Below are 216,273 nucleotides of genomic sequence, written 5' to 3' on the forward strand. Positions count from 1 at the left end.
CCCCTCTGCTCCTGCTCAGAGCCAGACCTTGTTGGAGAGGACTCAGCTGGGTCTCACTGGAGGGGAAAGAAGTTTCTATGGCGCCATGCCCATGGAACCTACTGGTAATCTGACCTCTGGGGTTCTGGGGAAAGCTGTTTATGAGGAAGCAGTGTTTTGGTGGAGTTGCTCCACCACGCAACAGCTTGGAGTAGAGAGATAGTGCCAGGAGAGGCTGCTGGGTGTGGAATGATGTAGGCACCAGGTCCTGAGGGAGTCCTGGCACAGCAGGGGCGGAGCTTGAAGCCATGTGCCCTGCAGCAGCCGGGAGGTGCAGAAGCTATAGGTGCTGGGACACCTCCCTGGAAGCTCAGATCAATTTTGTGCTGACAGCTTTCCATCACAAGTGAGCACTTTTGTTCCAAGGAGCCCTCTCAGCATGGGAGGTGGGTAGCCTGGAAGTAGGGGTAAGGCACGTAGGAGCGGTCTTTGCTGGAGACTTGGAAAAATACTCCAGCTACCTGAGCTACAGGTTGTCAATTCTGGGGGGCATTCAGCATCTTCCCAGGAGGTCCCAGGGGAATCAGGCCCCCTGCATATAGCACCCCTCTCATTAACATACCCTAATACTGGCCTTTCCTCCTTCTTTGTCGCACTCTTCCTGCTTCCTCTCTCCTGCTTCTAGGGATCACCCTAAATACACCACTGGCAGGCAAGTCTTGTCACAGGCTCCCCCTTCAGGGCAACCCATATTAAGGCAGCCTGTTTCCCAGTGACTCTAAGCAAAAGCCCTCTTCCCAGGTGCCCTTCCCAATCCCATCTTGCTTCACAAGCAGAATAGCTTTTCCACTTCAATCAAATAAACCATGTACTATTTTTTGCTTTGTTCACTTCCTCCTGTTTCCCTGTCTTGGGTGTATGATCACACCTTCCAGAAATGCGCTCCGCACTCTTTCTGTTATCCATGTGCATTACATCTTCTTCTTTTTTTTCTTTTTTTTTTTTTTGAGATGAAGTCTCACTCTGTCACTCAGGCTGGAGTGCAATCACGTGATCTTGGCTCACTGCAACCTCCGCCTCCTGGGTTCAAGTGATTCTCCTGTCTGCCTCCTGAGTAGCTGGGATTACAGGCGTGCACCACCACGCCCGGCTAATTTTTTTTGTATTTTTAATACAGATAGGGTTTCACCGTGTTGGCCAGGCTGATCTCAAACTCCTGACCTCAAGTGATCCACCCATCTTGGCCTTCCAAAGTGCTGGGATTACAGGTGTGATCCACTACGCCTGGCCTTGCATTACATCTTCCAAGAGCACACCATAAGACCTACTCCATGCTGCAGCCTCCCTTCTGTCACCCTTCCTATATTCTGTGTCACTACTCAAAAGTCATTTATACTGTAGCACTTATGTGAATATTTTTGTATCATGTATTTCATGTACAGAAAATTTGGAGGAGAAAACAGGTGATTTTTCTCTACTCATCCTCCTGGAAACTTCTCTTTGGCAAGTTGCTGCCACTGACCCTCCTCTTCCCCCCCTAATCTTTCTACTGGCTCAAAAACCATAATTAAGGGAGCCACACTTACATTAAATAAAAATAAAGACAAAGATGTTTTTCAGAAGCATTCCCTGGAAATGTTTGCTTTAAGTTGAGGTTGGTGGGGCTTGAGCATTCATCCTGACAATAAGAGCAACGAATGCAGTATCTCTGGTAGCTAATCTCTTTCACCTCTGTCTTTGCCTCCAATGACTTCCCTTATTTTTGTCATCAGCAAAATATCTGTATGGGAGGGGAAATTGCTGATGAAATGCTTTTTTGACAGTTAACAAATATTTCCTGAGTGCACACTCTCTACAGATCCTTGGAAGGGCTCATGTGAGAAGTGGATTCGTGACATTCGGCACTGCCCTCTTCTTCAGGAGTCCCTCACCCTTGGGCTTCTGTCAAAGACTCCTGGGTTCTTCCTGACAACTCTCAGTTACCCTCCTCTTTCTCCCTTGGGTGATGCCCTCTGCTTCCTCCACCCTCAGTGAAGGCACTGCACTCTCCTTTCCTGGCTCCTGGTCCTCACTCTCCCCTCACCCTCCACATGGATGCTGCCCAGAGACACTCCTCCACTTCCCAGCTGCCTGCTGGGGCATTTCCACCGAAAAGTTCCACCATTACTTCATGCTCCATAGAACCTTCGGCAGCTCTCCTGAAAAGCAGCCTCTTTCTGTATTGTTCCTATTTCTGATGCTCCAAGGCACCCAGCCTGGGAACCTCAGCTTTGCCTTTGCCAGTTCCACTCCCTCATTGCACACATCTGGTCACCAAGACATCTGGTCTTCCAAACAAGAGCCCTTCCCTTCCCTTTTCCCTTCCCTTCCCTTTTTCCTTCCCTTCCCCTTTTCCTTCCCTGTGCTTCCCTTCCCCTTCTCCTTCCCTTCCCCTTCTCCTTCCTTCCCTCCCTCCTTTCTCTCTCTTTCTTCTCTTCCTTTTTTCCCTCCCTTCCCCCTTTCCTTCCCCTTTTCCTTCCCTTCCCCTTCTCTCTCTTCTCCCTTCCTTCCTTTCTTCCTTCCTCCCTTCCTTCCCTCCCTCCCTCCCTGTCTCCTTTCTCTCTCTCTTTTCTTTCTTTTTTTGAGATAGTCTCATTCTGTTGCCCAGGCTGGAGTCCACTGGGGCAGTCATGGCTCACTGCAGCCTCAACCTCCCAGGATCAATTGATCCTCCCACCTCAGCCTCCTGAGTAGCTGGAACTACAGGCACATGCTACCATGCCTAGCTAATTTTTGGGTGGGTGTGTGTATATATATATATGTATGTGCTTTTTTTTTTTTTGTAGAGACAGGGTTTCGCCATATTGCCCAGGCTGGTCTTGAATTCCTGTGCTCAGGTGATCCACTGCCTTGGCCTCCCAAAGTGTTGGGATTACAGGCATAAGCCACTGCACCCAGTTGGAAAATTCTTTCTTTCCTGTCTCTCCTTGCTGCAACTCCCCCTCTACCCCATGACTCTGCTGGTTCCTAGGCCATGGGTTTTCCCCGTCTGGTTCCCAGGGCCATTTAGGTGTCGTCTATTGCATGCAGGTTCCATTCCAGTCATTTTGAGGTGTCCGAGTACTGTTTGGTTGCCTTGAGCCCCCTCACTTTGGCATTTGATGCCTTTTCCACCCTCTGACCCCATCCACCTTTCTAGTATGCCTCATCCCATTTTCTAGCATGTGTGTCCTGCCCCACGCAGCCTCTGCTCAGGAAAGCTGGTCCACCCTCTGGGCACTGTTCACAACCCCATCAACTTGGCTGTCTTCCCCAACCTAGACCTGCTAGCTCTAGAATAGTGCAATACCGCTTCCTCCAAAAAGACTCCCTTGACCATGCTGCCCGCTTGGGATAAGTAACATTTTTTTTTTTTCTTTCCTGGCAATGAATCACTATTATTAGGTCGGAGCAAAAGTAACTGCAGCTTTTCCCATTGAAAGTAATAGCAAAACTGCAATTACTTTTGCACCAACCTATTACTTTTTCAAGTCCTTTTATATTGTTTTGAATTGTTAAGTTTTCAAGGGTCTGTTTCATTCAATATGTCAGCAAACACGTATTAAGTACAGGTTGGGCAGGGCGCAGTGGCTCACATCTGTAATCCCAGCACTTTGGGAGGCCGAGGCAGGTAGATCACTTGAGGTCAGGAGTTCGAGACCAGCCTGACCAATGTGGTGAAACCCCGCCTCTACTAAAAACACAAAAATTAGCCGGGCGTAGTGGTGGGCACCTGTAGTCCCAGCTACTCGGGAGGCTGAGGCACGACAATCGCTTGAACCCGGGAGGCGGAGGCAGTGAGCCGAGATCGCGCTACTGGCACTCCAGCCTGGGCAAAACAGCAAGACTCCGTCTCCAAAAAAAAAAAAAAAAAAAAAATTACAGTTATTGTTTTCTCAGGGAATCCTTATAGCTGGTGAAGTATCCAGCTTTTCATTTTACGGATGGGTAAACTGGGGTTTAGAACTGATAACATTTTGCCCAAGTTCTCACAGCTAGCGGGAGGCATGCCGCAGTTTATCGTGGGGTGGGTCTAAACAAGGACCTAAAAACTGTATTCGAATCCCAGCCCTACTACCGCCAGCTGTGTGACTTTACGAGGCGCCTCACTTTCCTGTTTCTCCAACAGGGACAGACATTTCTTGTTACCGCGCAAGTGGGATTACTTCCCCACCAGTGTCTAGACATAGTAGGTGCTCAATAAATAGGTGTGGGTTTGCGGTAGCAGAAGAGCGCTATCCCTTAAGTTTCTGACAGTGAGGGGGAAAAAGGCTAAGCAGGGAAAGGAAGGGAAAGGGGTAAACTGACCTCGGCGCAATCGGGAGCGCGAAATAGGGAGGGCTTCCTGGAGGCCAGGAATTTGGAGAGGCCTAGGCTGGGAGAAGAAAAATACCCGGTGATGGCGGAGGGGAGGTGGAAGGACGAGCGGCTGCGGGGAAGGGTGAGGTCTAAGCGCAGCCCGGGGCCGAGCGGAGCCGAGGGCGGGTGGTGCGGGGATGCCTGGGTAGGTTCGTCCCGACGGGCCGCGGGCGGATTGAAGGGAGGGTTGGGCCCGCCGGCAGGCCCGGCGGGTCCAGGCCCCCAGCCAGCCCCTGCCCCTCCTCCCGGGAGGGCGGGCGGTGGCTGCGGGGCGGGGCGCGGGCTCGCTCGGCCTCCTGGCGGCGCCGCGGCCCCTGCACTCCGGCCGGGCTCTGCTGGCTGCGGCGGGAGCTGGACGTGGGAGGAGGCGGCGGCGGTGAGTGAGCTCCGGGCGGGAGCGGGGCGGGTGTGCGCCGGGAGCCGGGCTCCGGGGTGCTAGGGGCCGCCCAGGGCGGCGGGACCCCGAGGGGTTTGGGCTCAGCCAGGTGCGCCGTGCTCAGCCCGCGCATCCATTCTCGGTGCCCCGCGCCGCGCGTGTCCTGGGGCTCGAAGGCGCGACCCGGACTCCCGCGCCGCGTCCCGGACTCCCGCGCCGCGTCCCGCCGAGGGCAGGCGCAGAACAGATGCGGGCGATCCCTGGGGAACCCGCCTCGGGGCGGGGTGGGAGGCAGGAGGCCCTGCAGGACCTCCCTTTAGTGAAGAGGGACTCTCTGCCTTCGCACCCCTGCCTGGACCCTCCGGCTCTAGTGACAGCTGGGAGAGACCCACGCGAAGTAGTTCCTGACCTGTCGTACCTAAGTCCTCGGCGTGCTCGGCCGGACCATCCCCTGGAAAGAAAGGGGCGTGAGGCCTCTCTCTCCCCGATCCTCCCGACCACTGCGCCCGCCAGGCAGGTCATCCCCGAGAGCCCCCGCCTCACTTGGAGCACACATTCTAGCTCTCCCCGGGACTTTTCCAAGTTGCATCACTGTTTGGCCTCTAGACAGGTACTTGGCTGTCATGTTGGAGTTAGTTACACATAATTTTTGAAACTTTGTATATTTGCTTTGTGTGTTCTCCTTCACTCTAAGGCCGCTGCCCTCCCAACTCTGCTTATGCCGCTCAAAACGTTGCTCAAAGCTCGCTGGGAATGCTTTTGCGGGCATTGGTTCTCAAACTTGGCCGCACATCTGGAGAGTTTTAAAAAACACTGGTGCCTGTGTCCCACTCCCAGAGATCTGGATTCGGCTTGCCTGGGTTGCAGCCTGGACAATGGAATTTTTAAGACGCCGCAGGTGACTCTAATGTGCAGGCAAGTTTGAAAACCTCTGCTTTGAGGGTTGCTCCCACCAGCCACTCTTCGGACGGCTAAAGATCAGTCCTGATCTAGAACTCATCTCAGGTCCTCATAACTCTTCCCTAATCCACCTCTCCACCTGAAGAACCTGTTGATTGGTGGTTTCCAACTTTAGACAGTAGATGGTGCCTTTATTGAAGTTCCCTTTGTTTCTACCTCTCTGTTTACAGTCAATACTTCCAGGGCACTTGCTGCCAAGGACGTGGGAGTGTAGGCATTAGAACCAAGGAGTCCTTGTCAGGGTCAAGGTTATAATACAGGGTTGTCCTATTCAGGGAAAACCAAGTGATAACTTGACTTGTCATATTCGGGAATAATTTCAGATCAAAAGGAGAAAAAATACTTTAGGGTTTGGTCAGCTTTTGGAGACCTTCCCGAGACTCCCCCACATAGATAATGGAGTTGCATAAATGTGGAGAATTTTCCTTCAAGAAGCCAAAGCTAACAACATCCTTAAGCTTTTGTGGTTGATATTTGTGTTAACATATGTCCATTTTTGTAGATTAAACTTATTCTAGCAGTATGATGAAGCCCTGCAGACAGAACACAGTGTATAACATGGCACATCTGAGATGACACCTGAGACACCTGTCACATGATCTTAAAAATGATAGAGAAGTAGGACTAAGGAAAATGTAACCATGCTTATATTGGCTGAATTAGGTCATATATTTTATCAAGAAAAAATGTGTTTTCACTGCCCTTGTTAGTAACGTGATAGTCTCTGGGGATCTTGGTTAATTTACTTTTGTACCCCAAGTATGATGTTTGCATTAAAATTTCCACCCTGATGTTGCTACCTGACCACAAATCAGTGGTTTTAAGTTTTTCTTAGGGGGTGTCCCTCTATGTGTGTGGTTTTTGTTTTTTTTTTTGAGACAAGAGTTTTGCTCTTGTCGCCCAGGCTGGAGTGCAATGGTGCAATCTCAGCTTACAGCAACCTCCGCCTCCCTGGTTCAAGTGATTCTCCTGCCTCAGCCTCCCAAGTAGCTGGGATTACAGGTACCCGCTACCACGCCCGGCTACTTTTTTGTATTTTTAGTAGAGACAGGGTTTCGCCATGTTGGCCAGGCTGTTCTCAAACTCCTGACCTCAGGTAATCTGCCCATCTCGGCCTCTTAAACTGCTGGGATTACAGGCATGAGCCACCATGCCCGGCCTATGTTATATTTTTATTAACAGTGGGATGAAATCCTTTCAAGAATGCCTTGCTGAAGTGAGAGAACATTTACGTTCATTTCTAGTTGCTAATGTAAGTCCAAAGAACATTCATTTTGAAAAAGACAAAAATGACATAATTTTGCCCACTTGGTTTTCTTGCTTTTCCCCAACTTCCACGACCATGCTCTCTGCTACTACTGTATTCACTTGCTGGAGGTGTGCACCCTGTGGGAGCCGTCTTCATTGTCTTGGCTCTGGCTTGAAATGGAGGTTACATGCAGCGCATTGTCTTACAGGGTGTCCCTGACCCGAATCGTCACCCTTTGGGGAGCAAGACCATATGGAAAGTGTTTTCCTACTGTTGTGTGTGTATATGTGTGTGTGTGAGTGAGTGAGACCATGCCAACAAAATGAAGCCATATTATTAAATGGTTTGTTAACTTCCAAATCTTGTCTCAACTGGGAAAAGAAAAATGCTTATTTGAGGATGCTGTTGAACTCATGGTGTCTGAAAAGTCACACCTGAACAGCAATAGTTACACTGTGAATATAATAATAAACTCTACCCCCCCACCAAAGGAAAAGTTTATGTAAATGTGGGCCTAAGCACATTTATTGCAATTTCTCACTTTGGAGTAGCAGCTCTAACATCCTAAAGTGATTAGAAGAAAGTAAGTGAAGAAAAATGTGAAGAAAGGGTTAGTGAGAGACTTTTTCATTTAGGGAAAGGGGATACAGCAGCTAGAAAAGGCCTTTGGTTTGTGTTAAGAATTTACTGCCCTGGTGGCTTCCTTTTTTTCCTTGTTTAATTTGCTTGTGCTGTTGGGTGAGGGAGAGTTAAAGAAATTTAATGGCCTCCTAACTCTCTTTCCCCGTGAAACCCATTTATCTAAGAGATGCCATTGACCTTTTAAAAATACCCAGCTGATTTTATGCTTTTCCTTTCTTTTCGTCTTCTGATCTCGGCACTAAAGGGCGGTGGCATGGCTGAGAGGCATCAGAGCAGGAAAACAAAGTTCAAGGGAAACTGAAAATTGGGTAATTTTCTCTGAATGACCAAGTGCTTACTTTTTTCACGCATGTGACATTGCTGTTATCAAGAAACCAGTTATGACATGAAAATCCTGAAAATGGAACAGGAGGAAAAAAAAAGGTGGGGGGAATGGGATGGGGGATGGAAATAGCACCAGGGTTGAGTGACCTTTACCGAGGAGGGAAGGCTTACTGTTTTCAGCCTGGTGTCCTCCGTGTCCCCGTTGCAACCCCCTTTACTTCTCTCTTCATGCACCCTCCTGCATCCCTCAAACCAATATCCTTGGAGGAGATAGTGCTTCATCTTAAATTCACACTAAGGTGTCTTTGTTTTTGTTTTTGTTTTTTGAGACTCCACTCTGTCACCCAGGCCGGAGTGCAGTGATGTGATCTCAGCTCACTGCAACCTCCGCCTCCCGGGTTAAAGCAATCCTCCCTGCCTCAGCCTCCTGAGTAGCTGGGATTATAGGCATGCACCACCACACCCCGCTTATTTTTGTATTTTTAGTAGAGATGGGGTTTCACCATGTTGGCCAAGGTGGTCTTGAACTCCTGACCTCAGGTAATCCGCCTGCCTTGGCCTCCCAAAGTGCTCCGATTACAGGCATGAGCCACTGCGCCCAGCCGTTACTAGCCCCTGTTACTAGCAAAAGCTATGTATTACCCAGAGTTGTTGGTAAACAGGATAAGGTTCCTGCCTTAAGGAGCCTGAGTCAGGTGGGGATGTAAACCGTGCGTTGCAATAAGTTAGGAACTTTTCTAATCAAGAGGAACACAGTGGCCTGTGGGGGTACTGTGGGGCACCTGGCTAGCCTCGCCTGGGTAGATGCCTCCTCAATTCATTGGCACAGGAGGCATAAGACATGCTTTACTTGGGTTTACATTAAAGCTTATTTTATTAGGCCTGTACACCAAATGACTGATTTTGGATATGTCCGACTCCAGGAGCGGGAAGGGTGCAGGTATCCATCATGCAAAGGGGAGGTGGGAGGTGGAGGAAGAGACCAGATTCTGGCAGGTGTCTTTTGCTTCTGGAGTCTGCTGAACAGGGGTACTTCCTGGGGGTGGGAAGCTCATGGAGAATGTGGCTGGATCCATTTTTGGCACATTAGTAACTGGTAAAGTAAGCTTTTGGTGGCTACCTCCGCAACAGAGCTGAAAGGAGAATGCAAAGTGCAGTGTGAAAGCCGCAGCTGCAGCACTTTTTGGAGCAAGTGGTTGGGTTTGTGTCTATGGCTCCTGCCAATGGGCAGACATTGGTTCCTCATCATACCATGGTCGCTTTAGCTCAGGCTTCCTTGGGCAGGCTGAAAACTGGACTTCACACTGTTTTTCCCTTGGGTGGGTGGTTTCCAAATAGCTGACCCATAAGGGCTAATAACCTCATGGTTATAATAGTTACTATTTGTTTATTGACTGCCTTTCAAGTGCCAGGTAGCAAGCTCAGCAGTTTTCTTTCATTTCTGTAAACCCTTTACATTCCTGAGAGGCAGGTGGCAGTGGCCTCATTTTACAGCTGAGGAAACTGAGGCCCAGGGAGGTGCTGAATCCTGCAAAGGTGCATAGTACTTGACAGTGGCAAAGTTCTCGTGCCTGTAATCCCAGCACTTTGGGAGGCCGAGGCAGGTGGATCCCTTGAGCCCAGGAGGTCAATACCAGCCTGGACAACATGCTGAAATGCCGCCTCTACAAAAAATACAGAAATCAGCCTGGTGTGGTGGCACGTGCCTGTGGTCCCAGCTACTTTGGAGGTCGAGATGGGAGGATGGCTTGAGCCTAGGAGGTTGAGGCTGCGGTGAACCATGATCATGCCACTGCACTCCAGCCTGGGTCACAGAGTGAGACTCTGTCTTAAAAACAAACAACAAAAAGAAAATGGCAGAGTTGAAGTTCGAGAGTACTCTGTCTGTCTGAATACAAAGCTAAGTTCTCTCTACTGTTTCTCGCTCCTCTTAAGCCGAGCTGATTAAGAAATTGTGTTCTCAGTGCCTTGTTTATTTTTTAACATCACAGTCTCCTTAGGTCTGAACTGATTTACTGTTTTCCTCTACCTCGTGTAGATAGGAAATTTACTATTTTACTACTAATTTACTACTACACGACGTAGAGGAAGATGGTAAATCAGTTCAGACCTAAAGAGAAGGTATTCCACTAAAGGCCACTGCAACCTTGTGATCCCAAGGGAAATTTTATGGACTGCTGCTTTTCTAAGTGTCTTAAAGAAGAGGGTAGATTAGGCTGTCCAGAAAGGCTCTGGACGGGTCCCACATCCTAGGTTAGAGAGATGTGATTTCCACCCTTCTTCAAGTTCTGCAAACCTCTGAGTTTCTGTAGATAATTGGTTGTTGGGTAAGAGATTAAAAACAAAATTCAGCGTTGGGCATTCTAGAATGAAACGAAGCTGTGCACATCCAATTCCTGTTTATGTGGTACTTGCGACAAAAACAAAACTTTGCTGCATAGTAATTACCTCAAGCTCTTAAAATTACAGGTAGTAAGGGCTTAGAGGCCATATGGAGTTATAATTAGAGATGAGTTTAAAACAGGGCTAGTGAATGAATGTTCATTACTACAATGAGCACTAGCTGAATATTTCAACCCGAGAAGGATCAGCTCCAGGGAACATTTCAGGGAGTTAGTGGAGGGTCGTCATGGAGTAAGAGTGTTTGGGATTAGTGCACAGAGCATTTGTTATGAACATGCAATATTTCTGCCAGCCTGGCCAGAAGCCTCTCTGTTTACAGGGCAGGGTTTCTTCCCTGCTGCCCAATCACAGGGATTTCTGCTTTGCTTTGGTAGAGTACGCAATCGTTCAGGTGATTGCTTTGTAGTGTGTTAGGTCTGTAAAGCTCCTCGATTGTTAATAATCTTTTCCTGTTACTTATCTCTTTGCTGGAAGATTGAGGTAAGATGACCTCTAGTTTTGGCCTCAAGAATTCTCTTGTTTTTGACCTTTTCCCTTAGTTTTCTATCTTTGTGTTTCATTGCATTCAAAACAGGCCGTCTGTTTTCCCTTGCAAATTTATAGACCACATAGGGAAGAGGAACGACTGTGACCAGGACTATCCAGGAATCCTGTGATGGGAGTGTTGTTAGTCCCATTTTCCAAGTGAGGACTTCTTCCTCTCTAAGGCTGGGAGTTTGGGTATTCCAACTAGGACTGTTAAACTCTCAACAATGGGACTCTTTTGACTTGATTACAAAAGAAAAAGAAATGGCCCAGTTTTCAAAGTCATGAAGAGGTTCTAGTATATCCTATGAACTAATATATATCCTTGAACTTTTTTGTAGCTGATAGTATTAAAAAAGGTTTGATTCCCCACCTTTTTTGCCTGTGTGGTTTTTATCTTCCTTTCTATAAACAGTGACTTACTCAGAATTATACAGCAGCAGCTGAAAAGTTGATTAGCCCTCTCCTTGCCCTAATCAAGTATCAAAAACCTGGAACATTCACTTAGAGTGGTGATTACTGTGAAAGCTTTAAGTGCTGGAGAGGACCTGATAAAGAATGGAGTGAGATAAGAGAAAGAGAGAAAATAGCTTGTAAAGGGATTGCAGGGTGGAGTTTAACAAACTTAAGATTTCTTTCTTCCTTTTTGTTTTGTTTTGTTTTGTTCTGTTTTTTTGAGACAGAGTTGCCCAGCCTTGTTGCCCAGGCTGGAGTGCAATGGCACAATCTCAACTCACCACAACCTCCGCCTCCTGGATTCAAGCTATTATCCTGCCTCAGCCTATCGAGTAGCTGGGACTACAGGCACGTGCCACCATGCCCGGCTAATTTTTTGTATTTTTAGTAGAGATGGGGTTTCACCATGTTAGCCAGGATGGTCTCGATTTCCTGACCTCGTGATCCGCCTGCCTCAGCCTCCCAAAGTGCTGGGATTACAGGCGTGAGCCACCACACCTGCCTTTTTTTTTTTTTTTTTTTTTTTTTTTGAGATAGTCTCACTCTGTTGGCCAGGCTGGACTGCAGTGGTGTGATCACAGCTCACTGCAGCCTCAACCTCCCAGACTCAGGCTCAAGTGATTCTCCCACCTCAGCCTCCTGAGGAGCTGGGACCACAGATGCAGGCTACTATGCTTGGTTAATTTTTATGTGTGTGTGTGTGTGTGTGTGTTTTGTAGAAATGGGGTTTTGCCATGTTGCCCAGGCAGGTCTCTAATTCCTGAGCTCAAGCCATTCCATCCACCTAGGCCTCCCGAAGTGCTGAGATTACAGGCGTGAGCCACTGTGCCCAGCCCAAACTTAAGATTCCTTTTATTTGTGAGTTTCAGGTTTGGGGCTTAAATGCCTTTGCTCTGGTTGTGGCCAGACTAGCTCAGTCCTAACAGTCTCTGCTGCCTTGGGCCACCCATAAGCTTTGGGGAGTGGGGTGTGGTGGGTGGGAGGAGAAGGTAGGGTGAAGGGAGAGGGGAAATAGGGGGTGGGAGATAAGACCCACCAGTTAGCTGATTCTCCAGGCCTGGCTTGCTCACGGCATGACTGCTTCTCCCTGCAGGCCTGAGTCCAACTTTCTGGGTGTGAGGCAGCTGGATGGGGTACAAAAGAGGGAGAGAGTTGCCAGACACTTTCCAGGAGACCTGCCCAAGATCAGTAATTCTCATAATAGCAAATGCTCCCATAGCATTTCCCTCCAGCCCCATCCTAGAGCTTTTACTATAGCAATTCTATGGGATAGGTGCTATCATAAACCCATTTTACAGGTGATAGAAACAAGGCCACGGGAAATTGGATAACTTGTTAAAGTGCTGAAATCCAGGGTTGAAACCCTTGCTGTCCGGCTCTGAGCTATGCTAACAACTACCACCTCTTTAAGCATAGAGGCCTGGATGCTGCACCTGCTCTTCATTCATTCCTTGAACTCACCCACTTATTCATTTCTTCAACAAATTGTTGATAGCCTGTATATGCCTTTATCTTGGCAATGAGAACAACATAAGTGCTCTTTGTTTATGTGTCTGAATTCCCATAAACTTTCTTCTCTTTCTTTTTTAAAAAAATTCCCATAAACTTTCAAACAAACCTTTAAAGAGACGAGACCTCTTTACTGACCTTGTATACCTGGTGTCTGGTAGAAAATAGGTGCTCAATAAAGCTTTGTGGAAGAAGGAAGAAAGACAGTGTTTTGAAACTTGACATCCTTGTATTTCCTCTGTCTCTAGCAGCCACAGTGATATCTAAACAGAAAAACAGACAAGCCTTAAGAAGAGTGAGAGTGTATGGGGAGTGTTTTGCAAAAATAACAGGAGAGAATTTTTGATAAAAGCATGCTGTCTTGTATGCATTTCAAGTTCTCATGGTGAATCATTTTTTGCTTGTTTGCTTAAAGCATTTCTTATTTGAAGGGCATCCCTACACCCAGCTTGCAGACTATTGGGTGAGTCAAGGAGGCCCTTCAGACTTCCATGCATTGTTTGGGGCTTCTCTTGTCATCAGGGTCTGCAGAATATATTTTCTTTGCAGTTGAGGACCAAATACCTGGTAAGGTTCAAGTCCACCATCCATTTTCCTGTTAAACATTTAAATACATGAGCCAGTAGAAAGTAGTTTCACCTTGGGCTGAGTGAAGTGGCTCACGCCTATAATCCTAGCAGTTTGGGAGTCCGAGGCAGGCCGATCAGTTGGGATCAGGAGTTCGAGACCAGCCTAACCAACATGGTGAAACCCTGTCCCTGCTAAAAATACAAAAAATTAGCTGGGCATGGGGGCGCATGCCTGTAGTCCCAGCTTTGCTTGAACCCAGGAGGCCAAGATTGCAGTGAGCTGAGATTGTGCCACTGCACTCCAGCCTGGGGGACAGAGAAAAAGTAGTTTCATCTCCTGTATTTTCATTCCTTCTTCACACTGTGGGGCAAAGAAAGGTCTCACTTACTTGGATTGGAAGCTCTATTTGACGATCACTAGGAGTGATGCTCTTTGGTTCCTCTTCCATTTCAGGTTTGTTTCCTCGTCTGTAAAATAGATGTAATGCCTACCACATACAGTCAAGCCACATCTCTTTGACATAGTACAGTGGTTGTCAAACAGGGTCCCCCCAACCTCCCCACCCGGGCGTACATTTGACAATATCTGGAGACATTCTTTGTAGTTATGACTGGGGTGGTGATGGCTCCTGGCATCTAATGGGCCAAGGCCAGGGATGCTGCTAAATATCCTTCGATTCAAAGGACAGTCCCCCACAGGAATTATCTGGCTTAAAATGTCAGTAGAGCCAAGGCTAAGAAACCCTGACAAAGTGGAACCTCAAACAACGGTAGCTCTTTTTAACATCTCTGATCCAAGGGAGCTACTGGCCAGGGAAAAAGATCCCTCCTTTCTTAAGTAGAATGGAAAGAATGGAATTTAACGTTTTATTGATGCCTCTGGGTTACCCCACAGGTGCCCCTGAGGTGGGAACACCTCCTTTTCTCTCCATTAAACATGACTTAACTTCATTTGAAACTTGCTTGCATCGTTTACATATAAATAGCCATGCTAAAACCAGTGAAACCGCTTAGCCTCTGGGGTGGTTAAACCCATTCCCTGCAGAGGACATTGGTGGAGTGGGGCCTGCGCTGCTACAGACTTGTGAGCCTCGCTTTTCTCCCCTGTTAAAGGACAGGTAGGTAATTGTGTCACCCTCCCATCTGGTCATGTTGCTCTGACTCTGCATGTGTGAAACTAGCTCTACGCATGTGAGTGTGCTGTGTGATTCCTAAGGTATGCCTTTTGAAGGCGTTTTTCAGGGGATCCATTTCAGTCAAGGACGCTAAAATGGTTGGGGCTCAACAAAGAATATCTGTGTTACAGGCATAGTACGAGGCCCCCTAAACAGTTCCTGCAGCAGGGTGTGTGATTCGGTAAGCAGTGTGGCCCAGTGGTTGACAGCATGAGGTCAGCCACTCACAGGCTGCTCTGTGTACAACCTTTGGCTTTTCCCATGCTTGTTGTGTGACCCTGGGTTAGCTACTTCACCTCGTTCCACCTCAGTTTCCTCACGTGTAAAATGAAGATAATGACAGTGACGAGAATAACACCCAGCTGAAGATGGGTGTGAGGCTTCAGCGACTGGTCCTTGTGAGGTGTGCGGTGAAGATGGGAGTTTAGCTCAATAAATGAGTTGCTGTTAGTAAAATAATATTTGATGTTGGCTTGTAGCTTGTGTATTTTTACTCAGATGAAGAGATTGCTCCTGATTTAGGAGGTGAAAAAGGATCTTTCTGGTTCTTGGTATTTTTTTTGGTGGTAAAATACAGCATAAAATCTCCATTTTAACCAATTTAAAGTGTACAGTGCAGTGGCATTAAGTACATTCACAATGTTGTGCAACCATCACCACTATCTAATTCCAAAACTTTTTCATCCCCCTAAATGGAAACCCTGGACCCGTAGAGCAGTCACTCCACGTTCCTCCCTTCCCCCAGCCACTCCCTCCCTGCGAGCCCACTCATCTCTTTTCTGTTTCTGTGGAACTGCCTTGTCTGGATATTTCATATAAATGTATTTCATGCAATAGATGGCCTTTTGCATCTGGCTTCTTTCACTTAGCATAATGTTTTCAAGGTGTCATCTGTGTATTGTAACATGCACCAGCACTTCAACACTTTTTACCTGGTGTCTTTTTTTGCAGAGTACCCCAAGCCTCAGTTTCATCAGCCCTGTGGTTCTCTTAAGTCATGCTCTGTTTTCAAGTTTTAGAGTGTCTTTCTTCATTGATTTTGATCCTTCTTGGCCAGCCTTATTTTTTCCACTTTTCCCATCCAGTACTTCTAATGACCCTTGAAAGGAATATGGAATGAAGCCCTCATGCCAGGTTCTTGGTGCTGGGGAATAGGTCTTATTAGGTATCTTACTTCTGTGGAAGAATTAGCAGCAGGAGCACACATGGGGGCCCTGAGTGGTGCTTCATCTCCCCATGACTCTGTGTGACAGGTTTTAAAAACAAGTGTCTGGAAAACACCACCAGGCCCCTTTTATTCATCGGTTTAAAAGCTTCCCACAATGAGAAGTGGCCCTCAATTAAGTCGTTTAATAAAAACCTCCCCCTGTTTTAAAGCATTCTTGGGAAGTGTTTACATTTGACGCCACTGCAGGCTTCTAAATGAGGAGCTGTGGAGTGAGTGATCCTTAACCTGTGACTTTAATAATATCCTTTGCTTTAGATTTCCAGGTGGAGGCCTGGGCCAGATTTGTAGCTTGTCATTGACCCAGACTGGGTTAAGAGATGGGGGCTGGGCAGGGGGTGGAGGACATTCTTGGCTATCCTGTCCCCCTCAGCTGCCACTAGTAGAAGATTCAGAAAGGCTGAAAGCCACATAGATATGTAAAACCAGCTCCGTGGAGAGAGAGTGGACTGGAAGGAGGTGAAGCATTTCCCTACTTGGGAAGGGCAGTTACCCTGCCTCACTTCTGACCTTATCTGCAGTGTTAGGGGGCTTCAGTGGGCAGAGATTAAAGCATTTAGGAGAGCAGCACCAGGCTCCTGAGATTCTGGGGCCTGAGAGCTGGAGGAGGCTCTACTTTTTTCTCTGATTCTGGAGAGGTGAGTAGGCCCCGAGAAGAGGAAGCAGGCTGCTTTAGCTTCAGGGAAAACTCTGGAGCTGTCGTTAGAGGAGTCCTGGGAAAAGCTAAAATAAAGAAAATTCTAGGGTGGTCTTTCCTTTGTGCTGCTTTTCTGAGGACCTTCGTTGTGCTGGACGAGGACAGGAGGGTGAGGGGAGCCCCGAGCTGCTGACACGCGCTGGTGATTTGTAGAGGCTGCCGAGGTGGGCAGTTAGCAGTCTGGATTCTGGGCCTGGACTGCCCGAATCTGAATCCTGGCTCCGGGGTTCTGTTCTATGAATTCTTGTGTGTCCAGTGCTCAGAGCAGTGTCTGCAGAGAGAGCTGTAGATGTGTGTGCTCGCACGACTGTACTGACACTTCGCTTTGGTGAGTTTCTGGTTAGAATCACAGAAATGCTTCTTGTTATCAGAGCTAATTTGCCTGCATACCTGGCAGCCTTGTGCAGTCCATGGGACAGGGTGACGTCACTGGACTCTGAAGAAAACATGACTCGCAGATGGAGAAATTATGCTTGGCAAATCTATTAAAGTTCTCCGAGGGAGAGAATAAATGTGGGAAGAAGGACAAACCAGTGGATCTAGATTTTATTTAGACTTCCAAAAGATTGTTGGAAAGACTTCATGGCAAAGGCTATTAGATGTGGGAATCTCCCATGACTTTCTGAGTGGAGGTGAATGGAAGGAGTCTGGCTGAAACTTGTCTTTACCATTGTCCTTTAGAGGAGGAGTCTTCACATTTGCAGATGAAATAAAATTCTAAAGGTAAAAATGAAGACTTCGGAGTCAAACTATAGAGAGGTGTTTTTTTTTTCTTTTTAAATTTAAATTTTGGGCACGAGGGGATGTCAACTATCCTTTAAAATAATTCGTGATCAGTGGCTGCACCTGGGCAGCTGGGCTTTGGAACTAAGAATGATGTGTGTGCTGCTTTCTAGCAAAGTTAAAAATCATGTACCTGGGGCATCAGAGTGCTCAGGAAATAAATGAAGATTAGTGGAACCAAGGAGTTCATTGAAAATGATTCAAGTTCCACTCCAGCCTGGGCAAAAAGAACAAAACTCTGTCTCAAAAAACAAAAAACAAACCAAAAAAACTTGTAGTTTCCAACTGTCTTTTAAGTGAATAGTACATGTGTAGAAAAAGTAGATTCTGCTATCAACAAATGTAAGAGTTCACTAAAATGCACAGATACTGAATTTCATGCCTTTTGTGTTTTAACCCAGGATAGTAAATGAATGAATGAAATGAGCAGACACTTTTTCAACACAGACCCTTCCCTCTCCCCCAGTAGGATTTAGGAAGCTTGGAGTTACGCTTGACCAAAAAGACACCTGCAAGAGTTAGTTACCTTTGTGTTTTTCTTTTTACTCAGTGCCCTGTGGGCTTTGCCTGGTGCCTTATGTATATGAGTGCTCTGTATGTATTTGAATGATAAATGGACTCAGATTTCCTTAACATAAGCGTAAATATTTTATCATCTTGTGTCATTATGTGCCAGGCAAACTTAGTTATATTTGCTCTTACAGTGGTTGTATTGGATATTGCTGCTTAATATTGCCGTGTAACAAGCAATCCCAGATCTGTTTTTTGTTTTTGTTTTCTGAGATGGAGTCTCACTCTGTTGTCCAGGCTGGAGTGCAGTGGTGCCACCTCGGCTCACTGCAACCTCCACCTCCTGGGTCCAAGCGATTCTCCTATCTCAGCCTCCCAAGGAGTTGGGATTACAGGCACGCACCACCATACCCAGCTAATTGTTATATTTTTAGTAGAGACAGGGTTTTGCCATGTTGCTCAGGCTGGTCTCGAACTCCTGACCTTAGGTGATGCACCTGCCTTGGCCTTCCAAAGTGCTGGGATTACAGGTGTGAGCCACCGCACCCAGCCCCAGATCTCAGTTCTTTACAACCACAAAGGTTCATTTTCCCCTCACTCAGCTGTTGGTTGGGTGTGGTTTGGTTGAGCCAGACTTTGCTTCACTTGGCCAAGCCAGACTCCAGGCTTCCATCTGGGTTGAGGTCTATTCCACATGTGTTTTATTCAGCAGCCCAGGCTGCAGGGGCAACAAATATGCAGGGCCAGCTCGCCTTGGGCAGATTACAGAGGCATAAGAAGGCAAGCAGAAATGCTGGAAGCCTCTTAAAGCTTTGGTCTATAACCAGCCCACTGTCAGTTCTGCCAAGATTCCCTCAGCCAACACAAATTGCATTGTCAAGCCCCACATCAGCAGGATGAGGAAGTATACCTGGCCCGTTCTAGTAGGAGGTAACTCAAAGTCATATGGCAAAGCAGGTAGATGTATATGGAGGAGCAAGGCACTGAGAACAATAATTCCGTTCACAATGGTAGAGAATGAATAAGACAGAAGAGAGCAGCTTGGGCCAAACTAGCCTTTTGGGAGCTTGCGAGACCTAGGCCGACTGGGTGAAAAATCGTGCATTTGGTGCAGGTACCAGCCCAGGCCTTGGCATTTCCTATACTTTAGCTGGCATGCCCTGCCTCTCAGCTGGCTGGACATTGATCATATCCTTTCACTGCGATGGGGCTCGTGGGAGTGCTGCCTATCTGTGGGAGGAGCAGAAGGATGGGCCTGATTTTCTTCAGGTCAGCCATCATGACCTGATAGGCTGCCAACTGTGGTGGCAGCAGTGTGACAAGCTGAGAGGGCAAAGAGGACAAAGAAGGACCACAGTGTTGAAGGAGGCCAGGGGCTTGCCTCAGCCTAAGTCCCACCGTAATAGTCACTGACAGGTTAGCATCAGTGCCTGTGTGCACCATGTCCCAGTCTTCATAAGGACCCTGGCTGTAGCTTCCAGACCCTGCCTTTTACATCCAAAGAAACAGGCTTCAGGAGGTGAGGTGACTTGTTTTCAGCCAACCAGCTCAAAAATGGCAGATGGGAGCCAGGCCACCCTGTTCCCAGTCTAGGGCCTGTCTTTCCACACCCCATGGTTGTCATAGTCTAGCAGAGTCTGGACTGGTGTTGTGTGTTATAGTGTATTCTGTCCTTGTGATGACAGAGTCTGCTTTGGAAGAAGCCATGTGAGCCTCGTGCCCATATGGGATGACACAGGCAAAACAGAATGAGTGCAATACTGGCCAATGATAAGCAGCCTTGCTGTTACTGCTTTGCAATGGGCCATTTCTTTAGTGAAGAGCTGCTAGACTTTGAGGAAGAAAAGGCTCTAGCCACTAGTGAAAATGAACCAGGAATAGATGGGGACCAAAACCTTATAAAGCCAAGGGTGTGAGGAGACAGACACTCTCAAACGTGCTGAGCGTGGGATTATAAATTCACTGGGCTTCTATCTAGAGATCAGTTTGGCAATGGGGCTGCTTTTACTTGCAAGTAAACAAAACTCAATTGAAGGTGGTTTACATAGGAATAAAAACAGCAAAAAGTGGTTAAAAAGTGGTTTAAATAAGACATTTCAAAATGACATTTGTTACCTCATGTAAACAAGAAGTCCAAAGTCTGGGCTGTTGGGGGAGTTAGTTTGAAGACCCAGGCTTATTTCCTCTTTCCTCACCTCAGTGTTTGATGTTTGCCTTCAAGCTTGTTTCCTCATGATCTCAGTGTGGCTGTTGCTGCTCCACCCATCATATCCTTATTCAGCGTGATGTCCAGAGGCAGGAAAAGAGGAAAGCACAGAGATGCAAATCAGCCTGTGTTCTGAGATCCCATTTTTTTGTTTGCAAAAATAAACACCTTCAAATTTTTCTTATTTCCCCCCGCACCTGATACCATCACAATAAAAGTCTTAATTTTTTCAGCACCATAAGATGGTGAAAAAAAAGTCTTAATTTTTGATTGTGAATATGAATTTCTGGAACCAAGAATTTTGGCTATTTCTGGGCCGTGGGATGGTGGCGTGGTTTTGTTTTTCATTTCATGCCCTTCTTGGCTGTTTGAATTTTATAACTATCACTGCATGTATTACCTTTACAATACAAAAGAAAGTGATAGGTGTTTTCTTAGTAGGGGTGGGAGAAATTAAAGGGAGGAAACCAAAGCCCTAACAGGGGCATTATCTGAGACATGGTATGATAGGATAGGAGTGCATTTAGCTGTGTGTGATCGGCCTAGAGGGAGGTTGGGGAAGGGGAAAAGTCCAGGAGTGAAATGAGGTCATTTTAAATCTCTTTTGGTACCTGGCACAGTGTCTTCTACCTAGTAGAGACAAAAACACATTTGAAGAATGAATGAATGTTTAGGTGAAGACCTAACACACCTTTATGAGGTGCTGAAACTCAACCAAGCAGCTCAAGTCAGCAAGAAAGTACATTCTGCTGGAAATTTATCTTGCAAAGAAATATGACTATCATTTCCTACCTTTTCCTTGAGCTCCCAGAATCTAATTCATTGCTAAGGAAACAGTGTAAGTATGAGACTTTCTATTCATCATCTGTCTCCTACTGAAGCCTATTGTCCCAGGATCTGGATAATAAAGCTGTATAAGGTTTTTACAACTGAGGGTAGAGCAAAAGCAAGAAACCACCATCTCATGTTAACTGTGTTAATAGTGTGCGGCTTCAATGGAGTCTAGATGTTTAAAGTCTACTAAGTATAGAATGAACAGTCATTTTTTTTTTAAAAGGAAAAATAAAGTTCTTTGATACCCTGGACTAATACATAAAAAATTGTTATCTTAATGATGTGACACAGATAACAGTTGTGAGATAGGGATTTTCAACCTGGTCGGCCAGTATTAGTAGAAGAGTGTGAATATGCCTGTTGGTGAGATGAAAGAATTATATGTAGTGGTATTTTCAAGTCTAATTCTCTTCCATATAGAAAAATAAAATGAGTATTGAAGGCCTTTTTAATGGCAAGGGTGGAAGGAGGGGAGGTAGAGTACTACCCTTACATTGTGCCATGGTCTTAATTCCCTTGCTCCGGAGTTCTAAGTTTGATGGTCATAAATCAAAAGAAAGAATGTTGTAACTGACATTTCTATTGAGTTACTTTTAACTTTTGTACCCTTGGGTTTTAGCATTTAGGCCTTCTGCAATGGCACCGGATACCCACTTTATTCAGACAATGATAATATCGTTGAGCTATGGTAAGATCATTTCCTTTGGAACAAAATGAAAAGCTTTCAGTGTTCACAATTGGAGGAAAGTGTAAAAGCTTAGTAGGCCTCCTCTGCTACAGGGTGAAGAGTTTGTGTTTGAACACCATCCACTTTGCCCCTCAAATGTGCAGTGGAATGATTCCAGTGTGCTTTTGAAATACAGAAAACAAGTGTACCTTTTCAGTGTGTGTGTGTGTATTTATGCATGTGTGTGTTTAATGGGTTCTTGGAAATACTTGGAAGAAAAGTAATATTTAACATCTTTTTTGGGGATCATTTTGGGATCCAAAGAACCTGAGATCATTGGTACGTTATGTTCCAGAGTAGCCCCGAGTTAAATTTCTTGAGAGAGAGAGAGAGAGAAAGTGCATGTGTTTGTGTGTGTGCATAAGTATTACTATAAAGACCAAATGTCATTCTTACTTGACATGATCTTAATATATATCCTTCTCTGGTTCTCAGATAGTCTATATTATATCTGCAGATTTTGTGACTAAGTTGTGTAATTTTACATGAATTCTGCATCTACATCAGAAAGTATAATAAAAATTAATGATACTAACACTTGTATGTCACTAAACAGTGCTTGATACTGTTCTAAGTACTTAACATGTATTAACTTTTTTTTTTTTTTTTAAAGTCAAAGCCTTGTGTCACCCAGGCTGGAGTGCCGTGGCACGATCATGGTTCACTGCAGCCTCAACCTCCTAGGCTCAAGCCATCCTCCCATCTCAACCTCCCGAGTAGCTAGGACCACAGGCACGTGCCACCAAACCAGGGTAATTTCTGTTTTTTGTTTTTTTTTTGTTTTTTTTTTTTGAGATGGAGTTTCGCTCTTGTTGCCCAGGCTGGAGTACAAGCTCTTGTTTCCCAGGCTGGAGTACAATGGCGTGATCTTGGCTCACGGCAACCTCTGCCTCCCGGGTTCAAGCGATTCTCCTGCCTGAGTAGCTGGGATTATGGGCATGTGCCATCAAGCCCGGCTAATTTTTTGTATTTTTAGTAGAGATGGGGTTTCTCCATGTTGGTCAGGCTGGTCTCGAACTCCCGACCTCAGGTGATCCACCTGCCTCAGCCTCCCAAAGTGGTGGGATTACAGGCGTGAGCCACCACGCACGGCTTATTTGGTTCTTATAGTAACGCATTGATTCTATTTTTACCAAGGAACTGAGATACAGAGAGATTTAGTAACTTGCCCAAGGTGACATAACTAGTAAATGGTGGGGGTAGGTTCAAAATCAGGCAGTTTGCTATTTCTTATTTGAAGCCACAATTCATGAGAATTGAGCCATTCTCAAATGTACAGGTTATTCTTGTGAATTGGAGACTATTGTATCAGTGTTACAAATGACCTATTGTAATCTCCCACCCAAGAACTAACCAGTTCTGACCCTGCTTAGTGTCAATAGTCAGGTGCATTCAGGGTGGTTTGGCTGGAGATGATCTTATATGATCTGAGCCCTTTGCTTCATGACCAGTATTTTCAGTTACTTTACACAGTAAGCATGTACTTAAACAATTATTTGGCTGGGCGCAGTGGGTCACGCCTGTAATCCCAGTACTTTGGGAGGCTGAGGCAGGCAGCTCACTTGAGGTTAGGAGTTCGAGACCAGCCTGGCCAACATGGTGAAACTTGTCTCTACTAAAAATACAAAAATTAGCTGGGTGTGGTGGCGTACACCTGTAGTCCCAGCTACTTGGGGGTTGAAGCAGGAAAATTGCTTGAACCTGGGAGGCGGAGGTTGTGGTGAGCTGAGATCATGCCACTGCACTCCAGCCTGGATGACAGAGTGAGACTCCGTCTCAAATAAACAAACAAAAAACCCACCAAACCAAAAAACCCAATTATTTTAATTATAAATCTGAACTGCATTAAAAGATAGTAAATTTAGCTAGTCAACATGAATAACTTTTAACAGAGAGTTAGTTGTCTCTTCTGTTTCCTTAGGGAAGAAAGATGAGTTCCTTCAGTTCCCAAATGAGTCCTCAATTCAACATGAGTGATTTCACCAGAATAAAATCTTCCTACTTCTGCAAAAGCAGCTAATGCTTTCGGAAGCTAAATAATCCCAATGTGTGACTCCTGTCAGTTTCTTTTCTTTGAAACCTCAGCAGCAGCATAACTAGTGATTCACCCTTCTTGAAATGAATGCTGTGATTCGTGTTATGCACAGACGGCTACTGAATGCCCAGGTCACAGCCTTTGCGTCTGACCTTGACTCGTTAATAAGAACAGGAACTGGGCGAGGTATATTGCACAGTGATTAAGGGCTTAAAGCTAAGAGCAGTGCCTGGCACCAAGTAAGACATCAGTAGAACTTTGCTGCTGCTATTTTTGCTGTTGTATATTGGGCTCTACCATGTGCTGGGCACTATGTCAAGCACTCTATGTGCATTGCCTAATTTAATTCTCATCACATTCCCGTGAAGTAGTTGATGGTTTTGTTTTTATCTTCATTTTCAAATGTAGAAACTGAAGCTTAAGGTTAAGACATTTGCCCAAGACCATGCAGCTGGTAAGTGGTTAGCGCTATGGTACAAACCAAGTTAAAAAACATTTTTTTTTAAGTTCATAAATTATAAAGTACAGAATCTTCTAGAATTTTTCTTGTGCCTCCTCCTAGTTGTTATTTTTCGACAAAGTTGCCTACTATTCTCTCACCACAGATAAGCTTTGACTGTTCTTGAACTTCATAAAAACAGAATCATATTCATACAGTATGTACTCTTTGTATTTGGCTTTTTTTACTTAGTATTATGTTTGTGAAATTCATCCATTGATGTGAAATACGTGGATTTGCATGTAGCAATAATTTGTTTTTCCTCATTGCTAAATATATTGCTACATTTCTTATTGTATAGTTTAATGTACAAATATGCCTCAGTATTGATCTCTCTGTTCTACTGTTGATGGACTTTGGTTGTTTTTAGTTCTTGGCTGTTATTAATTGTGCTACTTACTTACTTTCTTTCTTTCTTTTTTTTTTTTTTGAAACAAAGTCTCCTCTGTTGCCCAGGCTGGAGTACAGTGGTGTGATCTCAGCTCACTGCAACCTCCACCTCTGGGTTCAGGCGATTCTTCTGCCTCAGCCTCCCAAGTAGCTGGGGCTACAGACTCATGCCACCATGCCTGGCTAATTTTTAATTTTTAATAGAGACGGGGTTTTGCCATGTTGGCCAGGCTGGTCTTGAACTCCTAACCTCAAGTGATCTGCCTGCCTTGGCCTCCCAAAGTGCTGGGATTATAGGTGTGAGCCGCCATGCCTGGCCTAATTGTGTTCATTCTTGTACATGCTTTGTATTACAGCTCTTTGAGTATATTTCTAGGTCAGCACTCCTGGGTCTTAATAGGTGTGGAGCTGTGTTCTATACTGTGAAACCATTTTTTACACTTCCACCTAGCAGAGGGTTCAGTGGTTCTGTCGTAACACTGTATTGACTATCATCTTCATTTCCATCATTCTGGTGGGTGTGTAGTAGAATCCATATCAAACTTGATATGGATTCTGACTCCATAGCCTATGGACTTACCCTGGTAATAACAATTTTAACAATTATAGTGCTCTTGCTATATGGAGGGTGTTGTGCTGATATGTAATAATGAATATAACTTGATTTCTGCCCTCTAGGAGTTTATAGTCCAGTGGAAGAGAAAGACTCAGAAATCACATAGTCATAGTCCAACACAGAATCCATGCATACGGCACTGTTGGAGCACTGGGAGAGTCTACTTCAATCTGTGGGTTCAGGACAGGGTTCGCTAAAGTCTTGCAGAAAGAAGTCAGTCTTCTGGGACGTGGCTTCTTTGGGAAGGTGACATTTAACCTGAGGCTGGGGGGATGAAAATATAGGCATGTGAAGAGGAATGGATCCGAAGCCCGTGTAGCCACAGGGAGGAAGTGAACAGGTGATGGTAGGCTGAGGTCAAAGAGCCCTGGAGTCCATGGCATTTGTAAACCATTGCTGGCCTTGAAGTAGAGAGCCAATGTTGCTATGAAGCAGTCAAAACGGTTCTCCTTCAGCCTGTGACCACAGGGGACCCGCAGGCCTTTGTGGAGGCTGCTTCCATTTGGCGGAGTGGTGGTGTTGGAGAAAACGATCTTACTGACTCCTGAATTAGGAAGCTCCCGATCCTAACTCTCTCAGTATCTCATCTTGCAAATTACTAAGACAGGGTCCTTAAGATGTCTTATTTATTTTTTGATGTACATTTTATAAATTAATTTTTATAATGCTTCATAAGCTAATTTTTAAATTATAAAAGAATCACATTACAGAACCAGAAAATGGAGGAAAGAACCCCATGATCATTTTATTATTTAATTTTTTCCCATAGTTTTAATTGTGGGGTATAGATTATTTTGTTATCCCCATGTCCTTTGACATGTCACGAGCCTTTTTTCTTGATTATGTAGTCTTCATTACTGTTTTATTATTGTAGAATATGAAGTGGAACACCTTGTACCACTTAAATTTCCTTTTTTTTTTGGGAGATGGAGTCTCGCTCTGTCGCCCAGGCTGGAGCGCAATGGTGTGATCTCGGCTCACTGCAGTCTCCGCCTCCCGGGTTCAAGCCATTCTCCTGTCTCAGCCTCCCTAGTAGCTGGGATTACAGGTGCATGCCACCACACCCTGCTAATTTTTGTCTTTTTAGTAGAGACGGGATTTCTCCATGTTGGTCAGGCTGGTCTTGAACTCCTGACCTCAAGATGCACCTGCCTCAGCATCCCAAAGTGCTGGGATTACAGGCGTGAGCCACCGCACCCAGCACCATTTAAATTTCAATCTTTTTTCACTTTTAATTGTAATGATAAAAAACAAATAGGTGCTTATTGTAAAGCATTTGGAAAATACAGAAAAATATAAGATGAAAATTAAAAAATTTTCAGTTCTACCATGAAGATAAACACATGTTAATATTTGGGTATATTTCCTCTTTCCCGTCTGCTTTTATTTACATATATGTATGCTTTTCTTTCCTTTTTTGTTTTTTGAATACAAATTGGGGTTGTTTCCTGCAAGCAAGGTACTGTTAATGGGGATTTTGGATGGCTGTATAATGAAATAGGAAAATGATGAATGGAAGCCCAGGAAGAAAGATTTGGTGGTATTATAGGTTTGTATCATATCGCCATTTTCCTGTTCTATTTGGAGGAAGAGGGAAAGGGGAAAGGAAGCCAGCCCTTATTGTGTGCCTGCCACGCACCTGGTCCTGCAGTGCTGGGAAGTGCTGTGTGCTCTGACTCCCAGAAAAGTAGACGCTGGCACCGTGGGAAAGTGGGACCCTCGTGGCAGCGTGTTGTTTGAAAAACCAGTCTTTCAAACGTAATAACTGAGCATGTTGGAAAACCAGGCTGGCGTCATGGTATAAATTGAGTTTACTCAAACGGGCAGGTTGTTGGGAAGGTACACATACCTCTATTGTTTTAACCCACTTGAAGATTAAAATGTGGGAACAGCATTTTGAATAGAGAACACAGTACTTTATCATTTGGTGCAGAGGCCTCGTATTTTTAACAAATATTGCCCCAAAGTTTCCTCCAAATGCATTAAATCCATGTTTTTGTTGTTTAACCATGAATATTTTTTAAAAATTTATTATTTTGAAAATCCAGGCCCTTTAAATATTATTTTTGCTCTCACAAATTCTTCTTTCCTTTTATTTTGAGTTGGCACATAATTGTACATACTTATGGGAAAACAAAGTGATATTTTGATACATGTATACAACATGTGTTGAACATTAATAGAGGATTGGCTAAATTATGATATATGTAAAGTGCTCAGAGAGGTGGAGGAGGTAATAAGATAGAAGGTGGACTTTTTAGGGAAGTCCTTTAGAGTAATTAGTATATTCATCACCTCAAACATTTGTCAGTCCTTTGCATTGTGAACATTTGAAATCCTATCTTCTAGCTATTTGAAAATGTACAATAAATTAACTTATTTCTCCTATCTAGCTGTAACTTTGACCTGTTCACCAACTTCTTTCTATCCTACCCTCTTCTCTACCTTTCCTAGCCTCTAATAACCATGATTCCACTCTCTACTTCTTCAATATTTAATTTAATCCCCAAATTCTAATTGTAGTCCATATTTGAATACTTTGTATTATTGGTCACAATTTTGGTTGATTATTTTTTGAAAAGTAGAATCTTGTTTTTTGAAGCCATGCTTAATCACCTGAAGACCCAGGACATCTGTAGTTTTTTTTTTTTTTTTTTTCCTAACAAAATTCTGTATGGGGAAAATAGGAAAAAAAAAATTACAAGAAAGACACAAGAAATGGATAGTGCTATATTTCTGATTTTACATCTTCATGACAATGAATAAAGATCTCTGAGTTTTGTCTTCGGAGCGGAGTATGGAATCTGTCCGTTGAGGATTACAGGCCCAGCAGGGGCTCATGCTTGTAATCCTAGCACTCTGGGAGGGGAGCCTCCAGCACTGAGGCTGGAGGATTGCTTGAACCCAGGAGTTTGAGACCAGCCTGGGCAACATGGTGAGACCCCATCTCTATGAAAACTTAGACACTAAATAAAACTCACTATTTTCATTCTTATTAATCTTATTTATTACTTGGAGATATCCTTAGAGGCTGTAGGTGTGTAAGTCTCCTTGTTCCTACACTAAATACCTATAGAAATTGCTGTATTTCTAATACCTTTTTTTTTAATTTTAATGGGGTCTCGTCACCAAAGCGGCAGTGCAGTGGCATAATGAAAGCTCACTGCAGCTTCAAACTCCTGGGCTCAAGTGATCTTCGTACCTAAGCCTCTCGAGTAGTTGGGAGTACAGGTGTGCACCATCATGCCTAGCCAAGTTTTAAATTTTTTTGTTTGTAGAGATGGTGGTCTTGCTATGTTGGCCAGGCTGGTCTTGAACTCCTGACCTCAGGCCTGCCTCGGCCTCCCAAAGTGCTGGGATTATAGGCATGAGCCATTGCACCTAGCCTCTTCTCATTCTTGTGTCTGCCTTTTGTGGTTCTGTCACTTTCTGTAACTGATAATGTTAGGAGTTCATGCTTTTGTTGCTTCTATCTGGCTTTGGGCTAAGGATTGTAACTTCCATCTGTGTCAAGTTGTGTGTGAAGGAGGCTGAGTTTGAATTGTGTTTTATGCTGGGTGCTGTGCTTGAGACAGCTTGTTGCCTAAAAAGAAAATGGTGGGCTTCACAGCACACACAGTTTTGGATGCTCAAAGCCCATTTGAGCTTCCATTCACTTCTTTTCTTTTTTTTTTTTTTTTCTGTTTCTAGTATTTTATTTAGCTTTTTTTTGTTGTTACATATTTTTTAGAGATATTGGCCTATTGTTATTTTTTGGGGGTAGGATGGTCTAATCTTTGATAGGTTTTGGTATCACTGTTATCCTGGCTGCATAAAAAAGAGGCTGGAAGCTTTTAGTCAATAAAAATCCAATATGAACAAGTAAACGCAGTTATTATTACAGTTTAGTTTATGAATTAAACAGGATTTTGTGTGCTGATGTAGTAAGCACCACTTAGACTTAGTTTCTAAGAGAAAAATAAATCCCAAGTTTCAAACAACTGACTTACATGAAAATTTCTGGATGAATATTGTTGGGAGTCTGTCTTTATCCTGAGATTCTATAGCAAGGGTTTTGAATACACCCATTTCCAGCCTTCATTTTTTTTATTTAAAAGGGTCTTAATTTTCATAGAGAATCTACACAATGCATGTATAATAAAAACATATATCACTGTCAAATATAGATGTAAAAAGCTTATGTTCTTCTATGTTTTAACTCTTCTCTCTAGCTAATTTGAAATATCTCTAAATTCATGTCCAAACTGAGATAAGATGTTGGTACACTTCAATAAAAATGTATAAACATTACAAGATGTTAAAACTGATGCCACAGTCTGAGCCCAGCCTTGTTTTAAAAGAGGAGACAAGGATTTCCTTAGATGAAAATTGTGGAGAGAACATACCTGATCATGATCAACCTCTACTGGCTGCTTCTTAATGATAAAGGTGATGGACTCAAGACAGGGCTGGACCAGGGAGATACTGGACTTACTTGGGTCCAGTAATCTAGACAGGTGGGCACCAGGCAGGAAGTGCCAAACGACCCAAATTCCATAAGAGCGTCCTGGCCAAGAGACTGGGTCACTGAGTCATTATTTAGTAGTGAAAACCACTCAGGAATCGGACGCCGAGGTGATGGTTCTCAGGGAGTATCTGGAGATCAGTGGTCCAGAGGAGCTCCAGGCCCTTCTGGGCAGCTACCTGAAGAATCGCTGCTTAGGATGGAATCATGCCCAGCCTTTGTCTCTAAAATTAACTGTGTATTTTTTATATTCCCCAGTGGGAAAACAGCCAAAACCATTTGATCTCTCAATTCTAGTGAGGTTCCAGTAGGTAGTCTCCTTTGAGTATTGTTGGGAGGTATTAGACAGTGGCCAGTGCATAAAGAAGGAGGCTTCACTTCTTCAAGGGAGACTGAGAATTTTCCTTTAAAAATACTCCTATCACAGCCAAACCATTTTCTTCCAGTGCTGCATCCTCAAAGTTTTCAAATTTGACTGCGTTCCAATGCACTAAGTGCAGCTGATTTAGCTGTAGAATCTTCAAATTCCATGGGGAAAGAGTACCCATTATTCCAGAGGTGGAGGCAGGTGGCTGGGTCATAAGAGATGGTGAGTGGTTTTAAGCCGGGATCATAAACACTGTCCCTCCACCGAATGTTGATGGGTGACTGTCGATCGCCCTCAGAAAACAGGTCCACGCTCTCCCAGAGTGGATGCAAGGCTTATTTCTGGATTTTGTAAGTACAAGTACAGAGGCTGCAGAATGGCCTGGGCCTTGGAATCTGGAAGCTTCTCCACAGCAATTTGCATGGGGACACAGGACGAGTGACCCTCAGGGTGTTCATCACCACCATCTTTACCCTGAAACCTTGATCAGTTCCCAGATAACTTGCAGGAAACCAATAACCTGAGCCAGAACCTCCTCGTTCGCTCCCGGGACCCGAGGATCCCGCACGAGGCCATCTTGGCCACGCCCCCTCACGTTTAGCCTATTTTCTTTCTTATTATAAAAATAATACATGTTTGTGCAGGCATGGTGGCTCATGCCTGTAATCTCAGCATTTTGGGAGGCCAAGGCGGGCAGATCATCTGAGGTCGGGAGTTGGAGACCAGCCTGGCTAACCTGGTGAAACCCTGTCTCTACTAAAAATAAAAAACTTAGCTGGGCGTGGTGGCACCCGCCTGTAATCCCAGCTACTTGGGAGGCTGAGGCAGGAGAACTGCTTGAACCTAGGAGGTAGAGTTTGCAGTGAGCCAGGATTGCACCATTGCACTCCAGCCTAGGGGACAGAGTGAGACCCTATCTCAAATTAAAAAAAAAAAAAAAAAAAAATGTTTGCAATGGAAATTGAAGCATTACAAAAATGTGTTGTTTAAATGAAAGGTACCCTGTTTTATCATCTCTAGTCATAACTACTCTTTAAGGATTTGATAATTATTTTTTAGATTTTTCTGTAACTTTATATTTTTTACAGAGATGGGGTTACTCTATGCTATTTTGGTACTGATTTTTGTATTTTTAACAATGTTTGTATACTTTCTATGGCTGTGTATATAAATTTTTGTTGGTTGTTTTTAATAGCTTCCTGGTGTTCCTTGGTATAGATATATCATAATTTAGCCAATCTTCTATTAATGGATATTTGGACTATTATAAATACCTCATATCTAAGTATTTGTACTCTCTGAAGTGTTTGTATAATTCTTCTGTTCAGAGTTAATTACTGGAAATAGGATTGGACGGTGTATACATTGAGCCACTGCGCCCAGCTGCTTTTTTCTTTTTTAAATGCAGAATTTTAAGCCTCAACTCCAAAACATCCATCAGCATTTCCAAGAATGGGTCTCAGGGATTTGAATTCTTAAAAAGTTCCCAAGTGATTCTGCTGGTGCCCGAGTTCTAGCGTGCCTAAGACATTTCCTTACCAGCTCGAGTGTTTCATAAAATATGTTCAATTCAAAGGTGGATGGTTGTGGGAAATTATTCAAAACAGCTTCAACCTGATGAAGTGTTTAGTTGTCCTTGAAGAATAATTTCATTTGAGCCTTCATCCTTTAATACCTTTCCTTTTTTCTACTACCAATTCTTCTGAACTTAGTAGCACTCCAAATTGGCTCATTCTCAAATTTCCTTATTACGCATTCTGTGGTAAAGACTGCTAATTTTATATCCAGTGCCTGTTTCTCCTCTTCTTCTTCAGTAACCAAAAACTTGATTTTTTTGGAGGGTGTACAATGTGCCATGCCAAAAGACAGTATTTCCCAGCCTCCTCTTCTCCTGTTCATGGGCTAGTGAGTTAAGCTCTGGTAAGTGAAATATGAAGGCTTGTGGAAAGGTTCTAGGGACTGACTTCTATGGGCAATGTACCCTTTTTCTTTTTCTCTGTCCTTCTACATACTGCTTGGAACATGGACACAATGGCTGATGTCCAGCAGCCATCTTGGATTGCGAGGTAACAATGAAGATGGAAGCCATGTGATATGGCTTGGATGTTCTGTCCCCTGTAAATCTCATGTTGAATTGTAATCCCCCATGTTGGAGGTGGGGCCTGGTGGGAGGTGTTTGGGTCATGGGAGTAGATCCCTCATGAATGGCTTTGTGCTCTCCCCATGGTGAGTGAGTGAGTTCTTGTTCTATTTCATGTGAGAGCTGGTTGCTTAAAAGGGTCTGGCACCTCTGTTGCTCCTGCTCTTGCCATGTGGCATGCCTGCTCCATCTTTACCTTCTGCCATGAGTAAAAGCTTCCTGAGGCCTCAATAGAAGCTGAGCAGATGCTGGTGCCATGCTTGCACAGGCTGCAGAACCGTGAGCCAAGTAAACCTCTTTTCTTTGTAAATTACACAGCCTCAGGTATTCCTTTACAGCAATGCCAAATGGACTAGCACACCACGCTCTAAGTAAGTAGGGTGTAAAGAAAGGAGCCTGGATCCCTAATGACTGCAGAGCCATGATCCCAGCCCTGGACTGCTTGCCTCCACACTTCTGTCTTACTGGTTAAGCCAAAATTATTTTGGGTTTTCCATTACATGCTGCAGAACCTAACCTAACGAATACCCCTGCTCTCTGTTGGTTTCACAGTGTGTCTCCAACACCATCTTGAAGGTGCAGTGACTTGCATATAGTAGGTGCTTGGTGTGTGTTTGACAAGTTAAGTACCCAATGGCATTGAGGTAAAGAGTTCAAAGGCTTCAGCTGCTCTGACCTCTCCCCTTTTCTGCTTTAGATTAAGTTATTCATGGGGACCTTTTGTTTTTTGCCATCTCACCCCCCAGGAAGGTATTTCCCAGCCCTCAGTGCAGGGCTTTAGGGCTACAGGCTCGAATCATTTTGACAAGACAGCAGGCAGAAGACATTGGAGATTCTAACTGCACATATGCGTAATTCCAAACGAAAATATAAGGGGTGGGCACTTTTCTGAATCTCCTAGAGAAATTGGAGGTGGTGGTTCAAATCATGTCAGAAAAGGCCACCATCGAATCCTTTGCTATCGTTTGGAGGCTGTACTTTCCACAGTGCTTGCCAGGACTTGATGTCAGGGAAGTCTTTCAAGGAGGCTTGATTGCCAGCTATTGACGAAGGGGTCTGTCTGCTCAGTGGCAACCTCCATGGTGGTCTTGGCCAGACCAGCCTGCCCCTGACTCATGCTGAGCTTTGTCAGCCAGGTTGAAACGCCCCTCTTTGGGTCCCAGGACAACATGCTGGTTTCCTGGAAGCATTTGGGCCAAGACTCTGCCGCTAAGAAAATGATATTGTTTTTGCAAGCATGGGAGTGTGTTTAAAATGCTTCCCCCCTCCCCGCAACAACAGTAAATCTCCATGCAAAGAAATACGAGGTTAAAAACCACCTCCCAAACCCAGAAAACAGAATGCAAAACCTGGGAGGTGAATTAACTCTTTACTGATGCCAAGGAGTTTATTTCAAAACAGGATTCATCTACTGCAGGGATTTGCAGTCTGCCCTCCTGTGTGCCCACTGAGAGCAATGGGCAGAGGCTGACCCACAGCCCTTTGTGGGGAAAAGTAAATTCCATGGCAGACCTCAGTGGCTGAAGACTATTTGCTTCTCCTGGAAATAATTAGAAAAATACTTACTCTTTGAAAGTCAACATCTGGCTGGCTAGAGGCAGGCTGGAAAATACTCAATCTAAATAGATGGAGGTGACGTTGTGCAGAAGGAAAGAAACATCCCGAGGGAGTGTCCAGTGGGTTTTAATGGCTGTGTCTAGAGAGGCACTCCTGCTCTGTCCCAGGGCTGGCTTCTTCCCTGGATCTGGGGGTTGCCCCTGCCTTTTAGAAGACAGATGTACAGCCCCAGAGCCCAGTTACCGCCCCTGACCCCCTCCAAGCCTTCCACAGAGGAAGGGGGCCTCCCATAGCACTGGCTGATGCCCAGAGCCAAGGGTTTGCTGCCCAGGGAGTACCCTGAGGTAGTGCTGGGTGTCAGACTTGACTTTCCATCTACTTCCAGTGCAATTCAAGGTGTTGATTTTGACTGCTGGAACTGTCTCTTCCTTCTCAGCCCTTTCTCAAGGCTGCCTGTGTGCTTGTTCTTATTAACCAAGCCCAGAAGCCAGGGACCTGGAGGCCTGGCAGTATTTCCAGGAAAGTAGCTTATTTCTCTCACTTGCTTCTCCCTGCTGAGCTTAGAAGGGCCCAGCTTTGGACCTCTTGAAACATCAGGGCAAATTTTTCCCCCTCTTTCAATTTGCATCTACCTGCTGGTGAAAAAAGCAGAAGAGCATCTTCATGGATTTATGAATGTTCAGAGTTTTAAAAATGTTTTATAGCATGTAAGATATTTTCAAGTGAAGAGTGCAGTTCTAATAAATCCAATGAACCTGTCACAGATTTTCTGAAACCAAGTGTCTATGAAAAATATGGTGATGACATGTTGAAAGTGCTTATTGAAAAATATGGACCCTTGTAGCGAACATTTTTGCAAAGGGTGCATTTTCACATAAAAATGCTTTCAGTAGCAGCTTTGTTTAGTTATTCTGCAGCTACTTGGCTGTGGGTTCCCAGAGAGCCCTGAGGCAACCTTTATAAAAGGCCTAGGTTCGACTTCTCTTTGGTCATTTCAGCTTTTGAGCACCCTAAGAAGGCTCAGAGAACACCAAATTTCTTCCTAGTGAAGAGGTCATGGAATAAATCTTTGGAGGAACTCAAGAGGGGTGCCTGCTTTTGAACAGTCATTAGTCAAACATGGGTAGATTCCTATTAATCATGTCAAGAGGGTACTTGGGAATCAAGTTCATGTGGAATTAGGAGATTAAAAGGGTTAGGAGTCCTTGGAGCCGTAAGACCCCGGAAGTTCCAACTATGCTACTTGCTTTCTGTAATCTTGGGTAAGAAATCACTTGACCTTTCTGAGCCTTGATTTCCTTACCCGTAAAATGGGAATGCTAATCATTGTACTGTCCACCATACTGTCTTTTTATGTGAATCAACAAAGCCACATTTGTATTGGTGCTTTCTTTCCTTTCCTTTTTTTGAAATATGAGATGCTTCATGAATTTGCATATCATCTTTGTGCAAGGGACATGCTAATCTCTATTGTTTTAATTTTAGTATATGTGCTGCTGAAGTGAGCCCGTATGGCACTTTCTAAACTGTAAGGTGCTGTGTCCACATTAGGCATTAAGATGATGGCTGCCTTTTTCACTTCACCCACCCCATTGCCTCCATTGTCAATGATGACGTTAACATCATTGTTTCTCTACTCTGGAGGGGAGCTGCTTTCTGTCTCACACTCTGACTCGGGTGTCTGATTTCTCCCATCACTCTGGCATTGACTCTGGGCTACCCTTAGGTGCTCCTCCCGATTTGGGAGCTGTGTGTGACCTTTGCTTTTCCTGCCTTCAGGTAAGATTTTCTCTTTCCAAATCTTTCTGCTGTGATACTTGTCTAGGTTCCTGAATTTCTGTGACATTCTTTGATCTGTCATTTGCAATCTCCAGCTCTTTCCTACCTTTTAAGGGTGTGTGGTAAGCTTGGTGAGTGGGGAGCAGAGCGGAGCTGGGGATCCTGAGAAGGCAGTTCATTCATAGGGCTCTTTCTGTGCCTTCTTATGTCCTCCTCCCTCAGCCCAGACTCTGAGCCTTTCCCCAGGGCTCTAAGAAGACAGGAAAACTCGCAGAAGATGTGGACCTTTTCTCTTTCTTTCTTTCTTTCTTTCTTTCTTTCTTTCTTTCTTTCTTTCTTTCTTTCTTTCTTTCTTTCTTTCTGTCTCTGTCTCTCTCATTCTCTCTCTCTCTCTTTCTTTTTTTCCTAGTGGGGCTACAACTTATGCTTAATACAAATAAATGCTTTTTATTCATTTAATACAGATATTTACCAAGTAGCCCCTATGGGTCAGGCCCTACTCTAACCCTAAGGATACAGCAGGAAGTAAAGCAGTGGTGGTGAAGATCCCACTAAACACACAGGCGAGGCGTATTAGTGGGTAATGAGCACTAAGAGGAAGTGTGGCCAGATGAGGTAGAAGGTGAGGATGGAGTGGAGAGAATCCTACCTGTTGGCAAAGGCTATTCTACGAGATGGTCCAGGAAGATTTATCTGATAAGCAACAGGAGGGTGAGACCTGAAGGAGCCTCCAGGTCACGGCTGCCTGGGGGAAGGGCAGTGTGAAGAGGGGACAGGGACGCTGAAGGCCCTAAGGCATGAGGCGTAAGAGCAGGAGGCTGCTGGGTGTGTTCTGGGAACAGCAAGGAGGCCAGAGTAGCTAGAGGGAGGAGGGAGTGAGGGCGGGGGATCTAAGAGAAGGAGGGCAGAGCATGCTGAACTTTGCAGGCTGGCGTAAGGGTTTTCTTCTGATGGGAGTTAGAAGCCAGTTAAGGGTTCTGAGAAGGGTGGAGGCGAGTGGCTCAGCTAGGAGCCTAGTGAAGTAGCCTAGAACTTTCTGTGGAATTTGTTCTGCAATCATGCGAAGTGGCAGTGGCATGGTAACATGGGTAAGTGGTAGTGACTGGATCCTGAGATGGGAACTGAAAGCCTGGAGTGAATGTCTCAGGAAACCAGACGCCCGCCTGGCCCAGAGGGTCCTCATTTCAAAACTATGTTTAAAAATGGCAAACATGTGAGATCATGGTAATCAAACTTACATAAGTACTGTGCAAATCCAGAAAATTTTTAGTGAGTGTACTGAATTATTTGCCAGTGATCAATAGTGCTGGGCTCTGAATGCAGTCTGAAATAAAAATTTTTTTCTGGAATGTATTTATCAAAATACTGAGTGCTTACCAAATAATAGTGCTTACTGTACTAGTTGACCTGTACAATCAGTTTAAGTAAGCGAACTTAAATTTATGACTTTTGACTTATTCCTGATCTATTCAGAGGCCACTTGGAAGGTTGGGCCATCTGTCCTTTTGACATGAATTTTCCCTCTGATGGGGGTAGAACTGGTAACTGTTGGATCATCTGATTATTGCAGACAGAAGTCCTGTCACTCGCCCCTGCTGTTAGGAGGTGGGCTTCCCGAATGGCTTTCTGTATACATGAAGAATTTCAAGACCTTCCGTTAATGCGGTCAGAGCTAAGTTTTAGCGTTTACAAGAGGTCTTGGCTGACTTGCTATAACTTACAGCAACTTGATGTTTGGACACCTTTTCCTTTCTTTGTTTTTAGTAAATATGATGAGAAAAAAGACTCCTCATATGTTTTGTTTTGTTTTGTGAATTACTTCTATTCTTACCACTCAAAAAAATGTTTAAAGAAGTAATTGTGAAAAAATAGGGAGTTTTGCCAGGCACAGTGGCTCATGCCTGTAATTCCAGCACTTTGGTACGATGAGAGGGAAGGACTGCTTGAGACCAGGAGTTTGAGACTAGCCTCGGCAACATAGTAACACCCTGTCTCAACAAAAAAAATTTAAAAATAACCAGGCGTGGTGTGCATGCTTGTGGTCCCAGCTACTTGAGAGGCTGAGGCAGGAGGGTCAATTGACCTTGGGAAATTGAGGCTACAGTGAACTGTGATTGTGCCACCACACTACTTTGGCCTGGGTGACAGAGTGAGACCTTGTCTCAGAAAAAAGGCAGGGTGGTGAGGCTTGACAATTTGTTCAATATCTGAAACTATTAGAAAAAATTATTCTCAAAAATAATTTTGAGGATATTATTTCACTCTTGTTTCACTCTTGTTGCCTAGGCTGGAGTGCAATGGCATGATCTCGGCTCACTGCAACCTCCACCTCCTGGGTTCAAGCGATTCTCCTGCCCTGGCCTCCTGAATAGCTGGATCACAGGTGCCCACCACCACGCCTGGCTAATTTTTGTATTTTTATTAGAGATGGGGTTTCACCATGTTGGCCAGGTTGGACTCGAACTCCTGACCTCAGGTGATCTACCTGCCTCAGCCTCCCAAAGTGCTGGCATTACAGGTGTGAGCCACCGCTCCTGGCAGAAAAAAATTATTCTCTTTGGTATCTTCAAAATATGTGGAGGTGAGAGGGTGCAGTGGAAGTTAGGAGTTAAGTGACCTGACTAAATATCTGTGTTCTGCTGAAATCTTGCAGAAAGTGGGATGCTCAGGAAGAAAATAGTCTATCCCACGAAGCCATTTCCCACAAGCAGCCGAAGGCAGGGCACACCGTTATGTTTATTTTGGTAAAGGGAAAACAGAGTTAAGTTTCTCAGGGGCACCAAACCTCAAGGATGATGAACACACACATTCATACACAGAAGTCACCTCCTTTGATAGACATCCTTATCTTGAACGCCTCACTCAGAGACGAATCTTTCCACAAACGTGCGCTGCCCAGGTGAGCCTTTTGGAATCGGAGAATCAATTATTCAAGAATGTGACTTTTAAGCCCCAAAGCAAAGTTTGGACAGTTTTCCCAGAGCCAAACCTCTGGATATTAGTGCACTTTTCTGGGATAACATAATTTAATTTAATTTTAGTTTAGCTTTTTTTTTTTTTTTTTCTTGAGATGGAGTCTCCCTCTTTCACCCAGGCCAGAGTGCAGTGGCACGATCTCGGCTCACCACAAGCTCCACCTCCCGGGTTCACACCATTCTCCTGCCTCAGCCTCCCAAGTAGCTGGGACTACAGGCGCCCGCCACCACGCCCGGCTAATTTTTTGTATTTTTAGTAGAGACGGGGTTTCACCATATTAGCCAGGATGGTCTCGATCTCCTGACCTAGTGATCTGCCCGCCTTGGCCTCCCAATAGTTTAGTTTTTTAGAGATGAGGTCTCCCTTTGTGCCCAGGCTGGTCTTAATCTCCTGGCCTCAAGCAGGCCTCCCACCTTGGCCTCCCGAGTAGCTGGGACTACAGGCACACATACCACACCCAGCTCATTAGTGTGCTTTTCTATCAATCAGCATAGGGGTTTGTGGACGCCCTCTTTATAAAGAGGTATGCTCTTGAAATTGCCTTTAGGCCAGACACAGTGGCTCGTGCCTGTAATCCCAGCACTTTGGGAGGCTGAGGCAGGAGGATGGATGACTTGAGGTCAGGAGTTTGAGACCAGCCTGGCCAACATGGCGAAATCTCGTCTGTACTAAAAATACAAAAAAATTAGCTGGGTATGGTGGTAGGGGCCTGTAATCCCAGCTACTCAGAAGGCTGAGGCAGGAGAATCGCTTGAATTCGGGAGGTGGAGGTTGCAGTGAACTGAGATGGCACCACTGCACTCCAGCCTGGGTGACACAGTGAGACCCTGTCACACACACACACACACACACACACACACACACACACACACACACACTGTCTTTTGACTTCCTACCCTCAGGCATGTGTGCATTCATTGAGGACATTAGGAACTAACCACCTCGGAGATTAAGGCTGCTGCTCAGCTTTCCAGGAGCTTCCCATCTGCAATGGGCAGGTTGATAAGAGACAATCTTGGTGTGTGGTTCGGCTGAGGCTAGCACTAGGTGTGGGTGTGTGTGTGTGCACGCACGTGTGCGCTGAGGGAACAAAAGGTCTGAAATGTGGTCCAGGGGAGAGTTGGCAAGGTAAGGCCTGAGGAAAGCGGGCTGACAAGCTCAGGAAGCAGAGGAGCTCCATGCATTTGGAGACGTGTGAGTAGGTGCACATCCTGCGCAGGGGAGGCACGTGGGCTGGAGACGTCCGGGGCCTGGTCTTGAACTCCATGCTGAGAAGCTTGTGTTTTTATGCTGAAAGCAAAAGAAGAAAGAAACCACTGAGTAATTTTTAGGCTGAAGTACACATTTGAAAATATCACGATGGCCATGGGGAGGATGGGTTGGAGGAAAACAAGCCTTAAGGCTGAGGATCAACTTAGAAGGCCACAGCTGTAATCCAATCGAGATATGCATATAGCTCTAATTAGGGCCATGGTGTGGGGATGGAGAAGTGTGGCTGAGAGGTTTCAGGAGGCAGGGTCAACAGGAAGAAATCACTAACTGATGTTGTGTGAAAGGCAGAGGGAGAAGGTAGGATGCTTGCAGGTCCTGAGAGGGCGTGGAGTTGACTCTGATGCCACGTTCCATGTAAGTCAGGAGCTCTTAGGAAGAGTCAAGTTGGGCTGGTACTGTTAGGACTTTTAGACATTTAGAAGCTGCTAAAACAAGAGTAGGAGAAGTTCTAAGTTGAGTCCAAGCAGGGAGTTGTTCTTACAAGAAAAAAATAGAGAAATAAGTCCAATAAAACTGCTGCTTGGTTTGAAAAATCAAGCAGGAAGGGAAAGATGAACAGGAATTTCTCTGCAGAGCATCTTCATCTGATGCCTCGTGTGAGGATCTCGCCCTTTCCGAGCCTGACAGATGGCAATGATCCTTCTGTTCTGGAAGATTAAAGGCACAAGCCGTTAGACCAGAAGGTGCTTCAGCCGAGATGGTTTGGGGTCCTGACCAGTGAGAACTCACCACTTCAAGGAAGTGGAATCCTGTCTTAGTTGGGGGGATCATTTGCAGCGTGAGGACCAGGCTTGAGGTAGCCTGGCCTAGGAAAGGAGGCAAGAGAGGACTGTGGAGTGAGATAGACTCCATCAGGATCTCAGATCTGTCAGCTGTCAGCTTCACAATCAAATTACTTAAAGTCCTTGTCCTTCAGTTTTCTCATTTTACGTGTCGTTAAGTAGATTAAGTGTGAACCTAGGCAAAGTGCACAAAACAGTACCTGACTCATGATAGTTCCTCAGTAAACCCTAGTTCCTTAGTTGATGTGGAGGATGGTTTATACCACCATTGGGCTGCATTTCCTACCCTTGGCCTTCTGACCTAAATGAGGCTTGATCCCTGGGGCTGACTGCCATCATCTCTCCCCTCTTCTATCCATGTTGCTGGCCATGTCAGCAGATGGGAGAGTGTTCTGGAAGCTTTCCCATCACCACCTGTCTCTTTCTAGGCAGGCATTTTGGCTGTGTCTGTGTGGTCCCAACATGTGTACGTGTGTGTAGCAGGGAGGGAGGAGTGAGTATGAAGAGGTCCAATAACAACAATTGAGAGAGAGAAAAAATAAATTCAGTCCACAATATCTGAGGCTATATTATCTGCTAAACTAGTTTTTCAAAATGCTAAACTTCTGCCTCTTAATTTTGTCATGGCTTATAGGGAGTGCCCTTCCAATCTTGTATTAATCAGGATGTATTTGTATTGCTTTAGCTTCTTTTCTCTCTTGCTAAAAAAATAAAATGCAATCCTTAATAAGAGACTGAAGTTCGTGATGTTTGTGTCTTGTCAGATTCAGTGGAGAAAAATCAGATTTGCTTGAAAACAAGATGGTAAATATGTGGTGTTGGTGTTTTCATACAAGAATCTAAAGATAAGCTATAACAGCTTACAGAACATAATTGTTACTGTACCACAAAGACCAAGTTTTTTAAAAAATAACTTTTGAAGGTCTTACTAAAATTTGTCACATTTATACCATGTTGGATGGTGATATTGGCCATGTTTTCTTAATATCAAAATATGACTAAAGAGTGTCATATGTTGGACTCCATCCACAGAGACAGAGGCTTTCTTGACATGAGCCGGTCTCTGAGTCTTCCTTTTTAGAATACAAGCTTATTTTCTCCAGAATCATCACAGCTGTCTAGAGCCTTCCTGTTCCTTGTTTCTTGGAGTCACTGCTGGCTTGATATTTGTTCACTTGGACGTTCTCTTGTATACCAGCTGTGATCTCTCTGGGGAGTCAAAACCAGATCTGGTTTTCCTTGTCCTCAGGGAACTTGCAGTTTAGCTATTCTGATATTTGTGCCATGCACTGTCCAGATCTCACTAGTTTTCATTTTTCTTTTTCTTTTTTTTTTGAGACAGAGCCTTGCTCTGTTGCCCAGGCTGGAGTGCAATGGCGTAATCTCAGCTCACTGCAACCTCCACCTACCAGGTTCAAACAATTCTCATGCTTCAGCCTCCCAAGTATCTGGGATTACAGGCGCCCACCACCATGCAGGCTAATTTTTTGTATTTTTAGTAGAGATGAGGTTTCACCATTTTGGCCAGGCTGGTCTCGAACTCTTTTTTTTTTTTTTTTTAAATTTATGAAGTATTTATTGATGATTCTTGGGTGTCTCTCGGAGAGGGGGATATGGGAGGGTCATAGGATAATAGTGGAGAGAAGGTCAGGAGATAAACACATGAACAAAGGTCTCTGGTTTTCCTAGGCAGAGGTCCCTGCAGCCTTCTGCAGTGTTTGTGCCCCTGGGTACTTGAGATTAGGGAGTGGTGATGACTCTTAAAGAGCATGCTGCCTTCAAGCATCTGTTTAACAAAGCACATCTTGCACCGCCCTTAATCCATTTAACCCTGAGTTGACACAGCACATGTTTCAGAGAGCAGGGGGCTGGGGGAAAGGCCATAGATCAACATCATCCCAAGGCAGAAGAGTTTTTCCTAGTCAGAACAAAATGGAGTCTCCTATGCCCACCCCTTTCTACACAGACACAGCAACAATCTGATCTCTCCTTCCTTTCCTCACACTTCCCCCCTTCTTTTCAACAAAACCGCCATCGTCCTCATGGCCCACTCCCGATGGTCGCTGTCTCTTCGGAGCTGTTGGGTACACCTCCCAGACAGGGTGGCCGGGCAGAGGCGCTCCTCTCCTCCCAGACGGGGCGGCCGGGCAGAGGCGCTCCTCACTTCCCCGACGGGGCCGCCTGGGCAGAGGCGCGCCTCACCTCCCAGACGGGGCGGCCGGGCAGAGGCGCTCCTCGCTTCCCAGACAGGGCCGCCCGGGCAGAGGCGCTCCTCACTTCCCAGACGGGGCGGCCGGGCAGAGGCGCTCCTCACTTCCTCCCAGACCGGGTGGCAGCCGGGCAGAGGCGCTCCTCACCTCCCAGACGGGGCGGCCGGGCAGAGGCGCTCCTCACCTCCCAGACGGGGCGGCCGAGCAGAGGCGCTCCTCACTTCCCAGAGGGGGCGGCGGGGCAGAGGCGCTCCTCACTTCCCAGACCGGGCGGCCGGGCAGAGGCGCTCCTCACTTCCCAGACGGGGCGGCCGGGCAGAGACGCTCCTCACTTCCTCCCAGACGGGGTGGCGGCCAGGCAGAGGCGCTCCTCACTTCCCAGACTGGGCGGCCGGGCAGAGGCGCTCCTCACTTCCCCGACGGGGCCGCCCGGGCAGAGGCGCGCCTCACCTCCCAGACGGGGCGGCCGGGCAGAGGCGCTCCTCGCTTCCCAGACAGGGCCGCCCGGGCAGAGGCGCTCCTCGCTTCCCAGACGGGGCTGCCCGGGCAGAGGCGCTCCTCACTTCCCAGACGGGGCGGCCGGGCAGAGGCGCTCCTCACTTCCTCCCAGACCGGGTGGCAGCCGGGCAGAGGCGCTCCTCACCTCCCAGACGGGGCGGCCGGGCAGAGGCGCTCCTCACCTCCCAGACGGGGCGGCCGAGCAGAGGCGCTCCTCACTTCCCAGAGGGGGCGGCCGGGCAGAGGCGCTCCTCACTTCCCAGAGGGGGCGGCCAGGCAGAGGCGCTCCTCACTTCCCAGACTGGGCGGCCGGGCAGAGGCGCTCCTCACTTCCCCGACGGGGCCGCCCGGGCAGAGGCGCGCCTCACCTCCCAGACGGGGCGGCCGGGCAGAGGCGCTCCTCGCTTCCCAGACAGGGCCGCCCGGGCAGAGGCGCTCCTCGCTTCCCAGACGGGGCCGCCCGGGCAGAGGCGCTCCTCACTTCCCAGACGGGGCGGCCGGGCAGAGGCGCTCCTCACTTCCTCCCAGACCGGGTGGCAGCCGGGCAGAGGCGCTCCTCACCTCCCAGACGGGGCGGCCGGGCAGAGGCGCTCCTCACCTCCCAGACGGGGCGGCCGAGCAGAGGCGCTCCTCACTTCCCAGAGGGGGCGGCCGGGCAGAGGCGCTCCTCACTTCCCCGACGGGGCCGCCCGGGCAGAGGCGCGCCTCACCTCCCAGACGGGGCGGCCGGGCAGAGGCGCTCCTCGCTTCCCAGACAGGGCCGCCCGGGCAGAGGCGCTCCTCGCTTCCCAGACGGGGCCGCCCGGGCAGAGGCGCTCCTCACTTCCCAGACGGGGCGGCCGGGCAGAGGCGCTCCTCACTTCCTCCCAGACCGGGTGGCAGCCGGGCAGAGGCGCTCCTCACCTCCCAGACGGGGCGGCCGGGCAGAGACGCTCCTCACTTCCTCCCAGACGGGGTGGCGGCCAGGCAGAGGCGCTCCTCACTTCCCAGACTGGGCGGCCGGGCAGAGGCGCTCCTCACTTCCCAGACTGGGCGGCCGGGCAGAGGCGCTCCTCACTTCCCAGACTGGGCGGCCGGGCAGAGGCGCTCCTCACTTCCCAGACTGGGCGGCCGGGCAGAGGCGCTCCTCACCTCCTAGACGGGGTGGCCAGGCAGAGGCGCTCCTCACTTCCCAGACGGTGTGGCGGCTGGGCAGAGGCGCTCCTCCCTTCCCAGATGGGGCAGCCAGGCAGAGGCGCTCCTCACTTCCTCCCAGATGGGGTGGCGGCCAGACAGAGGCGCTCCTCACTTCCCAGAGGGGGCGGCCGGGCAGAGGTGCTCCTCACTTCCTCCCAGATGGGGTGGCGGCCGGGCAGAGGCGCTCCTCACCTCCCAGACGGGGCGGCCGGGCAGAGGTGCTCCTCATCTCCCAGATGGGGCGGCCGGGCAGAGGTGGTCCTCATCTCCCAGACGGGGCGGCCGGGCAGAGGTGCTCCTCATCTCCCAGACGGGGCAGCCGGGCAGAGGTGCTCCTCACTTCCTCCCAGACGGGGTGACGGCCGGGCAGAGGCACTCCTCACCTCCCAGACGGGGTGACGGCCGGGCAGAGGCACTCCTCACCTCCCAGACGGGGCGGCCGGGCAGAGGCGCTCCTCACCTCCCAGACGGAGTGGTCAGGCAGAGGCGCTCCTCACTTCCCATATGGGGTGGCGGCCGGGCAGAGGCGCTCCTCACTTCCTCCCAGACGGGGTGGCGGCCAGGCAGAGGCGCTCCTCACTTCCCAGACGGGGCGGCCGGGCAGAGGCGCTCCTCACTTCCTCCCAGACGGGGTGGCGGCCGGGCAGAGGCGCTCCTCACCTCCCAGACAGGGCGGCCGGGGAGAGGCGCTCCTCCCTTCCCAGACGGAGTGGCCAGGCAGAGGCGCTCCTCACCTCCCAGAGTGGGCGGCCGGGCAGAGGCGCTCCTCACTTCCCAGAGTGGGCGGCCGGGCAGAGGCGCTCCTCACTTCCCATAGGGGGTGGCAGCCGGGCAGAGGCGCTCCTCACTTCCCAGATGGGGCAGCTGGGCAGAGGTGCTCCTCACTTCCTCCCAGACGGGGTGGCGGCCAGGCAGAGGCGCTCCTCACCTCCCAGAGTGGGCGGCCGGGCAGAGGCACTCCTCACTTCCCAGAGTGGGCGGCCGGGCAGAGGCGCTCCTCACCTCCCAGAAGGGGCGGCTGGGCAGAGGCGCTCCTCACTTCCCATATGGGGTGGCAGCCGGGCAGAGGTGCTCCTCACTTCCCAGACGGGGTGGCGGCCAGGCAGAGGCGCTCCTCACTTCCCAGATGGGGCAACCGGGCAGAGGCATTCCTCACTTCCTCCCAGACGGGGTGGCGGCCAGGCAGAGGCGCTCCTCACCTCCCAGACGGGGCGGCCGGGCAGAGGTGCTCCTCATCTCCCAGACGGGGCAGCCGGGCAGAGGCGCTCCTCACTTCCTCCCAGACGGGGTGGCAGCCGGGCAGAGGCGCTCCTCACATCCCAGACGATGGGCGGCCGGGCAGAGGCGCTCCTCACTTCCCAGATAGGGCGGCCGGGCAGAGGGGCTCCTCACATCCCAGACGATGGGCGGCCAGGCAGAGATGCTCCTCACTTCCTAGACGGGGTGGCGGCGGGGCAGAGGCTGTAATCTTAGCACTTTAAGAGGCCAAGGCAGGAGGCTGGTAGGTGGAGGTTGCAGCGAGCCGAGATCACACCACTGCACTCCAGCCTGGGTCTCGAACTCTTGACCTCAGGTGATCCACCCACCTCAGCCTCCCAAAGTGCTGGGATTACAGCATGAGCCACCGCACCTGGCCGAGATCTCACTAGTTTTTTTTTTTCATTCTCTTTTGATGTGCATAATTCCATTGGCCTTTGGCTCAGCTGCTGTATAGAGCTTCTTAATATCTTAAAAAAACCTCGCTGAGAGCCTTGGTGCTGTCTTCCACCCCTTTCCTGATCCTGGAAGGTTACTTATTTTAAACAAGAGCATCAAATGCTTCTTGGAAAATTCCATCAGCGCTCATATTTTCTGTGTTTGCTGTCAATTATCTATCATTCAAAGCCCCGCTAACGTTCAGAGCCTCCTGTTGTGTGAAATTCCCAGGTTTCCTTTTGGGACAGGTTTGGATTGACTTCCTTCCTTTGCCAAGAGGGCAACCAGCTGATGACAGTTTGGAGAGTTTGTATTGGCATCAGACGGTTGTTGGTGATGTGCCTGAAAGTCAGTCCTGAGATTCTCGTTTATTTCTGTCCCAGGCTGGAGTTTCACAGGCAGTGGATGTTAGTGGGTGGCCCGAACCACCCTCATCCTAGCTGTAGACAGAGGCAGATTCACTCAGCAGGGAGCCTTTTATCCTCAAGACCTTTTCTGTACGGATAAAATGCTCAGATAAGATCTGGAGAAAACCCTTTGTTCTTTGGTCGCTCTGCATCCTCTTTTCTCTTAAATGCTGTTCCTCACTGTGCTCTCCTTTGGCCTCTTTGGTGTGATTATCTTGATGTTCTCTGTATCTGTTAAGGGATGATTGTTGTCTGAGTAAATATGAGATGGCATCTTTAATTCTCACATTTCCCAGGAACCTGGCTGATGCGGGACTCCTTTCTCAAACCTGCTTGTGAATGGATAGCCAGGCCCTGTTTGCCTTCCTCCAACTCATGGGGAACTCATTGTCTCCTGAAACAGCCTGGTTTATCTTGATGCATCTCTGTGAGAAAGCTCATTTCCCCCTTTCGATTGAAGTGGAGTTTGTGTCCCTGGCACATCTACTCTTTATTCGTTTTTCTAACCTTTGGAGCCACACAGACCAAGTTTAATCTCCTTTTCACATGACAACCATTCTGGTATTCATGTGTGATGAGAGTTGATCATGCTTCCAGCTCTACTCCCCTCCTTCTGTACCCAGTGCCATCTCTTAGTATCTCAGTTTCTTTTTTTTCTTTTTGAGACGGAATCTCACTGTCACCCAGGCTGGAGTACAGTGGCGCGATCTCGGCTCACTGCAACCTCTGCCTCCTGGGTTCAAGGGATTTCTCCTGCCTCAGCCTCCTGAGTAGCTGGGATGATAGGTGCATGCCACCATGCCCGACTAATTTTTGTAGTTTTAGTAGAGATGGGGTTTCACCATGTTGGCCAGGCTGGTCTTGAACTCCTGACCCTGTGATCCGCTCACCTTGGCCTCCCAAAGTGCTGGGATTAGGGCGTGAGCCACCACACCCGGCCTTCTTTTCCCTCTTTCTTTCTTTCTTTCTTTCTCTCTTTCTCTCTTCCTCTCTTCCTCCCTCCCTCCCTCCCTCCTTCCCTCCCTCTGTCCCTCCTTCCCTCCTTCCTTCCTTTTGAGACAGGGTCTTGCTCTGTGGCCTAGGCTGGAGTGCAGTGGCATGGTCAATCATGGCTCACTGCAGTCACAATCTCCTAGGCTCAAGCCATCCTCCCAGCTCAGCTTCCTGAGTAGCTGAGACTACAAGGTGCACACCGCCATGCCTGGCTAATTTTTGTAAACATGGGGTTTCACCCAGGGGTTGTCCCTAGGGGTTGCCCAGGCTAGTCTGGAACTTCTGGGCTCAGGCCATCCATCCCCCTCAGCCTCCCAAAGTGTTGGGATTATAGGCATGAGCCACCATGCCCGGCCAGCATCTCAGTGTGGAAACCACTCTTTCCTGGCCACTCTTTTTTCTCTTTTCTTTTAAAAAATTAATCAACAGACATTTTATTTAGAAGATAAGCATAGCTAACTAGATTTCTTCCCATACCCTTATTCAGTGATAAAAAGTAGATCAAACACTTTTTGGATCCCTTTTGACCTTTTTGACAACAATGTTGCTGGGTAGATTGTTGTGGGAGTTCTCTACCATCGGGCTCGCTTGACTGCCACAGGGCAGCTGCTTGGCCTTTTCATCCTCCAGTGTCGGCATCAGTTTTACAGGGAACTTTCTGTGGCTGTTTCAAGGAGATGCCTCCAGAGCCCCATTTGCAGTCACATGAGCTGTGTTGTAGTACCCAGGGCTGTGGATCTCATGAAGTTAATTGTAATATTCTAACAGAAATGAAAAGTCTTAAAAAAGCCTCAAGTGACTTGAAGGCACTATGTGAAGAGAAGGTTTACTAAAGTGATCTGGATGTAATATAATCTGGCTGCTGTTTTTTTGTAAACCAGACTCTTGCTGATCAGCCTCAAGCAGAGGGGGCTGCCTACATCAGCTGGGCATGGAGCTGACAGCAGCATCAGCAGGTTCCCTTTGCTAAGGGGGCTGCTGGGCTGGTGGCCCCTTCATCCTTCGGGCTCCCTGCATGTTCCTCAGAGGCTCCGAGGAAGGCAGACGGGGCTGGCCGTTTATCAGAGGCAGATTTGAAAAGGGAATCTAATGTCAGCCCCACAATAAGGGCAGGTTTCTTCCAAATCTGAGAGTCAAGGATCCCATCTGGTATTTACTCTGTAACAGTTGTCCCTTTATGTATACACAGAAAATCAAGATAATTGCACCAAAGATAAGCATAGGGGTGAGTGCAGTGAGGAACAGTACTTGTGTGAAGAGACAGACTTCTGAGATAGCTGTGTGGAGTTGTTCTGGGCTCAAGGGGAGTCTGCAGTGTGGTTAACTGCCCTGCCCTGTTGAAACTAGATATATCATTTCCGGAGGTCACCGTGGTGTTTGCCAATTATCTCACAGTGAATTTGTCACCTATGTTCCTCACACTTTTTTAAAACCAAAACAACAACAACAACAACAATAAACCAACAAAAACAACCCACCAAAACCAAGATTTGCTTTCACGTCTCATCCACCCTACAATCAAATGATTGGTTTCTTAGGCCGAGGTTAGGGTTAGGGGCTTCAAATTCTCCTTATTAAACCTCATTTTTGTTAGACTTGATCCATGATTCCAGCCTGCTGATCTGTTTGGCTCCTGAACTCTGATATATTGCATTGTCTATGTTTCCGAAGTTCTAGTGGTTAAGGACACAGGCTTTGGGGGAGAGAGAGAATGGGCATAAATCCCATTCCACCACTTAGTGGTTGTGTGGTTTTGGGTAAAGGCACAATGAAGAATCTTCTGGGGCATTTCACGGAGCAGATGAATGGTGTCTTATGGAACCCATGGCAGGAGGCAGCAGCCTTGGGAGGTTTGAACTGGGACAACTGAAATCAAATACATCTCCTTATCTCATCTCAGCTTCCGTCTGAACATTTAAGTCCTTTTTCTTTCCTTCCTGGAGGCTGACTCTTCCATCTACGTGATAGCCATAACAGTGTCTCTCCAAAGATGCCCACATCCTAATCCTGGAATCTGTGACTATGCCATCTTGCACAGCAAAAAGGATATGCTTAATTTAAGGACCTTGAGCTGGGGAGATAATCCTGGATTATTTAGGATAATCACAAGAGTCCTTATACGGGAGAGAGGGAGGCAGGAAAGTTGGAATCCAAGAAGGAGATGTGACAATGGAAGCAAAGCCAGAGAAGATGCTACGCTGCTGGCGTTGAAGATGGAGGAAGGGACCAAGAGCTGAGAAATGCAGGTGGTCTCTAGAAGCAGGAAGAGGCAAGGAGACAGAGTCTCCCTAAAATGAGGAATGCAGCCCTGTTGCCCCTTGATTATTTGAATCATTTTAAGCCACTAAATTGCAAAAAGATTCCTTCCCTTAAAAGTCTTCCAGATTCCACCCACCCTCTTGCAGTAATGAGCTCCCCAGCTATCTCTGAGCCCCATTTGGAGGCAGGGTTGTTCCTGCTTTCACATGTTCTCCATCACTCTTGTCTCCCTGAGTGCCTGGCACGGGCCCAACGTAGAGCATGTTCTTGGTAAATGTCTGTGGAACCAAAGCCCCCAAGGGAAAGTTGATGATGCCTTTCAGAAATCCAGCTGCATGATTACAGTTCTTCGGGCTCCTTCTGTAGTAGCTCTGCCAGAAAAGGGAACAAGGTTAGTTTCTCCTGATTTTTTCCCAGCGAACCTCCAGTGGGATTAGAGATGGCGGCTGCTTCCCTGAGTGTCCCTTTGCCGGCCGTGGGATGCCTGCTCTGGGGCCTCTGTGTTGTGAGTGCACCTCCTCTCTGAGACTGAACTGCTGTCTCTGTAGTCCTGAAATATCAGAGGTTGGATTGTGAAAAAACCCACAGAAATACAGTTTTGAGGCCTTCTAGTTCTTGAGTGTACTACAGTTGAAAAGGTACTTCCACATTGCTGATCCCTTTTAGTCCCTGTGGTAGCCCCTTGAAGCAGCCACCCCCTTTTCGATTTGCTCAGTGTGGTTTTTTTTTTTTTTTTTTTTTTTTTTAATTGTAAGGATGAGTGTAACAACTTCTAGCCTCTTTACATGTAGGGTTGGAAACCGACCATTCCTTTATTTTTTGTTCAGAGTTGCAGGGTGGTAACTTGCCCAAAGTCTCACTGCTTGTTTAGGCAGAAGATGTTTCTGTCCCCAGTGCTGTTGGAACCCCAGCTCACCACCTCTTCAAAGTCGTCAGGAACATCCTCATTTTCCTCTAAGATCCCTGGCTAGACTTTTGCATCCTGCTCTTCCTTCTACTTAAGCCAGCGTCCTCTCATGGCCCCTCTATCCCTGCTGTTCAGATAGCCTTCTTGGTGTCTGGGCCTACAGCTGCCTGAAGCCATCTTGCTTCTGTTTTGAATTTGTGTTGCTCCAGGAAGGCCTCCAGATTGGCACCCTGCTCTCAGAAGGCACTTGGTATCACAGTATCCTGGGAACTTGTCTCTACTGCTGGGGTGCACACACAGATGCTTTAGTCAATGCTGGAGTGTTGGTTACCTGGAAACCACATCCTCCGCCTCCTTTCTCTTCATAATCCTCTGCAGGTGGTCCCCAACCTACAAACCAGATGAGTTCTAAAAGCTTATTTTGCAGTTAGTTGATTGTTTGGAGTTAGGATGCATCTTCCTGAGGATTCAGTGTCATAAATGGTGGTTAGGTTCCAGGCCCCCAACCAACATCTATTCCAGAGTTCAGCTACAATAGTAGCTGTTGTATAGCTGAACTCCGGAGTCATGAAGAGAATGGTCTTTGGACTCAGACAGGCCTTGGTGACTTCTGGTTCTGCTCTATCTGGGTGACCTTGGGCAAGTGATTTAACCACTAAGCCTCAGTTGCTTCACCTGCAAAATGGTGATAATTAATACTTACCTGGCAAGGTTGCTGAATAGTGAATATAAGGTGTTTAACATAGTAGTTAGCACTTGGTAAATGCTCAGTGAATGCTCAGTATTATTTATTACTGCACTATTACGTATCTAGTTTGTTTAATAGCACCAAATACCTAATCACTGTTTATACTGCCCTTTCTCCCTTCCCTTCCCTTCCCTCCCCTCACCTCCCCTCCCTTCCCTCTCTTTTCTCTTCTCTTCTTTTCTTTTCTTTCTTACAGAGTCTTACCCAGGCTGGAGTGCAGTGGTGGGATGTCAGTTCACTGCAACCTCCATCTCCTGGGTTCAAGCAATTCTCATGACTCAGCCTCCCGAGTAGCTGGGATTACAGGCATGTGCTACCACACCCAGCTAATTTTTGTATTTTTAGCAGAGATGGGGTTTTGCCATGTTGGCCAGGCTTGTCTTGTACTCCTGGCCTCAGGTGATCCACCTGCCTTGGCCTCCTAAAATGCTGCGATTATAGGCATGAGCCACTGCGCCCAGCCTATAGTGCCATTTCTGTGGGTAAACTGACTCCAAGGTCAAACACTACATTAATCACTCAGAATTGAAATAGTGGTGTTCCCCCCCCCTCCCCCCTACCCTTCTGGGGATTTTAGATTGCTGGGGAAAAGGAGTCTCTCTCATTAATTTATTCATTCAATTCATAAGCAATTGCATTATGCCAGATATACTGGGGGAAAAGGTGAGCAAAAGCCAATATAGCCCCTGTTCCCATGGATCTTATAGATGGATGATGGAGACAAATATTAATTAAAACAAAAATCATCTAAATGTGAAGATACAGCTGCTGTGAAGGAGGGGTGATGGGATAGAGTCTACGGAGGTGTTTCCTGGGTATTTGGTGGGTCTCTGGATTGGTTCTTTGTCAGTGGTTGGTAGACACTGTCTTCAGCTAAGTGGCTCAGAGCTTTGACAGCACTGGCTTTGCGTATGAACAGGGGCTGAGGTGGCTTGAGCCTTTGGGGTTGGTAGTAGAAGCAGCAGTCCAAGTTGTCTGAGATGTTGGGGATACCATCAGAGACAACTAGGTGGCGGGTTAAGGAGGAAGTATTTACAAGAGAGGAGTAGCTGGGAAGAGGCATTGCTGGGGAGGAGAGGAGGCTTCTTGCCTGTGGGTCAGGGATGCTGGGTTCTCAGGTGGTGCTTATTAAGGAGTGTTTTAACTTGGCTACCCTTGGTTTTCAGCCAAAATAACACCCCAGTCTGTTTCCTGCCACTGTGGCTTCCTATGGCTAAACAAGTGTAATGAATATCTTGTTCCATATAATTGCCTCCGTCTCATATCTCATTTTTTGGTGGTCATTTCTTGCTGTCAATCCCTTTCTGTTTCTCTTTTTTTCTCTCCTATTCGGTTTCTCCCATTCTGCTCTGTGACTAAATCAGTTCTTCTGTTTTTCATCCAAGTATCATGTCTGTCTTGGAGAAGCATGTTTTCTGGGGAAGGTTGGTCTACCATAGTTGCCCAGCTCTCTGCTTGCTCCTTCTTCCTTCCATAAGATGGCAGTTTGCGGTTTTTTAGTTCTGTAGTTTTACTCTTTGGCTTGTGGGAAACTGTCCACAGCTCATAAATTATCACCACATCGCTCATATTCATACCCCACCTTGTCTAGTCCCCTGAGCTTGGAGACTTGCTGGGCTTCTCTTTATGTACCTGTGATGTGATGCTCTGTGTTCACTGGCCCAGGGAGATGTTTGCCCTGTTCTTCCCGGCAGAGGTGTAATCTGAGAGCAGTGTTCTGAGACCTGACCAGCATGTGTGCCCCATGACCTATTGAATGATGTGAGTTTCTCTGTGCTGGCCGCCCAACATGCCAGAGGTGGAGGGTGAGTCGGGAGTTGGGTGTGCAGCCCTGGAGTGACCACACTGACTGCATCAGTGAGTTTCACTGCCTGATGCCTCTCTTTTCTTGACATTGCTTTAAAAGAAAAACCTCTTTAATTTTAGAATAGCTTTAGATTGATAAGGAAATTGCAAAGATCATACAGAAACGACACCCAATTTCCCCTATTATCAATATCGTACATTTGGTTTGCCATAATTAATGAAATATTTTTGATAAGTTATTATTAGGTAGAGTCCACACTTTATCCCGATTTTCTTAGTTTTATTTAATGTCCTTTTTCTGTTGCCTGATCCCATCCAGGATACTACATTTAGTTGTCATGTCTTGGCTGTGATGCTTTGAGATGTTCCTTGTTTTTGATGACCTTGACAGTTTTGAAGGGTATTGGTTGGGTATTTGCTAGGATTGGAATTTGTCTGATATTTTTCTCATGTTTAGACCGGAATTAGGGGCATTGGGAGGAAGACCACAGAGATAAAGTGCTCTTCTCATCAAAGGACATATCAACATGACTTATCATTACTGATATTGATCTTGATAAAGCATGTGCCTGGCTCAGTTAGTGTCTGCCATGTTTCTCCACTGTGAAGTTATTCTTTTCCCTCTCTTTCTATACTGTAACTTCTGGGAGGAAGTCACTATGTACAGCCCACACATAAGAAGTGAGGAGTTATGTTCCCTGTCCTCTGGGGCAGGTTATCTAAATAAATTATTTGGAATTCTACATGGGCGAGTTGTCTGCTCTTCCCCATTTATGTATTTATTTAGTCATAAATGTGGACTCATGAATATTTATTTTATACTTTAAGTTATCCAACACTATTTTTTGGGCCGTTGGGAGATCTTTTAGTTGGCTCCTGTGTCCCTTTGATATACCTTAATCATTGTGGGTAATTTTAGTTCCTTTTTAAAGTACTTGTTTAAGTTCTGGCACTATAGAATACTCCAGGCTCATCTTGTATATTTCCTGCCCTAGTCTTAGAAGAATAAGCCATTTATTCAAAGAGCGCTGCTTCCTTTTATTGGAGAACTTGTTGGTATTAGAGACCAAGATCTGGGTGCTAGGTACTCATTGATACTGGAGTACTGTTGCTTCTAGGTGCTCTCAGCCAAAAGAGCAAGAAAACATAGATGTGTACACTAGCCTGTGTATATAGACATGTTTATAAATATTCCTGTATGTAACCATCTACATATCAGGTGAAACATGAGTTCATACTGATGTCTCCACTTTCATCAATTACCACATGGGTCATTCTAACCTCCTCCCCTTGCATGTCTATAACTTCTCACTCCAGCAGCAAGCAGACTCCCACCACCTGCCATCTATTTACTTAACTATTCAATTCCAGTATACACATGCAGTGGTTTCAGAATCGCTAACGCATTCCTCTATGGGAAACAACTTTATCAACTATAGTAAAATACTTATGTACAGTATCTTTGCCTTTGGTCTTACAGATTCCCCTCATTTCTGGAGTTATTTAGGTCAGCACGTTTTTCTATCACCCCCTTCCGTGAAGTTGTTTCATATAATTTTTAATGCAGTTAGATTTTTTTTAGTCTGATGACTCTTGAAAAGAGATAAATGAGCAGGAAGATAAAGACTCAGCCATTAGGGAACTAAGTTAGAAAAAGCTTGTGAACAATTCATTTTCTATCTACTGAATGTTTGGTGGCTCCATGCTGCTGGATGATGATATTGTACTATTTTCCCATCCCCTTGCTTTTATTCCCATCCATTAGCTATGGGCTGAATGTGTCCTCACAAAATTCATATTAGAGGTTAAAATCCTAACTCCCAATGTTACAGTATTTGAAGATGGGATCTTTGGGAGGTAATTAGGGTTAGATTAGGTCATGAGGATGGGGCCCTTATAATGAGATTATTGGCTTTATAAGAAGAGGAAGAGTGAGAGAGATAATCTGTGTGCTCTTACCAAGGAAAGGCCATGTGAGAACATGGCAAGAAGACAGCTGCCTGCAAGCCAGGAAGAGAGCCCTCATCAGGAACTGAATTGGCTGGCACCTTGGTCTTGGACTTCTTACCTCAAGAACTGTGAGAAATACATTTCTCTTGTTTAAGCCACTCGGTCTGTGGTATTTTGTCATAGCAGCCCAAGCTGACTAATACACCATTATATATAGAAAAAGTATAGACATCCCTGTGCTGTGGAGAGGCTCTTAAACCAAATTTCCTAATTCATTTTCTACCCTTAAACACCGAAAGGACCCCTCTTTCCTCCTGGCTTAGGAGATCCTGGGCTTAGGAGATCCGTTCAGGTAATGTTCTTGGTGGTGCATTTAGATGTAAGAGCTCCAGGTTAAGGGTCTGACAAGACACTTTTGGCTAAAACAAGCATTAGGATTGGGAGAATGTTTCTCAGTGGAAAGAGTATAATCACCTAACTGAAGGAAAAAATGGCCCCTTTCCCCAAATATTCTGAGCCTGCTTTAGAGCAGGAGAGCCCATTTTTACAGCAGGAAACACCCTGAGAAGGAAGTAGAGAATGGTGACATCAGTGGCCTCCGATCTGGGTCCCGTCCCTGCTCTTCAGTATGTGGAGCTGTCAGGCATCGTGTGCTCCTGTGTAGACTGTCAGGCATCGTGTGCTCCTGTGTGACAGGGACAGCAGCAGGGTCATGCCTGAGATCATGAATATGGATGTGAGTGATTGTTCCCAGGCCTAAGTGAAAGGCTTTCTTGAGGCAGATTTTCTCTGGGATGCTGATTGTGAGTTTTTAATGTCTCCTGTTTGGTTATTCAGTGTTCTTGGCTTCTTTAGATTGATCATCATGTCTTCTCCCTACAAATATCTGCTCATATTTTACAAGCAGAGAAGTGACTGGAGCTGTAACCAGCCTAGGTGACCAAATGAAGTCCATGTGGGGCCCTATCATTTAGATGGGTGATTAAAACAAAAACAAAAACAAAAAACCCGTAAGCCCTGCCAGAGGGTAATTTTTCATTGTCTCACTTTTATGTTTCTTCCTTTTTCCTCTTCAGTTTTTTTCTCCTTTCCTTGCAGTTATTCTTTTTTTCTTTTATTGCCTGTTTCATTTCACAACCTGGCACTGTTCTGGTAGGAATGTCTGCTTCCTGCCACCCTCAGGAAGTCAGAGAACAGGGTAAATTTGTCCAGGGCTTCACCCCATGATTTCTAATGGTGTGACTCAAGACTCCCATGGGAGAGATCTACCCAGGAAAATAAATTGTGTGTTGGTTTTTAATACAAGAACCTTCATAAACTAAGCTCCTAGGAGAAAACGAAGACATTTAAATACTATTCTCTTTTTGCAGTTTGCTCTGTGGTCATCAGTTAATCACCCAAATGGAAGTGCATGTGTTAATGTTCAACACTGGGTTAATGTCTGGAGGATGGTTTTGGACAGCATAGTTCAGAGTAGGTTAATGTTTAATGTAAAAGTACTTAGACGAGTACTTGGTACATAGTAAGAGTGTTTAAGAGTTAATTACATTATTATTATTATTGCAAACTAAAAATCGCTCCCAGGTTGCATGTTGTGAGATAGTAAGGCGAAGGTGAGGCACCTCGTGTCAGTATTGGCTTTAGGTGGAAGAAAATAAACTGGAATTGCTATTGTTGCATTACTGGTGATGGACATGGAAATAGATCCCAGAGCAGAGGTTTGGGCCTGAAAATTTGGAACTAGGAAGTTTGAAAGTGACTCATCTAAGGGAAGGCAGGGGTGTGCTAGATGGTCCCCAAAAGCCTTTTTGCCTTGAGAGTGTGATTCTATGTAAGTTCTCCTCCACCTGGAGTAGTTTGGGGGTAGAAGGTAGGCATGAATGGCTATAGGGGTTCTGTAGAGGAGAGGGAAGAGAAGTGACTTTTTTAAAATCTGGTTTGGATTCTCTTATCAATGTTTTTTGTCGGCATTCCCAGGATAAGGAGGTATTTCCATATGCTTCTGCAACTGGTTTTTGTTAAACACAGACCATACCTCTTCAGCTGATCTTGTCACACCCTTAGGGGCTCAGCTGCAACTCAGACAACAGGCAACAGCCAGAGGAAGGAAAAAAGTAATAGTCCATAAAATTAGGTAATGGTACTGCTCAGAAATATTTGAGCATAAATACCAGGTTATATCTTTTTATTTGTACCCCCAACCCCCATGGCTGTAAACACATCCCTGGAGAGAGGAAATACATGTAGCAGATTTCATACTGGGCTGAAGGGGAAGAGTGTGGGGTGGGCATCTGTTTTCTGAGACAGCCTTTTTTTATGTTAATTTCTGCATGGTTAACATCCCTTGAAAGAGTTATTTTTCCTCCATTCTTTTGTTAGCCCATTCTGGTCGAGCTTCCATGCCTTCCACTCTGGCATCAAAGTTCTTGCTAAGGTCATGTTCCGTCTGCATCCCGCCTTGTGCAATGATGCTCCAGTGTTTGCCTGCTTAATGGTAGCCTTTGGCTTACCTGACCCCTCCTTCCTTCTTGCATCCCCAGCTTCTCTGGGCTTCTGGGATGCCAGGCTCTCCAGATTTCCTCCCATCCCCCTGGTCGCTCCTTCTCAGTTGTCTGTGTCTGCTTCTCCTCTTTTCCCCGTCTTCTTAGTGTTGGCGTACTAGAGCATAGATCCTCATTCTGAATGTGGGAAAGGCAGGTGATGATTTCATGGATCTGGGGTGGAGTCCACGATTCTGCATCTCTCATGTGCTGCCGGGCGATGCCCTTGCTGCGGGGCCGCAGAGCCACCGCAGCTCGGCGCTGGAGCTCCATCCTCGCTTCTCCATCTATGTGACTTCCTAGCTGAGCTCCTCCAGTCCTCGGCTTTAAATAACACCTCGAATCTTACTGGTGACTTCTCGCCCCACTTGGGTCAAAACCCAGAATTGTATTCAGGCCCATGACACCCTGTGGGTTTGGCTCCTGCCCACTCCTCTGCCCTTAGCTGCTCTGCCCTCTGCGTCTCCCACCGAGCTCTGGCCAAGTCTGCCTTCCCCCTGATTCTTCGATTTGCTTAGCACGTTTCTCCTTCCTGAGCTCTAAACTTGCTGTTCTCTCTACCTGGCACTCACACGGCTTAGATCTCATCTTCTCTTTCAAAGCAAATATTCCCTTCCCAGTGAGGGCTTCCTTAACTGTCTATCTAGAATGGACCTTCACTACCACCACCATCACTTCGCTGTCACCTATCCCAGTTCATTTTCTTACCACACTCTGTGAGTTTCTTATTCGTCCTCACTCTTCCTACCAGAGTGTGGGTTCTGTGGGAAAAAGGACCTTGTCTCCGCATTTAACTGCTGTAGAAGGGTGACTAGCATAGTAATAGGCTCTTGGTAAGAACTTGTTAGTAATTACATAAAGCATTAGTATCAGCGTGTCCCAGATGAGCTGATGACCACTGATACTACCACGCCATTCCAGTGTCTGTGTTTTTAATAGTTTGAGTATCGGGTTACGTTATTGTAAGTATCATGAACTAGTGGAAAGAACCCGGATGGACAGAACACATAAACGATGCCCTTACACCCCATGAAGACCCAACAGTTTTATGGCAGACTAGAGAAATGAAGGTTTTGTAGTTGTTTGAATAAAAAAAGGTGGTAGAAAATTGAGGCATCTCATTGTACAAGGTAGGTAACATCTGTGCAATGAAATCATGACTTGCACTGTTGAAGTCCCTGTTCACACCGTATAAGGTGATACAGTTTCAGCAAAATGATCACCCTACATATTAATGTTGTGAATTGGAATTATATTGGCTTTGTAATTGCATTTGTATTTAATGTGCAGATGTTTTGGTATTGATGGTAATATGAGAACTATAATCATTTTATATTTGTACATTTTATGAGAAACATTAAGTGAACACTAAGAATCGTTGAGAATTTTTTTTCTTTAGAGGCATCTTTACATTATACAAGCTTATGAAAGACTAAAATAGGAACTAAGCAAGATTGAAGGTGTGGCTGAGGACAGGGAAAGGAAAAAGTTTTAAATTCCAAAACTGCTTGTAAAAAGCTATTTTTAACAAAATAAGAATAATAGGCTGGGTGTGGTGGCTCGTGCCTATAGTCCCAGCTACTTGGGAGGCTGAGGCAGGAGGATCCCTTGAGCCCAGGAGTTGGAGGTTGCAGTGAGCTATGATCTCACCACTGCATTCCCACCTGGGTGATGGAGCAATACCTTGTCTCAAAAATAAAAATAAAAAAAATAAAAAGACGCTGAGTGGGCTGTCAAATTTTAGCATGCTTTCAAGAGAGTAAAATTTTAAAATATCTATATTCAGGCCAGGTGCAGTGGCTCACGCCTTGTAATCTCAGCACTTTGGGAGGCCAAGGTGGGCGGATCACTTGAGGTCAGGAGTTCAAGATCAGCCTGGCCAACATGGTGAAACCGTCTCTATTAAAAATACAAAAATTAGCCAGGCATGGTGGCATATGCCTGTAGTCCCAGCTACTTGGGAGGCTGAGGTGGGAGAATCGCTTGAACCTGGGAGATAGAGATTGCAATGAGCTGAGGCTGTGCCACTGCACTCTAGCCTGGGCGACAGAGCAAGAGTCTGTCTCAAAAAAAAAAAAAAAGACAAACCCTAAAAGGCTAAAATATATAATCCTTTTTTTGTTTATGTAATTAAAACTTCAATTTTGGATTACCAGTCTAATTTCTGGTTATTGAAAAATGTAAATTGTGAAACTTCCTTCCTGGAGACATCTATATATTATAAAATATTTAAATATAAAAATAATGGAGTAATGGAGTAGATGGCTTTTACTCACCAATTCTAGGGCCTGGCTTAGGAAGGTATGTAGGCAGGGATCCCCCCAATTCTAACTTGTGCCCCAGGCCCTCCTCCTTTCCTCTGGCTCCTGGAGATCAGAGAGGAAGGGATTCTGCACTTAAGAAATGGGGCTAAGAAGAAGAAGACACATTCTTTTTTTTTTTTTTGAGACAGAGTCTCATTCTGTCACCCAGACTGGAGTGCAGTGGTATGATCTTGGCTCACTGCAACCTCTGCCTCCCAGGTTCAAGGGATTCTCCTGCCTCAGCCTCCTGAGTAGCTGGGATTACAGGTGCACACTGATATGCCCGGCTAATTTTTGTATTTTTAGTAGAGACAGGGTTTCACCATGTTGAACAGGCTGGTCTTGAACTCCTGACCTCAAGTGATCTGCCTGCCTAGGCCTCCCAAAGCTCTGGGATTACAGGCATGAGCCACCACACCAGGCCACATTCTTTTTTTTTTTTTTTAAAGACAGGTTCTCTATTGCCCAGGCTGGAATATAGTAGTGCAATCATGGCTCATTGCAGCCTCAACCTCCCAGGCTCAAGTGATCCTCCCCCCTCAGCCTCCTGAATAGCTGAGACTACAGGCACGTGTCTCCATGCTTGGCTATTTTTTTTTTTTGTAGAGACAAGGTTTTGCCATGTTGCCCAGGCTGGTCTTGAACTCCTGGGCTAAAGTGATCCGCCTGCCTCAGCCTCCCAAAGTGTTGGGATTACAGGGATGAGATACAGCTACTGGCCAGGAGACACATTCATGCTTTGAAAGGAGACATGAATGGTCCTTCTCCCTCACACGCTTCCTTTGAGTGTATGTGTTTGTTTCTACCCAGTTCATTTCCACATATAATTTGAGGCTAACAGACCCATCTATATAGATCTGTGATGCCAGGGAGCCTGGGGCAGAAGACTAAGGCTGGAATGGGGTGAGGGTGCTTTAGGAAGGAGAGAGGGAGCTAAGGGCCACAGCACTGCCCGCAATGTCTAAATGAATGGCCATTCTGCAAGTACCTGAGGGGCTAGTGAGAGCAAGGCACAGCGTGTTTGGGGTGACTTTAGGGTTTGGGTTTGGGTAGTCCCCCTTCCCCTGCTGCCCATCTGAGAGAATTCTGGGGAGGAAGATCTTACTGGAGCATGAGGTCCCTGGTGTCATCAACTTTGCAGGTAACAGCTGTCTTGGACAACAACAGAGAACCTGAATTTATACATGTAGCAAGCTGCTATGTTTCTAAAAATATTTCAGAAGGTTTATTTTATTTTTAAATATTTTGGGTGCCTACACAGTGTTATCTTCCATGTTTTTAATAGCCACACTATACAATACAGAGTAGGTGTCTGTGGACAAATACAGGTGCCTATCATTTATAGCATAGTCTGTCTGGGACCCATGCAAACAACTGACTCATGCATTTATGAGATTGGGTTGGTGTGTGAATCAATGACTCCCAGGGAGCTGGGAAGGCTGCATGGCATCGACGCTCCCCCAGTGGCTCTGGATTTTGCGATCATTTGGCTAAATTTGCTCATGATGCACATTCCTTCACCCCTTTCCCTGATGAGGACAAAGATGGCTAATTTTCCCTGATTGGATCTGTTGATTTGAGTGACCGAGAAGAAAGAGATACTTTGCTGAAAGCACAACATATTCCGAGGGAGAATACTGAGCTTTGGAATTCACTTTGCAGACATCTGTGAGGATGTTCCGGGAACCAGGCTTGTTATAGCTGGCATTGCTGGAATTCCACATGCCCCATGCCTCCCTTAAGAGATACTTGATAACCCCAGGGCCTAATTTCTACTTTTGGAACATGCATACCTTGTGAAGTGGAGGCTGGAGGTGGGAAGGAAAGCCCCCTTGAGGCTGTGGATCTGGTTCTCATGTTTTAAACAGTTTTAAATATTCGGGCTGGAGATGCCTGAAGGATGGGTATTTGCTATGGAAAACCTTGACTTTTTTTTTTTTCTTTTACATTGTTCACATTTTAAAACAAAGTTCAGAGAGCTGTGTACATTGAGCATGCTTTATTAGTTCATTCATTTATATGTGAAACACTGTTCTGGATGCCAGAAATGTGGCAAGGAGGAAGGCCTGGCCGAGGAGTGACACTTCCACTGAGCTCTGACAGATAAGAGCTTGTCTTGCTGGCACACCAGTGCCACGGGACATAGTGACATGCTGTGGTCCACAGCCCTCCAGTGACCATGTCAGCATAATTGAATACAAACTGTGGGAGGCAGAAAAGTGAAAATGTGGTCTCTGCTCAAGAAAGAGTACAGGTCTTAGAGAGAAAGTCTGGGTCTAAATTTTGGTGTCGCCCCTGGCCCAGGTGTAAGGCCTCAGAGGAAATTACCTGCCAGAGTTTACACATCTCTAAAGTGGAGAGAACAGGTGCTGTGAGGATATCATCAGACAAGATGATACAAAGAAATCACCGGGGCTGGCCTCGTGGAGGGATGATGTGTGTGTCTGACTCAGAATCAGTAGAAAAAGCTCTAAAATGTGGTTGCTGGGACAAAACTAATCTACCAGAGAAGCCGTGGCTGGAGAGCCTGTGCTGAGCTGTGTGGTGCTGGTCTGTGCTGGAATGCCAGGCAAGAGGCGGGAGCTGTCTCCAGTAGGTTAGCCTCGAAGAAAGAACAGGATTTTCATAGGTGAAGGAAGACAGATTGTTACTGGAGGAAAAAAAAATGTCTAAAGTAAAGGTCATAAAAACAGACTGTGGGCCGGGTGTAGTGGCTCATGCCTGTAATCTCAGCACTTTGGGAGGCCGAGGTGGGCGGATCATGAGGTCAGGAGATCAAGACCATCCTGGCCAACATGGTGAAACCCTGTCTGTACTAAAAATACAAAAATTAGCTGGGCGTGGTGGCATGTGCCTGTAATCCCAGCTACTCGGGAGGCTGAGGCAGGAGAATTGCTTGAACCCAGAAGGCAGAGGTTGCAGTGAGCTGAGATTGCGCCACTGCACTCCAGCCTGGCGACAGAACTAGGCTCCATCTCAAAACAGCAACAACAATAAAAAACAAAAAACAGTGCAGCTGCACAGTTTAAGAACAGAAGCTTCTTTTGTTGGGTACTTGCAAAAATAGTCCCTTCCTCTTGGTAGCGTGGTCTAATGGTATTAATGCCAACGGTGTGAACCTGAGCATAAGGTATGCCTTGAGTTTGAGTAGCTTTTCAGTGCTGAGTTGACTACACAATTACCAGTGACAACACTGAGAAATCTAAGAAGACTCCGCTTGACTTGGGGGGTGGGTAATTTATTTCTTGGACATTTTGGCTTCAATGTAGGTTTAGGTAAGTATCATATGTCAGGGATGGCAAGTGCGTTTTATTTTGTGTCTGCGCTAACCAACCAATTGGTAGTGACTGCAGGGGTGCAGTGTTGAGGAGGATTCTGAAGCCAGATTTGCGCTTAGAAAACGATAATAACCCTTTATTGATATAATTTGAGCTTAGGCTTCGTAGAGGAAACTGTAGCACAAACGGTGTGGATCTGTTATCTCTGGTTGAGAGGTTTTCTATGTACATGACAGTATGAAGATCTTCATTTATTCACCCAACAAATATTTATTAAATCTCCATTATGGACATAGCATTGTACTTTAGATTCTCAGCCCTCTGGCTTCTTCATTAGTTAATAAATTATTTCAGGATATTGGTGGTTAATGCTGCTTGGTTAATTAGTGGGGGTTTTTAGTCTTTTTCTCATAAGTGTTTCAAAACATTTTATGAACAAAGCCAGCTTTCTTGTGCCCATAAATGCTACATTGAATTCTTTCTCAGATCCCTCTTATTATTTTTTGAGACAGGGTCTCTCAGTCTAACACCCAAGCTGGTGTGCAGTGGCGTGATCATAGCTCCCTGCAGCCTTGACCTCTCTGGGCTCAGCTGATCCTCCTATCTCAGCCTCCCGAGTAGCTGGGACTACAGGTGCGCACCACCACACTCAGCTAATTTTTGTATTTTTCATAGAGATGGGGTCTCCCTGTGTTGCCCAGGCTGGTCTGAGACTCCTGGGCTCAAGTGACCCACCTGCCTCAGCCTCCCAAAGTGCTGGGGTGACTGGCATGAGCCACTGCCCGGCTGATCTTCGTCATTTCATTTAGCATACAATATGTGATTTTCCTAATTACTTTATGAAGTCATCACTGACAGTCTGACTTTAGAGACAGGAAAACAGAGAAATTAAAGAACTTGTCCAGAGCCAATGTTGGACTTGAGCCACATGTCAGAAATATTTCCTGCTGCTGCATCTCGGAGTCAGGTGCCATTACTTGTCTTCAGAACCGTAAACTTCTGTAGCTTAGCTCTGCCCTGGTAGGAGAAACTTTCAGAAATCATTTTAAGGCTCAAAAGGTGAAAAGGATGAATGACTTATCTAACACTTTTTTTGGGACATGAATTCTGTATTTTCTTCAGTAACCATGAAGAATATAAAATACGAACCACTGAATTTATTAAAGTAATAAAAATTAAAAAATAAAAGTTAAATTGGTAACATATGAACACTGTAAATTAAGTGGTGATATATGTGCTAATCAGTTAAGAGAAGTGAGCAAGGGAAGTGGGACCCATCCACAGGGAAACAAGGGGGATAGACTTCCAGGGGGAAGTGGGGGCTTCTTGGGGGAGAGCCACTTGGTGCCCATGCTCTCAGGGCCAGGCCACGTGGATCAGATGAGTTGAGTCCCAGTGACTCCACATTTTCTTTTTTGAGACGGAGTCTCACTCTGTTGCCCAGGCTGGAGTGCAGTGGTGCAATCTCGGCTCACTGCAACCTCCACCCCCAGGGTTCAAGTGATTCTGCCTGCCTCAGCCTCCCAAGTAGCTGGGATTATAGGTGCCCGCCACCATGGCTGGCTAATTTTTTATATTTTTAGTAAAGATGGGATTTTGCTATGTTGGCCAGGCTGGTATCGAATTCCTGACCTCAGGTGATCAACCTGCCTCAGCCTCCCAAAGTGCTGGGATTACAGGCGTGAGCCAGTGCGCCTGGCCAACTCCAGATTTTCAAACTCCTGGTTGATTCTCCTAGGTCTCCAACCCTAATAAAAGGAGCCTTTTTACAGGCTTTTCTTTTTTGCCATCTTCCTTTTTGTACAAGGTGGGTTTAGGGGGAAGCTGTAGCACTCAATATTAAAAGTTTATTTTTTCCCCCCAAATAGAAAAGTTTTAGTTGTCAGGTTCATTTGAAGACATTCAAACCATCCTGAACTGTGTGGAACAGACAGCAACTCCGCTTTCATTTCCAAACCTCAAGTTTATTTTTGAAATTGTTTTCCCAGGGAGTTCTGAAGGGTTGACTGTATACAAAGACACTTCCTTTGAAATCTGAAGAGTTTGGTCAGTTTCCTACATTTGTACTACAAAACATGTAGAGAGAAAACATAAAGCTCAGTTTAGGTAAGGCTGCCTCTTTCTGTCGTGTTAGGGAATACATTGAAACTAATATGTGTTTTGCTAATCTTGGCTTTCCACACCCTGATCTTTCAATTTCATCTGGTTGAGGTTCTAGTGTGAATATCCCCATACAAAATTTTGTCTTCCCACTAGTTCCACAGACACATCCTTTAGGAATAAATGTATTAACCACTGTTTAGCAAGCTTGTCCAATCTGCGGCCTGTGGGCTGCCTGTGGCCCAGGATGGCTTTGAATGCGCCCAAAGCAAATTCGTAAACATTCTTAAAACATTTTGATTTTTTTTTGTAATTTTTTTTTTTAAACCTCATCAGCTATCATTAGTGTTAGTGCATTTTATGTGTGGCCCAAGACAATTGGTCTTCTTCCAGTGTGGCCCAGGGAAGCCAAAAGATTGGACACCCCAGGTTTAGAGGTTTTAGCTTGTGTTTATCATCAGACTGGCAGTATCTTCTCTCTAAATGAGGCAGTCACAGGATCCCACTCAGAGGAAATTACTTTTTGGTTGGTGGGTCAATTCTTATTTCCTAGAATTAAGCTCAAGACTGCACTGAGACTCATCAGCTCTCTACCCACTGTATTAGATGCTCTTTTAAGTGATTTGTGTGGTAAAATAGATTACTTGTTCAAAGCAAACATACCTAGAGTCTCTGCCCCATGCTAGGTACTATGCCGGTTGCTTGGGCCAGCCTGGCTTGGCTGATGGGGACTCTTGTCCTTGGAGGCAAGGGCCAGCCACAGCATAAAGGTTAAGGTTTCAGATTGCCTTGCTGCATTTCCTCAGTAGCCACAGGGCCCCTGGAATGGCTGGTGAATATGCATGCAGGTCCTGGAGGTGCCACTGAGAATTAGAGTGGTGGGGTGGGGATGTGTGGACCAGCATTACGTGACTAATCTCCATGCTTAGCTGATAACATGTGATGGCCCAGAGAGAGGAAATGTTTCTATCTGGCATATGTTCATAGTTCTTCCAAGAGCTAAGCCCTTTGTTCTTACAAACACACTCGCTGATCTCGCTAACTAAAGCAATTATCATCATTTAGCAGTCTTTTCATAAAGTATTATTTCCACTCCAAAACACCACTTTTATTTGCCAAGTGCCACAATGTTGCATCCTGGCAATTGATCAGCATTTACTGCCAAATTATGTAAGCCTTTGGTTAGGCTTAGTCCCCGATGGCGCAAGCGTGTCTGTGGTGTGCATTAGGATTGTAAACGTGGCCCAGTGCCTGAAAGTGGAGAACAGCTGTCCCTAAATTCATTAATTAATTCAGTGTTTACACTTTGATTGGGAAGGAAATCCACATTTGCTTAAGACACCAGTGCCCAGCTGAGAAATGTTGTTCCATGAAAATATTGGATTGAGGTTTGTTGTCAAGGAAATGTAAATTGTGGATGTTTCATGAAATTTAAATATGTGGATTAATTTACCAACAGGGAGCTAAGATTGTAATAAGCCAAGGTGGCTTTATTCAAAGATTGAAATGTAATTAGTGTTGACTGTAGTAGAAATAGCTATTCAAATGGACCATAAATCCTACACAAGAATTTTACTAATAAAAGAGGAAATATTTTCATTGAAAAGTCTGTCAGCATAAGAACTGATTTTTCTTACAACACTTATTGGTGAGTAAAATAACCCCATTTAGTAAATACCACACACAAAAAATTTCTTCTGTTTAAAAAGATTATTAGAAACTTTAACAAATATGAAGTCTTCTAGAGATGCAGAATAAAATATGCCAATACTGCTCAGAAAAAAGGGGTTAAGACACACCTGGTTATTTTGGTGTCAGCCCTCACGCATCACTTCATTAGTCTAAGGCAAGCACGCTGTACTTGTCCTTAGTATTGAGTTGTTTTATGATATTAGTAGCCTTGCTAAACCAGATAAGTTTAGAAGTTCTCCTTTTCAAAATTCCGCTCAAATGATAGTAAGGGGAGAAAAAATGTTTAAACCTGCAAGAGGCAAAAAATGGCAGTAGAGGCTTTGGTGGCAACTCCTGCAACGATGCAGGGGTGATCCCCGGGCTGGCCAAGGGATAGACCCCTCCACCCGAAGTGCCCACATTGCTGAAATGAGGTGCTCTGCCTGCAGAACCACAGAGAGGCTCAGAAGTGGGAAGGCTTTGTTACCATAGTAGGCCAGAGAGATGGGCCAAATACAGGGAGTTATTAAAACCAGCATAATTAGACCCTACACCCTGTCCCTGTCTCCCTTCCCCACCCCAGCAGCTGCCTGGAGGTCTCTTCTCTGGAGAAATGGAACTGGAATGGTGTTGGGGTGTTAGTGAGGGTGACTAAAAAGAGAGACTGATGACAGCTGGGAGCTTGGTCACTCTTCCACTCTGTGCATGATGGCAGCAGCCAGGCGTGTGCAGCCCCAGCAATGAAGTGGAAGACTTTCCTTGAGAAATTGAACAACTCCAGAAAAAAATGCCCCCAGATAACTGAAATGTGTGGGTTCTTCAGTGGAATACTTTTTCTTTCACATTAATTGACACTCACCAACTAATAATCTTCTCCACGTGTGCAGAGCCGCCAATCTGCTTTGGTCCTTCATTCTTAAATAGGATCAGGCAGTCAGGGTTCATCAGGTGTATTACCAAAGCCTTCAATATGAAAGGTAGAGGCCAAAACAGGAAAAGAGCAACCTTGCAGAAGATGGTGCTGTTGCAGAAAGCAGAGAAAACGTGTTTTTACAAAAAAGTTACAGTTATCCTTGCAGAGAGAAGCTATTTCATATCCAAAATAATAATAACATTTATGAAAGAGGAACAATTAGAGAACAAGAAAGAGCTGTTGAGTATTACAAATTAAATACCGGAATTTAAAAAATGTTGAAGATGTATCTCTCAAAAGTTGAACAGAAAAGATGGAGTTAAAAAGCAGGAGAGAAAAGTAATATGAAAAATTAAAATCTGATCTAAAAAATTCAACATTGCTATTATAGTAGATGCAGAAACCAAGAGCAAAATAAAATAGTAATCTGAACATTATCACAGAAAGAATGCAAAAATATTTTATAGAACTAAAGACATGAATTTCCAAATTGAAAGAATATATATACTATGTGCTCATGTTTTATAAAAGTGTCCACTTTGCCCAATTTTATAAAACCCACACCTGGCTATGCCATTGTGAAATTTCAGAACACCAGTGATAAAAGGTCCTAAAAGCTTTAAGAGGAACATAAACAGGTCACACACAAAGGAAAGGGTACAGTCATAGCTTCAGAATTCTTAAAAACATCCTTGGAAGCTAGAAGATAATGAAGTTTGCAAAGCTTTAAAAAATATGATGGAAATTATTTCTAACCTGGCTTCTATGTCCAGCTAGACCACCAATCAAAAGTAAGCATAGAATAAAGACGTTTTTCAAAATACAAGGAGTCAAATATTTTTTTCCATTGGACTTTTTCTTAGAAAACTACTGGAAGTGTCTTCTATCAGACCAATTGGGTAAACTAACAAAGAGGAAGACATGAAACCCAGAAAATAATATAGCACAAAAGGAAGAGAGCAAGGAGACCCTAATATAGGGTAGGAGGAGGGAAGACTGTAAAAAAGAGGTCACCAAATTACCTGATATTTTGATCATTTGGAAATTAATACTGATAAGCATCTAACAGATGTAATGCAGTTGAGGGAAAGATTTAAGGATGGGTATATAGGAAAGACAAGTAAAACAGTAATCGATCATTAACGCTAGAAAAGTAAAAATTTTATAAGAAAAGTTCTGTAAGACCATAGTATATAATTTTGTAGTGAATATTTATATTGTTGTAATGATGTAAATAGTTGACTCTTGATTTTATTTTTGGTAGGTTAGCCAAGTGAGAGACTTGTATGTATGATGTGGCATCCACCCTATGTAGAACCAATAAGTTAAGGAATCACAGCCAGGAATATTGTTTAGCAAAAGGGAGGTAAGTATTAGAAGAAATAGCTGAAATTTGCAGTTTTTTTTTTTTTGTTTTGTTTTCCTGGGCAGTGTGTTCAGGATCAGGGAAGGGAAGCTGAAGAATGTAGGTTTTCACTTATTTTGTTTTACTTTGATTAAAAAATAAATTATTTAAAAATACTAGTATAACTGAAAATGAAAGTTGGCAATGAAATATTTGGAATTGGTGAGATAATGATAAATATTACAGATGAATGTACCTCTCTGAGTTCTTCCTATCTTTAAAGTGGTAAATGATGCTATCTAAAATGTTTTAGATTTAAAAGAATTATCACCAAGCAAAATTGACAACACTATGCTACTGGTAGGAAACTGAATGTATTCAGAAAGCCCCAAGACAGAACAGAGAGACAAAACAAGTAACGATGTGCTAGAGCCAAACAACATAATTATTAAGGTTGTACAGATGGATAGATTTTGAATGTTATCCCTTAAAATGGAGACTACACTTAGTACCCGTGAAGCATTGACAAACATTATCCGTATATTTGCTCACAGAGGGAAGCTCAATATATTTAAAAAGGAAGAAATGGTAGAGATTTCATTTTCTGACCACAATACAGGTAGAGATTAGCAACATTTACAAATAAAGACCCTCCAAACAAAAACAGCATAGCAACAAAATACTACATATACAACAACTTTCTCAGAATCAAATCTTGGGTCAAAGCAGAAATCAAAACCCCAAGCAGAAACTATCTAGAAAATAGTAATAGAAACATTACTGTGGTGGAAACTGTTTGCTGCCTTTCTAAAGTCCATTATCCTCTCTCTTTTTACTAACAGAACATTGATTTTGTTGCATGTTGATGACCAGCTAAAGTACCCTATTTTCCAATCTCCCTTGCGGCCGGGGGTGGCCATATGATTAAGTTCTCACTAATAAGATATAAGGGATTATTGGTAGGTGGGGATTGCAGGAAAGCTATTTAAAAAGAAGGTTGAGTCACTTGGCCTAAGCCTTTGGGCTATGTGGTGCTGGATCAGCTATCTTGTAATCATAAGGGGTCTCATATGTGTTAAAGACAGATGAGTGGAAAGATAGAAGGGGTGCTCCTTATCCCGGGGTCTCTTTCGGTCCTAGACTTCCTATCTCTGGGGAAAAGTTCCTGTCTTAAGCTGCTATGTGGGGAGTCTGTTAGTAGGAACTGACATAATTTTTAAGTGACGTAGTTACAAACCACAATTTATGTGATTAAAGAATGAAACAAGTAAAGCATCCAAGTCAAGGAGTTAGAAATAGAACAACAAAATAAAACAAAGGAAAGTGGAAGGAAATAATAAAAATCAAACTAGAACTCAGTAAAGTTGAAAATTAAAGAAAAAAATGCTTGATAAATCTAGGAGCTAGTTCTTTAGGGAAACAATTTTAAAAATACATACACATATATATTCTACCAGTGTAATCAAGAAATAGAAGAAAACATAACATTAGATAATAAATGATTTATCCTACCCAAATTCTGCAAATAAATTTGAAAATTGGATGGAATAGACGATTTTCTTGGAAAATGTGTTAGTAGATTGACTCTAGAATAGAAAGAAAACTCAAAAAGTCTCAAAAGTGGAAAAAAGAAAAAAAAGACAGCTGTTAATTTGTGACCAGTTGCTACTGTTCTTCCTGGAGTCCCTTTGCCATTGCGGTTTTGCAAAGTGTTAGAAGTGAATTTCTGGTGGGGAACCTCGGAGTGTGAGGCAGAGTGAGCCTCCTGCTTGGTGAGCTGTCTGCAGTCATCTGACAAGGTTGGCCACACGCCAGAAAGGCGATGGCAACTATTCTTGGCATCAGGACCCATCACAAAATACAGAGCCCTGAGTGTTCTTCATTTTTTAAATAACATTTTCCAGATCAATATGCTATTGAACTTTTTTGGTAAGAAGAAAAGATTGAAAATGATTTATAATCATTTAATTTCACTGTCAGTCTCACAAACAACTGATTTCTTATGGTAAAAATTTTGGAAACATTATATTCAAATAGTAGTGTTAAAGATTTTGCAGCAAGATTGTGCGTAAAAAAGGCTGAAAGTGTTTTGAAAGGAAAATGAACCGCAGAGTAACAAAGAAAAATGGTGAGCGTCAGAATTCCTTAGCTCTTAATTATTTTCATGGAAAAGTACCTAGTTCTCAAATGCTGGTAACTGGAACATCCTATTGGTTAAAAATAAACAGCATAAAGTTTCAGGAAACCAACTAAACTTAAAAAAAAAAAAAAAGGCAACCAGAACAGCCCAAAACAGAATAACAAAGTCAGAATAATGAAGCTATGCCAAAAGTGTCAGGTCATTACACGGGTTGTCTGCCCTCAGGCCAGGGTTCAAACCCAGTGGTGACAAACTCAGTGGCCACGTGGGCTGAAGGGCATCCAGAAAGTCCTGCGGGGTCACCAGAGGGCTGCCCTTCAGCACTTGGTTCTGAGGTGTCTTTGCTGTTTAAAATGTCTTGTTTTCTTTGAACTTTGAAGTTTTCCCTTCCTAATTATTTCAGTCTTCATTTAAACAGATGTAATTCTAACCTAATGTCCTCTTTTTACCCCATCTGTCCCTGGTAGCTGGAAGAGTGAACCATGGAGCTGTATTTCGGTGAATATCAACATGTGCAGCAGGAATATGGGGTCCATCTGAGACTTGCAAGTGATGATACCCAAAAATCGAGGAGTTCCCAGAACTCCAAGGCAGGCTCCTACGGTGTCAGTATTCGGGTCCAGGGAATTGATGGTCACCCCTACATTGTCCTGAATAACACAGAACGGTGTCTAGCAGGCACGTCGTTTTCTGAAAATGGGCCACCCTTTCCACCTCCAGTGATAAATAACCTGCCTCTACATTCCAGCAATGGTTCTGTGCTAAAGGAAAACAGTGAAGAACTGCAGCTTCCAGAAAACCCATACGCCCTACCTAGCCCAATAAGAAACTTCAAACAGCCCCTGCTCCATGAGGGCAAGAATGGAGTTCTAGATCGCAAAGACGGGTCCGTGAAGCCATCTCACGTGCTGAACTTTCAGAGGCATCCAGAGCTTTTGCAGCCCTATGACCCTGAAAAGAATGAGTTGAACTTGCAAAATCACCAGCCTTTTGAGAGTAATTGGCTAAAAACGTTGACAGAAGAAGGCGTCAACAATAAGAAGCCTTGGACTTGCTTTCCCAAACCTAGCAATTCCCAGCCTACCAGTCCCTCCTTGGAAGACCCGGCCAAATCTGGTGTGACAGCTATTCGTTTATGCAGCTCCGTGGTCATAGAGGACCCCAAAAAGCAGACCTCGGTGTGTGTAAACGTTCAGAGCTGTACCAAGGACAGGGTGGGAGAGGAGGCCCTTTCCACTAGCGGGAGGCCCCTGACTGCCCACAGCCCACATGCCCATCCTGAAACCAAGAAAACCAGGCCAGATGTTCTTCCCTTCCGGCGACAGGATTCAGCGGGACCTGTCCTGGATGGAGCTCGGTCCCGGAGGTCCTCCTCGTCATCCACAACTCCCACGTCAGCCAACTCTTTGTACAGGTTTTTACTGGATGATCAGGAATGTGCCATCCATGCCGACAACGTCAATCGTCATGAAAACAGAAGGTATATTCCCTTCCTGCCAGGAACTGGACGGGATATTGATACAGGATCAATTCCTGGTGTAGATCAGTTAATTGAAAAATTTGATCAAAAACCTGGGCTTCAGAGAAGAGGAAGGTCTGGGAAGCGAAACAGAATTAATCCAGATGACAGGAAAAGATCCAGAAGCGTGGATAGCGCCTTTCCTTTTGGCCTCCAAGGGAACTCGGAGTACCTGACTGAATTCAGTAGGAACTTGGGCAAGTCAAGCGAACACCTCCTCCGGCCTTCCCAGGTGTGCCGGCAGCGGCCACTGTCTCAGGAGCGCCGTGGGAAACAGAGCATGGGCCGCACCTTTGCAAAGCTGCAGGGAGCAGCGCACGGGGCTCCGTGTGCCCACTCCAGGCCTCCCCAGCCGAACATAGATGGGAAAGTTCTGGAAACCAAAGGTAGTCAGGAAAGTACAGTGATCCGTGCGCCCTCCCTTGGTGCACAGAGTAAAAAGGAGGAGGAGGTGGTGAAAACAGCCACCGCTACGCTGATGTTACAGAACCGGGCAGCAGCAACTTTGCCTGATTCTGGTGCCAAGAAAATTTCCGTGAAGACATTTCCTTCGGCCTCAAATACTCAGGTAACACTAGTGCGATTCCTGTTTGTTTTTTTTCTCTTCCTTCTAAATAATCTAATGATGTACTCATGCTGCAGGAGGCCATAGGTATTACACATCCTCAATCTTGTATCAGGAGTCACACGGCTGATCTGTTTCAGGATCCAATTGTGTCCTACTCAGAATGTCCTACTGCCAATTGTATAGTTTTCTGGGTTCTTTGAAGTTCAGCTGGATTCCCATTGTGATCTCTCGATAAAGTAACTTGGCAGATGCTACAGAGAGGCTCAGTTGTTCTGTTTGTGTATGCATGAAATCTGAAAGTATGCAGAATTTGTTTCTACACAGAGGCTGAATAGTTAGGTTTGTGTAGATATATTAATTTTCCTCATAAAATTGAGTGACTGGGTTAATTTCTAGCCTGAAAAATTAGGTTAATTTTCATTTAGGTTAATTGTCAAGTGATAGATTAGAATCTAAGTGGCACATTTAGTGTTTTGATAGTAACAATAAAAAATAATGATATTGATAAAACGGTAAAAAAAAAAAAAAGTAGCTAAGTGCTAGGCACTATTTGTTATATATTACAGGATTGCACCAACCCTGTGCAGGTAGTACTTGTTAACCTCAATTTACAGGTGAGAAAATTGAGGCGAGGAGAAGTTAAGTAACTTCCCCAAGATTATGAAGCTGGTAAATGTTGTAACTGGCTCTAAGAAGGATGCTCCCTGGAGGAATTGTCTGGTATTTGGAAGCCTCTGGGAACTTCATCCTCATGGTCTAACAACAGGCCTTATGTTACAGGCCACACCGGATCTCTTGAAAGGCCAGCAAGAGCTCACTCAGCAAACCAATGAGGAGACAGCTAAGCAGATTCTCTACAATTACCTCAAAGAAGGGTTAGTGATTTTCCCTCTGAAAGAGCAAAGTATTGTTGTTTCTGGTGGGACTCTTAATTTCCTTTTCTGAGGGCTTAATGGTTACCTTCCTTTCTTGCCCTGTGCCAGCCATTGGAGGGTTAAAACTCAATGGCTGGGGTTTTCGTGACGGCATTTGTCTTGTGTGGTATGGGGTGGTGGCTTTGGGAGGGGTATGTAGGAAGGGACACCATACTTTAAAAATTAAAATGAATACATTTTAAAAATGACCCTTTACTATTTCAAAAGCAAATTCAAAGATAGGAAGAGTGTCTACTCTTCAGGTTTGAATGGAGTCCGCCGTCACCTTGAGTTCTTCGCCGCAAGGTGGTAGTCCTTTAGAAGTTACAAATAAAAACATCTCCCCTCCCCAGAGTTAACATTGGCCAAGAGGCCCTGCTTCCATTAGTTTTAAAGCATGTGTGAGTCATTTAAAAGCAGTGCTTTCCATGCTTATCTTGGTGGTTGAGGTGGAATAATCAGGGTTTCAGCCCTTACTTAGATACTAACTGTGCTGGAACTTGAGCAAGGAATTTGAAGTTTCTGTTTCAGTTCTCTCATCAGATATGATTAAGAGGAAGGAAAAAAAAAAAAAAAAAGCTTTACAGCCTACATGACTGAAAACCAGCCACTTGGCAAATCCTCATTGGTATCAAAATACTGTATATTTTTGTATTGTGCCTTACAATTATTTGTCAGTTTTAGAGCTAACCAAATAGTAAGGCTCAAAATATAAGACAGGGGATCTTTTGAAAAGGAAAAAAAAAAAGTAACCCAAAAGATTAATCTAGCTAAGAACTGGTTATTAGTATCTCCCTGTGGAAGACTTTACCATGTTAAGATTAAGGTAGAAGAAATTTTGACTTTTAAAATTCATTATTTTTTTTTATTTTTTGAGACAGAGTCTCACTCTGTCATCCAGGCTGGAATGCGGTGGCATGATCTTGGCTCACTGCAACCCCCACCTCCCAGGTTCAAGAGATTCTCCTGCCACAGCCACCTGAGTAGCTGGGATTATAGGTGTGTGCCACCATGTCTGGCTAATTTTTGTATTTTTAGTAGAGACACGGTTTCACCATATTGGCAAGGATAATCTCAAACTCCTGACTTCAAGTGATCCACCAGCATCTGCCTCCCAAAGTGCTGAGATGACAGATGTGAGCCACCGTACCTGGCCAAAATTCATTAAATTCTTTTATGTATGTATTTTTTGGCACATGATTTGTTGAGACATTGGTAAGACAGACTTTAGTGGGAGGTGCCTGTTGAAGGAAGTTTATTTTAAATCTTTTTCTCCTAATTGCTGAGGGTGTGGTAGAAGTTAATAAAACTTAGTATCTCAGTGTTACCTGTGAAAGCCCAGACAAAGGGCTGCCATGTTGACAATCTTGGCTTAGGGGTTTTATTTTTTTAAACATAGGTTAAACAAATTAAGGTCATTGTAGATCATTCTTAGTGTAAGATTTAGATGTACAGCGTGTTTGTGTGTGTGAGAGAGATATACACATACCCACTTCAAAGAAAAGGAGAATTCTTTTTGGAATGGACATGAGCATTTGAATCAAACAACAAATTACTAAATGTTCACTGGATGTCTTCTCCAAGCTTACTGAGGATGTGTTTATGTCCCTCTCACATATTTGGAAGTGGGAACCCTGTCCCAAATTGAGTGGTAACACATCATTTATTTGAAAAAAAAAGACACCATCAATCCTACTCTCACACTGATTTTGTCTGAGGCTTTAATTAATTCACAGCTCCTGCAATTTATCTCCTTAAAAGACCTGTTGTGTGTGTGTCATGACATGTAAATTGTTCTGAGACCAATGGTTGTGTCCCTCATTGTTTTCTCTGCTGTCCCTTTTTCAGAAGCACTGATAATGACGATGCTACTAAAAGGAAAGTCAACTTGGTCTTTGAGAAAATCCAGACCTTAAAGTCTCGAGCAGCTGGGAGTGCCCAAGGAAATAACCAAGTAAATGGAAGTTTTGTATTTTGTAGAGTGCATTTAGCATGGAATGTGGTAAACAACTTGCTGTTTCTTCAGTCTGTATGTTTGTTTATAGCAGTAAGTGGGAAGTTGCCTGAGTAGTGAGGAGTACTCTTCATGTTTTACATGTTGCAGCAACATCTTATTGAGACAGAGTCTCTGTCTGTCACCCTGGCTGGAGTGCAGTGGTATGATCTTGGCTCACTGCAACCTCTGCCTCCTGAGCTCAAGCCATTCTCCTACCTCAGTCTCCCAAGCAGCTGGAACTACAGGCATGTGCCACCACACCCGGCTAATTTTTGTGTTTTTAGTAGGGTGAGGGTTTCACCATATTGCTCAGACTGGTCTCGAACTTCAGGCTCAAGCAATCCACTCACGTTGGCCTTCCAAAGTGCTAGGATTACAGGTGTAAGCCACCATGCTTGGCCTTACCCAGCCTTTTTTCCAGAAAAGTTTAAAGATATTTTATTTAAAATACATAGACTATAACAGGATGATACAAACAGATGGCGAGATTTAGAAGGGGAAAATAAGAATAGGAAGACTAGCACTGTCATAGGCAAACATGGAAGGTAAGTGTGAACAGGCTTGGACCCAAGCCCTAGAGCTTCAGGCGTGAAAGAGAATGGGACTAGAGACTGGTGACACTGACCAGCTGTGGTGCAGGGGACAGGAAAGAGCCCAGTGGTGCGAAGTTAGTTTTTAAATAACTGCCTGCCTGATTGATTGTGCTGAATTTGAGTGGGGACATAGAGATTTTCTTGGTTAAGGAAGGAGCTCTCTCACATTTGATAAACAACTACTCTATGTCAGACACACCTGGTGCCCTGGAAGGAAGCCGCTCATAAGAGAGTACAGCTAAACACTTGTTCCTCAATCTTCCACCACCTTGTGTGGAACTCATTTCTTGCTTGTCCATCTTCCTTTCCCCTCCCAGGGGAATTCTGCATGGGAAGGAAAGAGGAAGATACCTGGAGGCCGGTAACAGGAAACTTGTCTGTAGCTTCTTTCTAACTTGGGAAACGTACATACAGGGGATAATTTTAGGCATCAGCCTACCATCTTTACTACTTGTTATTCCCCCAGCACTCAGCTAACCCATGACTGCTGCTCTGGCCTCAAATAGAACAATGCTATACACACACATCTGCAATTCCCACTGGGGAATCTTTACACCATAGTCCTTGCATATACATAGCCTTGAGGAGCTCTACATAGTTCTTAAAGTCAGTCCAGTATTTTTTTGCTAAAACTCTGAAGTCCAAATTATTAACACGATGCTTGTTTTTTTGTATACCTGCGTACAGGCTATGCAGAGAGTGCGGGTTGGAATCTCACTGGCTGTTATAGAGCAATATAAAGGGACTTGAACACAGGGGCTTTGGGTATAACTTAGCAAACAGATGAGTCTTCAACAAATATCCTTTTTATATTGTTTTATTGGGGTATAACTTATATAAAGTAAATTACACAAATTGTATCCATACAGTTCATTGAATTTTTAACATAGCTTTGCATCCATGCAAATATCATACAGCTCAAGATGCAGAACACTCCCATCACCCAGGTTTCCTGGGTTTCTTCCCCCATTAGTTACACCCCATTCTTCTGGAGGTAATCATATGCTGACTTCTATCACCTAGAGTCGTTTTGCCTTTCTTGACTTTTATATAAATTTTCACCATATGTATTCTTGTGTGTCTAGCTGCATTTCCTCAACATTATATCATCAAGATTCATTAGTGTTGCATGTACTGGTAGTTTTTTTGGTATCGAAATGTAGTTTTCCATTGTATCTGTATAACATAGTGTGTATTCTTGGTGTACATTTCTGGTTTGGGGCTATTAGGAATAAAGCTACTGTGAACATTATTGTACTTGTTTGGGGAGGGGAGTAAACACATTCACTCATTTCTCTTGAGAATATACCCAGAAGTAAAATTGCTGAGTTGTGAGTTAGGCATGTGTTTAACTTGTAAAGTATACCTGTTTGTTCTTAGAGTGGGAGCAGTCTTTGGCCTTGATGTTGAGATTGTCCTTGTGGGTCACAGACTAGGGGTGAACAGCCTGAACTGGGTAAGTCAGGGTAGCCCTTCTAGGGACAATGACACTAACGGTGCCTCAAGAGATCATAGAATTATTTGTGAGAAGAAGGGAAGCTGGGGTGTTCTAGGTTAAGTGAATAGCACAGTCAAATATAAAGAGGCATGGGTTTGCCATGTTGAGAGGGAATTTAGTGTAGTGGGAACACAGAGCCAGGATGGGCTGAGGAAGAGCCTGGTAGCAAGGACCTTGGAAGTTGGAAGTTACTTAAGAAGTTTCCATTTCAGGCTGGGAAGGGGATGGGTTACCATTGTTGGATTTTAAACAGATGTGAATACCATTGTGTTTGTGAAAGTTTATTCTTTTTGTGGCTTTTGGAGAGAGGTAAGATTAGAGGAAGGGAGACCAATAAAAAGCTAATGCCTGTCTAGGTGTGGTCCCTCACACCTGTGACCCCGGCACTTTGGGAGGCTGTGGAGGGAGGGTTTCTTGAGGCTAAGAGTTTGAGACCAGCCTGGGCAATGTAGTGAGACCCTGTCTCTAGAAAAATTAAAAAATTAGCTAGGCGAGGTGGCACATGCCTGTAGCCCCAGCTACTCAGGAAGCTGAGGTAGAAGTCACTTGAGACCAGGAGGTGGAGGCTGCAGTGAGCTATGATTGTGCCACTGTACTCCAGCCTGGGTGACAGAATGAGTCACTGTCTCTTAAACGCAACAACAAAAGAAGCTGCCAAATCAAGAGATGATGAGAAAATGAACCAAGACTCTTAGACTTCAGGTTCCTATTACAGCTCCATGACTGTTTAATTGCCATGTTTTCCTACTCCTCTTCCCTCCCTCTTAGGTTTGGAATCTGATTACTTGCTGGCAAAGGTTTTAGAGTTTTATCTTTGCGGTGTCAGTTAAGTGATTAGGAGAGAATGTAAGAACCCTTTCCCTTAGGGACGGAGACCATATTGGAAAACAGCAAAGCAGGTAGAGATTTTGTATGGGAAAGAACAATGTATAATTTCCCTCATTGGGTTGGATTTCTGTTTCTAAAATGGATTGTTATTTTGCCTAAGAAAATTGGAAGTTGTGTGTTTGTGTTTCTAATCGTCTTCACAGGAGTAGGTAGAGAAGTACCTCATTCCAAGTTTATCACACACAACTTGCACCTGGATTCAGGGATGTGTGAGCCAAGATGCCGCTGTTTCTAGCTTTGATTCCTACTTTTATTTCTTCCCCTCAGCTATTTGTAGTTTTCTAACCACTTTACTGTAGGATTTCAGCCAAATCCTTTTGAGAGAATCATCGTGTTATTTTCATGGAAGAAGAAGAAGAAAAAAAGATCCATTAATATTCATACTCAGATCAGAGAGATAATATTTCGTAATAGACTGTCTTCAATCAGGTCCCTCTTCATTATGGAAATGTAACATCTGAAAGGAGAAAGCCAATTTAGCTAACATACACTTACTACTTGCATACAGGCTATGCAGAGAGGGATGGAATCTCACTGGCGGTGATTGAGCAATAATCTCTAGTGTAATGTAGATTACACTGTAACAAATATGTGTATAAAGGGTCTTGGGAACACAGAGGCAGGGGCTTTGGGTTTAACTTAGCAAACAGATGAGTCTTCAACAAATATCTGCTTTTATATTGTTTTATTGGGGTATACCTTATATAAAGTAAATTACACAAATTCTATCTATACAATTCATTGAATTTTTAACATAGGTTTGCTTCCATGCAAATACTATCTAGATCAAGATATAGAACACTCCCATCACCCAGGTTTCCTGGATTTCCTGTGTTCCTTCCCCATAAATTGTACCCCCTCCTTCTGGGGGTGATCATATCCTGACTTCTATCACCTAGAGTAGTTTTGCCTTTCTTGAATTTCACATAAATAACATTTTACAATATGTATTATAATAAGTATTCTCGTGTGTCCGGCTTCATTTCCTCAACATTATATCAGCAAGATTCATTAATGTTGTGTATACTGGTAGCTATTTTGTATTGAAATGTAGTTTTCTGTTGTTATCAGTCAACATAGTGTATACTCTTAGTGGTCATTTCTGGTATTTGGCTGTTAGGTGTAATGCCACACTGAACATTACTGTCTTTTTATTTTTTGTAAACTCACTCATTTCTCTTGAGAATATATCTAAGAGTATAATTTCTGGGTTGTAAATTAGGTGTACTTTTAACTCTTAAATGTTGCCAAATGATTTTACACAGTGATTGAAACAATTTACACTCCTGGTAGTGCGGCATGCCAGTTCCAGTGGCTATATCCTCTGTAATACTTAGACTCTCTTCCATTACTTTGGTCTACTTGTCTCTCCTTGCACTACTATCATACAGTTTAAATACTGCAACTTTAGTAAGCCTTCAGATCTGGTAGCTTTATTCTTCTCCGAGATTATCTTAGCTATTCTAGGTCTTTTGCCTTTCCATATAAACTTTTATCAGCTTCTCAATTTCCACCAAGAAAAGCCTCTAGGAATTTTGATTTGGATTATACCGAATGCATAGATAAATTTGGTGGAACTGACGTCTTAATGTTATTGGTGTTCTTATTTGTGAACATGAACTTTGTCCCCACTTATTTATGTCTTTAGCATCTCTCAGCAGTGTTCCGTCATTTTTGTTAGAGAGGTCTCGCACATCTTTCATTTAGATGTAGTCCCTTTCCAGTGCTGTTCATTCCTTTCTGTACTTCTGCGTTTCCATCTCGGACTGGTTTTCTTCAGCCCAGAGAACTATTTTTTTAACATCCTATAGTACTTTACGGGGGCATTGTTTGAGAATAGCTGTCATTCACTCTCAGTTTTGAGGAACTCTAGTGTGGCAAGTATTGTTTTGCTTCATGAATTTAAAGACATTATTCGTCTTTTGACCTCAGTTGGCTCCACTGGAAAGCCAGCCATCATTCTTAGTGTTATTCTCTTGAAAGCGGTGTGTCTTTTCCCTCTGGGTGCTTTTAATATTTTATGTTTATTGTCAATTGTTAGATTTTGACTATGACGTGCCTAAGAGTGGTTTTTCTTTTATTTATTTTTCTTGGGGTTCACTGAGCTCTCGACTTGATAAGTTCATCAGATTTGAAAAATTCTTAGCTATTATTTATTTGAATATTGCTTCTTTTACATTCTGTCTCTCCCAGCTCTTCTGAGACTCCAATTACATGTATCTTAGAAATTTCGATGGTGTTCCTCATATCTCTCGTGCTGTATTCTCTCTCTTTTCGTGTGTGTGTGTGTGTGTGTGTGTGTGTGTGTATGTTTGGAGCATCAGATATTCTGGATATTTTCTGTTGACCTTTCAAATTCATTAGTCTTGTTTTCTGGCTACGTCAATCTTACTTTAAGACTTTTTCTTTTTTTTTTTTGTATTTTATTTATTTATTTATTTATTTATTTTTGTTTTCATTCTTTTTTTTTTCTTTTATTATTATTATTATTATTATTATTATTATACTTTAGGTTTTAGCAGCCAAAAAACACATGAAAAAATGCTCACCGTCACTGGCCATCAGAGAAATGCAAATCAAAACCACAATAAGACTTTTTCTTTTAAGATGTCTTTAAAAGAATGTTTTTCTTCATCCTTCTTTTAAAGGATGGTTCTTTTAAGAACTTTTCTTTGGCCAGGTGCAGTGGTTCACGCCCGTAATCCTGGCAGTTTGGGTGGCCGAGGTGGGAGGATTGTTTGAGGCCAGGAGTTTGAGACCAGCCTGGGCAACATAGTGGTCTCTACAAAAACTATATTTAAAAATTGCCAGGCATGGTGGCTCGTGCTTGTAGTCATAACTGCTCAGGAGGCTGAGGTAGGAGGATCACTTGAGCTTAGAAGTTTGAGATTACAGTGAGCTGTGATCCAATGAGTTCTTAACTTTCAGATATTGTGTACTGCTGTTTTAGAATGTCTACTTGGTTATATTTTTGTAGAATCTACCTCTGGAACTTGATTAAAAAAAGAAATCCCTTTGTTGGGCCAGGCACGGTGGTTCATGCCTGTAATCCCAGCACTTTGGGAGGCCAAGGTGGGTGGATCACCTGAGATCAGGAGTTCCAGACCATCCTGGCAAACATGGTGAAACCCTGTCTCTACTAAAAATACAAAATTAGCCAGGTATGATGGTGCGCACCTGTAACCCCAGCTATTTGGGAGGCTGAGGCAGGAGAATTGTTTGAACCCAGAAGATAGAGGTTGCAGTGAGCCAAGATCTGGCCAATGCACTCCAGCGTGGGCAACAGAGCAAGACTCTGTCTCAAAAGAAAAAAAACCAAAAGCCCTCTGTCCATAATTGTTTCTATTTTAAAAATATTAGTTATAGTTAATTTGAAGTCCTTATCTGTTAACTTTAACATCTGGGTCATCTCTCATGTCTGTTGTTTATTTTATTTAGTTATTGGTTAGTTCTTCCTACTTCTTTGCATGTCTAAGGATTTTTTTTTTAATTGTATGCTAGACCGAGTGGGTGATGAGTTATAAATGTTCTGGAATGTGTTATCTCCCCCTGAAGAATGTTAAGTTTTGTTTTGACAGACAGTTAAATTACTTACAGATTACCTTGATTCTGTATGGTTGGTTGTTCTAGGCATTATTAGGGAGTGTCTATTTAAGTTGTTGCCTTTACTCCTAAGACATGACCCATGTTCCTTTCTTGGATTTCAAATGGATGCCAGAATGTCCACCAAGGTTTCTCTATTTTGGTTGAGTTGGAACCCTAGTGTCTCCCTAGCATTGGGCAACCTGTGACGTTTCTGTTGGGTTCTTTGCCTCCTAATAGCTCTTCTCTGCAGTCCTCTTGAACTCTTGCTCTGCTCATATACAGCTTAGGATATCATCCAAGAATCCAGGGAGTATTTATTGTAGGTTCTTGGAACTTCTTCTGTGGAGCTCTCTCCTCTCTCATACCCTGACCTTGAAATCCCTGTTGCTTACCATCTCTGAACTCTAATCTCTGTTTCTTTCATCAGTGAGTTGCCACTCTCTGGACACTTTTCTCACTTAAATTAACAAACCTTATTTTTCAGAATAGTTTTAGGTTCTCAGCAAAATTGAGTGGAAAGTGCAGACAGTTCCCGTTTACTGTCCTGTCCCCACATATGCCCTCCACCACTGTTAGCATCCTACAGCATGGAGCGCACCTCTCACAATCAGGGGACCTACACTGGCACATCATTATCACCCAAAGACGTCCATAGTTTATGTTAGTGTTCACTCTTGGTGTTGCACATTCTATAGGCTTCTGACAAATGAATAATGACATGTATCTATCATTTAGTATTACACAGAATAGTTTCGCTGCCCTAAAAATCCTGTGTGTTCTGCCTGTTTGTTCCTTTCTCTCCCCTAACCTCTGGCAACCCGTAATCTCTTTTTATGGTTTCCATGGTTTTATTTTTTCTGGAGTGTTCTATAGTTGGAATCACACAGTATATCACCTTTTCAGTTTGGCTCATTTCCCTTAGTAATGTGCATTTTTTCCCATGCGTTTTGATGGATTGGTAGTTCATTTCATTTTAGAATTGAGTATTAATATTCCATTGTCTGATATACCACAATTTATCCATTAACTTTTTAAGGGCATCTTGATTGCTTCCAAGTTTTGTCAGTTATGAATAAGGTTTCTATAAACGTTCATGTACAGGTTTTTGTGTGGACATGAGACTTCAACTAATTTGGGTAAACACCCAGAGGGCAGCTGCTGGGTTGTATGGTAAGAGCATGTTTAGTTTTGTAGGAAACAACCGTACCATTTTCTAAATTATCTGTATCATGTTGCATTCCCACAAGCAAAGAATGAGTTTCTGTTACTCCACATCCTTGCCACCATTTGGTGTTGCCAGTGTTCTGAATTTTGGCCATTCTAATTAGTATATAGTGGTATCTCGTTGGTTTGTCTGTTTTTTGAGTTGGAGTCTTGCCCTGTCACCCAGTCTGGAGTGCAGTAGCATGATCTTGGCTCACTGCAACCTCCTCTTCATGGGTTCAAGTGATTCTTCTGCCTCAGCCTCCTGAGTAGCTGCTACTACAGACGTGTGCCACCACGCCCAGCTAATTTATGTATTTTTAGTAGAGACGGGGTTTCACCACGTTGGCCAGGCTGGTCTCAAACTCCTGACCTCAGGTGATCCGTCTGCCTCGGCCTCCCAAAGTGCTGGGATTACTGCATGAGCCACCCCACCCGGCCTCATTGTTGTTTTAATTTGCAATTTCCTAATGACGTTGTCTGTGCTTATAAAATTTTACTGTGCTGTGGTTTGGAAATGGAGTCATGGAGAACCCAGGGTGAATGTGGGGCTACCTCCTGTCTTTTCCTTTGTAAGGATCATAACTCTGTGTTGCTTGCTTTTCAGTGCCTGCCAACAATTGCTTTATATATTTTTGTCTAGCTTTCATAGTTTTTGCTGGGAGGGTAAATATGATATTTGCTACTCTATCGTGGCAGAACCAGAATTCTAACAATCATTTACTGAGATTTGATTACATTTATGAGACGCATTGGGTTCTGTAGATACAGAGGTGCATAAAACCTGGTCCCTGCCCCACAAAAGTTCATAATCTCCTGATGTAGTGATTCTCAAACCACTGTTAAGAAACACTAAAACTAAACTATGTTCTGCCATTAAAATAGAAAAAATGAATGTCTTTACTTACAAAAAGATTTTGTTGCTGATTTTTTGCTAACCATTGATTTTCATGCTCTGGAATATAGAATTTATTATGGAGAGGCTTTTTAAGTTTTATTATCCTAAATTTAATGCATTACTATTTTATAATATTCTACAGAATACATTATGGACTTCTAACAAATATGCCACCTATGCAAGTTTTAGTCATATTGGACTAGTGTTGAGATACCTGATGAAACGATACCTGTGATTGGTAAATGCTGTAGAATAAAGTTCACTGGAGTCCCAAGGTGGGCAGTAACATTAACTCTGCCCACCAAATCAGGGAAGTTTCCCTGAAGGGGTTGATGTTTGAATTGGGTCTTAAAATGTTTAGTGTTATGCCTCATCTGTTACTGCACTGATTATATTTGGAGGGGGAAGATAATTAAAATAAAGCACCCTGAACATTTAAATTAGTATATCTTTGCAATTAATTATAGGCTTCTAATTCCACATCTGAAGTCAAAGATCTATTGGAACAGAAAAGCAAGTTGACCATAGAAGTGGCTGAACTTCAGAGACAGCTTCAACTGGAAGTCAAGGTATCTGGTTTTTCCTTTATGTTATTTTTTCCATTTCTGTCTTGGTTGATAAAGAATATTTTACATGCGTTGAGATACCCAGAGTGAAAGCCAATTTTTTTTTCCCCCAAAAGAAACATTCCTCTAATCACTGAGTAAATTCCTGTGTATTTGGCTGCTGCTGTCCAAAGAATTTTTTTTTTTAATGTAACCAAAGCCTATAGAGACTGTTTGCTTAGACAGAGTAAAAGAAACCCTGTTGGATATAGGCAGGCCAATGGGAAACTAAATGTATATAAAACATCTGAACTAAATCATAGAAATAGCAGAATGAGGTTTGGCTGTGTTTGTGTTTTCTTTTACAAGTATTACAGTTCATTAAATATAAATATTTGATGTTCTTTCTAGTTAAGAACTCCCGTGCCTTAATTATATAGTTTGATTAAGTTGTTTAATAATGTAAGTGCAAAGATATGGAGTCTGCTTGTTGAGAAGTAGGCTTCTCTCGGGTTACGTTAATGTACAGTGGAGGTACTTTAAAATCACACTGATTCCTGTTAGAATCAACAGAACATCAAAGAAGAGAGAGAGAGGATGAGAGCAAACCTAGAAGAGCTCCGAAGCCAACACAACGAAAAGGTGGAGGAGAACTCCACATTGCAGCAACGACTGGAAGAAAGTGAAGGGGAGCTCCGGAGGAATCTGGAGGAGTAAGTTCTGGGCTGAGAGCCTGTTGCCCTTCCCAGGTTCTCTATGACATGTAGCTAGAACCTTTCTGTCCATTTAATTCTACCCAGCCTTCCAAATATTTATAAAGGCAGCTGACTTTTCCTTTTCTTCCTCTTATCTTTGTAAAATTGTGAAGCTGGCGACACATGTAGACTGATAAACAAAAAGGTTAGTAATTCTTAACATTCTTTGTGCACCTTGAAGTATGCGTTACAAAGTTTCAGTCCTTAAAGTGGACCTCCTAGCAGGTAAGTGGGAAGCAGGGAGCACTGAGTGCTGATACTGAAAGACAGAGTTCAAGGAGCCTGGGTCCAGCTTCTAAAAAGCATGCGTCACGTGGCCTCCGTGAGCTCTCAGCCTGTGCATTTTATCCTGGATGGTGCTGGTGTTTGCAATGGGTGCTTATACCTCCTTTGAGTCTATAGAGAAGAAAAGTTAGGTCCGAGATGCCCCTGCCATTGTGTTGTATTAAAATCTGTGGCAAAGGAATCGAAAACCAAGTTCTGAGAATACACAGTGCCATGACGTCCTGTGGACACGACAGAAACCTTAAGTGGAAAGTCAAGTGGGAATGAAATCTAGGGGGAAGTTCAAGAAAAAGAGGACATTATATAATAAAAGCATTTGATTGTCTTTGCAGTTTTGATGGTGGTGTTTTGTGTTTAAAACAATCATAGAGGCTAATTGCAGAAAAGAGTTTAGTAAGAAAAAAATCAGAAAATATATAGTAAAAACTTTACAAAATAAAAAGGTATAGTAGTTGTGAGTTTGGTTCAGGGCAGAGTTTTGTAAACTTTTTTTTCATCAAGTGGTGATTATTTTGGGGTTTGTGGGTCATATAGTCTGTTGCACACACTCAGCTCTGCCATTGTATCGTGAAATGAAATGGCTACTCATAAATGAATGAGCATGACCATGTTCCAGTAAAACTTTACAATAACAGGCAGTGGGCTGAACTGGCCCACAGACCATAATTTGCCAACTCTCCTGGCTAGAACACTGGGATAGTAGACAGTGGAAGGATGGAGTGGCTTTAGTGGGAAATTTTTCTTTTTCATTTCTTTATCTTCTACATCCAAATTCTAGTACCCTACCATCTCCTTTTGGGGAGAAAATGTCTCTGTATAACCATACCCACTTTGTTGGTTTGAGTTCTCATTTATCCTCTTGTGAGCAATTAGACCATAGCCTAAGTTCTTCTCAGGCACCTTTGCAGGTTGGTGATCCCTTGCTCAGTGCAGAACAGAGAATGGGGAGGCTCCTTGGGGCTTTAGAGACTTGTGTAACCCTCTGAAGATCAGAAATCAGACTGGATGGAAATAAGCAGAGCCCAGGAGAGCCTGTCTAATGGGCTTCCTTCCCTGCCAGGCTGTTCCAGGTGAAGATGGAACGAGAGCAGCATCAGACTGAGATCAGGGATCTCCAGGACCAGCTCTCAGAAATGCACGATGAACTGGACAGTGCAAAGCGATCGGAGGACAGGGAGAAGGGAGCTCTGATTGAGGTAAGCGGGGCTGTGGGGTCAGGTGATAAGACAGGCTCCACCTGCCTGGAAAGATGGAGTGGCTGGGGTTTGTGCACTGCGAGCCACTTTCTGATGTGCACACCTGCTCCACCTGTGCTCTTATGAGCTGTGAGTCAGTGGATGCGCCTGATTCTCTCCTCTCGGCTTGGCATTTGCTAATTATTATGAGTTTTTATTATGTATTCTCTCTTCTCTAAATTAGATTATTATCTTGTTGAGGTATTAGATACACATGTATGAAATTATTAGAAAGCAAGAATGTTGGTTTTGAATATTTACATTTTTGGGAGAGGGAATAAGTATAACTGAGGGTCAGAAAAAGACACGACTTTTATCTCTGCACCCATTTAGGTGTTTGATGTTTGCTGTAACATTATCATCACCTGTATTCTAGCATAGTTTTGGAACCTACTTCTTTATAAGTGTGGTTTGTAGGAATAGCCCAACAAAGAGATGATAAACAATTTAGAACAAAGCCAAAAAAAAAACTAAAAGTCAAAACATAAAGGTACTTTGTTAATATTTAATTTTCTACTTCCTCCCTCTTTGGGCTTCGGTGTTTTCTCTCTCCCTTACTTGAGGCTAGAAGTTTCTGGCTCTGAAGTCCCTGGAACACTCTTTAAGTCTCAGTTGTCTACTGTTCTGTCACTCCTTTCCTCCTCCAGTTTTGAAATAATTCCCCAGGAGAGATTTTAGGTCCTACTTTTTAGAACTTAGCCTTTCTTCACCCGATGACCTGGCAGGAGCTCAGAGATGAGTGACTCTGGTCACCCAGCCCAGGAGTTCTCATGAATCCATTTTTCACATAGGCAGAGGAGGGTGATTGCCTCTTCTCCTCATATGACCATCTCTCTCCCTATTCAGACCTTTTCTCCTGAGAAGCCCTCAGCATTGTTCCTTACCAACTGGGATTCCTCTTTTTATCAAATGATTCCTTAAAAACCACCACATTCTTGGTATAATACTGCTTCTCATGGTGCTGTTTTCTCTCAGGGCTCAGAGTTACAAAGACAAGAAGATATGTGTATTTATCACTGAAATAATATTAAAACAACATAAAATGAAAATTTAAAAAAGGGGGAGGGGAGGACGTACACATACTTTCCTAATACCTAAGCAGCCATTTTTATTTCTATAATCTCTGTTTGCCTCCGTATCTATTGATAGGTTTCATCTACCCACGTATATATAAGGACAATGATAATGTCCCTACAGTTTTGATACCTGCTTTTAAAAGTTAAGATATTAAAAATGTTCTTTCTTATTATACTTTATGCTCTTTGTATTTCATTTTTAAGAAGATAAACCACAATATATTTAACCATTCTCCTACATTTTTTTCCCTTTTTTGTAATTATGAAACAAAGATTGTGGGGAACATTTTTCACATTTATCCTTTTACTACTTTAAAAATTGTTTCCAAGGATAAGTTTCCAGAAATAATGTCACTGAACAATTTATGGCTTTCAATAAAAGTGTAACTTCATGAACAAATTTAAATAGAAGATAAAACATTGTCATATTCTTGATTCCTTGTGTGGACATTTTATTGGTTCTAAAAGGGAAAGATGTTATGTTAGCTCTTGGGAAGTCTCTGAAGTTGCTGATTTTCCCCAATAACTGACAGCTGTCACTGTGAGTTGCCCCCTGATATCCCCTGTCCTTTGACCTTGCACATGTTTTGTATCTTCTGCTAGCCAGCTAATTCAAGAGCAATCACCTTTGCTTCTTTCCCCATTTCACATCTAGCACAGTGCCAAGCAACAGAGCAAATGAATAAATAATTTTTCGTATTTAAATTACTTTAAAAATGTCAGCATTTTTTAAAAAAGGGAATAATTCTGAAATGAACTGCATACTTCTTTTCCTCTTTAAACATGCCATACTGCATATCTATTAACTGAACATCATTAGTTTATTGATTTATTTATATTGATAATGGGATAACGATATGAGACTGTTTTGGTGATGTGTTCAGGCAGAGGCTGATAATGCGAGATACAGGAGTGGGCAATAGCACATATTTTCTTAAACCTGTTCGTGATGTTGCTGGCTTACAGGTAGTTTGTCTCTTTCCCATAAAAGGAACTGTATCATTTACTGCTGCCTTTCTGCAAGATGAGTTAGAGTGTAATTAGCCTTCCTAGGCCAAAGTGGGTTTCTCTTGCTCCAGAAAATCACTCTCTGTTTTTATCAGTTTCCTTTGACTTGTCAGCAACACTTAAACTATGATCTGTGGTTTCTACATCACTAGTAAAATAGACCCTGTCTCCTTGTCGCTTTCAATTTATTCTTCATATCTTAATAAAAAGTGGCCTGGGGGAATTTGATAACAGAGTATAGTTGTGGCCAAGTTTCCCATGGCATTTAGCTTGGAACAAACTTTTAACACAATGAGCATTAAACACTTATGCTTCTGAATGTTTGAAAAAGGTTGAAGGCCCAAGGTTTGCAAGTCCTGCATAATGGACCAGATTTTGCATGAAATATCTTTTAATATGTCACATTTTGTTAAATAACATCGGACCCCTGTATGCAATCAGTAAAGTAACATTAAGAAGGAATAGGCTGCTCTGTCTATGGAGTAGCCATTCTTTTATTTCTTCTCTAATAAAGTGGCTTTCACTTAAAAAATAAAAAAAAAATAAAACAGTTTAAATAAAAAGAAGGAAGGGAGAAATAGTAGAAAATACTTTCTTAGAGTAAACCATAAAATTGACCAACAATGGGTTGACTTTGTTATTCTTAGTTAAATAGATGATTCTGAAATTTTTTTTTTCAGCTCAAGTTACAAAAATGATTATAGAACAGGTTTCCACCACTTCTTTGTCAGGAATGCATTACCTTCCATTCTGAGGGTGACAGGTCAACGTGAGATGCTCGCTAAGTGCCACGGTGGTGGGGTTTTCTAATTATCAAATGTCTGCTTTGATGGGAGCCTGTGGTGCTGAGAGATGGGCCTCACTCCAGCAGAGTCTTGTGGTGTTTTATTCCTGTCATTTGCCAAGATGCAGGTACTTCAGTCTCATTAAAATAGTCTGGTTATAAAATTGTATTGGTCTGAGGAGAGATTGTGCTTAGAAATTATGTCTCTAAAACTTCTTTTGTAATGATATTATTGAACATTCTACAAATTTTTATAAAAAAGGCAACCAAAAATACCATGATTCTCACCAGCCGTGTGATGCTTCCTCAGCCATCCTTCTGGAACAAAAAAATGACAGAATTCTCTGTCAGCTACCGTTGATATAAAACCTTTTATTTGTGCTCTCAGTGAGCATGGACCAGAGATAGGGACCCTGTGGAACTTATGGGAAGCACTTATGCAAAAGAGGGTCTAGACTGGTGTCTTCCTCATTTTGATGTGGCATGCTCATGCACAGGTGGTGTGGGAAGTAAAGCTTTTTGTGAGCAAATATGTTGCCATTCTGGACATCCAGGTGCCTGTTTCTCAGTGCACATGGTCTTGGAGTGGCCACTTGCTGCTGCTGCAGAACAGCTGGTCCCATAGTGTGTTTCTTTTTCTCTCAGATCTCTTTCTACCTGTCTCTTCAGGCTCTGGTCGTGTTTCTTTGCTTTAGTTTAAGAAGATGGACCTCCTTAAAGGGCCTTGCAGCCAAACACAGTGCTCTGTTTTGTTGGCATCTGTACTAGGCTGTTTTCATGCTGCTGATAAAGACATACCTGAGACTGGGCAACTTACACAAGAAAGAGGTTTAATGGACTCACAGTTCCATGTGGCCGGGGAGGCCTCATAATCATGGCAGAGGGTGAAAGGCATATCTCACATGGTGGCAAACAAGAGGAGCGAGAGCCAAGTGACAGGGGTTTCCCCTTATAAAATCATCAGATCTCCTGAGACTTATTCACTACCACAAGAACAGTATGGGGGAAACCACCCCCATGATTCCATTATCTCCCACTGGACTCGTCCCTCAACATGAGGGAATTATGGGAGCTACAATTCAAGATGAGATTTGGGATGACATAACAGCATCTAATGGATGAACTCCAGTGTGACTGTTTGCTTCTCAGCCTTCTTGAGTGTGTGGTTTTGTGGTCAGGTCTGTACTGACCATAGTGAAGGGAAAGGGCATTAGGACCAATCTGGGTCCCATTCTTGACTCTACTGCTTATAAGGCTGTGTGATCTTAGGCATGTTAGAGTCTCAGAGCTTCGTTTGTTTATGAAGAATAGTAATCTTGATCTCCTTGAATATCCATCTCTCTGGATTGTTAGAAATGCTCAGCACAGTTCTTATGACGTGTAAGGACAAAACACAGTCAAATTTTCTAGCTCTCGCTACTCCCAGACAACCAGTTTTCCCTTGTTTTCTTTAATTGGAGTCCACAGAGAGGCAAGTTGACCTCTAATGGATGTATACTTACATTTTGAAGTTTATGTATTTTTCTCTCCCTTCTTTGATTGATATAATTAAGCCCTGAGGTGATGGAGTGAAGTTTTTGAAACCTCGTGTACCTTTTAGTCTCTACTCTGGAAAACTTCGAGTGCTACTAAGTGATATGGCGAGGTGTAATCTGATTGGATTTGTGCTGCACAGTCCACTTAAGCGACAGCCCCAGCCACAGATAACAGCATGTTGTTGCAGAATGGACCATAAAAACCTCAGTCTTGACATGCATTGGCAGCAGCACACAAAAGGCAACACAAAACATAGAGATATGCTGGAAAAAATAAGTGTTGGGAGAAGAACTGTCTTATCGTCCAAACAATTGAGAAACGTGTGAGAGTAAAAGCAGGAAACAGGGGTCAGAATCACAGGGCCTGCACTAAAGATGCTGGCAGAAGGCACCAGGAAGCCCTGGGGGGTAGCCGGAAGCAACAGTAATTCAGGAGAGACTCTGATCTTCCTTAAGAAGGGGCTGGGCAGCGGCAGCAGGGCGTCCTCTTTGATAAATATGAGGACAGGGTATATTTTCATAAGATCTCTGTGTTTGGTGCTTTGAAAGAGCCAGAGCTGGCCTCGTTACCTGCATGGGTCTCTTGACATTTCATCTGAGCTTGTCAATGCCTGCTAGTTAGATTCTTGATGGGCAAAATCTTAGTCTGTGCAATGCAGCCCCACCCTGTGATTGTAGAGGTTCCCCTGGTTCAATGGAGGTGCATGTCCTAGAGAAGATGAAAGAGATCTCGTTGTCAGTTACATTTAAATCAATAAAATGTTTCTTCCCTCATCAGGGACACAATTCTTGAATGGAAAGTAGCTTATCATCTCTGAAGCCCTGGGTCCCCAGGTGGCAACCATGCCTCTGATTCCCCAGGGGTTCCAAGAAAACAGGTCGTGTTCTTATGCAGAAGCCACAAGTGAAATAACTGACGAGTTTAGAATTCTGACATCTCCAGACACCTGCTGTACTGCACTTGTTTATTTATATCTGAACAGATAAGTGCTCCCAATATTAATCTATGCATCAAAAATATAACAAATCAGATCTGTATCCTTCTTTCAACAAGGATAAGTATGGGAGTCAAATGCAGATTAGAAAAATATTAAAAAATATAGAATGTAAAGTAAAAAGTGTTAAGTACTGTGAGAAGAACAGCTAAAGTGAGATGGGTATTCAAGAGGGATATTCAAGGAAGACCTCTTGGAGGAGGTCTTACCATATCTGGGTCTTCAAAGATTTTCTGAAAGGCAGGGAGAGATGGGCCTGAGAAGGGAGAAGGGCACTCCGGTCTGAAGATGCTGCATGGATTGCCATAGAGGCTGTAGGTGAGAGCCTGGATGCGGGGAGCAGCTTAGGGGTTATTGTAAACCACCTGCACAGGAGGTGAGGAGGGCTTTACCCAGGGAGGTGACGGAAAGGATTGAAGATGTTGCAGAACTAACTTTTTGTTTATGAGAGACCAGGACGAGAGAAAAGTCAAAGTCCTGCCAAGTTTCTGAGCTTGAGTGCTGAGGGGGCAGGTGGTGCTTTTCACAAGAGCAAAGAACAAAGGAAGAAGGAAGGAAGGAGCATGATGAATTCTCTTGAAATTGTAATCCTACTGAATCTGAGGTGCTGCAGGACATCCAGATGGGTGCATCTAGCAGGTCTTTGAATGTGTTGGTGCAGGTTTGAACTCAGAGAAGGGTAAGAGGTAAAGGTTTAGGAGTCATTTACATAGAATTAATAGTTGGAAAAACAAAAATGAGCTTGCTAAAAGAGAATAAAGAGTGCAAAGTTGCATTCTTGGAGTTCATCATAGATTTTGGGAAGAGGGAGTGAAAAGCCAGAAAAGATTATCACAGAAGAAGCAGCCCGAAGGAAGAAAACAGGAGCCTGTGTTATCTTGGCATTACAAGAAAGAAAGGCATCTTAGAGAGATAGGAAGGGAGGATGAAAGAGGGGTAAAGAAAATTGACAACTGGGAAAAGGCCATCGGATATGATTAAAGGTCACAATGATCTCGGAGGGGACTGTCTTGGTAGAGTAGGGACAAAAATCATACAGCAAGAGATTAAGGAGTGAATGGGCAGTTGTGAAGTGGAGGCAGTGAACAGAAATTATGCTTTCAGACATTTTGGTGGTGAAATTTGGCAGGTAGCCAAGAGTCAAGAATATGGATAGGAACAAAATGGCAGAAACAAAAGACAACTGTATTAGTCCATTCTCACACTGCTATAAAGATACTACCTGAGACTGGGTAATTTATAAACAAAGGAGGTTTAATTGACTCACAGTTCTGCATGGCTGGGGAGGCCTCAGGAAACTTACAATCATGGCAGAAGGGGAAGCAGGCACCTTCTTCACAAGGCAACAGGAGAGAGAGTGAGCGAAGGGGGGAAAGCCCCTTATAAAACCATCATATCTCATGATAACTCACGATCACAAGAACAACATGGGGAAAACTATCCAGATGATCCAATCATCTCCCACAGTGTCCCTCCCTTGACACGTGGAGATTATGGGAATTATAACTCAAGATGAGATTTGGGTGAGGACGAAGAGCCAAACCATGTCAATAACTGATGGAGTGAAGACTGGGAGCAGGCTGGCAGGGGACATTGCGTTCTCTGTAGAGGGACTGGGTGGAAGAAGACCTGGAGTGCAGAGAGGGGTTGAGGTGGAGAGGGAGCCAAGATGCCCACATCTCTCTGGCTGAGGGAAGAGCAAAGGTGTCTGTGAGGGCGAGTCCTGAGCTGGAAAACTGAGGTGGTCAGGGACAAAGATGCTGGAAGGAAAGGAATGCCAAGCCTTTGGCAGGACACACTGGGCTCAGGTAATGTGATTTATAGTGGAGCCTGTTGCCCCAGCTTTGTGACCTTCCTCATTAATACTTGGCAGTTAAGAAGGGGAAAATATGAATATTATGCTCTGCTCAGATGGGCAAATGAGATAGAAGAAAAACAAGCAAAGTTGTCCTGAGTACGAGGAATGTGGATGAAGGGTTTGACCACACTCAGGGTCCCAGGGGATATGAAGCAAGGTAGGCAAGCTGGCATGTCCCCCAGGAAGCAACAGCACACACAGGGCAAGAGCAAGGGCAACAGATCACTGCACAGAAGTGAAACGAGATGGAAAATACAGACGTGTTCCCCAAAGCAGTGAAATTTACATTAGTTTCCCCTTTCTCCCTCAAATTCAATCAAATCTCCAAGAAGCAGAGACAGAGGAATCCAAGGGAATGATGGCCTCTGAGAAATGCAGGGTGAGAGGAAGAAATGGTCTAAACAGGTGTGCGGGATGAGGAAGGAGAGAGTGGCAAGGCCAGGTGAGATGGCTGTGCACATGAGGACCGAACTGGAGGGGAGATACAGGGCCTCTTAACAAGATGTTTCATTGTCACCTCCTCCCTTCGTGTTTCCTCTCTCTAGGAGCTCTTACAGGCAAAACAGGATCTTCAGGATCTGCTGATTGCCAAAGAGGAGCAAGAAGATCTCTTGAGAAAGCGAGAGCGTGAACTCACTGCCCTGAAGGGAGCCCTGAAAGAAGAGGTTTCCAGCCATGATCAGGAGATGGACAAGCTGAAGGAGCAATATGATGCTGAGCTGCAGGCCCTGAGGGAGAGTGTGGAAGAAGCAACCAAGGTGAGGGATGGGGCAGGAGAATCTGGCTTGCGAACAGATGAAAGCGTAAGACCCTCTCTCCCACACCACTGCAAATTCCCTTCCTTCCTTTTAATTAGAGAGTGAGTCTCAATTCATCAAATCATGGACACAGAGCTTATTAACAAAGAATAAGCTCAATGGTTCTGCTATTGACCTTTTAAAGTCTATAAACTGAAACATTGGTAGGGACATTGGTTAAATCCTATTGCAGATGGGGAGATGAAGAGGCTGCAGATGAACACTTGAGGTTCTGCAGCCCTTTGCAGAGTGGAGGGATGTACCCTCCCAGGCATTCCTAACGGTCAGAGGCCGAGGGCATTGTGTGACCATGTTAATGGGCAGAAGTGCAGACAGGACCCAGATTCCTGGAATCCTTCACCCCCCACCCTAGTCTTTTCCTTTTGATTTTGTGTAGCCTTTTGTTAGACAATTCAGGTTCTTTTCTCAGCACAGTTACAAGAGGGTTAATTGGCTGAATTGCCCAAACCCTTCCAAGATAATTTTTCTTTTAATTGAATTCTTGGCTCCTACAAATAGATTCAAAATTATGCTGAAATCTTTTGGGGCAGACGTCATACTGGCTGTTGAAGAAGAGAAAAACAATATTTTGAAGGGGAAAATGGTTTGAAATGTCATGCCATCTTTAGGGAAAGAGGGGAATTACAGACTATAAAATTTTCAGAGACTCTGCAGTATATAGGTTAAAAATGATGAAGAAAGAACTCTTGATATTTTTTATTCTGTGATGATTACAGTGACAGCTCAGAGCTAGTAGGCCCCTCTCTCCCCTAAGCCCTATGGTGATTCACTGATTTTCAATTATGGCACAGTAATTGCAAATGACAAGAAATGAAAGATGGGTTTGTTTGTTATAACAATAAAAAGTCTGGGAAATAGTCTGTTTGGGGTTATTACAACTTTGAGACCGTTTTTAAAAGCCTCTTGTTGATTTCCCTATCTTATTATTTTTTTAGATTTGACTGAATTTGAGGGAGAAAAGCGAAACCGATTTAATTTTTATTGCTTTGAGGGGGCATGCCTGTTATTTGCATCTCATTTCATTTCTGTGCAACAACCTAGTATCCTTGTGATCGATCTTTATGTGCTATTTCTTCATCAGGTACATGCCAATAGGTTACTGAGTAAAATGTTTCTCCTTTGGACCCATATCTTTATCACCCTTAAATGTTGCCTCAAAACTCGAATTAATGTGGTGTATTCTGGGTGGCTCCTTTAAGATAGTTGAGAATAGTGTTGGGGGATATGTTTGTAGTGATTTAAGTATAAGGAAAATCAAACTTGTTCCTCAAATGGGGTGGGGGCTATTTATTGGAAGCTTCCAAGTTCTCTACTGCCAGAGATATGTAAGTGAGGAAAGGACACATGGTAGGTGAAAGGATATCTTTGTTGTATGGAATCAAGATCATCAGTAGAGACTTATGTTACTGCGTTTTGACCTGTTCAAATGTCTGCATTATATATTAACTCATAGTATTTTCACTATGCCATTTCAAGAGCGATAACTACATTGACCCGTATCAGTCTGTAAAAACAAAACAGGCGAAGTAGTCAAGACGTGTGTCATTGGCAGAGAATGGACAGTTTCCAAGCACTGGGAAGCTAACACAAAGGGGTTCGCCTTGGTACCCACTGGGGTGTGGGCCAGCAAGGGCTCTTTGTTCCAGGTTGTTTTCTATACTGCTGCCAGCATCTTTCCTTAAAAAACCAAACCTGATCGTGTCAGCCTCTGCTTAAGTAACTTGCTTGACTCCCCATTGCCCCAGATTTAAGCTGAAAATTGTTAGCATGGTAGGGAAGAAGTCCTTTCTCTGCCTAACCCATCTCCAGAAAACTCTGTATCTTTCAGACCTGTCACCTCTTCATACGTGTAGAGTGACTTGCTCCTACGTTGCCATCTGACCAGGCTGTTGTGTTCCTGCAAGACTCCCCAAATGTCCTCTCTTTTGTGAACATGCCCTAGATACCTATACTCCCTTTGGTGGAGTTAGTTGCACCTTCCTTCACCTTCCTTAGGGTTTCTGCGGAACCCTGGCCATTCTTCTACTGTAGTTTGTATCATACCCTATTATAATTTCTCATCTTGTCTGCCTCCTCCATTAGACTCTGCACTTCTTAGGCATAGGGGGCACTTTTGTCCCTTTTTTTTTTTCCTGAGAGGGAGTGACAAACTCTAGTACCTCTGGGGCCAGACAGGGAACATAAATGAGTAAAGCACTGAGTCTGTTATTGGGATGATAGGAGGGTATGGTGGGGACTGTGACAAGCTGGCTGGAGGGCATGTCCTTTGCTGGAGTGGTCAGTGGCTTCTCTGCTCCAGCTTAGAGTTGCTAGTGAGGGAATGCTGGGCCCATGTTGCTAGATCTTTCATTTTTTTCAAGAAGCCAGATATCTGGATGTTTCTGTGAGCTCTCCCAACTTTTAAGCATAACTTCAAATTACAAAATAAATAAATAAATAAATGAAATAAAATAGCATAGACCAATACACCCCATATGCAAGTCAAGAGCCTGTGCTCTTAGCCTCTTGAGCTCAACATGGTGCCTGGGACATAGTCACATCTGTGCAGTGTCTGGCAAGTGAAAGTTAGTTTAGGACAAATTTCCTTTCTGACTGGGTTTTCAGTCCCTGCCATGTAGTTCCTGTTGAATTTTTTCAGTGGTGATGTGGGAGGTCTTTTCGGGAACTCTAGTATTATTCTGTGAATTTCTGTGCCTTGCTTTTGAATTTCTCTGCAGTTTCTTTCTTTTCTTTTCTTTTCTTTCTTTCTCTTTCCTTCTTTTTTTTTTTTGAAATGGAGTCTTGCTCTGTCACCCTGGTTAGAGTGCAATGGCGTGGTCTTGGCTCACTGCAACCTACACCTCCCAGGTTCAAGCAGTTCTCCTGCCTCAGCCTCCCAAGTAGCTGGGATTACAGGCATGTGCCACCACGCCTGGCTAATTTTTTTGTATTTTTAGTAGAGATGGGCTTTCGCCGTGTTGACCAGGCTGGTCTCGAACTCCTGGCCTCAAGTGATCTGCCTACCTCGGCCTTCCAAAGTGTTGGGATTACAGATGTGAGCCATTGCGCCCGGCTTCCTTGCAGTTTCTTAAACTTTTTGCTTCTGAAGGTGGCCGCTTAACAAATGTGATAGCGTCATATTTTATGGGGGACAAATGTGTCAATTTAGTAGATGGATGCTGTTTTTGGTTATATTATTTATGTCTTGGTATTATAGAATAGAATCTTAAGATTATTAAATATTTGGAGGAGAGTGAATTAAATATATTTTTTAAATCTGGTAAATAACGTTTCTTAAATATGTGCTCTTACACTTAGATTTTTCTTGCCCCAGGGGGAGAACCCACCCACCACTGTGGCTAAAAACTGACTTTTTTTTTTTTTTTTTTTTTTTTAAGATGGAGTCTCACTCTGTCGCCCAGGCTGGAGTGAAGTGGAATGATCTTGTCTCATTGCAACCTCCACCTCCTGGGTTCAAGTGATTCTCCTGCCACAGCTTCCCTTGTAGCTGGGGTTACAGGCATGCACCACCACACCTGACTAATTTTTGTATTTTTAGTAGAGACGGGGTTTCACCATGTTGGCCAAGCTGGTCTCGAACCACTGACCTCAGGTGATCCGTCAGCCTCAACCTCCGAAAAAAAAAGGACATTTCTTTAAGAAATTTTATTGCATTAAAAAGTTTATTTCTTCAATAGGTCTTATGAAGCAGCCCAACCTTCTGTCATCAGTTTTTCTTATTCTTGCCACTGCCCCAGTGCCAAAACCCCCTAAAGTGCTGTTTTATCATTGTAAAATAACAAGCACTTTATCCTAGCTTGAGCACTAAAGGTTTTACATACTAGAACATTTGGTGAAAAATGTCAGATTATATTTAGAATGTTGTACAGGTATTCCCAACAGATAACTCTGTAGTAGTATATTTTGTAGACCCATCAGCCACATCTTTTAAAGAGCAGATTGATTGCTCAGTGGACGGAATTCATGAATGCCTAGGTTATGTGGGGTTTCCTCACCCAGCAGAATGAATTGCATCTCACTGGCAGGGCGGTGGTGGTTTGGGTTATAATGTGCACTATTTAAGTTCTCTTCTTAAAGAGAAATGGATCTTCGTAGTCTGTTAGAAAGGAGATTATATCTACCAAATATTCTTTTAAAGGAGTAAGCACTTAAGCAACTTATTTCATAACATGCTTTTTTTCTCTGTTTCTGGTCATTTTACACTTTTTTTAGTTTTAAAAAGGAAATGTCTTCTTCTTCCTTGGGTTTGTGGCCATGGCTGGAACCCTTTAGAGGAAATGGGCGCTCAATAGGGATGTGAATGACTGTCATCTGGGAGTAAAATGAACCTTGTTCACAGCTGTTGGGTTCTTTTTTCCAAACCTAACCCTTCCTATCTGCAACTCTTATGCAAAAGAGAAGTACAGACAGTATAGTTTCTTGAAGTTTCTCAGAAAGTAGGCTCAGCTCAAATTCCAGCTCCTCCAGGAACTTCCCTCGTTGCCTTTTGGACCTTACAGTTTCTAGAGACCTGGTATTGTTGGCAATTTTGTTCTGGGTTTTATCTTCCCTGCCTACTAGGTACTGTCATCATTTTCTACTTGGTAACACCATTGTGCTTGGTACTTAATAGATGTTTAGTAAATGTTTGTGGGTTAGATGAATGAATAGACAAAAAGCGAGATGTCTTTAGAGTCATCAACAATCTCAAGACCAACCATTAGACTGTTTTGGCTTTTAATTTATAAATTCAAATTACTTCTCATGAAAATAAACAAATCTTGTTTGTTAGGAGTAATATCATGATGTTAATGTTAATCTTGGAAGGAGTAATTTTGCATCTAAGAGTTGCAAGTATTTTGATGCTGGTAAAAAAGCCACTTTTATTTTGTGCCGGATAATACAACTTTTGGGCCATTAGGCACTTTCAGAGTGCCCAACATACATCACTTATGCAACAAATATCTCCCAAGGGAATGGATGAGGGAGAAGAGGAGGGAGGATGAAGACATGTGAGATACTCTTGCCATCCTTCATTTCTCTGTTTGCATTATTTTTAAATACAGCACTTAAACAAGTTGATTTACTGAGCAACTGCCAAGTACAGGGCATCGTGCTAAGTTCGTGAGGACTATACATATAAATCAGGTGGAATTTACCCTTGCAGGAGATTGAAGGGGAGATATGTAACTCTCAAGCTGATCATAGACAAGAGTAAATGACCCAGGTGAAGTGGAGATAAAATCATATAGGAACCCTATAGGAGACCCCATGGCTGTGCTTAGGAGGAGGACTGGTGGCAATCATGAAAGATTTTATGGAGGGGACAGTATTTGAGTTGAATTTTGAGTGATGTTTGGGCATGCGGGCTGAGGACATTTTGGGTACTGAGTACAGCATGAGCAATACGTTGTAGGTGGGAAAGTGAGACGTCTGGGCTGGGCTTTGTGGAGAAAGCAAAGTTAAAGTGGCTACAGATTCAGAGACTTAAGGGATGGGTGCCGAGATCCAATGTGTGGACCGTGCTTGGATCCCAACTGAAACAAACTGACTATAAAAAACAAAAGTATCTAAAATCATTGGGAACATTTTAACACTCTATATTAATGGTATTAAGAAACTAAACAATTTTTAAGGGGTGATAGTAGTCCTATTGTTTTTAAGAGTCTCTGTATTTTTTTTTTTTTTTTTTTTGAGGTGGAGTCTGACTCTTGTTGCCCAGGCTGGAGTGCAGTGGTGTGATCTTGGCTCACTGCAACCTCTGCCTCCTGGGTTCAAATGATTCTTGTGCCTCAGCCTCCTGAGCAGCTGGGATTACAGGCACCTGCCACCACACCCCGCTGATTTTTACATTTTTAGTAGAGATGGGGTTTCACCATGTTGGCCAGGCTAGTCTAGAACTCCTGACCTCAGGTAATTCACCCGCCTCGGCCTCGCGAAGTGCTGGGATTACAGGCATGAGCCACCATGGCCGGCCAAGTCTCTGACTTTTAAAGAAACATACCGAGGTTTTTATAGGCTGTCTGAAATTTGCTTTAAAATAATCCACTTTGTTGGGGGAAGTCAGTGGGGTATGGATGAAACAAGATCAGCCGTGCATTGATGTGTGTTAAAGCTGGGTAATGGGTAGGTGAGAGTTAATTACCTATCCCCTCTACTTGTTGCAAATGTTCGAAGTTTTTTCTTCCTTTTTTTCTTTCTTTTTTTTTTTTTTGAGACAGAGTCTGGCTCTGTCACCCAGGCTGGAGTGCAATGGCACGATCTCAGCTCACTTCAACCTCTGCCTCCTGGGTTCAAGCCATCCTCCCACCTCAGCCTCCCAAGAAACTAGGACTATAGTTGCATGCCACCACACCTGGCTAGTTTATGTAAAGACAGGGTTTTACCACGTTGCTCAGGCTGGTCTTCAACTCCTGAGCTCAGGCCATCTGCTCACGTCAGCCTCCCAAAATGTTGGGGTTATAGATGTGACCCACTGCACCCAGACTTGAAGTTTTCTTTGGTAAAAAGGTTGTGTGTGGGTGTGTGTGTGTGTTAAAGAATAAACAAAAAGTTAAAATAGGAAAGTGGGGTGGGGTGAGATTATGGAGACTATTTTTAGTTGGTAGTCAGTGAGGGAGCAATGATGTTTCTTTTATTAGGGACCAATATGGTTTGGCTACGTCCCCACCGAAATCTCGTCTTGAATTGTACTCTCATAATTCCCACATGTTGTGGGAGGGACTGGTGGGAGATAACTGAATCATGGGGGTGATTTCCCGCATACTGTTCTCATGGTAGTGAATAAGTCCCATGAAATTTGATGGTTTTATCAGGGATTTCCGCTTTTGCGTCTTCCTCATTCTCTCTTTGCCTGCTGCCATCCATGTAAGACGGGACTTGCTCCTCCTTGCCTTCCACCATGATTGTGAGGCTTCCCCAGCCACATGGAACTGTAAGTCCAATTAAACCCCTTTCTTTTGTAAATTGCCCAGTCTTGGGTATGTCTTTATCAGCAGTGTGAAAACGGACTAATACAGGGACCTAATGTGGACATTACTTGGTAGTGGTGTGACCCGAGGCTGCCGCTGGAATGGTTAGAAGTAGAGAGTGAGGAGGAATGAGCAGGAAGTAGGGGCTGACTGTGGAGACCCCGCTGGGAGCATGGATTGGGGTGAGGAGGAAGAAGAGAGACAGCTGACCTGAGCAGGCATCATCTCTGAGTGCCTGGAAGGGGGCTGTACTGGGAATGGAAAGGCTAATGAGTTCATCTTGAGGTCCCGGGGGCCCTCTGTGTGAACACTGAGTGAGGAGCAGGGCTGCCCTATCCATCTGGGAGTCGTTGGAGGGAGTGTGAGCGAGTGATAGAGAGAGAAAGAAGGGAAGGGGGCCGAGGGCCTGAGGAGGAAGAGAAGACGCAGACACAGAGACCTGAAGAGAAGCAGCCACATCCAGTGACAGGAAAGCAAGGGGAAGGGCAGTTCATTTGACTTAGTTAACAGTCTATTGGGGGAGTTTCTAAAAGGAGGCTATTTTTGCATTATATATGTCCATGCTGAGTTTCTGTACTTTTGTCTTGTCTGTTCCTCATACTGTAAATTCTTTCTGCCCATATTTTATATTCTCTAACCCTTGGAAGAATTTTATTCAAATTCAATAATGTTGAAACTTTTCTCCGCCTTCACCACCACCCTCCAATTTTGGCTGTATGTGTGTATTTTACCCAGCAATTTGGAAATGTTACTGAGTCTTACAGAAATATGTTTTGGTACCATGTTCCCACGTCATTTCTAGTTTTGTCCCTTCCCTCTTTCCTGCCAATCTCTGAACAGGTTCTTCCAAAGGTTCTTCCAAAGCATAAGGTCAGCAGAGGGTCAAATGGTAAAACCAGTGCTAATCTCAGGATCAGTGGAATTGTTTCCCTTAAAACATGGCTAATTCAGTGTAAAATCTCATTTCTATCTTCTCTAAGGGAGCCAGGTTAGCCAGGGAAACAGCAAAAATTCCTCATTTCTCTGCATTTTAACTTCAAATAATCAACTTACCCTGAATGATAGCTACTGAGAGCTGGAGAAGTGGTGGGGTTTGCAATCAGGTGCCCAGGAAAAGGAAAATATCTCTTTTCCACAGACTCAAGACTGCCTAGAGTGACATGGAACTTTCCATAGGCAAAAGTGACATGGGTAAGATTCAAGGCTAAAAAAAGATCTCTTTTATTTTTTTTCTCTCTCTCTTTTTTTTTGCCTGCCCCAGAAATAGCTCTTTTAATAGTTGTGTAACTCTTCTGCATCTTGTATTATTAAAAATTATATAAATAAGAGGTCTAGAGTGGTGTCCTGGGATGTTCCTTTTGAACCCATCACAGGCCCAGTGCCCTATTCTGTGGCTGTGATCCCAGGTGCCTCCCATGTCCTGAGAGTCAATGGCTGTCATGACACAACTCTGGGGGGCTGGGCAATGACAAATCTCTTAGGGGACCTCCATGAGGGGTAAATAGAGCGTCTCTGCAAGTCACTGCTGGTGTTTTACTTGAGCTGCCTAGAGTCACTTGCCGTGGGTTAGGTTGTAGAAGACAAAGATATGCTGGTTTATCTTTAGATATGCGGATTCATCTGCCATCAAATGCCTGAGTGTGTTTTCTGTGCCAGCATGGTGCTAGTCACCAAGAATATAAAAGCAAGCAAGCTGTGGTCTCTAGCTTTGAGGATCTTATGTGGTCTTGTGGGTAGAAAGATGTGCACGTAAAATGACAAAGTTATGGGTGCTGTGGTTGAGGTATGTGCAGAGTAGATCTGGACAGATTTATTGCTTTAGGTGGCAAAATTCAGGTGAGAAATAGCATGTCAGTTCTGTGAGTTGACACCCTAAGTGCCTTTTATGTACCAAATACTTAAGAATTAGAAAGAAAAAGAACCTTCCTCTTCGAAGAACCTCTCCAAGAGCTTTGGGACGTTGGTATACCTCGAACTTGCTGACTTTGTACCCAGCTCCTTTTAGTGAAACTCAGAGTTAACAATTAGAATTGCTAGGAAGACAAAGAAAAAATATTGATTTGGCTGGTGAGTTAAAATATATTTCACTTATTCAGTAAATCAGTTTCCAGTTACAGTTCGGATATCCAGAGGGTAGGAGCTCATAACTATTTATGAGGAGAGCCTCTACCTTTCCTGGCTAGGATGACAGAATAAAGGGCTTCTCTTTCCAGGTCTACCATTAGGGCTTTTGGCAAGTAGATTTAGCAGCTGCTATTCTGTAGAGAGGATTTTGGCTTTAGCCTCACAGTGCAGGAAGAACTGATGGAGAATTCCATTAGGAGGATCCCTCACGTGGAGAGGTAGGACATTGGGTAATTTTTAATGACCCTACCTTGATGCCTCATGAACATGTTTAAGCAGGCTGGCGTTTTCTAGCAGTTCCAATAAGGAGCAGAAGGTAGGGCTGATACCCAGGGCACCTCGATGACTCAAAATCACAGCAAATTCACAGGCAGCGTGTGGAGAAAGTGACAAAACTTAGTTGGGTAGAGAAGGAGGTAATGCGCTGGAAGCACAGCTGAGGAGCTTGGTCGCGTGGTCAGGCTGCCTATGCCTAGCCTTCTGCAGGCCTCCTGCTCACTGATGGAGTGAGGAGGGCCCTTGCCTGTTTCCCACCTGTGATGAACAGTGACGAGGAGAATAGGCTCAAACCACTCAGATTTCATGTTGAGTAGTCAGTGTCAATGTCTAACTGTTGGGAATGGATTGTTGATACAGTTTTTGGAATATCCATTCAATAAGTAGTTCATTTATGGTCATTAATTAAGCAAATATCTAAGGAGCATTTTATTTATGTCAGGCACTGTGCTGGGTTGTAGGAATAACATGGACAAAAGGGGTGAGAAGGACGTTATTCACATAATCACTTGGATAAATGTGTGATTTTCTGGGTGTGGTTGTGCACCCCGTAGTCCTAGCTACCAGGGTGCTTGAGGCAGGAAGATCACTTGCGCCCAGGAGTTTGAGTCCAGCTGGGTAACATAGCAAGACCCCCATCTCAGAAAAAAGAAAAAAATATATACATGTGTAATTCAGATGTGATAAATGCTTTGAAGTTCAGGGAGGGAGAAAAAGTTTCCTTGAGGAAAATGATGATGGAAATCTGAAGGATGAATGGGAATTAACTAGATTTTAAAAAATCCAGAGACTGGTCCAAGCAGAGGAAATAGCATGTGCAAGGGGCTTGCGGCAGAAGGGAGTGTGGTTTGTTCAAGCTGTTAAACCATGGCAAGTGAGGCTGGGCTGTGAAGGGTGGTTGAAAGTCTGGTATGAGAGGAAGTAGAAGCAGATAGGGAACAGCTCATGCAGCCTGTATGGAGAATCTGAAGGACATATTTTTAGAGAGAGAGACAGGCAGATAAGCAGGTGTGTGTGTATGTGTTTTTGTGGGGGAACGTGAATGTTTGACACAGGCAGATTACTTCCATGGAAAAGTGCCTACTCTGGGCTTGACCAGTGAGATGGGAGGCCCTGGGATGGTTCGTTCATGCTGACACTTAGGATGGAGGCATGGGATCTTTGAGGTCTCTTCCACAATTTCATTCGATTTTTTAAAGTGATTATTACCTGTCCCTGTCTCTCCTGACTCCTGTGGAGAAAGGGATGGGAACAGGATTATGTAGGGCCCCATTTTCCTTATGAGTTTTTGCTCCTTGCTAAGTGCCAGTCTGCTGAATTTATAACATGTGTCTTTGGGCAAGTGGATGAGAGTTGATTGGGCTTATAGCTGAAGGGAGAAGTTTGGTATGCTGACGGAGAAGGTTTGTAGGAGGAAAGTTTTTATTTGTTTCTTGCCTGATAAGGCTTTTATAATGGGTCAGTGCTGGGAATACCTTTAAACACTTACAGAAGCAGAGAAAGTAACGTAGTGGGGTGCTTGCCTATCTCCCCATGTGGAGTGGATGTTCTGAAATCTCTGAGCTATCCATGGACACTTCCCAGAGTCCGGAAGTTTGAGTAACAAAGGAGCTATGGCTACTCACTGATGGCCCTACACCAGATGCATTTCCAGATGTGGATATGGTCAAGCCACAAGAATTGGGTGGTGCAGTGAATGGGGCTATTATAAATAGTCTGGGACAGTCATAGCCACCGTAATATTGCAAACAGTTGAATCCTTAACATCTAAAGGAAAAAAGCTTTAATTTTATTATTGGAAATCTTATTCAATCTATGTTATACTGTCTCTGACCCTCTAAATTCTGCCTGATGGATATTTTTCTAAAGACTTGCCAAGATCATTAAGTAGATTTTTACTTGGTGGAAAAATTTGGCATTATTATTTGATCACTTTAAGCGGAAAATGGAGTATGTCATAAACTCTAAATTCATTAGACAAGAACCAGTATGGAAACAGGAATACCTATAGTGGCAAAGTTAATCAGAGTGCATAAGGCATTTACAGTAGCCAGTTGGCCCCCAGTGACCTGAGCCTTCTGGTCCTCTTGCTCCATTGTAGTCCCTTCCCATGTTGAAAAGTTCTGATCTGTGTAACTAATAGGATATTAAGGAAATGATGGAGTGTGACTTCCATTGCTTGATCATAAAAGACATGTGACTTCCTCCTTGCTTTCTCATGGATCTCTTGCTATGGAGGAAGCCAGCTGCCATGTTGTAAGTGCACTTAAGCAGCCTGCGAAAAACCCCATGTGGCAAAGGACTGAGGCCACCTGTCAACAGCCATGTGAGTGCACCATCTTGGAAGCAGATCCTCTAGTCCCAGTCAAGCCTTCAGATGACTATAACCTTGACTAACATCTTGACTGCAGCCTCATCAGAAACCCTGAGCCAGAACCGCCTGATTGAGTCACTTCTTTTTTTTTTTTTTTTTTTTTTTGAGACAGAGTCTCACTCTACCACCCAGGCTGGAGTGCAGTGGTGTGATCTTGGCTCACTTGCACCCTCTCCCTCCCGGGTTCAAGTGATTCTCCTGCCTCAGCCTCCTGCGTAGCTGGGACTACAGGTGTGCTCCACCATGCCTGGCTAATTTTTGTATTTTTAGTAGAGACAGGGTTTCACCATATTGGCCAGGCTGGTCTCGAACTCTTGACCTCAGGTGATTCACTCGCCTTGGTCTCCCAAAGTTCTGGGATTACAGGTGTGAGCCACCGTGCCCAGTCTTTGAGTCACTGCTTGATTCCTTACCCTCAGAAACTTTGTGAGGTAATGTTTGTCACTAGGCTGCTAAGTTTTAGGACAATTTGTTATGTGGGAATAAACAACTGAGACAACATTTTGACAAAACCATCTCTTTGAAGCTGCATTTTTTGATAGCCACTGACTCTAGCAGAACCCACAGCATCCTGCCGTGCCCTTGGTTTAGTCTTGTTACGCTGGACTATATCTCTTAGGTGATATGTCATGCTCCTCATCTTGAAGGAGGGATGTCTTGTCCTTCGTATCATCAGTACTTTGCAGAATGCCCTGTATTTGCTGTATGAATGAATCAGAATGTATAGAGGTAAATAAAGGACACCCGCATAGTTTAAGGACAGGTCAGGGTTTTAAATCCAGCTTTGTCATTGACTTCATAGAATTCTCCTAGTCTTTCTCTGTTTTTATTTCCTCTCTTGTAAAGGGATACTATTTGTGTTATAAAAAACATGCATAATATATTGCTATATATGCACATGTGCTTGTGCACATATGGACTATTTCAAGAGGGAGATAACTAGTCAATAGTGGTTACTTTTGGGGATATGTAGGGGGATGGGGTAAGAGGAAAACTTTCAAAAAACAGTGTATAAACCTTTTATATCTTTTGAATTTATTCCATGTACAGTGAAATAAGAGTATTGATCTGCACCTCTCCTAAGGCAGGTCAAGAAGAAGCCCTAAGTTTAGTGAAGTATTTTTAATTTTTTGTCACTGGGGGCCCCTGCCTCTGCCTTGACCTTGACCTTCACCTTCTATCTGCTACCCCGGTCTGTGGCTTCCGCATCCACAGCAGCTCAGTTCCATCCTCTGACCTCCTTTCTCACAGTTGCTGCCCTGCAGCCATCTCCCTATTTCCCCAACTGGGTTGTTCCCTTCTGACCACACTCCCTGCCGCAGGTTGGCCACCCCATAACTCAACCCCTCCCTCACAAGTCCCTGGTGGCTTCGCTTCAGTTACAGAGTCCTGCCTGGTCTCCAAGGCCTGCACTCCACCACCTGGCTCCCACCTGCCTTTGCAACCCTGGCCCTCACTGTTGTCCCTGGTGAGCTTGGTGCCAGCCACACTAAAGGATTGCCTCTCACCTCCACAGAAGAGTGTGCCCTGTTACTCCATATTAGCCAGCTCTGGGCCTTTGCTTTGCAGTCCTGACCTGCAAGAAAGGACAGTCCCCACAACAGAGACATATCTGACCCAAAATGTCAATCATGTCACTCTGAGAAACTGGGATCTATGTATATACAAGTGTGATGTGTGTGTGTGTGTGTTTCCTTTTCTTTTCTTTTTACATAAATGACTGCTGTGCAACCCCAAGCCTAGTTAATGAGCAATAGATGGAGTGACTGAATACTTTTGACACACCACATGTCTGATGCCAAAGAATCTTCTTCTTGCAGTGGGGAAAATAATCCTCCCAGGGCTGTACGCATTCCAGCCTCGGACTGTCTTTTCTGACCTGCTGTCCTGTGCTCTCCCACTGGATTCTCTGCGTGTGCCCTAGTGGTCTCCCTGCTTTCTTTCTCCTTTTCCCCAGCTTGTATTAGCCTGTCTGTCCCCAACATCCTTCACCAGCCCCCAAGTTTTGGTCTCTGCCATTTAAAATCCTGCCATCCTTCACAGCTCAGGTCAGATGACATTTCCTTCTTGGGTCCACCCAGCAGCTGCTGTTCTTTCTCTTTGAAATCCCCAGGGTCTTTTGTCTCTCGGGTGGCATTTATTGTGTTTTGCTTTGCCTGTAGTTTTTGTTTGTTTATTCAACACATCAAGCATCATGCGAAATCTGGGGTGCAGAGATGGACAAGGTGGCCTCTGCTCTGAACTCTTCCCCTAGCCTAGTGCCAGAGAAAGACAAGAAAGCTGACAGCCAGTTTGGCATGGGGCATGAGAAGCTGGCATATGGCACGGAAAGCAGAAGTAGGCAGGCCAGGGCAGGTTCCTAAGAGGGAGTGAGGCTTGGGTGAGTCTTGGGGGCAGTGGGAATTAGCAAGGTGAATTATGGATGGGTAAGGACATTCTAGATGCAGGGAACTTCTTGAACCAAAGTATGTCTTGTTCTCCTCTGAGACTTGAACACCTCTTTAGGGGTAACCATTTTCCTTATTCATTTTTGTGCCTTTTATAGTTTTACATTAGACAGCTAATAGTTTTGTTTGCATTCATGTATTTATTAATTCAACAAATATTCTTGAGTGCTTATTTACTTGAGGTACTGGACTGCTATAAATGGATTTAGGCAAATAGTTGGTGGCAGATGGATTCAGTAGAAACCATCAGAGTAGTAGGTGGCCTCTGAAGTGATTAGATGTGGTTTAGTGAGTTTTAGCTACAGAGTAAGTCATGTGTTCACGGTGACCACACATTAGAATTCCGGAAATGTGGGCCAGAACAAGTCCAAGTTAGATGCAATGGAAAAATTCCTCTGTCCGAGTCATCACTAGGGAACAGAACTTGTTTGAGCCAGCGTTATTAGTTTAGTTTCATGAAAGACAAAATAAAGGGCAAGGTGTTTGTTCCACAGGGTGACTGCAGCAGTTTTCACAGTAATGAATAAAGTAATGCTGTTTTGTCAGCAGTGAGTAGGAGTTGGGGACTGGGAGAGGCTTGTTCCATTCCTCAGGAAATTCCAAAGTCATGGATGGGCCTTATCCTTGGGGAACTTACAGATGAAGGAGAGAATATGGCCAAGCACACATATTTCTCCTTTTAACACTTCCCTTCTTTTTCTTTCTTTTTGTTTTATTTGTTAAATTTCTGCACGTGTTTCTCGAGTGTGTGGTCCAGTGGGAAGAAATACTGGCAGTCTCTGGGTTTAGGGAAACACTGAGTCCACTTACAGTTAGAAATAAAAGGCTGGATGTGCTTCAAAGACTTTTTGGAATAAGGCTGGGGACAAAGAAGTCAAGCAAATAAATGACAGAGTCCAGAGAAGGTGGCATTAGAGATAGATCTGAAAGCATTCAGTTAGACGTGGTGCAGGAGGATGTTAAAATCTTCTTTTTTCCATCCCTGAATTGTCCAAGAGCCCAAAGACGTCTACTCTGCAAACTGTTTGCTGGATGACAGTGCAACGAAGACTTAGATGCTGGCAAACTTCGTTGGAAAACACTGGGTTTGTCGTGTATTTGGAGCAAGAACCAAGGCATTAGTAAACTTTGGAAAATGGGCAGTGGGGTTGTCTGATAGAGTCCATCTGGGGCAGTATTTTAAGCCAGTTTGGTTTATAACTATGACCCTGAACTTGAGTCCAGCATATGCCAAGTCCAAAGGAAAGGTATGTTCTTTGGACCCCCATGCTCTCTGATTTACAGGGACCTCTTTCTGCCTGGTCAAGGCGTTTCATGACTCTAAGCCTATGACTTTTTGTGAGAAGAAGCCCTCCATGGCTCCTTTGCTGCTTGGTTTCGGGATTTAGGAGACACCAGGATGCCAGGCTCCTACCCTGTGTGCAGTGCTTCCTTCTCCCCGTCCCATTGTGAACTGTTTCCCTTGCAGGTTCAACTCATTGCCACTTCCTGTAGCTGTCTTAGTGACCCTTCAGGCCAGAAGCAGATGCCTGTGCTGTGTACCATGCCTCTCCTGCTGCTGAACTGGAGAGAAAACGTGGCTGACAGGTGGTGAACTCTGGCTGATTCAGGCCCAGTGAGAAGGAGGGTTAATAATTTACTTTGCCCCTGTGTAGCCACTGGTGTTGACCTTGACAAAACACTAGTAGAAATTAGTTAGAATCTGGCCTGTCATTTAACTAACAGGATAGTATGGCCCAAAAATAACTTCTTGTTTTGAGGTTAATCCTGTCTCTGAATTTACGGCTGACATTCCTGTACATCCGGTCTTGTTTGCATCCAGCAGCCAGGACCGTGGACTCATGGTGTTCATGGGGCTCACAAAGAGGGCACACGAGGTCAGGGGCCTGGCTCTCCACGGAGCCGCTCGTTGTGGTAGGAGGACAAAGGCCACAGTGATCAAGATGCTCTGTAGGAGAGGCGGCAGAACAATGTGTGGGCCTGGTAGATATTGCAGGTGAAGAGCCTCCCTGTCCCCCATGCTTCTTTCATTTTAAATTCACAGCTTTTGTTCCTTGAGAAGTTCCGAATCTTTTGCCTGTGGTGCTGCGAGAAGGTTCAACTGATTAAACATCCTAAGGTCAACAGCACAGCTCCTTCTGGAAGGCACTTTAACTGGAGGGGATCCTCTCACTGTAGACATTGCTACCTCCCTTCCCTGAAATAAAGCCTGCTCCAGAGCAATGATTGTCTTGTGGTGTGTTGTGGAAAGCTGTTAATAGCTTAAAAGTTCTCATTAGCTGCCAGATAGGCCTAGACTGTGAAAGGATACATGGTGACCCAAGGGTAGATTCTTTTTTTGAGAGTCTCGTACTGTCACCCAGGCTGTAGTGCAGTGGCATAATCATGGCTCGCTGCTGCCTCGACCTCTCAGGCTCAAGTCATCCTTCCAGCTCAGCCTCCCGAGTAGCTGGGACTACAAGTGAGTGCCACTACCTCTGGCTATTTTTTGTATTTCTTTTAGAGATGGGGTTTTGCCATGTTGCTCATGTTGGTATCGAACTCCTGGGCTCAAGTGGTTCTCCCACCTCTGCCTCCCAAAGTGCTGGGATAGCAGGTGTGAGCTACAGCTCCTGGCCCAGATTCTTACCTTATTAGGGAGTATCTAAATTAATCTGTTTATTCATCTCTTAAGTAGAACCTGATTGTCCATCAATAGCTAGCTGCAAAGCACAGCAGAAGCCCACTTGCCACTCTCCTTCCTCCAGCCCTCCAGGAAGGTGCAAGGAGTTGTTTGAGATGGTTCTGACATCCAGCTTTTGGGTCCCTGGTTTATTGCTTTTTCCAGTACATTGGCTGGCACCTTTATCCAGCCAACAAATACACGCTCTGTAAACTGCATGTACTTTTGGAGAAGGCAGTTGGACCAAGGTGAGGGTGTGGAGGATGGGAGTGAAAAACAGAGTAAGCTAGAAAAAGGGGTCATGGGAAAGGAAGGGCAGGAGCTAGAGGGAAGAGGGCTGGGGACTAACTAGTGCCCAGCAATAGAAACAATCAGCATTAGAAATGGGCAAAAGGGCTGGGCATGGTGGCTCATGCCTATAATCCTAGTACTTTGGGAGGCTGAGGCAGGCAGATCACCTGAGGTCAGGGGTTCGAGACCAGCCTGGCCAACATGGTGAAACCCCGTCTCTACTAAAAATACAAAAATTAGCTGGGCATGATGGTGCATGCTTGTAATCCTAGCTAGTTGGGAGGCTGAGGCAGGAGAATCGCTTAAACCCAGTAGGTGGAGGTTGCAGTGAGCCAAGATTGTGCCACTGTACTTCAGCCTGGGTGATGGAATGAGACTCCTTCTCAAGAAACAAAAAACAAAACAAAACGAAACAGGCAGAGGGACAAGAGCAGTTTGAAGTATGATGGGAATGAGGTACAGGGGAGGCAGGAAGGAGAAAAGTGTAAAAGGACAGTGAGAAGATGGGAGGTGGTGTGGAGAGGAAGCGGGGAAGCTGGTAGCACCAAGAAGTGAAAGAGGAGTTTGAGCTAAATATCTAGAGGATAAAGGGGGAAAAGATGAGTCTGAAAGATATGAGAGGGTGACAGCAAAGGATAGAGGAGAAGCCGTGAGCTACATATTATGCCAGGTGGGATTTCTGCTCCAGGAATTTTGGCTCACGGTTATCCCAGAGAGCTGTGGCAGCCAGTGTTGGTTTTATTGCTGTATTAGCAGTGTGTGTTACTAAATAAGTGACTTTTGAAATAAAGTGTGAACTGTGAGACTCTAGAACAGGGTAAATGAAACTTTTGTCACCTGAGATGGGTAATTTTTATACCTCTTATTTCTAGGGTCTCTCTGTCCACAGCATTGAGCATGGGTATGAAAATATGCATTGAGGCCAGGAGCTCACGCCTGTAGTCTTAGCACTTTGGGAGGTCGAGGTGGGTGGATCACCTGAGGTCAGGAGTTTGAGACCAGCCTGGCCAACATGGTAAAACCCTGTCTCTACTTAAAATACAAAGAAATTCGTTGGGTGTGGTGGTGCATGTTTGTAATCCCAGCTACTCGTGGGGCTGAGGCAGGAGAATTGCTTGAACCCAGGAGGCGGAGGTTGCAGTGAGCTGAGATCCTGCCATTGCACTCCAGCCTGGACAGCAGAGTGAGACTCTATCTCAAAAAAAGAAAAAAAGAAAGAAAATATGCATTGAATGTAATGCTTTAAAAAGTTACGACTGTCATTTGTCTGTGGGGGAAAATACCATAGTCCAGTTAGTTGTAGGTGTCTCTGGTGGTCTTTGGGCAGGAGTTTGAAGAGATATTGGAAAGACATCAGAAGAATTTAAATGACGCATATCCCATTTTTCAGAATGAAACTAATATTCATTAAAAAAATTGTATGCTCTGGCTGAGAATTTATACAGCCTTCTAAAGAGGAGACAGGTATACTTTTGGTTTCCAGTGATCAGTCTGTGAACTTGGGGCATTATTCAGTGGATCTGGGACCTTCTTACTCTTACCAGCTGGTTTACGCCATCCCGCTTCCTCTTGAAACCAACTTTGTTTGATATATCATTGTAGATTTTCTGTTATTTCCCCCAAATCATTCCTTAATGAACAGTATGCCTTAAATGCCTTCTCTTTGTATCCAGAAATTATCAGCTCAACCAATAAATAGTATGTTTGTTAGTCAAGCCAGTGATCCAGGAAAGACCTGAGTTTTTTTTGTTGTTGTTTTTTGTTTTTGTTTTTTTTTAAAGATGGGCAAAGTTTAAGAAAGAATTTTTAAAAAATCAAACGTTTTGAGATAATTATAAATTTATATACATTTGTAAAAAAAAATACAGCTAGATCCTATATACCCTTTATTCCGTTTCCCCCAAATGTAACATATTGCAAAATATAGTACAATAGCATGACCAGGATACTGACATTGATACAGCTGAGATATAGAACATTTACATCACTCCCCGCATTCTTCATGTTGGCCTTTTATAGCCATGCCATCTTCCTTTCCCTCCCATTCCTCCTTAACCCAACTACTATGCTTTTCTCTGGTTTTTAAATTTTATCATTTCCAGGATGATATATAGATGGAATCATACAGAATGTAACCTTTTGGAATTGGCTTTTTTCACTCAGCATTGTTCTCTGGAGATTCCTCCAAGCTGCTGCATGTATCAACAGGTTCTTTCCTTTTTATTGCTCAGTGGTATTCTATAGTATAGCTGCACCACAGTTTGTTCAACCATTCACTCATTGAAGGACTTATGGGATGTTTCTCGTTTTGTACCATTATAATAAAGCTTCTACGAACACAGCTTTTTGTGTGAATATGTTTTAATTTTTTTCTGGGATAAATAGAAGTGTGAATATGTTTTAATTTTTTTCTGGGATAAATATCTAGGAGTGTGAATGTGTTTTAATTTTTTTCTGAGACAAATATCTAGGAGTGCAATTGCTAGGGTGAATGATAGTTACACGTTTAGCTTTTAAATAACCTGCAAAACTACTCTCCAGAATGGCTGCACCATTTTGCATTCCCACCAGCAATGTATGAGTGACCCAGTTTCTCTGAATTGTTCCCAGCATTTGGCATTGTCAGTATGTTGTATTTTAGCCATTCTGATAGGTATAGGTGATATTATATTGTGGTTTTATGCAGTTTTCTAATGGCCAATCATGTTGAATGTCATTTCATGTGCTCTTTTGCCACGTATATCCTCTTTGGTGAAATATCTATTCATGTCTTTTGCCCATTTCCTAATTGGATTGTTTAGGGTTTGTTTTTTTTTAAACTGTTGAGTTTTGAAAATTTTTTGTGTATTCTATGTATGAACACTTCGTCAAATATGTGGTTTGTAAAGACAGTCTTCCAATCTCTAGTTAAAAAAAAAAAAAAAAAAACCAAAAAAAAAAAAACCTTTTTAACAAGGTCTTTGAAAGGTACAAGTCTTTAGTTTTGATGAAGTCCAATTTAGTTTTTCCTTCTATGGATTTTGCTTTTGGTGTCAAGTCTAAGAATTCTTTTCCTACCTTAGATCCCAGAGATTTTCTCCTGTGTTTTTGTTATCTAAAGGTTTTATAGTTTTACATTTTACATTTAAGCTCACAGTCCATATTGAGTTAAATTTTGTGTAAGGTGGAAGTTTAGTTTGAGGTTTATTTATTTTGCCTGTGAACATCCAGTTGCTCCAGCACCATTTGTTGAGAGAGTTATTCATCCTGCGATAATTGCTTTTGAACCTCTGTAAAAGTGGGTTGGGCATTTTTGTGTTAATTTCAGGGCTCTCTATTCTGTTTTGTTGACCTGTGTGTCTGTCCCTCTACCAATATCACATAGTTTTGATGACTGTGGCTATATTATGTCTTAAAATCTGGTAGACTGAATCTTCCACTTTATTCTTTTTTAAAATTGTTTTAGCTATTCTAGTTACTTTACCTTTTCTTTTCTTTTTTTTTTTTTTGAGATGGAGTTTCACTCTTGTTGCCCAGACTGGAGTGCAATGGCATGATCTCTGCTCACTGCAACCTCTGCCTTGTGCGTTCCAGCAATTCTTCTGCCTCAACCTCCCAAGTAGCTGGGATTACAGGCACCCGCCACCTCGCCTGGCTAATTTTTTTGTATTTTTAATAGAGACGGGGCTTTACCACATTGCCCAGGCTGATCTTGAACTCCTGACCTCAGGTGGTCTGCCCACCTCGGCCTCCTAAAGTGCTGGGATTATAGGAGTGAGCCACCGCGCCTGGCCTACCTTTTCATATAAATGTTAGAATTACCTTGTCTGTATCTGTACAAATTTTGCTGAGATTTTGATAGGTTGAGTATGACTATGTTGAGTATTCCAGTCCATGAACATGGTCTAAGTAAATCTCCATTTATTTAGATGTTCACTTCTTTCATCATTTGATTTTGTATTTTCAAGCATACAAGTCCTGTATGTGTTGTGCTAGACTTATACCTAAGTGTTTAATGTTTTTGAGTGATTATAAATGATATATTTTTATATTTTAGTATCATTCTGTTCATTGCTAGTGTACAGAAATGCAGTTATATGTTTTTATTTATGTTTATTTTATATCAGGACCTTTATTTCTTTACCTTGCTGAAATCACATATTCTGCAAAGTTTTTTTTTTTGTGTGTGTGTGTGTGTGTGTGTGTGTGTGTGTGTGACAGGGAGGTGGTAGATTCCTTGGGATTTTCTACATAGACAATCATGTCATCTGCAAACAGGGACAGTTTTATTTCTTGCTTTCTGATCCTTTCTGATTTATATACTTTTTGCTTCTTATTTCCTGCCTTATTATGCAGGCTAGAAGCTCCAATACTATGTTGAATCAGAGTGGTGGGAGTAGGTATCCCAGCCTTAGTCTCAGTCTTAGGGGGAGGTGTTCAGTTTCTTACTATTAAATATAATGCTAATTATAGATCTTTTGTGAATTGGATGCTCTTTAGTTGAGAATGTTCCTCTCAATTCATAATTTGTTTGGAGTTTAAAGAAAATTTAAATCATGAATGGATTTTGAGTTTTGTCAAATGCTTTCTCTGCATTTATTGATATGATCATGTGATTTTTCCCTCCTGATTTTAAAATATCAAACCAGCCTAGCATTCCGGGAATAAACTTCACTTGATCCTACTGTATAATTCTTTTATAAATTGCTGACTTTTATTTGCCTGTATTTTGTTAAGGATTCTTGTGTCTATATTAATGAAATATATTGGCTTATAGTCCTTTTTTCATATTTTCCTTTCTTTTAGGGTACTATTTGGTTTTTGATATTGAATAATACTGACATCATTAAATGAGTTGAGAAGGATTTCTTCCTCGTCTATTTTCTGGAAGAGATTGTGTAGAATTGATGTTTATTCTTTTTTTAAATGCTAGGTAGAATTCTCCACTGAAACCAGTTAGACCTGGACATTTCTTTTGGGGGAGTTTTAAAATATGAATTCAATTTCCTTAATAGTTATGAGGCTATTCAAATTATTATATTTAATATCACATAAGTTGTGGTAGTTTGTACTTTTTAAGGAATTGGCCCATTTCATCTAAGTTGTCAGATGTGTGTCGAGTTGTTTATAGATGTCTGCAGGGTCTGTGGTAATATATCTTGTTTAATTTCTGATATTGGTAATTTGTATTTTATCCTTTTTTTCTTTGTCAGTCTTACCAGAAGTTTGTCAATCTTACTGATTTTTTTTTAAAACATTTGATTACCGCTTTTTAGATTTTTTATTTTTTATTTTACTTTAAGTTCTGGGATACATGTGCTGAACGTGCAGGTGTGTTACGTAGGTATACATGTGCCGTGTTGGTTTGCTGCACCTATCAATCCATCATCTAGGTTTTAAGCCCCACATGCATTAGGTATTTGTCCTAATGTGCTTCCTCCCCTTACCCCCCAATCCACTGACAGGCCCCGGTGTGTGATGTTCCCCTCCCTGTGTTTTCATTGTTCAACTCCCACTTATGAGTGAGAACATGCAGTGTTTGGTTTTCTGTTCCTGTGTTAGTTTGCTGAGGATGATGGTTTCCAGCTTCATCCATGTCCCTGCAAAGGACATGAACTCATTCTTTTAAAAGAATCAGTTTTTTGTTTCATTGGTTTTTTTTTTCTATTTTTTTAATGTTTTCAGTTTCATTGATTTCTGTTCTTTATTATTTCTTTCCTTTTGCTTGCTTTGGGTTTATATTGCTCTTCCTTTTCCAGATTCTTGAGGTAGGAGCTTCAATTATTGAATTCAGACTTTTTCTTTTTTCTAGTATCAACATTTAATGCCATATATTTTATTTCAGTTTCCATTCAGGTCAGTGTGTGTTTTAAAAAAAATTTTCTTGAGGCTTGCTCTTTGACCCATGGATTACTTAGAAGTGTGTTTTTTAATTTCTAAGTGCTTGGGTGTTTTCCTGTTGTGTAGTTCAAGTCCATTTTGGTTAGAAAACCAGTCTGTATGATTTCAGTCCTTTTACATTTGTTGAGGTTTGTTTTATGGCTCAGGATATGGTTTATCTTGGTATATATTCTTGAAAAGATTGTATATTTTGCTGGAAAGAGATTTCAAAAATAGTAACTATGAATCAACCTGAAGGATAAAAATAAGTGATTTTTTTTCTTTTGGCAATAGAAATATTGTTACTAGTTGGACAAGTTATCTTTACTCACAGCCTGAGTTATACAAAAAATAGGAATACATCCTTTTTGGTGGTTTACAAATCTAATTATATTTTCATGTTTAAGTAGTGGAGGATATGTGAAGTGTCATAGTATTTGCCACAGAGGCTTTTTCTCATTCAAATTGTAATTGTGTGGAATTTTTTATTTTGTAGTTGCTTTAGCAAAAAGAAATGATAGAAAAAGCTTGTTTTAAATTAAATTGAACAATGCATGAGAGTATAGGGTAGAAGAAAATATATTTTGGATCATGCTTTTCACAACACCTTTTTCCTCTCTCACAATACATTTGGAGGATCTTTTCAAATAGACGTACATAGAACTTCCTGTATGTCATTCTTTGATGGCAGCAGCACACCTCTCCGGATGCTGATTTAAAAGGAGTTTAGCCACCTGCCATTTCTTTCTTCTGGTGCCCCGTCTCACTAACCTCTCCTAATAGTCTAGCATTAGCCTTCTAGAGAAATTCAAAGGTCTGCCAAGGTAAGTCAGCAAACCAGTCAAGGGCCAGGAAGTCAGGAATGTGTGAGTAGCTGAGTCAGGGGTCTGGAATCAGAAGTGAGGGTGAGTCAGGAACAGGGCCTGGGCTGACTCAGGCGGGCTGAGGTGGTGACCTGTGGAATCAGCTGCCTTCCTGGTGCTCCATGTGGTCAAGGAATTTGGTCCCAGTCAATCTTCCCTGCTTCTCCTGTGCTAGGTCATCTGTCAGAAAATGTTAACCAAACTTTAGGGCCACATGACTTTGTTTCTCTTTGTGGAAATGGGAATGATATCACTGCAAAGAGTCAGGGAAGAGGTCATGGGGGGAAAGGAAGAGGGGGTCAAATAAATCAGCGAGAAAGAGAGAAACAGAGTTGGAAAGCCAGACAGATACTGGGCGCTTCTGCAAGAATTATAAACTGTTCTTATCACCAAGTCTGGTCCATTCTGTCACTCAGATGAGTCTGTCCAGTCTTCCTCTCTCTTATTCCCAAAATTTTAGCCTTTTAACTGGAGTCCCTTCTCACAGCTGTGGATTGATTGGAGAGAATGAGTGAGAACAGCTTGTCAAGGGTGACCTTCAGCTTTTACTTTAGGTGACTGGTGAATATTGGAGGCATTGAGAAGGACCAGAGGAGGTCCATGTCTTGGAGTGGTAAGTGGGATGAGGACTTCCATTTTGTACATGTTGAATCTGACCGTGTTGAGTTTGAGCCATCTGTGGGACACCCGAAGAGGGGTATCTGGCACAAGAGAAAGGCTAGGCTGGAGCTCCTGATTTTAGTTGGGCCCAACAGGTGCTTGCAATAGTTGCATGCTCCTTGCTGCTATAAAGACACATGCACACGTATGTTTATTGCAGCATTATTCACAATAGCAAAGACTTGGAACCAACACAAATGTCCAACAATGATAGACTGGATTAAGAAAATGTGGCACATATACACCATGGAATACTATGCAGCCATAAAAAATGATGAGTTCATGTCCTTTGTAGGGACATGGATGAAATTGGAAATCATCATTCTCAGTAAACTATCGCAAGAACAAAAAACCAAACACCGCATATTCTCACTCATAGGTGGGAATTGAACAATGAGAACACATGGACACAGGAAGGGGAACATCACACTTCGTGGACTGTTGTGGGGTGGGGGGAGGGGGGAGGGATAGCATTGGGAGATATACCTAATGCTAGATGACGAGTTGGTGGGTGCAGCACACCAGCATGGCACATGTATACATATGTAACTTACCTGCACGTTGCGTGCATGTACCATAGAGCCTAAAGTATAATAATAATAATAATAATAATAATAATAATAAAGAAAAAAAAACAAACATAAAAAGAGAAAAAAAAAATAGTTGCATGCTCCTAAGGAGGAGGCTGTTTGCATTCTGTCCTTGTTTTATATTTCCATTGGGAGTGGTTTTTTAGAACTTCTTACAGATGTCACAATAATTGTAGACCTGGCCCTACCAGCCATGCTTGAGGTATTATGTAGATTATCTACTTCTTTGCTGCTAGTTTTCCCAGCCCAGTTCAACTATTTCCTGATGCAAGTGAAGCTTTTAAGTGTACAAATTTAAAATACCTTTATTACCAGTGCAACCACACTAAACTCTAATTGCCCAGCAACTAGAAAGCTAGGATTAGACACTTTATTGTATCTGTGCATTTTGATGGAGGGAAGAGATGAATATTTGCAAATTCATATTATGAAGAACAAGAGTACTTCTCCTTGGGAGATGGGTTTTTCCAAGATGGTAAATGAGTTGCAAAGAACAACTTTTTCTTTCTTTTCTTGAGCTTATTCAACTTTTTTTTTAAAGCTTATTTTGACTTGAGCCAACATTACTTATTTTCAGGTATACAGAGCCAAAAAAAAAGTTAAAGAGGAGGATTGGTTTATTGCTGTTATTCTGGGCAAAAGTGATACTTAGTGGGACCATTTGGCCAGTACTGACATACTGGGTTAGGATACATATTTTTCTCAAAAGCATTTTGAGGAATTCTTAAGGGTTGGCATTCTCTGATATTGGTAATAATATAAGTGTCATTGGTTGTTACCAAATGAATCTATATACTCAGATTTTCCTTTTGTTCAGGTTATTTTATATTTTGAAAAGGTCCATGTTGAGGCAGGTATACAGAACCAAGTGATTAGGATTGTGATGAGTTGCTTTGTAGATTGTGCTTTTATTGAGTACATTGCCTTTACTGGTTTTTTACTTCTCTTAATGTGCAGATCTGCAAAACAGAGTTGCTGTAAAAGTTCAAATGCTGCCAGATAGGCTAAGTGGGGAGAAAAAAAACCTTAAGATTACCTCTCTCAAAGAGAGTCACCAATATTCTACAGTCTCTGGATATAGTTTTCGAGTATACAGAGGGTACAAGGTTTTGCATAGATGGATGTTTTCATTTCTTTGGTGTGTATACCTGGGAGTAGAGTTGCTGGGTCATAAAATAACTGAGGAATTCCCAAAATGTTTTCCAAAGTGACAGAACCATTTCTCATTCCCCTAGTAATGCCTGAGGGTCTTCATTTCTCCACATCCTCTCCCACACTTGTTATTATCTGCCTTTTTTATGATAGCCATCTTTGGGGGTGTGAAATGGTATTTCATTGTGGCTTTGATTTGCATTTCTCTGATAACTAATGATATCAAGTATGTTTTCATGTGCTTATTGGCCGTTTGTATGTCTTTGGAGAGCTATCTGTTCAGATTCTCTGCCTATTTTAAAATTGGGTTGTCTTTTTATTATCGAGTTGTAATGGTTCTTTATATATTCTGGATATCAGTCTCTTAGTACATATTTAATTTGCGAAATTTTTCTCCCCTTCTTTGGATTGTCTTTTCACTTTTTAAATGCTATCCTTTGAAGCACAAAGATTTTTAATTTTCATGATGTCCAGTTTATCTACTTTTTTTTCTGTTGGTACTTGTGTCGTATCTAAGAAACCATTTCCTCATCCAAGGTCATGAAGACCTTCTCTTCTTCTGCAGTCGAGTGAGAAGTGAGCAGAACTGGTGTAGGGACTGCTTCTCCTGAAGAGGGTGCAAGAGAGAAGACTTAGCCATGTCATCCTTGATCAGAAAGGTGATCAGCACTGAGAAAGCCCAAGGGTACACTGGTCCCTTCAGTTAAGCTGCGTTAGTTGACAGGATCCTTTACATTTCAAGAGAGCTAGGCATGAATCTTTTGAGTGCACAGCTTGTGCCAAGAGTGGGTAACAGAAGAAGCTAAACAGGCCCTTAAGAACGTGGGTGATATTTTGAAAGCTGCAGGCTGTGACTTCACTAATGTGGTAAAAACAACTGTTTGGCTAGCTGACACAAATGACTTCAGGGCTGTCAATGTAATCTACAAACAGTATTTTAAGAGTGGTTTTTCTACTAGAGCCGCTTACCACGTTGCTGCTTTGCCCAAAGGAGGCCGGGTTGAAATTGAAGCAGTAGCTGTTCAAGGACCTCTCACAACAGCCTGACTATAAGTGAGCCCAGTGCTGTCTAGTCCGGAATTTTTAAGGTCTTAATTGTCACGGTTGATATAACATCTTAATTAACATCTTGATTTTTATAATTGATGAAAAGTGTAAGTTTGACTAAAGTATCCAAAATTATGGAAATACTATATAATAGAATTAAACATGAATTGAAGATTAGATAGTGAATCCAGTTACTGATGTTACAAATTACACTTATGCACACCCATATCACTGAATGTAGGAAAGAGATTCTCATTACATAGTTACTCAAATAACAGGGAAATAACATGTAGGAAAGATGAGTTGTTGTTCCTGAGAAATAATCAAGAGCATACCTAATTCCAATAAATTTAGTGATGTCAAATATTTAGTTATCATGTCAGGTATGTGATTCTGGTAATTCTGCTTTTACTAGTTTAAAATTAAAATATTTAAATTTGAATGGTAGGGGTAAAGAAATAGAAAATGGACCAAAATTTTATATAGATAATATTTTTCTAATGGATAGAAAATAGACATGCAGATTTAACATTTACTTTTTTTCTAAGAATTTAATAGTTTTAGCTCTTACATTTAAGTCTATGACTGATTTTGAATTAAATTTTGAACATAGTATGAGGTAGGAGACTATTTTATTCTTTTGCATGTAGATATTAGTTGTCCCATCACTGTTGAAGAGACGATTCTTGCCTCATTGAATTGTCTTAGCACTATTCTGTTCCTCTCAAGTTTTATTTTCCAGGCTCCCTACCATTCAAGTAGTTTTCCAGATATTAGTTTTGGTGCTGAAGCTTGGATGTTAAAGCATCTACTCAAAAGAGACTGTTTAGACCAGAAGTGACTGAGATACTACTAACTATTAAGTTCAAGTTAGGGTTACTGCCATTGTAGGTAGGTGAGAGGTTGTGAGAGAAATTAGAGAGATTGTGAGGAAAATTAAGCTGTTATTAGAAAAATAAAAAGAGTAGCATTTTCTCTGGATGTCTGGAGGTTGGGGAAGCATATTTTCAACCCTGCTTTGTGTGCAGCCTTACTGATGGTAACTTGGTCACCTGGAGAGATTTCGTGACAGACACAATTTCTCTACTGTAGACTGGACTTTTACATATAGACAACAGTAGTTACTTGAAATAGTGAAAAAACATGTAAATAAGCAATAAAAATCAAGAATTCTCATAGTGGCTGTGTTACTCTGCTGTTAAAAAGCTGTGTGACCTCAGGCAACTGCTCCAACCTTGCTTTATCTTATATTAAATGGGGATACTGGATTTATGACCTCTGGCCCTCTCTGGCATTAAAGTTCTATGATGTTGATGCATTTGAAGATGATGTTAACATGGCCAGGCTTTGATGTTTAGAAACCACATTATAAAAACCTACCTAGCAGTGCCAGAAAGTAAGGAAGTGCTCCAAACACACACACACACACACACACACACACACACACACGTGCACGTGCACTTACATTGATGAGGTATGGCACAGGGACACGGGAACCAAATACAGAAGCTACCAGTGGCCAAAGTCACAAAATAAGGTAGTATTAGATTATGACCCCCAAATAAAATAAATGCACATGGGGTTCACAGTGATGTAACAAGTAATTGAATACATAAATGGGGAATAATAGAGGACTCTACCTTCTGGAAGAGTTCCAAATAATTTATTTAGATATGTTGCCTTCAAGTAGGTAGGGGCTCACTCCCCACTCTTGAAGTTGGGCTGCACATAGTGAATTCCTTCCAGAGTGTACAGGATGAAGTGGGGGAGAAAAGAGTCACTTTTTCTGGTGGGTTGGGGAGTCAGTGGAGAAACCTGATAAACATTACGTCAGCCACGTGATCAATTTCAGCATCAATCACGTTGATAGTATATACCCTTGATATGATATGCTGAAAATGACACTTTACCTTCGTGGTCTTTCTACCCCAAACATCAGACAAATTGCAATTAAGGAACATCCTGCAAATATACCTTGCACAGTACTCCTCAAACTGTTACGGTTGTCAAAACCAGGGAAAGTCTGAGGAGCCGTCACAGCCAAGAGGAGCCTGAGGAGCTACGATGACTGAATGTGATGTGGTATCCTGAATGGGATCAAGAGTCAGGAAAGGACGTTAGGTAAAAATTAAGGAAAGCTGAATACAGTATGGACTTTGGTTAATAATAATAGATCAGGATTAGTTCATTCATTATGACACATGTACCATGTTCGTGTAAGATGCAGTAACAGGGGAAGCCGAGTGTGGGATGAAAGGGAATTTTGTATTATTTTAGCATTTTTTCTATAATCTAAAGCTTTTCTAAAGATAATTTTTCATTTAGAAAAACCTACCTGGGGGAATATTCTAACACCCAGTTCAGTGCCTCTTCTGTGAAGTCATCCTCAAGCAGTCTCCTTCCCACAGTGCCACTGCTTTCTCCGTGGCACCACTTGCATCTCTGTTAGGCCACTGGCACTGCAGTTAACTTCCTCTCTTGTCTGCCCTGCAAGGCTGTGAGCTCCTCATTCATCTTTATGCACAGCTTCTGGCATACAGGAGGTACTCACATGTTTGTTAGCTGATACAATGAAAGAATGAGCCCTAGAACATATGTTTCCTGAATCCACTACATGTACCACTTTTTGCTTTGAGTCCCTGTACTCGAAGATGCTCACATTGTAGCTAAGAGGCAGAATAGTAATGGGATAATGATGCCCATGATGTAGGAAGAACAGATGAATCTCCATTATAGAAGAGTTCCAAATAATTTAGGAAGGGAAAGAAATGCCTACTCTCTCTACTTTAGAGAACAGCATAAGGTTTGCAATGAGAATGTGTCAGAAAAGTGCTTTAAAAATATGTTTATCCCAAGAAAGATGCAAATAGTACTGGGACCAACTTCACTCCTCCTCCACCTTCCTGCAAATATACCTGGCCCAGTATATGTAACTCCTCAAACTGTACGGTCATCAAAACCAGGGAAAGTCTGAGGAGCTGTCACAGCCAAGAGGAGCCTGAGGAGCTATGATGACTGAATGTAATGTGGTATCCTGAATGGGATCAAGAGCTGGAAAAGGACATTAGGTAAAAACTAAGGAAAGCTCACTTCCAGATATTTCCAGTCAGGGACTTTATTACTTCATTTAAGGCTTTTACTCTTTGAAATCCTCAGGTATGATGACTTATCTGGAGGCATACACTTGATTTATCAACTGAAGCCTTAGGTTTCTCACTCTGGTGAAGGCAGAACCTGGAGACCTGGCAATAGGAGGCACCTCTTAAGGGAGGTTAGAGGATCTGATCAATTCATTGATCCTAGAAATTGAGGTTCAAAAGATGAGGTGGGCCTAACTTGATCCGTTTCCTCAGAGGCATCACACACATTTCAGGATTACACTCCAATCCTACCTAATAACAGTGTACAGATTAAGGAGTGCTAGGTTCTCATTTGCAAGGAAACTTTGTGAGCAATAGATTTGCAACTTTGTTTATACATTGACATTTTTCATAGGTTGAATCTGAGAATACTTACAAAAGCACATAGAGTAAAATAAAAAAGATATTTCTAAAAGATCATAGGAAATATAAATGTAAATAGAATCAATTCTGGGGATAGTGAGGACAAGTAGAACCCAGCCGTGTAGTCCAATAATCTTGAAGGTGAATTAGAGATGTAGTCCTGAGACTTCTGGCAAAGTGAAAAAGGAAACACGATCAACTTCATGATTTTTGTTGTCCATAAGGAAAAAAAAAAAAAACCCCAAAACATTTCCTCAGGGGAATTAAAGCTTCTCTTGACATATAATTCTGGAAGTTGTACCCAAGTTTCCTTGCTAGCCTGGGGACCTGGGGAGCAGAGAAAGGAGGTAGATGCTGAGATCCAGGCATGCACACTGTCATCTGTACATGCCTCAGGCCCACACGTCACTGAGGGAGAAACAAATCATTGTCCCAGAGTCTTGAATAGGCCGTCAGGTATGGGCATTTTATTTCCAGATTTTACTTCCTTGCTGTGAAGTATGAGATAACATCTGTCCTTCTGCACGTGGGATAAGGGAACGAGTCTAGCTGCTAAATGTGAGTATATCAGTATGATTCTGAGGTCTGGTTTGATACCAGGAGTTAATAAGATAAAGAACATAATAAATACATTAGACCAGAATTAATACTTTAAATAGTGAGTTTATGATTTCAAATTTGCAGTGAAGTTAATGCTGGTAAAGTTGAATCATATTGATCCTCTTGCCTTTCTTTTGAAGATACTAAAATTTAAGTAAGAGCTGAAGAAGATGATCCTTAGAAGTCTGCAGTCATTCAGAATTACTTCAATTGTGCTCTCTTCTTTTGACAGGGTTAGTAGGCAAGGAGATTGGGGCCACAGACAGATTTTGGAAGGAGCTTTCTAGTGATGGATGACAGAAATCTTGGTCCTGTCCTGTTAACTTGTTTTTCATGATATAAAGACACAGAAAACATGCTTATCAAGACTGTACGTGACCCAAAGCAGGCAGAGACAGCCCAAGTACAAAATGGCAGACCCAAGATTCACAATGATCTCAATGGTCAGAAACAAGGGATTAAAAATCAACTTGATTAAACTGAAAAGAGATACGTGATATGTACTGTTTCTTTTTCTTTCAGTTCTGGGGATTAACTATAGAATGAAGACCCATGAGTTAGTAGGACTTCTGGATGATCATAAGCTCCACTCCCTGGCAGCAGCACAGATACACTCATGAGTATAAGTAAACATGCTATCAAGTTTTAGAAACCTTTGAAGTACCATTTAGTGGATTTAGTGAGATTGCATATTCTCAGATTTGATGCTCTTCTTTCCATCTGCTATGGTTATAATAGGTGCATAGTTACTTTCCACAATCAGAGGTTTTCAACAACTAACAAGTAGGTACGGAGCTCCAATTTTATGTACGACATTGGTCCAGGCACTGGAGCTAAGAAGATAAGCAAGACATAGTCCAGATCCCCAAGAGAACCAGGCATCTCTCCTAAATATGTGTAGATGAAGGATGGATTCATGTACCACATTTGTAACCCACAGTACCTAGAAGAATGAGATGGACAATAAGTGCTCAGAGAGAGATTTGAAAACACTGATGAGGGTATGAACCTGAAAATCACTTAAAAAATAAATCTGCAAAGCAAGGGATGTAGGCTCCAAAGACCGTCATTTTTATATGCCTGTGTTCTTGCCATTTAAAAAGTTTTACATTTATAGGTTCATCTAGTGACTTACTGTTCTCAAGGCATAGCCATCAAATGAATATTTCTAATTGGATAGTGTGTGAGTGGGGAGGGGTTGAGAAGGATCTGTATTCTGAAATGGAGGCCAAGAAGCTTTGTTTATGATGGAAGTACAGAGGTGGAGTTCTCGTTCTCTTCTATGTGTCTCTAGGACCCTGCTGTGGTTCTGTTGAAATCCAGGCTGTGAAAGAGTCCACCTTTGCCACCACCCTTTTTCTTTGTTCCTTTTTTTTCCTCTGCACCTGGATTCAGCATTTAACACCCTTCATTTATGAGCAACTTATAATAAACTACTCATATGTGATTAGGCCATTAAAAATAGAAGTAGAAAACATAAAAGCAGGAGGGGGGATGGATTTTGTTTTGGGAATCGGCCCAGTCCCATGAACTTTCTGTTCTTTCTGTTTGGGGCTAAATGGTCCTGATTCTTCATTTCAGACTATTTGCAAACTGGTGTGCATTACATTTTCCATCCCAGAACAACTGGATTATGGCTTTCTGTTCATTCCTGAACTCAAGCCACTTGCAGTGGTGCACAGTGTTCAGCTGGCATCTCATCCAGCAGATTTTGGCCAAGGGTGTTCCCTGGAAACTGGAGTGTCTAGGCATGAGCTCAGACACTGGCGTGTTTGCCATCCCTCTAAATGTCTCCATGTGCTTCATGTATAATTCTAACTGTAAAGCCAGAAGGTAGCTCCTCTTCTCTGCATGCAATAGCTTTCTCATTGCTCCTGTCTTAGGGATTTATCACTCATTCCTTGTATGACAGGAACTGTGAAGATTGTTTTCATCACCTCTACTGGAAATGGCTTGAAGGAAGGTCTTTGAAAAATCTTTCTTTACATCCTTCTGGGGGCTCTATAGAGTAGAGGATCAGTTCATATAACTTGGCTATACCCTGTGGGTCCTTAAACCATGATGTTTCCTGTAGCTTTTACAGGAAGCATTTCCTGTGAAATCTCTGAAATAGTTTTCGTGTGTAACTTAGAAACCAGCTGTCAGCAACTCATTTGCATGGTATCATCAGTATCCTTCTCGCTTTCTCAGTCAGCTCATTTACCACCATGCCTTCCAGTTGGTTTTGGTCTCATTACCAGCATCTTGGTGGATTGTAAGATGCAGTGACTCTGGAACCTCTGCCAGCTCTGAGACTTCGAGGTGGCATTGAGCTGTCTTGTGGGAAGGCCTCCCTTCTGTGTCAAGTATTCCTCATGGTTATTACCAGCTTGTTTCTTTAAAATCAAACGTCTCGTAAAATGTGAATTTCTGGTTTTATACCTGCAATGATTCAAAAACAGCCTTTTTGTCCCCTTTTGACCTAGGAACACCATTAAGGAGAGAAAGAAAGGATGACAGTAAATAATCAGCCCTAGGGACTCTCCGTCTAGGAAAATACAAAGGTATAGCCACTCTACTGTTTTCAAGCTCTACATATGAGAGCAGTGATGAACGATTTTGGGGAGGCTTTTATAAGCACCAAGGAAGGCTGTTAAATGAATCCACGTTGTCTTGGGAGGTGTTTCACATGACTTGGAGTGTGACTAGCCCTATTTTCCCTGTTATAGATAGACGTTAATAAAGCATTAGGTCCCAGTTCCATTGTAAATTTTGTTAATACCAAGTGAAGGCCAAGGGAATTGGGAAGACATCTATTTTCTTGTGAAAGCATAACTTTGGAAGCACATAAAGCAACTAATTGACAAAAAAAAAATGAAGGCATATTTCCAGAAGGCCAAGAATGTCTTGGCAATCCAGATAAGTGCTGTTTGTAAAAGCAAAACTGATAACCAGGAATGACTGTGGAATGGAGCCTCATGAACTCCAAGATAAGATAAATGAGTGAAAGACAGGAGGAGGGAAGTGTGTGTTTCCTGGGAAAATGTTCTCAGGGTTATTCTAAAGCTCACTTAGACAGGCTTACCAAGGCGACAAATACATTTAAAAAAAAAAAAAACAAAAAACAGAAGAAAACCTCCAAACAGCCTTAGTTCCTTACTTGTAGGGCCTTAAAACCAAAACGTGACTATTTCTAAGAAAATCATGATAATTTTTCACAGAATTGCCTATTGAGAAGATCAAGAGTTGTGCTTGACCTGATACTTGGGTCGAGCTTTGCCTTGTACTCTAGGGGTCCCCAACCCTCAGGCCATGGACCGGTATAGGTCTGTGACCTGTTAGGGACCAGGAGCACGAACCCTATTGTGAACTGTGCATGTGAGGGATCTAGGTTGCATTCTCGTTATGAGACTCTATAGCAACTAATGCCTGATGATCTCAGATGGAATGGTTTAATCCTGAAACCATCCCTCCCCGCAACCCCCACGGATCCATAGAAAAATTGTCTTCCACGAAACTGGTCCCTGGTACCAAAAAGGTTGGGGACTGCTGCTCTACTCCATTCCAAGTCTGTCTTGTAAAGGAATGATCAAGAAAGAGGTTGGTGGCCTTTAGCTAGTAGTTGGGGTGGTAGGCGGTATACTGTAGAGGATGAAAGCATGAGCCCTGGAGTCAGACTCACATCGAATCCTGGCTGTGTGCCTTGAGTCAGGACACCTCACTGGTTGGAGCCCCCGTTTCCTAATCAATAAAATGAGGATAATTACAGAGCCCAGCACACAGAGCACAGTGAGGGTGAAATGAGCCCATACATTCAAGACTTGGTAGCACAGTGTCTGGCCACGAACAGTTGGGTGCTGATAGACTCAGAGAGGGGAGAAGGGCCGGGGGCCAGGCACAGCAACTGCTCTGTGGTTGCTGAGTCCGGCAACGCTGAGAAGGGTGGCAGTTGCATCCACGTTGTGTGGAAGCAGCACTTCAGCAATCCAAACAGAGCAGCAGATCCCAGGAATGGGAGTCTGACACCCCCGAGGCCCCATATCCTGCTGTGTTTGGTGGTATGGGGATGGCTGGGGAGTGATATCCCAGCTGGTGCAGGCCCAGAGATCTTTTGGCAGGTCCCTGTAAGTGCCTGGTGCATCTGGTGACTTCAAACAAAGGGCACCAGTGACAGCGTTGGTCCAACAGGAAAGAGGGCCTTTGGCAAGAGGGCCTCTTTGTTTGCGCCTGTGTGTGTGCACCTTGTCTGCCCTGACAGGCGGAACTCACTGTTTGTTTTGTGGAACAAAGAACAGGCCTGGTTAGATTGGAGTGGGAACTGGGGGCAGGTGGGGGGAGCAGGGTGGGGCGGGTGGTGGCAGGGTTCCTGTTGTGACAGCACACTCCAGGAGAAGCGTCTGGCATGTATCTCTTGGCCTCAGCAGGGGAAAAAGAATAAAGACACATTCTCATGCTTCAACTTTGATCCCGCGAAGTAAAAGTCCACGGACAAGGGTCTTGAGTGGCCTGAACCTCTTCACTCTCTGCTTCTTATTTAACATAAACAGGAAAATTATTGGAGCTAGCTGCTTACCACAGAATGAGGTGAAAGAGAGGGCTACAGTTTCCAGAAATGCAGCAATTCCACAGGAATGGAGGGTGTGGGTGGGCCAGGCAGAGGGTCAAGCCCTGCAGAATCTGAAAATGGTGGCTTCAGCTCAGGCCACCGGAGCTGAGCATGTATGCTGTGCAGCAGAGATGCGGGCTTGCACCCATGCACACACAGGCGGCGGCCTGTAGGAGTCCTGCAGGGAAGAAGCCCAGCTGTTGTATAGGGAGGCGTTTCTTTCTCACATTAGCGGGCACTTCCATTTTCCTGGTGCCCTCAGTGTCATGCTAAGAAGAGTGTGAAAGACATTCTCTGTACCCTTGAGGATCAGAGGTGGGGATGGTCTACATGGAAAACAGAATCGAGCAGAAAGCAGCCCGTCCACAGGTTCCACACTGGCATGTGCTGTTTTTTTCCCATCTGTACTGCCTTTCCCTTCCCTCTGTGTGTGACACCAAGCACTCTGCAGCTTTACCCGTCTCACCCAAATAGAGTTAAGGCTCCCTCACCTCCTCTTCGTAGCATTGGGTTCCTGTCTCCACTATAGAATATATAGTCCTGTGTTGTGCTTTCTTTTTTCACATCAGTTGCTCATACTTAGGTTGATTGGTGAAACAGTTGTTTTTTGGTTTTTTTTTTTTTGGTTTTTTTTTTTTTTTGGAGACCAGGGTCTCACCCTGTTGCCCAGGCTGGAGTGCAGTAGCTTGATCATGGCTCACTGCAGCCTCAATCTCCCGGGCGCAAGCGATTCTCCCACCTCAGCCTCTCAAGGAGCTTTTGTAATGACAAGGTTTTGCCATGTTGCCCAGGCTGGTCTCAAACCCCTGGGCTTAAGTGATCCATCCACCTTGGCTTCCCAAAGTGCTAGGATTACAGGTATGAGCCCCTGTGCCCCACCTGTTTTTTTTTTTTGTTGTTGTTGTTTGTTTGTTTGTTTTTTCTTTTTTTAAGTATTTACTTGTGGCCAGGCAGTATATTAAGCCTATGAGCAAAAATGGATGTGTGCTGTCTGTCCTAAAAAGTTTACAGAAAACATAAGAAAAAAATCATACAAGTAAATAAAAATTGCACCCATGACAAGGCTTATTATGGAGGAGAGGGGCTAGGATTTGACCTCATTTGGGTGGTTAGGGACCATTTCCTTGAGGAGGTGAGGATTGGTAGACAGGAGGCGGAGTCTGCAGGCAGACATGCAGAGGCCCTGGGGTAGGAGGAAGTATGGTACAGGAGGAACTTTTTTTTTAAAAGCCAGTAGAAGGATGGGATGGGTGAGGAGGAGGAGTGTGGTGTGAGATGGGGCTGGAAGGGTAGGTAGATGATACAGACATTGGGGACTGAATTAAGGAAGTTTGTTTTTTATTTTTGCCTTTATCCTTAAGAGCAGAAGAAGGCCACTGAAGCATTTGGTGGAGGGTGACATGATCTGATTTGGGATTCAAAATAATTTCTCCTGCCCCAGTGTGTGGGGATGGATTGGAAAGGGTAGAAGAGGGGATGTGGGTAGACCAGCTTGGAGGGTCTTGCTGTTGCCTGGGAAGGAAACGTTGGCAGCTTGCAGTCGCATGGCAGTGGTAGAGGTGGAGAAAGGAAGGAAGAGCTGAGATAAACTTGGGAACTCATGAAATAAAGTTAATGGCTTTTTTTTTTTTTTTTTTTTTTTGAGGTGGAGTCTCACTGTGTCACCCAGGCTGGAATGCAGTGGTGTGATCTTGGCTCACTGCAACCTCTGGCTTCCAGGTTCAAGTGATTCTCCTGCCTCAGCCTCCCGATTAGCTGGGATTACATGCTTGTGCCACCACACCTGGCTAATTTTTGTATTTTTAGTAGAGATGGGATTTCACCATATTGGCCAAGCTGGTCTCAAACTCCTGACCTCAAGTGATCTGCCTGCCATGGCCTCCCAAAGTGCTGGGATTACTGGCGTGAGCCACTGTACCTGGCCTAAATGGCTTTTCTTATTATGTAACTTCTCAGAGCCTTTAATATGGGGGTTAATGTAAATTGTGATTCTCTGAGAAAGGACTCGACCATAAGAATTTTCCACAATATGACCAGGTCACAAATTTTTTTCAAAGAATCTTCCACAATATTTCATTCTATAGCATGCTTCTGGGGAAATACTGCATTACATAATTGCTTCTTTTCTGGATACTTTCCACAGAGAGTTGTAGATACCATACCAAGGTCTGTAATTGGGAATGGGCCTGACCCAGTACAAAGAGGAATGTGTTTCACACAGGGTTTGAATTGAAGCCATGGGCAGCTCAGATGGAATAGGTAGACTGAATTCAATTTAGGATGGTTTTGGAGGCCAGGCTGAGGGGAGTTTGGATGCATTTTGTTGTGTGTTGGGAGTCGTTCTGGGCTCTGAGCTGTGTCATGGTTGGAAGTGCCATCTTGGCTAGGTCATTCTGGAAGATGCCTGGTAAACGGGTTGGGTGGTGAGGTGTGTATTGGAGTTGGGCAGCCTGGCTTTCTAGCAGTGAGTGGATGAGAACCTGGGTGTGGGGAGTGGGAATGGGGAGTGAATCTTTGGGGTTGAGAAGGAAGTGTGAGATGTTTTCCTTCATACCCTTTTCCTTTGGTGGGTGGCCACTGTCAGCAGCTGAAAACAAGAGAGGCTCTTCTGTGTTTTTCTGGGGCCAGATAAGCATAAGGAGACCCTTGCAGCCCGTGGGTTCCCGTGCAGCACTGGCAGACAGGCCGTGTGTTGGGAATGGCGCTGCCATTGTCAGGGAGCAGGAGAGGAATTACTTAGGTTAATAGATGAAGCCTGAGGAGGTGGTTAAGTTGGCATCAAGGCCATCAACTTCCCGCCACGGCTGAGATTTCACTGTGTGACTTTGAACAGGCCACTTAACCTCTCCAGGCCCCAGTTTGCTCATCTGGAAAGTGAGAGGCTAGAACGAACGTCAGGCCCCTCCTGGGCTGGAATTCCAGCCATCTCGGGGAACTGAACATTGTTAATTAGGGCAATCATTTATCAGGGTCAGCAAGAGCCTGTGCTCCCAGAGAACTATCAATTTTGTGAAAAATTTGGATTGAGAATGAAGACTTTGGGAAAAAAAAGTGTGGAGTGTTCAGTTCACACATTCCTCTGAAATTCAGGCATCTTTTCTGAGGCAAAGATGTAACAAAGTGAGGCCAACTTTAGCCAGGACAGATTTTTTAGCAATGCAAAGGTAGACAGCATCCTAATGAATGAATCTGCTAACTGAATGCTTATTTTAGGAACAGAGGGCACTAACATTTTATTTTTATGTGAGGTGTTTGAAGGTTGAAGGAATTTTCTCACAGAGACGTTGCTATGAATTGAGGCTAGGTTCTCAGGCCAGCTAACAATAGTTGATTTAGCCCATGACACCGCTAAAATAGTGTGTATTAACTATAAAATATAGAATACATGTGTGGTGGGGGAATGCGTGTGTATGCTTGGGGAGTATCACAGGGTATTAAATACCTAGACACATAAAAACCTCTATCAAGCTGATAAATTCAGTAACCTTGGATTGTGAATGTGCTGTGTACCAGGTGCTGGGCTGGGCACAGAGTGAGACGGAGGCCCTGCCTGGAAGGGCTCCTGGTGTGGTTTTCAGCCTGTCGGCTCTCAGGTCTGGCTTCCTGGGTCGGCTCCTGGCTCTGCTGCTTATACCTATGAGCCCCTAAGCAAGTGACTTACCTCTCAGTACCTCAGTTTCCTCACTTAGAAGCAAAGGATTCTAACAGTTAATAGTAGTGCCTCCCTCAGGGGGAAGCCGAAGAGAATTCAGTGAGATGACTCATGGAAAGCACATAGCCAGTGTCTGGCATAGACTGAGCACTCAGAAAATCTAGTGATGCCTGCCTAGGCAGAACTCTGTCCTCAGGGGGTGCAACCAGCAACTTACCTGCGGCCATGTGGGGAGTTAAGCTTGTTGTCCAGTTCCCCAGGCATAGCCTGGCATGGGATGGGGTGAGAGGTGGAGACAGGGTGTTGGCCGTAGAGGGAGAGAAGAAGTGGGGAGCAGGAGGAGGCTAAGGGAAAAGGGTGTTGTCTGATTTTTCCCCAGAAGTCAAGGTACAACTTACCAGCAAAAGGGATGGGGTTGGGGCAGGAGGTGACCTCTAGGAGCCATCCGAGAGCTGCACAGGAGCCAGAGGGTTATTGGAGGCACCTAGATGGGGAGGAAAGAGGAAAGGGACTGGCAGCTAAGGAAGAAATGGAAGCGGGAGTGGGACCCCAGCAGCAGTGCCCTGACTGCCACCATGGATCCTGCAGCGGCACTCACAGGGGGGAAGTTCTGGGAAGGGTCCCATGGATGTCTGTGTGTCTAGAGGTGGCGGGGACTTTCTTTGGTTGGTAGTCTTTAGTTCAAGCCCCAGGTTTTATCTCCAGCCTCTGTGTGGGGTCTGACTATTCTGTTCTCTAGGAGAATGTTCAGGAGCCTAGAGCAGTTGGTAATCACGATGCTGATAGGCCCAACTTGCAGGGAGCGTTGTTTTGATTTTGGCCCCTATGCTTTGAGAGAAGACTTGGTACAACCTGCCAGTGAGTAAGGAAGGACCTTGGACAGTTTAGCCTAAGAGGAAAAGAAAGATAGGATGGTATGAGGGTGGGTTTTAAGTGTTTGGAAGGCTCTCATTTGGAAGAAGGACTCACTAAACCATCCTCATTTGGTCTCAGTGATATTGTAGGAATGCAGACGTCAGCGCAGTGTGAAGGAGGAGTTTCCATGCCTGAGAGCTGTGGGGAAATGGAAAGGCTTGTTTTGAGAGGCAGTGTGTTTCCAGCCCCTGGGGCAGAGGCTGAATGGCTGCTTATCTTCCAGAGATATGGGGGAAGGTGGAAGGAAGTGTTGGAAATTCAAATTAGGGTTTCAACCTGAGAAAGTTAGTGTCTCAAATAATGCTGATGTTCTGTGACTTTATGAATGGGTAAGATGAATGAAATACAGGCCTGTTTTAATTTATCTGGAGAAATGGAAACTTCGGTAGGTCAGAGAGAGGAAATAACCTTTATCTGATGGCTATGACCTTAGAGACCTCAGACCAGTGTGCTCATGAGCCTGTCTTCAGGCAGTGATCACTTAGATTTCACTTATGAACATGTTGAACTTTCTCTGGGACTTTAAACTCTTTAAAAATGGCACTGTACCTTGTTCAAGTTGTACATTCAGTGACTGTAGACAGTCAGTGGTGGATACTTCAATCCTTAATTGGATTCTCTTCTCTGACATTTTATAGTCATGGAAATGAGGCTTGGAGAAGTTGTGACTGCCTCAGGTCACATAGACCGACCCAGGGGCTGCCCTGGGACCAAGACACCCACTCCTGCTCAGCCTCCAGTGTTCCTTCTATTTAGGCCACTTTCAGAGGTCCCAGTGCAGTTGGAATAAGTCAGTACCAGGCATAGCATTTCATTAAGCTACCGCCTAAGGACGCACTATGTGGGATGCTTTTAGTGTATGACTAGGGATTTTGTGGCACATGGCAGATTTTCCTAGATGTGAAGTCTATTACTCCGCAGAGCCTCGCTGTAACACCATTAATTGTCAAAGCCAGGGCCAGGCGGGGGCTGCCAGGCTCTCCAGATCCTCAATAGTTAGGTCAGTAGGAGCCTTGGCAGGGGCCTTCCCCCTGCTCCTGATGAGCTGGCCCCAGGGATGGGCTGAGTCTCTGTGACTCATACCCAAGAGGGCTTCTCAAAATCACGAGTCACCTGGGTTGATGTGGGTATCTTAGGGGTCAGGCTGGGGTCCCCAAGGTCAGAGTACCCTGCCAGATGCAGTGCTTGTGGTCCAGTAAATGACAGCAGGTGACCTGGCTAGGGGTGGAGGGAGTGGGACTCTCATCAGATAGGTCCTGGAGGGCAACCTGAAGCTCAGAGTGGACCAGTTGAGGACTGGGCCCCCCTTGTGTGTGGGGCAGATGTTGCAGTTTCATCAGCCTGCGGTGTTCCAGGGCTCGCTCAGGGCAGGCTGGCTAAAGGCTTGGAGTGGAAGGGGTGTGTTATTAGTCCATTTTCATGCTGCTGATTAAGACATACCCGAGGTTGGGAAGAAAAAGAGGTTTAGTTGGACTTACAGTTCCACATGGCTGGGGAGGCCTCAGAATTATGGCGGGAGGCAAAAGGCACATCTTACGTGGGGCGGCAGCAAGAGAAAATGAGGAAGATACAAAAGCGGAAACCCCTAATAAACCCATCAGATCTCGTGAGACTTGTTCACTATCATGAGACTAGGACGGGAAAGACTGGACCCCGTGATTCAATTACCTTCCCCTGGGTCCCTCCCACAACACGTGGGAATTCTGGGAGATACAATTCAAATTGAGATTTGGTGGGGACACAGCCAAATCATATCAGGGTGGTATGGGTATTCATGGTTATTGAGTAGCTGCCCCCTGTGCCCTGCCTGGCATTGTGCTGAGTACGCTGGGAGTGGCATGGCATTGCTCTTCCAGTTTACAGAGCAGGAAACAGAGCCTCCGGGTTCACTGCTGGTCATTGACGAAAGCAGGGTGATGATGATGATGATAATGATGATGAGGGTTAGCAGAATCACTCCTGTCTACTCAGTGCACAGTGCGCGCCTGGCCACGTGCTATGTACTTTACACACGTTACATTTCATCCTCACCACCACTCTGTATGTCAGGTACTATCATTGCCCTTTCAAAGTGGAGGAGATTACAGCTCAGTAAAAGGTAATTGACTGGCTCAGAGTTGCATGGTTGGTGGGCGGCTGAGCCAGGATTTAAACTCAAGTCTATCTGACTCTGGGAGCCCAGGCTCTTTCCTTGTTACAGCCCCACTTGTCCTTGGGGCTGAAGCTTGTGATGAACTCCAGGTTTTGTTTTTAATGGATGTGAGCTGGGTGGGCTGAATCTGCAAGTATAATAGTAGGTCTTTACGTGATGTGACAGGCTAGATGATGCTGCAGTAATAAACAGCCTCCAAAGCTCTGTAGCTTAACGAAGAAAAGCTTATTTCTTGCTCATGCTTCACATCCAGTCATGGCAAGGTTGGAGTTGGTTGCTTTGTTCCTGAGTCCCTGGGGGACCCAGGTGTTGGTGATCTCTGCAGTGGGGTAGGAGGAGGATATGGTAAATCACTAATGGGCTCTTGGAGCTTGTACCTGAACATGACACCTGCCACTTGCATTTCCTTGGCCAAAGCTAGTCACATGGCCACTCCTGACTTCAAGGGGGCAGGGAAGCACCTTGCATGTTGCTGGAGGAGAGAAGAACTGGAAATATTAGGTGAATAGCACTAATGACCCTCACAGTGATTCATGGGGCCTGTTTGGTCAGCACCCCAAGATGGCTCCTTTTTAAAACAGATGAGGGCTGGCCCTAGAGCAGTCCTGGGGAAGGTCTTGGATTAGACTTGGTTACTCCATCCCTCCCACTCTGCCTGTCCCAGCTCTTTTGAGGGAGGTGGTGGCATTTTATTCTCCATTCAGAAAAGGAGGGAGCAAGTGAGAGTCTTGCCAACAGCATGGCTGGGAAACAATTGCTCTAAGAGGACGGGGGCCAAAAAGTCATCACACCTCCTTCAAGGCCTCTGTGTAGAAGGAAATCTGTGATTTATACTCTGTAACTTCTGGGTGGTACATAGTAATTCCTTCCTGGACACTGTTTGCTGTGTATATAGCAACTCATCCTTTGACATTTGGCACCAGTATCTTTCATTTTTCTTGATCCGTGCAGTGAATGGATCCGTAACGCCACCCTGTTTTTAAGAAAGCCGAGCTGTGATTTAGAGGAGTTGTTACTTGCACAAAACCTCACGGTGGTCAGGTGACTATACCAGGATCAGGACATTTCTATTCTGGCCCCGTTCCCCTTGCCAGTCAGTTAGAGCTGGCTATTGACCCAGGTAGCCTGGCCTTCAAGGAGGAACCAGGGGACCGTGGGCTTTGTAGGAGCCTGGTCTGCTCAGCTCTGTCTCAGGGGAACAGCCTACTACTTTAAAGGAGGAAATAATAAAGGTCACTCTTGTCAGGTGTCTTAACCCTGTGGGTACCAGAGTCAGCCTAAACGCTTGTAGCAGTCTTGGCCCAGGCTCTTGCCTACCGAGGCCATGTCCTTTTCTTTCTCCAGTCCCTGTTTAGCATCGCTCCTGTGGCCATGGAAGTATCGGGCAAAGAGAAAAGTTGACGGCTTTCTACATGGAAATTTCATCTTGTTTGGGGCTGTAAGGAGGTACTAATGAGAAGCGTCATTGGATTGAAAGTTCTTGGCCTCAGCATTTGTATGTAAGTTCTGAAAATGGCATGATTTCTATAATTCAGGATAGACCCTTTCAGCATTTACGGATATATGGTAGCAGCAAAATGGGAAAGTTGAGGGATCCGTTTTCACAAATAACAAGACTTCTGGGCAGGGGTGCAGGGCAGAACTGTGGACTGGAGTAGGGCCTGTGAGCTTCCAGATTGAGCCTTTGGCTGCTTGTTTATCTTCTTTCTTCAAAAATCCTGTTGAACCTGTTGGACGTGTGTGCTGACAGCAAGCTGATTTGTAATCATTTGTAAAGCCATGTGGTCTGTCTGTGACAGTGACTCTAACTGGGAGTCTAATGCTTGCATTTACCCGGCTCCCACCCCCCAATATTTTCCTAGTGACGCAGAGCGCTGGAAGCAGGGCATTGTCTGGGTGGAGTCCCTTCCGCCAGCCAGCAGCTCCTTGAAGGCGAACGGCACTGCAGGGGCATGTTGGGTTCTATAAACAGAACTTCTACATGCTGGTCACAAGGTTAGCTTAGACTGTGGCTCTCATGGTGAGGGAAATGGTGTCTTATAAATATGATGTGAGGCTCCTTTTATCTCCTGGAAACTGGGGAACATTTTGTAAGAATTTTTCTAAGGAGTGGTGTTAAAAAAACAAAGCAAAGGCACAATGGAAGGCCTAAGGTTGTGTTTCAGAGAAACCCCTGAAATGCAGTCTTGGTGAGTGTGTGGATGTAGCTGAAGCCCCCAGCTGGCAGGTTCGGGGCCTCCTTTTCCCTTCCCTGGCTGGCTGTGGGGAATTTTCTCTCAAGCTGCTGCCCCCACTTGGAAGAAACTGGTAGCAACTAGCAGAGGTCACAAGCAAGGAGTCAGAGAACCGGGTTCAAGTCCTGGGTGTGTGACTGTTGTCTACCCAACCTTAATGTATTGTGGTCATTGACTGAGGTCTTACTATGTGTCTGAAACATTGCTAGGTGCTTTGCATAATGTCTCAATTCATTTTTAGAATAACGAGAAAACTTCAGTTTCGAGAAGAACAAGCAGGACCAATTCAGGTCTGCTGACTCCAAGGCCTGTGCTCTTTTTGCTGCAAAGCCTGCAGTAGCGCACAAGCCGCCTGATGCCAAATCCCAGGCACTGAGAGTCCTACCAAGAAGCATAAAGGATTTGACCAGTTAGGAGCTCAGCTCAAATCTCTGCAGAAGGGCCCTGAGAGCTGAGAAGGGTCCAATCAGCCTAGACCTCACTACTCAAAGGGGTATCCACAGACCAGCATCATTGGCATCACCTGGGAGCTTGTTAGAAATGCAGAGTCCTGGGTCCCACTCCAGACTTCCTGAGTCAGAATGAGCGTTTTAATGAGATCTCTAGGTAATTCATTAAAATTTAAGAAGCCCAAGATTAGAGACCTTATGCCAGGGAAATTAACAAATGATTGGGAGAAGGGATGAAGTGTGCTAGTTAAGACTAAAATATATGCTGTTTCTGTACCTGAATAGTTGACCTTTGCTCAGATGAGGGGGAAGCTGAAGACACAATACAGGGGACTTGCTTTCCTAACACTCTCAGAGTGAGGAAGGGATGCATTATTGTGACCCAGGCCCTTATTGTGCAAATGAAAGCAGATGTCCACATCCATGATGGTGAGAAGACAGTAATTTCCCAGCAGATGAGCTGACCTAGGGGGTGCTTCTAGTACCTCTCAGCTGGGATCCTGCAGCCCCAACACACTGGAGCGTGGGGGTGGCCAGCGAGATGGAACTGACACCAACATTCCATTCTCTGGATGCCACGGCCTCCACGCCTCAGCTGTTTTCACTCATTCAGCAAAAAAGAGAGACAGAAAGGAAATAAAAGCCAGCTGTGGCAGAGGCCGTGTTAATTAGTAAAACCTGATATGTCTGTGTACTGGGTCGGCACTAGGACAAGCAGGAGGCCCTTGCCCTATGTGGTTACTTGTTGTCCATCAGGAGCGAGCCTATCCAAGGTGTCAGATCCGTGTTCCTACAAGGAGCACTCCTCAGCTTTCTGAGTCAGGCAGAACATGTAAATGGGGCCATTTATGGTGCCATGGGGGGTTTTGTGCTCATATCCTGTGGCTCCAGGGTCCAGTGTGAACACTTCTAAACGTGGGTGTTAACCCATGAAAATGTGGAAAATGTGCCAGCCTGCAGGCAGGTGATTATTTGCAATGAATGGCTTGATGGCAAAGACTGGGATTTCACTCTCTTGCATATGTGTGATACAATTGTTATATTTCTTTTTTCCTTCTTTTAAAATTGGTAATTGGAGCATATGGCTAAAAGTCAACTATTTTTAAAGTAATGGAAATTTAGCAATTCAGCATGTTGAAGCATGCAGTTTGGCTGTTTTAGAAGAATGTTTTTCTTAGATGCCATCAGTTTACCACACCACCCTTGACTGGGAAATGGGGCTAAGATTTTAATAAATTAGCCAACCAAGAAACCTGACTTACCCTTGAAATAAGATGGGTGTCATCTTATTTGTACAGTGTAGTTGCCCTGGAAGGACTATTAGAAGACCTAAATTCTCTGTTTTGAGAAGTCTAGGCTTGATTTTTTTAGCTGGTAAAAAATGTGCAGGTAGTGGCCTGAAGCCAAGTGTGACGATTTGGAACCACAGCGGGTAAGCTGTGTGAAGTCCTTCCCTTTTGGGAAGCAGATGTGAGTTTAGTAGACATAGCGGTAATAACAAGGGCTACGACGAGAGCTGTAATCCCATTTAACTAGATATTTACAATAATGTATGAGGTGGGCAACTTCACCCCCTTTCTTCAGGTAGGAAACTAAGGCTCTGTGAGGCCAGGCCCAGTGGAAGTCCCAGCAAGGGGCACAGCCTGGGTTTGGATCTGATCTGGCTGACTTCAGAGCCTTTGCTGTTTCCTCTAAACAGATAGAGAAGCATTTTTAGAAGTATAAATGAGAATTCCATTCTTGAGGTGATTTATGTCTGTGTTAGGATGGGACATGTGTCTGTGTGCCGGGTGGGCAAGGAGGGGAGTGCTTGGCAAAGTCACAGGGTAAAAGTGACACCACTTCCTGGAATACCAAGAACACAGTATCCTTAATATAAAAAGAGACATAGTAGAATGAAAAATGCTATGGTGTTGAATGCAAAATTTACATTCATTTATAACAGAAAAACCCAAGCCTTGAAAGCAGTTCTTTGCAGTCCTTTGGATGTCTCTCATCACCCCACACTGGACTTCTCTGCCTTAGGGTTGCTGGAGTGGAAAAGTTGGGGAAGCACTCATGTAGTTGCAAGTCCTGGGCCATCTGGGCCTTTTCCACTCTCCCAGCTATATGCGGTGAAAAGGAATTGCTTAACTATGTAAACCGGCGTGGGAGAGTTGGCGCTATGCTCTGTTTGTACAGCTGCTCCTGGGGCTCCGGCTCCGCTATCTTTCATGGCCCAGAGGTGCCCATGAAAAGACAAAGGAAGGCTTTCCAGAGGCTGGAGGAGGTGAGAACTTGGCCGAGGAGGTGGGTTGTTCTCTGAGTTCCTGTGACCATTGATGGTCAGTCTTTTAAAATAAAATGTATATTTATTTTTAAAAATGGTGATACATGTTAAATTTCCATGGTTCAAAATTTAAAAATTGCCAGAGGGTTTGCAATTGAAAACTTCCTTCTGCTGTTTTCCACATAGCCCCAGTTTCCTTCCTCATAGCCAGTCATTGTTACCAGTTTCTTGTGTAGCCAAGTAAATACATCTTTATCTCTCCTTCTTTTTATATACACAGAAGCATGCTATGTCTACTAATCTGTCCCTTGCGTTTTCCTCACTTTCTTGTTCTTTTTTTCTCCCAGATGCACAAGATACCATTGACCTGATGTAATTTATTTAACTAGTACCTAATTGGCCTTTAGTAGTATGCAATCTTTTGCTATTAAGGTGCTGCAATGAATAATCTCATTTATATGTCATTTTGCACACATATGGGATAAAATGATAGACGATAAGTTTCTGGGTTAAAGGAAATGTACATTGTAATTTTGATGGATACTACCAAATTGCCATCCAGGAGCCTGGTACCAGTTTCTAGCCCCACCAGCAATCGATGAGAATACGTTTTCTCACATTACACACACTGTGTTATCAAACCTTTTGATGTGGCTGCCTCATAGCTGAAAAAATAACCTTGGTGTAATTTTTAGTGATGATCCAATCTTGAAAAATGATAGAAAATGGCACAGTTGTTACTTTTGCCTTTGTGGTGATGAATCTGGTGCGGTGTTTCCAACTTTTTGAAGTGGCAGAGGAATCGACTACCTGTACGAGTGAATAATAGTTAAAATATTAAAATGCAAATCCATATAACTCTTTTAAAACAAGACATCACATAGGTGGTAAGATATGGCCAAATGAATTATTAAAAACCGTGTGCTTTTTGGTTTTATTTATGATGGTGCTTCCTCTCTAATATTGTTATAACGTATAGGACTTGGGATCAGAGAATCGTAGAAACATAACGCCGGCAACTTCAATGACTTCAGCAGTACTTTTCCCCAGGGAGCTTCCACCTGAGTTGCTCTTTACCAGCTCTGTCTTGGTGCAGTTCTGCTGCCTCTGCCACATCCATGAGACACAAAGTCTCATCTGGAAAGATGATACATAGATCCAAGCATCAGAGCACTTTAGAGTTGGGAGAACTTTGAAGGTCCTCTCCGCCATGTTTCTTTTCTTCACTGGGAAGTCATGGAGAAGAACTTACATGTAGTACTTGCCTTGAACAAAAGGTTAGGATTTTTATTTTAATTTTAGATTCCATTACTACTGCAAGTGAATTAGGTATGGTTTCAGGAAAGGAAAGTTTGTTCTATGGGCTTTATATAAAAGGTGAGCTGGGCATGTGGGGGTGCAGGAGCATGAAAATGGGAGAGGACTTTTGGGAAGATTTGCTAACACAGGCTTATGTTAAATTATTTGTAAACATAATGTGAAGACATAGAGAAAAACATAGTATCACTTTACAAATAATCAAAAAAGGACTAAGTGTCTCATTACACACAAGGTCTCCTAGATTCATACTCAGCCCATGCCACTGAAAGTTAAGATTGGAATAAATCCCTGCCAGCCTTAAGCTGAGTGAAGAACTTGCATGCCAAGTTCTAAACATCACAATTCAGTCCAGGTTCCCTTATCTAACATGCTAAGGTGCTAGTTAGGCCCCAGTCCAGGTTAAATCAGGTCTGGTTTTCAGTATCCTCATTCTTCCTGAGATTTCCGGGTGAATGAAAGGGTGCTGACCACACATCTAAGTGTTCTTTGCTTTACTGAAAGCTTTGGGCAGATGGTCTCGAGCCTCTTCTTCCCCTCTCTAACACCTCAGCAAACCTCCAGACCACTGGGGTAAATGCGTCATCTCCCTCCACCATCCCTACTCCAGCCCCAGGTTTCCCTTAACTTTTGTTTACCCTTTTTTTTTTTTTTAAACGGCTGTATTAAGATATAATTCATATAGCATATAATTCATATAATTCAACTATTGAAAGTGTACAATTCAGTAGTTTTAGTATTCACACAGTTGTACGACCATCACCACAGTCAATGTTAGAACATTTTCCTCACCCCTAAAAAGAAATTCCATCGCCATTAGCAGTCACTCCTGGCCCCTTCCCCATATCCCTCACTGTAGCAGCCCAGGGCAATCACTAATCTATTTTCTGTCTCTGTAGATTTGCTATTCCAGACTTTCATATAAATGTCAGTATGGGTGGGTGTGGGGGTGTGTGTGTGTGTGACTGGCTTCTTTAGGATAATGTTTTCAAAGTTCATCCATGTTGTGGTGTGTGTCAGTATTTCATTCCTTTGAATGGCCAAATAATATTCCATTGTATGGATATGCCACATTTTGTTTACCCATTCACTGTTTGATGGACATGTAGATTGCTTCCACTTATTGGATACTGTGAATAATGCTGCAATAAACATTTATGTACAAGTTTTTATGTGAATATATGTTTTTTCTTTTTTCTTTTTTTTTGAGAGGGAGTCTCGCTCTTGTCGCCCAGGCTGGAGTGCAATGGTGTGATCTTGGCTCACTGCAACCTCTGCATCCTGGGTTCAAGCGATTCTCCTGCCTCAGCCTCCCGAGTAGCTGGGATTACAGGCACCTGCTACCATGCCTGGCTAATTTTTTGTATTTTTAGTAAGGATGGGGTTTCACCATGTTGGCCAGGCTCGTCTCAAACTCCTGACCTCAGGTGATCTGCCCGCCTTGGCCTCCCAAAGTGCTGGGATTACAGGCATGAGCCACTGTGCCCGGCCCCTTGTTTTTATTTCTCTTTGCTATATACCAAGGAGTGAAATTGCCAGGTCCTACCGTAACTCTGTGTAACATTTTGAGGAACTGGCAAACTGTTTTCCAAAGTAGCTGCACCATTTTACATTCCTACCAGCAATGTATAAGGGGTCTAATTCCTCTAAATTCTCCCCAGTACTTGTTATTATGTGTCTTTTTTGTTATAGCTATCCTAGTGGATGTGGAGTGGTATCTCATTATGGTTTTAATTTGCATTTCCCTAATGACTAATGATGTTGAATATGTTTTCATATGCTTATTGGATTTTATATACCGTTCAGATCCTTTCCCCATTATTTATTTATTTTTTTTTGAGATGGAGTTTTGCTCTGTCACCCAAGTTGGAGTGCAATGGTCACATCTCAGCTCACTGCAATCTCTGCACCCGAGTTCAAGCAATTCTCTCACCTCAGCATCCCAAATAGCTGGGATTACAGGTGTGCGCCACCATGCCTGGCTGATTTTTGTATTTTTAATAGAGATGGGGTTTTATCATGTTGGCCAGGCTGGTCTTGAACTCCTGACCACAAGTGATCCACCCGCCTGGGCCTCTTAAAGTGCAGAGATTAGAGGCATAACCCAGGCTGGGCGCGGTGGCTCACACCTGTAATCCCAGCACTTTGGGAGGCCGAGGTGGGCAGATCACGAAGTCAGGAGATCGAGACCATCCTGGCTAACATGGTGAAACCCCGTCTCTACTAAAAATACAAAAAATTAGCCGGGCATGGTGGTGGGTGCCTGCAGTCCCAGCTACTTGGGAGGCTGAGGCAGGAGAATGGCGCGAACCCGGGAGGTGGAGCTTGCAGTGAGCCGAGATCGCACCACTGCACTCCAGCCTGGGCGACAGAGTGAGACTCCGTCTCAAAAAAAATAAAAAATAAATAAATATAGGCGTAAGCCACTGCACCTGGCCCCCATTTTTAAGTCTTTTTATTACTGAATTAATAAATCATTTATATATTCTGGATATGAGTCCTTTATTAGATATATGACTTGTATTTCCTCTCATTCTGGTGGTTGTCTTTTGACTTTCTTGGTGGCATCATTTGCAGCACAAAAGTTTTAAATTTTGAAGAAGCTTGATTTATCTGTTCGTTCTTTTCTCACTTGTACTTTTGGTGTTGTAGCTAAGTAGCCTTTGCCTAACCCAAAGTCACAAATATTTGTTCCTCTGTTTTAAGAGTTTTATAGTTTTAGATCCTACATTTGGGCCTATGATCCATTTTGAGTTAACTTTTGCATATGGTATGAGGAAGACGTCTAACCTCATTCTTTTTCATGTGGATGTCCAATTGTCGTGGCACCATTTGTTGAAGACTATTCTTTCCCCCATTGAATTTTCTTGGCACCCTTGTTGAAAAGCAGTTGGCTATAAATGTAGGGGTTTATGACTGAACTCCTAATTCTGTTTCATTGATTTATATGCCTTCCCTCATGCCAGTACTGCCCTGTCTTGATAACTGTAACTTTGTCTCACGTGTTAATGGGAGAGTTAGGGCAGAAATGGGCAATCTAGACTTTTTCTTTTCCTAGTCTGACCAGTTACTAGATTCTTTAGATCCTTCCTCAAGTTTTCAACCACACTTTATTTCTCCTCTGTATATCTTTGTGACATGTCCTCTTGCTGGTTTCATTAGGTGATGATATCCTGATAGACCTGAGAAATCTCAGCTGTCTGACACCTTAGTTTTCTCCTAGCAATGCCAGCTAACTTCATTCTAACTCAGTTGCTTGGCTCTGATGGGCTTTCTCTGTTGTATAGAATTAAACATTTGGGCCATGAAAGGATGCTCTGGTTCCTGAAATTCTCTAACTGGTTAGGTTCAGGATAATAAGCTTACTGTACTGTTAAGAGATGTAAAGATCTTTCCAACGGCTATATAAGCGAGCAATTCTAGCAGATACTGCTCCCACGTGGGCTGTGATACAGACTTTAAAAGCCTAACCTTGTCCTCCCTGGGCCTTTCTTTTATTGCAGGCGTCTGTAGCATTGTGTTGTAGACATGAGATTTGCTGATATTAGCATCTTTGTAGTAGTGGAGAAATGGAGGACAGGCAAGAGATCTGCCTGGAGAGGTGGAATGTGGGGCAGGACCATTTCCCATCACTTCAAATTGCTAAACCAAAGAATACAAAGCCCCTGTGACCTCTGGAATCAACAATAACCACCCTGAGATTGTCATTCCTTTCTGTTGTGGATTGTGTGCAGCACACCTAGAGCTTACACTATGAACTGTATCCTAATTTTAGCTAATTTAAATTTCTGTTTTATATTGGACATGAAAAAAATCTGTACTCCGAAGTTGCCCTTCCTCAAGAGCTTCTATTAAAGACTCTGGGCCGGGTGTGGTGGCTCACGCCTGTAATCTCAGCACTTTGGGAGGCTGAGGCAGGCAGATGACGAGGTCAGGAGATAGAGACCATCCTGGCTAACACGGTGAAACCCCGTGTCTACTAAAAATACAAAAAAATTAGCCAGGCGTGGTGGCAGGTGCCTGTAGTCCCAGCTACTCTGGAGGCTGAGGCAGGAGAATGGCGTGAACCCAGAAGGCGGAGCTTGCAGTGAGCCAAGATCACGCCACTGCACTCCAGCCTGGGCGACAGAGCGAGACTCTGTCTGGAAAAAAAAAAAAAAAAAAGAGACCCTGCCCATGCAAATGGGGCAGGGAAGTGGACATGTCAGAAAGTGAGGGTTAGGACAGGTTGTGGATTCAGCCTGCCTGAATGCAGTTACTCCTAAGTGATCTTGGACAAGTTACTTAAACTATCCAAGTGTGAGTTTCCTTATGTTTAAGATGGTGATAAGAATAGCACCCACCTTCTGGAATTGTTAAAAGGTTGAAATCCCATGTAAGGATCTTAACACAGGCAAGGGTTGGCAAAGTTTTTCTATAAAGAGCCGGAGAGTCAACATTTTAGGCTTTGTGACACCATAGACTTTGGGGTTTCTGTTGCAACCACTCGGCCCTGCTGTTGTAGCTTGAAAGCAGCCACAGACAATCTGCAAATGGACGGGCATGGCTATGTTCCAATAACACTGTGCTTTTCAAAACAGGTGGGAGGCTGGGTTTGGCCTGCAGGCTGTCATTTGCCGACCCCTGGCTCAGCACAGGGCTTGGCTAAGTGGGCACAATGGGTTTTTCATAAATGCCAGCCGTTCTCCCAGCCTGGGGACAGCTCCTTGACATCGGTCTCCTTGTTCATTTTCTCTGTGTTTTTAACAGAATGTCGAGGTCTTGGCCAGCAGGAGCAACACTTCAGAGCAAGACCAGGCGGGGACCGAAATGCGCGTGAAGCTTCTGCAGGAGGAGAATGAGAAGCTGCAGGGAAGAAGCGAAGAGCTGGAGCGGAGAGTTGCTCAGCTTCAAAGGCAGATCGAGGACCTGAAAGGCGATGAAGCCAAGGCGAAGGAAATGCTGAAGAAGTACGAGGTGAGGCTCGCTGGGCCCAGGCCCATCTTTGGCAGCTGCTGTTCCTTCTTTCCTGTGTAAGTGATTTCAAAAGTGGGGAAGGGATTTATTGTCATAATTTAGTAGGAAAGTCAAGGCAATAGTGAATACATCCTCTCTGCAAGCCATTTCTTTGTTCCCCTGGGAGTGGCATGACAGGGAGGCCAGGGAATAGGGACGGTGAGGTCAGGCGGGAACACAGGTCTAGGCACAGGAATCCCCACACACCCAGATACCAGACATACCCAGTCTTCCATGGCTTCACACAGGCCTCCACCTGAAAAGGCTGTCTTAACACCACCATTAGACCGATTCTCACTAAAGACTATTTATTCTTTTTTAACTCATTGTTGATGTTTTTAACAAGCCAATTATCTGGTTGGCCAGACCTCTAGCAGTGGGAAGCTGTGAGTGAGAGATGGCACATACTCAGCAGTAGGAAAGGGCAGCTGACAATGAAGGAGGAGACACACATGGTCACTGCCTTAGTCTGTCCTATGCTGCTATCATGGAATACCACATTGGGGTAATTAAGGAAAAATAGAAATGTATTTCTCACAGACCTGGAGGCTGAGAAGTCTAATATTAAGGTGCCAGCCTCTAGCGAGGGCCGTCCTTCTGTGTCACAGTGTGAACGGCATCACATGGCAGAAGGGCAGAGGTGGAGTGGGGAACTGACTGGCCAGAGGGGGCCACGCTTGTCCATTGACCAGGAACCTACTCCTGTGATGACAGTTTGAGCCCATTCATAAGGGCAGAGCCCTCATGGCCTCATCACCCCGTAAAGGTCTCACGTTTTCATACCATTACAATGGCAATTAAACTTCCAACACATGCTTTTTGGGGGACACATTCAAACCATAGCAGTCATCCATCAGGACCACCAGGATACCTTTTATAAAACTGTGTGTGTGGGGGTCCATTCAATACCTATTGTTTTCAGATCTCTAGGAATAAGGCCAGGTATTTGTATTTAAAAAAAAAAAAAAGAAAGAAAAAAGTACCCCAGCTGGTCATGGTGGCTCATGGCTGTAATTCCAGCTACTTGGGAGGCTGAGAGGTGGGAGGGAGGATCACTTGAGCCCAGGAGTTCATGACCAGCTGGAGCAATATAGTGAGACCCTGTCTCTAAAAAAATAAAAATAAAAAATCACCCAAGATAGTGTGAATGTTCACACCTGGCTGAGAACTGGAACTGCAGATAGGCACACACATCCAAGAACACGGCTGTTGTGTGCCACCTTGGGTCTGTGACAGGCACATTGTGACCATAGCCACTGCCATGTCTGTGGGTGTCTTCGGTGTTCATTTAATTTCACTGAGTCAGTTTCATAGGTACAGCACACATCTAAGTGCATACTGACCCAGTGTTTCATCGTAGGGAGAAATACGACAATTAGAGGAGGCCCTTGTGCACGCCAGAAAGGAAGAAAAAGAAGCTGTGTCAGCCAGAAGGGCCCTGGAGAGTGAACTGGAGGCTGCTCAGGTAAACACCAAGGGCTGTTGTCATTACTCCCTCAAGAAGAATGCACAGAGACGCAACACCAGAGAGGCGTGTGGAGATTGTCCTTGGCCCTGTCTTTCCATGTAGCTCCCTTTCACCCATAATAACCACTCAGTTATTTGAACTATCCGTCTAGACCAGCGGTTCTCAACTGGGGGGGATTTGGTAATGCCTGAAGACAATTTTGGTTGTCACAACTGGGGAGATGCTACTGGCACCTCGTGGGTGGAAAACAGGGATAGGGATGCTGTTAAACATCCTATGAAGCACAGGACAGCCCCCACTGCAAAGAATGATCGGGCCCCAAATGTCAGTAGTGCGAAGGCAGAGAGCCCTCGGTTTAGACGTTAAAGAGCTTGACAGCTTTCCAAAGATAAAATATGAGTGGTGTGAGAAGGCCGACAGGACTGGCCCCCGAGGCGGTGTGGAGTCTGCTTTCTGGCAGAAGCCAATTTCCCTTCTCCTCTGGGCAAATGCACTCTATAGAGTACATTCCTTCAGGATGGCTATTCAGAGAGGCAGGGGGAAGTCATTTCCTTGAAACTGGATAGCTATCGCTATTCAAAATCAGTAGGTTCTTAGAAAATTAGATTTTCCCATTTGAAGCACATTCTCAAGAAAGGCCTGTACTGCCGTTCTGATTGACTTTGCACAGTGACCTCCGGGTGATGCAGGTGTGTCCTTCTCCTATTGGCTCTCGGGATGCTGCTTAAGTATCTCAGGTGAGTTTCTGAGGAGGTAGAAGCCAGTGTTTTTGAGAGTTCTCTAAAAGGAAGGTTGTTAAAGTTTTCCATTCAGGACCCACTTGTAGTCAGGGATAGGTGAAGTGGGGGCATTGAAAGTGTTAAGAGCCGAGTCAGGTTCAGATTTGTAAATGCCTTGTTGCAGCTTTCCTGGAGAGTGTTCAGCTTCATCTCCTAGAGTACAGAGGAGAGGAAGGATTCCCACAGGTCAGCCTAGCTTGGGGACTCTCCCCCAAAATCAGAAGCCGGTGCCTTCTCCTCCTCTTGGGACAAAACTCGTGTTTGCGTACAGTAAAGTCCCAATTTTTCCTGAGTTCAATGTCTGACTGCCTTCACTTTGGATTTTTTTATTTCTTTAAATCTAGATCTTCATTACAAAATCTTGTGGGGTTGATTTTGTGTGGATGGCACTTTTGCTGTGCTGCTGTTTAAAGCTTAGGTTGGTTACTGTTACCCAACCCAGCTGCCAGAGTGTGGGGTTTAAATTCGTGAGCTGGTTGGGGGGCAGAAAGAAAGGAAACATATTTGTACTCTATAGGGATAAACATCTCTACCTTCATGATATGTCCACACCAAGTCCTATGTGCAGCTATGGGTCTCTCAGAACTTTTCCTTTGGTCAAACAGGAACTTTTCACACATATGGAAGTGGTTCCCCTGCTGGGAATCTGCGCTCATAGTGAATTCAGTGCACAGAACAGATGATGGCCTTGGGGCCTCAAGATCTTAATGTAATCCCTACCCACCCCCACCTTCAGATCTCTAGCCTTGCCTTGGAAATTATCCCTGACATGTTACTTTTGTTGAGGCCTGTTTTCCCAGTAGTGTGGGGATGGTGAGAGTGCTTCATGCAGTGTGTGGCTGTGTTAGCCACTGGCAGTGCAGCTGGCAAGAATTAAAAATGGGCCTGACAGTTTCACTATCTTTACCTGAATTATCTGGTCTTAAAAGTAATGCCTAGAATGGCAATCATTAAAAAGTCAGGAAACAACAGGTGCTGGAGAGGATGTGGAGAAATAGGAACACTTTTACACTGTTGGTGGGACTGTAAACTAGTTCAACCATTGTGGAAGTCAGTGTGGCGATTCCTCAGGGATCTAGAACTAGAAATACCATTTGACCCAGCCATCCCATTACTGGGTATATACCCAAAGGACTATAAATCATGCTGCTATAAAGACACATGCACACGTATGTTTATTGTGGCATTATTCACAATAGCAAAGACTTGGAACCAACCCAAATGTCCAACAATGATAGACTGGATTAAGGAAATGTGGCACATATACACCATGGAATACTATGCAGCCATAAAAAATGATGAGTTCATGTCCTTTGTAGGGACATGGATGAAATTGGAAATCATCATTCTCAGTACACTATCGCAAGAACAAAAAACCAAACACCGCATATTCTCACTCATAGGTAGGAATCGAACAATGAGGACACATGGACACAGGAAGGGGAACATCACACTCTGGGGACTGTTGTGGGGTGGGGGGAGGGGGGAGGGATAGCATTGGGAGGTATACCTAATGCTAGATGGCGAGTTAATGGGTGCAGCACACCAGCATGGGACATGTATACATATGTAACTAACCTGCACATTGTGTACATGTACCCTAAAACTTAAAGTATAATAATAATAATAAAAAAAAGTAATGCCATGGAAAAAGCACCTCGCTCTAAAATACTTTGTTTTCTTTAAAATTGGAAACCAGATAGTCAGCTCCTTTTGTTTGGTTACTGTTTCTGTGTACCTCTCGTCCTCGAAGCTGGCAACCCAAAGGGACCTTAGCCCTTGAGGAAAGAAAAAAGTAACTGGTATTTTTCTCAGTCTTTGTGCTATTAGTCTATTGCATCTTCACGTATGATAAATAGATTTCTTTACATAGTAGCTGGAGACGCTGGTAAATTTATGTCTGATTTACCATGACTCAGTTAAAAAGTAGTAGAGGGTCATAAAGATGCTGTTCTTGGTTTGCTCAATGCCCTACCACTTGCTTCAGGACCGTGTTGCTATCTAGGGCTACTGGAACTGCACTTAAGGCAAGGCATCTATGATTCTATTTAAAAGTGCCTTTTGCAGATGGGGAAGTAAAGAAGCCTTTGCTGGAGAAACCACAGTTCTTTCCTTCAGGAAGGGATAACAGTGCATACGTTATTCCTAGGGCTTTCCCTCCCACCCCATTGGACTTTTGAGTATTGAGACAACCAAGGAAAAAGGGCCCAAGGCTTGCACTGTTGCAGCCCACAGACACTGAGTGGCAGGAACTACAAGAAGACCAACTTCCTTCTGGTTAAACTGCCCATTCTTGACACCCATAGGCTCACCTGCAACTTGGTTGTCGTTAATATGAGCTAATTGGGACCTGAGTCATAGGGTAAAATCTGTGTCCGTTGACAGATAATGGTCCCTGAGCTCAAGGACACTCACCCTACATCTACCCGTGTTGTGTCTTGGATTCTCCAACCTGATATATTTTCCCTAAATTTTCATCTAATTATTCATCGATGAGCTTGTGTTGCTGGCCTTGAGAGTCTCTGTAGCTACAGAGCATTTCACTCCTGATACTGTCCATATGAAGGGTCAGAAAAATGCAAAGTTACCACATTTGCTTCTTTTCATGTGAATTTGGGACGTTTTCTCAGCAGTGACTTATTGGAACGTATTTCTTGAATTACGGAGGAGGAAGACTGTTGTTCTAAACAGTGTTTCTAAACCTTAGTACATATTAGAATTATCTGGGGAGCTTTCAAATGCAAATGATTATGGGCCCCATGCTAAGAAAAATTGTGATTCCATCAGAAAAAGCTAGAATCTACATTTTAAGTACAGACACCCCATCCTTGCTTGGTGATTCTAACATAAGAAGCCTTGGGATCATTTTTGGGGATAGGCATTCATTTTTAATAGCTAAGTGTTTATCATATGCCTAATAGTGAACATACCCAGATAGACAGAAAATCTCCCCCTTGCCTTTACAGAGCTTACTGCCTTGCAAAAGTGGCAAGCATATAAGAAATAATTTAAAAATAATGTAGCAAATCTATTCTTCTAGGCAATGTGTGTGTGTTGGGGTGGCGGGTGTTGGCAGGCCCTAGGCCTGGAGTGGTGAGTCTGTGGTGTCTCTTGTGGTTCAGGAGAAAAAGCCAGGCAGCCCTGCTTGAGCTAAGAGGAGCAGAAAGGCATGCACGAAGCACATGGAGGCTGAGTAGAGCTGGGTTGGCTTGTCTGCTGACTGGAGCCCTTGGGATTGGGGTCTAAGAGGAGGAGAAAGGCTGGGGGATTCCTACGGGGAGGGGGTTGAGTTGGATCCTGAAGTTTCTACAGGAAGCCATTGGGGGCCCTCTGTATTTGTTGTTTCACGGATTGACATTTTTTGGGACACATGTTTTGAGGGTTTTGTCCCATACCATACCTCACTGGTTCTATAACTCCTCCTCACCCTTTGCCCCAATACTGCTAAATCATCGATCAACAGAAACCCCAGGTTTGACCCTGCTTCTGGTGGGTGCCCAGCAGCAGCTGTGCTGGAGCACACTCCTGCTAATTCCCCCAAACTGAACTTCTGATTACCTTTCTTTTTGCCACCATCTTTTCCCCAACAGCTTTTGTTAACCTTGGTTCTCTGCAGCAGTTAACTTCAGCAGGTGGGCCAGGTTGGCTGCTTCTCAAAGTCAGCCAGCCCAGCAGAGCCCAGGGACTGGAAGGCCGCTATGGGTGGTGTTTTAGCCCCACATCACATGGTTGGCAGAGCAGATCTGTTCCTGTGCTCTGCAAACCAGGAGAGTCCGAAGTGATTTGGAATGTTTTCAAGATCCTGAGTTACTGCCTGTGGCAGCAGCATGTAAACGGTTAAGCACTGTACAAATATAAACCATTGTTCTTGTGCAGTCACTGCAGGGACACAAGACCGGGTAGGCCCTGAGCTGTTTCTGTAGTGGCCCAGTCAGCCCTCAGTGCCTGACAACGTTTTCGAGATGATCCAGTCCGTGTTTGAGTCAGGTTGCTCTGTTCCGAGCTGTGCCTCTTCTTATTATCCTTGTACCTATGGCCCTAATGCTTAGCCATTTAAAGAAGCCACCATAACCTTCCCATAATATTTTAGGATTTTATTTTGGAATGGCATGTTGTTTACATAAAGAACATAAGTCTGTGTGACTTCGTGAGATGAGAGCCTCAGGGGAACTAAGGGGAGTATTGCACTCAAGATGGTTGTATTTTATGGTAGGCACTAGTATTTGGTGCTGATTCAATCAGTAACCACCTACCTGACTAGTATTTTATCTGACTAGTGTCTCTTCCATTTAACACCTTCTGTTCATCAAGTTCACCAACCTGTGTGTTTCCAAATTCCTTTTTGCCTGTGTCTGAGTCCAATTCATGGATTCTGTTGATGACAACTGCCTTTACCCAAGTGGACCTTTGTTCTGTGGGTTAGTGTTCTCTTAGCGATTCATTTTTAGTTATTCTAACTGTAAGAACCATCTGCATAGCACAGTAAATACTGGAGCATTAGGTGTGATGCTGTGTGTCACAGGATATAAATTGCCAAGTAGGTTTAGGTTGTCGTAATGTACAACTTGACCTCGATTTTCAAGCATGAACATTCAGGTTTTCAGACACTATCCCGAATTCCCACCACCAGCAGCCTTGGCCGTGTATTTCTGTAGCATGTTGTTTGTCTGCCCCTTTATTCCTGTGGATGTTTTTGGGTAAGTCAACTTTCCTTTTTGGTCCTTGAATTTCAGAACCAACAATGTCCTTCTATCTCTCTGACGGCTTTATTGTGATTTTCCTCATCACGGATTTAACAGATCTGATTGCTTTGCAGTGTGACTGTGAAGTTCCCTGTGCCACCCGTTCCTGTGGCTACCTGGTTAGTAGGTGACAGCGCTGTCCTTTCCCTGCCATTTGCAGGGAAATCTGAGTCGGACCACCCAGGAGCAGAAGCAGTTGTCTGAGAAGCTCAAAGAGGAGAGTGAGCAGAAGGAGCAGCTAAGAAGGTTGAAGAACGAGATGGAGAATGAGCGGTGGCACCTGGGCAAGACCATTGAGAAACTGCAGAAGGAGGTGAGGGGCTGGAGGAGGAAAGAGGATGTAGGGCCAGATGCCTTTGTTGGACCCAGTCCCCTCTGAGGGTCTGGTGAAAGCCTGGGAAACCTGCAGTAGGTCTAAGCACAAAAGTGTCAGGGATTTGCAGATCCCAAGAGGCAGCTCTTTGGATTTGTTGAAAAGATAGAAACTGGTCTAGAAAACATTAATGCCAGTACTCTCTGGATTCTGGGCACCAGAATCACCTCTTAACAGTTAGTAGAAGAAGGCTGTGTGTCAGTGCAGATGGAACCAATGTTGACTGAATCAGAATCGACATCTCTGTGCAGAGTCTCTACATTTGCATCTCTATTACTTGTCCAGGAGTGTGAAAGGCAGCTTCAGAGCTCAGTAGCTGCTGCTGTTTCTCCTCATCTCTGCCCCACCATACCCAGAAGGGTAAAGGCACAAAGCTGGCAGGCTTTCTGTATTCTGGGAGTTGACACGAGTGTCTGCTGTTTTTTGACGCGTATTATGTACCAGGCACTTCACTAACTATTTGGTTTCTAACTAGAATTTTATCTGTATCTGCTGATAAAATTTTATCTGTATCTGCGGATACTAATTCTGACAACAACCCTGTAAGGTAGATATGATTTCAGTGTTTCCAATGTGGACACGGCCAGGGCCCAGAGAGGTTAACGACATGCCCCAGTCACGTACTGGTAAGTGGCACAGCAGCCCTAGGACCCTGAGGCTGTGTGCCTGGCTCCAAAGGACATGCCTGCTCACTCCTCCATGCTACTTCCAAGTCACAGGTGCCCACACCTGGCCAACTCAGGATCAGGTGCTGGACCATTTTTGAGGGGGCCGTAGAAGAAAGGGAGAAGAGGAGATGTGCTGTGTGTTGAAATGGGACCCAGACCCTGGTCTCAGAGCATCCCAGGGTGGGCTCACACCCATGTCACTTCTTCCAGATGGCAGACATTGTTGAGGCCTCCCGTACATCAACCCTGGAGCTCCAGAACCAGCTGGATGAGTACAAGGAAAAAAACCGCAGGGAGCTCGCAGAAATGCAAAGACAGTTGAAGGAGAAAACCCTGGAGGCAGAAAAGTCCCGACTGACAGCCATGAAAATGCAGGATGAGGTAATGCCTGGCCACATAAGTTCTTCCTTTATCCCTTATTCAAAGTATCCTTTGCCCTGAAAGTCTTCTGTGAGGGACTTGGGGGTAGATTCGTGAGACAGCTTTTGTGCTTGACTCTTCATTCTTCACCTTCTGGATGGTTCTGTGGGCAAATGGCATTCTGGAGCACAAAGGACCCACCGGTGGACTGTGAGGACAAATGGACACCGCTTTAACCTGACCATTTTCTTGATGAATCTACAGTTTTTTGCCTAAAATGTTTAGCTGCCATTTACGGAGCAGCCATGATGTGCCCAGCTGTGTCCAGATGATTTATTTATATGCTTTCATGTTTTAATTTAATCATAGAGTAGGGATTACAGTAACTGACTGTTTTTTGGCCATTCATTTATGAAAATACAGACTTCTATTGGCATGAGGGTGGTGGATGAGAGTTTCACAACAACAATAATGGCGAATAAAAGAAATCCTCAGGAATTTATGAGTATTGAAATGATTAAAACATTGGTTTTATATTTAAGAATAATTGAGCAAAGAAACCCAAATGCTAGCTCCCTTCAGGCTTGGCCTCTCAAGAACTGAGAAAAAGAAAGGGGATGTTTTTGATTTTTTTAATGGAAAGCTGGAGATGTCAAAATGTAAGCACAGCCTATGCTGATTTCTAGCTATACCTCTTGCCAGCTGGGTCACCTCGAGTAACTTAACCCCAGTTTTCTGAGCATATGTTTCTACCTCTTTAAAAATATACCAAATATTAGTGACTTAATTAAATGAGATAATATGTGAGACTGTGTAGCAGCGAGTCTGTACATCCTGGACACTTCATAAATATTAATTTCCTTTTCTTTAATTTTAGGGGCTTATTGTTTTTCATGAACAGTGCCAAGAGCACCAAGATTCCACAGGAAAACATTTTTTTCTTTAAAAAACAAACTTGAATTTCTTTGATGATCAAAGAAAAGTCACCCATGAGTCAGTGCTGAAACTGTGTAAAAGAACAATAGATATTTATTGCAGGCTTCTAGAACACTCTTGAAAGGCCCCTGATAACAGATCCCCTTTGGCTCCGGGTTATATGATACAGGACTCCAAGTAAGAAGTGAAATTAGCACACTGCCATCACAGTTCTCTTTGGTATTAAAAAAAAAAAAAATCACGTTCATTACTACAGTACAGAGGCAGAAGGATTCAGGTATCTGCCAGAACACCAACAAGCACCTGGTCTGATTTGACTTCAAAAGATCACAGTGTCACAATGACCCCTGAAAAGTACTTCCCGTTGCGTTTTATATAATGATTTTTATGATAGAATCCTTGGGTTGGAAGGAAACATAGAGATCCTCTAGTTAGATAAGGAAACTGAGGTCTGGAGAGACTAGTTAAGGCCAGATGGAGACCAGTATTGTTTATAAAAGAGCAGTCCTTCCAAAAAAAAGGATTCCTTGCAAGGAAAATAAAGATGGCCCTTCCTGGATTTTTCTCACTGATGCAGCCCTGTGAGACACTGTTTCCATGTGAGCAACAGACGTGGACACCTCATCATTCTGCAGGGAAACTGCAGTGAGATACCACCCTCGACTAAGATGGTAGAGTGATGGAGTTGTTTAAAACAAAAGTGAATTAACAAGCCAAGGTCACTCTGGATCCTTAAAAAACTCAAGCTCAACTCTGTTCATTGCCCCTCTGCTTGTGTTTTGATTGAGCTGGTTGAAGATCTTGGTTAAAAAAAAACCCCAAAAGCTACAGGGGTCTGTTCTAAGTGCTGTAATAGTGGCTGCCTTTGCTTTGAGAGAAATAGGCATTTTTCACCCATTCTACCTCTGATAAGCATGATCTTTAGAGAATCGAGACTTAGCGATTACCATTGTTCAGTTTATTTTCCAAATCATTTTTAGCAAAGGGTGATTTTAACTACTTAAAGGTAGCACTAGGAAGTTCAAAAGTTGTTTGCTTACTTATAATTCCGGGTACACTGTTCACAGACACCATGCTAGTTATTCTCTTCTGCTGGCCCTTGTCAAGGACTCTGAGTATCATGGGGCCCTTGCCGGGTGTTAGGAGGGACCTGGTGGGTGTGGAAGATGGGGCTGTGCTGAGCAGTGGAGGAGGGCACGCTGGGCATTGGGAAGGGGGACAGGAAGGAAACGCAGGCTGCACATTAGCCTGTCATTCTTTCTGACCCTGACATTCATGTTCTTTTTGGGTATCATCTCATTTGATTCTTATAATAGCTTTAGAAGGCTGGTTTTATAATTATCCCAATTTTGTGAATGAGGAAACTGAGTCATAGAGCATTTTTGTTTTTGTTTTTTGTTTTTTTTTAACGCTCTGGAATATAGCACATCCTCTGTATCCAGAGAATGTCCCGTCACTGTTTTTCCATGAGGTGATTTTCATTCTGTGCTTTCATGTACTTTCTGTCATGGTAACCACCAAAACCAGATGCGGGTCTTCATCTGGAGATGTCATCTTCAAGGCTAGGCTGTTCTCATAGAAATGCCCAGTGCTCCTGTCCGCCTCCCAGAGAAGAACACATTTCCTCAGGTTTTTCCACGTGTTCTCCAAAGTTGTCCTCAACTACTGGGGCTTTCCAACTCTCCTGTGACAGACACCGCAGAAGGGTGGCATTCTGTAGCGGAGTTTGCCGTTCGCTTTCGTATACTCTGAAGGAAACAGACCCCCTGGTATATTCTATTCCTGAGACTATAGCTCTACTCAATACTGGTACCAACTCCAAGTGGGTAGGGCACTTAGAACAAAGCAGACAGCCTGGGGCTTCACCAGATCAGCCCACACAGATGTTTAAGGAAGACCTACTGTGCGCTGAGCTGGCTGGTCTCCCCAGGGAGCTTCCAGAGAAGTTCAAGACGCAGACTGGCCCTTGTGAATCAAGCTGTTTTGTCTGTTGCACTTTCTTCAAAGCTGTTAGTTGAGTGCCACCTTGTGGATGGAAAAAAAAGAAAACAACATTATAAATTAAGAGCTAATCATTTTCTTCTACAAAGCAGTGGCTTTCCCTAATGTGCCTGTATATGTTGTTAGGTTTTGTGCCAGTAGGTTGCTTTGCAATCATTAATTCAGTTGTGTGTTCTTTTTTACTGAGTTGAAACCTCTTTTGGGGTGACAGTGATACAGGTAGACAATAAATTACCCCCTGGGAAACATTATTTAGTTAAGGAGCTCTCGAGAGTTTTTAACATGACCTAGTAAAAACTACATTTTGCATTCAGCTGGGCACGGTGGCTCATGCCTGCAATCTCAGTACTTTGGGAGACCGAGGCGGGCATCACCTGAGGTCAGGAGTTCGAGACCAGCCTGGCCACCATGGTGAAGCTCCACCTCTACTAAAAATACAAAAATTAGCTCAGTGTGGTGGCATGCACCTTTAATCCCAGCTACTTGGGAGGCTGAGGCAGGATAATTGTTTGAACCCAGGAGATGGAGGCTGCAGTTAGCCAAGATCGCACCACTGCACTCCATCCTGGGCAACAAAGCAAGACTCCGTCTCAAAAAAAAAACTACATCTTGCAACCCAGGAATACACGCATCTGCACAAATATATGAATGTCTAGCACAAAAGATTTGCAAATCAATATTTGCTAATACTCTGCTATTTTTTCTGTTCTATTTAATTAAAAAATGCTGGTCAACATCTACCAAATAGAATTTGTAACCTAATAGGTTGCTGCCTGTAGCTGGAAAACCCTCTCTTTTTACGAAAAGGAAAGTGAGGCCCAGAGGGAGGTAGGACTTGCTCAAGGTCTTCTGATCTCCCATATTGTGGGGGTCCAGCTGATCTTCCTTTTGGTGGGGTCAGCCCACTGTGCACTGTCTGTGGAGGTCTCTATGCTCTTGATGCACCCCAGAAAACCATCCCAGCTGTCTCTCCTCCTAGATGCGTCTGATGGAGGAAGAGTTACGGGACTACCAGAGAGCTCAGGATGAAGCCCTCACAAAAAGGCAGCTTCTGGAGCAGACGCTGAAGGACCTGGAGTATGAGCTGGAAGCCAAGAGTCACCTCAAAGATGACCGCAGCAGACTGGTCAAGCAGATGGAGGTCTGTGGGCCGCACAGTGTGAGCTGGGGGACCTGCGGAGAGCGAGTCTGGGCCACGAGAGAAGCAACCTCTTTGCTCTCAACTCAGCCTTTGGGAAGTCTTGGGTTTTTATTCTCTCCCACAGCCGGATGTAGTGAGGTTATTTCTTGATTGAAGGAAGGGGCCAGTCATTTATAGACTTAGGACGTCAGAGCTAGAAGGAATGATGGACATAATTTAGTCTAACATTCTCATTGTCTTGAGAGGAAATAGAACAGATTCCCAGGGACATTAGGTGATTTTGCCTAAGGGCACAGATAGTTCCTTTTCTGTTTGTTCTTTGGGGCAGTTCTTCTAGCTAACTAGAAGGAACCAGACTGCTGCATGTCCAGAGAGGAGCCTCCTAGGAATCGTCATCCTTCATTTGCCACACCACATACTCCATTCTTGCTTCCTGTTGCTGGCCCATTTTCCCTGATAGGTTATTGGGCTTTGCCAGAGCTCGCAGCACACTGTGGCTCAGTTTACTGTGGTATACATAGTATGTACATGGTCCAAGACAGCATATCAGAAATTGCTGAATGCAGTCACCAGATGGGGGTGATCTAGTCACAAGCTGAAAACACCACATATTAGAAAAATATAAATGAAGTAACAGAATCTAAGTGTGAACAGTTCACTGAGGTTGACAAGAAGAACCTTAGAATCACTCCATCTGAACTTTTAAAAAAGAGTAATTCTTAGGAGCAAAACTAACCCCCAGAAACACACACACACACACACACACACACACACACACGCGCCCCAGTAGAATTTAGAGAGAGGGAGAGACACTGAAAAAGTGGAATTGAGAGAGACACTAAAAAATAGCCTCAGTCTTTTCAGAGAAGTTAAAATTGTCAAAGTTTTGATAAAAGACAGTGCCCAAGGCCATGGAGAGATGGCTTAAATTCAAAATCAATGGAATTCCTGATTCAGCTTTGCAAATAAACAGAAATAACTTTTAAAACCTCCAGGGGACTTAGTAGCTGTTTCTATCTAGGGAGTGTTGTTTAAGTCATTGAAGATTTTATTAGATGGGCCTCTTTTAGAGACTAGAATAACCTGGTTACAGTTTTATTGCTCTTTTGTAGGACTGCTGTACCTTTTGCTAATGTCCTGGCTCTGATCTCTTTAGGGGAGGTAATTTTAAGGCAAGCTAAGGTCAATCCACTTAACTAGAAACTGATTATTCTAGGGCCTTAAACAACCTGACTCAAAACAAGCTAAAGCCTCTTCAGGCAGTGGAGGAAGAACCTTTGGAGTAATGGCCCTGGCCTGGACCCTTAACACTCCTGCTGGGTTCTGTGCAGTATGGCTTTTAGGCAAGAAGAGAGTCCTATAAAGAGGTGCTTTTAGCTGGAGATTGGGTTGTTAGGTCATTTCCACTGCTATATCCTGACTAAAGAGATCATTTCCTTTGGCCGACTTAGGTCTAGAAGGAGTGGCATAGCTAAGCTTCATTTGCCCCTTTGCAATATTTATCTATTTTCTCATTAATTACAAAATGAATGGCTCTGAAGACCCTGCTACCATGAGATGCGCTTGAGGGGTGTTTCGTCCCCTAAGAGGCGGCTATCAGGACCATCTTGCTGTGACTACGTCTTGCCTGCTCCTTCACTAGCACTTAAATTAATTTTCAAGAGTCAAGAGCTCTCCTAACGATGGACATTTTCTGTAAACTCCGGTGGCTGTTGTATGTAAATGCAGCTCTTGTGGATCCTGAGTGATGTCTGACTATAGTGAGACTGGTCTTGGAGGCATCAGGAACCACTGAATAAACAGGAGGCTTCGGTGCAGGGCCCAGCTCCAATCCAAGTTGGCCTTTGAGATGCTTGGCTCCTGGGAGAGGGCCTTTTAGCTTCCCTGTAGGTTTTGATCACTACCTGGGGGCCATTCACAGACAGTTAGTCATTCACAAGAATCCTGGGTGTTTTATTGTGATAAATAGAATAATATTTAGGGATAGAGGTGTCCGTTGCTTGTCAATCCACTTTGGCAATTGCAGAGACAATATTTATATACAAATGCTGCAGGTTCACATTTAAAACTTGGAATGCCAATTGCTTTTTAGCATTTGTGGCTCTGAGTTTACTTAGACCTATGACAGATTGGCTGGTGACAGGAGAAACACATGCTCAAGGCCGTCAACCCCCAGTTCCAAGTGGGGTGGTTTGTGTTAGAAGCCTCTTTTCTTCACAGACAAAGCTGCTTTGAAATGTTTTTCTCTGAACACTCAATTAGGTTAGATTAGGAGCCACCAAAGAAGCCACAAATTGTTATTCTGAAGTGATGATGAGTTTAACAGAATTGGTTAGCACTGTCTTTTGGTTAATCCAGTGCAGGTTTGGGAGTGCACAGTGCAAATGCATGCTGTTCCTTAGAAGGCTTAGAAGGCTGCTATAGATTTACTCCTGCAAGGCTCTTGCAGACAAAAGATTGTCCTGAGCATGAAGTGTTTTTTCCACATTGTCTTTTAACAGGCACTGGCTTGGGTAGATCTGTTTAAAGTTATTGATTCACAGGGAGAAACAGAGACTTGACAGAAACATGCTCAAATATCCTTAGTGTTTGCATTAGAGTTTGGGATAATGTTTTTTCTTCTTTTATGTGTTTTCTACAAAGACAGTCACATTTTACATTACAAGTTATGAAACACATAGTTTAAGAAATATCTGCTTTGGGCAGTGTAAGAAATAGATATATTGTTTTTTACAAACTCTAATGGTAGTTAGCTCTCATTTGCCCTTAGGGTTGTTTCTCTGTGGTGCAATCTTTGCTATTAATCCTGGTCAGTGCAAGTTAAGTCGACTGTGTTTGTGATTTCCTTCTTAGGACAAGGTGTCTCAACTGGAGATGGAACTGGAAGAAGAGAGAAACAACTCGGATTTGCTGTCTGAGAGGATCAGTAGGAGCAGGGAACAGGTACTGTTCTATAGGTGAATGATGCGTGGCTTGTCCTGTGTGAAAAAGGAACATGAGGGGTTGAACCTGGGGATTCAGTTAAGGCCAGGAGAGAAAAATTCATGCCATCTAGAAATTGATGGAATTGATCAAAAGATTGAATAGTCATCACCATAGTAAGCTTCTAGGAGAGACTTTGACCACATTACTTGTATTTCAGATTTTAAATTTTAATCCTTGGTCAGATTATTTCCTAATCTATACCTAGCATCATTTCAAGGTTTTTAGGTTTTGTTTTCATCTTTTTCATTAAGAAAGTGCCAATGCTAGTCAAGAAAGAGTGAAGGGCTTTCTAAATGTTGATATGCAGTTCGTCCAGCACCATTTCAAGGCTCTAGGCATGCAACTGGGTAAGCTGTCATTCAAAGCACATTCTATCATTAGAAGTTTCTACATGTATCCACAGGTATCTTGTAAATGAAGGGCTGAGACTAGTGAATACAAATTAATTATCTTCGAAACTGCCACTGAGTGTTCTGAATCCTCTTCCCAAAATGCTTCCATATTTTATCTGTCAAGTGATTTGGGCATGCATTGGGGACACAGAAACTAGTTAACAGTACCTCTGTTCCCTCGTGATCTCACTGCTCTCCCCAGATCTCACCTGCCACTCCCAGTCTATCTCAAAGCCCCTCTGAACCTTCACTTAATTAAAAAATGGAAACAAAGGTCAAAAGCCTTTGGATAATACTGCATGTATTATCTGCACGTCGCTTGAGAAATTAGTTCTGTCATCTTTAACATGAGAATAACTCTCCCCGATTGCCTCACAGTGTTGTCATAAGGATCAAATGTAAGTGAAACTCCTTCCAAAACTGCAAAAAGCATTCACTTGGAAAGTACTGTTATTGAACGTGAATGCTTCATAGGTGTGTGTACTGCTAATTAACTTGTCAAGGAAAAGGCTGCCTCATAGAGCCTACTTTCTGTTGCACCTAACATGGTGCTGGCGGCCACATTCCACACACTTGCTTGTTGAACTAATGACCCTTAGAGCCTCAGCCCTTAAAAGCACTTTTCCTACTATGGCCAATAGATTGTTATTCATAACCACTTGGGAAACTTCCACTTTCTGCTTTATGTTTTTGTCTTCTCTTTCCAATCTTCCCTATTCCAAAGGGCACTTTCTTCTGGTCTCTTCTGCTTATTCATATGGACTTCCCTTTCCTCAGTTCAGCGTGACCAAGAATTGGAAGTTCCAGAGCTTGGGGATAGCACCTTATGAGCAGGCAGCCCTGCTCAAAGTAGAATGTGAATCACTGTCTGCTTTTCCATATTCTGTTAGGGTCCTGTTGACAGATTTCTTTGCAAACAAATGGGATACTCATGCTCCTTTGCTCCTGAGAGTGAAGGAAGTTGCAACCCAGCTGCGTTCCCTCCACCCTCCTCATGGAGAGTGGATTCTGTCTGTGTGTTCCCGGGCTATGATTCCTCTGGAGCTGCAACAGCCTATCAGGCCAGAGCTGCACAGGTTTAGAGAGGGACCTTCCTGAAAACCAGAAGCCCAGATGGAGAGCTCAACCTTGACATCTCCCCTACTGCCCCCCCAGGGTTCTTACTGAAGACTGTGTTTTCTAAGTTCTCTCACTGGAATAAAAGCTGTTTTGTGATGAGCCCCTGCCAGCCTGGCTAAGTAACGATGTTCCCCCCAGACATGTCAGGATCCGCTAAACATTCACAATGACAAAGGATGTGACCATGGATTTGTTTTGCCAGCGCTTCTTGTGGCTTATGCTAAGAGGAATAGTGGGAAAGCCTGTCATCCTATCAGTAATGAGGCCGTTAAAACAGACCTTTAGTTTCATGTTTATATCAAACAAAACACAGACACTGAACCAGAACGTGTCTGCCTCCCTTAGCTCAGCTGACAGCCCAACACTGACAGAACTGATCATGCAGGGATCTGGTCCCAGAATTGCTCTGGACACTTCTTTTTCCTTTCAACTGAGCACTTGGATCATGGGGAATAGAACTGCTGTCCATGGCTAAAAATATTTCCACTAAGCCAAGAACTGATGTCAGTTTAGGGGGGAAGTTAAGGGAACCAAGAACTTGAACTAAGTCCAGGGAGGAAGTTAAGGGAACTCACTTGGTCTGCTGGGGAGAGCAGCGGGCTGGGAGTCCCAGTCCTGGCTCCTGCACTAGCCTCATTTACCTGTGGGAGAGTCCCAGCCTCTCTGAGCTCAGTCTCTAAAATCTATCAAAAGGAAGTCATTGATCCAGGCGATCTCTGAAGGCTCCTCTGAATTCTAACATTGCAGTGCTGCAAGCAGGTTTCATACATCCAGAAGTGTCTGACTCACCCTTTACTTTCCCCCAATTCTCTCCCTGTATCTGAGTCACATGCCTAAAAAGATGAGTTCCACCAACGTCTTTAGCCTCTTTCCCTACCAACTGTCTTTCCCTCTTCTGTTTTCTTTCTTCTCACTGCATCATCTGAGATAGGGAGGGTAAAGCCTGGTGTTTGTTATAAGTGGAGAAATTGAGCACATTCACATGGACGTAGGGATTGGTAAGCCAATGAAACAGAAAAGCTGAGATACAGTGATGTCTCCTGATTGTGTTTTGAGAGCTTCTCTTCTGGCCGTTGCTGCCTCCTGACTTGTGAGGGAGGGCAGAGAAATGGGTGGGCCAAATACCCGCCTCCCTGGAAAGCATCTCATTCTCATTCAAAGTTGAGGTTGAGCCAAGGCTTATTTCCTGCCTCTTGAAATGAAGGCTCTCTGGGGAGGCCTTGGGTATAGACAGATGGGCCCTGATTCTGAGCTTTTCTGGTCCACTTAGATTAACTTCTAGGGCCATGTGCCTGTGCTTTCCTGCTGAAATCAAAGCAAGAAAAGGGAAACTTCAAAACTTAAGACCGTTTTTCCTCTCACCCATCAAATGCTGACCTTATGGCATCTCCTTATCATGGACATCTCCTAAAACAGGAAAGGGCGCTTGTTATCTTGAACCCAAGTAATAACATCGGCCCTGCCTTCCTAGCAAACTGCTACGAGGCACTGAAAAGAGAATGCATGGGACATTTTAGTTTGGCGATCTTGTTCTCTTTAAATTAAAAGGTTCAAACTTAACAGCTCTCTCCTTAAACTCTGAATTCTCACAAGCTCCTTTGTGGAATCTTTGCTTCCCCCAAACATCTCCCACTAATCTTAGTGATGGGACTTAAGTGAATAAGCCAGAAAAAAGGTTTTCCAGCAATATTAGTGGATGGCCAACCCCTCTCATAGACTGTTAGATCTGGCAAGGACCTCAGAGTCCAACTCTCCCCACGTCTCTGTAATGGATGAGAGATTTGAGGCCCAGAGTCACCTGGTGATTTGGCTACAGTCATGCAGGCAGTTGACTGCAGAGCTGGGCTTAGGTCTCGATTTCCCAGGCAGTGCTCTGTCTACCCGTCCTTGCAAAATATGATGAATACCTGCTGTGTGCATGGCATTGCGGTAAAGCTCCAAGAGGACCAGAAATGGTCCCTGACCTTGAGTTGCTACAGTTTGTTTGAGGAGATGGGTCAGACCTAAAAAATTGATAACTAACAATAAAAAACAGTGGATACTAAATGCCAAGTAAAAGATTCAAGCAGCTAATGAGGGAAAGACCATTGTTGCAAGAGTGAGTGTGGAAGAATTATTAGAAAGAGGATGGGGACCTGGAGTCAGCTCTAAAGAAAGGGTAAGATGTGAATAAACCAAGGGGATTGGGAACGGGATTCTAGATAGAAGGAATGGTGTGAACAAAGACCGGGAGGTAGGGATCTATACAGCATTTTGAGGAGCGATGAATGGATGAGTGTGGCTCAATCAGATTTCCAGCTTCCATAGGAAATGAAAGGAGATAAGTTTGAAGAGGCAGACTGAGGGTTTTGAATGGCTCTATTGTGAAGGCAGTGGGCAGCCATCGAAGGCTATTGAGCAGAAGAGTGAAGCATACACTGTGTTCTAGAAGACTCATGCGCCAGGGGTGGGGGTGAGGACTGGAGAAGGGGCGACTGAGAGGAGGCCTCAACTGTGCTGTTACCAGGGTGGAGGACAAGAAAGGCTGTGTAAGATGGTATATTTGACCCTTTCCATGCCTCCATTCTTTCTTTCTCTTTCTTATGCATACATTTGGCACTCACTAAATGCTGGCCATGTTGTTTATAAGTTCCCAGCCTGTATTAGTTAGTTCTCACACTGCTATAAGGACATACCTGAGACTGGATAATTTATAGAGGAAAGAGGTTTAATGGACTCACAGTTCAGCATGGCTGGGGAGGCCTCACAATCATGGTGGAAGGTAAAGGAGGAGCAAAGGCACGTCTTACATGGCGGCAGGCAAAAGAGTGTGTGTAGGAGAACTGCCCTTTATAAAACCATTAGATCTCATGAGACTTATTCACTATTACGAGAATAGCACAGGAAAAATCTACCCCCGTGATTCAGTTACCTCCCACTGGGTCCCTCCCACAACACGTGGGGATTATGGGAGCTATAATTCAAGATGAGATTTGGGTGAGGACACAGCCAAACCATATCACAGCCTTCCTAAGGGCTTCCTTTACATGCTCAGGACAGTATTATTCAGAGTGATGGATTCAGGAAATCCTAATTGAGAGAGAAAAGTTTTTCAAACCTCTTGGATGTTTGAACTTTGTTTTCAAGTCTGACTGCTATGAAGGAGAAGGGATGGATTTGGAGTTGATAAAATGATATCTTCTTTATGAAATAGAAGTAAGGAGTATCTGTTTTCTCACCCAAGTATAGTCCCATCATATACAGAAAGGTTTCTGATTGGCTTCTAAGTTGAAAGAAGTTGAAGTTACTGGCGTTTGGTCTGTTTAAATCCAGAGTAATCCTTTTTCCTTTCCATCCTCCAAAAACCATGTTTCCATTTATGACAATTGCCATCCTTACCAATGATTCCCTAAGTGCTAGGCACTATGCTGGGTGCCTCACTCACTTTCTTGTTGTTTTCATGGTTTTCAAGGTGAAGTGACTACATAGGGTCACACAGTTTGTAGGAGGTGGAGTCACAGTTTGACTCCAAAGCCTCCTGCCTGTTCCCATCATCCCTGCATGAGACTATGTCATGGTCTTAAAGACCACTCCTTCAAATGCATTTGGGTCTCCATTCCCAAGTTAAAAGTCGTGTTTCTTAAAATGGGTGAGATTTAAGTTCAGCTGATCTTCTCCTGATTCTTTATGAGTGCAGGATTCAAATAGCCAAAGAGAGGTCCGGCTTCATATGCTTTAAATTAAAGGCCAATAGGCTGTTGTGCTGGCTCGATGAGCACTGCTGCAAATGCTTCACAGCAGAGCTGGGCCTACATGGGAAGGCGTTCTCTTGGCTATGGAGACCATGATGACCCAGCCCAGTGGAAAGATGACTCATCAAGCCCAGGCAGGAAAAATACCAACTCGAGCTTTGGGTGGCTTCATGGTCTCTCCAGGAACTGAGCAAGGCTGCCTTGTTGCCTCGGCAACTGCAGGATTAAATGCCAGTGATAGAGTTGTGGGCTCCTACAGTCACTTTCAGGAACTGCTCCTCACTGGTTCACACCTGCTCCTCAGTCAGCATCAGGGGTGCCACCCCTGCTAAATGGGACCATCTTCTTTGCAGTTGTGGGTGAAAGATCAGAGGGGGGTTTTCTTCTTTTTTTTTAATTGAAATGCTCCTAATCTCAGAACTGCCTCTTATTGTATCAGCTGCTCAAAAATCCAGTGTGTACAGTTGATTAATAATAATTTTCCTTTTTTGTGATTATTATTTTTAATGCCAGCCAGGAGTGTGGGCTTGCCAACCTCTTTACAGCCCAATGATAAACACAGATGATGGGGTTCAGTATTGCTATTGGCCATCACAAATAGCTCTGGCTTTCCATTAACCCGAAAGGCAGCTACTTAGAATTCTGAGAGCTGGCTCAGGTCATGGGTATCTCTGACATAAAACCCACTGGAATCTGATACTGTGATTTCCAATCAAAATGCCTAGGGCTTAGCATTCTTTCAATCCAGCTGCGATATACTTTTGCCTTCAGCTCCTGTTCTGTTTTTAATTTGACTGGAAAGTTTTTGTTCATGCTATTTAATGTAGTTGAAGGGTAAACAACATATAAAGCACTAAGCTTATATAAAGAAATACTTTCCCAGCCTTGAGTTTACTCTTCTCTGGTCCAGGAGGCTGGCTCAGCCAAGCCATAGGTTTTTCCCTCCTCCCCACCACCCCCCGCCCCAGGGCAGGTGCCAGTGTGGGCTCAGGGTAAGAATTTGATTTACAATATTCCCAAGTCAAGGGGCCTAGTCCTGGGATCACTGTATTGAGGACAGGTAACAGCAGGGACACACAGGATACTTCTGGGTTTTTGTTGAAACCCATCCTTCTTGGGGCATTGTCCATAGTACCACATAGTATTTCTTGTATAAGGCTCCACATGGTGGATTTACTTTAGAATTTCATGTCAGGCTGTCCTTTGAAGAACAAAAGGAAGCCTATCATGTTTGCCAAAAGCCTGGGTTTGCAAAGACTCAAGGAAATGGACTGCCTGCTCAGGTCACAGTAACTGTTAAGTTTTATGGCTACACATTTATTCCTTCCTGTTCTTCACTCTGATTTATTTTACATTTCCATTTTAATAGCCATCTTTTAAGGGGCTGTGGTGGGGCATAAATAATTCCTTTTTTTTATCCCCCTTTGGAGAGTCACCATTATCCTGGGGCTCTCCAGGGGCCCTCCAGGGAGGTCTTGAACCTCTGGGGACCCTTGGGGATGCTGCCATGCTAAGTGCTGCTCTGCACAGGGAAGTCTGTTTCCTGGTGGGATCCAGATTTTTCAGACATTGGCACTGAGGGTGCAAGACTGTGGCCGGTGGCTGCTGCTTTACGTGGCAGGATTTGTCCTGAACCCCCAGGCTGGGCCCAGGGCTGCGTGACAACTTGGCCATCCTGGAATCCCTCCACGCACTCTGCACTCTGCCTCACTCCACCATAGACACGTTCTCCTTCTGGGCTCCATAGTCTCTGCCTGAACTCGCCTCCTTGTGGGTCTTCTTCCTTTATTGAGAGTCCTAGGTCCTACAGGTTTGCGAAGACACAATGGGGAGGGGAAAAAAGAGTATGAGTTTTTATCGGAAAACCTAGGTTGGAATCCCAAAGCTGCTTCCATCTAACTCTGACTCAGAAGCTGTTTCTGGACCTCCCACCTGGAAACTCAGGGTGATAACATCTGCCTTGGAGAGTTCCCGCCCATTGCCCGGCTTGAGGGTCTCTTGATTCTTGATGTTTCCCCTCTGGGTCTCCTGGCAGGGAGCACAGCTGCAGAGCGATGCTTGCCTCTGCTCTGCTGGCTGTTTATTGTCTTCTGGTATTTTTCAGCCACACACTCCACAGCAATTAGATTTCTTTCTCTCTCTACAAGCCTCCAGTTTTTCTTTATCCCTTCACTTTTCGGAAAATAATCTACCTTCCCTCCCTTTCTTGCCTCTACCTTCCCTTTGAGCTACAGGCTCCTGCCTTCCACCAAGCCCTGGGGGATCCTCTTCCTCTCTCCACCCACATTCTGACCCCAAGACAGGCCTGGATCCTGTCCCTCCGCTTGCTGGGTGGCTGCTCTCCTGTGACACTCCCTTCTCGATGTCCACTGGTTGTGACTTTTCTGTCCTCTGTGGCTTCTCATTGCCACCTAACAATAGGTGTGGGCATTCCTTGCACACCCTCATGCCCCCTCCAGCCCTGGGTCATAGCTGCTGTCTTAGTCGCTGCTGGATTCCAGAGGAGAAGTGTGGTGTCTGTTCCCACCTCTTCACCTCCAGCGCCTCCCCTGAGCTTCGCAGTCAGGCTCACCTCTCTGCAGACCCTTCCAGAAGCAAACTTGTTCTTGTCCAGCCTGTGTGCTTTACCAGCATCCTTGCCCTTCTTGGCTTTTGGGATAGATCCTGGATTCTCCCTGCCTCCCCTGACATGGGGGGTTGGAGGGATCCCCAGGGCACAGCTGCAGATCCTCCTTATTCTTTATATGTCGCTCCTTGGTGGGCTCACCTGTTCTGTGGCTTCCACCGGCATCGCCCAGTTGGCCCCACATGCATCACCAGGAGGACTCTAGGCACAGGTGGGGATGTTAACACTGCCTACCTCATTGGTGGTGGCCAGGAGTAAATGAGATAATACTATTCAAATCCACAGGACTTGCTTTGGTAAGCACAATAAATCTGTGAGCAACTGTCACAGTATGATTTTGGGCCCTGTGTGACTAGTCTCTGTCTTCCTCTCCACCCAATCCATCGATTGCTTAACCTGCCCACTCACCTCCCTCACATGGCTAATTCCTTCCCACACTGCCCTTCTCTTTCTTACCTTCTACTCTGTGTTACTGGTGGTCTGCCCCCTTCCGGTTTTGAAAGCTGCATTCCCTACCCTGCCCATTGTATTAGCCTGTTGTCATGCTGCTGATAAAGACATACCCGAGACTGGGTAATTTATAGATGTTTAGTTGACTCACAGTTCAGCGTAGCTGGGGAGGCCTCATGATAATGGCTGAAGGTGAATGAGAAGCAAAGTCATGTCTTACATGGCGGCAGGCAAAAGAGACCATGTGCAGGGGAACTTCCCTTTATAAAGCCATCAGATCTCGTGAGACTTATTCACTATCACAAGAACAGCATGGGAAAGGCCCACCCCCGTGATTCAATTACCTCCCACTGGGTCCCTCCCATGACACTGGGGATTGTGGGAACTACAATTTAAGATGAGATTTGGGTGGGGACTCAGGCAAACCATATTACCCTTTTTTTCTACCCTGCCTATCCCTGATCTCATTTAAGTTTCAGCTTAGTGTCTGTGTCCTGGAAGCTTTTGCTGGCCCTGTGAATCTGGGCAGTCGCCCAGTGCACCCACCCCAGCACACTGTCCTTTCCTGCCATAGCGACACTGACCACTTATACAGGGCTCATTCATTTGTCCCCCATTAGGCTATATGGAGAGTGGGCACTGCCTGGGTCTCTTTGTCACAATGTCCTGCATAAGACGCATCATGTCGTTTGAACAGTGAACAAACCCATCCTATCATTCTGAGACTACTCTTGCCCAGCACACAAGCGTGTGCACTCGCAGACACATGCTTGTTCTCATTATGACAATGTGGGTTTTCCCCAGGGGAAACTCCTAATGGTTGAGAGACGGGGTGGCTACTCTGCCTAAGGATGGAGGCAGGCGCCTCTGGCTTTCTCAGAAGGGTGCCACACAGTGCCCTGAAGGGTAGAGGAGGCACAAGGTTGTGCTTTTATTGTATCATTGGCCAGCTCGGGGGCCCTTACAGGGTGTCTCATTCAGTCAAGTTCCTTGCTTAGGAGCCTGTATCCCAGAAGTTAGATCAACAAGGTCACAGGTGAGGGACAGGCAGAGCCAGCAGGACAAGTTAGGCCACTGCTGTTTTTCTCTGTAATTGTTTCCCATTGCAGTGGAAATTTAACCATGTCCTCAGTGAAGTGCTGGGCCCTGCCCTGGGCACATGAACAGAACGGCTGCCCCTGGGAGGCATGTCTGTCCTCAGTCCCGTGGCCCAGCTGTTCTGCTGACCTCCACGTGTGAGGTGTCAGTGGCTGGTTCAGAAACCACCTTGGGAGCAGGACCGTGAGCCTGCATTCATTCCCCTTGCGCTTTGTGCTGGGGTAACAGTGACAGCAATTGTTCTGGTGCCCTCTGGGCAGTGTGTGATTCGTGAGAGCCCTGGGGCCCAGCAGAGTGGGAGCGGGCCTGAGTTGGGTGGACGTGCCCTGCCTGCTGGTCCTGGCCATTGCTGGCATTTTTCCCTTCTCTATGCAAGATGCCCTAAGGAGGCTGGACTGGCCTTCTGTGCCCGGATGTTTATGCTACAGCTGCATTTGAACTCTAGGTCTATTGGAATCCTTTTCACTTAGATGGTCCAGAGACAGAGCCGTGAAGTAATGGGCAGTGCAGGGGCTCAGCCTGGCTCTAGCCCTGCTCCTGAGGTTACTTGCATAACCGCCGCCGTAGGCCTCAATTTCCTCTGCTGAACATTGTGAACCTCCATGACTTAGATGCCTGTCAGTTAGGAATTTTAAAATGTGAGCATTTTCTTTGGACCACCTGGTACCCCCTCACCTAGGGGCAGAGGCCCAGCTTCCCCCTGTGGTGTTGGAGGCCTTTGTGTCCCAACCCTGCCTGTCCCACCAGCGTCATTTCGCCCCCTTCCCCGTCGCCCACTCTGAGCCAGTGACATCATGCTGTGTGACACACCTCAGTCGGGACAAGGGGAGCCAGGGAGCAAATGCAAGCCTGGCCCAATGTGGGGTGTCTCCTCTGGCCATTCCTGGGACCCCAGTTCTTGCTCTCCGTGGGGGACAGTGAGGAAGGGGCGAGCTTATCTTTTACTCACTGGGGTGCTTGTACAGGTGGCGAAATTCAACTTGAGGCCAGGCCAAGTAAGCCTGTGTCAAATGCTCTCCAGGCCCTGGTGTCTGGGGCTGTGTGTGCACCTCTTAGCCATGTTGGATCCCGGAATTCGTTTTCATCCTTAAGAAGGAAAAGGTGGTTTTATTTTACTGGCTTAGCTTGATTCTTCTGGCTTCTTCAGGCTGCCCTCTGCTGGACAGTTCTGGCAACAGGGTCTGGAGCCTCCACCTCTGATAACTCATTTTACTCTTGCACAAGCCACTGGGAATTGGGAGAAGAGATGCTGATGGTCAGGCGATGGGATTTCTTCCCTGGCGCTACACAGCGAGGCTCCTTTCCTGAGCATAGAGGAAACCCTCAGGAGTGTTCAGCTTTTGTCAGGTCATCTGAAGTTGCCCAGCATTCTTACTGACTTTTGTTTCTGGCATAAAAAAGGAGAAATCTAGCAGTGTCTGAGATATGCTCAAGGTTCTGGGAAGCCCTTTCTGGAGTTTGAGCTTATAATGCAGCAGTTAGGAGCACAGGTGAATGCTAGCTCCCCCATTCCTGGTTATGTACCTCTTGGGGAAGTTGAGTGACTGACTCATCCTGGTTCACCTGGGACTGTCCCAGTTCAGCGTGGAAATAGCCTGAGAACATTCTCAGTCCAGGCAAACTTAGACAGTGGGTCACCCTTCAAGTTGATTGACCTTTGGAAGCCTTGGTATCCTCAGCAGAGATACTGTTACCTCCTTCTGAGAGTTGTTTGTGGGTGTCATAGGATCCTACCTGTGGAGTCTAAGCAGGTGTGCCAGTTTTCTAGGGCTGCTGTAACAAAGTAACACAACCTGGGTGACTTAAAACAACAGAAATCTATTGTCTCATGGTTCTGGAGGCCAGAAATCTGAAATCAGAGTGTTACCAGGGCCATGCTGCCTCTGAGACCAGTAGGGAAATGATTCCTTGCCTCCTCCTAGCTCCTGGTGGTTTCTGGCAATCTTTGGCAATCATTGGCTTGTAGACCCATCACCCCAATCCTCCATCTCCCTAGAGCGCCCTCCCTCTGTCCGTCTTCACGTGGCCGTCTTCCCTCTGTACATGTTTGTCTCTGCATCCAAATTTCCCCCTTTTAAAGAACACCAGCCATACTGGATTAGGGCCCACCTTAATAATCTCATTTTTAACTTGATTACCTCTCTAAAGTCCCCATCTCCAAATAAGGTCATGTCAGAGGTACTGGGGATTAGGGTGTCAACATATGTTTTTGAGGGGACACAGTTCAACCCCTAACAGCAGGGCTAGCTTTGACTCTTACTATTATTTGTATTACCAGTATTGCGATCATCGAGAAACCAAGAAAGAACTAAGAAACAGATCCTGTACCCCAGAGCAGATGGCACGAGGGGCTGGGTAGGGCAACCCCCTTCATAAAGTGGGGGTTGACATTCGGTTCCTTGCCACCATTTCAGTACAAAAGATACAGGAACAGTCCTTCTAACCTCTGGGTTTTTGTTCTGCTTGCTGTAGATGGAGCAGGTGAGGAATGAGCTACTTCAGGAGAGAGCTGCGAGACAAGACTTGGAGTGCGACAAGATATCCCTGGAGAGGCAGGTGAGGGCAGCCAGCCTGTGAGCTGCCTCCCCGGTCCATCCACTAACCCTCCCCCACTTCACTGCTTTGAACTAGAAGCCCTTGGAGGTCCCTCCTTTACTTGGCATCCCAAGAACTCTGGGGGGTAACAGTCCTTTTCCAGAGCTGTTTTTCCCGGTCGTATGAAATCTGCATGGAAGCTTGGCAGCTGAGGGGGGCGGAATTGCGTGTGTTATTTTCTAGGTCCTGAAGAGGGCTAAATTCTAATGTAAAGAGAATGAAAAAGAACCCACGTCATCAAACACATGAGTGGCTCAGAAAGCTTCATCGGGTCCTTATTTCTTTTACATGATTTCTGTTCGTGTTCTTCACTGCACAGGACTGGCAAAGGAGCCTATTTCTGCTGTCCCCGTGTAGGTTTATAGGGCAAAGCAAAGCCCGTTTGACATCCGGGAGTCTTAGGACATGGCAAAGGTTTCATTCAGGCTTATGAGGGAGTGTGATAGAACCTCTTCTTCTGGCCTGCAGCTGAGTTCAAGGGTTTTCCTTGGAAACATCTCTGTGTTCCCCAGGTCTCCACGCCACAGGCCCTGGTGCGGAAAGCAGCCTCATCGCATGCAGCGACTGAACACCAGGTTCCGCCCCGTATTCTTCGCTGCTTTGCACAGAGCGTGGCAGACACATAGCCCCTCACAGTCTCCCTATGTTGTTCCAGAACAAGGACTTAAAGAGCCGGATTATCCACCTGGAAGGTTCCTACAGGTCCAGCAAAGAGGGGCTGGTTGTGCAGATGGAGGCCAGGATCGCGGAGCTGGAGGACCGCCTGGAGAGTGAGGAGAGGTGAGCTGGGCCCACCCACTGCAGTGCAGAGGCCCCAGTGGGCAGTGACAGTCCCATCGCAACGTGCTGTCACATTTGGGATCTGTCCTGACCCTCGTAGCCTGTGAGGAAGGCAGAGCAACTACAACCTTACTTTATTATTTCCATTTTATAGGTGGGAAAACAGAGACCCATTAAAATAAGTGACTTGAGCAAGGTAGCCTGGCTGGATACTGGTGTAGCTGGGTAAAAGCTTAGGACCCCCACTTCTCAGTCCATGGTGGTGCCACTGTACTTGCTGTGCCTTTTCCCGTTCTCTAAATAGGACAGGCTGCCGCGGAAGCTACCGAGTTTCAGCCACATTAGAGGCCAGAAGGCTGACTCTGCCCTGGTGGCCGGGTGTGTTTAAGCAGAGGCCGACTAGCCGCCAGTCAGAGATGGGGCAGGTCCTCCCCCGGTGGGTGGGAGGGACATGGGATCAAGTGAGCACACTCCTATCCAGCAACTCAGTTCTCTGCAGCTAACTCTCTAATGGCAGCCCGAGGGCCAGCACCAGGTTCAACTTGAGCAGCCTTCCAGCCGTCATTCTGACTCACAGCCCCTCACCTTCCTAGAAGGAGCGTGGTGTGCCAGCATTTGACACTTTACATTATCTATTGTGTTAGTTGGACTTTTGGGGAGTCAGGCCAGAACAGCTTGAAGTAGACCCAAGACATCTGCAGTTTGTGACTTCTTGCCTTACAAAGTAAAGCTCAGGGACTCTGGGCAGGTCTAGCTATGGCTCAGCCCCTTGCTGGCTCTGCAGCCTTGGGCCAGTCACTCCCCTTCTCAGAGCCCCATTTCCTCACCTCTCTCACAAGCAGCTTTTTCTCCGGTGAAGTTGTGCTTCCCTGACCCTAAGCCTTGAGCTGACCAGGCACCCCTGGCTGGAGCTTCCCCTCCTCCACAGCCTTGGCTGGGCCCCCTGCAGGGATGGGAGTGAGAGGGTTCTTAGTTCTGTCTCCCTCTTCCAGGGATCGGGCCAATCTTCAGCTCAGCAACCGGCGGCTAGAGCGGAAAGTGAAGGAGCTGGTGATGCAGGTGGATGATGAGCACCTGTCACTGACTGATCAGAAGGACCAGGTGGGGAGCCTCTGCGTGCATTTGCTCTTAGATGAGATGGCGTGTCTCAGGCTGAGGGAGCAAGGGAGGCAAGGCCTCCCTGAGCAGGAGTGGAGTGTGAGTGGGCTGATTCCTCCCTTTCCACGCACCCAGTCACATCATCAAATGGGGGCTTCTTGCCTATGGAATTAGGGGATATCAGCAAATTCTACACCCTGAGTTTGGCTTTTAAAGAGTCACCTTGTCTTACTGCCTGCTCTCCATGTTTCCCAAGAGACTGGCTGCCCCATTGCCCATGTCTTGGTTGCCTGGGGAGATGGTGGCCAGACCTGGGGTGAGCTGAGCGCTGGGGCTGGGCCATCAGCTGGCACTCAACCCACACTCTCTCCCGGTGCAGCTGAGCTTGCGTTTGAAAGCCATGAAGCGGCAGGTGGAGGAGGCTGAGGAGGAAATCGACAGACTGGAAAGTTCTAAAAAGAAGCTGCAGAGGGAGCTGGAGGAGCAGATGGACATGAATGAGCATCTGCAGGGGCAGCTCAACTCCATGAAGAAGGACTTAAGGTGGGCAGGTGTGGAGGCCACAAAGGGCTGGATAATCTCCCCACGGTTGAGACAGGCTCTGCCTTCAGAGCATTCACACTCCTGTTGTCTCAAGCCAGCTCCTCATTGTCGCTTTTGGGGTTATCTTATCTTAGAGGTAAAGGTGGCTGTGTCCACTTCAGTCACCCTACATGGGCAGTAGGGTCTCATGCACGTCATTCTTATACCAATGCCCCAATGCCAGTTGGGTAGATATCATCCCTGTTGATCATAAGGGGAAACGGAGGCTTAGGGCAGATAAGACTAGCTCACACCATCATGGACGGGCAGTTCCTGGGCCACCCTGGGCTTTTTTCTGACTTAGGGAGAAATAAGGTGAAGTTCTGGTTTGTATCCTCATGAGGACTAGGATTCCCCAAGCCTGGTTTCCAGGAGAGAGCAGCTCTCTGAAGCTTGTCTGCCGTGGTCCTAAGGATGCGGATGTGGAGTGGAGGGTTGGGGACTTTATGGGTTGCTTTTTCTGCTCTGGGGTCTCTCCCTGGAGTATGAGGTAAGGTTCATGAGATTAGGTTCATGGTAATCTATAGAGCTGAGCCTTTCTTGGGGGCTGGCTGTGACGTGGGGCACTGTGCTGGCTGCCCAGGTAGTTCTCATCAATGGACAGAATGCTCCAGCCCATTGAGAATCCTGTAAAACAGGATCTATCAGGTCACTGGCCCCAAGGTTGGCATTAGGATGCACCATTTAAGAGGGCAGTAAAAATCTCAATAATTAAGATAGATAACATCTTAATGCAATATTTAAAAGATAATGCATGCAATCCATGGTGAACAAGATAACAAAATTTTAAATTAAGACAAGATCAATAATAACAGCCTGGGGAAATCAACAATACTGATCCTATCCCAGCCTGGCCCACCCCATCAGCACAGGCTTTCCGTGCTGAAATGGGGGCGGTGGGCTCCCTGTGGCTGAAGGGACCATCAGGTGGAGACCTGTTACATTCCTGTGTTTCTTTTCTGTGCCACTCAGTGGGGTGCAGGGACAGCAACCCAGAACCCTCCCTTTATCTCCAAATTAGCTACAGGCCCCGGCCCAGGGCCAGGAAACATGCCCCTTGTCATTTCAGCAGACTGAAGAAGCTGCCGAGTAAAGTGCTGGATGACATGGATGATGACGATGACCTCAGCACGGACGGGGGAAGCCTCTACGAGGCGCCTGTGAGCTACACATTCTCCAAGGACAGTGCCGCCGCCAGCCAGATCTGAGTGCACTCCCGGGCTGTGGAAGTGCCTGTCATTCCTGCAGAAGCTGCAGCCACCCAGAGCGGGAGGCAGGGAGGGGAACATCTGTCTGCCACTGAGACCCATCGCAGCCTCTTTGCCCAGCATGCCAGCTCCTCAGTGTACGTTCCTCGCCAGGGTCTCTCAGTGGGTCTTTGACGGGGAGCTTTTGCAGTTTAAAATGTTGAGATGCCTGAGGAACAGGAGCCACCACCCACAGGGGTGTTGTGAGAGATACACGTTGGTAGGCTGAGGCCCCTGTTCCACAGTCACTATTTGCATTGCTGTCCCTGTCCCCCCTTGACACTCCCCCTGCCAAGGCAAAGGGTCCAGAAGGCTAGGACTTATTTAATAGCACTGTGCAGGGAGGAAACCATGTATAGCTTGTACATATTTTAAACCAGACCTTCTCACAAACTGCTGCTGTTGCGTTTGGAATGTGATGGAGGCTTGGTAGGGTGGCTGGTTTGTAAATTTCATGCATCTATATTGAGTATTCTTTTTTTTTTTTTTTTTTTTTTTTGTGAGATGGAGTTTCATTCTTGTTCCCCAGGCTGGAGTGCAATGGCGCAATCTCGGCTCACTGCAACCTCTGCCTCCCTGGTTCAAGTGATTCTCTTGCCTTAGCTTCCCAAGTAGCTGGGATTACAGATGCCCGCCACCACTCCTGGCTAATTTTTTATATTTAGTAGAGACAGAGTTTCACCCTGTTGGTCAGGCTGGTCTTGAACTCCTGACCTCAGGTGATCCACCTGCCTCAGCCTCCCAAAGTGCTGAGATTACAGGCATGAGCCACCGCGCCCAGCCATTGAGTATTCTTTTTTAAAATATGAAGCTATTATATTTTAAGTATTGAGGAGCAGAGGTGAGAAGAGAGAGAGAGAGAGAAAGTCAAATAAAGTCAAAGACCAGTTTGGAAACCAAAGTTGGAAAATAAGAATTGTAGTAGTCATGGACAGCTAAGACTGAGCATAGCAGTTCACAAGGTCTGGGTAAATAAGTCACTGGCACAGGGGAAAGCCAGAAGGTTGCTTGCTTCTGTGACTGCAGCTATGGCCTTGTTTGCTTAGTTTATCTAGAATTCTGTTATAATTTCTGAACTGTGCTGAGACCTGTTCCCAGTCACTGGTTGCAATTTCTTTTACACAGGTTGAGTAGGGAAAGTTGTAGGTAAGACCTTAAACAAATGAGGCCGTTTCTGGAAGGATGGGGCTGTGTGGTCATGTCCCACAGCAAGCTTTTGGGATCGGGGGAATAGGAGGATATGGGGGAAAGGTTCACAGACTTAGGTGTGAGAATGAGGTGGGAGGTGTCTGGTAAGGTCATCGGGGAAGGGAGATAAGAGAGGAGATAGGCAGATGTGGGTATGGGGCCCAGTGTGAGAAGGAAGACAGAGAAGTTCTTGAAAGCTGGGGGATGTGTGGGCAAGAGGTGGATTGAGAAGGATCTCAGGTTTATGTCGAGGAAAGGAAGAAAGAAACAGAAGTCAGGCAGAGGTGTGTCTGTGCAAACTGGAGGACTCCTTCCAACTTCCTGGAACAAAGAGACATTGCCAGCAGCAGGCTGGCAGGGAGTGGTTGAGGTCTGGGGGCCAGGCCATATGGCTGGAGAGGAATTTCAGGGAGCATGGCATCGGGAGGATGCTAGATATCCGGGGACTCCCTCCTGGCCTTCCTGTGTCACTTCACAATGTGACAGTCCCCAGGCATGCCCACAGGCCAGGCCCAGTCACAGCTGGGCTTCCACAGGTCAGAGTACGGGACAGGACATGGTCAGGGAGAGGACCCTGTGAGTTGGTGACATATATGGGGCAGAGATGGTAGTGTTCAGCTGCTTCAGCAGTGTCCCCAACCATCCCAATAAGTTGGAGGCCTGTGGGCCAGAGGACTCCATGACAGTTGCCATAGAGTCCCACCTGCACCAGGTCAGAGCCCACCCGGCAGGATTCAGAGTGGTCAGCCCAGTTTAAGGGTGGGAGTCTGGAGTCAGAGAGCCAAGCCCCTTCCACGTCTACAGGGTCACCGTCATCCTCACCACAGCCAGGGGTGATTCTCACCTCTGCTTGCTTATGTGGGGTGTGGCTGATTCCTCCCTTTAGTCATTCATTCATTTAGCAAATATTTATTGGGCATCGGTGATGTGTCAGGCACAGTCCTTGGCACACAGAATACAGCACTGAATCAAACAGGCACAAATTCCTCCCCTCCTGGAGCTCAGTGTCAGGAAAGGGGGTGATAAATGACAATCAAATCGACATGGAGATTGAGCACCTCTGTACTCAGCCCTCTGTCTCTGTCCTCCTGAGGACATGACAAGCCTGGTTCCCTAGAGCTCACTTGGACCCTCGATATGTTCATAATTTCCCTGCTGCTTCCGCCATCGTTAGACATCTGCCAGTAAGCCTGCTGAGAGAAGCCTCAGCCCACTCATACCTAGAGACGCTGCTGGGGACGGTCAGCACACCCAATAACTTTGGGAGGTGTGTCTGTTTCGGTTTGTGAGAAAGTAGCTGCCCCACATTCTGGTCAGTTCTTTCCAGTAGCCATGGGGCTCGCTACAAGAAGCAAAACTCCCATGCAAAGAGAACACAGGTCACTTTTCAAAACACTTGCATCATTACCCTAAAAATAGGCTGTTAAGCGTTTTGACAATTGCGCTATCCTACACTCTGAGGGAGTTGGCAATGCATGCGGTATAGTGGAGTGGGAAGAGTTGAGACTGAAAGTTAAGAGAAGGGTTTTCAAGTCCCGGCTCATCTCACCCCAGTGACCTTGACAGTGTGCTCACTCTCAGAGCCATGGATTGCCTGGGACAAAGTGCAGATTAGGGCCCACGGTCCTTTACAGGTATAACATACTATCGTTCTTTAATTTTATTATATATACATACTATTTTTCTGTTTTTTTGCTTTAAGAACTAACCCCGATCAAGAGTATTTTCTTTAGCTAGCTTAAAAAGAAAACATATTTTACGTAAAAACACATACATGGCCAAATGCAATACTGAAGAGACAATCATCCTGTATCTTTTATGGTTTTTCCTGCTTCTGAGTGTCGTTCTACAATGCCCGTTGGCTTATTCCATTGCATTTCTGCTTTAGGATATGGTTTGGTTGCTTTGGGTTGTCATGGGAAAGAGACATTCTCCTTGCAGCTACCTCCATGTAAGTGAATTCCTGGATAAAGCAAGATTTCCTTTCAATAAACGCTGTCACCCAATGGGAATTTTGACTCTCCTGTGATTGTGACTTCTTTGTTTTCTCCAGAGCTTGGCTCTGTGTCCTTTAAGAAACTGCCAAGGTGAGTGGCTGGGAGCTACTGAGGGAAGTGGAACTTGGAGGCCTTCCAGCCCTGGGACCGGTTTCTGAAACAGAAGGGTGGGGACGGGTCAGTGGTGAATGCTGAGGGAATTAATGGCCCTGGATTCTTGTGATGTTCTGAGAAATCCAAACTGCCCGTTCCAGAAAATGGCAAAAGAGGAAGCATGTTCAATGTTAATTACAGAATAAACAGGAGCCCCCTGTTTACCCCTTTTTCTAAATTCGAGGTCTTCTGCAATCCTAGTTGGCCCATAACCTCTCTTGATCTCACACCAGGCCCATAGCAGGCACCACAGTCTCTATTTTACAGAAACCGAAGCAGCTTCCCCATGGAAAGGGACCGACGATGATCATTGTCCTCAGATCTATCTATTCTTTGCCCTGTCCCCTGGAGGCTGACCCTTACGGGCCCTGGGTTCCCTGATGGCCACTCTGGTTGGGTTCAGCCAGTGGGAGCAGGTGGAATTCTGGGTGTGTCTGCATCACTCCCTGCTCTGTGTGGCATTTTCAGGTGGGCTCCCCTGGGACTTGGGTTATCTTCTCTCCTTCAGCGTCCAGTTCTAAAGGCGGGTCATGGCTTTCTCTTGCTGTTCCACTCTGGGTCCCTGCCTTGGTGGGTTCCTGCCACACTGCCCACCCACCAGAGCAGCCCTTCATTGAGCCACCGCAGTTCACTGCTGTGTCCTGTCCAGAGCTCTGTCCACAACTGCCTCTGCCTCCAGGTCAATGTAGACGACCTATCCCTCCAGCTCTCTGGCAGCACTGATTCTCCTCATTCTAGTTGGAAGGGGTAACCTAATGTAAATGAGATTTTCTAATTTTAATAAATGCAAAGCCTTTGTATAGATTGTTTCCTTTTTAAAGAAAAAGTCAGGTATACTGAGGTACATAATTTTCTAATTTGTAGTAAAAGTCACCCTTTTTAGCATTATTTGCTTTTGTATTTAGGCCTCTTTATTTGGCCCCTCTGCCGAAGTCCTCTTGGTGGGAATGAGGTTCTGAGCGGATACCTTTCCCTCAGGCCCTCGGGAAGAATGTGACTCAGGAGGCCCAGAGCCAAAGGAAAAACGTCTCCCCAGGCCGGCAGTTCATTTCCTTCACATTCTCAGCATTCCTCCTCTGAGCTTGTGGATAGTTACAGGGAGCCTGTCTTTGTTGGAAGACTGTCATTAGCCAGAAATGTTTCTGTTCTAAATCTTCAAATGACTGGGGAGAAATGACTTGACAGCAGGTTCCTCTCAGGGGTGTAACAGCCCCAAATTGAGACATTCTAGGCTTTGCAGAGGGATCCACATGCCTTGGTCCTGCCCTCAGACCTGCCGAATACATAGGGCTAAAGATTGTCACTGACTTTCACAGGCATGACTGAGGCCCATCGCGTCTCCATCAACAAAGAAAAGCTGGAGTGTGTGTCCCTCACTGGTTATGAAAGCTAAGAGAAGCGCAAGTCAGAGAGACATTCAACAGTAAGTTGAATGTGGTGTGGGGGGAAGATTGCAAGGTTCCCACTGCACAGGATCTCACTTGGTCGCACAACAGTTGTCAACAACTCCTAAGGGATGGGAAGTGTGATTCCAGAGGTTTGCTGGGTAAATGCAATTAAACTATTTTTGAAGAAAGGTGGAAACTGGTTTTTTGGGAGGTAAAGAAGCTGAGTCTCAGGGAAGTTGGGCATTTTGACATCAGCCGCACATGGAGTAAGTAGCTAGCCCACAATTAGCACCTGCCAGCGTGGGCCAGGCACCGCCATGAACAAGGTTTAGGCCATGGCCTAGGACCTTTAGGTGCTTACAGTAGGGCTACAAAATCGTTGTGAAACTAAATGAAAATGACCTGTCAATATTAAGTCCTTCATATATTTATGTGATGCCAAATGTGTCTGTTTTTCCTTGTGCTTTGCTAGCTCTCTATCTGCAGTCCATACCCATTGTTTTCCCTGAGATCATATATAATTCCACAGCTCATGTGTTGCACTCACTTGCTATGTACCAGGCGTTGCCTAAGCCCTTTATGCCTATTGGCTCACTTGATCCTCACGATCATCCCCTGAGCAGGTCCTGTTGTGACAAGTGAGGCAACCCAGGCAGAGGTTACTAACCTTACCAAGGGCACGTGGTGGTAGGATGTGGGGGAACTGGAACTGGATTCTGGGTCTGGCTCTGGAGTTCACACTCTGCTGCCTCTCACCCAGCCTTACACGTCCTGGAGGACACAGGTCTTTAATTTGGTCCCTGTATTAGGGGCTCCTAAGGCCTCCCAGTCGTCCAGATCTCCCCTTCAATGGCGGGTTTCCATGCAACTCGATAGCCTGCTGCCTGCCTCCATCCTGAGCACAGTAGTCAGAGGCAGGTGGAGATGAAGTGAGCCATGGAAGCCACGGGCCTCATAGACGTGGCTGGCCAGGAATTCCTAGCTGTTCCTCTAGCCTGGCTGCTTTGGTGCCATTTACTGCTGTGATCTTTGGATCTCTCATTTTATCCTGGGTGCTCCCTTGCTGCCAGGCCACCCTGATTTCTCTGAGTCTGAGCTGCGTGGGGTGGCTGCTCTGCATGGTCATTGGGCCTCCCCACTGTCTCACTGTATGGAAAGTGGTTTTGGGGCAACATCAGCAAGTCCTCGAGTTTGGGTGGTTTTCAGGGAACATTTATCTTCCCAACCCCCAGACTGCTTTGTGATGAAACTTTCCTTCTGTAACTGTACCATAATAATAATAATCATTGTGCAGTGCACATTACATGTTAGTCTCACATGCAAAACTGCACTTGCAACCTGAAATCAGCAGACTGTCCCCGACAGAACACTGTCAACTGAAGTCCTAATCAGACCTCTCGCCCGAGTACTGGGTGTTGGGCTGGAGGCTGGAAACCTGGGCTTAGCAGCAGTGAGCTGCCTTTCTGGAGGTGGCAGCATAGTCTCTGCCAAGCCAGGGGAGTGGTCCCAGTGGGAATGGGCTCTGCCTCCCTGTGAGTGGGCAGGAGGCTGAACTGTGTCGAGACAGGGAGAAACCTTGTGGGTCACAGCAAGCCGTGGGTCACGGGCATGTGCAGAGCTCATCTGGAAGGAGGCGGAAGCCTGGGCCCCCAGCCTTTCCCGTGAGTAGCAGGGCTACAGCTGTGGAAGTAGGACCAGCCTTTTGGTGCAGTATGTGGTGGGCTGGAGGTGGGAAGGGTTGTGTGTGCAGGTGGTGGGTAGTGCCCCTGCCACATGTAGAGATCCAGGGCATCTCCTCTGGATGCCACCCAGGGACTGTAAAACTTTACTATGGGAACAGACCCAGTAGTATTTTGGGGCAGTGGGAATGCTTCTTTACTAATGCCTAAGATCCCTTAACAGGGCAGAAGCCATAATTGGGCAGACCTTATGGGCCAAGAATCTTTTGCACTTTATTTGATTTAATCTGCACCCTGTGAGGTAGGTAGCGTTACGTGCTTTCACGTGTTAGGGAACGTGTGTAAAGATCAGTAACTTGTCCAGGGTCACCCAACTAGTAGCTAAAGTGGCTAAAGTCCCAGGTCTGTCACTCTAACCACCCAGAGTGGCCTATACCTTACCCTGTACATTCTCACCTTGCTGCCCCTCTGAAATAGTCCCTGCTGGCTTCCCTAGCTGAGGACACTGGGCACAAAGGCTGGGCCTCTGGATTGCAAGTCTGTGCTTGCAGCCTGAGGCCCGCTCTAAGGGAAGGCAGATGGCCTGCCTCTCCTTTCTGCAAAACCCCCTGCCACCTGCTGCGTACTGCCAGCCTGACTCACTGACTCCAGCTACATCTGGGCCTCTGGCCCTTCTAGGATGGGCTTGTTTTCCAGGAAAGGGTTTGGAGATTAAGATAAGCCAGCCGCCTCCAGTTAAAGGCCCTGCTGCGTTGGAAAGGGCCAGGAAGCCTGCCAGTCCGGCTCCTTGATTTGCTCGCTTCTCTCCGTGGCTGGGGCTGCCTCGCCTTTCATCCGTCCCTGCCTATTGTTGGGCATGAATACTGAGGTTCTTTGGAGACAGGCATAGGACTCCCTGCAGAGTGAGGCAAGGGATTTGTAAAATGGGGGCCCAAGCTCCCTCTAGGGCTCTGGCTCCCCCATGCCCCTGTCTGTTCTTCCTGGGGAAGCTGCTGCTTATATTTAGATAATGAAGAACTAGAAAACAGAACTGGCCTCCTTGCAACCTGCCGCCTCCTCCAGCCTGGGTAGGATCCAAAGCTCTGGCCTTCCTAAGCAGTGCTTGTTCCTGACTTACACATGGATGGTTTTCTAAACCAAGTTCATTTTCTGAAGCAGAGAATGAATAACTCACTGTACTACCTGCTCCCCTTCATGGCAAATTTTTTTCTTTTGTCTGTATTTTCATGGCTGCTGGATTCTAAAATCAAGGTGCAAGTTGCTTTGGGGCTTACTAAAGTCGTGTGGCCTTCCCAGGCCCTGTGGAAAGGTTAGGTGCACCCAAGATAACCAGGGTTGGTTATTCCCTGTGAGAGAGTCAGAGGGGTGCAGGCTGGAAGCATAGTGCTCCCTCTGCCCCCGCGCTGGTCATCATGTGGAGCGTGTGCTTTCTAAGAAGTGCCAGCCTGTGTCCAGAGCCTGCTGGGCAGATGTGAAGCCAGCTGTGGACTTAGTCACAGTGACTCTGCTACCAACAACAGCAACATGGACATTTAGGGAGGAGCAAATGAGAGGAAGGAAGAAATAGGCAAGGTAACAAGGCTTGACATCTGATCTCTGGGCATTTCCAATGGAGGGATTTGGTTTGTTTATGTTTCCACCACCGAGAATTAACAGTGGTTAACAGCTGTTCATATCTGTCTGCTTTACATTTTTAAATAAATGTTACAGATAAAATTGAAGTTCTCTTTTTGTCCCTCACTCCCTGCCAAAGGCAACCACTATTCTCAAATCTGCTGGGTATTCTATTCAATTGTAATTATTTTTACATGTATGCATCCATGAACACCATGTAGTATGTTTTGTGTGTTTTAAAATGTCACATACATCTCAGTGTCTTGTACATAGTACTCTGTGACTTTTACATTCAAAATTATGTTTTTTTGAGGCCAATGTTGATGCAGATTATTTAGTCATTTGTTTTTCTTTTTAACCACTTTATTGCTTGAGTACATAGACAAATTTATGCAACAAGGACAGAGGCTGTAGATGGTTCATATTTCCAGCTGGGAGGGAGGACTCGCTTGATTTTATAATATCGAGCCAGACGGTGAATCCGGCTCTCTATCAGAATCAGAAAGAATTTAGCATCCTTATCCTTTCTGCTCCTCTCAAGATGCTTTTGAACAGCGACTGCTTTCTTAATTAAATGGTATAGATCTTCCAGGAGATCAGGAGCAAGTCCCTTAGACTTCAGAATTCTTATGCCTGCCACAAAACGAACTTGTGCAGCACCATGTCAGTCTCTCAGGATCACACCGATTTGTGGAGAGTCAGGCCCTTCTTGGTCAGTTCGTAAATCTGCTCCTTCACATTGTCAGATGTCAACTTCAGCCAAGTGGGGATGCTGTGGTGATAGAGCAAAGCCGACTGGGACAGGCCCTTCCTGGGCGCATGCGTGCAACCAATGATGGCGGCAGTCAGGCAGTAAAAGGCTGTTTTTATTTTTTTATGTCATTTTTTTGGTAAGTTAAGTGTTGAATGTTGAGTTTTTAAAATACTGATTGCTTTATATGCCATCCGCTTCAAAAGGAGTTGAGTTCTGCTTCAGGCATGACATGGTAGCTGGTATCAAATTGAACTCTTCTGCTGAGAACAACTAGAAAAGATGGGCAAAAATTTCTTAAAAGCAGCTGTTTGAAGACCTAGAAGAACAACCAAGACACTCTGATGTGGAATTGACCATTGTTCTTCCCTGGCTGCTGTTGCTATGGGTCATGGTGCTCACAGCCCTCCTCGGATGGTCAAATGGGTGAGAGGGGTGCTCACACAAATGCCCTGCAGTTTTTTAAAACAAAAGGTCACCCCCTTCAGTTAGAAACTGAAGGTCACTGTAGTGGAATCCAGACAGTGGAGTCTTTGGGCACAGGGAAGGCTGGCAGGGGGACACTGGAGCAGAGCCAGGGCAGGCCAGGCTGGGAGCTATACTGTAGGGTGCTCAAATTCTACCAAGATTCTAAAATATCACAAGTGTAATTAGGGGTGCATTGTTTTAAAAAATAGTCTAAAGGAAGGCAGTACCTTAATAGCCACACCGGGGAGTGGTAAAACCCAAAGGGCTGACCTGACCAATGGCACAGTGACTAAACTGCACTGTAAGGAGAGTGGACCCAGGCAGGTAGTGTGAGGGTGAGGTTTGGCTGAGCTGGGATGTCCAAATTTGAGACCAGAGCTGACCAGGCCTAAACAGTAAAAGAGAAATACCAAAAACTGCCCCAGAGAACTTCCTTCTCCATTTTCACCCCAGAGCACTGTTTCTCCTTGTCCTTCTGGTATGGAGAATAGATACTAAAGAATATTGATTGGAAAGAACACTGAATTCTTGGCCTGTTTTGGGGGTGGCATTTTCAGCTTTCCTTGGGTAGCCACATGTCTAGTTTCAGGCTCACAAAGACCAAGGTCTCACCAGCTCTGTCCCCTGTGGAACGGTGGTGGCATCTTCTGTGTGATGGTGAATTTTAGATGTCAACTTGCCTGGGCTAAGGGATGCCCAGATAGCTGGTAAAACATGAATTCTGGGTGTGTCTGTGAGAGTGTTTCCAGAAGAGATTAGCCTCTGAATCGGGAGACCGAGTAAAGCAGATGGCCCTCCCCACTGTGAGCAGGCTCCGTCCAATCTGCTGAGGGCCCTAACTGAACAAAAAAGTGGGGGAATAGAGAATTCATTCTCTGCTTAAGCTGAGACATCCATCTTCTCCCACTCTGACATCAGTGCTCCTTGCTCTCCATCCTTCAGACTCTGAATGGGACTTACACAATCACTGCTACCCGCCCCCCCAAACCCTCATTCTTAGGCCTTTGGGCTTGGACTGCATTACAGCTTGCAGGTGGAAAATCATGAGACTTCTCTGCCTCTAACTGCATGAGCCAATTCCTATAATAAATCTCTCTCTCTCCACACACACACACCCATTGGTTCTATCCTCTGAGGATCCTTGATTAATACACTCATTCATCCCTTGAAATGCCCAACTCTGATGTGGAATTGACCATTGTTCTTCCCTGGCTGCTGTCGCTATGGGTCATGGTGCTTGCAGTCCTCTTTGGATGGTTGGATGGGTGAGAGGGGTGCTCACACATCCCTGGGCTAACTGGAGCTAGTTGCCTTGTTCATTTGGCCATATCCCATTTGGACCCTTTATGATTGGAGTGTGAACTACATTTAGCAAACTTTTGAGTTCAACCCAGGAGCTGGAATCCTTACATCCTGGGAGTAGCTCTTCGAACACTTTGGAACTAGAGGCGTGCATGGTGGTGGGTGTTCTTAGGTATGCATTTCCTATATGGACGGTCCTGAAATGGTATAACACCTCAACTTGCCAAGAGGCCTCCTGTGTGCTCCTGTTTGGCAGGTGGGGAGATTGAAAAGATTCATTACTTCCTTTACATATTTATTTTTCTATATAGAATAAGGTAACTGTATTACCACAAATTTGGAAAATAACCCCACCATACTGCTGCAACCGTTATTAGCATTTTGGCTCATTTCTTTCCTGTCTTTTTTTCCTACACAGTTTTTAAAGTATAGGTACAACCACAGTGTTTATATGATTTGTATATGCTTTTGTTGTCACTTAACATAGATATCAGATAATCTTGATCATTTTTAAAAAATGCTTTTTAAAAATACACTTAAAAATCACATCCCATTGAGTGAATCCTATCATCAGTTAAGTATAATACTATTCCTATATTAACAGATGTTTAGGATTTGGAATTCTGCCTCCCTACATCAAATACTGTTATATCTGTAGCTTTTTCATCTTTCAAATAATTTGCTTTGGCTAGATGACCAGAAAGAGAAGAGGAAAGACAACATCTTTAAGTCTCTATTAAAGTTCCTAATATGGTTTGGCTCTGTGATCCAAACTTTATGTTGAATTGTAATTCCCAATGTTGGGGGAGGCACCTGGTGGGAGGCAGCTGGAGTATGAGGGCAGATTCCCTCCATGCTGTTCTCATGATAGTTCATTCTCACGAGATCTGATGGTTTAAAAGCGTGTGGCACTTCTCCCCTCACTCTTTCTCTCTCCTGTTGCCATGTGAAGATGTGCTTGCTTTACCTTTGCCTTCCACCATGACTGCAAGTTTTCTGAGGCTTCCCAGTCACGATTCCTGTACAGCCTGCAGAACTGTGAGTCAATTAAACCTCCTTCTTCATAAATTACACAGTCTCAGGTAGTTCTTTATAGCAGTGTGAGAACGGACTAATACAGTTCCCAAGTTGCTTTTCAGAAGGGTTTACTAGTTTGTACAGACCCAAGAAATTACAAATGTGGCAGTTTCTCCCTTTCTCTCTCTCCTCAGCTTTGATTATTAACATTTCTTCCCGAATAATAGACTAATCTTTCTTTCATCAGGGCAATCTTTTTATATTGTTAGTGAAGTTTCTTTTTTAAATTGTCCTTTTGTGAGTCCTTTTAATTTTTTACTTATTGTCTAGTGTGGTTTTTGAGTAGCACATAAAATAAATGCAGATAGTACAGGAGGGTAAAACAATGAAAAGTGAGTCTTCCATCCTTGGCGCTCATTTCTCCAGGCTCTACCCAGAGGCAATCACTGTTTCTAGTTTATTTTGTTTCTTCTGCTTCTTGTACCTTTTTCTCGGGGACTCCTGGATCCCTTGCCCTCTGGCTTCCCACTGCCTTTCTGGTTCTCTTTAAAGGGCACCCTACCCCCAGCTGCACTGTCAGGCCCAGTGCATCTCTCTTCCCTAACAGGTCCACAGTGGTCAAAACTCTAAACATATGAACACTTATTGGGGAAGGTAGTGAGGATGGGAGCCAGTGGGGGAAGTGGCCTGGGAGGGAAATATTGCCAGATAGATCTCATCTTCCTGAGATGGCAACAGGAGATTTGGACCAAAGGCTCCGGCTCTGTGTGTGTGTGGGGGGGCGGCGGGGGGAACAGCGTTTTCAACCAGGTGTTAGTAGTGGCTGCAGAAATGCTGTTTTCTGGGATCTCAGGCGGGCTCTTTAAAGAAGAGACTGATGGGTGATGGAAGGCTTCACAGTCCTGATGTAATAGCTGAGGTGGACAGCAGGGGGAGCTGTTGGATGCTTCTGACCCAAATGTGGCACAGGAGTAGATTAGTGGCTCCTGTAATCCAGGGCCCTACCCATCAGTGGTGAAGTCCCAAAGAGGACTTTGGACAAAACGAAGCTTTGCCTTCCCAGTGTTGCCCAGGTGATCTGGTGTTCCTATGTTACTCTTATGTGAACTGTTGCAATATTCGCCTTGCAACAAATTGAATTCCAACATTTATTGTGAGCTGCTATTTTGTGAGAGACCTATGTTATTCATGCATACCTTTCAAAGGGCAGTCACTATGCACCTAGTCTGCACTGGCTTATGCTGAGATGAGTAAGGGTCAGTTCTGGACCCAATGGGATCAGAAATGTCCACTGAGAACTAAAAAAACAAGGGATGGAATTTAAAACACTATAAAAGAGGTATAGACGAAGTGTGGTGGAGGTTCATGATGGGAAGGGCTGTCATTGGCTGGAGCAATCAGGGCAGCATTCATAGAGGAAATGGCATTCGAAAGAGCTTTAAAATGGGCTTGAAAATTTAGAACTGTTTATTATGAAATTTTAATCTCCTAGAAGGGTGCATCTTTGGTGGAAAAAACAGAGGGAACACGGGGATGAAAGCTGGGCTCAGAGGATCAGCCAGTTGCATTAAAATCTTGAATAAATGAAGTGGAGAATTATTGGAGGTGAGACTGGAAAACACGTTTAGATCCATATTTTTGGAGAACCTTGAATACCACTCTTAGTAACAAGGAAGCAGTAGCTGCTTATAAGCAGGACATTCTGGATAAAAAGCAGAGGAGTTGGGGTTTATGCCTTCTTGTCATTTCTGAGAAGACGAGTAATTTTTTAAAATAGCCAGTGAAATTTAGTTCCTATAAAAGGTGTGATCCTTGGTCAATAAGGACAATCGGCTTCTCCCAATGGAGAAATCTCTGATGATCCATTTCACACATCCCTGGGTGCAAATTACTACCTAGTCTACACCAATGTTTCTCAAACTTGAGTGTGCATCAGAGTAACCTTGAGGGCTTGTGAAAACATAGACTGCCAGCCCCACTCCCAGAGTTTCTAGGACAGCCAAGAATTTGATGCCAATGCTGCTGGTCTGGGGACCACACTGAGAACCTCTGGGTTTAAACATCCTACCTGACCTTTCTCAGTATATCCACTGGGTGGCAGCAGAGAGCATCACAGGCCCTGCGCAGTGGTCAAACCCGGAAAGCCCGGGCAGAGGCTGTGGAGGACTATTTCTGTGTATTCAATGTGGGTTATTTTTGCTGCCAAATGACAATACAAACCATCCACAATATCAAGCTCTTCAAAATTCAAGGATGCGTTGTATAAGAGGATGATTGGTGACTTGGATCTTGTTCCTTTTCCAGGATGTCCTCACCACCAGACACAGTCCAGACACCCTCTACCAGGCGCCCCCAACAAGTCCTTCCTTTAAAAAGAGAATAGTTTTTAATAACTTTCAAGGTCACCTGCAAAAGGGTTTCTGTTTGAATAATGTCATGACTGTAAAGCTGGCAAGAAACTATATCGCCAGCTGATAGCTTGAGTCAAACTGGAAAATTACGAGCAAGTTTTTCCATGAACAAAGAGGAAGTGTCCAGTCATTGTTGAGAGCAGGTTCATAGCTGTGTACAAGCTCTAGGAGATGGGGAGGCCCGTGCAGACCTACTTCCTTCAAGAAGGGAAGACAAAAGAAACACGTTTTGAGTTAGGGTTTTTAGGTGGTTGGGAAGGTTATGTTATAGGATTTTTTTTTTTTGAGGGGGGGATTTGTTTGTTAATTTTTGTTTTTAAGTTATGAGAGTTATTTTCTTTTTCTTTTTTTTTTTTTTTAGAAGGAGTTTCACTCTTGTTGCCCAGGCTGGAGTGCAATGGTGCGATCTCGGCTCACCACAACTTCCACCTCCCAGGTTCAAGTGATTCTCCTGCCTCAGCCTCCTGAGTAGCTGGGATTAGAGGCACGCGCCACCACGCGTGGCTAATTTTATATTTTTTAGTAGAGATGGGGTTTCTCCATGTTGGTCAAGCTGGTCTTGAACTCTTGACCTCAAGTGATCCACCCACCTAGGCCTCCCAAAGTGCTGGGATTACAGGCGTGAGCCACTGCGCCTGGCTCTGAGAGTTATTTTCTACTAACCAACTATGTACTGCTAGATTTTGGAATAAAAGGTTCTTTGTGTGTGGGGAGGGGAGGAAGGAGCAGAGTCAAAAAAACCCTGAGCAATGATAGGATGGATTAGAGTTTGGAAAGGGAAACGTGGAGTCCAGAGCACACTGGTTAGGCTATGGCAAGGGGGTCCTCTTGACATCCTCTAACCAGATCTCACAGCACACTTCCTGCCGTGTCTCAGCAGAGACCAGCCCTCACCAGACCCAGTGCTGACATTAACCAGGTGCTGCCCTGAGTGAGGTGGCGTCCTGCCACGCCTGCTCCGTCATCTGGGAGATGCCTTGTCAGCAGCTCCAAGGCCTTCTGTGGGAAGGCATGAAAGTCTGTCCTCACATCCCTGCTTCCCTTATTACCCAGCGGTGGAAGTTCAGCCCCCGCTCTCCTATCTTCCTGAATTCATCCCATCCTTTGTTGGCCCTGTTTGTGGTTTCTTCCTGTACTCTCTTTTGTAGATTTTTGTAGAATTTCAGAATTGATTGTGATATTAGATGTGATCATCTCTGCTCTGCCTGCTGCTGGTGATGTGTGGCACTGACCCACTCTCCCCATTTTCCTCATTGTGGCTCTATAGTCAAAAAGGCTCTTAGGCACCTTCTAAGCTCTTTCTTCTCCAAGCTAACATCCTTTTCTTCTTTAAGTCCATTTTTAACATTGGTTGTGAGTTAACTCCTGACCCCTCCCCCTCTGTCTAGTCCATCCTGGTCACTCCCTCCTTGCTCTGAAAGTGAAGGGTGCTGGTGGGAGCAGGACCTTCTGGCTGCCCCCAGGCAGGCCCGTGGCTCCCTCGAGGCTTTGAAATTGTGATGTGTGTGTCTCTTCACACCAGGGTGGGAGACCGTTGAGGGAAAGAACCATGCCTTTCTCCCTCGAGATCCCCTGCACTCAGCACAGCCCCTGTCAGACAGCAGGCATTTGAAATTAAACAGAACATTATAATTCTGGGTCCTAGCCTTTATAAATGCAAGGCAAGACTAGATTATGTTAGCAGATTTGTCAGTATTCATTTGGTTCAGTCTTATTGCACAGATAGGCAATTAAAGCATTTTAAATGGGCTATGCTTAAGTGTGATCCCCCTCTCATGTACTTCTATAGCAGTCTTTAAAACACTGCATCGCCCTTAAAGATCTGCTTCTTGGATTTGGGCTGTTGAGATCTTTTCCTTCTTCCACGTCATTCCCTCAACTTCTCAAGAAGTTGTCAACTTGAGCTGCTGACTCATTCTGCAAGTGCACAGGGACACAACCCTAAGAGTGATCACCTACCCCCACTGCCCATCAGTGGTTCAGTGAAGGACGGCATCCCTGCTTGGAATTTGACCATTCAGTCTGCCGGTTACCAAAACCATGTTCATGCTTTAGTGTAAAGCTTTAGCATCAAGGTTACGTCCCAGGTGATGCTTCAAATCCAAACTTCAAATCCAAACTGCCCCCTTCCCTGGGCTCCTGTGGTCTTTTGTTCTCTTGCAGTGCTTCCGGACTGTGGTTAGCTGATTATAATTATTTTTTCCTACATCATTAGGTGGTGAGCTTCTCCAGGACAAAGTCTGTCTCATTATTCATCTTTGTTTGTAGCAGGTGCCTGACAAATACTGATAGAATTAAAATAACTTTTGTTTGTCTCACATTTTGATAAATGAACAGGGCTATATTTACCTAAACATTTATGATTTCATACATGGACAGCATATTTCCTCTTGGGCTTTTCTCTTCCTAGACTGGATAGATTTAATGATTTTAGTTTTATATCATAGGACAACCCTCCACTGGAAGAACTGAAGTTCTATTAAGTTTAGGGGTTTCTGGTTAATTTGTAAATTGTTGAGAAAGAATCCACCTTGTTCTGGTCAAAAGGTGACAAATATAGTTAACTAAAACAAAGGGCAGAGAGTCAACTATTCTTTCTGCCAATGATTACTTTTGTTATATGCTTGAGATCAGATACTAGTCACTTGTATCCCAGTTAACTTAATATAGATAGCATTTTCTAATATTTTCAAGCATTACTTTAATGCTTTTTGATGCCTGTTTTGAACATCAATCTTTTAAACTCATTGTGTATAATTCTATAATTTATAGAAAAATCACACTTTACCTAATTCTTCTAGGCAATATTTTCTTTGGTATTTGGGACTTTTTTTAAAGAATAGTATCCTCAAATTGGAATTATTGTGTCAAATAACATGAATGCTTTTTTGATTCAGTTGGATTTTTAATTAATTTTTATACTTAAATAATTTATACTCACTTTTGAAAAATAGATAAGCAATTAATAATAAAGAAAGTCCCCCTTGGTTTCACTATTTAGAAATAACTACTATAAATATTTTTATGTATATTTGTGTATGCTTTTTTCTCTACATGGATGTTTATTTCACAAAATGTGGAATCTTATTGTTTACGCTATTACATAGCCTATTTTTAAAATTATTGTGAATTTTTTCAGGTATAAAAAGATATTTTCTCAAAAAAATACATTTTTTCAACACAGTTTTAACAATTGCATTGTATTCCCTGGAATAATAATATTAATAGTTAACATTTATTTTGTAATTTTTATATGCTATGCAATATTCTATTTGTTTTATATACCTAAGCTCATTTAATCATCATAATAACCCTGTGAGATAGGTACTATTTTAGCAAAAAAAATCATGCATAGAAATATTAAATGACTTGCCTAGTTATGGGCATACCATAAATGTGCATGACCCAATAGGCCATTGTAGAACATTTTAGTTATTTATTTTTTGTTTGCCATCATAAGAAATGTGGCTATTAATTCATGAAACAAATATTCATTGAGCTCCCACTCTATGCTGGGTGTTTTGCTAGAAGCTTTGTATGTAAGGGAGAAACTGTTGCAGAAAGTAGGCTTGGCTGGGAAACAGACCTATTTGAAAGGATCCTGGCGTGAGATGGGGTTTTCTCTCTTCTGTTTGCTCACATCGCGGAGGGGAACTCCATACTGCAACAGCAGCCCCTGGCTGGATGTGGTTTTGTCTCTTTTGTCAACAGTGATAGCTCCCGCCCCACTTCCTTGCTCTCTCAGGAAGGCCCCCTCGTGCTCCGCACACCTGCCAGGGTGGGGCTTGTGGAGTTGACCTTCTTCCTTCCTGAATCAGACAACCAAACCAGAGGCGTAACTTCGGGGACTGGTCCTATACCTCTGATTCTGTTCTGTGTTCTAAGCAGAGTTTTCATGAATAATGAAAATGCCTAGGAGTGTTCATTGCCAGTTATTAAAGAAAAATGGGATTGGCTACTGTACGGTGTAATAGTCCCAGGTTATTCCACCCTTTCTGGCAGACTATTTACTCATGTACTTTTAGTATACTGAGGGAAGGCTAAGAGATCTCTGGCCAGTAGGTAGGAAAGAATAAAAAGTCTTTGAGTTTTCAGATATTTTCTTTTAGTAGTAGCTTCCAGCAAGGCACAGTGGCTCACGCCTGTAATCCCAGCACTTTGAGAGGTCTAGGCAGGTGGATTACTTGAGGGCAGAGTTTGAGAACAGCCTGACCAACATGGCAAAACCCTGTTTCTTCTAAAAATACAAAAATTAGCCAGGCGTGGTGGCACGCGCCTGTAATCCCAGCTACTCAGGAGGCTGAAGCAGGAGAATTGTTTGAACCTGGGAGGCAGAGGTTGCAGGGAGCTGAGATCATGCCACTGCACTCCAGGCTGGTGACAGCAAGACTCCATCTCAACAATAAAAAACATTTATTAACATATAATTTACATACCATATTATTCACTCTTTTAAAGTGTAGAATACATGGGCTTTGAATACATTCACAGAGTTGTGTAACCATCACCACTGTTTAATTTCAGAACATTTTCATTACCCCAAAGAGAAACCCCATACCCACTGTCACTTCTCATTCCCCCCACCCAAATCCCCCAGCTCCTGGCCACCACTAATCTACTTTCTATCTCTATGAATTTGCCTATTATGGACATTTCATATAAATGGAATCATATGTGGCCTTTTATGTCTGACTTCTTTCACTTAGCATAATGTTTTCAAGGTTCATCTATATTGTAGCATGGATCAGTTCTTCATCATTTTTTAAGGCTGAATAATATTCCATTGTATAAATAGAACACAAACAAAATATAAATTTTGCTTCTTCCTCCGTCAATTGATGGAGATTTGTGTTGTTTCCACATCTTATCTATTATGAAGAATGCCGCTGTGATCATTTGTGTACAAGTTTTTGTTTGAACATATGTTTTCAATACTCTTAGGTACATTGCAGGCATGGAATTGCTGGGTGATAAGGTAACTTGATGTTTAACCTTTTGAGGAACTGTCAAATTGTCCTCCAAAGTGACTGTATAACTTTACAATCCCACCTGTCATGTATGAGGGTTTGTTGCATTTTTAATTGCAGTTATCATGAAGTCTCTAAAAGCCAGGCAGTCACAGCCACAGGGCACAATTCCAGAGTGCAGAGGAAGTTTTCAGCACAACTCTGACCCTCTTGGCAGGGATACTCAGGCCTGCATGTCTCGTGACTGTACATGTTGTTTAGACAATTGTCTCTGTTTGGTGACCCACAGTTTTCGTACTGATATCCGAGTTTTATTGGCATTGCTGACCTATGAGTCTGATGTCTTTGGTGCAGAGCCTCTATCACAGTTTCACCCAGAATCCCATTGCTTTGGACCAATAATAACAACATTCCCTTTGTACAGGTCTTTGCAGTTTGCAAAGCACTGTGTTACTTCCCTCTTCTCCAGAGCCTTATGCTCTGCTTTCCAAGGTGTTGGCCTTAGTATAGCAATGTAACCGCTGCTAAGGTGTGTAATGGCCAATAAGATGCTGGCTTTTCCTCAAGAGACTCACTGAGTCCTAATATTTCCCTAGTATAAATGTATCAGTAATGATGAGGATGTCAGTTGCTACCATAGAGCAAAATGGCTTTTGAGGCTCCCTCAAAGCTAGTCTTAGAAGACTCCCCCTCTGTGTGCAGGCCATAAGCTTGGCATTGTTGTAGGAACTTAGTACTGTGTCCAAGCCAGAAGATTTTTTTTTTTAAAACAGAGTCTCGCACTGTTGCCCAGGCTGGAATGCAGTGGCGCGATCTCGGCTCACTGCAAGCTCCGCCTCGTGGGTTCACGCCATTCTCCTGCCTCAGCCCCACGAGTAGCTGAGACTACAGGCGCCTGCCAACACGCCCGGCTGATTTTTTTGTATTTTTAGTTGAGACAGGGTTTCACCGTGTTAGCCAGGATGTTCTTGATCTCCTGACCTCGTGATCCGCCCACCTTGGCCTCCCAAAGTGCTGGGATTACAGGCGTGAGCCACCACCCCCGGCCCAAGCCAGAAGATTTTTCTACATCTTTCTTATACAAAGATCGTTTGTGAAAAAGCTAAGATTGGTGGCAGGTTTTCAGGAAATTTTTCTTTTTGTTTATGCTGGTTTGTTTTCCTAAAGAGTGAACATGCAATCGCTAAGTTTTTAAAAGACGCAAAAAATTGATGGTAGGCCCGGGAGTTAGAAGGCTCTGGGGTTACAGTTCTTCCACAGGGCAGTTGCTGTTTATGAGTGTTCTTTCTTGTCTGTAAACCCGTTCTCTATGCCTGAGAGAACATTCCTTACAGCCATGACTCCTTAAAAAGTATAGCCTTTGCAAAAGACTCTTGTCAAATGTTTTTCATCATCTATAAATCACACACAACTGTTTCCCCTAACATTAGCATCAATGTGTATGCCAGTTTCCTCTGAAAATGTCAAGCATGACTGCTCCTTAGAGAAACCATGTTTCTACCTCTCTTCCTCACCAAAGTTTATAAATTCCCAAGCATTCTCTGTGTTAACATTTTATTGTGTGTCAGCTCACCCTGAAAAAAAAAAAGATAACTAGATTCTATGCATGAACCCCCTTCAAAACTCAACTCCCAGGAGAGCTGTGTGTTTTCTAAGCCTGAGCAGCTCAGAATCCTGGTTTATGAAGGCTTGTGGTCTAAGGGCTGGGTATTTCTTGTTTAAATTCAAATTAATTTCCCAGCCCCAGTGCAAATATATCCTTGCAATACTACACGACACCGCTTTCTGGTACAGTCCACCTGCCTGTTTCCTGTCCTATGTTATATCACTCATAGAAAATTCTAATATTCCAATGAGCAACCAGCCTGGAAAATAAAGCAGTTCAAATACCTGGGAATGATGGGCTTATTACCATTGCTCCATTTCCCTGTGATATTTATTCATCAGAGATGAATTGCTTCTTTGTGATTTCAGAGGTCATCTCATCTAGTCCCAGGGAGGACTATGTCTAAACTAACCCAAACTGTGACTGTTCGTTAGAGTCTTAAAATTTTATGGCTATAGAAAGATGACATCTTTGACTAAGAATTACTTCCACTATCTAATTTTTGTGAATTTTGGAAGTTTTACCTCAGTATAATCTGAATATTTTTTGCTGCATTGTCTGTCATTTTGCATGCAATGCAGAAAAAAAAAATTCCACTCTGCATGCTAGAGTGGATCTGGTAACTGAAAATAATTGCCATTATCTATTGAGCACATATTATATGCCAGAAACCATACATAGTGCTTTACAAGCATTACTTTATTTTATTCTCAAAACAGCCCTATAAGGTATGTATTTTTGTCAGCCTTTTCCAGATGAGGAAGAAAAGGCCTTGAGACATGAACTAGCTCAGCGAGATGGCATAGTTAGACTTTGGTTAAACAGGGCAGGTTGACGTGCTTGGGTAGTACTGTTCCTTCCTGAAACCCCACAAAAATGACACTGAAAGGATTTTTTAACTTGATAAATCACCAATGATAAAAAAGAATAGGAGAGTAAGCAAGAGCAATGGCATCTGGGAAGCCAGAAGGAGAGGGCAAAGTGTCAATTTAACAGACCAGAAAATGGCACAGCCTATGTGGTTGGGGGTGAAGCTTGAAGTAGGCAGAGTCCTCTGAAAATGGGCACAGGTGGAGTTAAAAATAGGATTTGTTGAAAATTTGTATATTAAACATTTCAATGTCTCTAGATCCTCTCCCTCCTCCTAGTAGAAGGCTAGATATTTCTTCTCTGGAGCTGCCAGCTTTGGGCAGCAGCATAGCTGAGGACAGGGTACCATGCCACATGGGGGATTGAGTGAGTATATGTGCTGAATGGTGACACCACTGGCCTCCTCCCCAAGCCCAGCTCCAAGAGCACTGGCAGCCAGGTTGATCTCTTCCAAGCAGGAGCCTCGAGGATTCCTTTCTAGGGAAGATGTCTGGCTGCTCTGGCATAGAATTTAAAAGATGTTGAGGGTGGGAGTACCTTGGTGAAATTGCTCAGTGGTTTACCCTCTGGTGAATTCTATAGTTGACAAATGTCACCCCCACACAAAAGGCAGCCCATCAACTATTGGGTGCCTCACTCTGAAATATGAGCGAACAGTCAAGGTCATCAGACATTTGAGAGAAGTCTCTAATATCAAAGACATAGACAAAAACAAAAACAAACAAACAAAAACAAAACAAGGAACGAGGGAGGAAACAAGCAATCTGGGCAGCAGAAAGAAACCTGTACCATAGCAACAACAACAAAGTCCTATGATTGATTAATCTTCAGAGATTACATAGACAAGCACAAGAGGTTAGCATAGCAGAGAACCAAAATGATCCTTGGAACTTCAAAGTTGAGAGCAGAAAGAAAAACTAAATTTAATGGTTAGAAAATGAGGTTAATTGAAGTAATTATCCAGAAAGTTGAGTAATAACATAAATGAGGTGAAAAACAGGAGAGAAAACATAATAAAATTAGAGGATCAATCCAAGGAGTTCCATAGACAAGGAACAGAGAATATGGAGGGGAGAAGGACGCAATTCAAGAAATTTCTCCATTTCTGAAAGACGTGAATCTATACATGTAAAAGGTCCACAGAGTGCCAAGCACAATGCATGAAAAATACCCACAACAATGCATGTGCCCAGCCCCCACTTATCCCTGGGAAATGTGTCCCAAGACCCCCAATGGTGGCCTGAAACCTCGGATAGTACCTGCTGTAGTTTGGAGGTTTGACCCCGCCAAACCTCGTGTTGAAGTTTGATCCCCATTGCTGGAGGTTGAGCGTTTGGCAGATGTTTGGGTCATGGGGACAGATTACCCACGTATAGATTAATGCCCTTCCTTGGGGGTGAGTGACTTCTTACACTATTAGTTCCTAATTGAGCTGGTTGTGAAAAACAGCCTGGCACCTCCCCTCCTCTCTCTTGCTTCCTTTTTCGCTGTGTGATCTCTGCACATGCTGACTCCCTTTCACCTTCTGTCATGAGTGGAAGCAGCCTGAGGCCCTCAAGAGAAGCAGATGCTGGGGCCATGCTTGTAAAGCCTACAGAACCGTGAGCCAAACAAGCTTATTTTATTCATAAATTAACCAACCTCAGGTATTACATTATGGCAACACAAAAAGGACCAAGAGAGTACCAAACCCTATATATACAACATTTTCTTTCCTATACATACAAACCTGTGATAAAGTTTAATTTATAAATCAGACACAGTAAGAGATCAACAACAATAATAAAGTGGAACAATTATAACAATACGCCAGGATCACTACTCTTGTGCTTTGGGACCATTGCTAAGTAAAATAAGGGTTCCTTGAACACTAGCACTGAGATACTGCAATGGTTAAATTGATAATGGAGATGGCTACTAGGTGACTAACAAGCAGGTAGCATATAGAGTTGGACAAAGGCATGATTCATATTCTGGGCTGGATGAGGTAGGACAGCTTGAGAGTTCATCACACTACTGAGAATGGCATGCAATTTAAAAATTATGAGTTGTTTATTTATGGAACTTTTCACTTAATATTTTTGAGCCGTGGTTGATCACAGGTAACAGAAACTGTGGATAAGGGGGGACTACAGTAATTGTGAAGCTTCAGACCATTAGAGATAAAGAAAAGGCCATAAAATCCCTAGGGGGAGGCAAGGCAAGGTCAGGAATCAGGATGGCATCAGACTTCTCAAGAAAAGCAACATTAGATGCTAAAACCCGTGCAACAATGCCTTCCAAATTCTAAGAGAGAATTACTTCTCTATCCCTAGAATCCTGTACCTGTCCAAACTATCAATCAAGACAGTTTCAGAAATACAATGTCTTGAAATCCTTAATTCCTATTTACCCTTGGGTATATTCCTCCAAAATGAGGAAATTATCTGAAAAAAAGGACAGCATGAGATAAAGGAAGCAGGTAACTCATCCCAGGAGATAATGCCCACAGGACCCCCTGGATGATGGCAAGCCAAGCCCCAGGATGGCACCATGGGGCTGCCTGGAGCCCCACCAGTCCAGGCTGGAGCAGGAGTTTGGAGAGCTCTTCCGGGAAGTGGAGGTGGAGGCTGTCTCCGGAAAAAAGGTGCTGTTGGCACATGACCGGATGAGTTTGGTCATGTAACAGACTGTCACTTTTGAAGGAAAGCTAGTGATGAGTTAGTAATAAATATTAATACATAAAAAGCTAAATAAATGGAGAAAAGGTGATAGTTGTTAGCTTCAGGAAAAACAAAAAGTTGTATATGAAAGAAAATATTACTATAAAATGCACTTCATGGCCTGTGACTGATAATCACGTGGTCATAGAGCATAAGCCATGAATATTGATTGAAACAAAATTATGATATAGCTGTATTTGAAGAATGAGAGGGCATGTGGGAGGGAGATTTAAGAGACCGAAACCTCAGTTTCCACATGGAGAGTCACTAGATAGGATCTAAAATTTAAACAAAATCTAGATATGGCCATATAAGTGTGTAATTGAAATATATGGTGATAAATACCAGAGGAAATAGATAAAAGAGTTAAAAGTGGCTGTGACTACGCAATGGGGATCAAGGGGCAAGAGGGTGCTAATTTTCATTATAAACTTATAGAACCACTGGACTTTTAAAACCATGTGTGTGTATAATTTTGTCTTCTTTTCATTAAATGTTGCAAAATCAGCATTTGAACCCAATTCTGGTCTGAATCCAAACCTTATTCTATTATCTCAATTCTGCCTCTCAAAATAATTGCTTAATATTTATTTGCCTTTAGATTTTAATTTTTTTGAGTCAATTTCTGATGTGTGCTGTTGACTCAACAGTCTACAAACTGCACATGTGTATGGTTCGTGCTTATTTTGCTGACCATTGTATTCCCAGTGCCCAGTGGAGCATCTGGAAACAGTTGGGCTCTCAGAAAACATTTGTTTGTCATTAGGTCCATTTTCTGAGTCTCTAAATTTCAATTCTTGAATATCCACATCCCTCTTAAAGACTGTTTCTGGGCCAGGTGTGGCGGCTCACACCTGTAACCCCAGCACTTTGGGAGGCCAAGGGAGGCAGATCGTTTGAGCTCAGAAGTTTGAGACCAGCCTGGGCAACATGGTGAAACCCCGTCTCTTCAAAGCATACAAAAATTAGTCAGGTGTGGTGATGTGTGCCTGTAGTCCCAGCTACTTGAGAGCCTGAGGCAGGAGGATCACCTGAACCTGAGGAGGTTGAGGCTGCAGTGAGCCGTGATTGAGCCACTGCACTCCTGCCTGGGCCACAGAGTGAGACCCCGTCTCAAAACAAACAAACAAACAAAAACACAACAAAAAAAAAGACTGTTTCTGTGCTGCACTCAGATGTGAACACCGTAATAGATGCATATGCAGAAGTGAATTGGAGTTGTATGATCCCCTTAGAGCATTCAGGATCTTAATGATGGGAGCTTGCTGCTTAAGACCTTTTGATTTCCCCGAAAAAGGTGCCATTCTGGGGCTGTTTTGACTGCACCATGCAGGCTGCAATTCCCTTGCTGGCTAGATCCTCTTGGTGAGGTTCTGCTGCAGGCAGTCTGGTCTAGAATTGAATTAGACTAGATGTTATCTTATACTTTAACTAAGTGGCTGAAACGTCCTTCCTTTGCTTCCTCCTTCACTCCTTTTCTCCTTTCATTTTGTCCTTCCTCCCTTCAATCAACACATTTGAGCACCTACTACTTCATAGGCACAGGAAAGGAGATGTGTGGGAAGAAACCTGAGAAAATAAAAGGTGATTAATATTGTCCTTACCCATAACTAAGTGAGGAAGCTGGCTATCCAATCAGCTTTCCAATGAAAGCGAGGACAGAAGGAAGTAGTAGGAGCTTAACAGTGAAGCCTGGGACGCGGTAAGGGGGGTGGGAATGCAGAAGGAGCATGTGTTCCAACTGGGGATCAGAGAAGACTTGATGGGCAGCTTGGGACTCACAGGAAGAGATCCAGGGCTCTGAATGTGGAGTAGACGGGACAGAGGCCCACAGAGGCCTTAGGTCCTCGATGGCAGGACCCCAGTAAACTTGTAATGCTACTGAACAAAATCCTCAGAAATGCTGATGCAATATGGGGACAAACTGGGGTGGCCCTACAGCCATCTAGAAGAGGAAGCAGAGATAAGACCACAGGCTTCTGCTCAACTGGAGCCCACTCCTGGGCCTCTGAGTGACGCCCAGCTGTTAGGGTCAATTGGCTGCAATCATCCAAAACTCACTGAGATGACCTTAAGTGGCAGAAAGAACTTGTTCTATGGTTGGAGGGATGTCTCACAGAGCCCACGAACAGGGAATTTGAATCAGGAATGGGAACACTGCAGGAACCCTGCAAGTTCTTTCTCCCCATTGCTTCCTCTGCTTCCCCTGCCTGTGTCAGGTTCTTCCTCTGAATCCCAGTCTGCAACGTGGAAAATAGCCGCTGAGTTTGTATGTGGATAGAGCAGCTAGACAGGGACTTGGGGAAGGGATAAGATATACCTAGTTTGAGTGCCAAGTCCTGGAAGGTGGGAGGGGAGGCCCCAGTGGGAAACACATGCTCCTTATGGAGCCAGAATTCATCTAATTGAGTTGGAGTTTGCGAAACCCCTTCTCTGCCAAAAAAAAAAAAATACAAAAGTTAGCCAGGTGTGATGGTATATGCCTGTAGTCCCAGCTACTTGGGAGGCTGAGGCAAGAGAATCACCTGAGCCCAGGGAGGTTGAGGCTGCAGTGAGCCGTGATTGAGCCACTGCACTCCATCCTGGGCGACAGAGCGAGTAGCCCTGATGTCTGTCATCTTGGCCCTGATGTCTTCCTTGAGCGAGTTTATCTTGTGCTATGATGTTCCTGTGAACTCCAGGCCACATCAATAGGCCCCTCCACCTTGGGTGGGTGGCTGGTCTGGGTGACCTTTAAGGGTATCTTCAGAGAAGTCATTTACTTGTGTTGGAACAAAAATAGGTCTTGTATAGCAGCAGGGACAGAACTGACTTGGAGGTCGGAACAGGGTCCCAGTTCCCCCTTGGGGGTCCCAATTCCAGTTCCTTTTCTTATTAGCTTTGTAACCACTACCATTCTGCAGCTATTGAGCACTCACATTGTAGCCAGTCCACATTGAAATGACCTGTGAGTGTAAAATACACGATGAATTTTGAAGATTTAGTACAAGAAAATGTAAAATATCTCATTACTATTTTACTAGTAACATAATTAACATTAATGTTAAATGATAATATTTCAATATATTGGGTTAAATAAAATATGAGTAAAATTAATTTTACCTGTTTCCTGTTACTGTCAATAAATATGGCTATTAGAAAGATTAAAATTACAAAAATGGCTCACATTCTTTTGGTTTTCACCTCTAGACTCTAAACCTAACAGGTTGCCTTTATTGAAAAGAACAAAATCACACAGGCTTGGCATCACTTCAGAAATCTGGGGAAAGATGCGTATGAAATCTCAATGCCTTAGCCTCTGTTTAATGTTAATTATCACATTGTCCTTCAGGGACCCAAATCCTGGCCCAACCTACAGCTGCCCCTCCCTCTGCTCTGCCTGCTGGCAAGATGGCCCAGGCCATGGGGGACAAGAGGAGGACAATGATTCCTGACACAAGGCTCTATGCACCCTTTGGGCCTGGTGATGTTCTCACGGGGACCTGCAGGCCATTCCGCTACTCTGAAAAGCTTGATGGAAAGAAAATATACAGCTTCCCAAGCACTGCTGCCTTGGCTGATGGGATCATTGCTTCTTGGCTTGGGGCCAACAGCAATCCAGCCAGGCAAGGTTGGTGGTCTCAGCTTGTTAGAAGCTCTAATTGGCAATTGTTAATCTCCTTGATTAATAGAAATGTTGAAAACAAATTAATTATTCATTAAAATGTAATTGGATAGACAAAAACTTTCCAAATGTGTTGTTCTTAGCCAGTGTGACTGAAAGATGCCCTTGGCAATGGAGAGTTTGGGAACCACTGACAGAAGCAATTGTATTAGTCAGGGTCCTGGTTTTGCATGTTCCATCTCCACATTTGGTTGGTAGGTGAGGTAGTTCCCCTTAACTTTCCTCTAGGGATGTGTCCTTGACATGTCCAACCCCTTGAAATTCATAGAATTTTGAGATTTGGAAGACTTCCATCATGTCACCATTGGGGATGATGAGCAAACTGTCATGGCTGTCACAGCCCTGTGACCAAACCCCTCACTCTTTGTTCAGCCCCACTTCCTCCTCACCTTGGAAGGCACCATGCTTCAAACTATCCCACCTCTGAGAACTCACAGTCAGAGCGGCAACCACTAATTCCTCAGCTTATGTGCAGCTCTGCAAGCCACTGCTCCACCCTCAGAACCAGTTCTTTACCCTTCCTGAGACTACAGGTGCCTGGGCCCCTCCTGGTGCATTAACATATCACCCTCCTTGACCTCCACTCAAGCCTCTGGCTCCAGCTCCCACGCTCAGGGAGGCAACATTGACTTTATGAGAGCATCTACCTCATTGGAAGGATGCGATAGAATATATATGTATATATGTACATAGACATGTGTAACATAAAATGAGAGAATGTGGACAAAGCTTTCTATAGTGCCTGGTCTGTAGATGCTCTCAGCAACTGTTAACTCTTGTTGCTTATTACTGACTTGTTCTTTTCATGTGCTGTTTTCCCCTCAACCATTGAGACTGCTCAGAGAAAGTAAGAAAATCAGACTGATTGGCTCCACTACAAAGTCATGATACTTACTCCCCTGCTGGACTCCCCATGGTCTGGCAATCACTGTGTGTGTGTGTGTGTGTGTTTGTGTGTGTAAAAGTTTTATCCACAAATATGTGTATCACTGTGTCTTTTTTTGGTAACAACTTTATTGAGCTATAATTCACGTACCATACAATTCACCCATTTAAAGTGTACAAACCAATGGTTTTTAGAATACTTACAGAATTGTTCAACCATTACCACAATCAATTTTAGAACATATTCATGGTTCTAAAAAGAAATTCCATATTCTTTAGGAGTCCTTCCAGACCTGGGCAATCACTAATATACTTTTTTTTTCCTCTTTGGATGTGCCTATTACAGACATTTCCTACAAACGAAACCATGCAAGATACAGTCTTTTGTGACTGGCTTTTCTTCAGTTAGCATGTTTTCAAGGTTCACCCATCTTGTAGAATGTATCAGTACTCAATTCCCTTTCATGACTAAATAACATGCTGTTTGTGAACATACTACATGTTGCTTATTCATTTATTAGTTGATGGGCATTTGGGTTGTTTCCTCTTTTTGACCATTGTGAATAATGCTGCTATGAGCATTTGTGTACAAATTTCTGAGTGGACCTATATATATATATATATCTTTGGTATATATCTTTTGGATATATACCTGAGAGTAAAATTGTTGGACCTATGTTAAGTCTATATGTAACCATTTGAGGAACTGCCAGACTGTTTTCCAAAGTGATCAGTCAGTTTTCCATTCCCACCAGAACAAATGAGGGTTCTGATTTCTCCATATCTCACCAACACTTGTTATTGTCTTTCTGATTATAGCCACTCATGTATGTGAAGTAGTGTCTTATTGTAGTTTTGATTTGCATATCCCTGATGGCTAATAATGTTGATCGGCTTGGCAATCATTTTATCCATCATTTTCTTTTTATCTCTTGGATTCCTATTGTGATTATTACAAAACTTTTCCAGACTCCAGAAGGTCCCAATCCCTCCTATCCTCTTATCTCCAGAAATTACATCTCCCCTGCTATTCTGAAACATCTTCATGAATTCATTGATTATTCAACAAATATTTATGGAGTCTTTATGGCACATGTTGATGCCTGGGTTATAAACTGGATAGGTCATGCTCTTTACCGTCACCCTTCATTCGTTCATAGTTTGGTGGTGCCACTTACAGTCTTGTCTTATGGGACTTTTCTGCTTAAAATATTTCAGTGGCTTCCTAGCACTTTCAGGATAAAATGTAATGGCAAAATTCATGGCAACCATAAGAACTACGAGTGTGGGGCTAGCCCAACCCCGTCCATGCCATTCTGTCTGTCCCACATTCTCTACTACCCTCTTAGGTCCACAAACACATAATTCTTTCATGCAGCCCTGCCTTTCTTCGCCACTGCCCCGCTCCCAACTGCAAGCTTCTCCAGGGCAATGGTGAGTCTTATGCATCCTTGTATTTCCTACAGCCCTGGGACAATACTGGACACATTGAAAGTACTCAATAACTGGATGTCCATTGAGTTAGTAAATGAAGAGATGACCAAGTAAATAAATGAAGGAAGGAAGAAAGGAAGCTATGCAATTCTGCAAAATAATGCAATTTATTTCCCTGACTCCTTCTCTCGTTCCCCTTCCCGAAATAGAATAATCAGATCTTCCCTAATAGGCCAGTGAGAAAGGCTACAACTTTTTAGTTGGCTGAAGTTAGGGTCTATTCTGACCCTCATTTCAAACTGTCCAAACAGAATGATATGCCGAGCCAGCTGAACCGAGGAGGTTTCATCTTAGTCAGGTATTTATGACAAATGCTACTACTCTAAGTAAAGTTTTAACACAAGACATGTGTGTATCTATTTGTACTCTGTAGGGTCTTAAGCAAAATATCATAACATTTAACATAAAATGCCCACAATCTGAATATAATCATGTTAAACAGTAAGATTGTGGAGGCTTCATTGAAATTTGGGAGCAAGGCTGGAGAGTTAGAAGTGTCTAGTCACAGAGTGCCTTCCCCTTTCACCCTCTTGTAGGCAGGACAAAGGTCTCTCTCCACTCCGGATGGGAAAATGTTTCTCTTCTGGATAGTTTTGTTGAGGAAGGGAATGGAGGAAGTGGAAGTGGGCTTGCAGTGGGGTATCCGGCCCCATAGGAGACAGGATACAGGCGGTTGGGCTCTCTTGCCCCCTCAAATGCAGGCTGCTTTCTGTTTTCAGAAGTATATGTGGTGGCCCATATGATAAAACAGTGATAAATGCATTGTCCTGAAATCTAAATGGGAGAGGGAGGAAACGCCTGGCATTTATGATATGTCTGTCTGCTTATTCACTGAGAACATTGTTTGGGGAGGATAATAAACACCATGGAGTGGGTGTTTTCAGAGATCTTTGTGAAGATAATGTCTGATGAAGGGCTAAGACACGATGCTCTGAAACAGGACACAAGCTCAAGGCTGGGGTTGAGCCTGCCCTTAGGTCTTCCCCTCAACTTCCCTCCCTCCCATGTCAGGACCTTCCCAGCTGTCCATAGTCAGGGGATCACACCCCCAGCCTACACTCACTGGGGGCTTGGCCTCATTTTTTTCCCCCTGCTTCTACACTGCTAAGGGCCCATGGCTCCCCCAGGATGCCCACTCATGGTCACAGCTGCCCACAGCTTCTTCCTCCCTGACTCCTCCTCCCCTTCCAGATCTTCCCTAATAGGCCAGTGAGAAAAGGCTACAGGAGACAGCCTCTCTGCTCCTCTTCTTAATTAAGTACTTACCATGTGCCAGATGTCTAACTTATATCATTCATTTAATTCTAACCACCTTAAAAGACAGTGAAAATGACAATTTCCTCTACCTTACAGATGGAGAAACTGAGGCTCAGGGAAGGAAATTGAGTACTCTCATAATGAGTAGCCGTGGGATTTGAACCCATAGTCTGATGCAGAGACCTCATCGATTCAGTATATTCTATTTCCTTCTTGCTACTTTTCAGATGTAGAAGTCTGGTGCAACAGAGATGCATAAGGCAGTCTTATCCTTGAGGACTTCCTGGTTACACAAAAAGTAGTGAAATGCTGGGAGAGGCACAACAGCAGTGGGGAGGGGAAGGCGTCTGGGCATGGCGGAGGGAGGAGATGAGCAAAGACTCTGCAGTGGATGCTGCGACGTGCCACCCACATCTCCCTCTCCCAGCTGCAGGGAGTGATGGAGGACGCCGATGGCCCACAGGAATTGCCCTTGACTGGAGTGAGCTGCCTCCCCAATCTTAGGTCCCTTCCTCAGGGCAAGCCTGAATCCAGGGACTGGTTAATAGGTAGGTACAAAGGCTCAGCTCCCTTCTCCACATTGAGGACAACTCTGAAGAGCCATCCTGCTCCAGAGCTCCCTATGGAACTGGCTGAGACCTCTGGTGTGGCTGCATCACAGTTCAGCTCCTCCCTCTACCAGTCCTGCCATCCTCACTCCAGGACAGGGAGTCTTCTAAGAGGACTCCCCAAAAACCCTTCTGCACACAAGTCCCCACCTCAGAGTCTGTGTTCCAGGGAACACAAGCAAAGACAGGCATGGAGACCCATAGCACATTCTGGAAAGTCGAAATCATCCCAGTTACTAGAGTGTAGGATGTAGGTTGGGTGCAGGTGGCTCCTCCTGTCTTTTGATCTAAACATCCAACAGGGGACCTGTGTATCTAGTTTTCTTGGGAACCTAACCTGCAACTCTGCCCAGTGGCAGAGGCTTGACCTATAATAAGAGTAAACTGCTTAAGATTTGGAGGAAATAACGGTCAATAACTTGAATAAAGAACAACGAAGAAATGTTTGGGAATCATATTGTTTAACCATGCTTTGGGAATGTCAAAGCTAAAAGGTAGCTTTGGAGAGCATCTGCTCCAAAGCTCTCGGTTATCATGGGGGAGTGTAAAGCCCCAGAGGGGTGATGACTTCAGGTCAACACAGATATGCCAGAGCCCAGGCTCCCTGGCCTGCATTTGATGCTCTTTCCACCACACTGTATGTCATACATGCCAAGAACTGTAAACCTAAGCCCTCGATGGTCTTATCCACCTTTGTTCTCCTGCAGTGGCTTGTCCCTAGGAACACAAATCTGCTCTTGAAGGAGGCTGCCACGCAGCTTCCCAGAAATGCTCCAGCAACTCTTCTCAAGGCCAAGCACCCAGTGAGCTTGTGTTGCCAGCACCAGGCATGTCAAGGTTCAGTGTTGTTCCAGAACCCTCTGCGTGTCCTCTGTCTTCCCACCAGATCAGATCCAGCTGCTTCCCTCCAATTGAGATGAAGATATATGCGGAAGCCACAGAAGTCACTCTCAGGGCAGCTCGCCCTCTTCCTGCACCCGTTCAGAGTTAATGTGGCCATAGGCTGGGGAAAATTGCTTCTCCTAATCCCACTCCTGGGTTAGTTGGGCCCCTCCTTTCTCCGAATAGAGGGTCACCAGGTAAGCCGATGTCCATTTGAGACATTTGGTATGACAAATGACAGTCCTTAGCCCAGTACTTTAATCTCTGATAAATGAGTGACTCTAGACCCATCCCTCCGATGGAGGCTGCACAGCCCCCCTTTGGCTATGAGGTCTAAAATGGAGACTTTGTCCTTCCATCTGGCTCTCTAGCTTGACAATGATTAACCCAACTAATCAGTCTCCGTGTGAACGAACTTTTCTTTCCAGATAAGGCACATTCGTGAAAGGCTGCTTTAAGCAGTATCTCTCCCCATGTGGGCTTGCATTTTGCTGGCCTCCTATGGGCTCTATTATAGCAGGTATTCCATGGGGTTGGGAAGGCCCTGTGGCCAGTTAAGTTGGAAAAACCCTGAATAGTTATTCTTCTTTTGAAGACGCTCCACGCATATTAGGGCAGTATGTACTGTCTTAAACCTGCCTGCTTTTGTTTAACCTAGATTTTACCAATTTTATTTGACTACAGATTTAAAAAAATAAATAAATGGAATGTCTTTTAACCTCCTTGAAGGGACTTAACCTCACCTCTTTTTAAGTCCAGTTTCTCTCCTCTGTCCTGGTCCTCATACCTGGGCTTTCTGTCTGGGCCACTCTTATGGAGTCACTGTTCCGCACGTGTCCCCAGCATCCCTTCTTCATATCAGGGTCTGGTCTTGCTCTTGTATCTTTGCTGGCTGCTCTGATCTGGGGTGACCAACCATTCCGGTTTGCCTGGGACCGATGGGGCTTCCTTAGATAGAGGACTCAGTGCTAAAACAGAAAATCCAGGCAAACTGGACTGTGTTGGTCGTCCTATCCTGAAACTTTTGCTCTGTGCCTGAAGTCCCGCAGTTCCCTGGTAGCCCACTCTGGTGTCTCTTCTGGCTCTGTTGCAGGTCTCAGCCCACCTATCAGAATTTGCAGCTGTTTAATCTTAAACTCCCTGCTCCTGACTGATGGTTGGGACTGTGACTGGGAGTTGCTTAAATAGCTCCCTCCCGTTTCTCAGCTAAACTCAATTTCACCATCAGCCCCCACAGCTGGGGTAGATCTTGAAGTTCCCTTCCTGCCCCTCTGAGCAGACCCTGGTCCTATCCCATCTGCTCTGATGGGAGTAATCATAACACTAGGGTATCTTTCCTGCCTGACAGGGACAATGGGAGCTGAGTGGCTATCAGAAGAGGTCACGGTGAAGTAATGCTGACTGAGAGGGTGCTGATGGGGTGTTTTTGTGGGAAGGCAGAGACAGAGCATGTATCCAGGAGACAGAAGCATGCAGCCTCCCAGTCCCTCCTTCCACTCCTGCTCTGAGGTTGTAGTGAAGCAGGGTTTGGGGATTGGCACCCAGCATGATGACTGTGTGTCTCTGGATGTACATGTGTCTGCTCCGATTAATGAGTAGCCTCTGACATAAGCACTCACTCCCATTAGAGGAGGGTGATGGGGACATGAGAATGAATGACTGCAATAAAGTGTTAAGGTGTGTCACTACACAACTGATGGAGTGATTAAGTCATCCCTTGTTTTTACTGCTGTAGGTATTTTTCCACATTCCTCCCTCTTTCTCCAAGCCTTTCTGTTCCCTTGCTCCAGGGCCTTTTATGCAGGTCCAAATCGGCAGTTCCTTTTGTTTTTTGAAACCCCAACTTACTGAGAGATTAGTGACATTTATTCTTGAAGAGGAAAGGCTGAGATGACCTGCTGTTGAGTGAGGGAGGCAGAAATAGTCATATTAGAGGGAGGTTTGGACCAGAAGTAGATGTATTTTTCAGGTCCAGTGAGTAATGGATCCCATACCACCCACTATGCAGAGGTGTCGGGATCTTGGATGGACTGATCTGAACATGCTGCAGTACTGGGAATGTGGCAAAAAACACTCACTCATTCATCCAAGATTGAATTACTGCCTGTCCTGTGCCAGGCACTGACTGTTGCAGATGTTGGTATTAGAGTAGTGAACATAACACACTAAACCCCTGCCTCATCGAACTTGGGTCTCACTTAAGGGATGGAAACACAAACAAATGCCCAAGATTTGGGCTTTTATCTGAAGAGCTGTGAAGCCACCGGAGGCTTTGGGCAGAGAAGTATGGGTTAA

General features: G+C 44.4%; 1 protein-coding gene, 1 non-coding gene and 3 pseudogenes across 9 annotated transcripts; 2 read left to right on the forward strand and 3 right to left on the reverse strand.

Moving 5' to 3' along the window:
- The first annotated feature begins 4,634 nt into the window (after positions 1-4,634).
- On the forward strand, positions 4,635-184,275 carry CGNL1 (cingulin like 1). 8 transcript variants are annotated; one of them, XM_054531561.2, is made up of 20 exons: positions 4,635-4,732; positions 69,162-69,263; positions 71,850-73,469; positions 74,250-74,344; positions 76,232-76,337; positions 85,512-85,613; positions 86,154-86,302; positions 87,690-87,825; positions 95,666-95,878; positions 149,659-149,865; positions 151,265-151,369; positions 157,054-157,206; positions 158,145-158,315; positions 162,211-162,372; positions 165,226-165,315; positions 177,246-177,329; positions 178,024-178,148; positions 179,141-179,249; positions 179,626-179,789; positions 180,898-184,275. In XM_054531561.2, the coding sequence occupies exons 3-20, from the start codon at positions 71,865-71,867 to the stop codon at positions 181,034-181,036; spliced, it is 3,915 nt and encodes a 1,304-aa protein (XP_054387536.1). In that variant the 5' UTR covers positions 4,635-4,732; positions 69,162-69,263; positions 71,850-71,864; the 3' UTR covers positions 181,037-184,275. The 8 variants fall into 8 exon arrangements, with proteins under 8 accessions (XP_054387536.1, XP_024088521.2, XP_063572237.1 ...); XM_054531566.2 differs by having other exon boundaries at positions 4,650-4,732; positions 180,901-184,275; XM_024232753.3 differs by lacking the exon at positions 69,162-69,263.
- On the reverse strand, positions 29,912-30,526 carry LOC112129030 (carbonic anhydrase 5B, mitochondrial-like; annotated as a pseudogene).
- Positions 35,042-35,143, reverse strand: LOC112129145 (U6 spliceosomal RNA). Its single transcript, XR_002911568.1, has one exon. It is a non-coding gene; the product is annotated as a U6 spliceosomal RNA (small nuclear RNA).
- LOC129050124 (2-iminobutanoate/2-iminopropanoate deaminase-like) lies at positions 122,689-127,366 on the forward strand (annotated as a pseudogene).
- Positions 184,276-189,482: 5,207 nt separating the features above from the next.
- Positions 189,483-197,039, reverse strand: LOC129050044 (small ribosomal subunit protein uS15-like; annotated as a pseudogene).
- Between the last annotated feature and the right edge of the window lie 19,234 nt (positions 197,040-216,273).

This window comes from Pongo abelii, chromosome 16 (genome assembly GCF_028885655.2).
Source record: "Pongo abelii isolate AG06213 chromosome 16, NHGRI_mPonAbe1-v2.0_pri, whole genome shotgun sequence".
NCBI lineage: Eukaryota > Metazoa > Chordata > Mammalia > Primates > Hominidae > Pongo > Pongo abelii.

What these genes read in the sequence shown, in the direction of transcription:
- CGNL1 (XM_054531561.2), top strand. Translation starts at nt 71,865, where the DNA reads ATGGAGCTGTATTTCGGTGAATATCAACATGTGCAGCAGGAATATGGG. An exon ending in CTCCGGAGGAATCTGGAGGA is followed by an intron (nt 86,303 to 87,689) that starts GTAAGTTCTGGG and finishes CTTCCCTGCCAG; the next exon opens with GCTGTTCCAGGTGAAGATGG. An exon ending in CGCCTGGAGAGTGAGGAGAG is followed by an intron (nt 178,149 to 179,140) that starts GTGAGCTGGGCC and finishes TCCCTCTTCCAG; the next exon opens with GGATCGGGCCAATCTTCAGC.